The sequence below is a fragment of the Leuresthes tenuis genome, unplaced genomic scaffold (assembly GCF_036924035.1).
Source record: "Leuresthes tenuis unplaced genomic scaffold, fLeuTen1.0.hap1 SCAF_15, whole genome shotgun sequence".
In the NCBI taxonomy this organism is placed as follows: Eukaryota; Metazoa; Chordata; class Actinopteri; order Atheriniformes; family Atherinopsidae; genus Leuresthes; species Leuresthes tenuis.
In genome coordinates, this window is record NW_027325369.1 from 16,014,598 (window position 1) to 16,246,864 (window position 232,267).

At 41.6% G+C, this 232,267-nt stretch overlaps 6 protein-coding genes across 7 annotated transcripts; 1 reads left to right on the forward strand and 5 right to left on the reverse strand.

The window, feature by feature from the left end:
* Positions 1-17,921: 17,921 nt before the first annotated feature.
* mbip (MAP3K12 binding inhibitory protein 1) lies at positions 17,922-24,404 on the reverse strand. Its single transcript, XM_072365676.1, has 9 exons — positions 24,240-24,404; positions 23,203-23,319; positions 22,807-23,010; positions 22,137-22,233; positions 21,730-21,795; positions 21,278-21,436; positions 20,917-21,014; positions 19,253-19,291; positions 17,922-19,145 (listed from the first exon to the last, which is right to left on the reverse strand). Exons 1-9 carry the CDS (start codon positions 24,357-24,359, stop codon positions 19,038-19,040), a joined length of 1,008 nt encoding a protein of 335 aa, XP_072221777.1. The 5' UTR covers positions 24,360-24,404; the 3' UTR covers positions 17,922-19,037.
* Positions 24,405-44,112: 19,708 nt separating this feature from the next.
* On the reverse strand, positions 44,113-46,568 carry nkx2.1 (NK2 homeobox 1). The gene is made up of 2 exons (XM_072365399.1): positions 46,052-46,568; positions 44,113-45,410 (listed from the first exon to the last, which is right to left on the reverse strand). Exons 1-2 carry the CDS (start codon positions 46,416-46,418, stop codon positions 44,737-44,739), a joined length of 1,041 nt encoding a protein of 346 aa, XP_072221500.1. The 5' UTR covers positions 46,419-46,568; the 3' UTR covers positions 44,113-44,736.
* Positions 46,569-54,827: 8,259 nt separating this feature from the next.
* On the reverse strand, positions 54,828-56,256 carry nkx2.9 (NK2 transcription factor related, locus 9 (Drosophila)). The gene is made up of 2 exons (XM_072365565.1): positions 55,726-56,256; positions 54,828-55,500 (listed from the first exon to the last, which is right to left on the reverse strand). The coding sequence occupies exons 1-2, from the start codon at positions 55,883-55,885 to the stop codon at positions 54,926-54,928; spliced, it is 735 nt and encodes a 244-aa protein (XP_072221666.1). The 5' UTR covers positions 55,886-56,256; the 3' UTR covers positions 54,828-54,925.
* A 10,999-nt stretch (positions 56,257-67,255) lies between these two features.
* Positions 67,256-75,048, forward strand: pax9 (paired box 9). Its single transcript, XM_072365233.1, is given in 5 exon segments — positions 67,256-67,340; positions 67,953-68,567; positions 70,537-70,661; positions 74,016-74,210; positions 74,212-75,048. Coding segments are annotated over 5 exon segments (999 nt in total). The 5' UTR covers positions 67,256-67,336; the 3' UTR covers positions 74,272-75,048.
* A 4,218-nt stretch (positions 75,049-79,266) lies between these two features.
* slc25a21 (solute carrier family 25 member 21) lies at positions 79,267-158,869 on the reverse strand. Of its 2 annotated transcripts, XM_072365080.1 has the most exons (11): positions 158,702-158,869; positions 158,514-158,601; positions 106,931-106,979; positions 94,468-94,551; positions 87,196-87,262; positions 86,350-86,409; positions 83,606-83,713; positions 83,337-83,501; positions 81,600-81,781; positions 80,092-80,144; positions 79,268-79,734 (listed from the first exon to the last, which is right to left on the reverse strand). In XM_072365080.1, the coding sequence occupies exons 2-11, from the start codon at positions 158,581-158,583 to the stop codon at positions 79,673-79,675; spliced, it is 900 nt and encodes a 299-aa protein (XP_072221181.1). In that variant the 5' UTR covers positions 158,584-158,601; positions 158,702-158,869; the 3' UTR covers positions 79,268-79,672. The 2 variants fall into 2 exon arrangements, with proteins under 2 accessions (XP_072221182.1, XP_072221181.1); XM_072365081.1 differs by lacking the exons at positions 86,350-86,409; positions 158,702-158,869 and having other exon boundaries at positions 79,267-79,734; positions 158,514-158,681.
* A 4,342-nt stretch (positions 158,870-163,211) lies between these two features.
* On the reverse strand, positions 163,212-195,392 carry plekhh1 (pleckstrin homology domain containing, family H (with MyTH4 domain) member 1). The gene is made up of 30 exons (XM_072365079.1): positions 195,115-195,392; positions 190,896-191,073; positions 180,560-180,622; positions 179,603-179,752; positions 179,426-179,509; positions 179,046-179,127; positions 178,000-178,182; positions 176,897-177,636; positions 176,493-176,571; positions 175,371-175,462; positions 175,106-175,253; positions 174,759-174,895; positions 174,465-174,575; positions 174,172-174,258; positions 173,704-173,862; positions 172,664-172,744; positions 172,192-172,371; positions 171,991-172,102; positions 170,688-170,800; positions 169,565-169,741; positions 169,388-169,485; positions 169,125-169,302; positions 168,685-168,840; positions 167,907-168,004; positions 167,404-167,545; positions 166,364-166,506; positions 166,013-166,142; positions 165,794-165,877; positions 165,065-165,211; positions 163,212-164,471 (listed from the first exon to the last, which is right to left on the reverse strand). The coding sequence occupies exons 2-30, from the start codon at positions 191,037-191,039 to the stop codon at positions 164,319-164,321; spliced, it is 4,251 nt and encodes a 1,416-aa protein (XP_072221180.1). The 5' UTR covers positions 191,040-191,073; positions 195,115-195,392; the 3' UTR covers positions 163,212-164,318.
* Positions 195,393-232,267: the final 36,875 nt, after the last annotated feature.

Here is a 232,267-nt window from a genome sequence, read left to right on the forward strand (position 1 = left end):
TGATCTCAGTTTTGTCTTTATTTAATTGTGGAAAATTCTCTCTCATCCAAGTATTTATTTCCTCCAGACACTGACACAATACGTCTGCTGGGGTGCAGAGACACATAAAGTTGTGTATCGTCTGCATAACTGTGATAATTGATGTTAAAGTTCTGCAATATCTGACCCAAAGGGAGCATATACAAGTTAAACAGAAGAGGTCCAAGAATTGACCCCTGGGGGATTCCACAAGTCATGGCCACTCGCTCAGATTCATAGCTGCCAATTGTAACAAAATAACTCTGGCCTTCTAAATAGGACCTGAACCAGTTAAGGACCGCTCCAGAAAGTCCAACCCAGTTTTCCAGCCTGTGCAACAGGATTCTGTGATCTACAGTATTAAACGCAGCACTGAGATCCAACAGAAACAGGACTGAAACATAACCAGAATCAGTACTCAAAACCTAATGTTGTTTAACACTTTGACCAAAGCTGTTTCAGTGCTGTAAATTGAAAGATTAAGATTAAGATCAGCTTTATTGTCATACATACATGCATACACATGAAATTTGTCCTCCACTTTTAACCCATCCAGGTTGGCACCTGTTGACACACACATGCACAGGATCACACACTCATAGAGTTAGATGCCATACACTGGAGCAGTGGGCAGCCATTCACAGTGCCTGGGGGACCTTGCTCAAGGGCATCTCCACCGTGACAAGGACTGCCACCCCTCCAGCTGTCAGTTTCACCAATTTTTTTTTTTAGTAAACAAAAACAGACAAGGATTGAAACAGATTCAACCTAATCCTGGCAATTTTCTTAGAAACTGACATTATATGAATAGAATCATAATGAATTGGATTGAATTGAATTGTATCTAATTAGACTTGTGTTGAACTTATTTCAACTCGAGATTACTTTAATATCAAAATTCTTAATTTGTCACTCCAAAAACCGGTCTTGGTTTTTATTCTTCATTTATTTTAAATTTATGGGTATCTATGGAAAAAAATGGATAAAAGCAGCAGATTATTCTCCGTAAACGAACATGTTAGTAGATACTGTAAAAAACTAAATAATACTCAGTTACCAAGTACTGTTTTCTAAAAAAAAGTTACATAAAAAAAGATTAGTTGAAGTTCTGTAAAATAGCTGTAAAGTACTGTCATCCTTGCTGCCAGTGAAATGTTATCTTACAATTAAATCCTGTACAGATGCTTATATTAACTCTGTTGAATAATTTTGATAATAAAAGATTTGAATGATCACATAATTATATCTGTATATCAATTTGGCCAAGGCAAAGCCTTGCATATAGAACTAATCACTTTTCTTATTTCAGACCTTCTTTAATTAACCTCTGTAATTTCTTAGACGTAAAACTTGATCAAACTGTCAGGTATCTCCAAGGTCAAAAGTTGTCTGGATACTTTACATTCCCTCAATAAAACCCTCCACCAAAGAAGAACTATCTTTCACCGTCTTAGAACTTTGAATCAACTTGGTTTTGTCTTCACTGTGTCTCATCACTCTCAAGATGATAGTGCTGATTGTGATTTGTATTTTCAAAGCTGGGGCGGGAAAGCGAGTGGGTGTTCGGGGGGGTGTGGGTGTTTGCAGCAGAAAAAGACAATACAATTAAATGATTAATGCACAGCAGGGACACTGACAATTAAAACTATTATAGAAATTAAAATGGCATTATGTCACAGTGGAAAGCTGATGATACCCGTGCCGTCTTTTTAAAAGCAATTTTCATAATTCCAATAATTGAAATTACTGCATATTCATTCATTTACTGGGTGAGGAGGGCTAAGAGCGGCTACTAATGAAAAGCAATCATTAGCATCCAAACAAAGTAATTGGGTAGTCTTTTATCCTTGGAGATAGGTGATAAGGCACAATCACCCCCGTCACCCCCCTCCATCAAAATGCAAAAGCAAGTAATTAAAGATGAGACCAGCGCTGCTGCTGTGCTGTACACCTCTGAAAACAGCACTGATTGCCTTGATTAAAGGCCTTACTGTACCCTCTGATTTTGTTTATGGATACTCTGACATTCATGGAGAATAGAAGGGGCAGATGGGTGTGGGCTATGAACTTGTTTTGGATATGGCTAATAAAATTCACAATGATGGGAAATTCTTGGAGATTTTCATATATTCTGTACCCCACGATGACACCTAAGGATCCCCTTCTGGTCTGTGATGGAGCTTGAAATCACAACTAAATCCACATTTAGCTCACTTAGATATCAGCTCCTTGTACATTCTTAAGTTAATGGAAAATAGTGCTGGTGTGCGTGTGTGTGTGTATGCGTGTGTGTGTATGCGTGTGTGTGTGTGTGTGTGTGTGTGTGTGTGTGTGACAATTACCAACCTGCTCCAGAGGACAGGGCAGGAAGAAAAGGGAAGATGGGTGAAGGTGGAGAGGTGAGCCGGAGAAGAAGAGAGAGGTTGAAGTGAGAGGAAGATGGGCACATGAAGAGTCTTGAGAAAAAGAGCTCCTTCTCACTTGTCTCTCTGGAGGGCACACCATTCTCTCTCCCTTTTCTTGGCCACCTCCTCTGTGGCTTTCAGGGCGCTTCTTCGCACTTTGTCAGCCCCCCTTCTCCCTTCTTTTCCACCATCCTTGGAGTGCGTCATTAGGCCCTCCTGGAGGGGAGTCAAGAATATAATGCGAGAAAGGCCACCTCCTAAAAAAAGAGCACAGTGGAACCTTTCTACTTGTGCTATCCCCTTATTAACAACCTCCTCTGCTCTATGCCTGCTGCAAACTTCAATCTCACCTCTCGCCCTGTCTTCCTCTCTAGTATTGGGTAGAGTATGTATGTACCCCCTCGGTGGTCAGGGATGGAGTCCATTTCTTGCTAATGCAGCAGAGAGTTGACATATTGTGACCTTTTCCCATCCCCTAATACTACCACTTCCTTTGAGATGGACTGATGAGACAATAACAAAGGGAGCTGGAGGGAAGAGAAACTCTTCTGATAGCCTTGGGCCTTAAGCCCACCATTCCATTTTGCAGCTTGTAAAAGTAGGGCTTTTCATCTCAAAAGATCAACACATTTCTCTCCTGCAGACACCTTCACTATTTCTCTCTCCCATTTTCATTCTCTCCCCTGCGTCTCAACACCTCACTCATTCTTACTCTTTGGCAAATGGGAAAACTGTCCTTGGTTAGATTCTGTTTTACAAAGGAATCAATTCTCTTTTGTACACACTTGATCTGACCCTGTGACAGGCATTAAGTGTCTTCTGCCTGAAACAGAGGCCTTGTGTTCTGTGTGCTGATGGACGCAGCCCATTATCACACACACAAGGGCGAGCACACCCATGTCCACATGGTCCTGCATGCAGACACACAGTCACAGACACACAAGTATGGATTCATGGACACATTGCACTGAATACACATACCACTTAAATGTATACCCACGCGTGTGACCACACATACACATACAGACTCACACACTCTCAGACCGTGTGGCCTGTGAAATGATGAGCTGAATAATAGTGAGGGCTGTTTGTGATTGAGGTGTAACACTATGAGATGTGTTGCTGAGCCCAGACTAATGGCTTTGACAGGAGCAGCTAAAGGGTTGAAGAGGTCATAAGAACGAAATGCTCCTGACTGAAAATAACTGAATTGCGAAAAAGTGTGAGGTTGTGGTGATTAGACATTAAATACAAGACCAAAGCTAAGATATGAGGTTATTTTTATGGGCACCACACACACAGCTCTGGGCAACATCTTAGCAACTTAATTCCTCTTAGAATACTTCTGGTGGATTTTTATCCTGAAGTGTGCATGGCTGGGGCACAAAAAGAAAGCCACTTTGTCCCCCAAAAAGAACATTGCTATTGTTTATTTGAGATGTTTATGATTTTGGTATGTTCTGCCTACCTTTTTGGCAATAGGTCACTAACATGATTAGATATTTTAAAAAACGAGCACAGTAGAGAGGCAGAGTCCATCTGAGCCTGTGTCGTGATCACACAGCCCTCACAAATGCACGTCTATGTGATCTAACTTCCCTCTGCCGCATGGGGGCACCAATCAAAATATGTGGAGCAACTTGCACTGTAGGCCTCTTTCCTTTGTTAGTTCGTGCCCCTGCAAAAGAGGCCATTTTGGAGAGAGAACATGGATTAAAACCGAATGCTTAAAAATATGGATTAGCATCAGATAACTTTGATTAAACATGATGACTTTGTTTCAAGCAATCTGAAATAAAGTTGATCAAAGTAAGATTTAATTATCATGTGTCTTGTTTCTTTGTTTTTGTTTCAAGCTCCTTCTTTTTCATGGTGACCTCTGATGATAAATTGTATACCAGCTTTCCACCAATCACAATTTGACCGACACGTAGCGTCATTGCATTGCATTGGCTCTGTGCTGTCGGCTTTTTGAAGGACTGCACCCAAGTCTATTTACATTGGTCAATTAACCACAACCTTCACTCAATTAGGGATGACATTGACACAGACCGGTACATCCATGCAACAGTAAACCAAGCTTCAAAAGGTATGGGCAAAGGTTCAGCAATCTGCAAGATAGTGCATCTACAAATTCTGCAATTTCAGGATAATGCTTCTCAATGTAAAATAGTGAAGACTTTATTCCATCATTATATATATATATATATTGTTATATATTCCATGCTGTATATTCCATGATGTTTATGTTTATGTTTATGTATTTAGCAGACGCTTTTATCCAAAGCGACTTACAAATGAAGATATAACAAGCTATATAAAAGCTAACAATAAACTAAATAGAAGGAACCCACTATGTCAGAGGTGACAGAGTAGAGATAGGGTGTAGGCATAGAATTTTGATGTTTATGCATTTAGCAGACGCTTTTATCCAAAGCAACTTACAGGTAGGCATGTAGGGTAAGGGGGTCTTGCCTCAGGACCCCTACTGGAGGTAGTACCTTTGAACTTGGGATTTGAACTCAGGTCTCCCACATGGAAGGTGGCAATCATAGCACTGCACTATCCAGTCCCATAGAAAGAAGTGCAGAAAGATAAAGTGCAGAGATAGAGGGGGTAGGTGAGTACAAGGTAAGTGCTAGGATAGGAGATGCTCTCTGAAGAGCTGGGTTTTCAAGAGCTTCTTGAAGATAGACAGGGACGCCCCTGTTCTGGTAGCGCTCGGTAGGTCATTCCACCATCATGGGACGACACATGAAAAGAGTTTGGATCGTCTTAGGCGTGGTGTAGGCACTGCTAGACGACAATCCTGGGACCAACGGAGGGACCGAGTTGTGACATAAGCCTTTGCAAGAGCATTCAAGTAGATGGGAGCCGTTCCATTAAGCACTTTGTAGGCTAACATCAGTGACTTGAATTTGATGCGGGCGGCCAAGGGCAGCCAGTGGAGTTCAATGAACAGAGGGGTGATGTGTGCTCTTTTAGGCTGATCGAAGACCAGACGCGCCGCCGCGTTCTGGATCATCTGCAGAGGTTTCACAGCACAGGCTGGGAGACCAGTTAGGAGAGCATTGCAGTAGTCAAGGCGGGAGATGAACATGGCCTGCATAATCTTCAATACATGACATGATCAAAAGTTTCCAAGAATCTGAAGACATCTCTGTGCTCAAGGAACATTAGATAGATGGTCATGTGCTTCAGGCCCTCAGGCAGCACTGTATTAAAAACAGACATGATTCTGTCACAGGAATCACTGCATGGGCTCAGGAACACTTCTAGAAATCACTGTCTGTGAACACAGTTCGCCGTGCCATCCACAACTGCAGATTAAAGCTGTATAATGCAAAGAATAAGCCATATTGAACATGATTCAGAAACACTGCCTTGTTTTCGGGACCAAAGTTCATTCAAAATGTTCTGTGGCCAGACAACTTTCAATTTGAAATCCTTTTTGGAAATCATGTATCCTGTGTCCTCCAGACTAAAGAGGAGAGGGATCACCCAGCTTTGTACCGGCTCTTAGTACAAAAGCCTGCATCCCTGATGGTATGTGGGCGCGTTAGTGCCAATGGAACTGACGACCTTCACATCTTGAAAGGGACCAACAATGCTGAAAGGTTTTTAGAGGTTTGCAGGTTTTAGAGCAACTTGCTGGTTGCCTTTTTACTAGAAGGCCTTGCTATTTCAACAAGATAATGCTAATCCGCATATCATTGGTTTCTATTTTTATTTAGAATTCACACAGTGTCCAAATCTTTATATAATCGGGGCTGTAGGTTTAGCTTAAACATCTACCTTAGAGAAAAAAAACAAATGAATATATTACGTTTGGTTATATACACAAACTGCCATAAGGTGCACATGTTCATCTGCTGATTGATTTGTATATTCATATTTTAAATATAGGATAAGATTACAAATCATTTCATCTTACACCTTCCAGAAGTTTCTGTCTTTAGGACTACACATCACAGTGATGGTAGACAAAACACTGTCTGCCCTGATTTCATACCCCAGAAAAGAATATGGACCTCCATCACTTGTTCTCATCCTCACTCTCTTCTCTACCTGTCTTTCTCAATGCTCTTTAATTGTCTGTGATTTCTCTCTTGTTGGTGTGTCTGATACAAAAAACCCAGCAGTCTTGAAAAGGCAAAAAAAAATGAGAAAAGAGGCTGAGAAAAAAGAAGAGAGAGGGGAGACGAAAGAATGTGTTTGATTAGCTTGAGTTTGCTCAAGCTCAAGTTTGCTATTGTGTGCCTCGTGGATGTGCGAATGTTACAGTGACCAGAGAGGCTGAGAAAAGACCGACATGGGAAACATGCACACTGACATTTCTTAATCAAATATGGCAATCAGGGGCCAACCAACAGCATACCATTTGCAATCCCTTTTAATTCATAATCAAAAGCTGAGCAAATGAGGGAGAAATTGAGAAAGATTGAAAGAGGGGGGAGAACCAGGGATAAGGAAAGAGAGAGAGAGAGAGAGATGCAGGTCATTACTTTTTTTTTTACTGGCCCGATGAGAGCAATGTAGAATTAATCAGAGGCCATTAGGCTGTATTTACTTAGCACGGCAGGGGCTCTGATCTCTCTCCCTCCTTTTCTGGAAACGAACCCTGATATAATCCTACTCTGCCCCAACCCTGTAACAGAAGATGGAGAAGGGCTAAGAATAAGGGTATAACGAGATCGATCCCATACGCAACGCTGTGTGTGTATGAGAGCGTGTATGTGAGCTTGTGTCTGTATTCTGGGACATTATGTTGCATCATGTGGGTGTTGTATGCACTGTGGTGGTGCAGAGAGGAGAGGAGCTGGAGAGATGCTCTTAAATCAGAGTGTGTAATCCCCTGTGGGGTCAGCCTATGGCCTCTGATGTTGACTCACAACTCAGGCTATCACACATCTCTCCCTCTCTTTCCTAATGCACTGCTGCCATTACTCAGCCAGGTCCTGCCAGTACCAAAATCTCTGTAATAATGGGCCTGTGTCCCCGAAAGTATCTTGGTCCCAAGTTGCTGCAATTTTAGGAAAATCAAACCTCTCTAAAAGGGCACATTTTGGTTGCAGTTCATGGATTTTTTTTATGGCTATTAAGCATGATAAGCTATAAAGATTAACATGTTAGTTGCATCCTGCTGATGTATGAAGTAAGTGCAGTGTAAGTGTAGTGTAATAAGTAATGATGCTACTAAAGTACTTACAACGTGGAATAACCTATGGTATTGTATTACTATTGTCTTGTTAATTATTGCATCAGAATGTACATATTTAATGTCACAGCTTTAAAAAAGTAAAATACATTCATAAAGCCTTGAGATTTAAATGGATAGCAGAATCAAGTTTAATGTATGGCTAAAATGCTTAATATAAAGGCCTTTGCACACCAAGTCCATATTTGTCATTCAGTATTGTTGCATGTTCAAAATGAAAAACAATTTTTCTTGAGAAACTGGCGTCTTCTCATGATATCCCAGATAAAAGTGATTGCTGAAGAAGAGGTCCTTCCTTTTTCGTATTGTGGATGTCCACCGCAGTATTGGTTGCATTTTTGTTTGCATTTTTGTCATTTGTTTTCCGTCAAGGTAATGCCTTTATTTTCTGATTATGACATCATCATCTTCTATTGTATAATAACCAATAGGGGTATAACCTATTCCACCACCCTCTGGATACACTGTGCAGTCTAGTTTATCAGTCTCAGGAAACACGTCTGATTCACATTTCTTTTTTTCTAGCTTTTCAAAAGATTGCTTAGCTAATTAATGGAAACCCTAGCTATGACTTAAGCACCAACCATTTCATGACAATGTAAATAATACAACTATATGGTATTGCATTTATCTCTAGAACTAGTGCTGTCTACCACAAAATGAAATAAAAAATGTCAAAATTCTTGAGGAAAATTCTCAAGGGGAAAAACAAAGGGTGGAGTTTTGTACACCTGTTGGAGATTCAAGGGATACCCATGCAAATAAATTAACTTTAGGTTGCATTTGCATGCTAACACAAAAAAATAGAGATGTAAAAGAATGCATATGAAAAATGCAGATATAGCGTGCAAAGGCCATAATATTATCCAAAGTCAGCTGCAAATTTGGTTAACAAATCTCTTAAGATTCATCATCACAAGCGACCCCTGACACAATACAATACTGACAACAATGGATGGTATCCACTGAAACACTGTTAAGTTAAGTAATCAATGATGTATGCCATTGTAAATGTTTACACATATTGCTCAGCAAACAAAAAGCTGCCCTTTAATAACCAGTAATTGCTCTTTCATGATAAACAAATTTAATAAATGACTTATAAAACATTTCTAAAGCACATTACAACCGATAATGTTATTGTGAAATGTGCCTGATTAGAAACTTTTACATTCTTCCAGTGCTTTGAAAAAACAGTGCAGTTTTCTTTAGTTACTTTGCCACGTGACCTCCTGAAATTGCAACGTTAGGGTCAGCTTTCAGGGATCATTGAGGTTAATTCTCCAAAGGAGACACCACATCAAAGTCCCTTGCACTGACTGACCACGCCATTACAGCACAAACCTTTTTAAACTACTGATAGTGAGACAAAGAGGGCTGCAGCATACTTTCTTTGGGCGATATAAGCAAACATCAAATGATGTTTACTTAAGATTAACAGAGACTTCCCACCAAAGGAGGCTGTCGCAGAAAGAAAAAGAGCCAGCAGAAAAGAGAAATAATGGAAAGAACAAAAGGAAGGCAATTCAACACTCTAGTCATTTAGCCTTCATTGTTGTTTATATGTTTGTTGGGTGTGCCAGAGGAGTGGAGGAATGCTGTGCTTAAAAGTGAATAATTTGCCCAGGATCTGAATGACTCATGCAGACACAACTCTACGTCCACACAAAGGCAGGTGAAAACAACTCTAATGGATAAATGATCAATCAAGAAGAATGGAAGAGTGTCACATATCATGGAATTCAAGATTCAAGGTTTTGATTGTGTTTGGAAATCAATGCTGCAAAAAAGTCTTGAGCTGAAGTTGCACGCTGAAGTTATAAAATGCTGTATTCATTCGATTCTTCAACTCATGTCAAAATACCATAAAAATAGTACTGACAATACACCAAGCAAATAAAAACACTAAGCACAGAACAATAGTCTGAATGAACGTTTGTTTTCAGTTTCAAAAAATCTTTCCTGAAATAAAACTGAAATACTAAGAGGAGATAAAATAATATTGGGAAACAGTTGTACTCACATCTTAAATTGCCTTTTCTTTATGTCATCTTTGGAGAGATGAAAACAAGTCGTATGCACAACATGGATAATCATATTCAAAGAATGTTGGGTCAGCAGATCAGATATTGACACAGCTAGCAAAAAAAAAAGAGGTAAAACTTATTTTTGGAGTCAGGTTCTTGCACATGTAAATGCATTTTTAATCGCCTTTCATTGCTTTCAGCCAACAAAACCTTTTAGCATGTCAGCACGTGAGCACATAGAAGAGAATAAAATTAGCTGGTCTTGATAACACTTTAAGTTAGCAGACACGCCATTTTTGGTGTGCAGAGAATGAACTGACCTTTTTCATGCAGGGAGAATTTGATTTATATGGGTTTTTTTAAAAAAAACATTGTTTCACCTGTTGACATATGTACTGTATATGTTGTGCCAAAGCTATGCAAAGTCCACCCACATAGTCTCAATGTTTGCATATCTGATAGGTGTGGTTGTATAAGTGAGCTGTAGTCTCCACACCTTTAATTCACTAAAGTTTACCATCTAAGTCCCCAGCAAACAGAGCCAGACGTCTGTCTCCGCCACACAGACACCACTGCAGCCGTACAGTAAAAGACACCCCAACAACTGCAGCTGATTCCTCCTGGAACGTGTAATTTTCTCATTTAGCTCACAAGCGTTTGGCCCGACACCAATTAGCAGAGGGCCCTGACCTCAGATGTCTGTATACCATGAGACATGGTGCTGCGCACCTCAATCAGTCGCTCACATCCTCTTTTCTATTTTGCCGCCATCAAATCATTGCCATTTACATAATTCAAACCTAAGATTTGGAGGTTTGTTTTAACCCCTCTCTTACTCTGAGAGTATGATTATATGTCGGCTTCACCTTTATAAAAATAGGAGAACAGGCTGTCTTTCTCTCCCATCTACATATCATCTTTCAAGAACCCCTGTTTTACATAGTCTCAGTGACTGTTGTTATGCTTTGTTATAGACATGTTACACACATCATAGTCTGATCAGTACACATTAGTAAATTGAATAGCAAGCGTTAGTGGATGAAAATGCGTGCCTCTGACTGTATCTATCTGCTCTTATGTTAAGCAAAAATGCAGATAAACACCTATTTTTAATTTTGTCTGGTCATGTTATGCAATACCAAATCCCACCATAGGGGGGTGGGGTCACACCAAAGAGATAGCTCTGTCACCCATGCTTTCTTAATATGAAAGAGCAGTGAATGTCAATGAGGAGGGAGTAATTGGCTTTGGGGTTATCTAAATGTAATGGTAAGATAACACCAGGCAGAATCAGTGCCTTTTTAGTCTGGTGATGAAGATGAGTATTGATATTCTAATTCCTCTTAAAGATCATGGCTTTCTCGCTGAAAAACTCCATGTGATCTTAGAGTTGTGGCATGAAACTGCACTAAGCTACAATCAGATGAAGATTGGGTGAGCCTCTCTTATTTTAGAAATGTGCATTTCATTGACTACCTTTATGTCTGATTTGTGTCCTGAGACATTTATTCTGATTTAATTTCATGGCGTTTGCAGTGATGTCTACAGGCTTGTGATATCTATTTTCGTGAGTTGATATTTACATAAGAACACATATTCATGTGGATGCAAGTGTGCGTCTGTATCTGGGTCCATTTGCACGTGCGTATGTGTTCATGTGTAAGTGTGCAGCATGCACATGTCTCTCCTCCTTGACGTTGTCTGTGCACCCCACCAGGCAGCTCTTGGCCTCCTCCTTTCTTTGCTAAGAAACCATCCATTCTGTGTGAGTAATCAGAGCTGTGCCTCCAGGAGCCCAGCCAAGCCTCTCATCCTTGGGCTGCTCAAGAGCTGCTTTAATTAACCATCATACCACAGATGGGATCGATTTTTTTTTTCTTATTCTCCCCACCCCACTCACCCCCTCTATCTCACTCCCTCTCTCCCCTCTATCTCTGCTGCCTCTCTCTTGCACCCTTCTCTCCCATACACAAGCCCTATAATTGCACTGGAACAGTGCCAGCCGCCAGTCAGGCCCCAGACTGCAGGCCTCTCCTCTCCTTCTGTTCTCCTCCTCAGCCCCTGGCCTCACCTGCTCAATACCTTATTAGTGTCAGGATCTGTAGAGAGTCATTGCGGATTAACTAAAGAGATGTGAGATTGATTTCTGCCCCTGCAGATAAAATTGAAGTTTTCTTTCTCTGTATGCGCACATTTGTGCATGCGTGTGTGTCAATGAGTTACAGAGAGAAAAAGTAAAAACAGAATGTAGGAAAGAGGGTTCCGAAAAAGAGAAAACCCATGTTTGAACACCTTGTCTACTGCCTAGCAGTAACATATACGATGCATGTGTATGTTGTGTGTGTGTTTGTGCATCACTGTTCTCTAGTATGTATGAGGGTTTTTGAAATGAGGGTTTGCTAATTTGCTATTGGAAGACCCACTTTAGCCTCTGCCTCTCTTGCAACAAATTAATACCCCCCCCCCCCTTGCTTTACTTTCATTGGTTTTCATGAGGCGCTATGAAGGCACTAGACAGACTCATATTGCTCTGAGTCACATTGTATTAAAAGGAAAGCTTCTCTGACCATACACATGTATGCACACACTTAGAAAAAAAAACATACGTGGAACACCCTCCTCCACAAAAAACCTTAACATACAATCTCAGGTTCTTATCTGCTGTGGTAATAGTCGCAAGAAATTACCTCCTCTGGAAAATATGTTCACAAAAATAGTGCCCTATTGATTATTCATGGCTGAGGGATGGCTATATGTATGTGTCAAAGAGGGAGCCAGTTGAGCGAGAGATTAACATCTATTTCAGAGGTGGGTGAATTTGTAGTGGAGGATAGGTGGTGGGGGCAGACATGTTGTGTCGGTGGGTGGGGTGGGGTGGGGGGGTTGTCTCCTCAGGATTGTGCTGTAATCACAGGCCTCCGTATACATGGCACATCTCAAGAGTGGTGTCAGCTGGGCTCTCTTCTGTTTGCTAATAGCAGGGGGTCAGAACTCTCTCACAAAGAGGTGCGTTTGATCCCCAGGTACAGGCCGCAGAGGGAAGAAGATGACACTACTAAATGCTCACAGGTCGCACTGCAGCTTATCTTTCGTCCGATGCCTGTGCGTGTGCATCTTTGACATCTTAATACTAGTTATGTTTTGCAAACATTTCAAGCTCGAAAAAATGTGCATGTTGGGAGAATTGAAACAATAGAAAAAATATGGTAACACTAATAAAATAAAGCATGCATCAGACAAAACCATCTATTCTAACTAGCTTATATCAGCCAAAGAAACTTTTTGAACAAATCAGCCCTGCTCTTGTTGTTGTGTAATGGCAGGTGCATTTCCTTTGTGTGTTACAGCTGCTGATTTGTAGTGTGTTGTGCTAGTTCGTTTGTATGGAAGCCGTTGTTGAGGCGGTTGTGTAGCGGTCCGTGGGTCCCAGGGCCCAGCTGCCAGAGTGAGGCAGAAGAGTCAGACATCATTGTGGTGTGATTTCCTCCTCTCCTTGCAGATGGAGTGTTTTTGTCAGAGCGAGGGCCACAGTGATTGCCTCTTCGCCACCGGTGTCAGCTCAGGATAATACTGCAGCCGTTTCCCCACAGGAACAAAACAGGATCAGCACAATCCATTTTCTTTTTCGCCGCCAAAATGGAATAATTTGAAAGAGACAATCCCTGGTTGTCTCCAAAGCCCAGGAAAAATCAAAAGATGGCCATTACGGCAAAAATTGTGAAAGAGGTGTCCCACCTTTCCCCTTGGCTCTTCCAAATACCAGGTCCAGCTCTGACTAACAAGCAAAGCCACAAATAGGCAATGACTGTAGATGAGGAGCAAAGCTAGCAATCTTAAAAGAAAGAGCATTAAAGCAACACATGAAAGAGGCGTACACACAGACTACAGATAAGGAAGCAGTGAGTGTAGTCGCCTGTATGGCCTCTCATATTAGCTGCCACCTTCAGATCTATACACGCAAAATATATTGGGTTTTATCTACGAATCCATACATGTGCTGCAATCCAAATTCTATGTCAGCCTGCCCTTTACAATACTAATGACACTTCAGCAAAGTATGGTGGCTGAGAGAGGGCGGGAGCCGGGAGGCTTTCCCTCAGAAAGAGCTGAGAGCATCTTATTGGGAAAAGGGGCTAAGAGTGTTGTTGTTGTGATGTCTGACTCCATATTCTTGGGTCATAGATATTCAAGAACCACACCTCCACTTCTGCTCTCTTCCTGTTGCCATAGCACATCAGTCAGGACACGCAGTTCTGTACTCAGCCCCCTACAAATGAATATCTGTGTTGAGAGAACGGTGTGACGGGTCTTGAGCATGATGGCCTGATGTGTAATAAAGACCGGGAGAGGCAAGAGAACACTCCTGAAAGGCACTTCTTCCACGCATTATGGTGCAACAGAAATGATCAAAAGCTTCCTATCTAGACTTATCTGCAGTTGTGTATGTGCGCATTTAAGAGAAATAACTCTCCAGATATTTTTCAAGAACTTGCCATGACACAGTACAGGTTTGAAGCTCTGCTATGCACAGGTGCTTGAAGGACAATATCGAAGTAGTAGTCTATTATTGTACAGTGTGAATGAATGAAGAGTGATTGAGTGCACTACTCCACACCACCTATATAAAGCAGAAGTATTGCAATGTGAGGGCCAGAGAGGGAGAGGGTGAGAGAGCTCTAGAGGCCTAAATGAGGTGAAGGGAAGTGGAAGTGTCCAGTAGGGGGTATGTTGCTGTGGGAGGAGAGAGAGAGAGAGAGGGGGGTGGGGGGTGGGAGGAGGGCTTGCTCGACGCAGCTCCAGGGCCAATGCATGAGGGTTTGGGGCTAAGTGTCTCATCAGCATCCAGCTCAGGTGCTGCCAGGGCCCACGCACTAACTATGCCCTGACTTGATTGTAATTGCCTGAATTCAACTCCCGCTGCTCCCTCCTGGCAATATCACAGGAACATTTAACTCCAGAGAGCCTGGAGACCGTGCAGCAGGGCCACAGAGCGCAGCTGACTGCCTCTTGTTGAAGCCTGTGGGCTGCAGGGGGATCCTCTCTCTGGCTGACTGCATTGTGGGGGAGGGTCACAGGTGCATGTACCCCCCCCCTTTTTCTGGGTGTTTGTGAACATGAAACAAGTGTGACTGCGTTTGTATATACTTTGACAGTGATGGCATGAGCATGATCAAGGTATTTGCTGTTTTTAATGCTGGCTTGCAGGGAACGGACAATGAATGGACATGACCATTACACCAAAAGTCATACAAGAAAGATTTTAGCTTCTGTTCAAATTTTAGCTGTGTAAGCAATGGGTTTTAAAGCAATACAAAAAAAAACCTAAAAAATGTAACATCATCTCGAAAATGTCCACGAAATCAGACCAGTAATAACCATCCTGCTTTCTGTTAGTCCTTGTTTATCATGTCCAATTCAAAAGCAAAGAATACACTTGATTGCTTCATATTGCCACCCACAATATCTTCTATTTTGCACACAGTGGTGTTGCCGCATGCTGTAGTTATGCTTGTTGGTTGAAAATAGTTGACAGAATTACGATGAAAAGAAGCCCCAGACCTCAATCAATAATTTTTACTAATAACTTTTGTTTCACCTAACAGTGAATAAAAATTTTGCTCAAATATCAAATATCTAATTATAGAAGATTTAATCAGCTTGAATTTGAACTAATTTGCTAGTGACATTTGTGGCTGACAAGGGCATGAATGAAGTCCTTCCCTCACACACAGATGAAAGCCCTTATTCATACAAATTATGGGCAGAAATAGATTTTCCAGTGGTAATACGTAATCTATGTTTCCCAGTTGGCCAGCTTTGGAAATTGCAGCAGGGTTAACTTAAAAAAGTTAGCCTGTGGTGCTCCTCATCCTGTGATAATAGGCCTGTCAGTAATGAAGAACAGGCTTGTTGCCAACAGGTGGTCTCTTTATAAGACCAGAGCCACAGCACTCAGGATAGGGGGGGGAGAGAAACTGCCATGGCAAAATGTGTCAGAATCTAATGTTCTGCAGAGTGAAAAGCCTGTTTTCTGTCTTTTGTTCCCAGCTAGAGATTCAGCCTTGTTCCTCATTGTTCGGGGCACAAACGAGCAACAGTCTTTTTTGACACGGAGCCACAGATGAATAAAGACTGGAGCTGACTAGTCACAGGAAAGAGCTTTCTTTCTGGAGGGCTTGGAGCCCATTAAGAGTTTGTGAGATATGAATGGATATGAATCCTCTCCTTCGACCCCACAAAAAATACAACTGGACCTGCAGATGACAAGAAACACCTCTGTGTCTTTTTACTGTGGTTCCCAAGAACATTTCAAGACATGAAGTGAAAGAAGGGCTGATTGACAGGCAGGAATTACATCGAGTCAATAAGGAAGTGGCTCATTGTGGATTTGAAAGGATACACTATGCCCATCCAACCCTAGAGGTCTAACCACTGATACTAATGTCCACATATTGACTTTATGATATAGGCTGTACTGAAAGAATCTGGGCAACTGCAGTGGTTACAAACCACATTATTGTGAGGTAAACTTAACATTTTAGTTCAATTCATCACAGGAAACCTTGCACATTTTGTATCAAAGTAATAGGATAAAGATAATGAAATATTTCGTAAGCCACTTCATGCAGACTCCAGTCAGCACGTTCAGCTCAATGGGCAGATGATGGGTGGATCCCAGCAAAAGCAGCACACAAAATACAAGCTTTTGTCCAACTCCATAATCCATTTGTTACACTCAGACCAATTTGTCCTCATTAACCCTCATAAGGGCACTGTGTCTGAGACAAAAGCTCCCAGTGAACAATGAGAATACCCCACCCTCCCCACGTCCACATCACCACTGCTCAAGTGCTCCCCTTCCCAGCACATTGTGGCCCCTTGTTGCCCAGAGGGTTCCAGTCTATGAGCAAGAGATAGACGGACCCCAACAAGTAGGGTACACCTGAAAGAAGGGGTGAAAGGAAATGTCCTCATTTCCGCCTCAAGAATGAAATATCTTCCAAAAAACCCACAATGCAGCAGGCCCCTTGTATTCAGGTCACTCCATCAATCAACTCTGAAATGAATCTTGACAGAAAGCATAAAGAGCAATGGCAAAGAAAAAGAAGGGGAGTTACAGTAATTTCCAAAAACGTGAGAAAGTTGGACTCGTTTGTACTTGTCAGTTTGTCACACCTGCAGCGAAATATATGTAAAAATAGCATAGTTAGCCCATCTCTGCTTTCAGCTGGTCAAACATGAGGGATGAGGTAGCAGTTTTAGAACCCTTTTAGTTAGCAAATACTCAGACTTATCATGTCAATTTCTATTTGTTGTTGGTGGGCGGTTTTTCTTTTTAAACTTGGCTCGGACAGCGTTGAATCTAATAATCAAATACACTCACAAACACATTTTGCTGTTACATGTACTTCTTACGCCACCTTCATCTTAGAGGCAACTATTGTACTATTAAACAATCGTGGCTGGTGGTCACATAAAAATGATTTCCTTAGTTAATATAAAAAAATATCACAAGTCCAAGGTAATATTTAATATCTTATTTCCTAGGACCTTGAACATAGAAAGGAAAATTTCAAAGCAGCAGATCATTCATAACCACACGACTGACTTTGCTTTAAAACCTCTGATCCCCTTAAAGCTCTCTGGGTAAGATGTTACATAAAGATACATTTAAAAGATTAAACCAGTGGTTTCTGTTATTGTTGTAAGACAGTGAGTAGATGAGATTGCACTTCAGATTGTTGTGTACCATTAAGAGTTTCACAAAATATACTTTTTCCTTCCAAACGGCCTCGGTCAGTTCGTTACAAACCAAAATGGTAACCTTTCAATCCATTGCCTTATGTCATTAGAGGGGAACAATCCCTTGGTCAGGAGCCACTTAAGTGAATTACCTAATTAAATATAAGCTGGCTAAACTAAGCTCCATCTACACTATTATCAATAATCTAATAATGTCATTCTATCACGCAAACAGACGGCAGGACTTTTGGGGTATTTATTCTGTGGATATGTTTTGATGATCAGAACTAAGATTCTGAAACAAGAACTTACTTATAAAGATATTTGAAAAAGAAGTTGTCATGCAAAAGGACTTAGAATTTAAAGCACATGACAAAAATGAAACTGTAAAATGTGACTAAGCTCATATCTAATACAATAGTCCTGTAGTCTACCCATAAGAGGGAATAAAATGAGTGATTATCACTGCTCAGTTAAAGCTTTATAGGCAAAAGCTCTTTCATGAACATGTCACAGTGTCAAACGCAGCAGCGTCCCATTTAATGCTGGTTTGTTGGGTCTCCAGTATGTTTTCCAAACAGAGTTGCAGTAATCAGGTCATTTGTTATAATGACAACCATTAGGGGTGATCATCGTCACACAGCAGTCGGGAAGATAAATCAGGTGCTCTTTCGGAGATTCATCTCAGTTACACACATGCACACTGACAGACAAATGCACACTCACCTTCCCATCATTACCGAAACCTAAATGATCAAAGGTCTCATATGAAATCATTATATAAAGCTTTTCCTGAACTATTTAAAGGTGAGGCTGAGTTTGTTGTAGTGTCTATTTCAACTGAGCTGGCTACTTAATGTGCAACAAGTGATAAATAATGAAAACTAAAAGCAAAACGTCACCTGTAACAGTCCTTCTAAGATAAAGTGCATCACAGCATTACCATACATTTCAAATTCATCACTAGTCACAGAATGAGAAGACATTTAAAGACATTGGATGCTGTGACTCTTTCACAATTGATTGACACGGTTTAAACTAAGGACTGTTAGGTAATCAAAAAGGGTTAAAGACAGTGTTACATTTAACAGTTAATACATCTAAGCCATGATTAAATTACAAGTCCAAATTTTCACAAAGAAAAAAAAACACCTTTATTTACAGAACAACATTTCATTTAACTATAAAAACATTCAGGGAGTAAATGTTTTTTATTTTGATATCCTCATAACGAAATGGCCACATTTAAAGTGTTTGTATCTTTAATAAGGTTGAACCAAATGATCTTAAGGCTCAGTTGTTATCATTGGTTATAGGGACATTGGTTGTATTATTGATAATGCATGTAACTGTTTTCCATATCAAAAATCTATGTGTTGGGCAAATCTAAACTAACTCAAATCTAACTAGTCTAAACTGTGACCTGTGTGCTGGCAAAATATAATTGTGTTGTTAACTGTGGAGCTACTTTTACATTCTGTGGGTGCCTCCTTTATTACATCAACACTTATAATGATATCTTGGACAGCCTTGTTTTTTTAATGACATAAATGGTAAGTATAGTATGGCGCGAGGAGTAATAAAACACTTATGATACACAATGAATGCAGAGTTTGTGTGCATGTATCACAGTGGACAATCTGTTCCATATCCAGGCCCAAATTCATTCACCCTCTTCAGCAGAGCCGCTTTCACTGCGCTGATCTTCTCATCTAGTTCCGTCAGAGTGCAGGCCTGAAGGACGTGGAGAAAAAGAAAATGATGTTTATAGGCTGTGAATGGAGGCTGACCTCCATTTACAAAGTACTGTGAAAGGAAGCAAACAAAAAAAAAGGACTAACCTGAGCCGGGGATGTCTTTGGTCGCTTGTGCAGGTGACTCTACAAAAGAAGCACACGTAAGGCCTTTGAGCGATTTCTGAACAGGATCTATCTTTGAGAAGCACATTGGGGCTCGAACCTGCATATCTCTGACACAATGCAATGGAACAAAGTTTTACAAAGTAAAAACTTATGCTTCTGATTTCCAAATATGTGCTTAATGGAACAACAACAAAAAAAGTATTCTTAAAAGCAAAGATTGAGAAAAGAACTGCTTTCACAATTTTATTTATTTATTTTTTTTACAGAAATCAGGGTTTCTTAATGGGATTTTCCTTTTATTGGATGGTTTGAATATAAAAAACGATAAACATTCAACTAAAGTCCTTGGTTAAATTTGAAAAAATACATATAAAAGACATTCTCCACTGCTCCAAGCACAATGTTAGGTATCTTCGATTGTAAATGTAAAACCGAGTGGAACTGCTGAGGGAGCCTCCTTTCCTGTCAGCATTATGAGTTTGTTCTTAAAATCATGGTCCAACTTTGTGCAGCTATTCAGCGAGCACTGAAGTACAGCAAAAAATAAATCAATTAAAAAAAGAAAAAAAGAAAGGGGGGGGGGGGGTAGGACTCCAAATATAAAAAGACCCCATCCCCATCAGCTTATTCAAAGACACTCAACATCTCCTGCTCTGCTCACACAAACATGCAGCGAGTCAAAAGCTGATGGAGAGCAGCACTCACAGAAGCAGCATGCTGCGCTGAGAACCAACACGATGAAGAGACATGCAGCATCTCAAGCACACTTGGATAACAAACAGACTGGACTCCTCCAACTTAAGACATTAGGTTAAATGTGACTGCTGCTCTCTCCCAGGTTTAAATGTTAAGTCCAATAAATTACAGACAGCCACATACCACATGAGCCGTCTGCTGTGACCTAAATGTTGAAGTAAACGCAACCTTACGGGCTGTATTCCCATTTCGTATCAGTTTAACTGTGACTCGAGGAGTGAAGCGTGTTGAAATTAGAGTAAAGACAAAGCCTGCCACAGCATGATTCCATACTGTGAAAATATGGTCCTGTCAGGATGCACGTTTAGGGGTTTTTGTTCTCTTCTGAGGTAAAAGTCCTCAGCTGAAATGTTGCAGTGACAGACCTTTTAGAATTGGAAGTGGCGTGTGACTTTGCTGATGTTTTCGAGCCTCTGGGTTATATTTGGAACGTGGATTCGTCTATGCAGGAGGATATTTGCGTTGCTATGTCTGAGATTGTGCAATGGAGACCCAGACGGGTCTCAAACGATGACATTTCTTTCCAGAGATTATAGAGCAAAAGAATAGGTCAAAATTTGGGCTCACATTCACGTCTCCATTTGGAATAAACAGACTCAGGCCCTGCCACTGGCCTCGTAAAGGGGCGGTTCAGTTGTGAAATCCATGTGACATGTATTATCTTGGAACAGTCGCACTATGTTGCCGTGATGACGTGATATGAAGCTGATTCTGTAAACTCGCCACGTTTGGTAAAATCCTCCATGACAAAGTCATGACCAACTCAAAAGGAAAACACAAAAATCGGTAAATTTGTATCCCTTTTGCAAAGCTGTGCGGCCTGCTTAGTGATGCTAAAAATTAATCAAGTGCCCTCCATGTATCCATTCTCAAGCCGTTGGACTCACCGTGGACTGAAAGTACTCGGGCGAGAGTCCCTCTAGTTCCAAGATACGATCCTCCAGCTTCTTGAGTCTCTGATAGATACTCAATGGGACTGGCCCCACTGTGGTAGAAAAACAATGGTTGAACAGCAGCCAACACACTTAAAAAACAAGGGAATAATCATTTCAAAAGATAGGAATCGAGACGACGTCTAAACCTAAATCAACAATATAGTGCCATCACATTTACATTCTATGTAAATACTTCGGGATTGAAAGGTAGAAGCATTGACATTTTTCTGTCAAATCTTTTTAAACTCTCAGTCTACAACAGCGTCACACACAATAATCATCGTAGGATGTGTTTTTTTTCTGCTTCTCTCACCTGACGGGAGTTTCAGGTGAGTCTCGACGTTCAGAAGTCGCTCCTCTATGGCTGCATTTCCACAGTCTCTTGCTATGGTCCCCCTCTGCTGCTCCCCAGGCTCTCCCTGCCCCCCCCCACTACGAGTCTGGGGCCCGTAAGTGTTGATTACCCGTGTGACTGCTCGGGCAGGGAACATAAACTGAGGCTAGAACTCAGAAATAACCACCCACTTTTACACAACATGTCAGTGTATAAAGGATGCCTTAACATAGCAGGTCACACAAGATTTAGCGATTATACATCCATGCTGCTTGTGCTTTCTTCATTGGTGTATATGGTTTTATGAATAATGAAAGCTTACAACTTTCTTTTCCATTAACAACACAATAACTAACGTTTCTTTTAAAAAAAAACATGCTTTAAAAAGGTTTGCTGGTCTGTGACTGCAATGAAACGGCACATTTTCTTACCTTTCACGTGGCTTTTAAAACCTGGGTAAGGAGTGAACACTGCATCTGTTCTGGCACAGCTGTTCTCTACGGAGGATCAAATTACATAAAACTGCAATTAGAATTTCAAATGCTAATAGAAAAAAAAATGCACATATATCACACTTGAACTGCAGCTTTTCTTCTCCTCTGATTTCTATGACTGGTGTCTCACACGCGCTTTAAATTTCAAAAAGGTCCTCGGTCTCATGTTTTTCTGGACTGAGCAGCGTGTGTTTTGAGGCCGAGTGTGTTAGCTACTTCAGCCCCACTCTTGGAGCAGTTCAGCCTGACCTCTCGCCTGTGGAAATCAGCTCTCTCCCAAACATTGGCAATCTGTGTGCAGGCTCCCTCTCCACCCTGCCCCCCAACCTCTCTCCCATTCTCACCCTGATTGCAGTCGATCACGTTGCAGAACTCGCGCACATTGTTTTCATTGATCTCCATCTGCTTGCGTTCCATAAATGCAGATATTCTTCGCTCAATCTGGGGTTACAACAAAGACACAGCACATATAATAAAACACAATGGATTGATGAGCCACTGATAGGTGTGAGGAATGCAGTGTTAGGCCTGCTTAATATTGGTGTTCTGGGGTAAACACAGGGCAGTGATTTATATTACATAAAAGGAGAAATGCAGTGTAAGTCACTATTCTAGGGAGCCAAAAAAGTAGAATTGCTTGCCATCGTCACATGACAGAATATGAATGCTGTTTGCTTGGCTACCAAAATAAATGCACAACAAAATGGGGGCTCTTGTCCTTCATCCACATGCAATCTCAGAGTAATGAGCATCCACTTCATAATCCATCAAGGACCTGGCCCTCTCTCAAAACCCTCCAGCAATGTGGTCTGTTCTACCCCACCACAGCACTAAAGGACCCCCTCATCCTCTGCCGAACCCGGCCTATCAGATCTCCATCAGCCATTTGCTTTACGTCATGTGCACATCCTTGGGAGCAATTACTTATGATTATTAATTTGCTTGATGGATTGCAAAGAGGGCTGTAAAATGTCACGGCCAGAACAGCTGACAGATCTGCTAACGGAGACCCACCTCTGACTTCCCGGCTCTTATCTGAACCATGATGTCATCAGCCGGTGTCATCTCCGCAGTCTCCGAGCCGTGACGATGGCGCTCAGGCAAGGCAGCTGTGTGCTCTTTGACCAAGGATGATGTGACAGCCTCATCTGATGTGTTGTCCTTGACCAAAGTCTTACTTTCAGCATCCGCCAGTGACTTTAAGCCTTCTGAAACAGCCTACTCAAACCATTGAAGAAGAAAATCAAAGACCCAGTGCAACAAGCTAAATGATTACGATGCAGTGCTTCATAATTTCAAATAATGATGTCATCAATTAAAAAACTATTTGTGCAAAGCCTTTTAATCACAACACAGCAAAGAGATTAAATTTAACAAGTGTCAGAAAAAAATTGAGCTGACCCCTTTTACCTGTAATTTAATGATATGCTCCTTCAAAAAGCTGTAAACATGGGCAGCTGGAGCTGATGGAGGGTTCATGGCACTGGGGTTGACTTCAATTCTCAAAGCGGCATCACCTAATCTCAGCTTCATTTATAAAACATGACAATGTTAGTTTTCAAACAACAAAGCATGATACCATGACAAAGTGCTCATTTGCCAAATAAATTTAAGCTTTCTCATTTATCAGTAAATAAGCGGACATTATTTCAAGCATTTTGATGATCAGATAGACTTAATATTTAAGTTAGTCTAAAGAAATTAATGATTTTTATTTTACCTGCTTCTGTAAGGTTTAAATGAAAATGAAAGTGTGCTTCACTTTTAACTTATTGTGATGTACATATAATACATTCGAGTTTGCATTGTTGATAAAATAATTTAGAACACTGAATTTGAAAGAGGTGGTGCCAGAGATACTTATATCAATGCTTCAGATATTGTTCATGAATTGGGGAAGATGGAGGAAATGTAAAGAAATAAATACATTTGAGCGATCCAGAAATGCGGTGTAAACAGTGCCAACACTCATTACTGTATATTTTATTCCAGCTACGCTACACGAAAAGCAGGACCACCTACTGTGTATGCGAAATAACACAAAGAAGGCGTCTTGTTACTTAAGCATTTATTACAAAGTTAGTCTAAAACACAACTTAAAGAATAAGCAACTGACGGGATAGCAATGGCGATAAAGCCTAAATTAAATTGACATTTAGCTTAAACTGATGTAAAAAAGTGCGTCGTGCCCCGTCTAAACACACGTCAAAGTGCAAGGAGTCAGAAATGCCGACAGAAACCCATGCGCGGTAATTTTGCTTCAACTCATTTGTCAAAAACATGACCTATGACTAATGAGTAAGTTGCCACTAAATGAACTGTGGGTATCTAGAAGGCAGACATGCTAATGCAGCAGGCTGCTAAAAATATTAGCATGTAGCCAACAAACAACCTGGACTGAAAGACACTATGTCCGGAGCGACGCAGCTTAAACAATCCAAACCAACCTCTTTCCCGAAATCTGCAAGCAGCCTTAGTATCACAAATATGCAGTCCCTGTAGCTAGACATTTTAGTGGATTCACTGGGAGGAGCATCGTTTTCACTTAGCTTCGCTGTCTCCGCCATTGTCGTTCAGAACACGGTGCGGTGATTGGTTGGGATGCACCGGTTACGTCCACGCGGAAAAAAAAACTAGAGGCAGTACGACGCATGCGCGCGCACACACTCACACTCTCCATAGTAGTTCAGAATCTAAAGAAGTACGTACACTTAATTCTTGTGAGCCCATCATAAAGATGTTATTTGCTGGTACGTTACATTATTACTTAAAATTACTTATTTAGAATAACCTCTTTTTTTGCATTCCAAGGTATTATAGGATTATTTTTATTATAATTAGAATATGATTCTATTAAAAAAAATGCTACTTGTTATTAGTCTTTCCCTGGGATTTCCACACCTAACAAAAAAAAACACTCCACACATTTCGTTTTGCTTGTTTTTTGGTTGGAAGGTAGGTGGTTAGCCAGTAGTATGATCATTTTGGAAGACACATGTTGATCTTCAGTAGATAATCAGTAGAACAATAGAAAAGCATTCATACAAACATTGTGGTTCAAAATTAATGTAAAACTGTGAAAAAAACAATACTAAAGTGGTTTGAACTCACAATAAACATAATAAACATAAACATCTTTATTTTCATCACCCTAGAATATGTTTTCATGATCAGATATTCTCTTTTAAAGTTGGTTTTGTTGCATAAATAACTTTCTTGAGATGCAGAATCAAATGTTGCAGATTGTATTGATATACTTGGAGATTTTTACAGAAAAGATGCCACTTTGTTCTCAATAGAAGTTGAAAAAAAGACTTACCGGCATTGAAATTCCTTACAAATACACATGGCTCATACTTGGCTTTTAGCAACTCGTGACATACAAGATGATTGATGCTCCTATGAGTAAATTTAAATTTGTCTCTGTTTACATAAGCAAGCAGAACTTTGAGCAGCTGTTTAGGATTTTATATGCTTTCTATCTATCGTCAAATTAACTACTTGGCTACTTGTTGACGGGACTGAGTAAAAAGGGTAGCTGTATTTAACTGTATTCTCCATCACTTACTTTTCAAACAGAAGAAAGAATGGCCGCTCAATTATAAGAACATTGTCCCTCTGACCATGGTGGACTGTGTGGTAGGGCACTGGGATGGGAACCTGGCTACAAGGGCGGATTTTTCTGAGTTGAGTGACTGTGGGAAAATCTCCCTCCTCTATTCAGACATTTTTCCCTTCTTTTCATATAATGAGGAGAGGGACTGATGAAGGGAACAACAGAAAAAGAACAATTACAGGCAAAGAGACGGCACAACCACTCAAAACTCAATAATGCTCTTTAGAAGGGTTAATCATTTTAGGAAGGGGTCTGAAGACAAGCCTTTTTAGTTTAATTCATCTGTGGGGTGATATTTTTTCCTCCTAAAACAGGAAGGAGACTGTAACACTTGACATGGTTTGACATGCTGAGCAGTTGCTGAATGTTCCCACACAGCAAGGAGCTCTGAAATTAAAAAACTGCTCATTTAATTTGCCTGGCTCAAGAACTGTGATTTTTTTTCTCCCCATTCAGTGTGCAAGAGTTGTGATTTAAAGTGCGTCTATGGACTAAAACACTTGACACTTTTTGCTTATATTTAACATTTTAAACCAAATTGCTGATATTCACATGCTTCAGCTTTCATTTAATGTTTCTATGTGGTTTTGGTCTTTAAATATTTAGGAAAAATATTTGGAAAATATATTTGCACAGACTATATTTATATAATTACTATACTATACTATACTACACTATGACATACTATGATTGATTTTCATTTGAAATGTGAAAACATTTCCCCCCATTTTCAATCTAAAGGTTTTATGTAACAGGAATAAGAACTTTATGATCCTTGCCAGGCCTCGAAATTACAACCTCAGGATAGCAACACATTACATTTCATACAGTGTCAATATTAATTTACATAAACTAAGCCAAAATGCAAAAGCAGTATGATAAGAACTAAGGCCACCTTTACAGCGCCAATAGAAATTATGAGGGTAAGTAGCAGCTGGTGCTGCTAATCAAATGCACTTGATTAATTGATCATAAGCAAGCGTGAGCACCTCTATAAAAGCAGAAGTTTTTGCAGTTTGCTGGTCTGGAGCATTCAGGTGTTTGTTTACACAGTGAAAGAGGAAGTACATCAGCAATGATCTTAGAAAATAATTTGTTGCTGCCCATTAATCTGGGATGGATTCATCATTCCACAATAAAAAAGATTATTGACAAGTGAAAGCCATTCAAGATGGCTGCCAATCTTCTGGAGAGTGGGCGTCCCATTTACCTCAAGGTCAAACCACGCAATGCTTAAAGAAACTGCAAAAACCCAAAAAGTACATCTCAGACACTACAAGCCCACTTAGCATATTGAATGTTTTAGTCCATGACAGTAAAATTATAAAAAGTCTGAACAAGCATGGCTAGTTTGGAAGGGCTTCCAGGACAAAGATTCCGCTCTCTAAAAAGAACATGACAGCACAGTTTAGGATTGCAAATTTGCATCTGAGCAATCTACAAGTATTCTGATGACAGATGAAACCAAAGTGGAGATGTTATGTCATAATGGATCGCATCGTGTTTGAAGAAAATGAAACAAAGAATGTCAGCAGAAACACCTCATACAAGCATGTCAAGCATGGTGATGAAGAGCTGATATTTTGGGCTTGTTTCACAGCTACTAAACCTGAATACCTTGCAGGAATTGAGTGCACCATGAACTCCTATATATAGCAAAGTAATCTTGAGTCAAATGTGAGGCCATCTGTCTGACAGCTAAAGCTTGATGGGAACTTGGTCTTGCAACAGGACAATGACTCAATGACCAACAAATTCACAAAATAGTGGTTGAAAAAGAAAAGAATCTAGGTGTTGTAATGATCCAGAGCTCAACCTGATTAAAATGCTGTAATCAATTTAATATTGTTTTTAAGTGCTTTAGTCAATGCAGTCAGTTTTACTATTTACTGGTTTTCCCTGACTGTAACCGTATTTTGATTAATGACAAAACATGTTTGGACAGCAATGTCGATAAATTGAAATTTTCTTGGACAATATTAGGTCAGATGAGACTCTTTTCACTTTTTTGAGAAAGTCACAGTCGTGCAGTTACATTTGTGACAGTTTCCCACAATGCAAAATACAAGCATGACACAATTTGCAAAGGAAAATAGAGCCAGGTAGTGTTTTTGGACTTTTACAGTTTTAAGCACGTTACAATTTCACATGATGCAAAAAAATGGGCATCTTGTAGTTTTGAAAGTCAGACATAGATGTAGGTAGGTCCATAAAGCTGCAACAGGATGATTTACCAGGATGACCATTACACATTCTGATGTGAGACTGTATTAAAAAAAAAATAAATGAAAAAATGAAAAATACATTTCAACATAAAAAAAAAATCAACAAATCTGTATAAAAAAGTGGCATTTTAGAAAATACCAAAATCACATTTCAAGAGCAGCATCTCAGAAAACACAACAACAAAAGAAAACATAACAATAGACAATCTGACACATGAGCAGGTTCTGTCCATTCACACATTTGTCAAGTTTTCCGAATGTTGTGCCTAACGTTGTTGTGTTTGCACTTTACTTTTCGGGGACTATCGAAAATATTTCTCGAAATAAGTTGTTTTTTTTCTTCCAAAAAGCAGATTTACAAATGACAATGAACTATTCACAACACATTCATGTTCAAATCGTACCTTTAATATCAAGAACTGTTTAAAGTCTTTGAAACGTTTCTCGGTCCTCTCCACTCCTGAACTGCGATTTTCTTCATTGGTTCACAAGAATGTGGACAGGGTGGTGGTGGTGGAGGGATGTGAGTGAAGAGGGCTTGTTGTTGCCTCTTGCTTCAGTCACATCAGCCACCTGCAGGAAAGTAAAAAGGTCTGCTTTTGAGCCTGTGTGCTCCACAGTGGCAGATGATGTTGACAGAGCATGAGACAGAGTAAAGGCCAGACAGGAGGGTCAGGGGAAAGACGGAGCACAATACAGAGAGACAAGTGGATTGCGGTTGGAAGCTTTTGTCTCATTTTACTCAGAGAGGGATAATTAAATGTATTCCTTTCTTGTAGGCTTGAGACTGAGCTTCCTACTGACTGGCAGATTGTTTGGACTCACTGCTTTTGAATAATCATCATAAAAAAAATATCACAGTGCAGCAAATTGTTAATTTCACTATAGTTTGATAAGACCACGGGACTGATTTTTGTCAGATTTTACTTTCACACAGTGATGCTTGTTAACATGTTCCTAGTGACAGGATCTCCAACGTGATTACAAATCATCCTGAGAAAAGTGTGAATGTTATTTCTAATATTCATGGTAACTGTTATGGCTATTGAAATATTTTACTCAAAATAAAAAAAAAAAAACTGCTAATTTATAGATAGTACAAGAGGGAAAGTCAGGAGTCTTCGATAGTCATAAATTGTCCGGCTACCATGGAAGTTGGTTCTTATTTCTGTGTCATGTACCTTTTTAAATACCGTAGTTGTTTGGGTCATAACAGTAAAGAGCTCACAAGTCATGAAAACCATTAGAAATTCCTTTGGGAAAGGAATACCTTCTTGAAATCTAATGGAAATCCAGATTTCTAATAGATGACAAAATATATGCTAATAATAGCTACAAAAAACAAAGTACAGCTGAATTTGTACTTTGGAATTGGTTTGGCTTCAACACTCTGGCTATGGGCAAGCTAAAGTTTGACAGGCTGCTGGTGCTAAATGACAGTTTTACTGCTGTCTATCAGTAGGTGATATGGCTTTTTTAATTTTTTTTTCTAAAACCATAAACAGCATGTGAATAATGAATGTAACCCCTATTGCATCACACACTGGTTTATGGATCACCATGTCAATCTCCTGAGTATTCTATTAGGCTAATTTAAGATGAACTGCACCTCCAGTAAGTAATACTTAAAAAGGCAGCAGTAGCACCAGATGAGAAAGGGCTCAACCAGAGCCGAACAGTTTCCTCACAGCATTCAGTCTGCACAGGGAGTCACAGAAGCACTTATAGATGGTTATATCTCATTCAATTGCATGGAAATAATGCAAGTATTGCCCAAGTACTGCCTGGCAAAATAACCCAAATCCTGATGAATGGAGGAGGACATGCCTAGGAGGCAAAGTAGAAACAAAATGGAGCGAAAGGAGAAGGAAGATTAAACTATTTTTCCCCTTGATCGTAATGGGAAGTGTGACATCACTGGCAGAGAAAATGGATGGGCTTAGAACCCTGACAGGCACGCAGCAGGAATGTTGAGAGGGCAATACTATTTGTTTCAGCAAGACATGGCTGCAGAAATGACTGTTAACTCCTTGCTTCAGCTTTCAGACTCTACATGCAGACAGAGAAAAAACAGTAAAGGATGAAGGATTGCAATGCTTGATAACAATAGATAGTGTAATACTGGATGTGTCGCTGAAAAGTGTCCGCACTCTGGAACCGTTAGCTTCTATCCACGTTGTCTACTGAGAGAGTTCACCTTTGTTATCTGTTATCTGCTTGGTGTGTATGACACTATTAAGCTTTCACAAAAATGACACCGCAATCCATTCATGGTGATCTCTGAAGATTTCAACCACACTTTTCTGCTACATTTCAGCTTAAGTATTTCAACTGATATTTATTTTGATTCAAATGAACCATGAAAATAGCATAACTACAATCAAAACTCCATTTAAGATAAATCTGAATCATATCATTTCGCAGCTGTATAAAAATGCGCTGAGCTCACCTGTCTCACTCATAAACAGACTGAAAAATATTTGAATAAAGGAAAGAAATACAAGACACCGGCTTTTACTTGATGGTCAGAATGTCCGCAAGGACTTCTTTTTTCATTGCCTTGAAATAACTTGCAACGGTGACCTTCTGTTCTTCAAAGTACCACGCCTACAAGTGGCTGGAAGGACATGCAACCTATATGAGCACTTCTACATCAAAGCTGATGTCATTCTCAAGCCCTGTGTTTTTCAAACCACAAATTCTGGTTGCATGCAAACAAGGCAACTTACAATGACAAAACTTTTTCACTTACTAGTTGGGTTGAGACAGCAACATTACTTGCTTAGAGTTAGAAATCAAAACTACTTGGTTAGGGACAGAAACCAATCATAGTTAGGACTAAAACACGCTATTTTAACATTGCGACCCTTCACCAACCCTTATAACTACTAGAAGTTGCAAACTCTTTGAACGTAATCATTGGCCTATCGACCTGCATGAACGTATATCACAGCCTCGACTATTTTGACATCTGCACATCCCACTTACCAGAAGCTTTTGAGTTAAATGCTTTATAATAAAATCAGTACAACGTTAATACACTATGGTCTCTAACTAAAATATACTGCATGCATCAGTTTAAATGGGATTTTAAAGCATAGAAAAAAATTGTTTAGTTTCTGTATGACATAATTAAGTGCTTCCAGAGCTGCACCCTCTTTGATTTGGTGGAATTTTTGTTTTCTACATTTGCACGATCATAGAGGAAGTCTAAACAATCTAAACAACACGCAATGCGAGGTGATAAACAAAGATTGGCTCTTCTCGGGTCAGGCTCATCTGAAAGAAGACGACTTTTAAATATCCTGCCTTGGTTTCTGAAATCTGAGTTTCACGAGTATAGAGTTGATCCAGCATGATAGAAACAAAACACTTATGGAACAGGAATGCCAATCACAATTCAGCCCCACTCTAAAGCATATACTTCTTTATTATCTTTTGTTACTGTAAATTGATTAATATATTTTTAAATCACTGACATGCTGTCTTTTATAACATATAAATAAATAGTGAAATAGTGAATTAAAATCATGGTGTTGCCAGGTTAAAGTCAGTAATCAATTTAATATTGTTTTTTTAAGTGCTTTAGTACTTAAAAAAAAGTCAGGAGAATAAAAGTCAGACAATAAATGCCTGTAGGAAATTTATAAAAAAATCAATTCGGTGACTGAGATTAAACAAAGGAGCTGGTTTTAGCATGGCAAAACAAAGCAAGCTTGTAAGAAAAATATACTTAGTATTTCACTTTTCACACTGTGGTAAACCGAGGTCTACCAAACTCTAAATGAGTGAATGTGATGAGGAAAACGCCACTCTCAATGTGGCAATGCAACCTCCACTGAAAATTAGGCATGAGTGTAGGCAGGCAGGTTATTGCTTTAAACTACTTCTGATTGTGAAGAGAATTAATGATATGGACAAGGTGCTAAGGATCCTCATGGAGTTATTAACCTGCTTTCACTGTTTCACACTGCTGTTCCAACCAAATGTCCAATAGGCAAGGGGGAGATCCAAGTCTGCAGCACTTGAGCCCCTCCAAGTGAGACCGTTCAATCAGCTTAGTATAGGTTCATGTGCACATATGGGGCCATTCGAGAGGTCTCAGCTTGACATTTGTTCAGATGGTTTTCCATTATACCTGCCTTTGGTTGTCTCTAATCATGTTTTTGAGCTATCTCATATCTCGAGAAGACAACATGAGATGAAACAGCTAGCAAAAACCACAAAGCAAAATTTACAGCACAAGTTGTGAAAGATGGCACTTCCACCTGGGTCCACAGAGTTGCAGCTCTGGAGTTTTGAAATGAGACATTATAAAATCACACAATCTGAGAGATAAGAGAATAGTCAGTTCTGTTTTTTCTTTTCCTTTTTCTTATATGTTTAAAATACTTCTCATTCATGCTGACATACAAACTGAGGTTTATCATATTCACTTTTTACATCAGCAAAAGCAGTTTAACAAAAAAACTTCCTCAAGTCAACCTAGTAGTACCATGATGTAAACACACTCACTTACTAATTAAGTTATCGGTATTTTAAAGTAATGAAGTATCATTGGCAAAGCATACTTGAGCATCAAAACTAAAAGTACTCCCTAGCAGTGTAACATATGTACATGATGATTAATTGTGTAATGTATACATTCAATCTGCAAGTCTTCAAAACTTTATTGCATTAACGCAGACAATAACAGAAGTGATTGGTTGATTTGGTACAGTATGCTCTATACTACTTTGCTCAAATGCAAAACGGAAATGGCTATTGTATCAGGTTTGCTGACAATGCGAATAGAATAGTACATACAAACTCATTTAGTGAGCCTTCTCTATTGTTTGTGGCCAACACTTTTATTAACGCCAGTTTGCTGGTTGCCTTAGCACCATAGAAACACAACAAGTTACGATGACACTTTGTCACTCTCTGGTTGGTTTTAGGCAGTATCATCACGTAGTTAGGGCCAGAAATCAAAACTACTTGGGTAGGATGAGAAAACAATCATGACTTTGGCTTAAATACACTCTTTTTACAATGTGACTGTCTCCAGGAATGCCATTTTAATGATGAATGCATCAGCTTGAATGATGTGGGCGTGTTTTGGGATGGACAGTCACAATTAGCATAGTAGAGCTTTTAGCTGCTTTTCTTAAAGGATGGTGCAGGGCAAAACACAAATATTGTTTTTTTTGTTGACAGAAATACATACAAACCAAATCAGTGCTAATGAGTTATTGGCTGGAAATGTACATAAGCAAGTGTCCGTTGCATGCACCATATGTTACAGTAACTTAAAAGCTGACCACATGTCATTGTTGTGTATTCTCTGTGTATTGCACAGAAAAGTGTATAGGTTACAAGTTAAAACAGGATAAAAACTAAAATCTAACATAATTGTTAGATTTAAGTAATAGAATATGTTATCTATTCATGACATTAATCCTCCATATCTATATTGTCAGGGATAATATCAAGACAATGACTTTTGCATCCTCAGCGTTAGCTACAAATGTAAAGTATGTGTGATGACGTAAAAGTATTAAATTACACAAGAACAAACATGTACTGTATGTAAAACCTCACTTAAGTGTGGTGGAATACAATAGCATTCCACCACTGGTCAGTTTTTGGTAAGGAATGACCAGATAGTCAGTGGCCATTTTTAATCTGCCTACGCTGTCCTTTATTCAGCTGAGACAGTACTCAGTAGAGCCTAAACGACTGCAGTGAAGTGCAGTGAGTCAGAGTGCTCCAATCACTCAGCAGTCTTTCCCTGAGAGGCTGTATGTTGATAGTTTCCTTGTTATTACATCCTCAGTCAGAACCATGGAGACCCATCTGAATCATGGCTGTCTGCCAGTACCGGATATATTGAGTGACACGAGATATTTCTGATGCATGATGATCAACAAGGGACAAATGAAAGTGATGTTGTCATCATGGAGTCACTTTATGAAAAGCAGCTCTGGTTTTATAGAGGCCCTGAAAGTAAAGGCTGCTGTAAATACAGCAGCATTAAACAGAGGTGCAAAAAGTATTCAGGCTCTGTGCTTGTACTTGTACACTTTGATAGTTTATGTAAAACAGATCCATCCCATCATGACATACTTCCAAGATTAAAATCAGAGTGATATATCATAAAGATGAATGGATTTTTTCTGATGAAGTAATACCAGCTCACCTTCACAAGAAAACATTTAACAGGTCTGTTTGTCCACATGTCCAAAGGGTAGTAATATCACAATACTGGTGCACAAATAAGGAGATGTTGTTTTGTATAAGGAAGCATTCAGGTGACATGATGGGAACCTGTTTGCTTGTATTTATCAATATTTAAGCTTAACCATGTGCTGCTTATCCCCAACTTTCTTATTGAAAAAGAAAGGGAAATATTGTCAAACAATATTGATTTGGATATGATTCAAAGCTAATGCTCTGGCATGACAGCAACTGGGTTAACACTACTGTCCACTTCTTCCTTCCCGCTATCTTAAATGCATTTCTGAACATTTTATGTTTGCGCAATATCACATCTATGTCAGTTTCGTCTAATGAAAAACATGTTACAGCATGTTACAGTTTGAAAATGAAAATGGAACAATGTTACATTTCTGGCATCTCAAAATTATAGTAAAATTAAAATATTTTGATTATGCCCTGATACATTTATAGAAACAAAGTATATTTTATAAGCCGATTACTTTAACTGCCCAATTTATAATCTAAGAGTATTGCCCAAACAGATACAGTTAATTTCAACATAATTTATATAAAAACATAGAATGTATGACTGATCAAACAATTATATCTTCTGCTGCTAAGACATACTTTCAGAAATTGTATTAATCATTACCTACCCAACAAATATTTTGGGAAAGCTGTGAAATAGAAAGTAAAAGTAAATCAGCACTTCAAAAGTATCCAGTATCGGTTAAGCAACATCTAGCTCTCTGGATAAATCTAGATAGATATTTAAAAGGCTCTGCATTAAATAATGTTGTTTAATTAAAGTTTGTCTTATGTCTAAAAACATTAGTGTTTCACTTTCCCCCCACGTCCCAACATAATTTATCCAACTTCAGTCTGCAAATCGGTGTCTCAGTGGCCCTGTAAATACATCTTGCCATATAACTCTCCCCTCCCCCTTTCATGTTTGCATCCCAGCCCCCACCTTCAGCTGCACCTGTCACCTGGGGGCCTCTGCCTACATTCAGGATCAATTTACATAACCTCATTTAGCAGTTCACAAATCAGAGCCATTAAGAGCTACTAACAGGAACCAAGGGTTCTAATTTAGCTTGCCTTTCACAGTGGGAAAATTGTTCAGTTCAGGCCTACAAATAAAGATTCAGGTCTTGGCTTTGATTGTTGATTGTGATGGTAAATGTACAGATGATTAGAACAGATTTTCCCCTGTATTGATTTCCTGCCAAAACACAGCAGGCATTGGTCCTGCACTGGGAAACCACAAGAGGAGGTGAGCAGTAAGGGAGTTTGTTTCTGACTGACATTAAATTCTTACATACAAGGATTTTGATACGTGTGAAATAAAATCATAAAACTGACTTGTTCTACTTCTGAATGACTGGAAGCTGTCATTTTGTTTTTATATGTTGTAAATTATTTTTAAAGAGACTCTGACTCCTCAAAAAAAACAACAACAACAGCAACACAGCAAATCAATCAAATGCCAAACAACTAATTAAATATTTATTTCATTTACAGACTATTCGCTGAAACGTAACACTGTCAGTTTTTTTTTTTTTACATCTTTTCACAGATCAGACAAAATCTCTCAACTGACAACCGCACAATAATTTAAAGGACTTGCTCACGGCTTAAATGCCTTTATTTACATTTGCGTGGCAGTGTGACTGTGGCAAAAACCAATTCAGAGTAGTGAATAGCTCAAGTCAAGAGCTGAAAAATTATTTTCAATCTGCATTCAATTTGGCAAAGAAGGGGCTCATAGACTAAAGAGGCTGATTCAGATTTCCACTTGTTCACCACTAAACTTGGTGGTACGGCATTGTGAACGTGTGCTTTTTGGGGGCATTTTTTAGGGGGATCCTGCTTAATTAATCAACAAATCAGCACTCTTCTCACTTGCCCATATGTTTGCACTTCAGGCTGTAGGATAAGGAGGAGCGCTTTGCATGAGATGCATCCAGCCGCCTACAGACTTAGTCTGTTGCAAAATGTGATTGCGTAACATCAGTCATCAGCAGGCAGATAAGAGCTGAAATAACAGTAGGCCCATGGAGTTGGCAAGGTTTAAACTGTGCCCCCCGAAAGACCCAGACACAGGCACTGGATGTTTAAAAGCTTTGGGGTCAAGTCACACAAAAATGAAAATGTTTATGAGGTGTGATTCAGTAAAGTGGCCCTGTCCAGCTTTTGGTTCAGCTCATTTTTAGTAGTTTCACTTGAGGATAATTTATTACAAGTGTGCAGAGCAGGTCTATGTGGGGGTTGGGATCTGGCAGAATGGTGCTTGAAAATGCTATAGCAACCAACAAGAGGCTGTGGGCCTTTGGTAAAAGCAACTCACATTGTGTAAAAGGAGATAAGATAGCATACTGATTGTGAGGGTGAAACACGACATTTTCACAACACTCAGTTAAACAACAGCTCAGTTTTTCTTTTTCTCTGCAAGTAGGCAGTCTAAACTAAATAAATAACACAGTTGGACCAATTGCTTTTTAATTGTAACAAGCAAGTATTTTTAAAAAAGACCAAATAGAGATAGCAGATGAACAATTCTGGACAGCCTGACCCTAACTCTGTTTCTTCCTAAAGTTCCAACTGGAGATGAAATGCTTCGAAGGCAGTTGGACCTCAGCCAGTGTCTTGTCTATTACTGTTTTAAAAAAAGAACCAGGCGGAGACATTTGCTGTTGCTGTGTAGCCTACATGAATTACTTTTAATGAACATGTAATTAGTTGAAATAGACTGAATAGTTTCAAAGCAAACAACGATTCTAATTGATTTGCATTTTCCTTTTTTTTTTTTTCGGGCTCTCCGATTCCCTTTGTCAGGCGTCTCTATTGATTACTCGCTATGTGTATCGCTCCGCATGTGTTTTCCTTCATTAGGAGATAACGGGTTCCTGATTACTCCCATCCCCGGGTTTAATGTCGCTTAATGTCTACTTTGTTCCCGTGTCATGTCGGAGGGCAGCGAGAATAATGTGAGAGTGGGTGGGCCGTGATTGGCCTGCGGTAAGGCAATAGCGTTTAGGACGCCGGCTGCAAGGGGATCAGTGGAGAGGTTAGAAAAGCAGAACCTTTTGGGCTGACTGAAGCCCAGCGTGAGGCCGCTGAGTCTGATTCACTCTCGCTTACACTGCTGTTTTCTGTTAAACTGCCATTTTACTATCAACACCTGACACTCCTATATTGAGCTGCCTGTCAGTCTGACATCCCTGAAATGTGTGTTGTGTGCTTCTTGACGGCAACACCAAGTGTTTAACATAAATGCGCCCCCATGCAGCTACTCTTTGGGGGATTAGGACATAAGCCCCTATTCTGTCGATTTCCGTTCATTTAGCCTATAAATTGACCAAGTAAGAAATCACATAGGCTATATCCAACTGAGCAATTCAGCCACCGGAATTACATAAACTGACAATTGGCCAAAAAAAAAAAGAACTAGCGAGTTGCAAGCAGAATTGCATGTTAGCTAATTGTTAATTTAAGCTGCTCGCAGTGGCTAATTATGTCAGCACAGCCAAGCCATTTGCATGATGGACCAGCCACCTGCCTGAAGGCGCTGCCAGGGCAAACTATATAATTACTGAACAGCAGTGGGGCAATTTTTGACTGTCGCCCCTTTTGTGTCACATGAATTCCTCGTAATGACATATTTCATTAGGGGGGCAAATATCACCCCTCCTCCTGTTTGCTGAACAAAACATGCAAGTCTCAACAGGTCCTAATATACAGGACCTATTTACATCCACCTCCACCCTGTGTTTTTATGAACCTGTAGTTATGTGCATCTTTACTGTGAGTTAAATGGACAAGCTGTGCCTTTTCTCAGCTGGGCTCAGCAGACCACGCCGGTTAAAATGGACCAGGCCTTTTCTTAAAGTGATTGCAGGCTGAACTCATTAAGCTGTCAAATGTCTGGCTTTGGGATCTTGATTGCTTATTGTGTAGCAACATTCAAGGAATTTTTTTTTTTTTTACCCTGCAAAGAGACGTACTCAATCATTCACATTGACTTGAGAATGGACTGACTATTAGATTTTGGATGGTTTTCCTTTCCTTTACTTCTGGCTCTTTACTGGGAGCGTGTGTTAAGTTTTACCATCTATATCAGGTTTCATTAGGTTATTTCAGTGGTAAAAGTGAAGAGCCTTTAAACTAAAATGTTGAGTAGTTCAGTTATACTTTGATCAGATGTTTTGTGCGATGAAAGTTTTAGTTTTCTCAAATTTAGTAGAGAAAATAGTCATCTTCCTAAGAAATTTGGCATCAGGCTTAAAGTAGCAAGAAGTAAATAAAGTACACTACCTGAAGGCTGTGTCTGAGTGCAGTTCCACTGCTCTTAATATGACCTAAAATGGACTACTTTTGGGTCTAAACATACTTTTATTTCCAGCTTAATTCCACTAAAGTTTAATTATGTTGTTCATAAGTGCTCTTGTGCTTATGGCATGCAAATCAATTCAACTTAATTTTATGTCTCACTGTTTGAAAGGGATAGCCTTGAACTATTCAGTCCTTCATTAAATGAAGAAGTTATTGCCACAGGCCTATAGAGCGAGCAGCAGCCCCCGTGTCTTTGTGGAGGGTCTGGTGTTAACGGTGTTAGTGATGGCTCGCTGGTTTCTAAAGAACTCCCGCTGGTACTGTACACAGACATGACTACTACGCTTTAGTCTGGCCTCATTTAACTGGCATGTTTAACGTGAGCACACACACATACACTAGAAGGGGATAGACGTGCACGTTATGGCGTGAGTGCGCACATAAACAGGCATATTACTTTTTTCTTGGCAATTTCTATCAGGACAGGGACTTACCACACAGTCTTCTTAATTATGGATCAGTTAAGGCGCTATAATTCTGAGCAACATTAGTCATTAAACACAAACTACCAGAATGTGAAAGGTGGAGAGTTTTGAAGTGGGTGAAGTGAGAGTCCTTCCTTGCAAGGAGACTAAACTAGTATTTGTTTTATGTTTGAAAAACACAAAACCACAACATGGCTCTAATGTTGCTTAGTGGGAATTAGAAAAATATAATGAGTGATAACTGGTAGCAATGTTAAATGAAAAAGGATGCTAAAGAAAACAGGCATGAGGTATTTGAGTGGGATAAATATCTAATGGACCATGACTTCTTTCTTTCTTTCTTTCTTTCTTTCTTTCTTTCTTTCTTTCTTTCTTTCTTTCTTTCTTTCTTTCTTTCTTTCTTTCTTTCTTTCTTTCTTTCTTTCTTTCTTTCTTTCTTTCTTTCTTTCTTTCTTTCTTTCTTTCTTTCTTTCTTATTTATTCAAGGAAAAAGATATTATCATATTACTATACCAGCAGCATATTTCAAAGAAGTTCCCAAATGAGCAGTGGGAAAGATGCACCAATAAAGTTGTGAAACACAAATAAATAAACAAACACATGAATAGATGAATGAGTTTCAAGCTTTGATCTCACCAAGGACAAATAATACAATGATTTATAACACAATACAATAAGAATGATGTTTTATAAACCAAAACTGCAAAGATTTTGAGATTTCATAATCTATTATATATTGTAGTTAAAAGATTGAGACAGATGCTGTGCTGGACATCATGGACTCGAGAACACTTCTGAAAACCAAAACTGGTGAAAGCATTTTATCGATATGAGTTAAAACTTTACAATGCCAAGATAAAACATATGTGAGATACAGCCACTTGGAATGTAGAAAACTGTCCCATGGTTCAATTAATCAGTTGTTGTTGTTTTTTGGGGGGGGGGTTTTTTGGGGGGGGGGGTTGAAAATCTGAAAAAAATCACAGATGCCACATCCTCAGGGATAAAGAGGGGAGGAACTACCCTGTTTATTTTCAGTGCACATCTCAAAAGTTAGCATTTGGAAGGTTTGTTTGTTCACATCTGTTCAGGGCACCTGTAATACTTGATGAGACAGACAGGTTTGTCAAATAAACTATGCCAGTCAGTGTTTTTTACAGGGAGAGTGCTGCTTATTCCAGTAAGACAATGGCTCCTGCGCATATTGCAACACATTAGTTCCATAAAAGAGTGTAGAGTCAAAATGTGTCATCCACTGAAACATTATGAAACCAGACATATAGCGGATGCACTGAATTGTTGAGCAGCTGAAATCCTGTTTTTTTTTTAAATGCTGGGAAATATTTCAATATAACCCCACCTCTCGTTCAATGAACCAAACACACATTTTTAATTTTAGAATTTATACAAGGTTGCAATTCTTTTGAAAAAAAGGATAGCTCAGACTAAAAAAGTTCTCTTGAAAATACATAATGTCTCAATGAACTTCTCTGCACTTCTATGCAGATGATACTCTTCTTCTTTGCCTTGTTTTTGGCTTAACAGCCATACAAAACAACCAGTAGGACATTTGTTTTCACATGTCTCATTTTGTTTGGGTAGAAATGGGTTTCAGGGTTTTGATGTTACATTTGTCCAAAATAACTAAAAAAGTGAATGAAGTAATTCTTTTTTTCTAATCATGGGGATTTTCAGTCAATATGACACCTATGAAACACTGGCCTAACTAAATACTCCACTGATATGCTTGTTCCAAATTAGACAATTATCAACGAGAGAAATCACAATATACATAAATAAATATACATATATAAAGTCTATTTTTGTCACTTTGATCATATTTCTGCCCGTTTTCTTTTTACTTATTCTGTTTTCTTGTGAGATTTTGTTAGCACTTACAGAGCAATCACATCAAGATACATGTTCCTGACTGTTGTATTCTGCATATTATAATTTAAACAAATGTGAATAAAAGGAAAAATTTTGAAAGAAACTTTCTCCGTCTGCGTTGGAAGATGAGGTCTAAACCTCGACGCTAGTTTTTCGTCATACGAACACAAACAAAAAGTTTAAATTGTGCCATGAAGAATGATTTATTTAACATGTCAAAAGCACAATTACAACAAGTTTCTAGCTTTTTGAAGCTGAGCATGAAGTCCATTAAGTATTTAACTGAAGAAAAAGAATGGGTGTTTTGCGCCGTCTTTCTTCACCCAAGCAGTGTTATTAAAATGAAGTTAAATTGCAGCCAGTCCCGGAGAAATTGTCTTTAAAAGAAACAAAGCCAAATGAACACCGAAGATGTAGAAATACGCTTTGTTCATCAGAGGGTGGGAGAGAGAAAAGACTCCACTCAGAGAGCCATGAATGCTACATTTCATGCCTGCAACAATTATGTTGAAAGGTCAAGTATTACAGCATCTTCTGCTCCGCTTTGCATGCAAAGTATTCCAGTTCACAAATGACCCTCGTTTGCGCTCTTTGCACAATGGCTTGAAGAACCAGATAAACGTAGGACAATTAAAGATTTGTGCTGCTACCTCACAATAACATTTACCAAAGGGGGTGATTGCAGTTGCTGTGTAATTGTTCTGTTTGTAATGCACATAAACGCTCGGGCCCGCAGCAATGAAATGTCAAGGAACTTTGAAAGGGAGGACAGAGTGACTGTGTTTTCAAAGAGGAAGATGCGCCGCTTTTCTAACGTCAAAACAAAGTTATCGTGAAAGACAAGACTTATGTACTCAGACTTTAGTGACGAGCTTTCGTCTTTGTTGCTTTTCCATTTACACATTTTTCAGCACCGCGGACAGCTCCCAACTCACCCCCGTGCATTTTGTTGTGAGAAACAAAACTTTTAAATCTCACGAGTCGCAGATAAAAGGTAATACCTTTCAAACACCACAACAAGATGTGATAAAGCCCACACATTATTTCTGCTCTTGATGTTTCTGGGGTTTATTTCTGACGCAAAGACATCGCATTGGGGTGTATATAATATATAACACATAATTAACCACACACACATTATACACGTTTTTTTTTAAATTGTGCCCCGTCTGTTATTCTAAACTTTCAGACATTGAATTATCATTTGATTTGGAAGTTACTTATGTCCCTTTTGTTAAGTGTATATTTTAAGTTTGAGTCGTTCGACTGTGATGTACTTATAGACGGCTTTTATTGGAACACTCGTTAACGTTGCAGTGGGAGTGTTGAAACATTTCCACTCAGAAGTTTCCGACATTAGGAGATTTGAAAGAATTATCTATCATATCTTGGATATTTTCTTTTTGCCCACATTTATTCCACATGTTTCGAGGTGTTCACTTAAAAGTGAATGTGCTCGATGAGAAAAGTAAAAACATGAGATAATAAAAAAAAGACTGGCTCATGATGAAGAATTTCCCATTTTTCCATTTTGCTTTCTTCTACTTTTAAAGCCACCACTCTCCTCAACCGTCGCGTGGAAACACGCAGCCTTACTTTTTAAGACGTAAACATATTTGATATCCCTTTAAACGTCCAAATTTACCCCTGGGCCTCATTCCGCACTGAACCAGTGGATCGGTGGGTCCTAACGAGGTGAGTAAAATTCACTAGCCGGTCACTAACTCCAATATGATTACCTTGAGATTAGAGACTAATTGCTTGGGGTTCATGGAGACAGGCCACCATAAAGCCAGGAGGACTTGGGGAGTTGCACTGTGGGTTTCTACAAAAGAGAGCGATGAGAGCACACACGCTTCCAACAAGTCATTCTCAACAGCTACAAGCTGCACACAAAGACCACACACCGCGCCAAAGACATGTTAATGTAATCCCCAAGTTCTCACTTCTCTCCTGGACAAAAACCTGCTCGGTGAAATACCTAATAGAAGATCGTCTCTGATGCTGGTAAGATTTTCACTTAAAAGTCTTAACAAAAAAAAAAAGAAAAAAAAAAGGAGGTGGTGGGGGCTTTTTTAAGGGGCTGCCTGGAGGCCTCAAACTGTGACTGCTTCTGATCCAACAAATTACAGAAGAGGAGTGAATATGAGGTTTGAATCTTAATTTTTGGTGAAAATAGCACTTATCCAAAAATAATTAAATAATAAAGAGAAGCGCTTCATGACGTGGTCTGTGATTCAGCAACGTGTGGGCTAATTGCCTGGTGAAGGCTCAAAAATGCTGCTGGGTAATGTAACTGTCATGACACACAGGAAATGTAACAGGCAACAAGCACCTTTATATTTCAACCTCAATAAAATCCAAATTAAAATCATAAATCACAGACAGTTACATTTTGTGTTGGTTGATATAGGAGCTCATTGTATAATATTGAATATCTACCACTCCTTCATTTTGGAATGAAAGATGAGCCGGATTAGGGAGACCACGTGTTCAGAATTTGGCCACAGGCTATTGTTCATGTCAGGGCAACACATGCATCCAGTATCCAGGCGAACCTTTTGTACAAATCGTTCGTTTTGGAGGATTTCTGCATTGAATTGAAATGTTGAAGCTGAGGCCGGAGACATTAGAAGCATGAAAAATTTCACGTCACATCATTTTGAAGCCACTGCAGCTTCTCGTACAGACAGTAAAGCTTTTTTTTTAAGAAAAAAAAAACATGCATAACATGTGACCAAGCTGAATTGAAAGCAGCTTGTTTAATTCTTTAAGGAAAATCATCTTCCCTTACCGCCGTCGCTTAGCAACGCCATTGTTTACTGTTTAAGACAAACTGCTCAGTCGGGTGATTGCAGACTCTAGTGCTGATCACCTTTTAACCTGTTTAAAGTGAAAGAAAAATAAATTACTGGTTGATTAAAAAAATGGTATGACAGCCTACTCCGAAATTATAGTCTATTAAAAAGAAAAACAATCTTTGCGGAGACAGTTTTTCCTTTTCAGTTCCGGGACTGATTATTGATGAACCGCTGATAGTCCCGCGCCGTCGTTTGAGAAGAATTCCGCGCTGTTTGGTCAGTGATTTCATCGATAAGCTGCCCTTTGAGCAGCGTTTGTGTTTGATGTTGGGAGCTCACCTCTCTGACTCACACCAGCGAGAAAACACACACGTGCAGAAAGAAAAAGAAGCACATAAAGCCTGAGTTTACTCTGCGGGGCATGCTTGTGTGAGCCGCAGCCCTGGTGTGGGTTCTGCCAGAGAGTGAAAAATGGTTGGAAAACACGCCTCGGAATTTAACTGTGATATCAGAATGAATTGCGGAATGTAGGACTTTAGCACTTGGTTTTTGTCTCACTGTTGTAATGCAAACTCTGGAAAAATGATCAAATGTAGGACTGTGAAAAAAAATTTCCCCCAGTCAATCGGAAAAAAATCACGTCCTGGAAAGAAGAAATCATTTTAATTATAAGCTTAATATTAATAATTCTAATAATGATACCAATTTACTTTTAGTTCTGCCGACCTCCCCAAAGAAAATAATATTTACAAGTAATGTCGAAGCGCACGTGTTGACATATTTCACAAAAGAAAAGGGGTAAAAAAGTTTAACCGTCTTGTTTCCATAATTTATTATTAAGACTGTTTTGTAGTAAGTCAAATATCTATAAGTTACAAAGAAATAAAACGTACAAATACCAATGAAACGACAACAAACCGGCAAGAGCGTCAAAAAACTTTGTACAACAAAGAGCTAAAGTTCAAACCTTTTACAGAAATGTACAAGCTAGATCTACGGCTTACATTAATTTCTATTATAAATCAGAGTCACTGGGTGTGTTTGTGGCGGGGAGTTTCCCGGCAGCCTTAACACAGCAGTCTGTGGTTGTGTGCGCGTCCGTGTTCGGGAACAGGTTCGGTTCTCCCGACAGTTTGACTACTGAATCTTCTTCTGTCTCATTATAATTTACATAAATAAATCCCAAGACTTTCACATCCGCAGTTATTTGGAGGAGAGATTTTCTTCCACACGAGTCACGTTTCCCAAGAGGCGAAAATGTATGACGAGCTGCGCCGATATCAGTCGTTTTTTTGTTCAAATGCGCATTTACTGTGAAACTTGCAGAGTCTTCGAAGGGAGTGATGGGGATTTGACTTTAAATTGAAGATTTAAAGCATGTGCTGCGCCTCTTGTCACCACGTCCTGCCGTACAACAGGGCTGAGCACTGCAAGGCCGAGCCGTACTCTGCGCCGGGGGAGTTGAGGTGGGAAAGGCCGGCCACCTGACTCTGCAGGGAGGGCGGACTGGATGAGTGCGGCACCAAGTCTGGAGAGTGACCCGTGCTCCCCACCTGCTGGTTTTGATGCTGCGCGAGGCCGGATGTGTTGTTGGACATGATCATGACATTGCCCCCTTGCTGGTGGTGAGTCTGTGCGGAGGACGTGGGCGTGTGGCCGCTGCCTTGGCACGGCTTGCCGTCCTTCACCAGCACCGGCACAGCCACCCTCCGCGGGGACTGCTGCTGCTGCTGACAGGAGCCGCTGTCCTGCTGCATCTGCTGCTGGGAGACTTTGTCTTTAGCCTGTCGTTTCATCTTATAGCGGTGATTCTGGAACCAGATTTTCACCTGGGTCGGGGTGAGGTGGATCATACTGGCCAGGTGCTCCCTCTCCGGTGCCGACAGGTATTTCTGCTGCTTGAAGCGTCGCTCCAGCTCGTAGACCTGAGCCTGGGAGAAAAGCACTCGCCGTTTCCTCCTCGGGGTGCTGGACAGGGAGCCCATGCCTTTGCCCACGTCTGCCAGGGAGCTGAGGCTGCCCATGCTGCCCATGTTCATGCCCGACGACGAGCCCATAAAGCGAGAAACTGAGGAAAAATGCACAAGAACCGCAATGATTTTACTTGTAACAAAATGTATAGTAAAACAAGTTTAGATATGATATTGATAGTTGCAGAAATTAGTTATAATTAATGCTATCTGTTATTGTGGTGTTATCACATCTATAAATAATTACTTTCACGCAGAAAGGGGGGGAGGGGGGAAGCAGTTTAATATGATCTGTATTTTGGCCATATAAGCCAGGCAAGTATCCCCTCCATAAAAAATACATAACTAGTTCACATCCACAAACTAATTCAATTTGTGGTCACCGTTTTATGATGACAACATATTATCAGTGAATGAATGTGATAAAATAGTCCAGGTGTCATTTTGAATTTGAATGGAGAAAATTCTGTTTATGTTTGCGTTAATCGTGAGACTTAATCCAGATGTTGCAATCCGGGGATGAAATGCATGAAAATGATGAGTAAAGGGTCACTATCTTCATTAGAGAAACAAAACAAATGAATTGACAGATTTTTCGCACAGAATTAAAGCAAAAACAAAGTAGGGTGGGGAAAAAAAGTAGCATCTCAGAGCACAAAGCCTGCATTTAGCCTATCACGAACGGACGCATCGTGCGATAATCCAAGCTGGAGTCAAAGTACAGGTGCTGGATACTCACTGGTGGAGAAACGCGGGTCTGGGTTGGCTCCATACCAGCCGGTGGCCGTGGCGCTGCCTCTCATGCCGTCCTGGTAGGACGGCAGGTCGCCCATGTTGCCCAGGTTGCCGTTACAGTAGCCCCCCATGGCACTGTGTGACAGCTGAGAGACACCTGCCGCAGTCATGTGGTAAGTCGCAGACACAGTCCCATTGTGGCCCATGTGGTGCTGCTGCATCGCCGCCTGAGAGACCTGCGGCTGCCGGTAAGAAGTGAGAGGTGCCCCCAAGTTGTTATTCTCCATACTTACTTTCTTATAGCTCTCCTCAAGGGGACTCAAGATATCGGAAACAGAAAAAGGAGTCGTATGCTTAGGGCTCATCGACATTGTTCTGTGGCTGGAGAGGGAGAAATTAGAAGGGAAGGCAATCTCTCCTTCTCTCTCTTTTTTTTTTCTCCTTTTTTTTTGGCCAAAGCCCCTCTGGTTCCTGTTGTCTCAACGTCGATCCCGGTAGATGAACACGTAGCGCGCTTCAAGTCCGCCTTAATTGGATTGAGTGGGAGCTGGGTGCTGGCTTTGGTTTGTTTTAGCTGGGTGCCAGGTTTAAGGCTACCATCAGAGGCGGGGCATCGGCATCAGTACAAAACATCTCTAGCCTCCTTTCGCAGAGCGTAATTTCACTAAGAAGACATGTGCTCCCCTCCCACTAACAATAACATAAGCGCTGCGCGCGATCAGCAACGTTCGTGCCCGGCTGCTGCGGATCCTGCGTGTGGAGTTTGGGACTTGTTGCTGGCTGATAAACACGCGGCTGCACCTCGGGATTGCAGTGACCACAATACACTTTATTAACTGTAGTGATGTTTACGAGGGCCTCTTGATGAAAGGAGGCCTATATGGACTTGAGAGTTGGAGAACCACTCCTCGGTTGAACTACTGACTTTTAATGGCCACGAGAGGCCTCCAGTGATTGCGGGATTGTTTGTGTTATGCCTTATCGTACTCAGACATGCAAAAGTGCACTTGCGGGGAGGGAAAACTGACTGATACTGATAAGTAAATAAATACACATCCGCGCGTTAAGTGGCTGCGTAAATGATTAACCTCCCTTGATTTCTTTTTTTCCACCCCTCTCTCTCTATTCCCTTTCTCCTTTTGATATCATTGGACGCAAGCGGCATGTTACCTAAATTCAGATGCACACACTCCCGGCTGGGAAAAAAAAAAGATAGGAGAAAAAAAATCGAGTCTGGAGTAAGAGAGGCTCTCATGTGAAGTTAACGGCGTTCAAGTAGCTACTCTCCTGCAGCACAACGCCAGGTAGCCCTCAGTAGCATCTTGCCTTAATGCTCAAGGAGCGATTACAGTTTAACCCAGTCGTGTGTAAAAAAAAAAAAATTAAGGCAGAAGAAGAGATTTGGACTTTTTTTTTCGCTCCACCCCCACAGCCATTTTCGAAGTAAAGTAAAAATGTTTCTAGAGCGTCAGGGGGTTGAATGCACCAAAATAGATATTATTATTATTATTATTATTATTATTATTATTATTATTATTATTATTATTATTATTATTATTATTATTATTATTATTATTATTATTATTATTATTAACGATCAATTTCAGATCAGCTTTAAATTCTTCGTGGCTGTTATCAGCAGTGAGTTTGGATTTTGCTTGTTTATTTATTCTTTAAAATCACGAATACAGCGTTTGACTTCAGTTTGTATGTTAGCACGGGTCCACATTTGGCGACTCAAGACATAAAACATGCAGTCACGAATTCAAGCGCTCAGTCTGTGGGTGGTAGGATCACACCTGAGCGGAATGGATTTTTTTTAAATCTTTCTTTTTTCTTCTTTTTTTAAATTAAAAGATAAAATATAACATTTGGGGGTTTTCTTATCGGGGAGGCACGTGCTGCAGCAGCGGCAGATGTTACACAGGTTTGAGAAATCACCTTTTGACAGGAGGTAAAGGAACACAGCGTCTTCTGCTGGCAGCCTCAAAAAAATAAATGTGCTTTTTGCTTTTTCATCTTTTCTTTTTGGTCACATATAATAACAACTTTCTCTGCATGTTAACCGTGCACCTAAAGTGAAAATCTGTCCAACCGGAGCCGAAAACGAGCTGCGGTGACATGCAGATCGCTGACACTTTGTCACGGGGATCACCGACCACATCTGTGTGTTTTTACAGGCTTCTGGCTCCACTGGTCCAATTTAAAGGGCGCGATGTGGTATAAAAGAACCCTCATCCTCTCCTTGCCCTACAATTTGGCTCATCTTCAATGAAGCAACACTATCAGGCAGCCCAAGGCTAAACATGACAGCTAACATGAACTGTTTACATTACAGCCAAGTTGCTGCAGCGCGTAATTCGCAGCCAAAGCAGCCAAAATTAAATTACAGCATCTTTCTGCATCCGAGGTAAATCTCGCCTATATGCATTCCTTAATTAGAGCATTTCACAAGACATTCTTAATCACCTAAATCAGTACATTTGCTCTCGTTCTGCCGCCAGGCTATTATGGCCAATTAGCAGCAATTAGTCCAAATGTTCCGGCTAATTCCTGAGAATAATGAGGACACTCTGAAGTGGCGGGTATGCGGCTACGGAGCCTTTGTTATCGAGGTTGTTGTTTATGAACTGATTGGTGTGTGATATAATCCAGTGAGGACAGCTCAAAATGAACGTGTGCAATGAAAAGTTGAACAGCAAGTTGATTCCTGTCACTAGAAGTATTTTTCTTTTCTTTCACGATGGAGATTATCCATGAAAACAGAGCTCACAAACTAATCCAAGTCATGTTAGGTGAGTTTTCTACTGTGTCCATCAAGCGTAAAAACGTCATTTATGGCATCCAGCCTCTAAAATGTCTTCAAGGTTATGTCAAATAAAAGCGGGATGATAATGACAGAGCATCTTATATTTGGGCGATTGTTTTTCTAATTTTTTCTATTTTCTATTAATATCAACAGCAGTATTGTGGCACAATGTCAAGCCCAAGTGTCCCAATTAGATATGGAATTTTTTAAAAAAAAACGCTCTTTATGAAGACAATCAAGATGGAAGAAATAGAGAAGTGATTGACAAAAGTGAAAATATACAAACAGACTCTTTTTGGCTTTAATGTCACACATGAGACGTCAAAAAGGGATGCTCATGAGTCTTTTTCTCTTTTTCCACATTCCAAGCGCGCTCTACAGCAGGTTAACAAACTCTTTGCTCGTCCTGTCGTCATTTCTCGAACCCAAACATTTCTCACCAACACAGATGTCGTTAGTCTCGCGGCTGCTACTTCAGAAGCCCATATCTCCAGCCACAAAACCACGGCCACGCGTGACATCACATCACTCAGCTATGATTATGCCACACTTCCTCAGCAGGCGCGGTGGAAACAGAACTCGCAGTGTTTCTCGGTGAAGCGCGCCTCCTTGTGGATCACCGGCTCCCTTCAGCCAAACCACTCAACAGGTTTCCTTCGTGGGGAGAGTCAGAGGATCCCCCACACCGATACTGTGTCTTGTTCTGCCATCTAGTGGACAGTTGTGTCGCAGACAGTCAGTCAGGGATTCATCTCACGTTCAGCAAGAGGCTCGTCTTGGCCCGCAACAGCCATTTGTTTCCAACAGGTTTCACATTCAAAACGTTTAAAAACACGCTCACAGACTCTAACATTTCACTAAAGCACAACATGTAAAGATCAGCTATAACTTTACAGAACACCAGTGGAAGAACTTATACTGAAATGCCTCGTGTTGGACTTTACTTGACTATTCTTACATCTGCAGACAAGTGTTTACTTTGAGAGAATGAATCAGGAGGTATTGTCTGGAGTACATATTAAAGTGGTGTGAAACGTGCAATCACATTATATCACACACACACACATATATATATATATATATATATATACAACTGCTGTGTTCAAATACTCATTATAATACAGAATATAATATGATTGTCAGCATTATCTGTTTCTATATTCTTAAGGAAGGCTCTTTCATTTTTGATCAAGAAAGCTAAGTTTTACTTGCATTCAAATATTATATCTCAGCATTGTTGCCCAAATGAAGAATTCACTGTCAACAAGCATCAAGCGATATTAGATATTAGATAGTAACTAAGTGCATTTCATAAAGTTTTTACCCCCCACCTTTTTTAAAAATCTTTTAAATTCTACTCTGCTGCATCTCGGGGGGGGGGGGGGGGGGGGGGGGGGGGGGGGGTACTATTAGTCTTTGCTGTACTACATGTAAAACCCAGCTTCAGTTAGTTACTTTTAAACATATAAAACACCATGTTTTCTTATAAGTCCCTCTACTAAGAGTTTATACAAGCACAGCTGAAAGGATTCATCCAACTCACTAGTCAATTAGTCAAATAACTGAATGTTTTAAGTTGTATTAAAGACTGAAGTCCAGGAAGTTACGTCGTCATTCTAAACTACTGTTTCTTTCAGTCTATCTGCCTCCCTCAAATTTTATCTGAAATTTGAGAAGCAGAAATCACTCAGCGGATTTAAGCAAATTTTTAAACATGGTATGAGATGGATATGTGTGGTTGTAAATGCTTGGATCAAAGGTTTTTGTGAATTAAATATTGTAAAGGTTTGGTTTCCTAATCGAAATTGTGACGTGTCTTTAGGTGCTTTTCATTATGTCTACATGCATATGTTGTTGTGTGCGTCTTTAGGTGTTGTTGTGTCAGCCCTACTGACCTGTGGCACTGAAAGTCTTGACCAGGACGTTCTTAATGAAAATGAGATTTTGACCCTTTGAATACCATTCCTGAATAACTGAATAAAGGTTTAAAGATATATAATGGAGCTCCACCTCAGCCAGTACAACTGTTAAGTGTCATTTTGAGTAACAATAAGCTGTAACATATGATGGTGCAAAAGCCAAAGGTCACATAGGTTTACACTGAATATTTCTAGTGTCAATACTGATAGTATTGTCGGTATGAACAAAGACATTTTTGTGATATTACCAAGGTTACTTTTCACAACCAGAACTTTTTTCTGTAACGGAGTCCTTTTAACAGTCAGTTATTGGTACTGTGACCTAAATAAAGGCTCTGAATCACTGCCTTTAGTGCTTTAACTGACATGTTTCAAAATCATATATAAAGACACGCTTAACATGACCGTGTTACTCCACATTTGATAGTTAGAAATGGTTCACATTTTCTCACATTACAAGTCTTGCTTGCAGAGGTGTTAAAAAAGAAAGAAACATGTTGCTGCTATCTACAGTAGATTTTCTGAGTGTTGCCAAGTGTTTCCTTTATTTCAGGGAGATCTCTATTCAGCTGAATCGTTTGAAATCTACATTAAAGAAAGACAAGAAAGTAATCATTTCACCCCTTTTTTAATACTAAGATTATTAGATTGGGAACATCTTAAAAAATATAAATAAAAATGAAAAACAACATCAATATTACTAAGATAAATAAACAAAGCTTACACTTGAGGACTTTAAACTTTTCCAATTTGGGGAATTTTGAAAAGCTGTAAAATGGTCATAAAAGCTTTAAATACAACAGTTTTGCTCACATAATATAAAAGTTTATCACCACCTAAATTCTTGATTTCTTAAGTTGCTGCAGCTGCATTAAGTTTCCAAATGGTATCACATATACTTCTTATATACACATATACTTCTGCACGTACGCTTTTTGTCTATAAATCAGAGTTTATTAGTTTGTCAAAAGCATTTATTATCGACATCGCTCCTTTTTTTCTCTTTCTTGTCGATGTGAATGAAAAATCCACCTCATACACCCAAAAATGCAGAAAACGACACTCTCATTCCACTATCTCCATACTGAAGCAGAGAATTCCCACTATGAATTTCAGGACCATGTCTCCAATAAACCTGTGCCCATGTTGCATGTTCCTGATTTCTTTCACTAATAAATCTGAAGCTTGTCCAACTCTGACTGTTCATGTCGGATCAACTGTTTGGTGCCTGTATTGATTCATCCAAAAGAAGTGGAAAAAGTGTTTTACACAAGTCTTTATAGATGAATATACTTAAGCACAACTATTGGCTTCCAGATTTTTGCACTTTTGCAGAACACTATAACCAACACATCGATTTATGAACCTTTTTCAATTTACTTATATAGCACCAATTCACAACAAAAGTTATCAGAAGGCACTTTAAAGACAGGCACTTTACAGTCTATCTTATTTCAATTTTTTGTGAGCAAATTCTAATCCAATCATCAATTCAGCATAATTCAAATGAGTCCAATTCATAATAATTATGTAAATGCAATCTCTTTGACTCAGGCCCCAGTCCTGACGACCATTTGGAGGAAAACTTCATTTTAACAGGAAGAAACCTCCGGCAGAACCAGACTTAGTAAAATGTAATGTAAATGTAATTTATTTATACAGCCCTTTACAACAATCCATTTTGGTGTACCAAAGTGCTTTACAGCAGATAATAAATAAAGAAAAGAATAAGTACAAAACAATAAAATAACAGAAAACGCAATAAAATACAGCAAAATTGAATAAGATAATATAAAAGTATCACCATACTACTGTAAGGGTAGTAAGGGCGGCCATCTGCTTCGACCTGTTTGGGGTTCGAGAGGACAGAAAACAGGGGTCAACAAGCACTGTGAAACCAGGCCAGCGATACCTGTAGGGAAAGAAAACGGTGATCAGATGTTCAAGACAACAGTAATGTCACATATTCATACATAGAAAGCAGAACAAGAAGAGGAGCTCAGTGCCTCATTTATACCTAAAATCCGCAGTATTTATTAGGCAACTGTAAAAAAAAATACAACTGCAGGCTAAATACATGAAGTATGTGGAGCCTGTTCTTTTGAAACTTCTGAGCTTAAACCTTTCTGTACAATATGACACCATAATTGGATTTGTCTCACACCAAGGACCAAATCAGAGTATTTTCTGTTTGCAAATGGACAAAAACAAACACAGCATCTAATAAAAAAGATAAACCAACCTGGATCTAAAGAGGACCAGTGATTTTTTTTCTTTCAGCCTTTTTTTTCTTTACAAAGTTGGATGCAAGAACTTAACAAAACTCCTCCTGTGGCCCAGTTTACGTGCACCTTATAACTTTCCTAAAAAGGGGCCCCAGGGCCAGCCAGTGAGTAAAACTATAGGATGGGCAGGCCAATACAAGCCCATCCTTTTCAGACAATTCTTCTGACCAACTTAAAAAACCAATGGCAACCTCTAAAAGCCTGTCTTTGTCACCCTTAAACCCCCAAGATGCTCTAAAACACCATTGTGCAGTTAAACCTCATAAATTTGTCGCAGGGACTGATTAAACATCACGGGAATTGAAACACTAAAGATTTTGTCTCGGTTCCTTTTGGATGAGCTACAATGGTCCATTCACAGGGAGACACCCAGACAAAAAGAACGTTTAAGGGGAGATGCCGCGAGCTGAGGGGATCGGCCAGTCCCCTCCATATGTGATACAAGGTGGCCCCAGAGTGGGGGACAAAGGGCCAGGTGACAGGGACGATAGGCTGCAGGGTCACAGGACGAGCAAACAACATTATATGGGGCGTAAAAGCTGAAGACCCCCCGAGTCACTGACATGGTTTTAAACACTGTGGCATATTTTTCATGTTAGGACATTCCATCATCTGTGAAAAAGCTTTTTGAAGTGAGACTACGATGAGAAAATCCCGTATATTGGAAATATGCAATTTGGTGGTTAATGGGATTAAGTTCGTCATAGAAGATCTTTCTGAAAAGTTGCCTGAATTTACACATGCAAACAACAGATTTGCTGCACGATATTAAACAAAATCCTCTTTTTACTCTACAGTCGTTCAGGTCAAACACTTGAAGTCTGGAGCTTGAAGAAAGTCGATTATCTGCCTTTAATTCCTGTTACCATCGTCTCAAAAAATAATTAGATCCTCTTTAAGTGTACATCCAACAGACTCTCTCTTTCACACACACACACACCTATATCTACAGATAATGCCAATAGCTGTATTTAGTCCACTTTCCTTCGAAGAACAAACGTTAACTGAATAAGTAAAGCAGCTCCAGGTCCCAGACAACAACAGGGTGCTGTGGTGAATGTTTGCTGGGTATTCTTATGCTTAACCAAATCCAGTCCTTTCAGAAGAGATGTTTGCTCAGCTTTTTCAGCGCATAATTAGTTCATTTTAACATTATAAAAGCCTCTCGGGCCCCCTTTCATAATCTGAAGCATATTTCAGATTGCACAAGTGCAACTTTTTAGGCTACAGTGTTTTGGGTTTTTTTTTTTGCATAAATTTAGCAAATATTGTAATCTATTTATTTTTAAATTGAAAATAAACAGATGTGCGTCTGTTTCCCTTCAGATAAAGATGCACCAGCATAAAAACATTGTAGAAAATGACATTCAATGTGCGTCTACATGAGTTTCCATAAGAATAAACACTGTGAAACGGACGAGTAAAAAAAAAGAGATTTTATTACGAAATTTTAACAAAATGAAATATTCAAATCCTTAACGAAAGTCTCCTTGAAGACTACAAATAACATTCATTTCCCTTATAGCTTCAGGCTGAAGCTTTGAGGCAGCGCAATTCCTCTTCTGTCACTGCCTTAACACAAACTGCTGAAATTCAGGTGTCCTCAACAAGTTATTTATACAAATATTATGCGTAAAAGACATTTTTTGAAAAATATTTTTTTAAAACATACAAATGCATCATCAGGATAAGCCTTGAGAAAGAAAACACCACACGTAAAAAAAGTCAAATAAAAAAAATATGTGCAAAATATCGTTCGTTCTAAAGTGGAAATCTAAATGTTTAAGTAGCTCGAAAATTTTTGCAGAACATTTAGAAAACATTTGATGCTATTCTAAATGAGTTTGTGCATTGACACGAGGTCTTCACTTGAAGGAATTAAACGAGTCGCTCCAGAAGTCTCTCCAGGCGAATCTGGAGGCCGCCACGGCCGGAAAGTGCTGCTGGTACCTCGGAGGAAGAGCGACAGGAGAAGGATGCTGTAGAGAAGGGTAGACTAAAGGGAAGGGTACCGCCTGAGATGAAGATGAAGAAGAAGGCAAACAGCCAGCTTTCTCCGTGTCAAGTAAGTAGGTGTGAAAAGGCTTTCCGTCACGGACCAGGATTGGAACAACGACCCTGCGCAGCACCGGAGGCGGCGGTATCTCCACATCATGCAGCGTGCCCTCTGTTCGGCCTCGCTTCATCTTGTAGCGGTGGTTCTGGAACCAGATCTTCACCTGCGTCGGAGTGAGGCTGAGAAGCCGGGCCAGCTGCTCCCTCTCCGGGCCGGACAGGTAGCGCTGCTGGCGGAAGCGCCTCTCCAGCTCCAGGGTCTGTGTCTTGGAGAACAGAACGCGGCGCTTCTTGCTTTTCTTGCTCCTTCCCGGCTCCAACTCCGGAGACGTGTCATCCGGCTTGGTTGAGTCGGGGCAGGCCTCGAAACTACCCTCATCAGAGGCTGTGGAAATAAATTAAGATCCAGGTTATAAAAACTGAAATGATGTTGAAAATGATGTGCTTTCCCAACCTTCTGAGGTAAGATTAGAGCAAATGTTCTTCTTAAAGAGTTGCATCGTTTTCTTACAAAATGTAAAATACCCCTTTTGGGTTTTTTTGTTTGTTGTTGTTGAAATATGTATTCATTGAATTAATCACTTTTGTGTGTCTTTAATCGTGCACTTACAAATGCAAGGACTCCGGTCGCAGTCCATCCAGGAGGTGTAGGGTGAGCTGGAGGAACAAGTGGAGTAAACCGGAGAGGACCGTGGCGCTGCTTCCGCATCCTTCTCAGGCAAGTCCAGGATGCTCCTGACAGAAAAACTGAACTTGTTCGGCGCAGTCATCCCGTCCCGGTCTTAGATGAAACGATGCAAGCCCCTCAAAGCAAATATCCCAAAGAGAAAGCAGGGAAGAAAGAACGAAAAGAAAAGGAAACGTGGCGGATCCACTTTACGCGCTGTCCAAACAGCAGTGCGCGAGTCGAAGCTCAGTGTTTACACAAACAGCCAAACATGAGCTGCAAACACCGGGAAGCTCGCTTATAAAGCCTCCTCCTAAAGACTACCTGAATAACCGGAGTGCTGTCACCCAATGATGGTTAGGTGTGGCCCTCAGGGGGGAAAAAAAGCCTCAACAATGAGCGAAGGAAACACTCGTCATCATTACAGATTCGTCCCGTATCGTCAAACTGGGAAACAGATAATGGTAATTGTTGGAGTTGAATCACGTCTTGGGTGGCAACTGACAACAGAGGCCGTCCCATCATCTAACCCCCCCTCACCTTCCCCCGTTCTGCACTCCCCTCTCCTCCTCTGGTCCCCCCACCTCCTCCTCTTGTCCAAACAACGTGTTCAATATTTGCATACAAAGTGAGCAATTAGCGCGATGCCCGAGAGTTGGTTTAACTAATACGCCGCTAATGTGCGCGTCGCTCGCAGGCGTGAGAAGTTTTTTATGGGCAGAGGAGGAACATTTGTCTCCGGTACTTCTTTCTTTGACATTTTTTCACAGGATGCTCGTTTCCCCCTCGTTTCTACTGCTATGGTGTTTTGTTTTAAACTGGTGCTTATGATGTTAATAACAGCAACAGCTGATATGTTCCGCAACCTAATAAATTGGAAACAACAGTACTTTCCTCATTTCAACCTCGGATTAGGGTTAGGGTTCTACCCAGGCTGACAGTGATTGATCAGTCCTGACAGGCTTTTATTAATTGGTAAATATATTTTCAACAGTTAATCATTCTGTCGGCACACAAATGTGATATTTTGTTAAGTTTTCTCCCTTCAAGTTATTTCCAAAAAGAAGAAGAAAAAGATAAGCATGTAAAAATGATACAACCATTCTCTTCGTTATATGTTAGCTCTTGTCGGTCCATAGTCTTTCTTTCTTTCTCTATTTGATATTGATATCGACCATCATCCACTTCAGCAAGGTGCATGATGGCTGGGCAGGAGAGTGGTGGTGGACCTGCCTCCCAAGTCGTCCTGGGTGGTCGGGCGAGGGGTGGAGGGGGACACAAATACATGCCAACGAGAGAAGGGGAACAAAGGGGGAAAATGTAGCCCCGCGTCCGAGACCCGTTGGAAGCATTTGTTCCAGTCAAGATTTTGCATTTGTTCAGTCCCGAAATAATGCCTGATTGACGCCCCGGCACAATGTCCTTTAACTTTGCAGGATAAATCCGAGCTTGTTCTGTGTTGTCATGGTTTTGAATGGCACTGAATGGGATGTGGGACACTATCTACTGCTCCGCGTCCACTGCCGCCGAGTCTATAGGCCAGCGCGATATTAAATGTGTGACTCAGGACGTATTAAATTCCTCTTAGATTTCACAGTTCAACAAAGTGGGTGACCCGTATCATTAGCCCCAAAGTCCTCTAAATCTTTTATCTCTCGTTTCACCGCCGTTAATGATCTTTACGCACACCACGCCTTGTATTTACAAAAAAGGGGGGGGGGAAACACAATCCAGTAAACATACACTGTTTGCAATCAGCGCAAACACGACAGATCCTAAAGCACTGACTCCCCCTGAAGCATCATATCTGTGTACACACCTCGCGGTTGACAAACACCAGAGGATTACAGTACTGCAGGTCAGCTGAAGTGGATACTCTAAGCTGGCCACTCGATTGGAGAGCGAAAACACGCAAAAGCAAAGAAAAGTCATGTCCACAGAGCGTGAATTTCTGTTTCCACAAAGACCCAGCAGCCCCTTAATCTATTTAACACCCGCAGGCTTCAACCGGAGTGGGCCCTCTGCAGCTCCCAAGAGCTCTCCACAGCCAAATATTTACTCTGTTCTTCAGCTCTCCATTCCCAATCCGTCCGCAGCAAAATGGAGACTTTTCTCACATGGTCCCGGAGTCAGCAGCTGAGCTGCCTCTTTCAGCTTTTCAGACCTGAGCGGGGGACTTCGGTGAAGCAACTTTAAAAGAACATTTGGAGATTAAATCTAATATTGAAATCATGTGTTTGAAATTTCCCCCTCCAACTAAAACTCTAATTTCATTCACAGTAGATGTTTGCACCTTTGCATAAAAATGCGTCTGTACAGCCTTTCCTATTCATCCACCCAAGAGGAGATATTTTCATTGTGTTCAGTTTAAATCTGATTTGGACAAAATTGCTCAAGAGTATGATTCTAAGGCTAGGTTAAAATCAGAAATATATGTCTGCAGCAGTGTCAATATCACATTTAAAAGGGAAGTGGAGATTATTTAAACTTTTTCTCTGGCTCCACTGCTTTATAAAAACATGCTATCATAGTTCTATCAGTCAGACAGCCTTTCATCTGGTTACTTTTTCACTTTTATGAGACAGATTTTTTTTTAAAAAAGCTCAAAATGTCTGCAGTAATTTTCCTTTTAAACTGTCAGTTTAACTTCTTTAATCTAATTCGGTTTAATCAAACATCTGCTATGACCGTCAACCATCTACTGTTGCTGTCTGGGACACCACATGACAGCTCATGTGACTCTGTAACAAACAAATGAAAGAGATAACCACCCCCCAGATCTGAGTGTTTATCCATCACCTAAACACCCACAATGACCCTGTGTGTCTCAGTGTAGCATCCGGCAGCTGCACCTGCCACTGATGTCCTCTCCCCTTCTCCTGTAAATACCATTAGCATTCTGGAGAGGGTGTTTCGGGGGATAATTACTTGGCTGCCACATCACTCTCTCTGCAGTAAACTGAAGCCTGGCGAGGCCGCTTGTCCATGCAGCAGCTGCATGTTGCTGCTCAGTGAAAGTGTGTCAGAAAGTCAGGTTTGTTTGAAGGCTGCGCGGTGACACGAGAAGACCTTTGTGTGCCAGAGGGATTTTCATAAAGAGAGATACACAACAGAAGACAAAACAAGCCCAGACAAAAAGTGTGTCACACGTAAAGATTAAGTGTGAAGACAAACAACCATCACCCAATCTCCAGAGGACTTTGAGGTCTCTGCTGTTTTTTGATATTTTGGGAGAACTGGTCATCTTAATAGCACATTCAATTTAGAGCAGACTAAATATGATAAATAGATAAAGATTTTCTCTCTTATTAGATATGAAGGCAAATGAAGCACTAACAGTTAGGTTTGTTTAGTCTGTGAAAGAAAGTCTCTTCATACGACAAAACACTATTTTCAGTTGAACTCCGTCCACGCCTGCTGTCCTCACAGACATTTTGGCTCTGTTTGGGACAGAAACAAAGCAACAGATCATCAGCTCAGAGTTGGTGCTCGACTATCACTCAATGCAGCCAACAAATATGATTCAAAGTAAAAGTTATTGGGAAACACATTTGAATTCATCCAGACATTTTCAGATGATCAAAAGTAGATGCTGCAGCAATAATGACAATCTGTGATAACTGTGACTAAAGTTTTGGAATTGTTCCTTGGCCTCATGCTGGCGTTCATAACCATGATCATTCCAGAAAGAATATCTATGACTGAATCCATATGTGCCTGAGAGTTATTCACAACATTCAAGGTACGGTGTGAATAGTTATGATGCAACCATGTCAGCAAAATGCGCTGAACCAAGAGCATGCGCGCACACCTAAACACTTCCTGGTTCTTCTGATGATGTGAAAGTTCACCAGTTAATTTCCTTGGAACAGTTATATGATGAGCACAAGACTGAAGTGATAGTTCATCGTCTTTCCTGAATTATTGGAATTTTTAAAAAAAATTGTGAATGTAAAAAAAACTGTCTGTCTGACACTGGAGAGATACATGTTGTTGGTCATTAACAGCTTACAGTGTCAAAAATACTCTTTATTTATCTCTGAGATGCAGCGGAAACAGAAGTGATCAGACAGACCACCTAAGGCATAAAGTAAATTACATAAAACACATTTTAAAAAAACAAAAACCTGTTAAATGATAATGACACCACTTGTACCCAAGACCTCTTACTTAAGCACTAACAGGAGATACTACCAATGTGTGATACTCGGTCGCCCCCTACAGGACTCGCATTGAGGGGCAGGTCTCTAGTGGCGCCCTCAGACCTTTTCAAACAACCACAAACTCTGGGTGGAGTTTAGTTCACTTTAGTCTTTGTTAGAATTCCTTAAGCTGGTGTGGTTGCAGCAAATAGAAACCCAGCGCGAATGCCTCAACACAATCCTCTCTGCTGACAGCCGCTCTGCGTCTCCTGTCCGCTCAGTGTGGAATGTTTGAGTTTGCTCTTCCTCACATGCAGCAGCCTGCTGTGGAACCGAGGGACAGTCAGTGAAGTCATTGTGAACATGATCTGAAAGAAAGGGCTGCAGTCACCGTTCAGCGCTTTGTGCACAGACACTGAGAGGAGACGAGAGGAGAGGCTGCTGTTGGACTAGCAGCCCGTATAGGCTTTCACTTTTCTGATATATGCAGTCACTCCTCGTGCATGAAAACGCAAAAGATTCCGCCACTGAGGATGTGGAAGAACGCTGACGGGCATTTCCGGTGTGAGATCATCGACCATTAATGAGATGTAAAGCAGAGGGAATTTGACTAAAAAGACAATAGTTAATTGCGCTCACATCAAAGTAGCAGGGATGCACGCAAGACTTAAGAGACCATACATATCAATGTGCACATAGAAAATCCAGGGAAATGTAAGTGAAACAAGCTGTTTTAGACACCTGTGATGGTAGATGGTGCAAGGGCTCTTTATCGTTGTGCAGCAACTTCCTAAATGCCACGAGAGAAAACCTCTCCACGAATGTTCACATCGTTTCAATAAAAGACCCACAAGATGGCGCCACTGTCTTTCGCAATAAACCCGTTGTCTGGTTGGTGCAGATTGGCGGCACTGGAACAGCAGCATCCGTGACCTTACGCAGAGCGCGAGACCAGCAAGGAGACAAAAGAAGGAAAGCTACACAAGAAGAAGAAAGATTTTAGACACAGTGTCAGGAGGTTTGTTGCTCGTTCCATTCATGTTGTTGAAACTATGCTTGGACCCTCTGACTAAACTTCACATCTCACTAACATCATCCAAGTCTCTTCATATCCACGTCAGTTCCATAATAATGCGTAGATTTAGCAGCCCTCAGTGTTAATTTAACACTGCATTTTTTAATGCACTAGTTAAAGTTTTATTTTTTTTGTTAAGAGAAATAATAATGAGAGGTTTCGTGAGTGTCTTCAAATCCAAATTGATTGGTTTTCCAGGCACCAGACTCCTAATTAGATAACAAAATGTCAGAGTCTGGGTGATTTGTCAAAGTCCTGTCTGACATAACACATCTGACTCTCTTGGACTTCTGTTAGTGTGTAAGGATACTGAGCCTTCGGTCTGTAATCTAATAACACTGTGTACAAACCTGACGCTCCTGCGCCAAAAACCTGACTAATTGCAGGAATGTTTCTGCTCTTGAGCGAGGATCAGACTGAATGGGGAAATTAAACATAAGTACAGCCACGATTCCTCGCGTCCACTGGGTATAACGCAGCGGTGTGGTCTGTATCAACACCCCATTTGCACTTTTCTGCACAAGGAGAAGGTTTTTTTTTCCCTTACTTTTTTAAAATTCTCCCAGTGTCCTTCGGTCGGGACAAAGAGGGCTCCAAATTAGGGCGAGATGAAATATTTAATACTAATGGATGCCAGGTGCCAGACGAACAGATGTCAAAGTGATGTATGCTTAAAAGTGTCGTAAATATTGTTTCTTTTTGTCCCTCTCCGCTGAAACCCGGGCCTGGCCTCTGAAACACGACTACATACGTCGTTAACCCGGCGTTCGTCCTCATTAAGGCCGCACTAAAGTTACCGGGCCACTCAGGCCGGGAGAAGTGCTAACCTGCAGAGAGACTTTAATGGTGTCAGCGCCGTTTTGGGCTGCAAAGGTTAGAGTCATCAGTGCGGGTTATTTTAAAGGCGCCCAAGTGACAGCGTTTGCCTAAAAACCATCAATTTCCACACATTAAATATCCGCGTAGTACCGTCTCCTTTGTAGGCTATCAGACAGCTGGAGGCGGCATCACTTCCCTCTCCACCTTAGTAACGAGGATTAGAGCCTTTGTTTTATTAATCAAAGCAGAATCCGCACCGATAAACATCTCCTCCCTGCACGCGAGTGTCTCACTGCGGATGTCAGTCAGTTTGGAGACAGTTCAGATGAGATGTCAGACCCCCAACCTCTCTGGAGCACTGCGCGCCCCCAATAATAAACCATTAGTGGTGACTTAGATTTCCCCACAAGATTAAACCGGTAAACTGGGAGCATTTGTTTCCACGGCTCTGCTCTCTATGGACCAATAAGATGATCGTCTCCTGACTAACAATGACTGTGTCTAAGGAGATCAAGTTGAACCGCCGATGAGAAGTCACGCGGCAAATCAGCGCGGATGAATCTGATCAGAGTGAGAAGTAAATCGCCGTATCAAACAGTGGATTTGCACCGCTCAGTCGAAGCGTGACATTAGGAAATATTTCCTTATGATGTCAATAATATTAAGTGGATCATAATCAGAATCATTTTTTTTTTCATTCTTATCATTTGCAGCTGTATTTAAAACAAAATCCATACAGTTACACCTGAAAAATATGTCGCAGTCTTTGGACTTCTATCAAATATACTTTGCTCGTTGTTAAGCAACGATTCAGTCATTCATTCTTAAAGCTAACTCACTGGGCCACTACTGAAGTGGAATAATAACATGTTAATGAAGCGCATCCACTTGCAATTTTATTGTGTGTTTATGCCTTGGTCTGTCTGTCTCTTCATTCAACATCTGGATGATGATGGCGCGACGTGATTGGCTGAGCATGAAGAGACTTTTGGTAGCTCAGACTACCTTAAATGCAACTAATGACACGAAAACCACTGGCGAACTGTTTCTAATTAATTGCCTCAAAGACGCGTTTGACTGATCGGTGACTAATTGCGGGAGCGGAATCCATCTCCTCGCATCCTCATCATCCCCATCATCCTCGTCATCGCCTTCATGGCACTCGTTTGGTCGCATTTATTACGGAGAATAGATGGATTCAAACACAATTGAGTCATTTCTCCGTTTCTATCACATTTATCAAAGCACATATCAATTTGCTGCCATGAATTTGATTTTTTTTTCTTTTTTTAATCCCTTATTTCTGTCACTCGTGAACTGTAGGTAAAAGAAAAAATATCATGGGCTGCATGTTTGGTCGAGGGTGGTTTTGATGAGGGAGTTTTAAATAAAACACACACAGGTCGCCCTGCAAATAAATAAATAAATAAAAATAAAGTTCCTTTCTTTTTACAGATGTTGTTGTTTTAAGCTTGATTTTGAGATTGCTGCAGTTCACAGACCCGTCACCCGCATCGTGATGGATCAAACCAAACTCCACCGAGGCGTGGGGAAAAGACGGGTTTGTGCAACCTGAAGGGGGCTTCACCCGAGTCATTTCGATCAAGAATAATCGAAATCCATCGGCCGTTAGAGCGGTTCTGTAGTTTAGTTGATACAAAAACTAGATTGTATCGGCTGCCTGTGCTGCTCATCATCCAATTTTTAATTTTTTTTTAAACGTGCACATTAAAAGCAAAACATGTCAAAGACGAGTGCTCGATAAGGAGGTGAAGAGGTGGGAGTGTCTGTATCGTCCCATGTTTTACGCCATTTTGCAGGTACAACACACACACACACACAGACACACACATACAATTCAGGATGCTACAGGAGGATTAGAACATTCAACGTGCACTTTATGGTGCATCAACGCGTTGTATAATTTAAGAAAAAAATTACATTATATGATATTTCTAGATGCGTGCGCTTTTCTCGGCAGTGTGCTCCAAGTTAATTGTCCACATGATTATGAAAGGGATGTCAGCCTGAGAAGTCGTTCAATTAACGGCTCCATAAGCATTTCCCTCCAGATTGCGAATATGACAACTTCTCTCAAGGAAAGAGAGCAAACCTAGCACGGAACATGCCCACATTTCTGCCCACACGCTTCTGCCATCTTCACCCAACAAGGACTTATAAGTCCTATAGTCGCGACAACAGTTATTACCAAAGCAAACACTTTGACAAGAGAGACAGCGGATATACACAAGTGCAGCCAGCGGCTTCCACATCCAGCTGTTAGAGCTTATGTTTGCAGGTTCCAAAAGAAAAAAAGAACGCTGCAAACAAGGGAAAATAGTCAGTCATGAAAATCATAATTTATACAAAGTCCTCGGATTTTTGAATGATGTCTGTCGAGTATTTTACTTTAAAAAAAGTGTATCTACTGAAATCTAATGGGAGGTCATACAGCAAAAATAAGAAAATGCTTAGCATCTAGTTGCAGGTCAGTTAACTGGAAACAATAACGAGAAAAGGCCACGTATGGAATTATTATAGAAATATATCCTTCTCTACTAAATGTCCCTCGAGCGTTAAATTATTGATGATGTGTGGGAATGCAGTTCATTTTCTTTGGTCCTCATAACAAACAATGGCTGTATCTGTGAAACACAGCAGAATATTCTGTCGTTTGCTTGGCTGCATGTAACGATAAATAACTTAATACGTCCTGCAGGACCCCCAAAAATCCTGCAAGGCTTGGACTGAAGGGCAATAAAAAAAATTTAAATTAAAATAACCTCCATATTATTAAACAACAATGAAAAGGAGTTCTAAGAACGCGCTAAGCAGCTCCTAAAGCTTAGAGAAAGCTTTGGAGAAGCTCTCTGCTGCCCACAGACCATCTACACGGTTTGTCTGATAAGTGGTGCGTTGCCTTCACGGACACCGTGAACCACTCAGTTCGACATGGACGATTTTTGGGCTTGAGAACAAATGAATCTGCAAATCATGCGTGGAGGTTCCGCAACGTCAGCAGATCTGCAACCGGATTAGAATTACGTTGGGGGAAAAAAAAGTTTTTAAAGATTTTAAATTCCACTTGGACATTATTATCATTAATAATAATAATAACAATATATTTTATTATGATCTGAATTTGGACAGAACAATAACAATAGCCTAATTATAACAATCATTTGCATCCCGTTTACTGATTTTAATTATTACATCATTTGTCGGACTCCACGAGCATGTGAACAGTTATTTTCAACTTCCCTTCTTCCTGCCACAAGCGCTTTAATGTGAATATTTCTGGCTTGCAGTGGGGCGTCACGTGCCTCCAGTGTCATTACCCTCCACCTGGACATCTATTTTGTTGCAGGCAAAAAGGAGGAAGGTTTCACGTCCGTCCGTCCTGCCTGAAAAAGGCTGAAGATGGAGTTGCCAACGGAGACCTTTGATCCCCCACCACTGACCCTTTGTTATTCAAGCCACCAGAGGCACCTCAGTGGAAACAAGTTGAGCACGTTTCCCCACCGTAAACATTATCCTTGACGCATTAGTGGCCTGGGAGCCGAGCAGGGTGGGCAGGTGGGGTGAACGAAAAGAGGTGCTGCAGTGGTAAGCAGGAGAAAAAAGGCCAGCTAAGACCCCATTTATTCGTCTCGAGGCATATAAGCCTCCGTGTAAACAAAACTATCGCTAGATAAAACGCTCCTTTACGCCTACCAAAAAACTAACAGGGTAGGGGGCGTGCACTGTAATTTGTTCCGTTTCAGGGATTTACGCCACCCTGAAAAAGGTGGGAAAGGTAAACAAAAATATCAAACGTTTAGCATGTTGTATCCGGCTCCGAGAGCTGCGCGCGCCGAAGCCAACACCGAGGACTACGTTGTGTACATTTTGGCCCGTCGGAGCCATGTCAACAGAGGTTTCCAACAATACTCCTAATTGCACTTCCACGGGAGAGCCGTTTGATGTTCGCATGCAGGCTGATCCCTTTAGATTGCAAAATGAAGGCCAGTCATGCGCCGTGGCCTTCCTAAAATATGACAAGAGCAAACCCAAAAGAGCGTGCCCAATGGGGAGAGAGTGGAGAGGCAAAGTTATGGCTTGTGTTTGTTTCTCGTGTCGGGAGGCAACAAATCTTCCTTATTGCCTGCAAGTGGGCTCTCTGTACAGAGCATTTATACAGAAAGGAAATTACACAAACGTTAAGAAAGGAAACCTAATATTTTTTTTTTATCTCGTATAGCCCTGAAAGCCTGCACTACATTAACGGGTGCTTTGCGTAATTTAAGGCAACGTTTGCGCAAAGCCTTGATGCAATTCAAATGGTTTAACAGTTTAAAGCGGAAAAGTGAAATGCATTCGACTTGAGCGGCACGTAAAAGTGGAACGCTCGCTCAGAAACATCTAAATAAATCACACAATAATTCATTTTAAGCTGGCACGAAGCTTCATGGTGGAACAGATTCAGCATGTTCCTTTTTAGTTTTTTTTAAACCGCTTTATTTTCTGCACACCATCCCTGCTTGAAGCCTCTGCTTTTTTATGCGTTTCACAAAGTTCTGCAGGCCATTGCTTGATGCTGAGAGGAGAAGAATAACTAAATAAAAGCATGGGCGACAAATAATAGTCATAAAAAAGTAGGACTGTTCCCAAGCGCACTGGGACACAGTTTACAAACATCACCCAGTTACATTACTCAAAACCAATCATTTCCACAGTTGCCTTAATGATGCTTTTTAAATGCTTGGGTGGTGTAGTGGAGCGTAAAGTCACCCAAAATCCTGTTTACACAGCAGAATTGAGCGTTTATTATCTTTTTTCTTTTCAACAAATACATTTAAAGGGTTTATAATAAAGATTTTTTAAAAAGTGCATCTGATAAGTGATGACATCTCTTGGTTTATGGAATTTTAAATGCACAAAACTATAATCTATGTTCTTGTATGCAAACGGTATTTTTCCAGGGGGTTTCCCCCGGTGATGGTCACCTACAGGAACTCTTAACATATATTTTCATCTGCTGCCACATCATTGCTGGAAAGGTGAAGATCTGACCCACAATCTTGATTTTGCATCCTACTCATCCTTTCTGTCTCAATAACAAACGCGATCATGGTGGTATTTCCCCGGTTTTTCTTTTCTGATGGGAGAGCAAGGCGAGGAGGAGGACGGGGGTGGGTGGATGAGCAGTGGTGGGGCACCTCTACGGACCTGTCATGTCAAACTTTTGGGCCAATGGCAGCACGGCACTGCGCGATCTTGAACGCAGATGGGAGAGGCGAGCCAATCAGCGGCGCAGGAGCCTCGGAAGCCCGGCCTCCCGATTTCAACAGATTGAAATGTAAGCCTGTCTCCAGCGCTTTCAGGAAACAGATCGAGAATTTTGTCCCTCTTGTTCCTTATCGCGCAAGAAGATTTTTCTTGAAGGCAATTCTGGACGGCGGGCACGCTGGACGCGGAGCAGGATCCACGCAGGGGGCTCAAACCGGACACAGTTTTCTTCGTTTGCGGCTTTAACACGATGGGTGAGTTCAGAGTTGGATCTTTTTTTTTTTCTTTTTTTCTCCCCTCCTTGACAGGGATGCGGTGGACGGTTCAGCGTCTCGCGGAAAGGGTGAGGGAATCTGGTGACATATTGTCGGTCTGTGATGTTTTAAAGCGTCACTTCAACCCTTAAAACCAGAGTTCAGACACCAGACCTGTGAACTATGTGGCCGTTACGCACGGAGTTTAGGCAGTGAGGAGCTTAGCCTGCACGAAGGCTGGACCAGACATCAGCCTGCTGTTTGCTGGTAGTTTTTAATCAAACATCCCGCAGAGCTCAAACTTTTTAAGTTGGTCATTATAAGCGAAAACGTCGTTAAAAACAAAGCGCAAAGGAGACGCATCTGTGTGATTATTTTAAGGAGAGCTTCGCGATGCTCTCAAGTGAAAAACGTGCAAAAAAAAGAGAAAATAGAAAAAAAAGAGATTCAAACATAGTTGTCATTTTGCAGAATTTAATTGCTGTAGCACATTTTAGAATATTCTGCAAACAAAATCTTGCGAAAGGAGCGAAGTGGTTGGCAGTGTGTTTGGTTGGCCTTGGTTGTTTGTCTCATTGTTGTGCCCTCTTGTGTGTTTGTTTTTGCCACCAGAGCCTGCCTTCGGTGAGGTGAACCAACTCGGTGGTGTTTTCGTAAACGGCCGGCCGCTCCCCAACGCCATCCGGCTCAGGATAGTGGAGCTGGCCCAACTCGGGATTCGACCCTGTGACATCAGCAGGCAGCTGCGCGTCTCCCACGGCTGCGTGAGTAAGATCCTGGCCCGCTACAACGAGACCGGCTCCATCCTCCCGGGGGCCATCGGGGGCAGCAAGCCGCGTGTCACCACACCCACCGTTGTCAAGCACATACGGACATACAAGCAGAGAGACCCGGGGATTTTTGCCTGGGAGATCCGGGACAGGCTACTGGCCGACGGGGTTTGTGACAAATTCAATCTGCCCTCCGTCAGCTCCATCAGCCGGATCCTCCGGAACAAGATTGGGAATCTTTCCCAGCAGAGCCAGTATGAGTCGGGCAAGCAGGCGCCTCACCCACCGCCACAACCAACGATACCCTACAACCACTTATACTCATACCCGGCATCCAAAGTGCCCACTCCCCCTGGCATGCCCACCCTCCCCGGACACATGGCCATGCACAGGATATGGCCCTCATCGCACTCTGTAACAGATATTCTGGGGATACGGTCGATTACAGAGCAACAAAGTAAGCATGGCTCCACGGGGGCGGTTTATCACATTTGTGTATTGCACCACATTTAAACAACTCTTGTAGGGTCTTTGCGTGCAACGACTGCGAATATGTGTGTGTTTGATATTTTTTTTAAAAAAAAAAGGTTTTTCTTCCCGTAACGTTATTTATAAAAGCCTCCAAAAGCAACAACTGGAGCAGACTCACAGGCCTCTGTGGAAACAGAAAGCTTAAATTCCATTTGACCTGCCTGCTGATATTGATTTGAAAGGGTGTCAGGGCAACGCATGTCTCCTCTTGAACTAATAATAACAACAATCAGGAGGCGGATACTGAGTATGAGAGGGGCAGAATAAGGAAAGATGGAGTGTATGAAAGAAAATAGGTTTGCTTTTGTTATTTTTCGTGTATCCCAGCAGAAAGCGATATTCAGGCCTTGAGAAATGCGGCAGCTCGCATTCAAACGTGTGGTTTCCGCTGCGTGTGTTGTCTTTGTCCTGTGGACTGTGTGTCCCATGCAGGTAGGCCCAGATAACTCTGCTTTGCACTCAACAAGACCACAAATGTTTTGGAAACAGTGAAACGGGATCCGACATAAATCAGTGTTAATGGCCGCGCTCGGTGGTGTGAGAGGGCTTTTCGGCGAGCTTGTTTACCAGGGGCAGGAGGGGACTCGCTGTCAAGTATGCTGCGAGACGCCTGCTGCTGTCAGAACTCTGGCTCCTCGCGTTAAAGCTACTAACCGGGCAACTTCAACAAGACAAATGTAAGGCAGATATCCACAAGGAATCGCAAGGGGAGGATTGTGTTTTGAAAGTCTGCCTCTCCAAACAATTTATGCATTTCCAAATTATTAACAGATGTTTGTGGCAGCTTTTTGAACGCTAGCTTTTTAAAGTTCATTTGGTGCCGTGAGAACTGGTTTGAACTGAAACAATTTCGCCCGTCAAATCACTTTAAAAAGTGGATTCAGAATTTATGGGAAGTGGCTGGTGATTAAGAAACACGCAGGCTTAAAATTTTTTTTTTTAAAAATCAGAAACTATTAGTATATTATGGGGGATAAATACATGCTGCCTGTAACAAAACCACAGAGGGTGAATTCAATCTACCAAAAAAAAAAAAGAAGAAGCTATTTTAACATACAACATGCAGTTAGTGAAGCTCGTATGACATGTTTGGGGTTGCCTGCATGGGGAACATTTGGAGAGTTGTATAATAGCCTATAATAGTCATTACGCACTGAAGAGGAAGGAAGTAAATCTAATTTGTCCACCACGATTTGATGGGCTTTAGTGTCCCTGACCCACCAGAGAGTCGTCTTACAGTCTTCAGCTGGGCCTCATTCTTCATCTGATCTTCAGGGGGAACCAGAACATTTGGTCTCACTCTGCCTAAACGCATTGTGTTTAAACGGATTTGTCAGTGTTCGCGTTTAAATGTCCAGAGAAAAAGAAAAAGAAAAATCTTACCAAAAGGAAAGAAAGAATGAAAAAACAAAAGAAGGAATCCCCTAATTGACTTAACAGGAATCCCCTAATAGAGTTAACAGGCTTAGATTTATGGTGATTTGAAAAAAAATTCAAATAAGAATTTTGGAGTTTTGTCCAATTATTCTGTAAAATAATGGGAAAGAAAGTAAGTCTAATTCTCAGATTTAAATAAATAACTACATTTTATATCAGACGATGAATTGAACGTTTTTGATTACTTGACCTTGAACATAAGCATTCCCAAACACTTTACGCATACGATGCGAGTCAACATAACGCCATTTGTGCGTAAAACGACTAAATCAACACGCTTCACTGACAAAATATCACAGGGTTTAATTCTTCTTATGCAACCAGGCCAACCTGCTGCCGATAGATGCATGAGTAACAGCGCTTCTTTTTTTTTCTTTTTTCTTCCCCGAAATACTTAAAACCTCCTTCCTGACCTTCCCCTTTTCTGGTCTTCTCTCTTTCTCTTTTACCTCCTCCAGTTAGTGACAGTCCACCCTTTTCCAGCGCCAAACTAGAGGAATGGAGCGCTAAAAACGGGAATAATTTACCACCAGCAAGCTCTCCGCTAGTCAGTGGCATAGTACCTGAAGCAAAATACACGCAGGTAAAACGGGGACACGTCTCATTTTAATTATTTATTTTTTGTGACCTGCAAACCTTGCTTTCAGCGATTAGTCCACTAACACAGTGCAGTGTTGAGGATTTATCTAGTTTGATTATTAGGTGGTCAGGAAATTTCTCCTCTCAGCGCTCCTTCTGTAGATTAGGATATCATGGTGCATTCATAGAATATCTTATTACTCCTCATTTTGGCATCACAACTGACACCTCCTGCTTGGTCAGCAGCGTTTATGGATAATTATTGTGCAAATTATATATCAAAGTCCAAGAGCTTTGAATTTCTTATTAGCATATGTATGTATGTATTGTTTTTTTTTTTTTTTGTAAAAGCAATTGTTGAACTGGCTGCACTCCGAAACGATTTTGAATCCCTTAAAAAAAAAAAAAACTATTTATTTATTTTAAAAAAGAACCAGCAATAAGCAGTTTTCGGTCTCCTGGTAAATTATGCTCGAACGCAGAATTTCAACGGGTCAGTTTTGAGGTTCTGCTGTTAAGATCAAAAATAGCAGACTACAGGATATCATTTAGTCTAAAACAGTCGTGTTGCAGGATTCAACTTTCGAGATGTTCATCATTTTCTCGCTTTTTAAATAAAAAAAATTAGATCAAATGTCAAGTGAAAAATAAGAAAAACAAAACAAAAAACACTTGCATTGATTTACTCATTAATATATTAAAGTTTCACAGCTTTCTACATTTCAATATTTTAAATTCTACGATTAACTCAACATTTAAGAGTAGCACACATTTCCTAACGGCCTTTAATTTCTCTTTTCCCGGATCAGGTAACAAATGGAGGGTCGTCGTGACAGTAGCCGTGCTTGCGCATGCGTGCTTCATTTATTATTAGTCATACCCCCTATTGTGACAGGGCGCGCAATTGTCGAAGCGTTTCCATGACGCGTTATTGCGCAGGGATTTTCCGGCTCTTTCTGCGCAAAAACAGGCCCGAAGCTGTCGGATTCAGACGCACCAACCGTCTTAGCGGATAGTTCAGGCGGCTATAGCGGAAACATGTTAAGCGAGACGTCAAATGCAGAAAACAACAAGAATAAATGACCGAGTTTGCTGCATGAAAAACAAAGAACAGTGAAGCCGGACTGAGGGTTAAAAGCGCCTTTTGTTTGTCACTGAGATTCCACGCAGGCGGCCGCTGCAGCCTGCTAAGATGTTAAATAGATCTGATTGTTGCGTCTGTGTGTCGGATAGTGGTCGCGCTCAAACACGCCTAAGAACTCAGCAATGGTAACTTTTACATCTAAAAGTAAACGCTTTCACTTGGCAGCAGGCCTGTTTCGTGTTTTCTTCCAAAATCTGCTTTTCTGTCTGTAGTTTTCGGTCAAATATCAGCAGGCCTGAATCAACTGAGCCACCTGGGCTCTGTCACTGTAAGGCCAAAGTCTGCGGGTGGAAACATCAGGGAACAGAGCGGGCAGATGCACCCATGAGACGCAGGTTTTTCCCCCGAGAAGAGGAGCGTCATTAAAACAGGTTTAAGTCGAAGTCACGTGTTAAGTCTTTGCGGCGGCTCCTAAGGTGATACCATAATATCTCAAAAACGAATTAAACATCCAGTAAAACCCACTATTTTCTATGCCCCCACCCAGCTGCCCAAACTCGCGAAAGTACCCAGGCCCTGACATGTTTAAACACTGCAGTTATTTATCTCACTGATGTGCTAAACAGCGGGTTTAGAGCAGGACTCGATTCTGGATTTGCTCAGTTAAATGCAAAAAGGTAGAAAAGTCGCTCAAATTATGAAGACGGTGATTTTCTGGCCTGTTCATTACGCAACAGATTTTCTATCAGGCCGTTGAATGAAGTAGGTCATTAAAAAAACAAACTTGTATATATAATTTCTAAAACGGGCCAGTTGGTCCTTATGTTATCAGATTCTTAACATTCTAAGAATTTAATCTATTACACATTATTATCTCAAGTGTATATAAATACAAGTAAAATGTGTAGAGCTCAAGGAGAGTACCAACTTAAAAAAAACCCAAATAGGTACACAAAACGAACAATGTAGTCTGAACAGGAGCTGTGCAATAAATCCACCTTTTATAAACCTTTTTTAATTTTGTTGATCTTGTGTCAGACTGGTGTTGACTATGCTGTGAGGTCATTTCTTGGAGCAGTGAATCACATTAAACCGAAAGCGTGTTTACATGGCATATGCTCTGTATGTGTGTAAGCAGCTGTGTGTATACACCGGTCATGTGTGCTATACACAGTGCATCTCATTTGTGGAACATCATCTCGTTCGAATTGTTTTAGACGAAAAACACAAAGCAAAAGCTTGTGGGGCGCTTAATGAAATCGAATTCTGCAGCCTGAGTTTGAGCCAAAGAGGACACAAACATCCACAAACACTTACCCACAGACACCCACACTCAGCACACGGGAGTACTGTCACACACAAAAATAGGTCTTGCTCTACATTTATGCTTCAGAGTTGCAACAAAGGTCACTTTAGGCGGTATATGTCCCAGAATATCTATTCATCCTAAAGAAGCACCCGTGACCAGCCAGAAATGTATGATTGGAAAAAAAAAAAAAAGTCAGAGGAACAGAAAAATTCCCAATCGCAGAAATAATTTGCTGTACTTGCAGACCACCCGTGAACAGATATTCTGCCTCCCTGCTCCAGATGCTTTGGTGAATTCCTCAAGTTAAATGTTGTCACTGTGCCAAAGAAGCAAAGCCCATTCATACTCTGAACTCTATGCTTGCCTCATTCTCTATCATATTTTCCCTCTCTCTGCCTTTTCACTCTCAATCTGTCATGACATCTGTTTTGTTGCAACGAGGCTGTCTTGCATCGGCAGGCGTGGAATATCAATGCCACCGGTGGTACGTCCACTTTTGCGTGGAAAACAAGGCCCATACACTGACGAGGGTATGGCCATGTATGGTTTTTATCCTCATTTAATATGTTCCAGGAGCATGAGAGCACATAATTGACCACTCGTACTTTCATCAAAATTGGAAAAGTGTTCTTTTTATATGACGGCTGCTAAGTCCGAACTGAAGTCTCTGAAGTGTTTATAATTCAACCAACATTACTTTCACTTATTTCTACAGCTGCTTTTAGTGTGTGTGTGTGTGTGTGTGTGTGCCTGGGATACTCTCTCAATTTAATCTGATTATTTTCTACACTGAAAATTGAACAAAGTATCTGGTTTATTATATTTTTTTGGAGAAAGGAGCTCCAGAGAGCCAAATAAAGGGGAAAAAAGAGAGAAATTTACTTGCGACCTTTTCAGATCTTTATTGCAAATGTTCACCATCTAATCCTTCCGTCTTCTCTTTTTGCCCCTCTTTTCATACCCAGACGCTGAATGGATTGCCCACAGTGAACAGCTATGTCACAGCGCCCAGCATCCCACCCTACCACCCTCCCACCCAAGTGTCACCCTACATGGGGTACAGCGCCACCACGTCGGCTTATGTGACCGGACCCACGTGGCAGCCGGCCAGTGGCAGTGCTCTATCTCCCCACAGCTGTGACGTTGCCTCCTCTCTGGCCTTTTAAGAGAATGACAGCCAACCGTGACGCCATCCAGCCGGTCGCCGCCTCGGCGCTGTGACATCAGCTCCGTGGACTGATGGCAAAAAAAGATGGAGGGGAGTGGGGGCGGTGTGAGTGAAGACACTCCAAGTTTGCCCCCTGTTGCTTCAGTTCACTCCCACCGCCACACTTCTATGAAGGACTCGGGGCCCTGGGACCCAGATTTGCGCTGTTGAGCATGAGATCCCCCCCCCCCCTCACCCCCTCCACTCCACTCTCCTCCCAGCTAAACACAGAGACACCAAGGACAAAAGGAGTAAACAGTCAATACGACAGACTTGTTGTCTAAGAGAACTTGCAGGGCAGGTGTTCTGAAGGACTGATGCGTGACTGCTTCTCCATCCATCACCATAATTCCTCTCAGATTCTTTACTGCACACTTCTGCAAATGTCTTTGGGCAAAATGGGGTAATGTATAACTTCATGAATACGCAATCAAAGAAAAGGGAAAACACTTTGCATGAGTGTTTCAGGGTGCTTGTTAATTGCGATTGTTTTTTTTTTATGTTTGTATGCTTTTTTTTGTTGTTGCTGTTGTTTCTGATTTGATAAAATGGAGCCTTGTTTTCTCACTCCTCTAAAAATGTTGCCTATGCAAGAGAGCTCCTCAGAGAAGTTTATTTATTAGATTAAGGTACGTTGAATGAAGTGCAATTAGCCTCACAGAAAGCATGGAAATCTCCACGCACATTTGGACAAAATTGGCATTGGTCTTATGTTGGAGTATAGAGCATTAACAATTGACAAGTGTTGCACAATGAAATTGAATGTATCTTATTAAATTGTTTGGCTGTTACTGGTTTCCTAAGAGTTTGCTGGTTGATTGGGGAATCCTAAACACAAAAGACATATTTATATATATATATACACATAAATATTTTTAACCTCAGCCTCCCTTTCTAATAGCTATGCTAAATTCAGGGTAATGAGGTTTTCTGGTCTGTTTTACATGACTAGGAAGCTGTTTTTCATAAAAAAAAAAAAAAAAAAAAAAGGGTGCGTGCTCTTACAAAGCCTTTACTTTCAACCATGCGTCACGGATCATTAGGATAGTTAATAAGAAATGTTTTGAACACTCATTGTCTGTCCACCACATGGAGCAGTTTTTCAAAATATATTTTGGCCATTAAAATAGTCCAGATCGTTCTCACCTCGTTCTGTTTAATTTGAGCTTTAACTGCGGGACAAAGCAACATATAGATTAAATTCATCTACTTTGACATTTTTTTAGAATATTCAATTTTTGCAAAAATTTTTTTTGTGAAAAAAAAATTAGTCACCCTGAAGAAATAATATATTTCACATTGAAAGTGGAGCGATGGTCACCTTCTATCTTTTGTCAATAATAATCTTTTTTTGTTCTATAACTTTAAATGACTTTCAAATGTTTTATTCAAAATTTTTCAGCTGGATTTTGTGTGGAAAAAGAAAAAGAAAACTGTTAAAACAGAACGTTAGTTGCATAAAAAGTTTGACACACTAAGGCTTGCAGAACTCACAGGGTGAGTCTCGTCGGCCTGCAGTCTCTGAGGTCATCAGACATGTGACCCAAACGCGAACCTTCAGCAGCCACATAAGGGGCCAAACGGGGCTTGTTACGGCCAACTAAAAAAAAAAAGAAAAAGAAAAAGGAAAGCACAGGGGAGAGCTAACAAATTCGCAAAAATGATGAAAAAACCCTGGCAAGTCCAGTCTAGCCCTGTAGTGGAAACCAGGGATTTTAAATTAAAAAATGGGGCTCCAGCGTGGAAGTGGAGGTCGATCACGTGGATAAAGTTGCTCACCTGCTGCAATTTCACATTGCTGCTGAGGGTTGCGGAGGTGGTTGATCTAATTATGGCTCCATGTTTCTATCCGTCGGGTGTTGCAGCATAAACAATCCCTTCCGTGCGACAGTGTCAACAGTCCTTCCCATGCAGGAGCTGATTTGACTTGGAAAGCAGTCCTCTCCGCATCCAGTGGTCACGGACCGTTGCTCAGGGATCGTAGTGTTTCTTTGACCGTATGTGAACCACATCACAAGGACGTGATGATCACACACTGGCTGTACAAGCCAGCCATCACGGCCATCCCTTTACCACCCACCCTCCATCATGAACAGCAAATGATAATTACCTCTTGGATGGCATGCAAGAGTCATTACATGCTTTGTATTATTTTTTTGTTTTTTTACCTCGGCCCATACACAACAAGGCCAAACAACTTTTCCCTCTGACTAAGCTAGAAGAACCACACAGTCTCGTTAGCCTCATCTGACTCATAAAACAACATCAGATCCTCTTAACTGACACTGGCTTTTAAGAAATAGAAACAGAGCATTTTCTAGAGAGGAGGGAGCTTCTTGGAAGTCTGATAATCCCTGCTCTTGCAGTCTAATGTTGGTCAGCTTTACTGTCTAAAAGGCGTAGTTTTAAAAATAGGAGCAGACACATGTTTATAATTAATTATGCTGAGTCTGACTTCAGTGTCATATGGTTATCTTTACTTCTCCACATGCAATCAGAAACAAGACAGCCATATGCAGAGTAACACAGAGCAGAGAATGTTGACACTGGCTGAGTACGGGACTCCATGCGTGTTTCTGCTCAATGAACATTTTTAAGAGAAGCTGATGACAGCCAGAGTGTTTTCTTAATGTGTTAAAACAACTATGTTGAGCAGACAGGTGAGCAAAACCTCTAAAATAGGAAGGGGGGGGCAGTGAAAATCACAACATGTCTGCCGCCACGCCTTTGTGTATGCATGCACGGCTCGGTGATTTTTACATGTCGTGTAAACGGTGGACATTTTAATACATATTAATCTTTAACAGCATTTGCATTCGGGCAGACAGGTAGAGCCATGCTCAGATTGCAGGCTAGTCAGAGTGGAGTCACCACGGTGAAATGTTCCAGATGAAGACGAGGAAAATCCACCGAAAAGGGTGTGAAGAAAAAGAGGAGAAGATTTTCTGCTGCTGATGATTTATGTGTGCAGGGAATTCAGGTAAAGGGCTGGCTCTGTTGCTTGGTTACCGGCAATACAATCACACGTTCCAAACTATCAGGTCTGAAACAAACATCCACTTTGAGCACTCAATTACAAAAAAGGACAGGTTAGGCGCTAACAATTCCATCAGTCTGCAAGCCACAGTTGTTAGTCTGTCACCGCGGGCCTCTGGGTAAAAAGCAGGAGCCGTTCCACTTTGGCACAGAGAAACTCCCACATTAAGGATGGCTGTCAAATGCCAACGTGGCTCAGTATGAGCTACCACCACATGAGGTTATGATAAGTGTCTTAAGAGAGCAGCCTCTACACTTACGGCTGTGCAACAGGTGTGTGTGCGTTTGCATATTTGTGGAAGAGATGGACTGGATGTTGGGGGAGGAGGGGAATGTGTGCAGCCGCATTTGAATTTCTTCAGCTTGTTGTTTCAGCTTGCACTAAAGCTGTACTCGGGCTCCCACTCTGTGGCACACAGAGAGAAAAGACTGACACTCAACTGGCTAATACAGCTTCTTCAGCTGACAGCTCCTCAAACAACAAAGTGCTGGTTGGGGGGGGACGACAAGAAGGGGGCTCATGGTTTGGTAAACTGAGGAAAGCTGATACGTTTATTTCAACGCCAAGCTGAAACGCTCCGAGCGAAGACAAACACGTGACAACACAAACCTACTATTAGAGGACAAGCGAATGTGTAACCCACCCCCAACACACTCAGGCGCACGTGTGTACACACACACACACACACACACACACACACACACACACACACACACACACACACACACACTGACGAAGTGGGATCACTTTCTTTTTTCCTTTTTATTTATTTTTTTAACCAATACATGAACACAAATGTCCAAAATTAAATTTAAAATGTCAAATTAATTCAACTTTTCACAAATAAAAGCTCGAAATGAAGGACATTATAAAACTGGCATTCATCAGGAGTACACGAAGCACGTTAGTTGCAGTGCTTTGATTCAATTCAAAGCACGCAGCAGTAATTTGAATAAGTGCTAAGATGCGATCACAGAAATGTGTCATATTAAAGGAAAAACCTGAACTCCTGTGCAGAGCATCTCGGTTTAGGTCCATTTCAACCTGCCTGGGGAGGGAGAGGGAAGGTTGATTTGCATGTGCGGGAATATGTAAGTCCATATTGTCCAAGTCACTCATTGTATATGCTGTCATCAGCACCACTTGGTTTTGACATGATGATTTATAATATGCGTGCGTATCTCTCTGTATCCTCAGATTCATTATTAATGCATCCTTCTTTCGGATACTCAAATATATCCACCGTTAATGTCGTCCTGATGGAAGGGATCTCTCTACTGAATGAAAATCTCTTCATCTATACCATGAACGATCACTCAGTGGATTGATGATTATGAAATCCCAATGCAGTCAAGCTGTTCTGGCAGAATGTGGCAGCTCAACACATTCCTGAAATTCTTTATGTGGGTTTTTCCTTTAATTTGGCACCAGCCTGTATGCGTGCACATTGCTGCATATTTGTCATTCTACAGTCTTTGTCTTTAGTGTGATGAAAGGGTTATTTACTGTTATTTCTACAGGAGTCATAGACAGATGGATAATCCAGCGGCTGCAGACCAAAAACTGGTCTACAAAGTCAGACAGATCTTATTCGAGCATAAGTTCAACTACTACCAAAGATGGATTAAAAAAAGAAATCGTCACATAAACATGAATGTTCTTGGAGCTTTGTGTCATTTCAACATTAAAAATCCCAAAACATTTCACTGTATTTCATATGCATCACAAAATATTCGTCCTGTTCACACAGTCTGCTTCATCGGGACCGCGTGAAGGTGACTCAGTCAGTGGCGGTGACAACAAAACCCCACATATGGCACCGGGTTTCTCAGTCAGATTTGCTCAGCTATGGCTGGTGGACAGAAGCATTTGGCATCACATTTTTCGATCTAAGCACCGCCCATGAATACATGGAAAAAAACGAGAAAAGGGTCTCGTGTGAGATAACCCAAACTGCTTCGAATTAGAAAAAAAACAAAAAAAAAACAGTAAAGACTCATTGAAACAGGACAATGCTACAAAGGTGGCTTCAAAGGAAAAGGACTCACATTGTCTGTTGTTAATGGTCACAAAAACATGGTCATTCCTATTCTTATCCTATTTTATTGCAATTCTGCCAGTAGATCCCCCTCAGTGATATGTCACCAAAATGACTCCTTAATGTTTAGTAATGTTACTAAACTAGTTTGTGAATCATTGCAAACTGTGATCATTTCTTTACACATAGTCCAATTTTATTTTCTTTGGTATTTTGTAGTCAGAGTAAAACCTCTGAAGAACTAATTTGGTCTGATGCCACCGGTCTTTTAACATTCCTGGTCAGACGGGCACAGTTTTGCAAGGCATTATTGTGGGATTCCTTTCATCGTTTTTCTTTGTTACCAGTTACTCTGTAGCCATCCGGACACATATTCATAGACCAACAGCATCACTGCTCCACCTGCAACAGAACATAAGAGAAAGCAACAAGAAACAAGCCTTTAATTCCATGGAAGTAAGAGACGTGAGCCAAATCCTTGGAAGAGAAAGCGTTATTCAATGTCACTGTATCTGAAACGCAGATTTAAAGACCTCGCTGCTGCAGCAAATGAGATTTATGTGATAAAAACACATTTTAAATATACATGTAATCACTGATAAAAAATAAAATAAAAAAAGAGTATCTTTGTCTCACAATAATTCCATTCCACCACTTTATTTTTATGACTTTATTTTTTTTATATGTGTGTGTGTGTGTGTGTGTGTTTGTGTTTGTGTGTAGTATGTATGAGGATGGTTTCAATATCTTTTCATTTACCTGGTCCAAGTCTCATTATCTTGGGAACCAACCCCTTGTATAATGCCAAGTATCTATAAGATAAAAGATGTTATCTTGAATTAGCAAAATTAGCAAAACTTTGACAACATTTCAGTTTAAAAATTGCTGTGTTTATGCACGCAAGCTGAAAGTATTGCACCAAAAAAAACCAAGTAGTTTTGATGACTTTTTTGACACTTAAATTCCCCCAGAATTCACAACAAAATATTGTAATTTTTCCTCCACATTTGCCAACATGAATCACTTTGTAGAGTCATGTTGTCAATGCAAAATGTAAATAGCCAAAAGATGATTGCATGTTCTGAACGCTTGACAAATACTAAGAGCTTATAGATACCTTGGAAGAAAGTCCCCAGTAATTAAAATCAGCCTTCCCTTAACTAGCTGCAACTTGAAAGTGACTGACATAGTAAAACAATTAATTACAATTCTACATTATAGAACACACTATTCTGAGAAGGATCATCATGCATAACACACTTGATGATTTAACTTTTGTACCTTTTTGACCCACGTCCTTCTACCATTGCATGCATGCCTGTAGTATGCATGCGATTGTTTTGTTGCTAGTGAAGGCATGAATGAGAGAGAATGCCAGAGCTTTCCTCGCTGTCCGTCTGTCTGCAGGCCTGCCAGTCTGTCACCCCATCAGGGATTAACGGCTAGCACTGACAAGTACCTGCCTCTTAATGCATTCAAGGTGATCAGTGGCTGCCTGCCTCTGCCTCGTGCTCCCTGTCCCGCTCCCTGCCCCCGCCACTGATGGCGTTAATAAGGCTCGACCCACTTCCTCCCTGCCCCTCTGTCTGATTAGATTGACCCGTGGAGCGCCGCGCGGCTCGTTAGGGTCTGCTTAACGATGTCTCCCATAGGGACCACTAATTAGCTGGGACTGTGTTGTGTTAGAGAAGGGGACTGGATGTGGCAGAGGGGGCAAACTTCGTGCACCCCTGTGACGACAAAGTTTCAGTGCTGTTCTCGCAGCACCCCCCCCCCCCAAAACTACAAACTAACATCCACTAACTACAAACATCTCGCAGGGTCTCGTCTAGTGGAGCTGCATGGGGGAAAGTGGAACGCCTGGGGCCACTCCTAACATAACACACATCTTTCCTTCAAGCTTCCATTTGGAGATGTCGTTCTCTGAGGCTTGAAAATATGTCAACAGTTAGCATAGACTACAGAAATGTATGATTACACAAGTGGGGAGTACAGCCCAGAATCTAACATCAGTGTTTGGTTTCCATGCAGGGGATCACAGCTTTGCGTCAACTTCCCTTGTACTTAGCATAGAAACTCACACCACACTATAAAAGGATTCTAACTTGTAGCTGCAGCTGGTACATTTGTCTTCTTTGACAGCTGGTTTGGCAGATAATCAACTATCAGTTGCAAGCAAAACAGGCAAAGTGGTTCATTAATTCTTGGATGAACTTGTGACAGTGTTTCAAGGACCCCTCGACTTATCTCCCACCCCCCGTTCATACCCCTCTTCGCGGTACACCAGTGCCATGGTCTGGAAGCAGGTGCGATACTTTATCTCTCCTGGCACTGGCTGGGGGCCTTGGATGCGGCTTTTGGCTACGTCGAAGGGAATATTCACACAGGAGGAGATGGTCCCCGACAGTAGGCCAATTGTAAACTTCCTCAGGAACTCTAACATAGGGTCCTGTAAGGAAAAGTAAAAAAAAAAAAAAAGAATGTTGGTTGAAACATTTCCAGAGTGTGCACCAAGTGTTAAATTTTATGCCACTCAACGTAGAAAAATGATAATGAAAGAAAGAAAAGACAGCAAGTTGATAGTCAAACCTGAGTTATGATGTGTATACGTACATGAGTGAAAGTGAGAGGGAGCATGAGAGGACCGGAGCGTATGATTGCAAAGCTGCCATGAAAGCCCTCATCATTTTATGGTAGCGGGAGGCAGATTAGTGCTTCCTGACTGTGGTGCAGGATTCTGATTGGCTGAGCAGAAGCACATGTTCTTCACGGAGCCAAGACGCAGGATTTATAAACAGGGTTCATGCAGGCAGACTGGGGAGGCATATGGGGACAATTTGGGTAATTGGGCTGTGACTCGGCACAGGGGTATTACTGTACCAAAGAAGCCCAGACTCAGAGAGCTCTGACAGCTAATTGGCCAGGATATTTTTACAAATGACAGCAGCCTCGCTGGTCCAGGCCTTTCTCAAGTGGCTGGACACCCTGAAAGTCGTGGTAAAACAACAGCTAATCCCACTTCTTCTGTTTTTTTTTTTTTTTTTTCAGGTGGGATGAGGGGACGAGAGGGTGGTACATAGACGCGGTCTAAGTACACCCATCAACCCACTTCCTAACAGCCTTAAGCAAACATCTCCACACACATTCACTTGGTGAGGAGCAGCATGCTATCTGCTGCCTAGACACTATTCAAATGTCCATGCAAGAGAAGCCTGCGCTCGACATTCAGAATTTGACTACTGACATGTATGAGTTGCAAGCTCATTGCTCAGCTTGCTGCCCAAAGTACTTTGGAGAAATGCCACGATCAGCTCAGCCTGCAAGTTGTCAGGAGCCATAATATTTATGCTTTACTGCCTCAACAATGGTGGTTGTTAGCCTCCTACAAACAGGATCACTCTTATGTACATATAGATGGATCACTTCCAAAAGCAATGGCCACAATGTAAGAAGGGAGCTATTTAAGTCATCCGGCCACATAATTATCATTCAGAGGATGACCACTTAGTTCTACGCACATCATGTACAAGTGGAAAAATGTAGAAAATATAGCAGAGCCTGGCCTAGGACCGTTGTCTGCTTCCAATTAGTTCATTGGAGTTCATTGGAGTTAATCTAATGCTCCAGTTTGTACATGTGGAGCTGGCGTATGGTAACGTTTCCATTAAACAAAATTAACTTTTGTTTGGGCTATCAGGCACTGCCGGATGTGTAATCTGAAACTTTGAGGATGTTATGAAGAGCAAACAGACGAGGTATTAGCCGAGCTGATCTAAGAATCTCCTCTCTGATTTTTGCTTCCTCCTTGCCGTGCAAGTAATCATACTGTTAAATACATGTAATTCTCCTCTAGCAATGTGGCTGGGATATACCAGTATCAAACAGCCTGAGTTTAGCCAAATTTTAGTAGAGTCAAGGATAGCAAGTCGAATAAAAATTGTTTAAAAGGTGTGTCTGTCACTGACAGGTCAGAGTGTGACCTCAGATTTTGTATGGGATATCACCTGGCTGCTAGGAATGGCATCCTTGACATTGAAGTAGAAGCCAAAGTAGATCATGTTGAAAACTCCATGGCGTCCCAGTGTTGATGTTAATCCTTTATTCAGGCCCCTCAGTCCAAAACCGTCTGAGTTAATTATGCGTCTTGCTTGTGCAAAAGCAGAGGGTTGCTGCAATGGAAAGAATTTAAAAAGGACTTGTCAAAGGGCTGGGAGGGAAATGTGCAAATTTACCAAAACTCTACATGTTAAGACAGTATTTCAATTCAGTCAACCTCTTTGAAGGAATCTCTGTTGGCCTGGAGACTGACTTTAACCACTTCGAATGGGTTGACGACAACAGCTTCGGTCAAGCCCGAGCCAAGCCCTGCTACAGACAGAGCCTGAAGGGAAGATGGACATGATTTAGAACCGAGGACGTTGGAATAATATTTGATCAGACACAGCAGAATAAAGAATCCGTTTGTAGACAAAGAAGACTGCCAACATGTCGAGGCCATAAGAGCTCAGGGGAAAATTGTTGTGCCATTTTCAGAACTTGTTCCTGGAGTCTTTTGTCTGAACTGAGTATTTGTCTTTGTCATGGCCTGCATTTTTGTTGCTTGACAAATGCTTGAGGACAAACAAGACACCTGTGTATGTTATCATTTGGCAAAGATGTTAGATGACAGATAGGAGAGAATGGAAGGCGAATGAAAGGAGGAAGTAGGACTGTGAGTAAATATGGTAATTAGAGACTCTAAACGAGGAGATTTGAAAAAAACCCTAAACTTTAATTCAAGTCTTCCTCGTAAAGACTGAAACTTCCACAGGATCTAACGTAAATAAAAGTGAACGTTGCACCACCGTATATACTTGCAGTGGGCTGTATATTTCTGCGTGTACGTGTCTGTGAGTGCACATGTGAGTACTCGCATGCTCATAGAGAGGCGTAATGGGAACATGTCGTGAACGTGTCTATAGCTCATTACTCATCCTGCATCTTTATCCTGCTGTCAGAGCCGCAGGACCCATCCTCTCAGACATGCCTCACAGTGTTTACACAGCCAGGCAGCCACGTTTTAATTCCCTATTTGTATTATTAATGTGTGTGTCCTCATTAATCAGAGCGAAAGCATTCAGCTGTGCCAGGTTGAATAGGGGACAGACAGAGACATTCAGAGCCAATCTGTAATTCAGTTGCACTAATGATCTGATGTGATTACAGCACTTGATACGCGCAGGCCTCTGGGGGATATAAGGTTGGATGCACTTGAGGAAGAGGAAGGGCAGGAAGAAAACAGTGAGAAGGAGGTGTAAGAGGTGGGTGAAGAGAGCATGATGGATGGGATAAGTAAACATTTCTCCTCCAATGGCTGCAAAAACAAGCCTAGGATATTCGCCTTGCTGAAGCAGCTTTGACACCGACTTGGAGGTAAGCCATCCATCATGGCTGACACTGGACCGCCACCTGAATAGCTGGTGTGTGGTGACCACACCCCAGCAATGCGAATCTGCCTTGCTTTAGAGTTTCAGCAAATACATACGTACATATCAAAGGGCTGTGGTGTAACCTGTCCCCGAAATAATAACTGCCATGCAAACGCACCGTGGAGCGTGTTAACAAGGAAAAGAAAAAATACCGCAGCGAACATGTTTTGAAATGAAACAATGACAATGAGACTTTTACTGATCGGTTTTGACTTTAAAATAAGGTGGAGGTGTTCGTACACTCATTGGAGCAAAACACAACCGCCGGGCAAAAAAAAAGTATGATACTGATGAATTTTGGAAGCGGGACAAATTTCTGCCATGTAAATTGCTGTCTGACATGCAGTGAAAGGGGGAGCTAATAACACCAGTTTAACGCTTGAACGATCAACAGTGAGTCTGACAGATGACTGGATGGATTTCTGGCATGTCAGAAATGTCAAAAGACTGTCATGCAGCGTGATTGCAGTTTGCAGCTCCACGGTCTGATCTCCAACATAGCTGGGATATTCTGATAAAGCAATATGAGCATATTCCTAATATGTATTACTGCAGTAGTAGTTAACATTATGCAAAAACTACAGTTTTGATGAAAAGTGCAGACACATTGTTGGGGTCCTGTCTGTTTTCTTCAAACTACTTTCATTTGCTTTAGATGACTTCATTCATTTTTTTTTATCTGATGAAGTCACAATAATCTTGTTTCAATTCACGTCAAACAAAGTGTAGACGGACAAACCCAACGGAGGCTTTTAGTTCGTGTTTGTGTTGAATTTACAGCTGAGGTTCAAAGTGCGCAAAAGACAATTTACAAAACACACATCTAATTCCTAAAATAAAGCAAAACTGTAACTTCCTGGCTTTGATTCAGAGGAAAAAAAAAAAACAGCATTCAGAATCATGCTGAAGCTTCTAATCAAAGAGTAAATTGCATTTTGTCTAGCTATTACCAAGTTTCACAGGCTATTATTTACTTTCATTAGACATCAGCGATACTCTTGACATTTCAGTATGTCCGTTAGTCATCGAGGGTTTAACACTGAACAAAAGTGTTATCCAGGCTTTTGTTAGCTAATCCTCGCTTAAATTTATTTCTTTTCATCCTATCCAATGCTTGGGTAGAAAAGCAATGTTACGTTTTCGTCACGGTAAAAGTAAACTCGCTGAATTGTGCAAACGTCTTCAGCCTCGCGTTAGCAGAACCTATATGCTAGTGCTCTGGTTAGCAGGTAAGTGGCCGTGGAAAGAAAACAAATGTCAAATGAGTGATGCAATAATTATCCTTCTAAATGTACTCATGCATTCTTGAAACAGGAATAAAAAACTAAACGCTAACAGGAAAATTTGCATTTGCATGAATTAATTTGGCAGGCATTATTATTTTTGGCATTTGTCTTTGTTTTAAAAGCTTTTGGCAGTTGAGTGGGGTTTTTTTGTTGTTTTTTTTTACATTGGGTGTAACATGGTTCCTGATCTGTTCCGTTTGTGTGCGTTTATGTTTTTTTTCCCCAGTGAGAGTGTTTTCAGGTGTTTCTGCTGGGTTACTCACCACGCCAGGAGACAAAGGCGTCAAATTCAGCAACTTCTTGTACTGCTCAAAGGTGAAAAACTGCAAGGGAAGGATCAGGAATGAACAAACAGCCAGACAGTCTCAGTACCTCCACTGACTGACACTCATGCACATAAATAGACACATGCGTCTAACTTTAAAGCTCCTATGAGGAAAAGGGGACATCAAATGAACTCTGTATGTATTCAGCTCACACATGAAGAATTATACTGTGAATTTTAGACGTTAGTCTCGTTAGAATTTCTAATGCAGCCTCTTATAAGCAGACTGTTCCACTGATTTGTTTATCTGAGCAAAATGCCAGCGGAGGCGGTATAATTCGAGCTTTAATTTGCCTCAAGTCTTTGCTCCAGAAATTTCTCACCATCAGCGAGCTTTGTTCACTGTGTGAGCGATTACCCCATCTTCTCAGAGTGAGAGCTTATTTTTAAAGTTCACTTCGTCTCCAGCATCTCATTACGGAGCAGCTCAACGCCAGGCAGCGGGCTCCCTCTGTGCCCCCCTCCCATCCTCATCTGCGTCACCCCACTATATGTCAGTGTAAAGCGAGCGATACCAAACCTTCCAGCAAATATCAAAAGATGCCACTTGTGAGGTGGCTTGCTGTAAATGCTTGTAAGTCAATATTTGGTTGGCCAACAGAGCAAACAGGAGACAGAGGAGGCAGACACTGTAGAGGGCATTGTTTAATCATCACATGTGTACCATGTCAGAGCAACTGCAGTTTGAGTGTTTTCATATGGCTGTGGAGAAGCTCACAACGAAACCAGATCCTGAGCGTTAAATGACATCCTGAGAGGTAGACATGCACATCCTTTATCTTACCTTGACTGCTCGCTTTGGGGTTTCAGCCAGAATTGGAGGCAGGATTCCTTTGTAGAAGCCAAAGATTCTGCAGATGGACAACAATTTAACATAGCCACGCTTCTGAAATAACTTTCCAAGTTATATACTGGGTTATATTTATATCTGGAAGACATAAAAAGACTTGGTTTTAGATTAAAAATATCAGGTAATTCTGCGCAGTGCTTTAAGCAAAACTAAAGTAAATCTACACTAGACCAGACTGCACCAGCTTTAAGAAGGTGGATCTAACAAGACACGTCATGACTTTGACAATGGATAACACAACTCAAGCTAGTTTCATATGTCTGCTCAGAGATTTTCACATTGTACAGAAGTAAATAGAAGCCAATGAATGCCAGTGGTTAGTATTGCCATTCCACGGCAAAAAGTTTAGGGGTGCTCCAAGCTGCTGGTGTGAGTTCACAGATCAAATACTGTATGTGCATATTAAGTTAAACAGTAATTCTAACTTTTTGGATAGAGAGGTGATGTCATCTCCTCAATGCCAGAGATAATGCAGACATTTAGACACCTTCATTAGTCTAAGCTCCCAATCCAATAGCAATGCATTTCCCTGATCTTTCCCCTTAAGTGCAATGGAAGTTCAGCGTGTGCTTTTATAAACTTTTTAAAGCTTTTTTTTTTTTTAAACATAAGTGATCAGATAAGCATATGATTGGAGTAATGCAACTACTGCAAATACTGCAGTGTTTGAGCAGACAAACCGATACAAGAACTTTACATCTGATGATTTCACCGTGAAATTGAGGGTTTGTGTATGGCGGCTCAGTTGCTTGTAGAAAAAAAAACAACATTTAGATTTGAAAGACCACAACGGGCAAAGCAAAGACGGAGAAAAGCAGGACAATCTGAAATCGTTGTGTCTCACTTTCCTGAATCATACGGCAAAAGTTTGTATTTGTTTTGAGAGCGTGGGAGGGAAGCCTTAACGTGAAAATATGTTCCCATCCATGAAGGCACGTTCAAGGAAGGCACGTTACTTCGAGGCAGACTGGATAAAGCCGTTGTGGAGAAGAGCAAAGCAGCATACAACGATCAGCAACTCTGTCAAGGCCCTCTTTGAGGTTGAAATCGGCCAATTTCAACTCATAACACGTGTTGCACAATCTTTCGTTACAGACCTTTTGCCTTTCCCAGACGCTGGTTTGAGCCACAGAAGAAGAAAAGGACCAAAACCCAGCTTACAAAACGGAAACTGCAAGTATGAAACTGCTGTTTGGCAACGTAACTACCAAGACATATTTTTAAACCACAAACCCAAGCAAACATGTTCAGCAGGTACATGATGAGGAAATGATTTAAGAGAGTGCTTTTCAGCATAAGATATACTGGACATTTCAAAAGAGGGTAACTGTATAATTTAGTCATACTGGTAGTTAGCCTTTGCCGGCCATGATTTAAAGTGTACTCGGAGCCAGGAAAAATAATAAAATTGTACAGTGAGTTACACATACGAGATGTGCGTTACACAGATTAGACATAAATTTACAGATTAAATGGACGTCTGGTTATATTGTTTTCTTATATTTATACACTGTTTACACACTAATAATCCTTTCTTTTTAATTGTTCAGAAACTTTAAAAAACTTTGCATACCAAACTATAAAATTCATAAAAAAAATAATCATTATTACTATTATTTACTCACGCAGCCAGACCAAAAAACAAGTGCCTGGCTCGTTTTTTTTTAAATGTAATTAATAAAAGATATTTGTGCGCAAGAAGGGTGTTTCATATACATTTAGAAGTGCAAACACATGCATTTCCCACAGCCTTCAACTGACAAAGTCGGGCAACTTCTCAGTCAGAGAAATATGCAGTTACCGGGCGGATTTGAATAGTTCCTCTGTAAACATTACACTGAACTTTCGTTCACGGGTTGTAAGATAGTTTTCTTTTGTTTGTGAAACTCTGACTGGCTCGGGCACTCGTCTTCGAACACAGCAACCCATAATTACATGAAACTATTACGCATTCCCATTGCACTGACATTAAACTGTCATTGCCAACATCTTACTGCCTGCATCCTGCTATTATTATTCTTATTTAGTGTTTTAAAGGGATTGCCTCATAGTGAAACAGGTCAAACAAGTTCAAACCTTTGAACGACTTTTTGTGCACTTTTGACTTATTTGGCAAATCCAGATCAAGAGGTTGAACAAAAGCATTTTAGTGGCAACACGCTACATGGGATATTAATGACAAAGTGCCAGCTTGAAGCTTGATTGAGAGAAAATTCAGAAAATCCTAATCAGTGCGCGAACAGTCAACAAAGTAACCCAAACTTCCTTGTTTATTTCTAAGCGAACCATTTCCATGGAGTACATGACGCCCACGCGTATTCCATGGAAAAAGTCAGTCACAATAATTTAGTGTTCCCTTATTATTTGTGAGTCATTTGCTACTCCCCCCCCCCCCCCCCCCCCCCAAACAAGAACGGTGAAACAAAGAGTCTCATCAAAGTAAAGTAAAAAGCAAAGTGGCAAAAAAAAAAAAAAAGGGAAGAATTGACTTTCATCTGGGATGCACATAGCATAAAGCAAGTGCATACCGTCTGTGGACAGTACAATGTGGCGTGACCTACTGTATCCCGTGAACAGCCGGATCAGTTTTGTTTTGGCAACACTCTCTGCAAGTCATCAGAGATGATCTCGGTTGATTGGGAACAAGTGTAAATATTGTTGTTGCCGCCACACGTTTCAACTGAACATAACGTGACAATGACGGGGGATTAGACTACCGCAGAAGACAAGCAACCCTCCATAAACAGCAGTGACCCGAGACAAATTATTACGATTTTTTGTTTGACTGGGTCGTCAGCCAAACAGGGAGCATAAATATTTACAATTACACACGGCAGTCCTAATTGTGCCTCTGTACACCACCACAACGCATTTGAAATGGAACTGTCGAGATAAGATAAAGGAGTAAATACGCAGCAGTTTAACAGAAATATTGCCATATTCCCGTTTTCCTCCTTACTTCATGAAAAATGCAGGAGATTAAAGTTCTGAAGTTGGTTCAGAAAGTTGAAATAAGCTTTGGTAGCGATTTGTGAGAAGTCTGATTATGTGACCCAGAGGAATTAAATCAAATATTCATCCCAAAAGAAAATGATAATGTTTCTGTCACTTTTTGATGGCTGCAAAGACTGCAGAAAATAGCAGATATGCAACATCTTGGCGCAGACATTGAAGGACCTAAGCTTCCTCAAAATCTAAAGTCTGTTCTATCCCCTATTGAAGGCAGCTTCAGTGTTGCATTTGTGGTCTAAGTCCATTTTCTAGCTAAACTCCAAGGTATTTGTTGTCCCGTACTACTTTCACCTCTTCTCCCAGGTTAAAGATGGTCCTTGGCTTACTCCTGGGCCTCCAAAATTCCACAAACATCTCCTCTGTTTTGTTTGTGTTAAAGATGATCTCATTGTTCACACATCGCGCCACAAACTAGTCAAATAGTTCGCTGAACTCAGCCTCTTGGCCAACCCTGATCTGAACTACTTTAGTTCAGTATTTGTGGAAATGGCAGGATTCTGAGTTGTTACAGGACTGGAAGAGTCATGGCAACAGATTTAGAGGGACTGACTTTCATTCCAGCCACTTCACACTTGGCTGTGAACCAGTCCATTGCGCAGTGAAGGTCATGGCTTAAAGAGGCCATCAGAACCACATCATCTGCAAAGAGTAGAGACGCAAACCTCCTCTCCCTGACTATGACTTGAGATCCTGGTCATTAAGCAGCAACCCCCACAGAATTCCCCAAAAGACAGAGTCGTAAGCCTTCTTCAAGTTAAGAAGAGCACATGTAGACTGGCTGGTCAAACTACAGTGACCCCCTTAGCTTTTCAGCAAGGGTAAAGATCTGGTTCACTGTCCACAACCTGGAAATCAGTCTGAACCTCCTTTCCAAAACCCTGGAGTAAACTTTGCTGGAGAGGCTGAGAAGTATTATTCTTTTTAAACTAGTCTGCTGCTGAAGACTGCTCAAAGTCCAAAAAACTTCAAATGCAAAGTGAGCCACAGTGTTGCACATGCTGCCACACTCATTACTAATCAATATCAAATATATCAAAAGCTTTTTTTATTTTGAGTCTATCAAAAATTCTCTTTTCTGCTGATGTATCGTTCAACAACATACGTTACAAAGGCAGTACTGGCTCCGGGCAATCGAGCCCTCAGAATAATCCCGGAGCAAAGGGATTAATGCTGAAGGAAATCCTTCGTAGAAGCCAAAAATCAATCTCTCGTATCGTGTGTGTAAACAAGTTATTTCAGTCAGACGGAAGGCCCTTCCCTTTGCTCTCTTTGTCCATGCAAATGGTGGCCACAGATTTCCCGGGTGTGGTCAATCTGGGGAGCCACCGGGTGATGAGGAAGGAGTGAAATTTGTTACAGAACAAATATGGCCTCCAGAGAGTGGCCATCATTTGAATCCTAATTTGATTGCCAATGTAAAGTACACACTAAGTCCCCTTTTTGTCTTCCCTAAACAAATGCCCTCCTGACACAGAGCGGGGGACGAGGTGGGAGCTAAATGGATGTGAGTCCGCGAGGAGGTTTGTGTTTGTTTGAACTAGTATGTATAATTTGGCTTTCATTTTCATAAACCTTTCCTTTTTAACAGCCTCCATCCATCTGGAGAGGAGTATGTCAGTGACAGAACTACAAGAGACAAGAACAATCAAATCAACAAATAATATAGAAAAAAAAGCGACAAAGCATCTTCATTTCTGAGCAAAGGAAAATAAAAAATAAATAATCAGATTCAGAGCACTGCTTTGAGGTCATCCATAGGAAATATGAGCCACCCCGGGGAGCATTTTATCATGTAAACAATGGGTATGCCTCCTCTGCAGTTATTTTCACTTTCCCAATGTCTACTGCCACCTTGACATTGTCACTAACAGACACGACTCAGCAGAATAAAGTTTGGCAGGATTCACAGAGGAAAAAAAGACGTTTGTCTCGTTTCTACGTCTTAACGAGTTTTTTAACTTCAATTTATTCTTCCTCGCTATGATAGCAAGAAGCTACGTTTCATGATTTGGGTTGAATTTCGGTGAATCTGGTCGAGCTGAATTTGGGGCAGTCCACAAGAATAAATGTGGCTCTTAGCTGAGAAATCGGGTACTGGTTTGGTTTAAGAGCGGCAATATCTCCCTACAGCTCATAACTAAAGGTCACTGGTTAATAGTGTCTGTCTTTCTTTTTTCTTTTTTTGAGTACATTAAAAAAAATGGTGCAGAAAGACACCGAATTTGTGGAAAAAGGTAAGAATTAAATGTGTTTCCCAAAACGTCGGGCTGTCCCTTTAACCAGATGCCTCTTCATACAAACCGTGACAGTTTCGCTGTAGCAACACGTGTAATCTGCAGGACGCGCTTTTCTGCACCTCCTCAGTCCTCCACAGATGGATATATTTTTTTGCGTGGGTGGTCCCAGGTGGAGCTAAACCCACACCCCCCAATTCTAAAATATCAGTCCCTGTCCTTGACCTACTGTATTCCCAACATTCTCTCGTGATGGATTGGTCCTGTCGATATTTCTGCGGCCGTGCTTTTGGTCCCGAGTCAGTCGCTGGGTACAACACCAGCAAAGAATGCTCGAGAAAAGGGTATTTTTGTTTGAGTCCAGACGGAAACACTTAACACATGCTCGTGCTGCTGCACCCGCATGGAACAGAAAAAGAAGCGTGGCCTGGAAGGCAACATGCAGCCAAGTGTCGGTGAGCATAGTTCACACTGTCACACAGCTATTAGCAAAGCCGCATGATTTCACGGTACGTTTTAAAGATTCCTTCAGTTCTCAGGTGTTAAAGTATATCTTCTTGTATTAACGTGTACATACTTTAGGTCTAATGATTGTGTCCAGTCTTCCACTGTTCCACCGGTTTAATCACTGAGCTCAAGTTGGGAGCTCAGGTTTCCTCCCTCGTCACCTCAAAGAGAGAGTGAGGCCTGGTGTTAGCTGAGTACTGCCATAAGCTGACTGAGAATGTTTATTTTTAATAATAATTCTACAACAGCGGGGCCAAACCCTATTTGTATAAATTATAACTAAGTGGTTTGGCCTGGAGGTAATCCACAAAGTGCTACTGGGGAGTGATTACAGACGCAGCAAAAATATACTGTAAAAGATAACTGGCTGACAAGAGAGTGGATCGTTTGTTTTGGGACTCTTTGGCACATCTGTTGTGTTAAGGTTACCTGGCTGTTTACGTTCATGTTAAGAGGCTATTCATTGTGGCAGAGTTGTCTGGAAATTCATGCAGGCCAAGAGACACACCCAAAAAGCAAGTAGGCACAAAGGTCTCAAATGGCACACTGACGGTGTGTGTGGTGGGATGAAGTGTCCTACTGGAGCAGGACACTGGTGTCTGATGAACTCCAGGAAACAGAGGATTTTAAACTGTCACTAACCGCCCTCTCACCACGCGCTCGCTCACACCTCACAGCAGATCGACTTTATATCCGCAGTAAAGCTGTCGACTCGCCGTAAACAGAGCAAGTAGGAACCACTTTCTCCTACACCTGCACTGTCTCACAGGCCTGTCACAATGCAGGCTGAGGAGGAGGGAGCCCGGCAGGATGACTGCCCGTGCTCAGTCTGCTCTTCCCTAAGAGAATAATTAGTTGTGCTCAATGGGTTTACTGCAGGATATTGCTGCAGGCTGACAGACGCGCCGGCTTTTTTTTTTAAAGCAACCAAACCTGTGACACTTTAAGCACTTCAGCCACAAGAGACACTTATCAAAACAGAGGTGACTGCAAAGATATACCTTTACTTTCTAAGTTTATTTAAAGCGTTCAAAGCTACAAAACAAGCAAATAACAACGCACAGTTAAATTATTCATCGACTCTTGTGCTCACTTTAAAGGTACACTCGTGCTTTCTGACAGAGCTTCCCTGGATTTAGGACTTTACTGCCACCCGTAGCCGTTTACTTAAAAGCCTTTATGCGGGTCTTATATTTGGTGTCTTTTTATTGTGCGTCTGTATTCATTGCGTAAGAAGCTGAGTTTGCTAAACAACTCCCCTCAAATAGCCTTTTGATGGCCTAGTTTAAGTATTTTGAAGACATTTGTTTTTATCCACCAACAGCCTTACTACATGCAGGAAAAACAGTAAATCTTCTGACAGAAATCCCAGATCCTCCTTAGAAACTGAACGCATCAGTTTTTTTTTCTTTTTTTACTTTGTCCATAACCTTTTTCTAAGTGTAGAACTCACCCTTCGTTGCGGAAGATAGTCCGGAAGCAATCTCCCAGGCTCTTGTAGCTCGCTGGGTCAGAAGCTCCTCTCTGGATTTGGAACCTGCAACGACACAGTTTTTATTAAAACTTCAAGCATTTTGACCCAGAGCTTCTACCCTTTACGGGGCTTTTACCATAGGTATGTTTTTGTTACCTCAAAGTACTTTGCACGCGTGTGTAAAATACACTCTGAGCAGATTCAATGTTATCATTAATGAGCTCATTTCCTTCTTTATTTTCTTCCTCTCTCCCTTTCATCTGCTTTTTTTCCTTCTCTCCAAAGATGAGAGGCTCCTAACACTAGGTCCCCCTCAGCACAGGGGAGAACTCAAACATTTATTTAACCCAACCGATCCAATTAGCCACCCAACACCCCAGGACCGGGCCTTCTGCAGCAAGCTTCTCGGCAACTAACATGCCATTAAGCCAATTGTAACTGCTCTTCGGTTACGTGTAAATTTTTAATGTGATGGGGCTAGTCGAGGGCGTTTTTTTGTTGTATGGCAAACACGCAGGTACTTACCTAATAAAGGCTGGTGAGATGTGTGTACATTTTTCACACGAGAGACAAGTTAGAGATGAAAAAAGAAATCTGTCTATAAGACGTAAAGATAATATAAGAAATCAAATTGTATTTTGTGTCTCGGACTTCAATCCCAAAAATGAAAGAGTAGCAACATAATTACTTCACTGACTGATTAAAAAAAAGGAAATAAAAGCAGTGTTTAATGTGGTAACAATGTGTGACAGTCGATAACTTAAAATTATAATAATTTTTCTACTAACAAAGAAAAGTCAGCAAGTCTGAGGAATAAAAAACGAAGTAAAGCGTATAAGAGGTAATGGGACAAGAGAAAGATTCCCTCCTCATATGGCTTCAACTGGCAGGTCACAAGGTCAGCAGTAAGTCGTCCATGCGGGTGCCTGATGGGGCCATAAAGAGCCCCCGGGTTTCAGTGGAGGGGGAGTTTAGTGGGGTGAGCGGCCTTTCATATCGCTAACAGATTAACATCTTAGAGGGGTGTCCCTCAAATCCTATTTGGCGGATTCCCAAATAGCTTGTAACTCGTTCCTGAAAACCAGTTAACACAGCATAATAAATAGATGTCTGACACCATATTAAAGAGAAGAAGAAAAGAGGGACCCAAGGTATGAGGGGATGGTGAAAGAAGGGATATGGGAGGGAGGGCAAAGACCCAGAAGATTTAAGACTACTGGGGCTTGTAAACAAATTCAAATCTGACTTAATTAAAGTCATATGATGGCAGGGTCGAAGATGGAAGGCACGCTGTCCCCAGTCTCCCCCTGCCTCTTTTTGCTCTCCCTGCTTCGACCCAAACCGGCTCTGAGAAAGTGGGGTTGGCAGGGCCGTGGTCCGGTTCCAGCCCCCTGACTCCACTTGTGACCTTGGGGTCAACTCATTTCCTCATGGCCCTCTTCTACCCTGCCATAAAAGCCAAGGACCAAACAGAAAGGCCCAGGGAGTAGGAGATAATAGGGAGGAGTAGAAGAAGTTGTGGCAGCGGGGAAACTATCAGGCCCCTGGCTAGGAAGTTGCTAATGTTGCTTTTTCATGGCAACAAACAGTGGAAAATAAGACTCAAAGCTTCTGTCAATATAGAATGAATGTCCTGTTTGTGGTACGTTTACAGAAAAATGGCTCTAGTTTCCATTTACAAGGCCTTAGCGAGCAAGAAGATATACTGGTGGGACGAAGAAGAACGAGAGCTATCCCCTATACGACTCTGGCAGATTCACTTGGCCTTGGACTCTGCCAGGCAGATCATAAACTCTACAAACAGAGGACCCATGGAAAACCCTGGGGCTTCTTTAAAATGCAAAGCTTGGAGCATATCATTCAATCATCAGTGAAAGCAAATGGAGATACAGTAAATTCAGAAGCGATGAGATCTGTGAGTTCATCAAGACTCCCCCTCTCCCGCTTTTCCCCCTCACCCACATCCTGCTCTGCCTGTATTTGAGCTTTACAGGCCCAGAGCTGCCCAGGTGAGGGTGAGGCCAAGGGCAGGCTGGTGCTTCTGCGAACAAGACAAGCACTCTGGGGTAAATAATCCTAAAGACCCCGTCCATCTGACCTCCAGTGCCTATAAAAGAACAAATTCTAGGCATCCACAAAGAAGTCAAAAAGGTAAATTAGGGCAGAGTGGCAGGCAAGAGCCCCAGTCTTTGTATTTTTATGGACAGCAGCAGAGTGTCTGAGGGCCTTCTGTGGCCAGGCCTGCTCCCAGACTCTGGCAGTAATGGGCTTGAACCAGCGACTGACAAGATGAGCTGTCACCTCAGTGAGGCTGAGATGTTGAGGTGAGGCTAAATAATGATCTTGTTTTAAAAAATGCCTATGGGAACGGCTAGGTGGGTTACTAGGTTGATCAAAAGGCAGAAGCTTGATGGGCCAACTTGTAAAAGGGCAGGTCATGCTTTTTAGGAGATCTCTTAAAAATATGGCCTATTAAATGAAGAGTATTCCCTCAGCAACATTTAGAGCAAGGCAGTTTTGATGACTTGCTCTATGTAAAGTTTAGGGTCTAAGAGGAATGATGTGAATGTGAAGCCCTGCTTACAGTTACTCAGACAAATTAAAAAAAGAAACTTTTAAAAAAGACAAGCGATCAACTCATTTACAGGATATTTCCAGTTATCTAATCAAGCATAATATTTTCTAAATTGTGCAATTTTTTCCAAGTATGACTTTTTTTTTTTACGATTTCTGTGTCTGTGCACATTTGGACCAGGCGATAGAGCGAAAAACATTTAATCCTTAATTCCCTGTACGAAGGCCAAGAACTTTGACAAAAACAGAGAGATAATTGGAAAAAAGAGAAGCTGAAACACTGGGGCAGCAATGAAAGTAGAGCAATATCTCATGTTAGATCTGAAGTGCATAAGACAATCCAGAAGGAAACATAAAGAGGAAATCTATCTTTTACAACCAGACAGTTAATTTTAATGAGCAGGATCATAAAGATGGTAAAAGTCCATTGAATTGGTACATGAGGTTAAGACCACTTTTCCGGTCTAAATGATCCAACATGGCACGAATCCACCGATTGTGACTGTAGCCATTCAATCTTGCTTTAGAGTGTAACTGAAGGATCCTCTGTGGACTGCATGGTTACTTGAGTTTATGAATCACGATTGTTGACTGCAGCGCTGTCTGACTTCTACCGAGTAAAAAGTGTGTTCGTTTTTTTTTTTTTTTTTTCCCAAAAAAAGCATAAAACAATGAGTATGGAATAAGTTCTTCTCTAAGAGCAAGAAACATGAGCAAAGAAAGCAAGAACAAATTAATTGAACGCATGACAAGAGTATTGAATCAAAAAGTGTTTAAGTGTGACAAGAAGAGGCTAATAAAGGCAGACCTCAGGAGGAAGGCATAGGGAAAAAAAGTCAGAGAAAAAGAAGCAAGATGGGAGCAGAGGGGAAGTTATAAACTTTTGGTGCTTGTGACACGACAGGCTGTCAGAGCTTGGCCTGGGCCAGGCCAGGTTGGATTTCATCCTCGCCAACCCAGTCTGGCAAAGCCCAGACTATGGAGCACACACCGTGGCGTGGATAGAGATGTTACTGTTGCTGTTAAAAGGGCTATGACATCCCTCAGCCTTTCTGGATTCTTCCTCACACCAATAAAACTGATTCCTCTGATTCCCTATATGGTGATGTTGGGACCAGTTTGCTGGTCCAGATGTCTGCTCATATACTATGACCCCTGTGACCTGCGATCAGACTGTGTTACTGGAGAAGAGCAGGAAAAGAGCAGCATAAAGCAGCACAGGGAAAGACTGGGCAGAGCCACTCTATTACTGATACTCAGATGTTTTGAGCATTAGAAACAAGTTGACTGACAGATCACCCTGTATGTTCAGAAAGGACTTTAACAAATTCACAAAGCCATTAACGCAGATGTTGGTCAGATACGTGGAAAAAATGAGCAGTCTAACCATCATTTCCAGTAAGTGGTTGGATAACAGAAAACATTTCTAGGGTAATTAATCTGGGGTGTTTTAGCCTCTGCCAAAAGCTGTTAACCTAAATTATGGTGCAGAATTGGTGCAAAGTTTGAGAAGCAGTTTTAATTATGGCATGACAACAAGAGAAAAACAGTAAAAATCTCTTCCTGTAGTTGGGCAAGAACACATCAAAAACAACATTTTATGTTTTTTTCAGAAAAAAAATTAAAAAATCAATAACATTTCTCCAGTAGCGACACAACAAGAAGACTAATCCCCAATTTTCCATACTTAGAAAACATAGAAATCAAAGCATGAACAAAATGCCATGACAGACGATCTCGAGCCAGATGAGGTGCAGGTGATGTGACCTGGTCAGATGCTGAAGTTGGACAGCGACAGAAGCTGCCACTTTGATGTGAGGAAATGCTGTAGGACTCTGGAGACTCCCCTGACAGCAGGCTACCACTGGCTATAACACAGTGCGCTCCAGACTGAAGACAACTGCCCTGCATGTGTCCAGAGAGACACCCGAGAGGCACTATTACCACACTGCCCTGTCCTGACTCAGTCCTAACCCAGAACTCTGTTAAAAGGTGTCAATAACACAATCACACACATGCTAAAAACAAATGTCCCTTTATTGTTTTCTTAACTGGAATCACACCATATCCATGTTATCTTTTTATTAAACATTTGTCACAATCATCAAGTTAGAATCCATCATCCGGCCAGACATGGGGGAAAAGGGATCTAAAAGAAGCCCACTGTGACTGTCTGTCTTTCTCCATTTTCACTCAGCATCTCTGCGTCATAACAAAATGTGTAGCAGCTATATTGGTCTATGCATTTTTATTTCATAACAGAAGGTGCTAAATTGTGTAACGGGAACTTCTGATGAAAAATCAGACAATTAAGGCAACCAGGACACCAGGCAGTGCTGCCCAACTGCTGGAAACCTTATTGGGGAACTGACAGGCAAAGAGATGGGCAGATGCTCCACAGGCCAGACCTCCATGATGTTTGGAGGATGTGACAGGTCTGCTGGGCCTGGCACCGTCTTAGTAAACGAATATTTTTGGGGACGGAGCAGGTCCAGGAGTAAAAGCTACCAGCCACCACAGGTTCAGCCTGTGGGCAAACAGAGTAGTCGAGTGCTGAAAGCAAAGCACTGCCAAGTCCAGCTACACCAACCCAGCATACATGGCCATTTTTAAATGACTAATTTAAGCGCACTTAGAAAAAACAGCAGGTGGGATATATGACTCACACCAGCATTTTCATATGAAAGCAAATGTCATTTTCAGGTTTTTCCTTCAACAAGCCACAAAACCCTCGACTGCATATTCGAGAAAAAAGTATGAAAACTGCTTTTTCACCTCTTAAATATGTTCAGTAAATACACTTCAAACTTTTGTCTGTTCCTTGTTGGGTTTAGGCGGTAATAATTAGGTAAGGGTTAGAAACCAAACGTGGTTAGGTAATAATATATTATTTATTGCAATACAACCCGTTTACACCATGGATGCCACTTTTCAAATTCACACGAAGTGGCTCTCACAACCTCTAGAGATCATGCAACTACAGTTTGCATAGTCTAAAGGCTCTATGAGGTTGTATTTGAGCTTGTATTTACCGACACAAGCACTTACAACTAACCATGAAAAGCAATTCATTGTACCAGAACTTAACAACTCTTGGTAAACAAGTGTGTAAATAATGTGAGCCACAGTGGCGCCATTCATGTGGTTTGCATGCATATATAATATTTCAAAAAGTAGCAACACCAAAAGTTTACTGTGTAGATATTCAACTTGATATTTTTCCTCTACATATGTTACTTTAAATATTCCGAGTCCTTCGGCTCAGGCTGAAAAGAAGACTAACCATTTTACGGCTGAGGTGTTTGGAGAGTATTATGCTCACCACGCAATCCAAACGGGTGAGAAAATCCCAATAATGAGCTACAAATGTGAGCGGCAGCTCGTGCTAGCGAATGTTTGCTCAATAGCTGCCGACTCCAGGCCGAAATGCAAGATGGTCCATGTTGACCGGTGTTGTGTACAGCTTCTCTGTACAACTTTTGGTGAGGACAAAAGGAATTTACAAATAAAAATCCAGGAATATGGCAACTGTAAAACTGCACTGTGAAAAAAAAAAAAGAAATTACAATTAAAAAACGCAACATTGGAATAAACATTTAATGGGACCTTCCTCCTGCCATGCACCACCTGTCCAGCAGATTTGATGAAAGTTGGATTTGTTACCGTCAGTTTCTGCCCTGGAAGTGGAATTATGGATCCAGAAAGTTCAGATATATGAACACGACCAAGCGAAAGTCAATCAGCATTGGACCGGGCAAAGTTGAGGAGCTATGAAAGAAGGACCTGCTGCAGAGTCCCTGTGCTGGCCTCGGCACCTTGACAAAAGGAATCTGAAAGACTGAAGTATGACGGCAGACGAAAACCCGCAGCAGAGATTTTGACCGCTGTTGTGCTGAGACCACGTTGAGCCTTTAAGTGCCTGTCTAACACTTGAGTATCATCTGGAGTATTATCACAAGTGCATCAACAAAGGAGTAGAAGACCATAGTTAAGTTTCAGGCACTGGGTTAAAAACCAACCACCTTTACTTAGACTATATTAATGATTTAAAGAGAGATGTTACCCACTGACCAAAGATTTGTGCCATCAGAAACAACCAGCTTTGGTCCCGTATGGCTCAAGAACAGAGCTGCAGCATTTTTGGCCTAGTTAGGAGCTGTCTTTAGGTCGGAAAAAGGGCGATGGAGGTAGGCTAGAGGATGTAGAAATACATGTAAGTTTTGAGATGGGGCAGCGGGGGGGCAGCACTGTGGTTGGAGCACAGTCAGGGTCTAGTGAAATCAAATGCTTCTACTCTGTAATTAGTGTACAGGAATGTACTGGAATGTGAACCCCTTCAATGATAATGATTACAGGTGCTCCATAATCACACTGATGTGCACATCTGCTTTTTATGTATACCTCTATCTATAGCAAAAATGTCCATCTCCATAGTAATCCATTTGTGACAAGTTACATGTCGAACATCTGTGACTAACTACAACAACATCTGTCACAACATTAAAAGTAATGGGTTCGAGTTTTTAAAGTTTATCTTTCTGGCATTTGTCTTTATTAGATACCCAACAAGAGAAGGTGAAAATAAATGGCCAATGCAATTACATGGTATCCACAATAAGCCTCTTTTACAGGCGCGTTTCGTTAACCTGATGGAAATCTAACATCTCTGGCCGTAGTTTCAGTCTAAGCCACATAACACTCTTTGGGAAAAACGGTTGTACTAAACAATACAAGCGCGTACACATTTCACCATTGCTGAAAAACTTAAGACGTGCACATGTGGGTCTAAATCCTTCTCCGATGCAATGTTTCATTTTCTGTCCTTTTTGATTTTCTTATATCAAATAGTTCAAAGAAAACAAACGTGAATCATAAGAAAATCATTATCAAACATCAAAATACATTATTATACCCTCACATTGAATGAAGGCAGCATCCAACATTATATTCTAAGGCAATTCTCTCTCTCTTTTAAATCCTTAATAGTGACTGTCCTGCCCTGTTTTAAGGACATAGGGTCTCATTTTTTGCATCACCTATAAACACACTGTATAATTTGAGCCAAACTATGGGCCTTTTCAAACAGTGTTCCACTATATTGGCACAAAAAAAGACGTTCTTTCGCCATTGTCTGCCTGTGCTTTACTAAATGGAAGTGTTGCATTATGTCAGCATGGGTTTTCTAGTGATAAGTGAATGGATGGTATCAAAAGGGCTTCTGTTTGGGGTACCTAAATCTAACCCAGTAAATGCGGTGCATAGACCCAAAAAAATATTCATGAAAACAAACAAATGATAACATTTTTTTTAAAAAGAGTTGTTGCCAGCATGAATATTGGCCGATCCTCCCATTTTCTATATTACAACCTGCACTGAGCTGAAACTACGATGTAATATCTATGATAATATATGTCGGAATTCCATATAGTGGCTTACTGGGTTAACGTGTAGGTAGACAATAAATATTCGAAATCTGTCAGGAGAGTTGGTCTAGCCAAACTATTTTTTGCATGATTAAAACTGAGTAATCACTCAAGAGAGTTTGACTGGAAAGCAAAGAGATCCCATCTAATCCTGCCAAAAATACTCTGCACAGCAGAAAAAAAAAAAAAAAAGCTGCTCTCCGCCTCATGAACTAGACCCACAACTTGCTCATTCTGGGGCAATGCAGCAACACGCTGACTGAGCTCAGTTTATCCTGCATGTGCACTGGGCATGTGTTTGTCTTAAGACTGAGAGTAAAGTCTTGCCCTGAAGTCTCACATTGCCGGGGGGGATTAGGAGCCAGTTTGACTGCCGATGACCTGCCTGCTCCTTTACAAGGAAAAGATCAGCTATCAGGCTGTTCCTGCTTTGTGCCCTGCTGTTTGAGGGGTGTGTTAGGGATTCCTCTTTAAGTGCACATGGGTTCACCAAGCAGTTGGGGGTAAACAGAGGAGGAGGTGGGACGGGAGTGAAGTCTTTCGCACATCCTCAGTGCCGTCACACTTCCCTAAAGAAGAGTGAACGTCATCGGTCAAAGCACTCATCAAAGATCCCTTCCAAACCCGCACCACCCCCATCAACGGGCTCACACTGTCATGCGTGCTGTGACTAAACAGAGGTAGTATTACCATGGGCACTGCTGTGAGCAAGGGCCAGAGCCAGGTTTTTCCAATCAGGCCTGAAACATGCTACTGGCAGGCTTAGTGGTAAGCAGTGACAGCCATGTCATACAACACAATTTACAGAATTGCACAATTCAATACATATTTTTTTTTCCCCAAACACATGCACAACTGGGTTTTAAAACTAAACATTGCATAATCACTCAACAAACTAGAAGTTCTGAAGAAAACAAGACGGCTCAAAACAATGGATTCGGCATTATTTAGGAGGCAGTTATGTAATAAAGTTTATGCTAACAAAGCAGAGGCCGAATCAACCACAGGTAAACTGAGATGGCTGCTGAAAAACTGAAACCGCGGACGAATGCTAAAACAGAAGGCACAGGTCATATTTAGTGGGAGGAGTTAAATCTGGAGGAAGTCTGGAAAAAGGAAATTGAAAAGGAGAACGCAGCGAGACGGTGTGGGTGCAGCGGGTGAGCAGAGGCAGGAAAGAAGTGGCTCGCTCAAGAAAATACGCTTTTGGGTTCGACTGCTGCAAACACCAGCTCTGTGGAAACTGAAAAACGTTTACTGGCACAGAAGAGGCAGACACAGACATGAAAAGGGCGTGGCCTCCGTCTCCGGGAGGAAGCAAAAGAGTTGATGGGACGCTTCTTTCAGACGTGCGAGTATGTTTGCGCATGCATGTTTATAAGGGTGGAGCTCCATGTAACAGGATCTCAACATGAAGGGAAATGCAGGCTCACTGCAGCTCTCTAATGAGAAGGGGAACCTGATCAGAGTCAGATGGGCAGCCCCGAGCACACAACCCCCTGCAGAAAGTGCCGCCCGACACCCTTTGTTACCTCCAAGTGAGCTGAGACCAGCCCATGAACCATGTAACTAGGTGGTTTCCAGGTTAATGAAAAGCTGTAACTCGGGTCCCACTGTCTTTCTCTGCTAAAATGACGTCCGCCTTTCCTTCCAACACCATACCACCATCACCCCCTTACATCTTCACCCCCACATTCCCACCCGTACCAAGGAAAGGGGTGTCAGGGTCAGGGCTAATTAACTGTTTACTCCGTGTGAAGTATGCTACATTTAAATTTCGGGTTCATAATTATCGAGACTGATTCGCAATGAGACGTATGTTTTAATGTCCTATTTCACCTTAATAATTGGTTTGAATGTATTAAAAACATAAAAAGGAAGAACTGTCTCAGTTGTAGATGTGCAACTGTTGTCCTAAAACTAAGTTCACACAGGAAAAGCCGATTCTGGCTCAAAACATCTCTCCAACATGCCTTGCATGCTTTATTTCTGGAACCATTTAGCCTATTATGCCTTTATCTAAATTGATGTACACTGCTCTGGACCTCAGTGTGTGTGTGTGTGTGTGTGTTCTCAGTAGTTATTTCTATCATTCTAAAGAGAAAAGGCTTGAGTGCTGGGACTGTTATATTTGGACAAAAACGAGCATCATTCACCATTTTCTGCAATCCATCAAAATAGAAATTAATTAGCAGGAGCCACCCACCACAAGTGAAGTCTACACTACAGCCCGTTCCGTTACGAGCCGGAAAAACAACTCTCAAACAAGTCACAGATCCTCCACAACGTCATTCCTTGCACAGCTACGAAATGTGATTCCGTTTTGTGCTCAAGTCAAAAATGTACGTCTGACTCTCTCTCTCTGTGACGAAAGTGGTTGTAAGTCAAACTGATTGAAGGCGGGCTCTGCAGGAGACCCTCAGATGTAAGATAGATGTACTTGTTAGCAAAAGAGAATAACAGGGGTCATGGCTTGACTGGTCAGTGAGCACACCACGGAGAGCCAAAGTGCAACAACAAAGGCAAAAAATATGCACTGCAAGTCATCTGAGAAGACTTTCACTTTTATATCCCATATCTAACACAATGTTCAGTGTGGTTGAGTCAAATATTTGCTGCCATTAGCCCAAAGTGTTTTCCCTGTCAGCATTTTTAATAGATGTCCTGAGCTTATACGTTTGTCATCCTAGATGTACTTTCCCTCTCTACTTTACAAATAGCTCCAAACATGGTGTTATCAATCATTTTGAATCTGTGGAACTCAGCTATTCATTCATTTGGCCAAAGCTGTTGCCCTGGAGTACGAAACTGTATTTGTTTAAAGGGAAAAGCTGCCAAGTGATTCTGACATATCTTGAATACATAACAGCAGGATTCGGCTACAAGTGGCCAGCTACTGCTGCTAAATCACAGCACCCTCCTGCTCGCCTATAAACAGGAGAGAGATTAGTAATCATTCGCTTATAAGCAGGTACGCGTTTTGTCAAGTTTACCTTTCCAGAAATTAATGAAAAAAAAAAAAGGAAAAGGGGAAAGAAAAAAAAACCCTTTGATTCTATGTTGGTGGAAAAAAGTAAATTCACTCCAGTTGCTGTTCAATTTGGACCGGTGGACATTAAAGCAGGAGCCAGTGCCTAATAAGAGCCATGCCTGAGAGAGAAACACACACAGAGAGCAAGAGAGAGAAACCCAGCGGAGGTGTGTCTGTGTCTCGGCTCCAAGGTTCCTGCTAATAGATTTCAGCTCCCTCAGTGTCCCAATTAGCTAGTATGTATGCTTGGTTTATGAAATCATTTGTGGATATTAAGTGTGTGAACATTCATGTCCACTATGCATGCATACTTGCACATGATTTATGTTTTCATTTGTGCTCTTGTTGTTCAAAGTAGCAACCGCCTGTTGTTTAGCCACATCACATTTTCAGGTTTATTCTAATTAGCGGCTTCAGACAAACTATTCAGGGTTTACATGAAAAAAAAAAACTTCTACCCCCCCATCCCCCCAATGAGCCAAGACCAAAAGGAATCAACTTACCAAGACTCGTTTCCAGCAACAAAACGCCTATCAGCATAAACACATGGCGACACAAACAGAAAACAGATAAACCTGTCCAGTTTTAGAGCAGATTTTACCACTTCTTAAGGAAGAGCATTACAAAGAAAACACCGAGTGCACTTTTAACCCTGACCCCGTGTGAGGACGGACAGGCAGAGCCCAAGACTTACCTGTAATAAACCCCACAGCTTCCACACGTGACCATAAATCACACTATGCGCCTTCAAAGTATCAAATATCGACTAATACAGCACCAGTCACCCTCGGCTTTTATCCCCGCGTTTCCCCTTCTGTGTTCTGGTGGTGGCACTGCCTTTAAAGTGCAACCATCTCACTTTTCTTTTCTTTTTAAAGGCACGCCGGCCAATTTATTTACCAAGAAACTGCTGCCGTAAATGACAGAAAAAGCGGTACAATTTACTGACAAGTAGTGAATGGGGCAGGGGGGCCCAGAACGAAGCCAGAGGTCTTGGCTGGCCCTGTGAAAGACTATAAAGCTTTAGTAGTAGCCCACGACCTGTTTATGGCTGGCTGAGACACTGTGGTGCGGGGCTCCTGATCACTCGGCAACTCCACACAGCTGCCGTTCTTGCATAACACGCAAAGAGGAGATGGTCACGGAAAACAAGCCATTAGACACAAAGAGCGCATTTAATGGCGCTTGATTTACTCTGCGGGGCCTCGTCAGACTGCACGTCGTTCCAGAAAAGAAGCAAAAGGCTCGATTCTTTCGTTGATTCTGTCATTTAAAAAGTATGAAACGCCCAAGGTTAACAGTGTGCAAAGAATGAATGGTCAAATAATAAAACCCTGATTTATGAAAGGGCTGTAGGCTACAACGGATTTCCTATATCTCTGGCAAACGTAGAAGAAAAGCATGAGTGGCTTACCTCGTCTTCACCACATCAAGGGGATGCATCAAGCAGATCTCCACCAGACCTAACAACAAAAAAAAAAACACACACATGAAAAGTCATCCTAATAATCTAATCACCGTGGCTTTTCAGGACAGTTCGAGAATATTTTCTGCTATCGATAAAGGTCGAGTCACAGTTGTCTCAGACACTGCAGATAGTTTTAGACCCGTCCCGTCTTTAGTCCTCCGTGTTTCCCGTTTCATCAGGACCCGCCGCACACCACGCTGAGAGATTCCAAACATTTGGCTTATAGCTCAAGCCAATCTGTGTCACCAAACAAAAAACATGTTCCTCTGGAAATGGTCTGAACTGAAAATTAATAGAAAAAAAGCAGAAACATTGCTTTTTTTTAATGTCCATTTTTTTACATTCACCCAAAAATGCCTTAAAACACACTGTAAAAGTAACTGGATCCTTGAGTGAAATGTTCCCTTTTATTCTGAAGTAAGGCCACTGCCCTTTTTGTTTCTACCAAATGGTTGAGAAAGGTGGCCGACAGACGCACCAGCAAGCATTTCACAGAATCTCATCCTTCTGCCTCATTTTAATGTCAAAAGCATCGGTTTTTCTGAGCGCGATGCTCCTCGTGCCATCTTTGCAAGAATGTGTTTTTTAACGAGTGATCCAGCATGATTCTTTCCAAACATCATTCAGACCATAATTTCAAACATTTTGAAGCCACCGACCATGTCATGTATGCAAACCCAGTACATCAGAGAATGTGTCAGCAGCTGGAGAATCAATGCAGTTGGGCGATCATTCAGAGACTCTGAGGTTTCACACACACGCTAACTATGTGCATCTGTGTTGAAAAGCCACCGCTCTGGCACGGAGGCCTTCTGACTCAATCCGTTTCTTTTTTTTTTTTAACTCGTGATTCTCGCTGCACCTCTTCACTGGTGCTCTGAGGGCTTCCCTTGCAGATTCCACCGTGTGTGTACACAGCTGCTGTGCAATATGGGGTCTTTGCTAATTTGCTCAATTAAACATATTGTCTATAAAAGAGTGTGTCTTCTGGGGTTTTTCCAGGGAAGTAATTATCAGGCGAAATACCACAGGAAAAATGACTTTGTCTACAGTTGCATCTTAATGTACGAATGGGAAAACCGAGAACTACTGAACCAGGACTACAAGTGGCCAAGAGTCAAACAAAATTCCATCTGTCACGGCTCAGTTGAGCTGCCTTTGGTTGTTAATGATACTGTGCTGAAAAAGTAAATACAAGGCTGCATTGGAACGATCATTTTCTGGCCTTGCTATTAATAGCCCTGAAGAAGAAGCTCGTCAAATCTGTCACTAGGTAATTGGATTACTCGATGAAGCCAAACCTGTCGGCTTGCTCGTTCAGCCCATGCAAACATGGAAAAGGTGGGGCGGTGACTGAACATGCTTGTGGAGGAAGCGTGGAGTCCGGGGAAAAGGCAGGAAAACAAAAAAAAATATCTTAAAATCACCTATATTACTTTGCATAGTTGAATGTGACAAGTGACAATAAAACAGTGAAAACACACACAAATCTGCTCTGTGTACATCGAATATTTCTTTACAGACAGGTCACAACTATCCGATCATTTAAAAGATTAGTGTTACAACAGTTTGCTCTCAGTGTGATGGTAATTTATTGACTGGTGCCATTTAGAAGTCTTAACTTTCTAACCTGTCATTTATCCCCAATTGCAACAGGAGCTTCTGAGCCTTCTGAAACGTCATAAATATAAACATGAATCTACACATCTGGATGTATAGAGAGCAACAACATTTTCTTTTTATGGGAGAATGTGTGCGTCTCGCTCAGTTGGAGAGTGGGCAGGTATTAAATGAGATTCTGACAACACTACGCACACATTCACATCACAGGAGAAAAACAGATCCGTGGCCAAACCAAAGCAGTAGAAAGAAATCTAGCTTCTCAAAAGCAAATGAACACTCCCAGAAAATGCCTAAAATTAGCCTAAGCACTTCACACAAGCTACACTTAAATCGTTTTGCATCTTTTTGTACAAATATTAAAGCATACGTGTAGATAGTAACATCTCCAAATTTACAATAAAGCTGCTCTCTTCATTTATCTAAACACGTCAGAAATTGCGACTGACAGATGTGTCAACTTGCGGTTGCTTAAATCATTTCCAGACTCTCAATCTGCTCTGATGAAATCATGATTTCCCTGATAACCGTAGCGTTATCTGACAAAAAGCTGGAGCCGATCCCAGCTGTCACTGGGCGGGGGGGGGGGTGAGACCAACAAGACAAACAACAACCACGCACTCAAGTCAGACTCACCAATTACACCCAACATGCATATTTTTGGGAGGTGGGAGGAAGCCGGAGTGCCCAGAGAGAACCACGCATCCACGGGGGAGAACATGCAAACTCCATACAGCCAAACCTAACCTTTCAGTCAACACAGTGTCTGTAAACCTCGAAATACTTCCCTGAAATAATTCACTCTCAGTTTTGGGCCTCATTGTGAACCTCAGGTTCCGTACTGCCATTAACTTACAGGAGAAATGTAACATTAGTTAACACTGTACACTGAACGACAGCTCAATTCACATCCAGCAGTCTGCTTCAGTGTGTTCCAGCGTGTAGTTCTCAGGCTGTCAGAATTTCTAGGTGAAGTGCTTGCAAACCATCTCCCTAAATAAGATCAATCAAAATGCGAGGCAAATGACAACCAGCGTTGTGCGCAGTGATCCATCTCCAAGATGTCAGTTGCGAAAGGAAAAAGAGTGATGAAAAGCGCAAATGCCAAGCCCTTGTGTTTATCTGAGAAGCTATCTGACACCCTCCCAGACATGACACCTTAAGAACAGCTGATGGCAGATGAGATGACAGGCCGTAGGAGGCTGAAGGAAAAACTAAAACACTAAAGTTTAACTCTATAATCCCAGCCTGACCTTTGTGTGGCATGGTGCTCGGCAGTTTGTGGGGTTTCCTGGCACTTCATAAAAGAAAATAAATAAATAAAAAGCAAAAAGGGTGACAGACAACTGCTGACAGACTGAGAAAACTAACCTGACGCTGCCATAAAATCGATCTAATAAGCCTATTTCTAGAGATGTTCGGACATGATGACATTTCCAAAATTCTCCTCCCGTATTCATGACGTGTGATGGTTTGATGCAATGGAAAGCCTCCAGTGTGTCATTTATACTGGTCCTATGAGGACACATGATCGACTGCCTGCACCACTGAGAGGCAGCTTCTCCCTAAGCCGTGCCCCAGCTCATCCCACTCTTCAACTCCAGCTGTCAGCACATGCTACTGTTTAATCATAGAGCGCAGCAGTAGTGAACCCAGGCACTCTTGAGAGCACTTCACACCCCTCCGTAGCCTCCCTCTGATGCAGTTACAGAGCATGCTGAGGGCTCACAGACGGGACGATGCCACAAAGTTTCTAAGTTGAGCCCTTTTCCTATTCCACTTCCTCAGTCTGGCTGCAGCGGCTCCTGCAGGCACGCACCCCTCGCAGCTGTGAGGAGAGGCGTAATGTTACAGCGACGTGCCATCTGGTCAACGTTTACGGTGTTTCTACGCATCAGTGGGTAACGTACTGGGAGACTCAATTTTTAGAAGGCTCTTTTGTCTCTGAGCCACAATGGTAATGACAGAGCTTGTCATCCACCGCGTTGCAGACAGACACTCTCACAGAAAGGCTAATCGCAAGGGGCTGTCTGGAGAATCGTCATCAAGCACACCTTTACATACACACTACAGCACTCCTTTTAGGCACAAATGCATCCTACGCCAACAAGGGCAGTGGAAACAGATCAGCTGCAAGATTACAGCGATTTGGTCTATTTTTCTATATTATTCTATTCTCTATTTAACTGACAACATATATTTTTCACAGACAACTAAAAACTGCAGAGAGCTGGTATCATATGCTGGATTTAAAACAGGTAAAACATTGACTTTTTGTCTCGCATAAGGAGACCAAATAGCTGACACAGTGAAATCAGGCATCATAAGTGCTGAATCAATGATATGTGCTGAAATGTGCAAGTCTCTGGGGCCAAACCAAAGAGTAGCTTCAACGGTAGCACCAGCAGCCCCGCTGCCTGATTGACAAGCCATTCCAGGTTGTCTGATAAGTTGTCGTCCACAGAGAGAAGATCATACATCATGCAGATGAGATGATTATCTGCGTTGGTTTTGCCTCTGGAATGTGCGCAGTTTAGCTCCCACGCAAAAGTGAGAAAGAAAAACAATACAGCACCAGGGAGTGATTGCTCAATGGGTGCAGGTGTCATCCATCATGCCGAGACACACACTGAATGACTGTAATTCCCAGCAGCCACAGGGAGAAGGTCACTGCCACAGGAAGCGGGACTCACCCGAGCAAATGGACGAATACATGAGAGACGCACTGCCTCGTCATTTCACACGCTTTCTTGGCCCGGTAATAGCGCTGATGACGGCTTACACACGGTCCTCTCTATCGTGTCAACCTAGTTTTGTGGATTCCTCTCAGAAAAATACTGCAGAAAAGAATCAGCAACGCTGGATCGCTGGTCGTTTCAAAATGACAAATCAGATGAACAGATTGCCTTGAGCTGATGACACAGACAACGTGAACAGTTTCCAAACCATACAGCTAATTGTTTTCCAAAACAGCATAAGTCTTGGTTCATTAGAGAAAACCGCAGCCTGTCCAGCAGTTTTCAAGGTGTACGGCGAGACACGGGCGTGTCATGATGACAAATATTCACCTCACAGGCCTGTTCTGGTCTTGACAAAGAGCTCCTGACTGAACCTGCAGGTAATAGCTCGTGCCTCCATGTCCTCCATTAATACTTTTCACAACACATCTGATCAGGAATGCTAAACAAACCCTGTGAGGCGATGCACCCACTGCAGTTTGTGAACAGAGCAGAGATGATATCCATCAGCAGCATCGCACGGCGTTCTGATTGGAAAAATCTGATTAATTTCAGGTTCTTTCAAAGCTCAGGCAGGCGAAGAATGAAGAATGTCGCGTGACAAATAGTTGTTTTATTTGATTGCAAAGGCCAACATTTTACAAAATCTTCAAACATTTTTTGTCACGTTCAATTCGAGCCTATCCAGCTCCATTTTTCTGATACATCTGTTGTTATTTTACAATAATTAAAACCAACGATGACAAATTACACTCAAATTGCAAGGTGTAAATATCAGAAGTGAGTGAAATAAATGTAACATAAAAGTATACAAATGATATAAGGGCCATTCGACTCGGGTAACACAAATATTTTATACTGTAGTTACCATGAAAGTATGAAAATACAACAAGGAAACAGCAGATGTAACAATTCCAAATCGATTACAGTAACATTTAAATGAAGTATAAACCAGTTTCATACATCAGTGAAATTAATTTAGTGCAGAACCAGTGATAAAAGCTTAAAATAATTAAAAAAAAGAAAACTATTTCAACTCTAAGATCTAACCAAATAATTCTGTAAGAACTGACATTGTTTGCAAAAGAAAACACACAAACACGATCCTGGAACATCTGATAGAAGACCGAGGAGGAGGAAAAAGTGACAGGGACAGCAATTAATCAGATTATCACCAATCAGAGTGCAGAAGAGTGAACACCCCCAAACTGCCCCCGGTTCTGTTCTCAAAAAAGCTAAAAGGGTGCAAAAGAAAAACAAGCAGGGCATCCGATTACAACGGGGAGTTTTTTCAACCGAGGGCCTCTGTCAAAGGGGTCAGGAGTCCAGGTTTTCTTCTCCGACAGTTTCAGCTACCGTATCGCTGCCTCCTTTAAAACTGCAGCAGTCGTTTTTACACTCGAGAATGTCTAACTATCCCCCGACATCAGGCAAACGTCTGAATCAGTCTGGGATAACGTCTGGCTGAGCCCAACTGTGAATGGAGAAGCTCATTGTCACATTCGATATGAGCGAGTGCGCCTGGGCAGACGATGGTAGTTTCATCATATTGCTTTCCACGCTTTTGTTGATATAGTGGTTAGGTCCAAATACACCAAGCCTTTATATTATGCAAGAACATCCTTATGGACAAATGGTAGCCTTGCTATCCCTCTACTGGTGTACATGTCAATCCCTACTGGGTAATTCTCACATCATACCCTCAGTCCTGGGCGCTGCTCGGATGCATTTCTAAAAACAATCTAACGAGGATAAAGACATGTCTCACACCATCAGTTTCCTGTTGTCTTGTACATGTGAAAGGATAATGGCACACAGTGTCCAGACCTGAGATTAGATTGTTTCAGGTTATTAAAGTAATATAAATCATGATCTGACAGTGGGATAAGCTCCATCCTGCATGGATGTTGCATGTCGCCCTGAAATGTTCTCGATGGTTTCCAGCTGGGGTGCACGGGACAATGCCATCGCACACACTGGATGAACTGCATGTTTATTTGCTCTGTTGTGTGAATGCACAAGTAACCTTCCAAAGAATTCATGGCGAGTGAACGTGTGTTCTTACAAGCATTAGACTCCGTTGTACCTTTTTTCTTACTTCCTATTTGTCATATTCCCTCTTATTCATCAGTGCTGCTGATATGTGGACATGTAATGTAGATATAAACAAAAAAACAAACAGTCATGTCTGAGGAAGAAGCTTCATCCACCATCCCTGAAGCGCTCTGACTGAAACCTCTCGTGTGTACAGTATTTCAAGCTCTGAGACCACATTTCACAGAGTATTCCTGCTGTCCAGCTGGCAGCTGCATATAAAGTTTTCACCCCAATTCTCGATATTATCCAGCGTTCTTATATGAAAACGGCTTCAAACATGAAACTGGTGAAGACTCAAAAGCCAATAGCTTTTTTTTTGTTTAGCAAAATTGACATTTTTCCTTATTCAGAAGCACAGGCTCATGAATATCTAAGTAAGTCTGCCTCTGTATCCACTGCTTAATTCCTCTTTTCACTCCTCAGGTTGACTGTACTTTGCTAACAGCAAGAGTTGAGTAAACTATGTGCCTGATCACCAGCTTTTACAAGTCAAACCTCGCAGACTGACTGCTTTGTTACAACAAAACCTGCCAAAATGCCACGAGAGCTCGTTTTGCAGCACACAAATGTAATCAAACCGAGAACAAATAACTGCCTCCATTCTGACGCAAAAGAAACCCTAACTCAAACGTATTTTATGTCCAATTACACATCTTTAAACAGATCACTTTGTAAAGTATCTGCCTCCGAATGAAAGAAAGAACAGGAGCCGATCCTGTAAATCACAGCAGACACAAACATTTCTCACTTTGTAGGTCTCCTCCATTCTAAACTGAAAGAACTTCCTAATAATAAGGAATATACGGCAGAGCCCCAGCGCATCCCGTTTACTTTCAGCAGTCGCTGATCCAGAAGTTCAAGTTAACAGAGTGAAAAGAAAAAATCCTTTACTCCACTTGTTACTTTTGCAAAGCATTTGGACAACACCCACAAGACTCAAGCAGCTCCCTGAACAGCAAGAACAGAAGACAGAAAAATCATGATATAGATCCACTATCTTATTCTGCTCGTATAGTAAAGTATGTGCTTTTTTTCCCCCAGCTGGTGCTGTCTTGAGTAAAAGACTTATCTTGGAAGTCATGGCAGATTTCTCCCACTGGCTATACACAGAGAATGCTTGGGTGTGTGTTGGTGTGTTAAACTTAAAATGAACTCTGTGATGTTGATGAATGTGTTGAGATGTGTGTGCGTGTGTGTATGCGTGAGGTGCAAGTACACTTGACTGGGTTAACTTCGCCTGCCCGAGCAGACATGCTAATGGCACAAGTCGGTTGTCAAATGTCAGCGATGTGACAGTTTTACTGACACCCATAGTGACATGTACACATGACCATCTGATGCAAATAGCTGCGCCGGAGGGGTGGAAGTGGCGACAGGAGGAGAAGAAAAGGGCACAAAACGGATGCAAAACCTGTTGTAACTGATATTTGAGAGGAGGTGTCATCTCAGACCGATTTCTTTCATGAAGTTCGCTTTTTAAACAAATTGTCTCCAACTCCTGCAAGTCACCTGTCACCAACTAAATAAACGGCATAATCCTCCAACAAAAATTGGAGTGTGTAAATTCAGATCCAACACATGCAATCGAACTCCTCGGGTGCTTTCCGAGCTGCTACATTGTTCACAAAGAGATGGTTTCCTTAAAGCCCTGATTTATCACAACAGGCAAATCAGCGTGTGGTCGCAAATAATAAATAGCGCAGATGACAGTGTCGAGTTCTGCCGGTGACGTCCTAAAACTACACACAATCACAACCAGCTCATTTCAATAATGGCCAAAGCAGTCTACCAGAAGAATGGAACATGGAAATGAACGGGGAGCCGCAAACAAGCAGACGTGTTGATAATCATTTAGCAACGATGACGTGATTATCTGCTCGGTTCAAATTCAGATAACATGTAACAAAAGAAAAAGACTGTTTATCAGGTCTGCTTCTGCGATGTCTGCAAGCTTGAAGAGACGTGAACATGTACAAGCATATTCATTTAAATAACCTGCTACCCGAACTGAAAAGGATCCATGCAACAAAGCCAGGCGTGAAGATCCCAGAGTGTGTGCACGCCTCTCAGGAGCTAACTTACCACCACGCCTGATTGATAAGCTCCCAAAACAGCGTTTGTGCCAGGTGCAACGCAATAGCAGATTTGGGCCTCAGCGTTTGGTCGGATCCGTAAAAGTTAGATCGAAAGTGTAAAACTTTCCTTTAAACGTTTAGGGAGCGCACAAGAGAAACTAAAGAAGAACAGACACAAAAATGTTTATTACAGTCACCAGTGACAAACTGAAACGGCAGGATTCTAATGCTGAGCCTCATTCTCCAAATGTGTGCGCGTGTGCCCAGCCATTTTTTCTTAAAAGAAAGATTCGCAGGTCACAAGAAGAAATGCTCTGCAAGCTGTACGGTTCTATTTTGCTCAGAGAAAAGATTATACTAACCGTCTGTGCCCATGGATTGCTGCTATAACGTGAACATTCATCATTTCCATCGATACGACAGAGCTCTGCATAAAGGCTGAAAAGCCAGATCTAAATGCTAGAATGGGAAAAGGAAAATATCACGACATGTCTGGTTTTAACCTGATGTAATTGAATTGTATAATAGTTACACATTGATGTCACAGTGAGTCTAATTCATCCCCCACAGGTCACTTCAGAGGAATGATTGCAGCACTCACCTGCTTTTGTGTTCCGTGCACTAAAATCTGCTTGATCTGTTTCATTACGGATCAAGAAGAATGGTTCACCCTCCATGTGGAATGGAAATGAAAAACGGAATCAATTAACAACACCACTGTGCTTTAGCCGTAAAAAAAAAAAGAGAATTAAACTTCCCAAAGCTTTCTAAATCCTGACAATTTCAGAAATAAAATAAAAAACCTACTCAAAACTCAAAAGTGTTTTTGAATACACTCGGGTCCTGGGAAACCAAACCATCACTTTATTAAAACACATTCTTGCAAGTTTGCTCACTAATCAAGTCCAAACTGGACAATTTGGACTCAAAGCATGTTATTTTGGTCAAAATTGGGGGACCGAGGCTCTAAATTAAGTATGTTTTCCGATGATAATATCACAACGTGAGCCTGTTGATAGACTAAACACAAGGGCAAGAAATATGTGTGTGCTGCTCAGCGCAAAACAGTGAAGAAGTAGAACATACAAACACAAACTAATGGAATCTGAATCAGGACGGTCTCTTGTCACGAGGCTCTTTTGTCAAACACTTTAGCAATTATGCAGCTGCCTCTACAAGCCCGTCTTAACCGTGGCTTTGTTGGATGATAAGAAAAACAACAAAAAAAACGTGTTTTTAACTCCAATAATTCACCAAGACTGGCAGGAACATTTTCACATAACAGTAGTAAATCACTCCTGTTGCTATGGTCTCTGTACACTACCGTTTAATCACACCTCCTACAGCTTCAGTCCAGCTTTCAAACCACAAATTCCTGACTTCTTGGTTGTCGGCACCAAATGCTTTGACTTGATTGACTATAATTACATGACTATGAGGAAAGATGATAAAGGAGCACATTATGATAGAATCAAAAGTTGCTGGAATAATATGATAATATGATGATGGTTTTTTTTGCAAACAAACGTTTGTTTTTGCTGTCTCTTTTAATTCGGAACGCCACGATAAATCATTAGCCGTATTGCAAGCAACTCCAAGAGCACAAAAACACACAACTGCTCATCCCAAAATCGAATTATTCCCTTCTTTCACCTATTTTGCAATCAGGCCGTAACAGAGAAAATGGGATGTATACTTTCCTGTATGATTGTTTATTTATTTCTTTATTCTTTCACAGTTTCAGCTTGGGGAACAGAAATAAGGCAGAAATGTCTCGGTGTGTCAAATGCAGCAACAGTAGCTTCATTATTGTTCCCAAGAATAACAACTCAGACACTTGCTGTTTGCAGTCAAACCAGTTATTGTTACAGCTTTTATGCATTTATCATTTTGCAATCGGAATGTTCAAGTTATCAAAAAAAAGATACACCACTCTGACTCTGCCACCAAATGGCTGCGGGGCAAAATGATTCCCAACCAGGTGTTTTGGTGTGTTTCCATACCAGGAAAAAAAACAAAAAACTATACTATGATTTAGCTAAAAGATCTACATATAGCTTCCACACTAACTGGTGTTATGTTAGCCTATCTATAAATACCTGTCGCCAACATAATTGATGTCAAATGGACCATCAGCCATGACGTGATGTCACTGATAGCTCTTCAATCTCCTTTTTGGATCATCCCAATGCCTGTAGTTCTGAATGGTCTCAGGAGCGCTAAAATCAGCCGTCAACACGTCCCATTGATCATTTCTGATGCGGGTGGATCAAAGTAGGAAAAACTCAGGTGGACATTTTGGACTTAATTACTTTATATGCAGGATTGCAGGAATCCTTCTTTGCCAACAGAATGATGTCAGTGAAACACAGCATTAACCCGTACAGGCTGACAAACACACACTGCTGCTTCACCGTGTGCGACTCAAGCCGAGTCATTAAATGGAAATACAAAAGTGACCCATATGAACTATTTTTGGGGGACGTTTCTGGGGCAGAACTTTTCATCATAGAAAAACCTCATTCAAGGAAAAAAAAAAAAGGAAAGTGGAGTTCCCCGACATGTGTTACTGTTATAAAATGATCTATTTGAACCCAAACTCTTTGCAAAGAACTAAAAAGAAAATAACTAAATTAATTTAGAAAAAAGAAAGAATTATTCAGGGTGAATATAATTCCACGTGTCCCACTTCCTGAAACTGTAAGATATTGTAAAGCTCCACCAGCCTCTCTGGCTCTGCCTCGAACCGTTTTCGTATCGGAAGAAAATTCTCAAAACACTGTTTTTGTAACTGGAGATTAAATCAACTTAAAAAAATACAAAAAAACTTTATCAAAGTGGAGATTTAATCGTGTCCTTTGGATTCCATTTTTGGCATCACATGAGATCATTAAAAAAATCTTAAATGCATCTATTAGAGTAACAAATTTTGTCACGTCATCATCAAAATTAGAAACATGAAGAGAGGGGATGCCGTTATGTTACGATGAAGTTATGATTTGTAATAAAGGAGAAACAAAATACATTTGAGCAAATGGGAAAACCATCTCAACACAAAAGTACTTTTTAAAGGTATAATTACACTAAAACTGAAAAGTTGACCCCTTTTTTTCTACTGGTGAAGAAAACAATGAAAAAGAAGCCTGACAGCATGGAACAGTGAAGGGTTTTTAACTGGAAAGAGTTCAGATACGGCTGCCGCCACTAAAACAGAGCTTATAGAATTCAGTTCAACTCAGTTCATTTTTATCTATACGGAGCAATATCAATCCACGAGTCAGCTCAGGGCACGGATAAACCCAACCATTTTAAGAATATCATATATTTGAAAATTATGGGTCTCACAAGCTACTGGGGTACAGCTCAGATTTGAGCTGCAAAGTGGCTAAGAGTGTTGTTAGGCTGTACTGGGAGCATCAATACTGGAAAAAACGTCATGACACCCTCACAGCAAAACTTAAACCAAAGCAAGAAGTGTCTAAAATGTCATGGTAAAAAAAATGTAAAAAAATCTATACTTTCTTGAAATTGTGCAGAGCCCAACAAATGGGCCATTATGGTGAGCCTTTTTTCTCCTGTTGCTGAGTGATGTGGAGCAGGATGGCGAATGGGTAGTAAGTGGACTTCCCACCGTAGACACCAGCATCATTAACTTTCGCCTCCACATCACTCTAACATCACCATTGCAGGGAGTACACCCAACCTGTGCTATGGGCTCTGGTCTTAAGCACTTTTTTCTTGTGTAAACAAAGATTCCACCTCATCCCATCCCCAACCCCTGGAGGGGAGCGCTGTGTCATTACTGTCACCTAGTGGACAGAGGGTAGACAGAGATTGATGAATATACAAAGAGGTGAGTCAGAGAGAGTGATGGAAAGCACATGTGGGAACCGCACAAAAGATGGCTCTTCGCCGGAGAGGGAAGGACAGCAGCTGCAGAAACATAATCCACATGAGGTAACAAGTAGGACTGCAAATCCATCCATAGTGCGTGTCACTCACGTCTCTTTATCAGATAACTGACTTAACCCCTCAGCTTCATAGCTGATGTGCCATTTCTATAAAGCATCACAAGTGACCACTTGGCCAAAACAAGCATTGCTTTCCCCAGAAGCTCACCTGAGTCCATAAAAGCTGATAATAGAGCCAATAATTGGGAAGGAACAGCAATAATGGAGTTTTAGTGAGGCAGTAAATTCTTTAATTAGTTGTTAACACCCCGTGTCAATAGGATTGGTAGAAGTTCCCCTATTACAAGCTGCTGTCTAGACCAGGCTCGATTGACACTTGAACGGAAGGCCAGTGACTCATCTTTAAAAGGAGACCATCACTTATACTGTTAACAGGCTGTTGAGCACCTTCATGTCATCACAGCAAGCTGCTGAGACACATTTAAAGCTAAATGAGCTGCCATAAGGTAGCAAACTTATGATGTTGCAGCCCGAGGTTGGAAATTCATTCAGCGTGGAAGTCTTCTGTGGGCCCAGGCCCAATGCCACCTGGAAGAAAGCTCCGTTTGGCTGACATTTCGCGAGGCATCACGGTAGGGACACTCTCCAAACATACAATCTTTGTGGGTACAGAAAAAGGCTGCAAGGTAGATGAATGCAAATGATGCAAGGACTGAAAAACCAGCGGACATTCCTGTAGGGTGATACGATCTTCCAGTCCACAAACTATCCATGGTAGGAGTGACAAAGTAGTGGAGATAGTGAGTAAGGCTCAGAGGGTGGTCTGTGTTTTCTGTACTGGCTTTGGCTGGCCGGCATAAGGGGGGAGAGGTAAGGAGCGACAAAGGGTGCTGTGGCAGCAAGTGCTGTACCTGTGGCAGCACTAAACGCGAAGTACCACGACTCCCTCTTTGTCCTAAACTGGGAGAGTTAAAGGCAGGAAGCCATTACCAAAGTGTAAATGCACTCAGCCATCACTGCTTAAATATAGTCCCAATATGTTCCCGCACTTTAAAAAAAAAAAAAAGAAGTGGAATGAGCTGGAAGGAGGTTGGCCTTGTTTAAATCAAATCCCCTTTTAAATATATACAACTACACAACATATCAGCATCACGCATATTGTTAGCGAGCTTGCTGTGTGTCTTTCCAAACATTGCATAACGTAGCTCCAGATGCACGCTGGTGGTTTTGAGCCTGATGAGAGACCATGATTATGTTACATACGACGGTGGTTGGATGCAATAATAATGCAATCAGCAGCCTAGCTTTGTGTTATGTCTATGATTTATACACATTATTTGAATTGGGGTAATTAATTTTCACAGGCGGGCAGGCAGGCAGGCTCACTGTGACAGACATCTCCGACTGCTTTTGTTTTGGCAGATGGCCCCGTGCCATGTCGCTCACAGAGGAAACCATACTCAGGCTTAATCACAATACAGGCCTCACACTCAGCCTTTCAGTGCTTTCTAACTCATAGAAACAGACGATAGATGAAGAGATAAGGCGAGAGATGGAGAGACGCTTAGAAGGGCATAAACTAGTTCTCTCAGGCACTCTGCAAGTGCAAGAATAAAAGTTCAAATCCGGAGTCCTCTACAAACCAGAGCAAACACTTAAAGTCTGATCGCAGGAACGATCACGTCACTTGAGCTGCAAACTCCGGGCTCTCTTGATGTTGTCATTAAAGAGGCCATCCTGGAGCTGCTTCATTGGCACTGAATAACAGAGCTACTTTCTGAAGTGACTCTGTGTCCGAGGTGATGCTCAGAGAGGTCAAGCAAACATTCTTTGAGTGCATGAGTCTTCCATTCACTGTCAATGAAGCAGATCCATGTTTTGTCTCATGATGGCATTAGATTATAGCCGGGGTTCTTTGGTTTCTGGCTTTGTGAGGAACCTATAGTACAAGATAACAGAATGGAAAGTCAGACGCATACTGAGCTACACTAGGGGGAAAAAAAAGCTATTTTCAGTAACTTTGAATGTGCAATCTGGGGTAAAGTACATGCAGAAAAATCTATTTAAAAAATATGCAAAGTGGAAACGAATACGGGCAAAAATCTTGTATGCTGTAAGTCCAAGCTGCACCACCGTGTGTAGATGCCAAACTGTTAATGAAATTCAGCAACACGCAAAGGAAGAAATAATAGCTCCATCCTGTAATTGAGGGGTCAAAATCTTCTCACTGGACAAACTCCAGCTGAACCACGCATGGCTGTGGTGCTTTGCCCTTATCCTGCGAGCTGTCAGAAAAGCTGAAATTACTTCAAACTGTCCGCAGACGGTTTTGAATGAGAGTTTTAGAACCAAAGCAAAATAAGAAATAGCTCGTTTACGGAGCTCCAAAACACAAACTCAGTAGTGGAAACCAGAATTAGTAAAACTGTACGACGTCAAAGCTTTTCCATCTTTTCCATCTTTTTTTCGCTGCTCGATTTAAAAACAAAGTAGCCAAAAGTGAACAAAAAGATAAAACATGTGATTATATTACAATACAATTCGAGTATCACTTTGTGTAGAAATGGAAATTCGGCATTTACTTTTGGATTTGGATTTGTAAAGGCTCATAAAGCAAACAGATGACACCTTGGCTCAGACTCCCCACAATGTGTGAGGGCTCCTTTGTGCAGAAGCCATTCGGGTTTTGGGACAAATCCTAACATGTCCTAAAAGAATCTGTCAGTTTGCTTATGTTTAGCCATCGCTGAAGCCAGTTTGGCGATGGTAGTTTCTCGGCCTGTGTACATTTGAGGTGAAAGCAAAACGCAGCGGTGTGAGAGCAGCGAATGCTTTTCGGGCATCAGCTTTGCTATGACAGATGCTGATGATGAACTCTTGACACTGGCTAAACCGGTTTATGTTCAACATGTGTGTCTGTGTTACTGTCTCTGGTTTCCAGGAGACTGCCCTGGTTGCTAACTGTGGAAGTAGCTATGTGTGGGCCTTTGTGTGTGTGTGTGTGTGTGTGTGTGTGTGTGTGTGTGTGTGTGTTGAGGCCAGGGAGAGATGAGAGGAGCAGCAGGATCTGTAGCTATCTGGGAGGTTGAACATAATGACACACCGGGGACAGATTAGGTTCCTGTCCGTCAGGGTTCCATCAGGAAGACTCTGATTTACAGCCATGCTGACCAGCCAGCTAGCCCTCCACCCAAAGCAAACACACAGAAAACACCACTGCCTCTGTGTGGTGGCAGCTGGTGGGCTCGCACACATGTTGCATTTTGGCTATTTCATACTCTGGCCAGTTTCTGACTCACACTGGCGCAGATTTAACTGCAGGACTGCGTTACACTGAAGAGACAAGCTGGGAATTACAATTATGTCCATTTTGAAGTTAAACTCATGAGTGTGAGCATATGCGTGCATGTCGGACCAGAATATGTAAAGCCATGCATACTACTTAGCGGCTGACTCACCAGAACAGTGAAAGAAGGGAGATGGACAGATCCATTAAACAAGATGTCACACCCAAACACAACAATGATTAATCACTCGCTGCAAATTATAAGCACCTGTATGAATGAACGGCAAAGCTAGGGTCTCTCCCACTGTCTGACTGCATGCTTTCACTCTCTCAGACAGCCATCCCACCACCTTCACAACCCCCCTCGCTCCTTTCTGACCTCCACGCTCACTCATACCAAGAGGAAGTCTGCCTGAAAAGAAATAACTCAACACGTACACAAATGGCCATTTTAAGTTAAACTTGCCATGAAATGATAGAAATTGATATTCAATGGAGGGCTTATGCACAGGGTGTGTAAAGGAAGGTGGCATGTTAAGAACTGATTTTTTTGTTTTTATGTCAAATACATGGAAAGGGATTAAGGAGGTGGAAATATCTATTTTCAAATCATACGTTACATCTTAGTGGTTTCATCACACAAGGGAACAATGAATAAAACAAAGACAATAAAAGGGAAATTTCTCTTTTATGACTAAATGAATCAGTAAAAAGTTGACTTCTTGCTTAATTCATCTTCTATCTCACTGAATTCGACTGCAGAAGACTGGCCCTCTGTGTAAAATCACCTGCATTCATTATGCTAACAAGCTAGCCCTGCTGATAGGCACACAGGCTGATGTGAGGAAATGCGAGTTTGATTAATGTGGGCAAAATTGAGCTGTGCAGACTGCTCCCCAGCCCCAGTTAAAGGCGTCGCCTGCCATCAGGCTCAAAACGCTGTGAGAGCAGCACTCTGAGCTCAGGTCCTCCTGACACTTCACAGCAAATCTGCAGCAGACCTTCGCTCCTCTGCTCACAGAACATGAGCAGGCCATTGAGCTCTAAATGAAAACCACATTTCTAATAGCTTACACAATGAGGGAGATGTGCTTCGTGTTTATGTATATACATATCAAATAGACCTATGCTGGCTTTCGTTTGGCTGTGATCTTCCAGAACTCTCAGACTAGCCAGACCACAACAGGCAGGCAGAAGCAGCCAGGCCAACGGAGCAGACTCTCTTACAAGTCTTTCCCAGGAGAGGGAACATCTTACAAACCCGGCCGATCATTTGGCTGGATCCAAAAGCAGCTACCCTGGCAGCCTTTAGGCCTTAGGGGAGCACGACCCACCACCGTGCATGAAGACGGCACAGAGTTTGAGAAACACAGGGGGAGAACAGAGAAGGAGAGAAAGAGGGAAGGAGGGAGCAGGGAGGGGAGGGGGGAAAGCAAAATTGAGCAACACACAGAGCCCCCAGGTACCTGCCTGTACAGTCGCCTCTCTGCAAATGTTTACTTTGGACCAGACTGGCGGCCAACTGGTTGCAATTGACCCTCTACCAAGACGAGTTAGAGAGTGAACATGAGATTTTTCCTTCTGGGAAAAAGATGGAGGAAAGCCACACACGCACACTTTAAAGCATACAAGTATACAAATTCACATCAGTAAAATGACGTCAAAACTTACAAATTGTTTCCGTAATTGCAAAGAAAAAAAGGAGAAACTTTTAAAGAATTTTTTTTCTTAATGGGAAAGAAAAAAATAGGGAAAATAAAGCCTAAAGACGAAATTTTTTTTTATATAAATGAGTTGGAGTGAAGCCAGAAGTGAGGAGCGGACCCAAAAACCACAAATAGTCCACCTGCCACAGGTGTTAAAGCTCAGGTCTGATGACCGGTGGAGTCAAACAGGGTGGCTTGGGTCCTGACACCGCCAAAAATGTTCACTTCGAGGCTAAGAACCCTCCTCTGTGCCATCGCTCGACTATCCGAGGGTTGCACTGAGGAGGCCTGCTGGCCCCATAGACTAAATAAAACCTCTTAATCCTCATAAACTTCTCCATGTGAGCATTACATCTCTAACTCAGTGCAGGGCTTCCAAGGGAATGGAACTCATTTTGCAGATAAAACATTACCAGAATTCCCTCCTGTTGCTGCCTGGCTTTCATAATAGGTTCTGTGTTCAGATGAAGCCTGCACCGATGCAAACCCTCCACTTTCCCGCAAAATATTGATGACGGAGATGATGATTAGGATGAAAAATGCACCGGAAAATGTAAGTGAGGGGGCTGGTTAGATGCACTGATCAGTGTCTGTGAGCACTGTGTGTGCGTGTTTGCTCAGGCGAAGGATAAAAATGACATGTGCAGAGCCGTTTAGGGTTTCACTGCAACATAAGGAGGAAAAAAAACTAGTCGGGCAAAAATGACTCCCACTTTCTAAACATGATCATACAGGCCTGCAGAGTTGATATGATTCATCAATAAAAATCACATTTAAAACAAACATGTCCCTGTAATCATTCCCCTTGTCAGCTGGCCTATTCATGCTCAGCACGCAAGCCCTCTGTGCATACACCTGAGCAGTGTAAGCAAGCGTCGACCCCAGCAGGAAACGAAGGCAGGGGGAGGGGGCAGGTAGGCATTTCACTCCAGGCCAGTCATTTGTCACAATTGTCACCGAATGCACAAACACAAATTACTGAATTATAACTGCGGATGTGTGTGTCCTGCCTTGGCTAAATCAAGACAAGCGCTGGGAGCTGTCATAACAGGGGCTGGTGTCTGGGAAAGCAGGGGGGTGGGGGGGTGGCTCGGGTCGGTTTATGTGACTTCTGTCATGTTTGTTAGGGGTAAACAGAATGGAAATGCAAGACTGACACACACAAGAAGTAAAGATTAAAAAAAAAGTTAGGCATAGGGCAATAAAATTGATAGATATCCTAATTCATATCAAAGATGTGAAAGTACTGTCACTTCAGCCATGATATACTGGTGCAGTTATTATAAACTGATCATGGGAACAAGAAGCATATATACTCATACAACTTTACAAATAAATAAATACATAACAGAATAAACAAATAAGGAAATAATAGATGTATCATTTAAGCACTTTGCAAAGCCTGTGATAGGCCTTTTTTATTTTTTTTATTAGCTTTCAATCTAAAAGTAAGTCTAATTTGTACCACATATAGTGTCCTATTGGGAATAAAAAATAGCTCCACGTTCAAGCTGCTCCGTGTGCAATGCAATCATGACTTCAGACCATTCATGTTTTACAGAAAAAAAAAAAATGTAAAGAGTTTCTGGTGAAATCCTCCAGGGTAGCATAGCAACAACATAACGCTGCAGATAGAAAATCCCTCATCCAGATCCATGACGCTAAAACTAAAATAAATCCTCAGAGTTGCAAAGACAGGTATTGGTTTGCATCCGACTTGCTCTGTTGTGTAGCCGGAGTGTGTCGAGGTGAACCACACAGGTATGGTGGGCCAGACACAGGAAACGTATTAAATTGGACCGCCGTTTACTCTCCTGACCACACCGCGTCCCACAGGGACATGGAGGAAAAGCTAAAGCCAAAGTCTCTTCGCTCGCTCGCACACACATACATGCATATATACACAAGCATATAAATTCAAATAGACAGTTACAGATGCATATAACATTTTTTTGAAAAGTATGACTAAAAAAAAGGATTGGTCTGTTCCAACAGGACTGTTTCAACCATCCACAGATCAGTACCTGCACACACTCACCTTTACACTTGACACAACTGAACTCACAGAGTTGTGCTCTCGCTGACAGAGAGAGGCACCTCTGCATGCTAGCACCTGTCCACACAGACGTTCACACACTATCCATTAACACCTACATAAAACGCCTACAGGCACCGGTATTCTATTAGAGGTCAGCACCCAGCTCCTCAATTTCATGGCCCATGTATGAGGGCGGCAAAGGTGAATGTGATGACAGACGGGCACGTGAGCCGCGCCGCACTGTCACCAATAACCAAAAACAAGGAGAGACGCCCGTTAACACGCACAAGGATTCGGATCATTTTCACCCAATCAAATGGAGACTAAAGATGGACAAAAAGGAGACACTGGGTTGTCTTCATCTGTATCTGTACCTATCTCTGATTCCCATTTATCCAGCTCACTCTGTCTGACTCTCCCTCTGCTCTCTGCTTTCTACCCCCTCCTCTCGCTCAGGAACTGTGTCTCTTCCATGGCTGGGAGGTTGTAATTTGTTACAGGCGGCTGGGCAGGCAGAGAGGTCTCCCTCTTATCTGGACAAGGGATCACCAGGAAAATCATATCAGAGCGAAGGCGTGTTTAAATATAGCCGTAATTGCGGCAATCATTTCTTGCAGTCTCTTCAGCCCCCACCTCCCGCTTTAAAGGCCCCACCCTCTGTTGCCTTAACTTTCTTTCTCCTATCTCCCCAGCAGGCCCCCGCCATTCCCAATTCCCTGGCATTTTCCCCCCTGACTTTTCAGCACAACCTCCGTCTTCCCCAGCGTTTCCTCGTCTCGTATCCAGTTAATCCTGGCTCGTGGTGTGGGCTTGGGGGCTGACAGTTGCATGACAAGGAATGTTTCCCTTTGTAAGAGCCTACTTCCTCCTTGTGCAGTTTTAGCCTAATTGAAATGTTTCCTATTGAGCTCAATCAAGGGGGCAATTACCTAATTATTCGCTTATGCCTGACTCAACCCTGTAGAGAGAAACCAAAAGCTGGAGAGTGGGGAGAGGGATGGAAAGAGGGGAGAGAGGAGGAGGTGGAATGGATGAGAGTAACAGGAATATTGAAATAAAGTAAATGCAGTAAAACAAATGAGTGGAAAAAAGGCACAGGGGAAATTAGCGGGAGCATTTTTCTTTCAGTCGAGGGAACGGATTCTTTAACTGTACAGGGAGCACTGTTGTTGAACAGGGTCAAACTGAGCCTACTGTAAGAAATGCAGAGATCAGTGCGAAAGGAAGCTTCCAAATCTGAAAAACTGCCGAGCGCCAATACAGAAACGATTCAATTTTAATCCACATTCTAAGCAAATGCAACGTTGAGCTGCTCATTTCTTTCAGCGCGCAGAGGGAAAAGGTTGTTCTCTCAAAAAGCGTCTGGTTTTATGGGCTCATAAGGAAAAGTATTATCAAAGAGAGGAGCGAGGGGGACGGGGGAGACGAGAGGGAGACATTAAAGGAGCTGGAATGTTTTGTCCCAGCTTAGCCGGCCTCCAACACATTTAATAATGAGACAGGTAATAAAACACACTGGCACACGCACCCTCAAATACATACACACACGAACACACACACACACACACACACCACCGCAAATGGGAGGACGTGTTTTCATACGTTTTCCTCCAGACTCTCCTGACATTAAAATAGATGGCCTATGTCATGTTCTCAACCATAATAAACAAAATTTTATAGCTCATTTGAAAATGGAGTATGTTAAAAAGCAATCAGTACGTCGTTAAAAGTATCCATCTTGTGCAAAGTAAAGCTTTACTTCTGAATAATTCATTTCAGCTCTATGAATAATGTCCTTCAGCCGCGCGATGGATGGCGTAAATATCACTACCTGTGTGAGAGGGGCTGTGTATTTTCTAATTTGAATTCTGTCCTTCTTCTCTCTCTCATCTCCTGAAGCCCGCCTCTATCCGCAGCTTCAACAAGTGTTGGCTGAATGACTCTTAAATCAATCATTTAAATATATGGATAAATCAGCAAGCTGTCTGGGTTTAAGCACACATGCCGTAGCTTAATTCACCCGAGCACAGCGGCCATATTTCAGCCAACATGTGCGCCACTGTTGTCTAAACAAGCGCTGCGAGGCATGCCGCAGAGGAGGGTCCTGGCTGGAGGTCATGGAAAGCAGTTATAACATACGCACACAAACACATACAGACACAAATATATATATATATATATATATATATATATACACACGTTCAGGCTGTGAAGGGAGTGAAAGCCCCGGCTTGAGGTCATGGAAATCAGTTATAATACTGCCTTTCACCAGGGAAAATGAGAGGATCACAGGCAGAAGTTGCTTTCCTATGACACTCAAGTGCATATGTACATGTACACATGTGCTTTGCAGTCTTAAAAATACACAAAAATAAAGCAGGCAAACATATGATGGGCTGGTATGCGCAGACGTGCACACACTCGCACACATTCACACTGACCTCTGCGGTCCGCAGAGAGAAGAAAAATGGAAGCCCAGCTCTCTTACCGGCTGGGTGGGCTGGTCAGCTGGACCTAGCAGGGAAGAGCATCTGGGAACTCTGCAGAAACACTTTAAACCCATGCATAAACGCACATTTTAATTTCACTATTTCCTTTTCACAGTTTTCTTTCTATGTGCTGAAAGCAAAAGTGAAGAGCTGAAAGGGTCCGTCAGGAAGCGAACAAAAATACATTTAAAGAAAGAAAAAAAGTGGCAAAAGTAGGACAGAATCAGCCTGCAGACTGGCGAGGTGGTCGTTCCCCCTGCTGCCTGCGTAGGTACGGCACTGATGTGAAGGGTAAAACCTGAAACCCATGCAAATGTGAGCATCGGAGCGGGCCTTGATTGGGACGGCCACATATGATTAAATATAATTGCAGATGAACCTTTTCCAAATGCTTTGGTGGTTTTGAAAAAGTAGGAAGGAAGGACTTAAGGCCAATTCCCAGCCTTTTGGGAGAAATATGAGAGAAAAAAGAAGGTGTGTGTGCTTGCGAGAAAACCCGAACCGTGGAAGACGGAGAGAAGATAACAAAAACAACAACAAGGCGATTTGTGCCTTTCACATCAGGGCCAGTTGATACATGCACACCCTGAGCAGGCAGGCTCTGCTGGCAGATAAAGTACGCTGGGGTTCAGGGGCAGACCCGTCACACTTGGATGATTGATGGCTCAGTCTGAATGCTTAAGTCAACAGAGCATGAGCACGTCTCAGCAGCCCAGCCTAGGCTCTGCACTCAGCACCTATTTAAGGGTCAGGTGCTTCAGAATACACTCACTGTGCAACTGCTCCCATTATCTTATCAAAGCACGCACTGAGAAGTGAAGGAAAAAAAAAATATATAGAAAAAAAAGGGGAAAATAGTCTCTCGGTTTTACAAACAACGACGTGCACGGTATTAGCTGGAAGTGGTGCGTTTGAGCTCCGGGGAAAACCGTGCTTCTAAACATTCTGTGATGATTTATTTCGGACGCTTTCAGTTGTTTGTCTCAAAGTTTTTGGTCATTATAAATTACAGGTATCCGTATTTGTCCCATTGCCTTTGATCTTTTTACAGCCAACAGTGCCGTCTTTCTTGGAAACTTATCTGATGTTACAGAAAGGCACCAAATATCCAAAATCCCATCAGACGCTTTAGGCTAACATAAGCATGTACTCGAGCAGGAGGAAAACACTTCGCGTCAGCGTGTGTGTGCTTGTTCTTAAGCCGGTGTGTATGCAGCCCTACGTTGTGTGAACAGTGGTCAGGTGTCCGGCTCGCTGATCTGTTCCATTTCGCCACCTTGTCATCAGGCCTACTTAACTCCATCACAAAAAAAAGAAAAAGAAATGAATAAATCGGGTAAGAAATGTAGAAAATCATCAAGAAACATGTTATCTACATATGGGGAAGTTAAATGTGTTTTAAGATGACCAGAAGTCTCCCATTGCGGTCAGGGAAACCCTAACCCATAACTACCAAGAGTCATCAGATAATCATTTGGTATGAATAATATTCTTAAGAAAAAAAATTATTTACAAATTAGCTCGACAACGTTAATATCTAAACAAAAAAATAAAAAATACAAGTTATAAAAATGTAACTTTATGCTTTAATTTATGGCCGTTTGAGGCATTCGATTGCAACATGGTCTCTCTTGTTTCTAGGCCACCATGTGTGGTCCATAATGGACTGAAAATAAAAACAGAAACAGCAACAAATAGTCCTGGAAAGTCTCTAATACATAACTCAAAATTGCATTATGTTTTTTGGGCTTTTTTTTTTTTTTTTTTGACTCTTCATGAGTTCACATGTCAAACCTATAAAAATCAAACACAGATGCACCACAGATCCACTCATACATCTCAGTGTTCACTGAGAGCGTGTTTAAACAAAGTAAAATTCAATTGTGGGGATGTAGCCGGAGTTTGAAATGTGGTCCATGTGCTTGGTAAAAGCATGTTTAAAATGCAGGAGATATGTGCATATACAAAGGAGTGAAAGTGCCCGTTCGCTACTTTTACAACCCCCCCCAGCCAGAAAGAAAGGAAGTCTACAAAAAGGAAAGAATGAGAAGCAGAGTCAGGAAGTGAAGAGAGGACAGATCCCGACAGAAATATTCTTGTGGTTTGAGTCATTTTCATCAGTGTTTGTCTTCTACTCCAAATGAATGACAGATGCTACAAGGTGGGCTTCTAACAACAGCGAGGCTCCTCCAAACGCTCATTCATACACTGTTTGGACTCATCTGTGATACCCTGTTGCTGCAGTCTGTTTGATTAGAGGCAGGCGAGTGTCACTGCCGAGCCAGACAAGGGGAGATGAGCAGAAGAGTGAGGAAACGGAGACAGCTTTGACATGCCGTAGGTCTTGGCAGGAAGGGAGCACAATAAATCTCCTATGATTTCAAGCTCTGTCATATTTCCACCCAGCCTTCTGTTGGCAGTGTATCATTGTATCAGTGCCTGTCTCCAGCCCTAACAAGGTCAACATACATACGAGCGAGTAGAATGTACGAGTGCTTAAGTGTCTTTTTGGGTGCATTTCGTCCTGTGTGTCCTGCAGCTGTGACGGGAACTACATCACAACACAAACAGTGGGAAAATAGCTCCGAACACAGTCACTCCAGATCACACAAGATCAGGTTGGGTGACTCAGCAGGGGCCTGTGGAGCACTAACGAAACAATCACATGTAGACAGACCTGCACGCGCAAGACAGCAGCAGCATTTAACCTTCACTCCGCAGGGGGGAATCTCATCTCTGATTTCCCCCAAGTCCCCTCTGTTGATTTGCTCCCTGTTGGAGCTGGATGAGGACAAGGAGGGCACAACAAAGCTGGTGCTCTTGATCTTCCTCCTGGTCATCAGTGTCCACACCATAATCCCGACCGTCCGAGCCCAGACTCACTCAGACACCCACCCACTGCCACCCCTCAGCCTCGCTGGTTGGGTGCCTCCCAGCTGCAGCCCGGCTCGTCCTGATTGCGCCTGATTTGGGTTAAGTGATTATTACCCTGCTGCGGTTTGGGGAGGGACTCTCCCACAAGCTGGAAACAAGGAAGGAGGGAGACCTCTTCCTCTCAAACACACACCCACACGTTTAGGTGTGTAGCTGAGAGTAAAGGACAAAAGAAGAGAAAGGAAAGTGTTTGCAGTCAGCTCTCCATTCAGGAAAAGGTGACTGTAAACACAAGGAAAATATGAATATCATTAGTTTGATCATCTAATAAATAAAACCTCAGTGGGGTCTTTTCTCCAGTTGGGTGCCATTACCTTATTGCAGATGATGAGAATGCAGCGATATTACATAATAGTAAATAAAAGTTTGTAATGTGTTATTTTCATATTGAAGGGATGTTCATTTTTTTCCTTCAGTCAGCATGAACCATGTTTTGATTTTTATTTAAAGGAGCACAAACTTTTAAGTCACGTTTAAGCCGCCTTTGCCAAAACACTAACCTCCTTCAAGGTGGAAAAGTATTTAGCTTTAAAGGGGGGCCAAAAAGACCTCCGGAGAGAAACAGCGTCACATCAAATCCACACAATGCATCTCCAGGAATCAAATTCCCCAACTAACTGTAGCCACGCTGATGCACTAAAGCTTCCGAGTAGCACAATAACAGAGATGTCACAGGAGAAGCGCGGAGGAGGGGAAAAAGCGAAAATGTTCCAAACACATATTTACGACCCAGAGTTAAACTGTCTCTCACTCTGTAATTCTCTGAGCTTTTTACTGCAGGCTGGGGGTGAACAAAGTGCGCGTTCTGTTATTCTACCGTCCGTCTCCTCCTACATCCACCCAACAGATTTAGAGCTGAGGTTTCAGGGCCTCCACTATAGCCACTGAGGGTCTTCGCTGCATTAGGGAACACCCTGAAAATTGGGGAGAGGTCAGCATGGGTTGCCATTTGGATTCTCTTCCTTCTTTGATTTATTACTTCTTGACAGACAGTGCAGTTGCCACGGCCAGTTCCAGCCTGGATTGGAACTAAAAACGCTATGTCCTGGCAAACATGGAGGTCAGATGTCTCAAATTTGGATTTGTGACTCATGTAGGAACAATGAAATGCTTTATCGTGACTCGATAAGGAGGCATGGCAACAAAAAGAAAAATGTATATGTTAAAGTGTTCGACTGGTTTAAAGGAAATCTACAAATATCACGGATGTTTTCCCTGAAATGTGTTTGATATTATCCATAACTTTTCCAGAAGTGTGGCATCTATGCCTGGAGTATGAAACCACAGTGAGCCACTTCAGATGTTTTATCAAGGATTTCAGTCAGCAGCGAGAAGCTTATCTGTGCTTATCTCAGTATATTTTGCCGAATGGCTTCTCAAATCCCAAAACACACCCCCCATCTCCTTTTTCAAATAAAAAACAGACTTTTTTGTTCAATTACCCATTCTATCAGATGTTCCCATCGTTATCAATTCAAGGTGTACCGAGTTTGCACTAAAGACAATGAATAAACAGCTGCAGTCCAGCTTTGGCTCCTTGAGCGCAGCGCGTTTCAGGCCACACGGCTCCCAGCTAAGATACCCGGCCCAGCAGCGCATGAAAAGAGAAACAGCAACGAGTTCAAAATGAATACACACAGAACCTCCGAACAGCAAGCAGCCAAAAAACACAGCATAATCGAAAGCACACACAATTTAATCATGGTGGGAAGGATTCAAAACGAGACACGCACACCTGCTCGACAGAGAGTTTTTCCACACTGGAGGAGCGTTTCACAAGTCCGATGATGAATTTTAATCATGCGGCTGCAGTGGACAGAATGCAAAGCAACTGTCAAGGCCAAAAATAGTTTCATCTATGGAAATGTCTTTGAACTACCACAAAAGAGCCTAAAAACAGCTGAGTGGACTAACAGATGGCGTTATTCAAAGACAGATCCCCACAAGACGTAACTAAATGCAGCACGTCAGCCTTGCTGCTTGTAGGTTACACTTTTCATCTGACCACGTCGTACAAAAAAATAAATAAATAAAGGAAAGCTATTCATCGATATTTCTTTGGTTTTTTGCTGAAAAAAAAAATGCTGAATGTGTGTTGCATAATATGCCGACATACATTAAAAAAAAAAAATTACATTAAAAGGATGCTTTCAAAAAATGTTTCACCCTAAATCCTTCTTAAATCTTGACGGACCCGAGCCTTAAATGTCATTATGGATGCTCGGGCAACATCTGTAGCTGTAACACTGTTGCTTTCTTTGTTTCATGACAACAGCTTCCACAGCTGCCGAAGGCATCAATAAGATCATTGTTGGACTAATAATCCAACCAAACCGAGTTGAAAGCGGTGCTGCTTTTATATCAACAGATAATGGAAACCTTTTTTATGAACTTCATCACATTGAGAGAGGGATTTAACTCATTTGTATCCAAAACAAATAGTGAAAAGCCCAAACTTTAAAGCACTGACAGGTTTTCCATGTTTCAAACAGTTCGACCTGCGACTCATCAGAAACGCCTTCAACACCCAATGTTTGGAAAGCAGAGTGAGGATTAGACTTGATGCGGTTACCTGCCATCAGGATGATCAGCTCCTTTCTCTTTGCAGTCCACACACTTTCACATTTAAACATACCTCCCTGACAGGCAGGCCACAAGAATGCAGAAAGCAAATCACTTCAAAGAATTATTGATGTGGGGCCTGAAGTGATAGTGTTGCCTAGAAATACAAATAACAAGCATCACATGTGGGAAGATGCCCACATTAGTGTTTTGGACACTAATAAGTGCCCCATAGATGCCTGGGACCGCCGCCTCGGAGAATGGGTAAATCCCTCTGCCCAAACTCACTTGGCAAAAACATGGCCTTCAAATGTTTTAGAGGGAAATTGGTCACTTTTTTTTTTTTTTTTACACAGAAAAAGACTGGAATGCAGGGTGTGAGTAGATTCTACGACAGCAACTAAATTCAGAGGTTTACAAGGCACGAGTTGTTTTAAACGTTCAAAAAAAAAAAAAAAAGGCGAAACAAAGTGGAAAAACGCAACACTGAACGTTACACTTGTGAAGAGAGACAACAAGTGACTTACGCTCAGCTCTGATCTGTCCTGCCACAAACATCACTCCAGTTTTTCTGTGTGTGACATCACAAAGCCCAAGACTGAAATCACGCCATACTGAGGAAGCAGATTGTAAAAGGTTTAGGATGGATCATCTCTCCAGAAGGAAGTGTGCTGATTAATGCCTGACTCACCCCACCTCGGTGTATCCATCTAAAATTAAGACACCTGTGACTTCATGGAATGAGGCATAACTCACGCCAGCGCATATACAGTAGTTTATTCTCAAGGACAGAAAATTCAAAAACTGGGCCACTGGGGCATCATATAACACTGCACACTGTTGTCCAAACAAGGGCAGAGGAGAGGGAAAACATCAGCTGAGAAGGAGGGGACCCCAGACCACCAGTGTTATCCCCCCCTCCATATTTACTTAAACTTTCATGGCTTGGCTCAGGTCCTACAGGGCCATCTTTCACCCCAGGTTTTCCCCTCCTTCACACCCCAAAACAGCATGCAGCGGAAGAGATTTCCTGTTGCAGCCGTCTGACGTGCACATTCACACGCATGCACAAGGAGAAAGACAACTCCCCATCGGTCAGTTTGACCTGCGGGTAAGGTCGAGTTAATGGGAATGTTTACCACGCGGGAGCTTCACACGGAGGAGTACAAGTCAAGTTTGAAGGTTTTACTGAAAGTAGATGTCAAAAATGCCCCCACAGCTTGCAAATATGCAGCATGATAAGATGAGCTTTTATTATTTTTCTTATTTTTACCATCTGCTCAAAGGATAGCTGAAAGAGCCTGCAGAAACAGGACTTCGGGAGGACAGAAAGATGGACAGCCTCCCTGTCTGGCTGGGTGAAGCAGCTCGCGTCTGGGGTAGGAATGCTGTGGGTTGCCCCCATCCCAGGAGATCCCAGGCCAGGATGGCTGCTTGTTGTTCTAAAGTCCCTCGAGATTCCCTTCACCGCCTGTCACATCACCAAAACGCCTGAAATCACAGCAGAACATTCAGATCGTGACATTACGTCACAACCCACCAGTCTGCGGGTTTTCTGGTGGTGTGAGGAGTCGCATCCACCCATGTCTCGAGTAAGACCTCCTCGTCAGAGTGAGTGTGTGTGTGTGTGTGTGCATCTTCTTTCTCCGTGCAGACTTCCCACAGACGTCCTGGGAAGGTGAAGGGGAGGGGGCACATTCATTTTTTTTTTTGGGGGGGGGTTGTGGAAAATGGAGGAGGCAAGTTTTATGACCCATGTTCCCCGTCCTCCTGTAAAAATCACACCAGCCGTTTTCCAGTGTTGCAGCATCATCGTCTCCGCAGCCAACGAAAACAGAGGAGCGTGTGGAGAAGAAACAAGGCAAACAAAGAGGAAAAAAAGAAAAATCCTACAGGCCTACTTTATACATATACATCATCTTCTCTTTTCCCATCAGACTCTGAGGTAGATCCCTTACCTACTCACACACTGGAAGAAATCTTAGAGGTTCTCATGGGTTTTCAGTGGCAATCCAATCTGGCCATCTTCCAGAGCTGCTTCGGACGGGGGTCGTTTGGGTCAAACCCAACAAAGATGCATCATGGACCCACCGCATATGGGCGGGTGAATGTGCATCATTTTGTAATTCCATATTACCAAAGCAAAGCTGCCAGGCTACTCTGCCTTCACTGTAATTGTGATTGTCAAACTCTCTATTGAATTACACAAAGAGAAAGGAGATGCATGCCTTTGCTAAGCCTTGAAGATGAGAGGGCAGGAAATGCTAAAGTGCCTGTCCTGTGAGGTCCTGGCTGTGGAGGTCGGATGAAGACAAGCGGTGTGTGTGTATGATTCATATGCCAGACCGTGTTAGCGTACAACAAGGGCTGAGAGGAGGCAGATTGGCTTGGAACGCCAGAGGAGAGGGACAAGGCATCTGTATTCTTCTGTACTCATAATACATGGTAACAAGGGTGATTTGCAAAATTAAATCAAAACCAAGTGGCGGTGACATGGAAGTCCAATGCATCTTAAAATGATGAAGCTCTTCCTTGTGCTTGGTATCAGGCCTAACTGTAGTCCATTTGCTTCTCAGGAGACTCAGTCAGTCGAGGTAACACGGAGAGTTAGTTAACCTGCGAGAGCGTGCTTGAACTCTAATGCGCTGCAGATGTAGCCATCTTACAAGTCACACTTTTTATTGAAAGCTTGCTGCACTGCTGCTTCATTACTTCTCCCTTGAAGGAAAGAGAATGGCAGAGAATTGTATCTATTTATGTGGCGGTGTAAGGAATGATGTAGCAACCACTTTGATCGAGACACACGTTTCGCATTAACAAGAACATGAATGTTCAGTTATTTGAGAACGTTTAAGAAAAAGAAAAAAAAGGAACAGGCTGCAACCACCGCTGAGGCTTTAGTAATGCAGGATAGGTGCAAGACAGATGCATGATAAGGGACTCCTATAAAGGCTTCAAATGGACATGCCTGCCAGGGAGCCACATTACTCATGTAGATGGAAGGTATACTATGAAATAGGCTATGCATTACAGAGGCCTAATGTGGGCTCCTGGCGGTCCTACACAGTGCCTGTGGTGAAGCTATCTAACACAGTTGGGATTTATCTGAAGTTACAATCAGACCCACAGCAGACCTGCCTAAACACAACTTATCTCCCCCTACACATAAGATCACATCAAGCCTGTGGAAGAAAAAAAAAAAAGAAGTTTGACAGAAAGCAAAAGATGTGCAAACCTCTAATCAGAAGTGAAAATCTTATGAGAAAGTTGAATGTTCACAATAGAAGCACCTTTTATTCTTAATCAAACCCTCTCCCCTTCAAGGTTCCTTCTCATATCCCCCATCCCTCTTGCTCCCCCCCCCGCTTCAATAGGCTCCATTGCTCCAGGAGATCCTATCATTTCACCCGCAGACTAGATTTCTTGGGTGACTTCAAAGCTTGTTCACTAAGTGTTTAGAAGAATGCAATGGAAACAGGAAAATAATGTTCTGATTTCTGTAAACTTTATAACATCTGCTTTTGCTTAGTGCTGGTGCAGTGTGAAGTAGAGGCTCCATACTGTGTTCAGTTTGGGACATTTTTTTTTTTCCCACAGTTTAAAACGGCATCTTGCACAGTGGGCAAGATGGAAAGGGCAACAAAAGTGTCCAAAGCGTAAAGAACATAACTTTAACGTTAACAGAAATTACATTAATTAGGCTTTGGCGACAGCCATCGCTCGCTTTTTATGTGCGGCGGGTTTGATTCATTCACATTTCCAGCCATGTCACGGGCCATTTGAAAAGCAGGTGAAGATGAATCCCACAAGAAAGGTAATAGTTTAACCCTCTAAGACCTAATTTCCATCGCTGTTTGTATAACCTTCATCTTCTGAGAATTGAGAGGATGCAATGAGTACATTTCCACTGAAAGGGAAAGGAACCAGGCGAGGCTTTGCCGGTGTCCCAAAAGGCCTGTGAGTAATGTTGCTGGCACCGTACAAGCATACACACAGACTAACGCTACCTCCTTGTGTATACACAAGATGACAAGCCGTTTTTAGGGCCAAGCCAGATAACTCCATCACAATCTCCCCATGCTAACAGGGCTGCACGACAAGAGCGCCGTGTATACACACAACATCTGACTGGCAGCCTCAGGGCTCCTGTCTCCCTTCCCCTAACTCAATCATGCTCAAGTTTCACTCTCGCCCATCCGAGGCTAACTCGCTTCCTTTCTCTATCCCCTCATTCTGCGCCCCCGAGCTCGAAGTCCTTAACCCACATCCCACCCATACTGTTTCGATTCCTGCTCCAAAGTACAGTACGTCTGCAACAAAAGGGGCTTTTAAAACAATTCTGGTCCTCAAAGCAAAATTAACTAAAAAAAGAAACTGTGTTTCACTTCTTGAGCTTTAAAAGAATATGATTCTTTTTTTTAGAAAGCCCAGTAGTCCTAAAACTTTTAATTCTCCATGAAGTTATAGAAAAAATTCCTCCCTAAATGGCGCTGCTGAAGAAAAACGTCAAAAGCAATTTGCAGTGCTTAACCTTATTGTTTGGCTGTGTATTTTCCATAAATATCAAGTCACGATGAGCTATTTTCAGTGCAGATACAAAAGTTTCTCAGCTATTCCAAACAAAATATCCAGTTTCGTGTCAGCTTCTCATGTTCTGAAGCCTTGTTTCACTATGATTCCTATTTACTGTGACATGAAGGAAAGGAATGGAAGATAACTGCATCTTTACAGAGCGTCAATGAACCACAATACATCACACCCACATATTTACTGATGTGTCTTCTTAAGCCAAGATAAAAGGCTTCCCGGTCTTACAGTTTGAGAGTACAAAACGTTTTCCTTGCCGTGAACAGAACTCTCATCAGGTGGGTTGGCCTTATTTGGGGCCTATTCGTGACTTGAGATCCTGCTTTGTTTCTTTTAATACCTGCGGTTCTTCAAAAAACAAACAAAAAAAAAGTAATCATCCTGGTATCTACACAGAATAACATAAACACTTGGATTTAGCTTGCTTGCGACATGTCAAGGCACGATTTCAGTGAGTGTTTGTCAGAAGTTTCATCACCAACTCAAAGTACCATACAGGTGATAAAGCTCTTTTCAGCCAATTGCTGACAACTGTTTCATTAGAGAATCCAGCAGCAACGTTTAAGTATAAAGTGTATCAAAACATAAATAATGCTACAATATCAAAAGAAAAAAATGTGACAGACATATGTGCAGGTTGCTACAGTTTTTAACTTTAAATTCTACAGCAGCTAAGGGGTTAGAACATGCATTTGCATTACGTTCACAAGACGTAGGATCTCTTTTTAAAGGCTCCGTCTCATCGCGAGTTCACTCTCCCAACGTAAGAGGAAGTCTGTGATGTAACTGTATGGTGATTGGACACGTATAATAAGATGACCTGACTTAGCAAAAAGTAAATATTAATATTATAAAACAAACCTAAAGTTAGCTTTTTGAAAAGAAAGTCACTAAACACAAACGAATGGACCGACAGCAAAACTCAGGGTTTACTGTGCCAATATGTCCACAGAGGAATAATTCTGTTTCCTCTACTACTTGCTTGCCGTCTGTCCCTTCACTTCGGTGTGAGTATAATAAAAAAGAAGTTCTTGGAGCTCCCCGTTAAAGACTGCATTGGGACAAAGCAAATGCTTCGATGTTACTGCGATAAAGCGGTATCTACGAAGCTTTAAACGTGACAACGAATTTAACAAATGAGGTCGGGGAAGAAACCAAAGCAGGACTTTCTAAAAGTGATTTCGGGTAAGTCTCACATCTGGACATTTTTCTCTGCTGTGAACATATCGAACACATTAAATGGACTTCAGAAGAAGGGACAAAAACAAGGGAAGCATCGTGTCAGAATGTGCAGAAGCAGCAACAGGCAGAAATCCACTGGCTGCTAGCAGGAGTGGGTTAAAGAAAACAGTGTTAGCCGGTCCTTATTTCCCTCAACTGCCTTAAACTGATCAGCCTGAAAGTGTCCCAATGTGCCTATTTCAGTGTAGATACCTCTGTCTGGCTCCAAATACTGCTGGCTCAAAAACAGTTAAACTTGGAACTCGTACTTACTTGTTTTTTTTTTTATTATTTTTTTTTAAACCAGTAACCCATCAAAAGCAAGATGAAAAACAGCAGACTGCTGCTCTCTTAAACATTGCAATCAACAATGTCTTGCCATATGGGCTGACTCAACAAACACCAAGCAGCAACCGTCTCGGCTAATTCCATTGTTGGTGTTGTTTTGGTCTCACAGATTCATAATTCGAGTTCCATTGATCCACAGTTGCATAGTTGCATTAGTAAAGTACACTGTGGTGGTACATTCAGAACTGACAACGCACTCAAAGCGCTCACAAAATGATTACGCCACCTCAGGAGTCGGTTGTTCCCGCACTGCAGTGAAAACAGAGAGGTTGAAAAGGGCATTCGCTCCATCTCCCGCCTGCCCCACATTCCTGCTAAAAGTTTCGTCAGGGCGCTGCTCATGTTTCCTCCCACAGACTCAAGATGGATAAATCAATGAAGATGGACACTACACTGACCATGGATGTGAATGCATCGGTCGAGCTAGCCTTCATGTACTGTGCACAACCGCCGTATGGCACATAGGCCTCACATCCGGTGCTTTCGGGCCCTTTGGATGCTGGATGAGGGAAGAATGGTGATGAAGTCCCTCACAAAGAGATAAAACAAACAACAATAAATCTTGAAATGCATCGAACACGCCTTTTGTTAGCTTCCCAGGGGAGACGATGCGCAGTAAATTTCAATCAGCTTAAACAGTGGAACGCTGGAGGTCCTCAGAGGTAAATTCAAGCTGAACCAGGCCACAGGTTCGGGGGGGGGGGGGGGTCCTTGTCAAGGCTACATGAGTCTGAACATGTGCTGGGCCCGGGCCTGCTCGACTCAGCTCTGTTCTCTGTTAGCTGAGACTTTACAAGTTGAAACTGTGACAATGCCGTTGTGTTTACAGCATTGTTGTGTTGGCTGTGTTTGAGGGTTAATGACTTGCAGATGAAGTGTCAGGTATGTTTCTAGGATGAGGAAGTAACAGGGTGAGGGTGTTAAGCAGTGGATATGTTGAGAGGATCAAGTATGTTGTATTGCAAGACTCATTCAGCATGTCAGGCACCAACGATGAGGTCCAACACACATGCTCGCTTGGCTCTTATGCAGAAAATACATTCAGCTTTTTCGACAGCCTGGTGGAAATATTCTCAGTCAACTGTGTATCAGAGGAGGAAGTAGAAGGAACAAGTGTATGTATAATTGTGTTACTTTTCAAGCATACAGTGTGTGCAGGGGTCAAAGCATGCTTAGAGCATAGCTGGCGGGCTTTACAGCCTTAGCTGTTCTGTAATCTAATTTCCTCAGGTTTTTCTGTCTTTATTCTCAAAATATTCCTCCAGCGGCAAAAATCAGCTAAAGACAGACAGAAAAGAAAACAGAGAAGGAAAAGATCTACAGTAGGAAGCTACATGAAAACAACACATGGGAAGGCTCTATGGCTTCATGTGGACTCCAGTAAACATAGATTCTAAGCCATGGACTAACTTTAAAAAAAAAAAAAAAAGAAGAAGAAAAATAAATCTGTTGATTTGAGGCCAAGAAAAAGCAAAAAAGTCTCACCAGAAAACTTTAAACTAATCAACTTCAGAATTTGTAGCTAGAGAAACTGTCTGACAATGATGGATTAGCATGCTAGCGACCTAATTTTCTTATTTACTGCAGATATGCCACTGACTGTTTAAAAACAATGGATGCGGCCACCAGACCTGAAACATTAAACCAATGAGGAAGCGTCTGAAACTGCCATACCATGGAAATACCTCACAGACATTTCCAAATCTATCAATCTTCTTTCATAAAACTGCGAGTTACAATATTTTCTCATCGAGTTATTATTGCATCATTCACTAGATTCATACCTTTCGATTGATGTGCTGGTGGTCCTTTTCAGACTCCATAAGCAATAGACATTAGGCCTCAAATTCTGCCCGATACTTTCCTGCTCTGGCCTTTTGTCTAAATACGGTCACTTCTGGTTCGAAAAACACCAAGCCGGTAATGGCTAAACTTCAGGTGCATAAAACTGTACATACACTTCTTACACGACGTCTCAGTAAGATAAACTGATGTTGCTAATGTTCTGTTTTCTGCGGCATAGTAACGAACACAGGCAGTTTGTTAACTTTGTACAAATCAGGTGTCTCACTCTACAATGACAACAAATCTTCAAACTCACCTGCTGGCTTGCCAACCACCCGAGTTGAGGCATCAGAGACACCACATGCGCACGAGCCGACGTAGCACCCGGTCGGATACAGTAGATCAGGAGATGGAAGTTACAGAACTGGAGCAATGACTTACTTGACAGTAACGGACCTTTGTAGCGAGGAGCTGAGAAGAAGCCTCACAGTCGTCCATGTAACAAATAGCACCGACAGCCTTCTGGACTCGTTTAAAATCTTCTTGTGAGGCAGTTTTAGCTGTTGCCACAAACTTCAGAAGTTTGTGTGTGTGTGGGGGGGTTATTTGTACATTTGACTGCTTTTGATTTGAAAAATGCAGTATCGACTGTAGACTCGCCATAGTTAATTGTATCAAGAAAGGAGCAGGCAATGAAACTTTCCCTAATGGCCATCTTCTGCAGTTGACCACATCTGTCGGGCTGAAGGGGAGGGGCTTAAAAGCTGCTAATCCTGTTTCATCATGAGTAAACATAATTTCATGGCTGGCTGGAGTCATATTGTCTGTCCTAATTGGGCTGGAGGAAGAAAGTGACATCTTTTCACTCCAGTGGCCCGCTTTCCCCCCCTGTCACATCCCTCTCCCCAAACTACTCCATCCAGGTTCAGCCGCTTGCTTCCTGCCCTCGACGCTCGCTGCCATGATGAATGGGCCCAAGCTCCTTTCAATTACGCCCAAAGTGCGAAGACGCAGGAACAATGGAAAGTGGCCTCAGCAGTGCAGCGCAGACCCTCAGCATTCTTCGCAACAATTTAGTCTAATTAGCATCAACTCCTGCCCCATCCATCATACTCCTCAAGAAACATAAACAAACTGTCAGCTCTAGCGTAACAAACAGATCGCCCAGCTACTTAGCACAAATTATTCTTACATGAAACGCAGCTTCTCAGGCAACCCCTCCCCCCCTCGGGCCATCTGGGGGAATGGAGAGCTATTAAAATTGAAGACATATGTTTCAGTCAAGTTCAACTCTCTGGAGTGCAACAGTGGACACAGTGACAGTTCCGTCTGTTGGCCTCCCTCTGATCGGCTGGGGCTGCAGGACTCAATCACCTCTCTGCAGGGAGAGGCGATCAGAATCTCTGCGTGCATGTCGGCGCGTGCACGAGCATCATATCACATTTGTGTGCAGTTTTGTACAGTTTGCATAAACAGCGCAGGGATGTGCAAAGGAATATATTTTGATGTTTGAACATGAGGATCTCTGGCACAAAAAAGAAATTGCTGAGACTTTTTAAGCTCAGCAATGTTGCAGATACTTGACATGCATCATAAAATTCACTGCGTCGTCATCTTTCCTTCTTTGATATTAATGGCTGCCGGCAGACAGAATTTCAAGTCGAGCAAAGAAAAACATCAGTGTTGCTTTAAATATCAAATACAATATATAAAGAGGATTTTCCTGACCTGAGTCAGCGCAGTTATTATACAGAACCAAAGAATCCAAATGCGACTCCCCGGCATTCTTTTGGAGGCACAGACAACTCAAATGAGAAGCTTATACAATCAACACTTAACAAAGCCAAACGCTTTTTGATCCCCATAAGATTTAGTGTTTGATTGTGCTTTAAGTGCCCGTCCGACCCGCCCAGGAAATGCGGTGACCAAATTTAAAAACATTCCTTCTGCCCATTCAAGACACGCTGCGGTTGCATTAAAGTGCAATTTGGTGCATTCTTCTCACGCTTATCTTGGTGCTTACAATCAGATACGAGGCCAGTGACCAACAAATGCAAATGAATTAGCTCAAATGAACTCCAAAGGAAAAAAAATCATCTAAAAAAGAAGAATGAAAAAGTGAGCTTCTTTTAAAGTGACCATGTGCTGCGTTGGACCTCCACCAAGAAATAAAAAATAAATAAAACCCCTCCCACTCCACACAGACCATGCTTAATTTGTCAGTTTTCCATTTCCTTTCTGATGTTCTGCAGAGTGTGAAATGCTTGGCTAATTATCAAGGAAGTTTGGCAGGCGTGGCTTGTTGTTTTTAGAAAGCTGATGGCAAGTCTCACTCATCCCAGCAAAAGAAAGAACTGTGCAAACTCTAAATGACAAATAAACCAGGCCGCCACCACCCCCATACACACGCTCGGTGTTAACAGCTAAAAATGTTCAACAACTTAACAAAATGGAACCAAACGAAAGCGTCAGCACTCATTTTCCTCTACTGCTGTGTGGCAAGAAGTATCTCAGCCATGGGAGCAGAGGGAGGTTTCGACAGGCAAATTGCAAAAAGGAGTTGGACGGCTGGCCAAGGTGAGAGTGGACAGTTATTCCAATCAAGCTAATTCCCTGCAAACCACAGAAATGATGTCATTCGGGGTTTGCTCATTAGAGATTGTTGTCGGGAGGCCAAAACTAATTCTCACTGAGTCGTGAATGCAAATATGAACTCGCCTACTTTTCTTCTCTCCCTGCAGCTCTGATGAAGATGCACGCTGCCTGAAGCAATGGAAGGAAGGGAATTGGCTTCGCCAGGATGACTAATGAACGGATTACATTTGTCATTTAGTCAGCTCGCTCCGTCTCGACTTGATTCCCCCGACATGCAAAAAATTAACCCCGCCCCCAAACTTTTTCATGTAGGATTATCATGCAGAGCTTCCCGCCCCGTTTGGTCCCTGATGGGTATCACTCATGAGCCGTTAAGCTTCTGAACTGCTCTCTGGCCCTCACTGTCAGTACCGTGACTCAGCTCGCAGAGTGACTCTCAGACCAAAGCACAGACTGGATCAGAGGAGAGCGGGACAGCGCCAGCTTGTGCTCTTCTCTTTCAGCCAGCTGCATCCTCCAAATCTTTCTCATCTCGCCTCCTCTGTTCATCTCTCGGTCCCTCTTCGATGATTCTTCTGCAGTTTCTGCGGCACGGCCGGTCAAGGCTAACAGCTCGCATCCCTTAATCCGGCCCACATGACTTAACAACAGTCCAAAACAGAGTTTTGATTAGTTTGTTAATCTATATATTAGGAAAATTCTATCAAATGTGATCGATAAGGAGTTTGCTAAAGCTGACATACTGAAAAGTCTTACTTTGTTTGACACAGACCAAAAAAAAAAAAAAGGTGAGATACAATTTAAGGTTTCAATCGTGTTCATTTTTCGCTCTCAACTGCCAGAATTATTGCTGGATAATTTTCCGCCAGTCCTTTAACCGAGCCATCAATTTATCGCCCCAAATCCCAAATCGAAGATTTCAGCCTTTATGAATCCCTGCTGTCTGTGCATCTGGTAACAGAACTAAACAGACTTCCCTTTCCTAAAAAGCTCATGTGTCTCTCGCAAACAGCAAAATTACCTTCCACGGTTACTTTAAGTATTTGCCCTTTATCCCTTAACGTTACGTTTGAAGTGCGGAGCCACACAACTGCAACCCATTGTGGTGCTTAATATTTGTAAAACAGGGCCCCGGGTATCTTAATGACCGTGAGATTACAGCCAGTTCTGTCATTTTGTGCTATGCTCAATACCGACGTGAATGTTCTCCTGTAAGCTTTGAAGGCTCGTGGACCGGAGCAACTTTTTCTTTTTTTTTTGTCTTTTTTTTTTTTTTTTAAAACAAACAAATTGTCTCTGATTGGTTTTGATCAATCTCAAGGTTACTGTCTTCTTAAATAATTTGGTTCCAATTATTGTTCATAACAAACCCATTCAGCACGATATTGAGTGAAACAAAAGAAAACAGCTAATTCTAACACTTGAGAAGCTAGAAAAAAAAAAGCATCATACATGTAATTTGGCATATTTAGCTAATTGACAGATTAATTCATTTTCTACACGAGAACTCATTGGTCGTGTTTCCATCTGGATGTTTTTAAAAGCACGTTGAACTTGTATTTATAATCCCTGTCCTCTTTGTGTGATTTGATGGACTCCATCTAAATTCAAACAGATGCTTCTTTCTCATTTCTTTCAGGGACTGATTCAGTGCGATTCTCCTTGTGTGAAAGACGAGAGTTGTGCAAATGTAAATAAGATTAAAATGAAAAAAAAAAAAAAAAAAACTAAAATCAGCGAAACGAAATCAAGCCACAGGAACCGAGTTTGTTTTAAAAGCTCCTGTTTTGTTATAGCTGTTGTTGTTGAAAAACTGACGGCTTATTTCATACTAATAAGCCGACGGTACCGTGTTTATGGCCGCACACAAACATTGTCAAGCCGCCATAAAGAGGCTGCAGGGGGAAAGAAAAAAAAAGAAAAACAGCAACACACTCCCTCCCTGATCTTTCTTATGGTTTAAAAAGTGATGAAGCTGACTGAAGGATTTCATGCACATAAGCGCGCCGGGCCCAGCGCAGTGAATCGCTCCCTCTGCTGACCGTGGCAGGAGAGCTGCTGCCTTTCAGGTGCAGTTCATCTGGCAGAAGTTTCAGAGGCCTGCCTCCAGAGAAAGAAAACAAACCCTGATCTGCTTCCCCGCGAACGGCTCCCAGCGAGCCAGCCAGCGGCCTCCAGGAGGCTGTCCAGCCACTCCGGCCCCTCGGACCAGGATGTTTGGGTTAGAAAATGACTTTGCTACTCCCTCAGCCCTTCTCTCTAATTGCCCCAAGGGTAATTACCTTGTCTCCTTTCCACTTAAGGAAAACCAAAGGCCATAGTATTACTGTGTCAAGTAGAAAGTTAAAGTTTGCAAAATCAGTGATATTTTCATAACCATTATTACAGTTAGAATAATAAATGTATTAAATCAGAAAGAGTAGATGATGTAAATATCAATGAACTACTAAAATAAAGCTTACTGACAACTGGCGGTCTAATAAGGGATCTCCTTACATGCTCTTGTTTATACAGCAGCAAAAGATGACAGAGGGACTGTGATAAAATAATCCAGCAGAAAATATTCTGCTAACATAACGTTTCCTCAACTAATCACAATAAAAACAAAATATGCAAAACCACAGTTGTCTGTGTATGATCACTCAAGACGTTTCCTTCGAGGGGGGAAAGAAAAAAAAAAAAAAAGGCACAGCCTCAGCTAAAGTAAATGCTGGATATGACGGCGGGGGGGGGGGCTATAATCGCATACGCATGAGCGTGTCATTCTGCCTTCCTCAGACTCAGGACTGATAGATTGGTGCAGAGTACAGTTTCTCCCTCGGGTGCGATACATCAGGCTGCAGCGCTCCAAGTACCATTAGGAAACACACCCGAGAGTACCGCAATTCAGGGAAGACCAGAACACCAATGGAGCTCTCCAAAAGAGTTCTTCTTGTGCGGTACAGACGGAGCAAAAGTTCTGGACTGAGTCCCCACTAACTTTCACCTATTACGTGCAAACCTGGAAAACACAAACAGAGGTGGGGAAAAAAAAAGAAAATACTGGAAATCACAACATGAATATGGAAAGAAACGGATGGGCGGGGGGTAAACCTTTTTATTTTTCATTTTTTTAAATCACCTGCTCTCATACATAAGCACGAGATTAGAGGTAGTGTTGAACAGCGACTCGGCTTTTGTTGGATTCAGGGTCTCTTTTCGAAGACGTTAACGTCAGTGTTTCACCATAGAAACAGCTGTCAGCCTGTGTGTTCCTCTGAAGTTTGTGGGGGATTCTTATCGAGAAAGCATCTGTCAGAGCCTGTGATTGCAGAGCGGTCCAGCTGAGCGCTCGCGCTGTCGGACCGCTGATAACTTAACCTTCCAGCGTCCCGCTTCTCGGCCACTGCTTCTGGCCCTGGATGCGCTTCAAACGCTGCAGAGCTGCCGGGCCGGCGCCCTGTGAGGTCTCCGCTCAAACCAAACGCATCTCAGCGTGAACCCTTGTTTTAAAACTCGCACAGACCGCAGAAACAGAAAACTCTACGTGTCACATCTGAGTCATAATTTGGATCTCAGGGCGGGATGAACCAAATATCAAGAATCAGTGTGCTGAATGAAAGCTTGGAGGCCTCTCAGGACAAATGAAGACGCTGGTAATATTAACCTCTCCAGTGATACCCGAACAAACTGCACACAGATGTGAGGGGATTGTCTCATATTCTCAGGGCTGCATGTCTTGGTGGAATCCGTGCATGTGCAAGAATCAGCACAGTTACCCAGCCTCACTTCCTCATGTTACCTGAAAGTCCATGAACTTCTCTGTGCTTTCCTGGTCAAAGTGCCACTGGGAAAAGAACAAACTCAACTCATCGCATTAGAAAGGCAGATCAAAAAGCACCACTGTGGCTCTCTTCCGCCCTCTAGTAACACGGAGTTTCATATTCATAAAATATTTGGCTTAAACTCTCCTCTAAACAGGCAAAACATTTTAATCCTCGTTAAACAGCTGTGCTGCAAATTAATGCCCAAATTTTAAAAGCCTGGGTTGTTTTGGTTTTTTTTTCCTCCACAATTTGCACAGATGTTTTACGCTCTCTGTCTTTTTTTTTTTGTCTTTATATCAGAAATCAAAACCAGACTAATTTAGAACACGCCGCACTGTCCTCAGGGTCGCAGTCTTTCCAACAGATGAACATTAACACGCTAACACAATTCCCTTTTCAACAACCTGGCAGCTTCTTTTAAATCTCCCCTGCCTGCTCTCCTTTCAAACAAATTGAGGAGAACTGGTGCATACCGCTCACCGTTTTTTTTTTTTGCCGAAACTCTTTCCAGACGGTGACATTTATGTCCGCTTTGATTTCTCTGCGGGACTCTTTGATTTCAAAATGATAATGAAATGGTAAACAAATTCCAAACATGACCTTTCATTTAGTTTTGTTTCTCATCATCAAGTTTTTTTTCCTTTTCCTCATCCTCTGCCAGGGTCCTTCTCTTGAGTATGTCATCCTCCAACCACTCAAGATCAGAAATAATACAAAGTGTCTATAAATTTGAGCTTCCCTAATTAAAGCCTTGCCCCAGGGCATGAAGCAGGCGCAGTGTATATCCTCTGAAATGACACAAATTGGCCCGTGAGCAAAACAAATTACATTATGATTACTGCACTCGTCCAAACGCTGTTCATCTTGATAGAGTTAACCCAAAAAGTGGGTAAGCCTGTCTCCCGACTGTAGAGCTAAAAGTGGAGAAAGAATTACAGTTTTTGGCCGGGGCTTACTGTAAAAACCTGTGTTGTAAATTTCCAGCTCATCCAGAGAATCACAGGGCACACACACACACACACACACACACACGAGACGTGAAACATCTCTACACACACACACACACAGAAAAACAGCCATGTAATTCAGGGGTTTTTAGTTTGTCCGGTTTTGTTTTTGTTTTTTTGACAGTACTTATTATGTTTATTTATATGTCGGTGCTTGCAGCGGGAGCATGAAGGGCTTGTAATTACTGTATCTGAAGTCTTGTATCAGATTCAGTTGAAATAACAACGAGGTTTGACATGGCCTATGGCCTTGGTTTTTCCCTTTCTCTCTCTCTTTTTTTTTAAAGAAATCTTAACAAAAAACTATTAAACAAGAGATCAAAAACCGTTGGGGAAAAAAAAAAAAGAGGGGCATTAGGAACACATCCAGTGGTTACCTCTACCGCAGCAGAGAAGGCCCACATGTCTGACCTGCTACCAACTGTGGCTACGAGCTATGGGGCAGGAGGTTAAATGCCCAATTCAAAACTTTTCAACACACGTCAGTGTTCATAAGGAACAAAGTGTTGGAGGATAAACAGAGGTCGTGTTGTGGCTCTTAAGCGGCTAAGTTGAAATTTAGCAACAAAAAAAAAAAAGAAGAAGAAGGGGGGGAAAAAAGTTAAGTTCTTGTGTTTGTGTTGACTCAAATTTGCTAGAATTTAAACAGCAGTGAATGCGGTGATGGCGTATCACGGATGGAGGGATGACGGACAGCGAGCTGCGTAAAGGCAATACGGAAGCCGAAGAGTCAAAAATATAAGCGGACGTGAAAACATGGCCAAAATGCTTGCAAAACACACACTGAAATAACCCACTTCCCTGCATGTATGTGCATACATTTCCACCCACAAAGCACATGCATTTATATCCATTTCCCTGGCATTTAGGTCCAACTCAGACGCACGGACACAAACGCACGCACGCACTTGACCATTCTGTGGCACGAAGACACGCCCACGTCCATTTCCCGAGCACAAATACATATTCCAGACGCTATGCAAAGTCGCACACGTGCACACGCTCACGCACGGCCCACTCTTACAACTGTACACGTCAGTTCTCTTCCAGGGTCGCTCTCTTTTTGCCCCTTCACTACTTAGTCTAAGTGCTCAATTAAGCATAGCTTGTTGAGCTGATTTCCCTCCCACTTTTATTATTGTTGCCATGTGCTGCACTATGTTTGCCTTCACTTTTCGTCTGCCATGGAATTTTTGAGTGATCTCAGCGGTTCATGTACATCTGTCGTCCTGCTAGTCCGGCGTGCTGCTTTCTTTTCTTTTTTTTCTGTCTGCGCAGAACAACAACTCGTCCTGCCGCCATGCAAAATGCGTATGCGTCACGCAGCGGAAGGTGGAGAGGATATTTGTGATCTCCTCGTTAACAGAGTGAAATCACGCAACGATGCGATGACATTTGGCCACTTTTTGTCGCCACAATCTAAAAATCGGCCCACGCGGAGCTTTTCGCTGTGCAGCGCCCTGGTTTTAATAACTGGTACCTCGGAATAGGAGCCAATGATCCAGAGAAAGCCTCCCATGTTGAGTAATCACAATTATCCAAAAGAATCCGCTCTTACCATAACTGTATAATTATTATTATTACAAGAAATTGCGTGGATGAAAAATGTGCCGTGTGTGTTGCCGCTCCATGAGATTAATAAGAGACTGAGCTTTCACTTACAAATACACAAAAGCCCCATCATCACTGTTTATACTGACTCTACAACTGGATGTACTTATCTTGTTGGAAAGGCCACATCCTACATCACTGCCCGATTAATATCTTTCAAATAAACCATTAAATAACTCAAGCAGATTTTCATTTATAAAGCCGAGTACCCCATAATGCGATTAGCAGTAAGTGTTTCGCATGCATTAATCTTCCCTCGCCTTGACTACTGTAACAAACTTGGGTATCAGCGAGCGCGAGCTCTTCCACCTCCAGCTGGTCCAGAACTCAAAAGGCATCATCACAACAGGCCTGTGATTTCCCCGGTTAGGTTTCTGGATAGTTGTGAGGTTTCTTACTCACCTTAAAAAGGCTTTTACGGATTTGCTTCAGATCTGACCTTCTGCACACCTGCGGACGGCTCAGATCGGTGGACTGGGTCCTGCAGGTTGCTTTGACACATTTTATCCGTCTCTGCCTCCTCTGCATGTCGTTTAGCCTCAGAATTCTACCTGCTGTGTTTGATTGTATTTATTCTATTGCTTTTTTTTTGGGAAAGCATTTTGGAACATAGTTCAGAGAAATGCTCAACAAATAAAGTTTGGCGTTTTTTTTTTCAATGGTTTTTCCAGTACGAAGGTATTCCTGACATTCTTTTTTCTTTTCTTTTTATTTATTTATTTATTTATTTATTTATTATCATCCGATGTTATCATACTCACACCACTTTCTGTGTGAGGTTTCAGAAATCAACCCACCATATATCCCTTTTGGAACACTGATTAACAATTGGTGTTGGATAGCCACAGTGTCCATAGCTGTTTGCTTTGGCGGAAACATTCACAAAGCCCAATTAGCCTCTTATCAATCAGTAACTAGAGATTTGCTGAACATTTGGGAGCGTATTAGCTTTTTAAAGCCCTTAAATTTTACATGAAATGGCCTTTAACAACGTAATATTACCCGTAATAACGCCATTATGTCAGAAATGATGCAGCGAAACGTCCCACAGAGGAGCACGCGCCTCTCTTGGCTTCCTGTCGAAGTGAAGCCGCGCGCGCGCGTATCCGTTTGAGCTCGAGCTCGTTTCGTCTTGCCATGCAGGACTCATTTCACTCACACACACACACACACACGAGCCGCCTCTGCGATAACGACACCCACAACCATAAAGCTCGGCCTCCGTAGGTCCCACGAAACTCCGCCAAAGAACCGTTTTCATCAATCATGCCATTAAGATAACGTCGCGAGCGCACAGGAGCTCATACATCAGGCCTTTCGTTTCAAGTCCAGGTTCACAGAGCATTTCCGTGGCCCTGCTCAGCCAGCTGAACGTCAAACGTCTTCATAATATTCAGACAGGCCCAAAACTTAAGTTTATTGTAGCTTCTTAATGTTGAACAGCTTACTTCTAACTCTGCCAAATGTTTCGGCTACTTGATGTTGTTTTGTTTTTTTCCTTACCTTTGAACATGTACTTGTCTTTAGTTTCATCCATGAAGGATTGCAGGTCATTTGAAAAAGATGCAGCCTGCTTTTGAGCAAACCAAAACTTAGAATACAAAATTAGATTTTGCTGCTGGCGCTCCATAAACTTGAATACAGATTTATGAGGTGAGTCTAGCTTAAATTAAAAATAAATAAGAAAAAAAAAGAGACACATGAATGAGGACCTTGTGTCGCTGTAACACGTCCTAATATCTGCGGTAATAGTTTTGTTCAAGGAAAAAAAATAGCCAGAATAAAAGGATTTATTTTGGCTCCATGTAACTTTAAAATATATTTTAAATGAGCATAAACGTCGTCATAAAATGTGCTCTGCCTGTGAGGTTGTGGACAGCTAAATGGAACGCGGCCGCCGACGGAGGCTTGAGCTGAGGTTACACGCGCAGATCCCAAACGTTTAGTGCGCTTAATGGAGGCCAAGCTGTGTCCATACACGCACCAGGAGAACGTTTCGTTAAACGAATTGGAATGCAAGCTTCTGAGAGCCTCGCGCCAATATAATAAGTCCAGGCCTAAAAATGGCGGCACGTCACATACTGAAGTTTACGGTTCCTCAACATTCCTCAACATTCAGCGCCAGGTAACCTCCTGGATTGTCTATCCATTTTTGGGACATGAGGCATGGACTATTTAACATGATTCCTGTTCCCATTCACCTAATTTCTTATGACACTGCGATCATTCACATTCACCACGGAAGGTAATTAGCTGACGGAGGGGATAAATCTTTTCTGTTTATTTTAGGATTGATTTTGTGTGTTGTCATTTTCCCCACTTAAATGAGGGGTTGCTTTCATTCCAGCCTGTACACCCCGCAGCGCACACTTTCCTTCCCACAAAAAACACTCCAAATAATGCCCAAGATCACCTCGGGAACTGGGAAGTCCATCAGTGGGAACGCGCATTTTCTCTCATGTTTACGAGGCTGACAGAGGAGCTGCTCTGATGATAAATCCTGGTCTTGTTGGAGGAAGGACGTGCACAGAACAAAAGACACATGTGTCCGGTTAAGTAGCCATCCCTCAGCACGGCCATGGCTCATTTTAAACAAGCCATCCACAACCCCATCTGTGGACATCTGTCTGTCAAGGATGGAACCAAAAACGTAAATGGATGTTATTCAATGTGAGCCAAAGCACATATTAAATACGAGGCCTGGGAGCCTCCGTGCGCCCTGGACTGAGACAAAAAGATGGGAGGCAGAGGGAGCTGATTTAGAGGAGCAGCCCCATCCAGAATCAACATTACTTCAAACATGAGGTCATCTAAACATCTGTCTACAACATGTCCGCCAGGAGTTCAATCAAAGCCCCTCCGAAACATGCACAATTGTTTCTGGAAATAAATATTAGGCCTAATTCGGCTGTGATTGGTGCAGCCGCTGGGGGATTGCGGAGAGAACAAATATGCGCTGCCAAGTGCGGTCTAACGGATAACCCCCAGCAAGCTCCAACACGCACGGGGCGCACAGGCGGCACCCGTACGGTTTTCTTTTATTTCTTTTATTTATTTGATTCCCTCTCGCCTCCTTTCTTCCTCTCCTTCATTAGGGCTAAAATAATTTATTTGTTCTTCCCCGACTGATTCCGGGTCCGGTGTTTAAAAGCAATTAAATCAAAAGGAGCTGCGGAGCAGTCTGTCTGTGTGTGTCTGTGTGTGTGTGTGTGTGTGTGTGTGTGTGTGTGTGTGGGAGGGGGGGGGGCGGCAATCACGCGCGGGGCGCCTGTCTCATGTCGTCACAGTCCATTTGCTGGAGACGGATCGATTTACTCATGGAGTTTAAAAAAAGCATGTAGCAAGGAAATAACAAAGGACTTAAGAACACATTACAGCCAAGATCATGTAACTGGATAGATTAGCCGTTTCTAAATTTGTTTCTTTCGATATTGTATCAGAAAGACTTGTCCCTCATCGGTTTTAGAAAAATATTTCTGACCCCACTATCGTTTCTGAATTCACCTTTTAGATAAATCACAAGTTTGGCTATTCGGTTATTTTTCAGAGCGCAAACACTCCCAAGACGATACGCAGAGCAGTTCTGAATCACTCTATATCCAAAAAGGAATTACAGGAACCTCTGAAAAGTTGCGCGCGCGCGCACACACACACACTCGCACACACACACTTTTCACATGAAATGACATAGAGCAGGTATCTACCGCCACCGTGTGGACGACATATGCACTGCACAAAGTCTGCACTGCGGAATCAAACTGACAAAATGCAACGGTTTTTACACTAATGTGGAAAATGTCAGCTCTTTGGAAGTGCACTGATAATAACACCAGCAAAATAAAACAAAATTAAAAAAAGCAGGGATACATATTTCTTAGGCTGGAAGTTGTTTCCTCAACTGACTTGTTATTGGTCTGGAAAATGTCACAGTGAAGTGGCTTCTATCATTTCTCCCAAGTCCGAGATAAGCCGCTTTGTTATGAAGTTTAATCAGCAAAGTCGCCTTCCTCTGCAAACATTTAAAACTTTACTCTCACACACCGCAGCGCCTTGTCTCCCCAACCTTTCAAACAGAGCGACGCTCACTCGCAGCCCATCCTGACAAAGAACTGGAGCTCAGCTGGAGCGCGAACCCCTTCAAGCAGCTTTCACTGCAGAACATCAAAACTGCGATCAGATTACTTTGCGGGCCACCGAATGCAGCCCTCTCCACCTAAATCACATTTAACTCAGGCCCCGTGACCGGGCTGCACATAAATTATCTCTCTCCATCCTTGTTAACAGGAAAATCGAGATGAAGAGGTGGCGGGGGCGGATGTGGGGAGAAACACTGAGCCCATTCTGCTCAGGTACAAACTCTGCAAGCTCTCAGCATTCACAGTGATGACAGATGCCTCAGGATGGGAGTTCAGGACAGGAGCTTGTCAGACCCAAGAGGCTTGTGAAGTGATAACAAGATGGGTCCATAAACCTTATATGTCATGTATCGGTAGGGCAAGCGGCACTAAAATACTGTATGTGACACCCCGATGTTACATTAAAATATCGTGGGTTCATTGTATGCAGAGAGAGCATCAAAGAAAGCAAATCTGCGATAGTCAAATAGTCAAAGCACTCTGCTTATTGCTGTTCATTCTGTATGTGCGCCTGAGAGAAAGAATCTGTCTGAAATATGAACTGAAAGCAGATCACTGCAACAAGGCGAGGTTCAGGTCATTTAAGGCCATTTAAGGCCTGCAGTAACCTCAGGAACAGTTTAAGCAACCCTTTAACCCCTGGAGACATGAGGCGTCCTTTAAAAAAGCCATTTAAAAGTTTAAAATGCAACCTCTTAAAATCAGAGTTTTCTCAATAGTGTTTACTTCACTATATAATGTCTGAAAATGGCCTTTACACCATGTATTCCTCGACTGTTTCCATGGGATTTTCTAAACATCACATCGATTAAATACACCCTGAAGCTAAAGGAATCTTTATGTGGACAAAGAGACCGAGAGCAACCTTCTTCCCAGATCAACTTGTTAAAGGGCACACGGATGGTGCTCGGCACAAAACACGAGGAAAGGCTTTTCTGGTCCATACGCCACACACATGCCGGCTCGTTCTCCCGGAGATGCCAACGCTGCGCAGAAACAGTGTTGCTCTTGGTCCTTGTTCCTGAACGTCAGGCACGAGGTAGAAGAAGATTCCCGTCACGTTCAGTCGATCGACCGCAAAACTGGCGCCGCAGTCCACGCCCAGGAGCACGTGGCAATTCCCCTGAAATGCCAAACTAGTTCATGCTGCAACACAGCTGACTATAAAATATCAAATTTGGGAAAAAAAAAAAAAAAAAAACTGGGAAAAAAAAAAACCTCTTTGAAACAAACAAAAAAAATATGTCAAAGAAATAATATTATTACATCCATCCATCTACACTGAAAAGTCTAATATATGCAGACATTAACAGGCTCTTACAAAGCAGCTGAGTTTCTTCTCTGCGCTCTCTTATGTCGCGTTACTTCTTTCATGAGTGCTCTCACACACACACACACACACACACACTGATCCAACAAGGACACAGACACAACGCTAAAGCCCGACAGAGAGAAGTGCGACCAATGCGATAAACACACACTTTATTCACGCAGCTGGTCCCAGGAGCACCGAGGTTATACAGGCAGCAGGGGAATGACAAGAGGATGTAAAGAGAGTCGTGAAGGCAGCTGATACAGAATAATCTGGTGGGAGCAAGTGGCTCCAAACCGTCCCTTCCTTACGCCACAGAACGACCCTCAGTTGTGACGCCCTATAGAACGTGCATCCACTGATCATTATGTTTGGTAGGTGCAAAATCGCACAATCAAACTAGTTTTTAAACAGCCTCCGACATCACAATGACAGGAGGATTTAATCCGTTAATGCTGAGGCTCTACATCTGCTGGAGCGTCTTTGGTTTGAGTTTTCACCATTAGTCGCTCAGTAATCATTTACCCTGCAAAAACAACTGCCGTGAAGTTTGTCCCCCTCTGCACTGCGGCTCTCATGGAAAGTGAGTGTCCACGGACAGGTCGGACACTGGCGTCGCAGTTTATCTATGTGCCTTCACATGTGGGATATAACCTGTGCAAGACGATTAAACGAGGCACACTGTGATCAAGCGTGTCATTCACCCTAACGACAGTTCAGATCATTAGGTGCATCTCGCTTAAACGAATACAATTGTTTTTGCAGCCAATCCTGACCTCATGGCTGCTATGTTAACTTTTTACTGAAATGATTTTACGGGGTGCTTTTTTCAATGTTTTTTTGTTTTTCCCAGAAAGGCGCACTCCTCCGAGGCAAAGTTTTTGTTTTATCTAGGCATATAGTCTTGGTAAGAAACAGATACCAGTTTGATGTATTGATGTTGATTGGGTGTAAATGGCTTTCGGTAACAGAAGGAGCTACATATTTCTGCTCTTAAGCAGCCATTTGGCTGCTATATTGTGCACCATCCCAGCTGCCTCGTCTTTAATGTCACACAATTTAAATCCACTTTGGGTCGATAGAACAGGTAGGTCAGATAGCCAACTGAAACAAAAGCTGTCAAATTGTTCAAATAATTACCCAGATTTTACAGTCACTGTTATCATGAAACATTTCTCCTACTTCCCTGAGGCTCTCCCTAAAATTGTCAAATCTGAGAAAAATGATCGACAGCATAATAACCATGCCGAAAGAGGCATAAACTGGTTATATATATATGGTATATATATATATATGTGACTCTCAGAATCCCTCCCCGGTAGGTCGTTACACTTGTACGCATGCGCGCAGCTGAGTTCCTGAGCGGGCGCTTCTTCCGTGGAGCACACAGCACCGGGTGGGAACCATCTCGGTGAGATATTCAATAATCTTTGGCAGAGCAACCGAAACATCTTCGGCTGAGGGCATCGTTATTATTTTTTTATTGTTGTTCGCATTGCAGGTGCAAACAACGTTTTTGCACCGTTTCACAGAAACTCTCAGAGAAAGGCGAAAGTATGCATTTTTAAAAAAAGTGCTAAACATGCAACTGCACGTTATCAGAACTGTTGCGTAATCGGAAAAGTCACATTTAAAGTCATGGAAATGGATTGATACTGAACTTACCAGCGGATCCACCGGCAATGATCTGATGGGAAGCTTCTCGGAGCAGGCTGCGTTGCCCCTTGGGTGTCATTTTATTGTTAAAAACGTCCTTCCAAAGCAAACATGAGAGCAAACCGTTGTCATCACAACATTGAAACTAATGGGAAAATGGTGTTGTCGTGTTAACGCCATGCTTCGGCGCTACATACCTGCTCGCCTCCTGCGTATAAGGTGCTCGGTTGAAAGTTGTGTGACTGGCTCAAAGTTTTGAGCGTCAGCACGCGCCGCAGAGAGTAGCAGCGATATGTCTCCGTGCGCCCACCGGCTAGCTAGGCTAAGCTAACATGGAGTCAATTACCTCCACTGAGCTGCTGGTTTAAATTTACCCTCATATGGCCTCTCAATACATATGTGAAATGTCACAATATTTTAAAGCAGTACAGGGATAACTACAGCTGCCCGTTTAGTGGTCTATTAAAACAGACAATTTCTTATTGGGCACGGAAATTAGTTTGTCTTCAAACTACAGTGAAGCTTTGCCTAAACCGTACGCTGTGGCCGACACTAATGCGCGTCATCGAGATAATACATTCACGTATTCTCAAGATAACTTTTTTTCTTTAATATTGTTTACTGTTCAGTTTTCTTGTGAAATACGGACCTGTGTGCAAAACTGTACAATCTGACATTTATTGACAGTTGGTAATTTATTTTCTTATGTCAATGAGTTAGATTATTAAGCTGCTGTATGTATATCAAGTAATTTGCTTGATAACTCGAGCTGATACTTGGCCCTTTTCATGTCTAAAAACGGCTCTTTTACATAACACTCCTCACTGTAACTCGACCAGATATGGCCATCTTGTCCTGGGAACTGCAGCATATGCTATATTAATCCTTTTCTTTTTTAAAGTCAGTCTTGCTTTAGTCTGAAGTGATTTCCCCCCCTAATGACACCTTGATTCAACAAGTCAATAAGAAACAGCTGTTTTAGTTCCTCAGTGCTGCAGCAATGAGCATTGAATTATAGTGGTAGAAGGGGGTGGTGGGGGCACTACAGTTAGGTTTGCCTGCACAGCTCAAATTTCACTCTCAATCATATTCTAATATTGAACTTAAAGTTCGACATCACAGACTCACTGCAGTAAGACCTGTGTGGATGTTATTTGATGACTGAAGCTTCTGAGTGGAATTAACTCCTCTCCTGCAGCAGAGGGAACTCTCGGCCTTCCGTTCCCAGGGACGTCCTCCTGAGGCCCTGTTTCATCACAGTGCAAGTTGTTTTTTTGAGACGACACCTGTAGAAACTCTCAAAGTTTTACATGGACTGGCCTCAAGGGTTTCCAAGCAATGGCAGATTTTGGTTTGTCTACACTTGTGTCATTTGATTCTGTAGAAATCAGCAGTGTTGTTCTACAGTGGAAAATGGTACAAAGAGAAAATACGGGGAATTAATATAAATGGGAAACATCCTCTTAATTATGTTGTGCATTACATGGCCCATTGTTAAACACTAAAAACTGCTCGACAGTCCAGAACATATTAAAACTACGAGAGAAAAGTGCTGCATAAGTGTTTGTGCAGATTTAAGAATGTAATATGTTGACATTACTTTGCAAAATGTGCAGTTTTGCTTCTGATATTTTGCGCTTTTACATGTAAAATGAAACGCGGGGCAAACAGAAACCACAGAATAAAGCCTTTGCTCTCTGTGAAATGAGACACAATTTATGAAGTTAGAATCATTCAAAAGCTGCGTTTCAGTTCACACACATCTAATGTTGAAACCTGGATTTTTAAAAAAAAAAAGAAAACGATAAAATAGTTTTTTTATTGAGGAAGTTGGGACAGTTACCCAACGACTTGGAAAGGTGCCTAAAGCTCAGACGAAGCGCAGTGCTGGAGCGTCTCACGATCGGGGTTAATTTGCATCATTGTAACGGTGGAGTCTTTTCTCACGGCGTAAACATTTTTATTTTTATCTTTTTAAAAAACAGGGCTGTAAATATGCGCTTTTCTGTCTTTCCAAGGATAGTAAAGAGTGTGCATTCGTTTTATATTGCTGATCGTAAAAAAGGTCACACAATTACAAGATGTCAAACTGGGCTCTGACAAAAACTGCAAACATCTGTCACTAATTTATCAGAGAAGATAACTGTCTGATTAAACCTTTGTGCAATTAAATAGATTAAATTAAATTAGGCTCCTCATAAATTAAATTGTTTTTGGTTTTTTTAATTCCAAAAGAAGTAAATATGCTGAAAGCTCTTAAGTAAGTTTAAACTACGCACACATGTCCCTCCATATACACTGACTAAATATTGCTTTTCAAATGTTGCTCCTTTCGTTCCTCCCACAAAATGCTCAACAGAAGAGGCAGCCAGTAAAATGCTGAAAGGATTTACTGCCGGGGGTAACAAAAGGTCCATCTATGCCACAATACTACAAACTTTTCCTTTAAATTCAGCATGATTTAAACTCCTATGGAGCATGTGGCTGGGATCCACATTGCAGCGTGGAAAAGGGGGGGAAAAAATATATATATATTTTCTTTGTTGATGAGAAATGAAGGCGCACAGAAATTCAGCAGCGAGCCCTGTAACGAGGATTTCATTTTGTGCGAGTGCAGCTATGGAACAACAAGAGCCTTTAGACAAGCTATAAAAACCTGGGATTTACGGCATATATTTGGCAGGAAAATGCCATTACCATTTTGACCCCCCCTGGATAAGAAAAAGCAGAACAGCTTCCACCCTTACAACCTCATCCCCAGTAAAACATGTACACAGGGAAGGCTGTGTACAACCAGCACAGAGGGTAACTATTTAGTTTATGGACAGAACAAATGAGAAAAGACGCTTTTTTTTTTTTTTATTTTAGTGACAAAGTGTGTAAAAGCAGTGCTCCCCCCCCACCGAAGAGGAACTTCGAGCACGATATGAATTTTCTTACGTTTGCATGAACTCTGCGTTCTGCAGCACTTACGGCCAAAAAGCTATTTGTGAGGAAAAAGCCAATGAAAGTCTCGCTCCGACATGAGCAAAATGCCAAGAAAATGAGCCTGAGAGGCGCACGACGCAACTGTCGAGACACGACAACAAAAAAAATAAATAAATCATTGAAAATCTAAACAAGTATGCGTTGTTCAAGACATTCAAAGTTTTACTCGTGGCTGAAGCAACAAAATTTACTAGAAAACGCGCTCTGCTATTAGAAATTAAACTACTTACATCACCATGGCGCCCATCGGTGGCACATTTTACTGGTTACATTAAAAAGGTTCCGTGGCGTAGCATTTTATAAACACGGAGCTCATTACACTGAATATGAATTATGACTGACAGCTGAATAACCGTATCTGGCAAATGTGCTGCCGTCCACAAAGTAATAAGTAGGCAAAGATAAGGATTTAACAAAAAAAACCAAAACAACCAAACTATTGTACCATTTATTTCATTACAACGCACACACCATCACACAAGCAACATGAAAACAGCATCATTTAAACATTCGTCGCACACAGTAACCAGACAAACATTCTCTCCTCTTTAAATTACTCGGCCTACACAAAGCGGCTTTTCCCATGAAAACGGAAACCTTTTCCCGGAAGCTACAGCCCCGAAAAGTGTTAAAGAGAAAATAAATAACTAGTGTGAAAACAAACGAGACAGTGGTTTATCCGTAGCAGTTCAAGTCATTCAAATAGTTTTGGTAGCTCTTTTAAAAAAAAAAAAAAAAGAAAATAAAAAGTTGATCTTTAGAACGCTGTGCGAGTGGTTTTAGTATGAATATAGAAAACGTGTCATTTCTGGACTGAACGCTTTCACAGAGGTCGTATACATACAGTTTCCCCACTCAATACTTTTCCTATCCCTTTGTCTTATTGTGAACCCAAGTATCATTTCATCAATAGCGAATGAGAGCTAAACTGTTGACATACTTCCATCTGTTCTTTTGGCCGGCTTTAGGCCACTCCACTGTCTCTTAGAAACCAGCAAAAAACAGGATTGTTCAATACGTCCGTCTGATTTATTGAGAAAATTCCATCGATGATTTTATGAAGAAAGCCAATCCCGTTTCAGAGTAATTATTGACCGACGGAAAATGGATCACCAAATACTTCAAACAGTCATCTGTTGTTAACAACAACACCAGCAATTCACTGGTTTCAGCCCCTCAGAGGACAGTGGTGACTTTGAAAAAGCAAAAAGCGCATTGAATTCAGTTACATTTGCTTTGTTAAGAGGACTTACAATGGAAAAATCTTTATTTCAAGTGTTTATGTATATTGGGCGTCTGAAGTCACTACTGACTCAGGGATTTTGGCTCCACAGATCTGAAAATGTAACGTTGAGGGTTTCTCCAGCCTCAAGCTTCAACTGCACATGGTGCTGGATTCACTGTACATCTTTAGTGGGACTCTTTTACTTTTTGCTGTTAACATCAAATCTCATCGTTAGTTAAACTATTCCCTTAACAAAAGACATAAATGAGCTAATAATATGCTTTACCAGTACCTTGTCTAATGTTTTATATCCCGACAAGGAAATCTGACTTCAAATTAGCATCTGGAATTTTTTCTTCTTTTTTTTTTTCTCTTTCAACCAATCAAAAAGTTAGACATTTCAGAAGAACAAACATTGGTGAAATATTTCTAATTTCTCACAACAGTTCTTAATGTTTGCTGCTAAGAACCATCAAACTAAACACAAAGGAATAGTGTGACGGGTCAGGCTGGAGGTGCCGGAGTGGATATGCGAGGAATAACGACGAGTTCTCAGTGGTGTTATTAAGCTGTTCGGCGGCCAACTTTTAACGAGTCGAGCCGCTCAGCGCATGACTCGCGACGAGTCTGAGCCTAAAAGAGAGATCAGTAGCCTAACGGCTGACTGTGGTCCTAATGCAGAAGAGGGAAGAGAATAAAAACTGCCAGTCAAGTGTTTTTCAATGAGTATAGCGTGTTGTAGGCTAATAACTGTATGCCTTCCCCGAGGAAGGAAGGGGCAGAGTGGAGTTGAGTGGGTCACCCTGCACCCCTAAAACGATCCGCTTGAGTAGAGGTGTAAATAACTGGAAGCACAAATGTCTGTTATTTTGACCAAAGCATATCACAGAGGTTTCATTAAGACCTCAGGAAATTATGTCAGCCTGTGAAAAAGGCACAATACGTCTCCTTAAACTTATCCGAATAGACTTCATGTCAACTTAAAATCTGGAAACCTGTTATGGACACTTACTATTTTCTGACATTTGATGGATAAAATCGTTTGCGAATGAACAGAGACAGTAATTATTAGTTTGTTAGTGGTAGATCTAAATGAGAGTAATATTAGAATGAGACTATGTCATATTAAGGCACTAACGTCGATGAAATTGTACTGTCACTTCCCACATTAGCCCCTTTCTAACTGGGCAATACCGTGAATGAAGCACTTTTGTTGACTTGACTAAGAATTACTGTGACACACAGCTGAGGTTCGTGACTAAAAGGCTCTTTCTCTATGTGAGGAGTGGCAGCCAGTCCTCGATCACCGCGACATCTTAACAGCAATTCCAGGCTCCAATTTCAACAGTTAAAAGCAAAGACCCGACACCAACAAAAAGCTGACTTGAAATGCTCCTCTTCTGAAATGAATCGTCTAATAACTGATTCTGTCATTTCTAAATGTCAGTCTTTATGTAAAAGAAAAATAAAATTTTAAATCTTGGAGTACCTGTACTTTAAGACTTAAAAAAATAAAAATCTGGATGTGCAACCCAGTGCACTCCAGGTGAATGCAGACTAACAGTAACTGCTGTCATGGAGCCCAGCCGTCCAGCCGTTCTTCACAGTAACGTGGGGCCCTTGGTGGTGTAGTTCATGGTGGGGAAGTGTCTGCTGTCTACATCCCAGTGGCCTTGAGGCTGGTGGGAGGCAGATGGGAGGCTGGGGTTCCAGTGGTTAATGTAGCTGGCCATGAGCAGAGTCAGCTCCAGTATCTGAGATACAAGCAGAACGAGGCAGATCAGAGCGGGCCTGATGGCTTTAACACTGCGATATGAATGCATTTCATTTGAGTCCGGGGAGGTGGAAACCCAGATTGGCTCAGAGAGAATGTGAAAACCTGAGAAACTCAAATGATCTACGATAAGGAATGAAGTTGCCATCATTAGCATCACCTTCAGCAGTAACATAACCCCGGTTTTAAAGGCTCCACTGAGATTCTGGAGCTAAAATATGAGAAAATCTGTTTTCCTCATTCGAGTTGTGCAAAAACAAGCGAAAATTGAGATTTTCTTCCTTTATCCGTATGCATTTCATATCCTTAAATACTCAATCTATCCAAATTTAATTTGTCTCTCAGCTGTTGAGGCTTTGAATCAGAAACCTTCGTCTTCAGACTGGCTCGAGCGCCACTCTTTTTTTTTATTTTTCATAACTGCCCCCCCCCCACGAGCAAATAGATCATCTTTTATTTTTCCAATCATCTTTCCACCTGAAAACTGCAAAAGTTTATATATGACTTGGCTCGGTTTTTGAACAAATAGTCAGTCCGACCAGGCATTTGCTCAGATGCACACAGGATACTCACCTTGGGTTTAGCTATTGCAAAGACCAACTTCTCCACACTCTTCTTCCCAGCTCCAGGCTCCCTCTGCTGGCTCGTGACCACCATGAAATCTTCCCCACAACCACCGAAGGTAATCACCGACTGGTAGGAGTACGTGACCAAGGTGTGCTGAGAAATGAAGGCGTTACCAGTGTGAGATTTGGAGAAGAACCGATAGAAACGGGGAAGCGCGTTCAGATTTGAATACTGATCCTGGACCAGCACGGGATTCATTTGTGCTTCTCTGAGTGGTCAACTGAATATGATGAAGAGTGACAGAGTTTCCGCTTCATTTCTCCCGCTTACATTCTGAAAGCAAATGTGCGTCAGGCCAAAGAATGAATTGGATCAAAAATGGGCTCCTGAAAATTACAGAGCTCACGTTAACATAGCTTACATGTTGGAACTGCTGTCTGTCAGGGTCAAATATGTCAAACTCTGAGGCAGGCCCTTTTTATTTTCCTTTGAATTTCTCGTACTTGGAACGCCGCAGAATAAAAATAATCCCAGACCAGTGGGTCAAGACAGCTCTGCAGCTGCGGTCTACCCAGCCGAGCAACGCAATTGTTAAAACCAACCTCGGTTTTTGAGCTTTGAAGTGAAACGGCTTGAAATGTCTGCTAAAACAGATTTTCTTAATTCTAAGTAAACGAAATGTTGTTCCGTTTTGCCACACTTTGTGGCGTTTCCTCGACTCTGTTTGAAACTTACCATCGTGTTGTCCAGGACACACAATCCGTCCTCACTGACTGCCAGCCAGACCTGGCTCTGCTCGATGGGAGAGGGCGGGACGGGCTGTGGATTGTGGGAAACAAACATTCTTTTACAGACGTCTTCCTCCTTGCTTTCAGGGTATCCTACGCCATCTCAAACTGTCCCAGTGTTGAATCCCAACACTGGGAAACAGGGAAGAGGTTGAACTATTTTTACCTTGGCACTGATGAGCTTGGCGCCAAACAGGGGCCATTTCCGAGCCACGGTTAGGTATATTCTCACACACTCGGATGCGCTGCACCCACGAAGCATTGACCACTTAGCGGCCAGACGCTCAGTAAGATCTCTGGAGGCAGAAAAGGAACAGTTGTGGGTTCTAAATGCCTTTTATCATCATTTGTAAATGCTTTTTAGTTTTTTTTAAATGCTAAAACTTTGCTAAAAAAATCTGTCTCATCTGACCACAATCAGGCAAAGCTACTAAAACAAATCTATACGAGGTAATACAGTCTTCAGGTTCCAGATGAGGAAAACATAGAACGACTTTTCCTTTTCCTTTAGTTTTACCTGAGCTGCTCTGAGCTGCAGTCCTGTTTGTAGCGTTTGGGATAGAAGCGCTCTAAGGCTTGCAGAAGAAGCAGCTGAGATTTAGACTGAGGAGAGCCGGCGGGGGAGGAGACACCTGATCGCTCCAAATCACCATGTTCCACCTTGAGGAAGGAGAACAAATCAAATGTCATGCGTTTTCATTTTTTGTTACTTTTCTAAATATAATCTTGTTTAATTACTTGGCAAAAATATATATATTCTAGTAAGTAATCACAAGGAGTTAGTTAAGAGATAAAAATTCAACTACAAATAGAAGGATCCTGTAAATTTGTATTGAATGGGACTAAATTGAAGTATTTTTTTCAAGAAAAATGGGCTGAGATATTGACCACTTTCAGTGGAATGTCATCACGGAGGCGCATGTTTGGCAAAGTCAAGATCCTAAACAGAGAAAATAAGCCTGTAAACTAAAGCAGTCGCCTGAAAGATGGATGAAAATTGTTCGAAATTCCAAGTGGATCGCAGCCCTGTGCCCAGACCAGAATAAGTTCAGGGTCCAGGCCAGTAAAATAGCAGAGCGAGGTCCTAGAGTGCACCCTCTGCTTCTCAAAATGCAAAACTCCGATGCTGTGTCAGAAGACTCAACTCTCAAAAGTACAAAGAGAACATGAATATAAGCAGAAGTAGCATTTTCAGTGATGTGTATCAGGCTACGCAATTACTCACTTAGGAATATGACAGCAGCTCAGGCAGACAGTGGCTGGAACTGATTGCACTGTGGGTTTGGGCAGTGTGGTTTATGTCAATAAATCTGTCAAGGACAGCTTCAAAATGTCGCTACACTTTGTATAGTGACAATAAAGTAATATGTCTTTGAATATTATTCACTGTATTTTTCAAGTTGCATTGTTTGCCTGATTTCTTCGAATGTAAATAAAAAAAAAATAAAAAAACAGGACAAAGATTTAACAATGGAAAAATGGATTTAAAACACCGCCGTGTTTAACAGGATGCAGGACTGTGGATGAGAAGTCAAAACGTGTGTAGTCTTTACAGACCTGCGCCATGAGGGCAGCCACCTCCAGAGCCAGCTCTTTGTTCACAGGGAAGTGGCCTTGCTGAACTTCATCATTCACCTGGTAGGCCAACAGGAGGCGCTCTCGCTCCGTCTCCCCTTTCACCTGAGATCTAAAACACAGCCTGCAGATGCAAAACAAGGACTTAGGTGGCGCGTAAGTGCATAGGAATTTTGAAAAGGCAGCTTTTCTTATAGATATTGGCCTTACAGATACAGTTTAAGGTCACTGAAAATAAATCGAATTTCAGAGATGGAGATGGGGAGAAGTAGAGATTTCCTGCTTGCGACATCACAAGCATGTGCAAACTGATACATGTAGCAATTTCTCAGAAAACACGAGTGGTGTGGGCGTAAGATTTGTATTTCAATATACAATAATATTTATTTTAAAAGGCTCTCTCTTTTAACAGCTTTATGGCCACATAGTAAAAGACGCCGCTGCTGTTGTGTGCACTCTGTAATTCTCACGCATAGAAATCATACCTGTTTTTGTAGGTTAGCCGAACAATCCGTGTCCCCTCGTTTTTCCCGGGATGCAGTTCCTTTAGAGCCTGCTCCCACTTGGAAATGACATCGCAGATCTGGCAAAGCGGATAAAAGTCAGTCTCGACTCACAAGTACAGATATTTTCTTTCTACCTAATTACTTTTAACCAGCAGAATGCAGTAGCTAAAAGACACTTGTCACATTTACGTGACACTTTTAAAATGAATTGCTGTGTTGGTCCAACCAAAACAGGACTTTCAAAATGCATGTGAACATTACTCTCAAAACTGGACAATCTCACTTAGGTAATGGTGTAGAAATTCAAATTAAGTTGCTCTCATTCACATAATTTTCTGTCAGACGACTAAAAGTGTCAGAAATTGTGACAGAAAACCAGCCCATTAAGACTATGTTTCAACTCACAGTCACTGATTTGATTACCTGATCATCTTAGTGCAAGTTAGAAGTGGTTTTGTCCTTTCTCACACAGGACACTATCGCAGTGTCGGACATAATTCAGATGATAAATGACGGTGCTCCAATCAAATTGCCAAATAGAGTATGTAACAATAGCTTGACTCAGATATCTGAGGGTTTTATTTAAAAACCGTTAGATGGTGTTGTATGAAAATGAAGAGGAAAGGCCACTGCTGGTATCACTGTGTCCTGTACCATCTAGTCTCTGAATGATCAATGAATCAAATCATTTGATTTGACACACTACCAGTAGCAAAAGCCTCAGTGATGCACACATGCTGGTGACCCACAGCCCTACCTTGGCTGATGGCTGCAGGCAGTGCTCCAGGTCTTTGCCCGATGGATCATCAGTGAAGAGGTCAAACCCTGTCAGCTGAGGCTTTCTCATGCAAATCCGCTGGTTCAGCGTGTTGAGGAACTCTTCCACAGTGGTGGAGCCATCAAAGCCCACCACCTGCATGAGCAATCAAAGCACATGTCTGAGCTGCTGGGGCTCAACGGTGTCTACACTGCGTGATGATGTAGTTGGAAAAACTGTTTACAGTTAAATAACATTAACAGCAAACAAGAAATTGCACATGTACTAATGCAAGATCCAAAAAAAAAAAAAAAAAAAATCTGTGTATTTAAGATGAAACTGTAAGGTAGGTGCCGCTTGAGAAAGAATCGGGTTATCGTGGTAGAATAACGACTGCAAATACCGTGACAGCGCACTATACTTTTGTAACCATGCTTTACCTGGTAGGTGTTGTTCATGAAGTGAACTGGGATGCTGAAAGGCAGTGAATGGTGGTAGGGGTTCCTGAGCAGGATGGAAACGATCTCCATACGTGACGGTTTAGCTTCCCGCTCTCCATTTTGTAAAGTTCGCTCCAAAGATCTCTGACAGTATATCGCATACTTCCCCACCTCAGTCCTGTGCGGCGAGGAAGACGGATGGAAATGTAAGCAATCACTAGAAAATAGGGACAATTTCTTATCATAAATCAGGCCTACTTCACCTGGGGTCAGCATTGTGCTGCAGGTACTGTCTCAGGTACCAGAGGAAATGCTGTTGAGGAAGGAACAGCGCCACACAGAGAGACAGCAGCTGCCAACACTACAGCAAAGAGAGAAAATGACCCTTAAATAACCCTTTAATGAAAATCTGTTCTGCTCATAATGTGCATCTCGCTGACCTGCGTGATGGAGTAATTGTGAGGCGTCCGGCGATTGGTCTGTTTGATCAGCTGGCAATATATTTCATTCTGCAGCTCCGGGTGGGTCAGGCACACTTGCAAAGCATTTTGAGCCAGAGATGTGTGGTAATCAACAGATGGCGACTCGACCAGAACATTGATGAAGAGCTGACAGGACTGCAGGGAGGAAACATTTATCATTGTCTGATAATTAATGCCACCAAGCTACCAGCAGGGGGAGCTAAAGACACATTAGGAAACGCAAATCTGTTCTGACAGCAGTACATTTACAATGGAACTTAAAGCAGTGGAATAAATACAACACCGGGTGATTTTAACAGACAGGTGAGGAATGATATATGAGCTTCATTATTTGGTTCTCACTCTTTGGGCCAGTTAAAGACAAAGAGCCCAGTCAGTCTCATTATTACTTCAAAGACATAAAGTAGGGCATGAACTTGAAAAGCGTGTCAACCCCATTCAGTCTGTTTCATTGTCGTTTGGGACAGTTTTTAAGGATGGCTGGTCAAAGAAAGGCCCGATCCATTCAGCCTTCAATGCCGCAGACCCACTGGAGTTGGTGGGGGTCTGAAGCAAGGACTGTTCAGGGAAGGGACTTCCAGGGAGGCACGTTGAGGGTTAGAGAGCTGAAAAGAAAAAGGAACTGCCATCTTCCTACAAGGTCCCCGTTCTTCTCTGATCCCATTTTTCCCTCCCATCCTGTGTCTTTCATATCCATTGCTGTCACTCTGAAGGCCCTGGCCTCCCATGACTCCTCTTAAAGGAGGGTTTCTCTCACACTGGCAGTAAACCACAGAACAGTTAGCCTCAATAAGAGCAGATAATTAAGGCCATTATCTCTCTGCCACACTTTTGATGAGCTGGGCCCCTCAGCCTTGAGCCTTTGATCTATTTTAGAGGCATGAGGGGATGAAGGCCAAAGAGAAAACAGGGGGCTACATTGGAAATAAACTGGAGGAGGATGGATGCTTCCTTGAACAGAGCCTATAGGATTGCAGACAGAACAGGAGAGATGGATTCAGAGAAGAGGATGAAAAGTAAGAATAAAAATGAAGTGGGGTGGAACAAAAGAAACAGAAGGGTCAGAGGTGAAGAGAGAGACCTTGAAAAGCTTGAGAGCTTCAGTCTGCAGAGCTTCAGATGGCAGAGTGGTGAGAGGCGTGCGCAGACCCTCCTTACAGAAGCTCAAGGCCTCACTCCTCCATAACACAGACTCTGGGAAAACACAGAGAGGAACATGCACACACATATATATTTAAACCCACACAAATAAGTCCACAGACAGACAAACAAAAGATCCAGTTTCAAAGCTGTAGTGACTTAACAGCTGAGAAAAGTCGTAAACTGTGTCTGCAAAGTTGAGTCGCTCTCCCATATAACATGGATCAAAATAACACACAGCATGCTACAGATGAATGTTGTATACACTTGTAGAGGAACACTGCATGTTTAAGGCCCTCAATAAAAAAAATCTATTCCAAAAGTATTCCAACTCCATCTGCAGCGTTAACTACAAAGCAGTACAAAAAATGTCTGAAAATGCTTGAAAAGTTACAGCTTTTACAGCCCAGTTTTGCTCTTGTTATTTTCAATACAAAACAACTTGAGGTTCAATGATCCAGAAACCATATCTGTGACTCCTCAAATAAAACCACCTTAATTGTTAGATCTCATCCATCTTTTAAGTCTACAAGCTTGGTTGTCGTTTTAACACTGTGAAAGATCAGGATGCAAAAACTTTCTAAAATCAGAATTTATTTTGAAAGATTGACTTCCACGCCATATGTTAAAACACTTTAAACAACCCGAGGAAACTGAGGGGTGATCTTCCACAGAAACAACACAGTCTGGTAAAGGAAAAGGAAAAAAAAAAACTGCTAAATGTGCCCTCAGTGGGATGCCCAGTTCAACTTCCCCTGCTAAGCCCAACGTAATGACACGTCCAGCTGCAGTGCCGGCATCGAGTGACCGGAACAGGCTGCAGGCTGGAGGACTGCGCGGCAGTATTACTAGAACAAAGCCAGTGGGTGTGGAAAATCTATATCGAACTGAGGGTGAACAGACCAGTAAAAGCTTGAAATCTTTTGGTTGCACTAGATTATCTCATAAGTTTCCAAAGGGCTGTTGAAAAAAAGGGCTTTTTTTTCAGTCTATCAAACTACAGACAGTTTGCAGAAACGGATTCTGAATTTAGAGCTAAATATATATTTAATGTCGTCTAATAGATCAGGCTTGTTATATTCCCTTTGATCCAGGGGTTGACAGGGGTTTGAAAGGATGGAAATGTAATTGTGACTTTCCTTTACTGTTAGCTCATATAAGCCAAAATGCCTTAAAAAACAAAGCAGTCATGACTTTTTCGGTTACAACTATAGCATCTTTATTGTAAAACAGACGTTTCCCACCTGGGTCTCCCTCTGCATCGAGGAGTTTACCAATGTGCTGCTCGTACTCCGTTCCTACTTTGAATGTTGCACTGCTACCAGCTGCCACAGTCAGGTGATACAACCACGTGTCCTTTGTAAAATTAAATATACAAGTCGTTATAGAAACGGAGAAAAACATATTCGAGTTCAATACTTGCCGAGACAGTTCTTATTCAGTACCTTTTCCTGCTTGGTGCCAATGAGCAGATAAGTAGGGCTCTGGTCTCTTGGTTGGACCACTAAGGTGCAGTGGGAGGAGAGGAAACCTCGACTGCCCGCCTCGTAGTCCTCGTCTGAATCGCAGGAGCGATCGACCTCCTGCACCGATGCCTTGCGCATCTGCAGCTGACCCAGAGGCAGCTGAGACAGGGAGAAATTCAGTGACTGGTAGAAGTGTATGATTTTAAAGACACTATAAATGAAGGATCAAGTGTGCTTAAGTGAGGAAACGTTAACTTTTTCCTCTGTAAGAAACAAACGGGCACTTGCTTCAGTTGCAGATTGTAAACATGGAGCTGCTGAGGAACATGTGCAAAGCCTTTTCCAGATCAATCTTTTACTCATTTTAAACAAAAAAAAAAAAAAAAAAAAACACAATCGGAGCAGACACCGTGAGGGGGAAATCAGGAGGAGAGATGATCTTCTTACAAACCTTGTCTTCCTGGTTGCGATAGTAGTAGAAAATCTTTCCAACCAAAGAACACCACACCAGTTTTGAGTGGCCATGTTTGACCTGCAAAAGAAAAACAACCGCATAGAACACACGAGAAAAGTTCCAGTACAAGCTCAAACACAAGTTGGCAAAGCAGCTGTAATGCATTCTATTGCAAATTAGATTAATAACAGTTTTTTTTTTTTTTTTAAATCAGAGATTTCTACATCTGAGCAGCAGATGTCCCAACTGTGGGCAGGCACGATCGCTTAAGATCAACCTTTTGGGTTGAAAGCAAAGAGACGACTAATTCCTGAAAAATTTAAATAGTCCATCCACACATCGACTCCCCCACTACAGCCAGGGATGCAGCTGGAGATAATATTTACACATCACTTTCTGATAAGGATTTCTCTCAGAGAGTTACAGAAATATGAACGGAACGATGATGTCACTCGAGGACGCATTCCAGACGAAGCCAGCTGCGCATCCATCAGAAGGGGTCGACGGGGTTGACGGCGCTTTGAGAGGCAGAACCATCAACATCATGTCTGAACTATCCTCATGTCACCACCACAACATCAAAGCTGGCTGGCAGGAAGAGTTTGGGTTGTTGGTGAGAAAACGTGAGCTCAGTCATCTCAGCATGAGGCTGTCAGTCATCTGTCAGGGACCCGTCATGCACACCCGTTAGAAGTGTCAGTTTCAACAGCGGACGGGCCTCTGGCGGCCGACTGGGTGGAATTAAAAGGGGAAATGAGCTCTCAAACATTCCGGCAGCTCGGATTTTGTGGCCGTGTCTGAGCGTGAAGGTTTTCAAGAGTCTGTCTGAAGAGTGATCTGTCAGCAGCTCCACCACCTCAGCGAGAAACCCTCTGTATCTTATAGTATATCTGCCTGAAAAGTTATATTAGGGCTGGAAATTAGCCATTTCTGGCAACAACATGTCAACCTGGCTCACCTTTATCTCTTATAACTGTAAGATGGCATGGCAAGGTAGAGTTAACGATCAGTTAAAATGATAAATGATGACTTCTGACCTTTGTAAGCCAACCTCTCACTGTGGGCTTTGCCCTCGTCTCCACGGTGACCGGGCTGCTGGCTTGGACTTTGAGTATGTTTTGCAGAACTCTGATCCACTCCTCCAGGATGTTGGGTGAGTCGGCGGTCAGATAGAAGGTCTTCGTCTCTGTAATTAACTGAAAGGGAGAAATGAAGAAGAAAAAATGCTAAACAACCTGGCTGAGATAGCATCACCATGTCAGACGAGATCAGAATCAGCTTCATAAGAGCCAGGAAAACATTCCTGTTGTCATCTTAAGCTGCTTTTCTGGTATGCTGTAGTAACGGTGTACCGCTACCCCAGTCTAAATCAGGCTTGTCCTTATGTTATTTATTCATTTAGCCATTCATTACAAACATTGGATCTTCACAGATAGTGTCTAAACTTTTAACACCGTCTTGGATGTCCTGTACAAACATTTAAGACACGTTGTGTTCCCACTCACTTGAAACGTCTGTGCTCCCTCTCCACGTGCTATACAGCAAGATGAGTTCAGCTCAATCTGACCCTGTGGTTTCCTGATCACGTCACTCTGAAAAACACACAAATCAGAACTTAAAACTATACAACTGCATTGACAGTAAACGCAATAACGAACATAGACGGTAGGTGTGCCTTGACTCCTGTCATCCACATAAACACTACGGAAACTGAGAAATATTCCAGCAATGTTTTCTGGGAAGATAGCAACACCTTAGAAGGAAGCAGACAGGAATGCTGGAAGCAAGATGAACTCACAGGAGATTTGTAGTAGAGGATCTCTTTATTCCTCAGGATGAACCAGCGACGTTTCCAGGCTTTTACCTGACTCCCCATCTTCAGCAGGTAGCCAGACTTCTCCAGGGTCTCCTTTAAGACAACCAGAACGAGAATAATTTCAACACATCTGACTGGTCACGCTGTACTCACCCAATTCCAATGACTGGATCAAACTGCTTTGACATAAATCCTCCCTGCTGGCCTCTTGATTGTAGAATACCAAAGTAAAGAAGACAGCAAAGGGCTTTGCTGAGCGAAGAGGGCTCTACTCACAGGCCCAGTGCTCTCACAGGAGTAGGAGGAGGTGCGTTGGACTTTATGTTCCGGTTCAGAGTAGTCACTGTCCAGGGAGTAGGCATCAGGAGGAATGGCATAATCACTTTCTGAGCTGATGGAGGACATGGAAACACCTGTGGCACAAGAAGCAGTCGTAAGCCAGCCGTGTTGTCTTGCTAAAAGCTTGTGTAAAAGGCTGGAAAGTGACTGTTGAGGCGAGTGCCAGCAGCATTGTTCATAACAATTTACTTACAATCAGGAAAATGTTGCCCATTGAGTACAACTGATCCACAAGTCAGTTTATGCTGATAACAAATGTTTTCACAGTGCTCTTTATTCCTCACCTCTCTTGACAGCACGTGGGCTCCCGGGAACGCTGCCTTTCTTGTCGGGGCTCAGGATGGACGTACGTAAACTGGCCAGAGAGCTGCTGTCGTCCTCCGAGCCAGAGTCATCATCTGGCAGAGGCACGCTGCTGATTTGAGTGGCTTTCTAGAAACATACGCAATAATCGTGAAAACACGGAAAACAACTTCAAGCACAACAGAGTGCAGTGCACAACTTATGTGAAAAACTGGAAAAGTACAGATAAGGAAACATTTTACTCACCCCTTTCAGTGTGGTATAGACGGGTACATTAATATTCTTATAGATCAACTGGGTGAACGGACCTGTTGCAGGATATTGGGGTAAGTTTGATCCTGCAACATAGAATTAGAATAGAATATTTATGTTACAAGCAAATTACATGCCAAGAATAACCAACACAACCCAGAGCATTTCCAACATGAGGCAAACAGCAACCAGTGTGGCCACAAGTGACATTAAGAGGAAAGAAAAAGCAGATGAGCCGAGAGGAATAATAATGCCAGTAAACAGGCTTTGCAAAGCTTGATTGAAAATGAGTGAAAAAGCGATCAATGTCCACAGAAAAATCCTTGAAAGACCTTTAGAAAGCCTTTTGAGACCACTTAAACGTAGAACCAGAAATTCTGGCACCTGGAAAAAAATGTAAAGGAATGAGGGGTGGCTAAATTATTTTAAAATACTTTTTTTGTTAAATAGTCTTAAGGCAAAACATTTATCAGTTTTGCAGAGATGACTGCTATTCTGGAAAAGATGCACCTTAAGGCAAAAACATGTCAGGAAGGACAATAAGCTGAGCAAGCTAAAACATATTCCACCACAGCAATTTGGCAGTGAGAATTCCAATAGTCAAAGATCTGTCAGACCTCACTGTCTGCATCCTGACAAAATGGATGATGTCGGGACAGAAAACAGAGCAGTAATTACACTCAGACGACGTCCCTTCATCATAGCTGATTAAAAAGCAGCCTCCACTCCCCCCCCCCCCCCCCCCCCAAACTCCCTTCCATTATATTCCATGGCTCTTAAAAGAAACAGAAGGGGAGGCTGAAAGCCTCCTGAAGAGGAGCCCACACCTGCACAGGTGTGTGGAGCCTCAGGCCGGAGGAAGTGACATCAAAAGCAGCAATGACAGATCCAAACAGGCCACACTCGCCCCCCACAGCAGCTTAAGCATCAGTTAAATGACATGCCTCTTCACAGCATTGACTGTTCTCCCACACAACAAACAACACCAACCAGGCTCATGACACACAGGCAGATGAATGAGCACACAAAGTTTACAAAAAGAAAATAAGTATTGGTTTTATTCTGTGCTGTAACATCAATGCAGAGATGAATGAGCGGATGATTCTCAGATTTCACCTCGTACGGGACCCTTCGCTCCAGTGCTGGCCTCTGATACTCTCATTCCTGACTTAGCCACAGCATAGATCCGACTCTCCTGCAGAGACCAATGCAATCAGAAATATTCCACATTTTGATCAATCTTTAGAGACATTGCTTGCAATTCTGACTTGTTTTTTGAATAAATATATAAATTAATCTTGTATAACAGCTCCTCCAAAAAATAACAACTTATATGGTTAATCTGCTCAAATGTGCAAGCTTAAAAACAACTATTAATAACCTTATTGTGAGATCTATCCCAACTACTTCTAGTCTAAGACCAGTAACTATTTCACTTTAAAATAAATAACCTACTGCTAATGCTTGCAATTGTTTTTCCCTTTCTGAAATAATACAGGAAGCATGCAGGTCTGTTATACCCAAGAGGGGAATCGATGCAAAGGAGGAGTTGGCGGCTTGAGAACTTCTGGATCCAACTGCTCCAGTTCTTCTGCAAGTCCCACAAAGGAGACCCCATCCCGTAACAGCTCCTCGGACTGTGGCCCCTCCACCACTCCATCCATGTTGTCCGGGAGCCCATCATCAATGTCTGTTTCTTCCACAAGCTGAGAGAAAGGCGAGGTGGTAGTGCCTGTGCTCTTCAGAGTAGAGGAAGCGGAGGATGGCGTCATGATGTCTATGTTAACGTTGAGGTGGTGGAGTCTGTCCAGGCTGGGCTGTGGCTGGCTGTAATGTTTCTTGACCAGCTGGATGCTGTCCCTGGGGGTAAGCGGAGTCCGTACTTTAGGTAAAGTCATGCTGGTGCCCGATTGGTGAACTAGAGGCTTGGGAGGATTGGGAAAGGGGTTGTTGGTGGAGGGGGAGCGGGATAGGAGTGGGCTTTTGGGTGTTATTCTGATGGTCGACTCTGGAGAGCTTGGGCCATGTGCAATCTCATAAGCAGAGGATGACGATGAAGAAGATGAGGATGAGTGAAGGCACTGAGAGCGAAACTTGCTGTTGAGCTCATCAGAGGAGTTGTCTCTGTCAGAGCACTCTGCCTGGCTCTGGGGACCCATGGAGCTGCTGGGACCCTCCCTGATCCGACCATAAGCGTCATGGGTTCCAAGGTTTCCGAGGCAGATTCCTTTTCTGACCAGCTCAGGAGTCTTTTTCACATCTGAGGAGAATTCATTTACAGTGATTACACCTGTGATAGCCTACACTTATTGGACAAAACAGAAATAATCACTAAAATTCTACAGCATGAGTTCATAATGAAAGCTTTGGGTATTTGGAACATATTAAAAAAATGGATCAATGCCGAGGATCATAAGATCATAATGAAGGTGTGATTTAACTTGATCCATTGCATGGTTTTGTCATAGAAGTAGTTCAAAGCTTTAGGTGCTTAAACAGCTGTTAATCAGCTTCTTGTTCCCTCCATTCTGACCGATCCTGTCTTGTCATGTGATCAATCTAGCTTGCATTGCTGCAAAAGCTTCCTGCTTCCCACTCCAGCATAGAATTAAGTGGAACACACCTGTTGGCAGGACCTTAATATTAGAGACGGCCCCGCGGAGACCTGTCTGCCTCCAGCTGTCATCTTGGGCAGGTGGCGTGCCAGGACAGCTGGGAGGAAACAGCGGGCTGCTGGGGACCAGGTGGGTATCCAGCACAGGGGAAGTGGCAGGAGTTCCACAGGATGCAGATTTCTCCAAGAGAGCTGGAAACAAAGACAGCCCCAGTAACCCCAGTCTTCTTTGAACCGAAGCCAGAGGAATATATTGACCAGCACGACACAAGTCTGTAGTTTACTACTAGTAACAGAACAGTCAAGTGAGGGACTAGATAGTGACCATAGTGTGAAACGGAAAAAAGTTGACTGTCGATCAAGCAGACAATGCTGAGGGATTTCATTCAGACACTGTATAAAGTGAACAATCTTTTTATTTTAGCAGCTGCCATCTTCAGTCTAAGAGCATTAGTCATGCTCATAAAACACAGCATATGAATGTAAAGAGACAACAGGAGGATGAGGTGACAGCCATAACAGAGAGACAGAAATTGCTTCATTGTTGTCCCCAGGAGCAGGTATGCTTACTGATTGTGCATTTCAGCTGAGAATCTTTATAGTCATACAATAATAAGCATCATGGGCCTAAATATAGGCTGAGAAATTACCTCAGGACAGTTCCGTTAATTAGCCATGTGGAGCGAATCCCTGGAATGTTTCTGCACTGCAGCAAATCACGCAAATCTTGTGTAACGTTTAAAGATGGTTCATGTAAAGAGGAGTCTGGAGTATAATGATACTTTGACTGCATGCACACTATGTTGCTTTCGTGGAATACTGCGATTCCATCAGTTTTGAACCTTAGATTCTGATCAATCAGCCAAACAGAGAATTAAAAAAAATAAATAAAAAAATCTCATCCATAATTTGAATTGTATATTTAGGAGAAAATAGCACAAAGACGCGACGTGTTCAATATGATGTCAGCGCACATTTTTAAAAAGCTACCAGATAACTAGATATAATTTTAAGGTTTCAAGTGAAGCATTCTAAACACACGGAGCAGTACTCACTCTGTAGTTTGTCTTGCAGCAGCATGATCTGCTCTGTCTGCTTTATGTTAGCCATTTTCAGCTGCTGGTTCTCCAGTTCCATCTGTAAGTGGAAGGTAGCGTTTTGATCAACTCGCTGTTGAGAAAGCACTAACTAGATACTTAATGTTTGATAGATACTTTCTTGTGGCCTGGAGTCACAGTTCTAAAGCTCAGTTTAAGAGATACATAGGTTGTCAGTAGATGTGAATTCATTAATCCTCAGACCGCTTGCCAAAAATAAAAAAAACTCAATACAAAGAGCTGTAAATTTGACATTTTTTTACCTTTAGCGTCTCTTGCTCCCACAGATAATGTTTCTTACTGCAGTGAGAGATGTATCTGCGCATGTCTCAGCTTACCTCTTTAAGCTTGAAGGTGACCCAGTCTTTAATTTTGGCAGCCTTCTCCTCGATGATCTTTGCCTCTTGCGCTCTGACCAAGATCTGCAAACAAAAAGTAGCTTTTATGAAATCCAACATACACTTCGTGCACATAAATGGGCATTTCTCTTCTTTATCTGATGCTTCTGTCCGCACCTGTTTTTCCAGCTGCATCTCTAATCTCTTTATTACGGCATCTTTTTCTTGAACCTGATTGGTCAGGTCTTGATACTTCCTGCACAACGAGCTCTCCGATTCACTGGTTTGTACGTTTGCAGACTTTAGCTTTTCTTCCATGACGTGGATCTGAAATACATAATTAGAGTGAGTGAATTCCCAAACCAGGACTAAAGACGAGAAGAAAACACTGAGGACAACATTTGCTAGCTCTGCTCTGAAGAGCTTTCTAAACCCTTAGGTATGTCGTGTTTTTAAAGAGAGGGCACCATTAAATTACCACCTACAGAAAACACCTGGAACAGCCAGTAATGACAGCAAATTGGTGATCAAAACTGACAGCAAGAGAGACGGAGTGTGTGCGATATGTATGAGGTCTCTAATCCTCAAACCACCGCTGCTATTGTTAAGTCTGCTTTTGATTTGATAAATCCCACGAAGCGATGAGAATTTGTCTTAGACAATGTGTTTTTCGAGAGCCTTCAACTATCCTTTTCGTGCACGCACTTTTTCCTTAATACAACTCATTGCATTTCATTCGGAGACAAAGTAAACAAATTTACGAATGGTCCTCAGCCAAAGTTTAATCAGGGTATCAAATGGGAAAAAAAAAACTATTATCCCTGCCTTTAAGAATGTTACTGTGATGTTTGCTTTTACAAGTAATAAAGTTGTTCTGCAAAGGTCTAGACAAAGTTTATTGGGGCATCAGTGTAAACAAGCTGACATTCTACCAACCCCGCTGGTTTTGATGAAAGCGTTCATGTCTATCACTCTGTTGATAAACTGGCTCGCGGACAAAGAAAAGACTGCTCTGCAGGATCTTCTTTAGGTGCGGTGCTACCACCACTTCAGACCCACATTAGATATAGCTGAATGATCCAAAACCATTCATATTTAGAATCTGCGTCAAACGAGTGAAGGGTTCCCTTCTACCTGTTTCTCAGCATTCTCGGCCCTCTGGTCAGCCTCCGTCACTCTCTGCTCCAGCTCCTGCATCTGGAATATATATACAAGATAGGAGTCGTGAAATTGGTTACAACATGAGTGACTTGTCTCTGTGTGGAATGTCTAAGAAATAAGCAGGAAGTAAGGGGCGAACGCAGGAAAGCTCTCAGTTAAAGGAGAATTCTCTCCTCTTCATATCCTGTAAAATACAAAAAATAAGAGGGGAAAAAAAAAGCAGATTAATGGAAATATGCATGAAGATCACATACTGATATATGTACACAGAACTCCCTTTGAAACAGGGGCAGCGAAAGACAAAAAAAGGATTTCAGGACTTCAGGATGATTCTATAGAGGACATCCTTGGATGGGCTCAGGAACAAGTCTGGAAACCATTGTCAGTGAAATTCTACCATTCAAAGAAATAAGTCTGGAAAAATGATCCTCTGGAGCAAAGTTTATTCAAGATGACCCGAGGAAAAGCAGAAAACGGTCCTGTGGTGTGACCAAAGGAAATTTAAAAACACGTGAAACTGACAGAAAATAATAGGAGAGAAAATATCTTGAAGTCCCTCAATCATGAGGAAGAATTCTGGAATCATGAGCCAAAAAAATAAAATAATACAAAGCCCAAAATAGGTATTTCTCCTTCAGGCTTTTATGACCTCTTGAATCCTTTGAAGCATTGATTTCACTAAAGCAAAAACAATGTTCCTAATCAATCGACTTTCAGATTTACCGTAAAGCAGTTGATAGTTCACCTTTGCGGGATGAAGCATTTTCATGTCCTTCTCTCTCTCTCTTTTTTTTTAAATTTCAACCATAACTTTTACCACATGTTGAGGCTCATTGAGACTTGGCATTGGGCTGATATATCTTTCCTGAAGAAAAGCTTTAACACTCTTTGCTCTGGGGCAAGACGCACACTTCAAACATCCTTTCAATAGATGGAATGAGGAAAGTTTTAAAAAAAAGTTGATGTCCACCTGTGCATTTACTGTAGAGGTAATGTCGTTTACTTGACTTCAACCCCATATCATCGATAACTGTGGATATTTGCTTGTTTTCATCTTTACGTTTCATTGGACCTGCACCAAAGAAAGGTTCCTGCATCTTCATTGAAAATCACTTTCATCCAAACATCCACAGTCCATAACTGCTTCTCTTTTAACATCCTCCAAGAGAGATAATTCCATATTCTTTTGCCAGGAGTCTGATAAATCCGAACAACAGACGGACATCCTGTAACCTGCTGTGATGAACAGTTTCATAGACCACCAAGCCAGAGGTCTGCCTACACAAACACACACAGATCCATGCAGAAACATTTTATCCCTCATGATCTCAACTGCCACTGAAAGACATTCATAAGATGAATGAAGAGAACTTCAGAAGAGCAACTGTTCTGGGAAAATGTTTCTGGTAATAAAATAAATAAAATAAAAATTTAAAATCAGATCCAATTAAGAGTTACCCTCTGGAAAAACAGATAACCGACTGTTTAATAAGGACTCTAAGCAGAAAGACATAAACATACTGAAGAAACCTCAGAGAGGCCCACAAAGGAGGGTGAACATCTTTCACGCTGCTACTGCTGGTTAAACAGCAGGGTGGTAGAAGAATGCTGGAGTGTGTGTGCACAAGTTTTTGCGTCATCTTTTGTGCAAGCATGCATACTCGTGCTTTCAAAGGCAAACACTGTCCATCATGCAAGTATGCACACATCTGCAAGTACCCTCTCAGCCAGCCGCTTGCTCTCTCACACACACTCACACACATATACAGGAGAGCACACACAAAACACACCTAAATGCTTGCACACGCACAAGTTCAACACAGGACGGCCTTCCTTGTGAGTTCAGTGACCCAGCTGAAAGGAGAACAAACATACTAATGGATTCACTCTGTTTGAGAGAAGCATGTGAATTTCTCCCATAATTTCTGTTCCCTTTTGCTTTCTCATCACTTCCACAAAGGCTCCCCGATTCCCAGAATTCAAAACACTCTCCTGCAGCCAGATTAAAACTCACTAAAGCCAGAGTGCAACTGCGGGGGGAGGCGTGGGTGCAGACCGATGGTTAGTGGTTGGATGACTCCTCATCCCGAGGGGTCAAAAGCCTTCATCGTGAGTCAAAGGCTTCGGCAAGCTTCAGCCAGAAAAAGAGCAAAACAGAACGCATCCTCCACTTGTGTATTTAAAAACAGAAGCAGCCGATGCTTAAGATGAATGAAAACGTACCTCAGCGCTCACAAAGTCAGATAGATAATCAGGAGTTCAGATAAGAGGAGGTCATTATTGGAGTCTGAACAGCTGCCACATCCTTTTTAGAAGTCAGAAAGCGGTAGATGGATATGAGATCAAAGTAGGAGCGAGCCAACGCAGTTTGTGCAAAACTGTAACAGAAGCCTGTGCAGAGATGATACACGTGTACAGCTCTAGGATGAGAGAAATAACATTTATTTCACTAAAACATAGTAAAGTAGCAGGCCAAAGATCAGAGCAGAAGGTTTTCCACTCTCTCAAATTAACACTAAATTTGAAGGGATTTTAAATATTTCTGCTGTGATCTTTGCAAGAAGGATTTGACACCGAGGTTCAGTTTGTTGAAGGACAAACTGCAGCGATGCCAGAACTGCTGAAGCTTTGATCCAAATCAAGCAAGAAAATTAGTCAATTATGTAAAAGGAGAAGAGCATAACGCATTTGTATGTAGGAGTGCTTTATGCGGGATCCCTTTTCAACACCACCTGTCGCATAACAAAACACTATAAAACAGTTTTTTCCATATTTCTTACTGTAGCAATGATGAAAAATAAATGATCATGTATTCAGATGGTTCATCTGAAGGCAAAAATCTAACTTATATGCCTTTAAAATATGTATAGACTGTGTAAGCTAGCGATAACATCAAATCTCCATGTCCAGCGCCTGAGTGGCTGAGCAGGCGTGAGACAACTATGTCAGCTATCCAGCATCTGTTTGGTCCACAGTACGGCACACTAGCCTCTGCTGCTAAGACCGCTCAAAGTGGTTGAGATGGGGGGGGGGTCATGTTTCCTAGCTGCATAAATCTGCTGAAATAGTATATTTTTTCCAAACAGAACCACTAAAATTAGCATTTTATTAATTCAGCAAATACCATCTGTGTAGCAGGGTCATGATACACACCTTTCTCCAGTTAGAAGCTACAGTGGATGGAAGTTATATACCTGTCACAAGTAGTTAGTAGAAAACCAACCAACCATTTTAAGACCCTTTTCTTTGTTCTAATATCATTTTAAATGCATATGCCTGTGGCTGAGAGTCAAATACATTCTGATTAACTTGGAAAGTAGCTTTGAGATGGAATAAAACTTTATGTCAAATTAGCAGACATTACTTATGCCAGACATGTGCCCAGTAACAGAAAAAAATTAGAAAAAGATTAGTGCCAAATCTCCAATTTTGTTTTTCAGTATAATATCGAGGGAGGGAGGTCGATGTTCCTCTTCCCCCCCCCTCGAGTTTGAATTTCAGTTGAACTGATAGCAGCCAGAGAGGTGGAGATAAGATGAAAGATCATCTGTTCTATAAACAGCCAACAGATCTAAATATCCACTCACTGTGTGCGAGTCTACAATCTGATCCCACAGACTGCATTTCAAGCCCAGAAGCTTGAGAACTTAAAACAGCAAGTTTATTTTTCTCCAGGTTTCTGTGCTCAGAATCTGAAAATCTGGAGGTTAAAACTGTCCTGGTCTTCACTTCTCTGTTCAGTGGGAACTCTCAACACAAAGAGCATAAAAAAAAATAAAAAAAATCAATAGTAGAGAAAGAATCTGAACGGAGAAGTCATCCGGAATTGATTTAATTGTGAAATATCCATTTACAACCTCTAAAGTTTAATCATTACCCTTTTATACACAGCTGATAGTTAGTCATTGTTTAATCAGTTTAATCAGTAAACCCCTTTTCAAACGGGAGATGACCACCATCCAAACACCACTTCCAGTGACCCACAACGGCCTTTTGATTAAGCCTCAGTAATAATCTACCAAATCAAATTTTTCCACGAAAAAACCCATAGACATGGAGCAAAGTGTGCTGCCTTTTAAAGGCAAAATGACAAAAACGTACATGAAACCAACTCGCTCGTGTCCCCAAGACAGTTAAACACAAACCATAAACAGACGACACAAACCCTTGAGACCAAACACAGATTTTTGCTGTTCAACTAGTAAAAAGAAGGTAATCCAAATAAGTCTCCTCATGAAAACAAATGTTGATACACACCAGAGTGAATCTATACAAGTCATAGCAGTGCTCCTCGGGCCATGTGAAGCTTATGGTAGAGATTAATCCAATTAGTCTAGAATTCAATTTGCCAAGTAAAGAAAGGAAACCTTGAAGTGGGAATACCATCCAATTTAGAAATTCCTCCCAATGAGGTATTCCTATATTCTGGGACGGCTCTGTAAAAAAAGTCTAACTCTACACTGTCTGGATTTCTTGTTTCAACAAAGATTCTCGTATCGGTCTGCTCTTCTATGTTCCTCTGGAGAAGAATGTTCGAGCTTTCTCAGTCCGTTTCTGGCCAAAAAGGGTTTCTGAAGCTTTTAGAAGTCTTTATCCTTGAACCTCTCCCTTAAACTGATTTTAAAAAATCGTTTGTTAATACGCCAACAGTGCAACTGTTGGTCCAGACTGGAAAATCTCTCGGTAGTTGTTCTAATTCGTGCCACGATGATTAGTTCAAATCAGGGAGATTAGAACTAATACACAAGCAGGCAGATAACATTTGAGTTTGATTCAAACTGTTTTACAACAACTGGATGAATAATACTGGTGCACATTTTCACATTTATCCTCAGCGTTACAGGCCCTCTCGGTAGTCTATTTTAGAAAACACTTAATCCTCCTACTGCAGAAGCTCAGTCATCGCACTCCTTCGGTAGGGATTCAGCCAAAACACACATGAGACTGAACATAAATGATCGGCATCATGTTGAAAAATGAGGCAACTACAGCTACATTGTTATTAGGACTATAAAATACATGTATTACAGTCACAATATAGTGCTCTCCAGTGTGGGCATTGCACTAAAACCGAGTAGAAATAGGTGCTGCGATCCAAGACTTTAAGTTTGACTAATGTTATGTCCTTCCTGGGACATAATGTTATCATGAGAGAATCCATCTTGCAACAGTTTAAAGTATGCCTTCAATAATAGGAGCTACAAGTTTTGAGTTTTAAGCCCAACGACAGTCAGTGGCTGCTCTTTGCTTTAGAAAACTGGGGAGCGTTTCTTTACTGGCAGAAGAACAAACACTGAAAGCCTTTCTCGGAAATAAAAACAGATGATTTCACTTTTCTCTAAATTAGCTTAGACAAGAGTTTAATTCACCAATTACCCTGACAGCTCGTTTGTTTATCTGACAGGTTAACGTTTGCTTGATTAACAGTGGAAGTTCATCTTAATGTATGCACATCTGTATGAGCAGCTGTGTTTCATTTGTATCATCATATTGTTTCGAGCATTACAATGCAGGACCCAATCACAGCCTAGCTTTAGCTTTCAGACAGATGGCTATTTTTGACTCTAGAACATTTTAGTATATAAAAGAGTTTGTGGTTGACTCCATGATTGCAGGGTGTCTAGGTCCTGTGGCTGTAAAACAAGCAAAATGATCACCCCTCCACCACCATGCTTGACAGCTGATATGAGGCGTTTATGCAGATCTGCTGCATTGTTACGACCAAACATCTCCACTTTGGTGTTGTCTGTCCTAGGGTCATTGTTCCAGAATTCTTGAGGTTTGCTCAGATGCAACAATGCACACCTAAGCCGTTCTGCCACATTCTTTTTAGAGAAAGGAGGCTTTCTCCTAGTACCCCCTTCATCAGATGACAAGATGCATCGAGATGCAGACGTGCAAGATTAAACTGATACACAAAATGTCAAAAATGGATTTTCGTAAATGCTAACTGATAACGCATCGTTGACGAACCTGAAAAAGCGGAAGTAAAGCGCCTTGACAGCCTGCACAAGATGGTTGAGTGAGAGGTATAGCAGGCACCGTCTGTATGAAAAACTGACCACATGGAAGCACACTGGGCTGTAGTTGATGACAACCAACAGACCACTCAGCAAGGGACCTCAAAGCCTTATCCCAACTTGGAAAGGGCAAAGCAAAATACAAACTACTGCAGCTTTTAATGCCAAGAATTTGCATCTGTATTCAGTCTTAGAAATGGGCCTTTTGGGCTATGTTGCAAGCTTTGGAGTCAAGATACGCCGTTCATCTCTAAAGAGATTCCCACGATCTACAATGAGACCTAAACCGAAGTCATGGAGGTATTTTTAAAAGCAAGTAGGAGCGTTCGAACATGTGATGCCCAGAATCTTATGTCCCTGTAACTCTGCACTTTATTACAGATTACTGGCAGGTAGCTTCTCATGTGCTCCAAACAAGAGCGATGAATGACTGATTATATTGCTCTTTTCACATGACAGCAGGATGTTGGAAAGATGTCCATCTGTCTGCATTCATTTACTACAACTGTGCTGCTATGGGCACACTTTTCTTTTCCTGTTAGCGTTGTGTTACACACACCTGAATGCTCACAATAAGCAAATTGTCAAAACTTCGGCTTCAATAGAAGTTCTCACGCTCGTTGGTCATCAATTAATCAAATGCATTTGATTAGTAGCATCTGGCTGCTCCTTATCCTCTTAATTCCTATGGAAAAAGTAAGGTTTGTGCTTTGTTTTTCCACACACACACACACACACACACACACACACACACTGCTTCTGCAGTTTGGATTAGTTTAGGTTTAAAAGAAAAATATTGATATTGATGTAATATGTCACGTGTTGTTAATTGTCAGACCTATAAAAAAAAAAAAAAAGGTCAGGTGATTTCTTGAGACTTGGAATATTTAACATTTTGTCTCGCTTCATTATCCTATAATGGTTTTTACAAATGTTGCATCACTTTTCTACAGGCCAACTGGTGCCTGTCATACGCGTTTCCAGCCTACAGCGGAAACTGAAATGCATTCCTAAACGCAGTTACTGTCCTGTTCTATTCCTCACCAGGCAAATGGGGCATCTCCTTCTCTCCTTCGCTCATCTCTCTGACTCACAGTCAGACGCTGGAGATAAATGCCATGTCAAAGGCAACCACATCAACTTTTTTTTTTTCCCCCCTTCATGTTTTTCCATACCAAAGTGGGTCAATGCGTAAAACACTCCTAACTTGGCAAGAGGGGAGATGAAGAGCATGAAGCAGTCTTTCCAAACAGCAATAACATGACGGAATGGTAGTCACTCGGCACCCCTGCCCCCCTCATCCAAAAAAAAAAAAAAAAACAACTCAGAAAAACGCACTCAGCTGCACGGGCCTCCACTTAAACAGCACTCTGTGTTTGTGTTAGTGTACAGTATAATGTGTACAGTACAGTTTATTTATAAGGCAAGGAGTAAAAGATTTACGAGTCTTTAAAAAGTGTTGATAGTAACATGGCCAAAAACAACATTTGACGATAAATGTGCATGTTTTTGTAAGAGGGGGGGTGATTAGTCCATTTTGAATGAAGAAATCTCTTATTCTGGCATCATGGCTGAAATGAAAACGTATTGAATATGAAGTCAACACTCAACATAAAGAGTATGTCTGCTCATGTTTGCAAGCTGATACCAATTTGTAATAAGGCAATGTTGTCACCAACTACTTTATTAGCAGTAGTTAATAATCCATCTAACATGGATGTTACCACATAACTAGATGTAAATAAGCCCAATACTGAACACATTTACATTTCTGAGAAAATTGAGGATAATTTTAATCGTGGAATAAGAAAAATAAAAACGTGTTTACTCTTAAGCCCTCTGCAGACAGCACATAAAGAACAACACATAAACGATTATGTCCGCTTGTGAAACCCAGAGAATTCAGTAATTAAAACATAAATCGCCTCTGTGGTTCAGACACACCCCTCGTCAGTGAAGGAGGGAGTTACGGTGCATACACATTATTTTCTATACACTATTGTGATATTTGGTAACAACAATAATCTATGACAGGCTGATGGAGATAGCCAGGTTAAGGAGTATCATCATCCAATAAGATTTTAGCAAAAGAGATAGTTCACCGATAACGTTCCCACACTTTCTAAATTCTACACATTTGTGCATGCAGCATGGAGTCTCAAAGAGGAGCTGGAAGCCTTACAGGACCTGACATAGGACACAGCAAGGAGTCGTCCTGCTCTTATCAGTCACAGGGTTGTGTTTGGACTGTAAACATCCTGCTGAATGAACCACTCGACTGCTCTGGAATTAGAGACGATACAAACAGTGAAGCACTATGACAAAACCAACCCGAAGCCATTTGGATGGATAGAAGAGAGAAAGAAAATAGTCCTCATTAATCGACAAAAGTCAAGATAGGAAAATAGGTTTATGCTGCTAAAGACAATTTTATCTCCAATAGAAACACTTCCACTCTTTTAGCAACAACTCTTCAGAATATAAGTAAATATCCTGATGACAGCTGATTACTTTCCAAAGTGTCTGGTAGTCCGTCTGGTAGCTGTACAACAACCACAATTTTACAAGCACTTGGCAGGAGGCTGGTGGTTATTTCCCGAACTTGAGGGAAAGCACCAGAAGCGATGAGTAAGTGTTAAATATTCCCATTGCCAGAAACTATAGCCAACATCTGATGACACACGATGATTGGACCAAGCATTTACCAGATATGTCAGGCAATCTCATCCGTTTTCACTCACGCAATTCCACACAGTCACCCACATCAGTATTTCAAACTGATCTATGTGCTGTAATTGTCTCCTTGTGCAAAATGTATGACGCATGAAAACATTGTCAGATCACGATTAACATCTAGCAGCATGTCATATTTTCCAGATGAAAGTGGCGTGACATGTTTAAATCTAATTTCCACAATAGTGTTATTTTTCAAAAAGCCACATATTCAGTTCATAATAGAATATTCATGCTACATGAAGTCATACTCCCGAGTTCAAACATGTGACATATTCTGTGGCGCTGCTAAGCCGAACAAAAGACAGTCACATTCAGAATCAAAGTCCAATATTTTTGTTAAACCTCAATCTCACATACAAATGGGTCTGAACTTTGTTACCTAACAATTTTTAATTTGCTTGTTGGCATTCTAAAGTTATCCATAACGGCTGATACTGGTTAGTTTTTGCTCAGTTGCCAGTGAAATGCTAGCATGCTACACATTTTGCAGATAGGCTCTCAGTTGGCAAACGATTAGTTCACATGAATGATCGTCTGTTAACACAACATTATGCGGTTGAAAAAAAAAAAAACACATTTCTCTGGTTTCTCTCTTCAGGGGAGCCAGTGTTACTTGTCTTCTTGGTTTTGCTTCCAGTTCGCGATTACTTCTCCGTTTTTAGAGCCATGCATAAATTAGCCTCCAACACCATCTTCTGACGACACTTTGGATTCTAGTTTATTCAGTCCAAACCAGGTAATAGAGCCTTCCTTGAACTAATTCTTCTATTTGGCAATATTTTAAATGTTCACAACAAAATCCTTTAAAAAGACGCACTGCGAATGTGTCTCAGCAAGATTTCTGTTTACTTATTGGTTGTTATATTTTGCTTTTGTCCTCAGATGCCATTTGGTTGGATTTATGCACCAGAACTACTTGGTTAGGATTAGGAAAAAGTTGAAAGATTTCCACAAAACATTTCAAAATCCTGCATGAGTTCCAAAGCATGGAGCGACACCTGGGTTTGTTAGGTAGCTTCTTCAGGCAGCTACACCTACCTGCTCTCGGTTTTAAACATTTACCAGCAACATTTTGCAGTTTGCAGCATTCGTTTCTCATTTCATGTGGAGAATACACAGCAAGCTGCTGATCAGGAAGCCCAGCAGATCAGTGAGTATTCATGATGAGGGGATTTGTGCACCGATGTAAAAGTTACATCATACTTTTTTCAGTTGACCTGAGAAATAGAAACATCTAAATATGTTGTTTTGATATAGACACAGTAAGATAAGAAGAAAAAGAACATGCAAGAGCCTCATCTGCCATTCTTAACGCGCTGTGAACAAAGCACGGTGGTTTCAGTTGTGCACTTTTTGCATAATGTTCTGCGCTCTCTGCACTCTACTCAGATGCCACTACATTTCCAGCTGAGAGAGCAAATATCCAGCCGAGAATCTCCAGCTGTGTCCAGATCAAACTGTCCGCACATTCTCCAAAAAGTCTCTGGTGTTCCTGATTGAGGAAACCTAAAACCTTTGTTTGCTATACCGCTCCTGACGCTTTTCAATCTCACCTTTTCTGCTAGCAGCTCTCGGATTTTCCCCGCCTGTAGCCGGAACCTCAGCAGCTGCAACTCCAGAGCGATGCAGCGTTTCTGCCAGTCCACATTGGCTGTTCCTACGTCTCCTGCTCCGCTGCTCTCCAACACGTCAGCCATGGTGAGGATTCGGGCCTTTGCCTCTGGACTCAGACTAGACAGTAGGTCAGAAAAAAAAAAAAAGTAAACTTTATGCTCATGTGGTCTGACTGTTTTGTTAAGAATGAATTGTTTCAACCTGAAAAGTCCTGAAATGATATTTCCTAGAGTAGTTAGGCCTCTGTTTTCATTTACAGCACAAGAAGAAAGAAAAAAAAAGAAGCGATTTAACATCTAAAATCCACTTGGCTGACCGCACTTCCCATGATTCACAAAGGAAATGCGAGCATAAGCAAAACACCAATAATGACTCAACAATGACACGACTTTAATGAAAGTTTCTCTCCTTTTCTGTGTTGCTAAGTGACATTTTAACAAAATAAACATTTATACATATACATGTTATGTACAAAGAAACAAGCGGATTACCACAGCCTGAATCTTCCTTTTCCCTTTCATCTACCATCTCCCCACATGCCCACACACACACACACAGAACAAAACCTCAGCAGGGAGGCTCTATCAGTGGGGGAGCTGGTTCATATGTGTAGGCTCCCAGGCCTGCCAGCCACAAAGCAGGTCAGCTCTGCATTTTAGCCCAATTACCTACTAACCCAATCCCCTGCTCTCTGCCCCCTCCCCACCCACAAGTCCCTGGCCATCCAATCCCTTCTTAATTACAAGGAAGGAGCGAAATGGGATCCTGCACAGGACAATAGTGTCTTTCTGCATGACAGTCCCATCACAGCTAGAGAGGGGGGCCGTCAGCTCGCCTCAGCAGAGAAAGGAGGAAAGAATGTGTGACAATGAATGGGCCAAGTGCTGAATGTGGGAAACTGGGGCGCTGAAGTTATTTTTACCTGAGGTGCACTCAATAGTGGACTCTATTCTCTCAGGAAATATACGGTGAAAGACGTACAGTGTAAACTGGTAACAAATGAGCATGATGCTGATATTGAGCTGTCAAAATGAAGCCAAAATGAATTTCAGAGACTGTAGAAGGGTTTATTTTTCAGATAGGAATCAAAGTGCAGCCAGACAGCGTCAGCAAAACAGCAGCCGTTCAAAGTCCAGCAACTATAAGTGCACCATAGTCCTCCCTACAATTAGCATGCTCATAAATACAGGCCTAGCAAACAAATTACAGAAGTCATGCTGCGGAGGTTTCACCAGAAAACCGCTATAGCCAGACTGGACAGCCAAGGTCCAACTACAGACATCGTCCGTCTCTCTGGGGCAAAATCGGGGGTATGAAGGTCAAGCAAAGCTGGATGGAAGAGGGAAGATAGGCCAGCTTGAATGAGCCCTTCAGGGTCACACTGTGGCAAGCTGGAAGAGAGGAGGCCAAGCTTTCCTCATGGAACTGAAACAGCTGAGTGTATACAAGCCATTTGCTGGTAAAACACGCTTAGCACTGCAATGCTAATTCTACCCAAGTCAATTCCTTTAGCACTCTTAGCTTGTTGGGCACAGGGAGCTTAGTTCATAGTAACTGTACCAGGGAGTCATTTGATTGATCTCAAAGAGTAAAGCTGTGAGGCAATAAGGCAACAAAGATTACAGTTGGTTCTGCATTACCTCACATCACCAGTGTGTCGGCAGTGAAGTGATGCTCATGAAGTGTGGGAGTAACACAAACTCCCACAACAAAAATTAAACCAAACTATTTTTCTTCTTTTGCTGGAGAACGCTCCATTGGACTAAGTATTTACAGAAACGAGTATAATATACACTATAATCTAATAGATACTATTCTCCTCCGCGCCGTCTCTCCTGGTGTCTTTTTGACATGTGCCAGTGCTGGAAACATTCAGGTGTCAGGAGAAACTACCAAACATCAGCATTGGTAGAGCAATGTTGGTTAACGCTTGGGCCACCCAGAATGTAGAGAGGTGGCCCAGAATTGGGAGTCCTCTCCTGGACTGAAAGACAGATGTGACAGACCTGAAAGCTTCTCTACTTCCAATCAGCTGCAGGAGCTCGCACACAGCCACGGCCAGAGCAAACACTGGGAAAGAGGACCGAATGGAAACGCCACAGCAACGATCCCAGCAGGATAGTTTCTACGGCTGCCCCTACGGACGAGCGATTTCCACTGACTACTGACAGCTTTAGACTGCATTATTCCTCAAAGTGAGTGAGATTTGGTATCCAGCAGGGAGAGATTTTTATTCAAAGCCTGAAAGCTATCACAGATTGCAATAAAATAGTTTGGATGGGACGTTGTGCAACGATTCTCTCCGGCTTTGTGACTTCGCCTTTGCTTCCTCGCACAGAGGAGGACGGAGGTTGCGAGGTGCCAAACGGAGGTCGGATGGAGCACATGTGCGAGTCTCAAGTCACTCCTTCCATTGACTGGAACCTCCTCAATCAAGACCTATTCAAAACTCACTCGGCAGACAGTCACAACTCTCCAGCGCTCGCTTACCAGAGCACAGACAGGCACAGATGGAGATAAAGAGAAATAGATTGAAAACAGACACACGTGCACGCAGACACACACACACCCTCACACACTGACACACTGCTGAGCATGCAGCTGTGGTGATGTAAGTGATTAGGTGGTTCAGTGATATCATCCCCACCAGACATTTTAAATCCCCACTGCTGTTGTCTCTGCTGAGGTCCAACTTGGCCTCCCAGTGTTTTGGAAAATGAAAAAGAGAGCACAGGAGCGCGTGCGTAAATCTGGGTCAGTCGCTGCAGACTCGTGTCAGTGTGGCAGATCTCAGTTTCTACACAAGGTGACACAGACAAATCATCTGAGAGCACAGGGACTCAAGTATGCACGCGTTCAATGTTGCCTAATCTTCTCCGCTGTGGCCACACGTGTTTAACAAAGGGGGGCACCTCTGTCGACTCTCGCCCAGTCAAGTCGGCCTAAACGCTTTTGTTTAGATTAGTGGCATTTTACAGCTGCAGCTCAGACTGTACTCCTGCAAATAAAGGGGGAGCATCTCCAGTGCAGCTTCTTCACCTCGGACCCTATCTGTGCAAAATGAAGAATTTAAAAAGGATAACTTCATAAAAACAGGTTCAGTTTTTAAAAAGAAAAATCTGATGTTTACCCCCCCCTTTGCTGTCTTACAATAATTCAGATTACAAATTTAATATTAACTGACATTTACTTCATTTGTGCATTTAAAAGAGTGTAAAGCTCAAAGGAAGTTGTCGGACTGCAGGACACCTCATCTTTATCCTACCCACGTTTACCTTCTTATCTGCCTCTTCTTTCACTTTCTCTCCTCCTGCACTCCTTCCCACTCCTCCTGCAGCACCTTTCCCACCCTCCCTTCTTTCCTCCACATCCTCTCCACCTCTAACCTTTGCCAGGAAAGCAAACCTGCTGCTCTCTCCTTGGGCAAGCTAATGACAGGCCTTAGCACACTGACCACAGTCATTATCAGTCTCAGCTTTAAACACAGGGCCTGACATTCCTCTGCACTGAGGTGTAAACATCTACCTCTGCAACTATCCTGTCCTCTAAACACACTTTCAAGTCTTGGCTTTCTAGTAGCAGCACTGCAGGGCATGGAGAGAGGCTTTGTTTCTCAAAGACACTCTTAACCATACAGTCCAAGACAGAATATACCTTATATGCTCTCAGTATGGGAACAGTCTCTAAAACGTCACAGAACATAGCTCAAGCTGATGGATGTACTATTATTATTTGTCCACGTGGACCTAAAAGACGAGGGGAAAAGAAAGAAAAAAAAAGGGGGAAATGATGCACGTTTCCTATTCTTGCTTAACATGCTGGCTTGGTGTTGCTTTAACGGTTTTAAGAGCTACGCCAAGGGCACACAGTGGTCAACGTTTTGCACGAATAAGGCCACAAGGAACAGGTGTGCGCACTGCAAAGCAGCAACCATAAACCGTCAGTCAGCAAAAAAAAAAAAAAAGTTCAGGCACACATCTCTCAAAATACACAGCAGCACCGGCGTCTTTTGTCTCCAACAGCCTCCAGAGAGCGGGTTTAACGTGTCCTTCTGCGCGTCCCGTTAAATTCAGCGAGTGACCGGACAGAATATGACAAGTCAAACACAAACCACTCTCTGTGATTTTCCTCCACAACAAACCCCTTGAGCGGCTTTACCTTGTGACTTTGTTGTGTTATCCCCCTCTGTGTCGGGTTTCTGCGCTCACGGGCACCTTCCCCGGTAAATCGCTGCAATTCGGCTCATAACTTCTCCTTCACGTTGTCATTCCGTCGCTCTTTTTACTCATTCATTTCTTATCAGTGCTTTCACGCGCTGCGCTGGTGAGTCCTGCTGCTGTCCGTCGCTTTCTTTGGAGCCTCCAGTGAAACTCACTCAAAGCTCCATTCAACAGACTCATCCCATTTCCCTTTAAAGGGTCGAATGCAGGATCAAATTTCTCTAAGAGTCAGGCCCCCTCGTGCGCAGGAGCTGCTCAGGATATTTCATTAAGGCAGCCCGGGTTTTCCCTTAAAGATCTAAGCACACACTGGTTAAACTGAAGGAGGAAAAAGTTGCTTTTATTAGGTGGCTTATTGGAGAGGTGATTAAATGGCCTTTTAATACATCAAGAGAGTCTGGGGACAAGCTCTATCATCTGAGAAAAGCGAATGTTTGTACAAAATGGCATGGCAATTAAGAGTGTTCCAGGTTTTCTGTCATTGTGTTGGACCCAGTGTCCCACAGATTAACATTCTCTTGCTTGGCTTTGAGAAGGGAGAAAAAAAGAAGAAAAGAAAGGAAGATGTAATCTATTACTTCTTCCTCACAAAGAAATAAGTAAACGCACATGAATGTGCTCAGTGCTGAGTCATAGAAAAGTTCACTAAAGTGTTTTCCTGCATATAACATATAGCTTTAGATCTATATATAGATTCACAAAGTCATCAGTGCATGTAACAGATTTAAGATGAACACAGAGAAACTTTCCATCTCCAGCAGATGAGAATGAAAACAGCCAACAGGCGTTGCACATAGATCATGCTGCACAGTAACATTCAAACATTTGAGTGAGCTAACAAATCAAGAAAGCATATTTTGTTTGATCAGACAGCAGCGTGAGCATTAACTCTGATTAAGAAATCAAGAATTTAAAGACCACCAAGTGTGAACGCTGTAAAGTCCAACTTTCAGGTTTTAAATAGCCTAATTACAGAATGTTTGTTTATTGGCAAGGCGTGCAGGCTGGGCTTTACAGGAATAATAAGTTGTTAAACCCCATGTGGAGCTTTGCAACTGTAATGAATCATTATCTGGGTGGTAAAAGAGTTGTGGGGGGATAATTTTGGAAGGTTTGAGACCACACCAACAAAATGCAGGCGTGTTCAGGTCTTCGTCATGAAACCTCACAAGTATTCCCTCAAATGTCAGAAGCAGTTTAGAGTTGAGCTGCTTTAATCAGCAGCATAGTTTGGAAACAAATGGGGCCTAATCAAAAAGAGTGGGGGCCCTGGTGAGAAGATCACTTTCCTCTCATTGACTTCATACACCTCCATCTGGAACATTTTGTAATGTTGAGCATTTTATCCTTGTATGATGCAATTGAATAAATCAGATTATCAAATTACGATGCATCCTGAAACAGAACCCTGGTCTGTGTTTTCAAGCCTGCTTGTTAATGTAGCAAGTATGCAGTGGTTTGACACGCCCTGCTGCGTCCTCTGACTGAAGAAGTACAATAACCACAAGACCTTCACAGCTGCTGGTCTGCGTATGAAGTGGACAGAGATGTGAGATGCTGCGTGGCAGGGAAATACGATCATCTGATGATTTATGGTGAAAGCATTTCACTAAGACACATACTCATGTTTTAATATTGACTAAAGTAACGCTGACATCCTGAGAGTCATGATGAAAAGCTTATGTTGATTCAAATTTATTCAAATATCGTTGCACTTGTTATAAGCTGTTCAGATAAACATGCACTGCTTTGCTTAAGCAAATGAAAGTAACCGTTTGGCATTATCCCACTGGTGATGATTCAGTTGTAACAATTAGAATTAGGGATTTGTTTGTCCTGTCAATACTGATATGGCTCTGAATGCCTCCTAAAAACCATGCACTGCATTGTGCAGTGATGAGAAATAAACTCCACTGCGTAAGAGCTGTGATTGGCTGAATCTGTCTCCAGGAGTGTGTGTGCATGTGCTTGTGTGTGTTCAACAGGTGCCAACCTGGATGGGTCAAATGTGGAGGAGTAATTTCATGTGACTACATGACAATAAAGTAATCTTAATCTTAAATCAACACTTTCTGATATGATTAACTGCACTTCTCTGGGAAATATTTTTCCATTCTTTAAGAGGGTGAGTATGCAGTTGGGATTCCAGCATTATAGCCGGCCAAGCTAAAGGCTCTGCCTTGTGTTGCACAATAAGTCAGTGCCTCAGTGCTCTCAGTCAAAACAACTGGTGTCAGGCCTAAATGGTTTACATGCCTGTTCTTCAGCATGGCTGCAAGTGCCACGAGGGGCAGGCAGGACAGTAGAGGGGGAGCTTAAGACCAGTTTCATCAAGTGTTCACAGATTAGTGTGTGTTCTTACAGCTATTCAACTTCCAGACCTATGTGATGACCCAGACAGTGACTGGGTCACTGAGCAGCGCTGGGAGATCCAAGTGACCCATTGTATACCAGTGTCAGAGCTCAGAGGAAATGCTCCAGGACAGTGAAACATGTTAGGCTGAGCATTTAAAAGGATAGAGAAGATGTTTGTTTGGTGGCTAAAACTGTTTTGTTTGTTTTCTATGAACAAAAACCTAAAATCAACACCAGTTTCTAGTAATATTTCTGTATGGTCAAAGACTGATACATCCCTAAAACTCTACATTACAGTAATTTTTGTTTATTTTGAGTCAATGTTAAAAACATGTTTAAATATACTATAACCAAGGAAGTCTGGTGCAGTAAAAGGGACAAAATTAATGAAGCCAGCTATGATCCGGTGAGTGTTAGCCCCGAAAAGTTGTTCATATTAAATGAAAGGCAGGCGGTCGGAAATGAGAAGGCGACAACTCGTGTGTCCAATCAAGAAGCCTTCTGCATTAGCTACCGCCTCGGCTCGTCAACAGCATGCCAGTTCGTCATTAGCATGGCATAGCCAGCCAGTACCACACCAAGGATGGCAACGAGCACATCGAAACCAAGACATCAGGGGAATGACTGCATCTGGTTCAGCTGCCAATCAGCATGAGTTGGATAATCACAAACAAGTCAACTGGCACGCTAAGCCTAGGAAACCTAGGGAATGGCTGCTGAATTGGCTAGTGATTAGCACCCTGAGGCTCACATCCCTTTGTATGGGACTGAAAAATCATCTTTGTATCTATTTGGTCACCCAACCACCTAGAAACATGGAGTGCATCCATATTCATACCTATTCATAAAAGCAATTAGGAATTCATTCTCCCAGTTACAGGGATTCACTCTCTCAGAAATGATGTAATAGCTTTTTGATATTCCACAACATGTGTTTTTTTTCTTATTCTTTGTTGCACATTGAAGTAGAAAAATATCTTCTGTGAATCTGCAAGTTGTTTTTTTTTTTTTTAATTGACAGATCTTATGCAAATCTAGAGGTTATCTATGTACAGATTTGTGATGGTTTAAATTTCATGGCTCCATAAATCATAATGAGGCAAAGAAAATCTTTTTTGTTTTGAATCCAATTCTCCATATCCCCATAAAGCACTCTACATGGTACTCAGTCATCCCACTCTTATATTTCAAAGCCCTAATTTGAGCAGACACAAGATGAAAGCTCTTGTTTTTATAACTTTATTTATCTTTTAAATACAGCCAAAGTTTCCTCAGTTTTAGTTCTGTTTTTTTTTTTTGTTATATGTGTACAGTAATGTGTTTATTTTCTTATAGTTTGCAGTGTGGCTGGGTTGTAATTGGCCTTGTGTATAAAAAGAACAACCTAAAATAAATCACTGAACTCGTGTTTGGCTGACTACTGACCAATCTTTTGCACAGACTCTGACTGGTGAGAAACTTCTGTTCAGCTGTTAAGCCACTTGTCTTGGCCTCTCCTACATCACTCAAACAGAGTGTTGCTCTCTTTCTGTAGCATGTTGATTGGCTTTTTAACCACTGGAGATTTTGTTGGGTTAACAAATAGGTCTCCTTTCCCTCTCTGATGTCCTTTGAGCATTTTATTGCCATTTGGCCAGTCGTGCTGGAACCACAGTGGGAGTGGAGCATGACGGAAACTCCATATAAAAAGAAAATAAACCAAACATACTTTAACAGCAACATTGTGAGAAATAAGACTGCCTTGTGGATGAGAGATGCAAAGGATAACACACTTGACACATGGGGGAGGTGGTGAACATACATTATGAGTTTTTATGGCGGAAAAAACTACTCACCATTTCATTTTTTCCCCCCTCTGTGATAACAACACCGTTAACTCCTCTCCCTTTTGCCTCTCTCGCCTGTTTCTTTTTGCTTCCTATTTGGGCTTGTTGTACTTCCTCTAACTTCGTGTGTGGTCCACTTGATGAGCGGTAGTGTGGCTTCAAGTTGACAAAGGCCAGTGTTGGAGGTTGTGGGGGGTCATCTTTCTTTGGTCACTACTCCAAATGGAGAAAGCTGGAACACCACCGAGTTTTGAGGATATTACTTTCTGAAAGTCACTGTCAGGATTTTTCCAGATAAGATACATGTTTACAGTTACTGAAACAATTTAGAATTAACTTCACCCATGGGTAGAAGACCATCCAAGATAAAAGGCAGATTTGACCCAATAGGGTAATCAAAATCCCACTTATATTGAATGACCGCACTGAAGGGCAGAGTAAAAAACAGTTTCAGAGGAAGGGAAAACACAGTACCAAAACTAGCATTCACATACTCTTTTGCCACATCTTTTATGTAAGTGGACTCAATTTGTAACAAGACAAAGGTAAAGGGAAACAAAATAAAAACATGGTTCAAGCCCCTGGCTCCTTTCATGCCTCCTGTAAATTGATCAGAAATGGATTGACATGGATGTGAACATCAGACTGTCTTTTTCAGACAATCATAGATATAATATTTATTTTAGAAGATATATAAGTAATAAAAATTACAGTCATTAATGGAGGGAAATGGTCCAAACTTAGGGAGAAACACATTAAGTTTTCTTTTAGACTCCAATGTACTGCGCATGCATGGAAAATGTGTCCAAAGCAGTCTCCAGGCCGATAAACTAGTAATACAACAAGCTCTATGGTACCATGTTATGAAAAATATACCAACTGAGGCCAAAGTTAACGAGGAGGAAGCTGCAAAGTTTAACAAAAAAAAAAGATTGGCATGTCTGTCAATCATACACTCCACAAAGTTGAAATGCATGGAAGGGTGGTCAGAAAAAAGTAAGTACTTGAGAAAAAAAAAGGCATGTAAGAAAATATAGTCTGGACAGAAGAGACCAAAATTAAACGTTTTGGCCATGAAGTGAAGCATGAGCTGAAAAATCCAACGCCCCTGTGAGTCACCATCACCCTGTGAGTACCATCCCCAAAGTCAGTCCAGATACATGCTAAGTTAAGATAAGCTAAAGATAAAACTCAACCCTGTCATTTAAATGGACCACCATCCTTGTCTCAGTATACTTGCATGGCTTCAGAATCAACTTATCAGCCTGCATGCTGTGGACTGTATGAGAACATATTCAAAACAATCTGCCATGTCTAACATAAAAATTTCACATAATTTCCCTTTGGGATAAATGACGTATTTTTTCATTTAATCTAATTTCATGTCTAACTTTCTTTGAGGGAGATCATTGTACATAGTATAGCTGAATTCACCGCAGAGCCATTGTCTTTTTCATCAGATGATGCAGTCATAAAATCTGGATTTTATTAGAGTAGAGAAACAGTCTGGAAAATGCTTTAGGCACCCTCAAGTTGACATGTAGTCCTAATGGGCTGATTTTCAGTCACATTTTCTGACATGTTTAGCCATCTGACAAAAGTGTGTGGATCTGAGCAGCTTTTGGAGACATGTGGCTACATTAATATACTCTTACACTTTACTGGTTATACAAAAATATGAAGGAAAAAAAAGATGGACTGTTCTGCCCGTTTAAATCTGGTTGAGTTTATACATGAGATTGTGATTCAAAACCTCATTGTCTGGGTCTATTAGTGTGCTTTTGAGAAACTTCATTTCATACAATTTCCACCAAACTAACATGATTCCCTGAATTCTAAAAGTCTGATTTCAGTCACACACACACAGTAATAGTTCTTTCATCTTTCATAAGCACGGGTAAATGGTCAGAATTGAAGCAGTGATGAATGGTGCTAAAAACAGGCCCATTTTAACTTCCCTTTGGGGTAAACAAAAAAAAGATGATTAGATTCTGATTTAATTCAATTTCTTTTAATTTTTTTTATTTCTTTTAATCTTTTTCAGTCTTCCAGAGAGGTGAGACTGGGGCAAAGTTTCACCCTTCAGAATAACCTTGAACCTAAGCTAAAGCAGCACTTAAGTGGTTCAGTGGGATTGGATTTAGATATCTTGGTAAGACCTCATTAAAGCCCAAACTTCACACTGATTGAAATCTGTGTCATTGCTTAAAGACTGCTGTAAACCAACAGAAGCCAAGTTTTGTCTTGGGGACTGAGAAAAGAAATGACAGATAATCGATTGGCAAAACATCAAAGCATAATTTTGCATATAACTTCTATTAATGCAAAGCATTATTTCATATGAAAAATGGCTGTGGCCCTTCACATGCCATGCCATGCAATGGCATGCAAAAATAGAAAAGATGCATACTAATAACACGCAATCCAACAAGTCGTGCCAAGCAAGAGCTGATGAATATCCTGAATCATTTGATGTGAGACTGAATGCCAATTAAACATTTTCTCATTGCACTCAAAAGCCAGATGTAAGCAGGTGTTTGTAGGTTTTTTAACCAGTGTAAAAAGGGATCGAAAGAACATTTGTGTCTTCCAGATTAACAGGAAACTTAAGCATTTTCTGAGCATGTGCCATAAGCAAAGTATTTCACCTGACAGAGTAAGAACAGTTTCATAATTTGCCAAATTCGAGACATTTTAACACACTCTGGTTGCTTTTACTTTGGTTTTTGTGCACAAATTCAAATTGCCATAAAAAGTCATTTAAAATAATACTTGCTAATAGAAGCTATTTGCTGTGTTCTTATGGTTTTTAATGTGTTATCTTTTTTGCCACTTAGAGGAAGCAGAAACAAGTTGTGAACATGAAATTGGCATTTTCCCAAAGTTTACTTTGATAGGATAACTCCTTGATTTGGTTAGTATTAATTGATTATTTACTCATCCAACAGTTAAGGAGCAACAGTTGCAGCCTTCTTTTTGGCTTCCTTTCAACTGAAAGTCTAACTTTAAGGCTCACAGTGACATAATGCTGGGCACGTGTAATAGATATTTAAGCAGAGGTTTGGAATTGTGCATACTGTCAACATCGTCAGCACTTAGGGTCTGTTGGAAAATACGTCTGCTGAGTGAGATGTAGAGCAGCGTGTCTGGTGACAGTGGCTTTGGAGGCAGACAGAGTGAGTGTGGTCAGACAGTGATCCTTAAATCACAGGTCCAGGAAGTGATGACTGTTTAGGCAATTCACAATAACACTCATTTCATAAAGCTGCACGTGGAACTGCATGCATGATTGTGTGTGACTAAAGGGCACAAGTATGAATTCTATGTGTGTTTGCAGGAGTTAGTGTTTGTCTGTAGGCAGGATGAAGCCCTGTAAAGATTAAAATTACAACACAGAATCTTGTGGTCATGCTTTACAGCGATTTAGCATAGGGGATCCAGCCAGTGTTTACAGTTGGTCAAATCAGAGCCAATCTCTAAACCACCAGACCACAATTGTTGAATATAGTTTTCCACTCTGACAAAAGCTGTGAAACTAGCCACGTTCACATCCTGCGGTCTCAGATTCGCAAAAAAGATTTCAAGCAAACAAGCTCATAGTCAGATCTGATATTGTTAGAACTCTATCCTCTTATTGGATTATGTAATTTATAATATAACTTCACTTTCTGAAGATGTACATGTGCACCAAAAAAAAAAAAGAAAAGTATTTTCTTTAAACCTAAGTGGCTAATGTGGTCTCATTTGCCATTGTGGTTATCCTGGAAAGACATTTGGGAGCTTTTACAGTGATTTATTATGTGCTAGAAGTTCCATTCTTTGGTCAAAGCTATTCATTTTAATCTGGTTGAGAGTTAGATGAGAAATCAAAAACACTCTCATGCCACTATGTTATAACCAAGTCACCAGTTAGCACAGCAACAAACCTGGTTCTGTCAACCAGTAACTAAATCTACCAACCACCAAATGCTCACTTATTCAAACAGTTGTCTTTTCAGTTAGCTAAACTAAGATAAATAGAAATCAGGCAGTGTTATTATCTTCTAAAATGGTTCTCAGCAACGAAACAAATGAAGGTATTTTATTCCACTAAACCAAATTAGGCAACGATTATTATTGTTAGTCTAGATAAAAATCCATCACAGGTTTTCAAATCCCTTATTTCCTTGCCCTATAAGACACCGCAAACTAAGCCCCTTTGTTTTTTTGCAGTGTCAACACAGGGCAAGGGGGAGTGAGCACAAACACCGGTTTGCACACGGGCATCAAAGGGATCTCAATCTACAGTGCCATGGTGATTCCTACAGACAAAACAGTCAACAAGAGTGATGACAAGATCTGCCCAGGCACAATACAATCTCTGTTTACACTGGGAAAGAAGAATCAAGTGAGGACGAACCCAAAGAGACAAAGACTGATGGAGTAAAAGATAGAATTATAGCGTACTGCAAGATAGAGTGCGTGTGTTTCGGGAAAAAAATCCCTTAAATAGGGTGGAGGCAGAGAAAGAAGGGCGTTTTGCAAATACAGGATGAGGCAATGTCACATAATCTTTTGAAACCCCACGGATGGGGAGCTGTGAAAGCTTGAGGACAATGGAGAGTGTGAGAGCATAAAATTGAGAAAACCCAGCATTGTGAATCGTGACTCTCCAGCGTGAAGGCTTCACTCCTCTGAGGAGGTTTTGGCTGCAGTCCTGTCCTGTGTCAGTAGCAGCAGAGTGAGTTTTTTTAATGTTTTGTTATCATGCAGCGGCGATAAGATCCAGTTTTGATACGCATTTTGTTTGATATGAGGTTTGGGTGCCATGGCTGAGATTAGAATTTGAAAAATCCATACTCACTTACGCATCTTCATCTCTACTGGATTGTATCTAAAAAGTTCCGCTGATATATTGTTGATAATGATGTTATATCATTACAATCAATGATATATCAACATGAAGCTCATGGGAAAAAAACAATGCTGATGGTAGCATATCAAAGTCTCCCATGCAATGGGAACTGATGCTCCGCTGTATAATCACAAATGCTGGCTTTTGCATGTTTCAAAAGAGGCCAATTTGTTTTTCTTCCCTGTGTTACATAAGTCTTTTCCCCTAAAGAAGCTAAAACATGGACTCATCTTACCACAGAACGTGTGTCCCCTGTTCTTCTGTCCATCTGAGATCAGCATGTCCCCAAAGAACTCAACGGAAATCTTTGCACAGGGTTGATATATGGCTTCCTCATTGTGTGTTACAGTTTCAAGTTGCAGCTCTGGATGAAATGGTGGGCTGTGCTCAACGAAAATGGTTTTCCAAGGTCATAAGCTCAAGTGGATTCATTTGATCACACTGATATGAGGGTTTCTCATGCACTGCTGCCTAAAGGCTTGAATATCACACACATCAAACAGCAATTTCTGCCATATTTTGGAAACTGAGACTTCCCTGGATTCCATCCATCATTTACTTATATTATGCACAGTAGATTTTGAATCATCAGACCTATGTTCCTTGCAGTCCAGCACTGACAAGTATTTTTTGGAACTTACTGATGATTTCCTGATAGAGTTTGACGGAAATTGGTGACTTTCCAAGCAAGAACAAGCCAACACCCATCCTTGCTTGGAAAATCGAATCCTTTGGCTGCTCCTTTTATATCAAATCCTTTTTATTGTTAAATAATGGTTCGAAACAATTATGAAAAAAGATCACAGATTTAAATCCTATTGCATTATACAACATTTCACAAGTTTTCTGGAAATCATGTTGGTAAATCTGAGAGATTTTAAGATGGTTAATGGTAGTAAGGGTCAACCATTTTGGACAATAAACACATTTTCTTTCTGATTGGATAAGACTCTTGAAACCACACTCATATCTGTGTAATAACTTGGTTTGTTTTCTTTTCTGTAGGAGATATTGTCTGTACGTCTGCCAAAAAAAACAAAAAGTGTCAGTTTTAATGCGAGTCTGGTTTTGGAATTGGGTTTGTAAATGCCTCATCATTTTTGACAAGCAAATTAGACTTTTTGGTTTTGTCGGCTCCCACCTCTGCTTCCCGGTCCTGCAGGGAGGCCTGTGTCAATGTGTTAATGCATTTGTCGGTGGTTTTGTGGATGGGAAGCACAGCGTGAGGAAGAACCTCAAGGTGTCAGGCCCACACAGATCTTCATACAGCCTGACCACTTTACAATGCACCTGTAGAAAATGGGACGTCTACCCGCTCGCAGAGGAATGGGACAAAGGACTATTCTTACTCCACAAAGACACACTTTGACAACATAATAGACAGTTTAGCTTGCTAAGAAAATATATATACACATTTGCCCTCATAACAGAAATGGCACATTTTTAGAGACTATAATTGCTGCCACACACAGATTTCAAGACTGTAGCTTTAACTCGCTGTTTCACATGTTGACAGAGCAGACACCAACACGAAGTGGCCTCCTGAACAGTAACCGTCGACTATATCTCCAAACCAGACGTTTATGAAGCCATAAATCCCCTGTTCAGTCAGTGCTGAGAGGTGTTTGTTGTCTGTACATCAGACTCTGCAGAGAAGGAGAGAAGCCACTGAGGGCAGCTTTATGTAAACACATACCAACTGGCTTTGTTGTTAAAGGGGTTTGTGAGATACTTGAGTGGACGAAGAGCCAGACAGAGAGAGTTGTGACGGGCTCGTAAACCTATGCCCATTACACATGTGCACAGACAAACACAATCAGAGCGTAAATGGTGTTAAATCTAACAACGCACCTGAGATTTTATTGAATTCCTAAAAACACATATTTAGCTGTGTAATATAACTGGCAAATAACTGGCAGCCAAGCTGTTGGTGGTCATTAGTAGTTATCTAATTATTTATAGGCAATTTTAGAATGTTCTTAACGGGAAAAAGTAGCTATTTCAAATTAGGACAAATCAAATTATAGTGCATGCTGATGTAGTGAAATGGTGGAATCTGAAAAGATGCTGGAGGTCTTCACCCATGTCAGGACGTCAGTAGCTCAGTAGTGTTTCAAGTTAATGGCATTGCTAACGAGCTGATGCAGATATGATGTTTTAGTTTATGTGTTTGAGTAGCACGCTAAGATCTGCACAAAGTAGGCCACCAATGACATTTGACAGTTGTTATTTCAGTTTGTATCATCAACTTTCAAATTACAGACATTTTTAACTCTTTAGCTAAAGTGGTAGTGATGCTACGGCTACGCTTCCAATAAAGATCACTTAAAAAGATCCAGATGCCTTCCAAATAGGTTCAAAATTCAGGGCTTCCCTGGAATTTCTGTGAGCGTGCCTGTCACAGAAACAAGTTTTGACATTCATTTTGGCTATGCTCAATTTGTGTGCAGTGTAAGTCCAAAACATATGGTAGATCTCGACGAGTTAAAAAAAAAGAAGAAGAAAAACGTTGTCCGCATGCAGTGGAAATAATAGCTAACATTGTGTAAGAATAGCTGATGCAAAAACATTCTGACAGTTTTGCATGTTCCTCTACAAGGAAAATTGTCATACAATATAAATTTGCCTTGGTGAAAAAAGCCAAAAACACAAATGAACATCATTTCCTTTCCCCTCAAGCTATTTTTTTCTCCAACAGATCAGATGTCAGCCTCTTTCACCTCAGTGAGTAACGGAACTGGTGTCATTCCCAATGACTCTGACACACTTGCTTGCCTAAGGGAAGAAAACTACAGATTTCTTGGCAAGTTTGAGATGGACAGAGAAGGAGAGGAAGACAGTTAAGGAAGGAAAATGAGTGAGGTGAAAGAACTGAGTGAAAAACATGACAAAGGGATTGACAAGAAAGGGTAAGGGTGAGGAGACAAGAAGAGAGGGGAAAAGGGAAGAATAAAGAGTGGGAGAGAGCAAAAACAGAGGGTGTAGGTTAGACAGGAGCAGAGTGATGGTTTTAGCAGACTCAGACGGAGGAGACGGCAGGGTAAAGCAGAGACAAAAAAAGGATTTCTGCTAAACAGCTTAAGTAAACGGCCATTGTATGGTTTGCCTGCTTGTGTGGTATCGTATGTGTGTGTGCAGCTTTACTTAAGTTGACTGTGAAAGAGCTACAGTATGGAGGGAAAGAGAGAGGAGGGAAGAAGGTGGACAGCTCAACTCACAGAATAAGTGACGACTTCAAAAAGAAATAAAAGAAGGATATAAGTTGAAAAAATAAAAAAATAGACGAACAGAGGAGGGAGAGTGAAATTAGAATAAGAGGTGCACTTTGGGCTCCAGAATTTCGAGGCATCCTCCAATTTTAGTAACATGCTCTCCTCTGCTGGACAGTAAGATTAATGCACCTTTACGCACTTATTCATTTGTACCACAAGAGGCCACCATAGCTGCAGACACATGTTAAGATGTGAAAAAGTTTTTAAAACTGTTGTTTTTAAAAGTTGATTTTGATATGAGAAACAATAAAAGTTGTCAGTGTTTTTCTAATTCTAGTCTTTTTCAAAGTCCAAATATTCTTATGGGATGGATGAGGATGTGAAAGTTGACAGCCTCGTTTGACCATGGTGCTTGAAAGTATCTGAACTCTGTATATTTTTCTACATTTCTGCATACATATGATCTAAAACATCAACATATTGTTGTTAATTTATTTACTGAATAGTGTTAAATTCTATGTAATGTTATATACACAAGCATGGCAAAACTTTGTGAACTTCTATGGTTAGCATGAAATAGCAGGTGTAAGACAGGCCCCCACATGTCTCTACTGTCTGAACTTTACAACTTAAGTTGGTGAAAGACACTTTTTGCGGACCTCAGAAAAAAAAACTTGAATCACAAAAGGCTGGTAAAGGTTACACAGGTTGAAAAAACCCCTTCTTAAAAATGTGGACCAATCCACAGGCTGGACAGACAAAAGGAGGAAATATGAAACTATTGGTTTAAGTGAGAAGCATTGTTGTTGGAGAAACAAAAACACTGCGTTTCGGCTTAAGAACCTGATCCCATCTCTTACACATGGTGGCAGTGGGGTCGTGGTTTGAGTCATTTTGCCAACTTGATATGCTGTCACGTTTGATCTGGTATATATCGCAATACCATGACTCATCAGCTGTTTCCTGTCTGTGCCAGCACTAAACTAACCTATGTGACTGACTTTAGACTCTGCAGATATGGTATAATATGATATGATTTTTTTCTTTTTAATTTCCTTTTTCCTCTTGTGGATGTTCACTACAGTATTTGCCTATCAAACATAAAGAATAAAGCTATTGCTTTTGAAAAGCTGTATCAAATTTCTGACCTCAATCCAGTACAATATTGTAGAAAGAACTAAAGAAAGCAATAGGTAATATGGTAATATAAGTCACATTGATCACCTTTCTTGAATACACGTTCAGTTCAAATTGAGTCAAGATGGTGATATTTGAAAAAAGAAAACAGGTCTCCTGTGTATGTGTCAACAGTCAGTCCTCTGACATTTTCCCTCCATGACTTTATAGTTGTGTAACAACATAATCTGGTGTCATCCTTTTCAACTTAGTATCATTTTTGTAATATCAAATGTATGAAATTTTTTACCAGTTGAGAAGGTTTCACATGTATTGGATTATCATGTTCCCAGGGCTGTTTGTCATCTTCCTGATCTGATGGGACTGAAGCTACACTTAACTGCACTCCCTGAAACCTATGAAGTCTATGATGTTACAGTTTGACTTATTTGAGTTTCTTATTCCCAGAAGAACTCTGACAGCTTTAATCCGCCTGACTAATCAGAGTCATTACTGGCAGTTTGAAAAACTGCCACAATTGGCAATATTAATTATCAAGCTTTTACCATGGATATTTGCTGTTAAGTTTCTTATTCTGGACATCTTACACCATCTTCTACAAACAGCAGATGCTCTCTGTTGCAGACTCAATGCTTCCCAGAGAAATATGTTTTACAGCTGTCCAACACACAAGTGCTGTTGATGACCAAATATTCCGCTAAAGACTCTTTTGATGGTTTGGCTGAACACAGAGATAAAACAAAAGCATAAATAATACCAGACTCAACAAACAGCTCCCCTTCTGGCGCACCCCTCCTGCAGTTCTCAGAAAACGTTTTGTGGTTGTTTTTTACTAAACTACCACCACACTCACAGCAACAGCTGCTGCCACCACTAAAACACACAAACAATGACGCAGTCAATTTGTCTTTTGTCCACCTCTTGTCAGTTTTTTGTCTTTAATCTACTCATCTGACCGAAAGCTCAGAAACCCCCCAGCAAACGCTTCATTTGCCACATCCTAAACGAAGTAGGGTGGCAAGAAAGACGTAGCTGTGTGAGACAATTAGAATGGATACAATTCTGAAAAGACGTTGTTCAATAGTCACGTGTGACAAAAAGCGTCCTTCTATGAGCCTTCTAAGAACAGGAGCGAGGGGCAACAGGTCACGACCTCAATATCGGCTTCTTGGTGGGGGTGAATAAAGAAAGGGACAAGACAATTGAGCACTCTCTCCCTGCGCTTAGCCCCAGCAGCCTCCTCCCACTCCTTACCCCCAGCAACATCACAACCCATTAAATAACGGACACTTTGATCAAAGAGGAATTCCAGCTTTCGGTCTCTTGCTGTCCCTATCTCGCAGTACTCAGTCAATTGGAGTGAAGGATGGAGGACATACTGGTTATTCAGTCTCTGGTATACCGATTGTGACACAATAAAGCCTCATGCTGTGTCAGTTCTGTGTGTGCATGTGTTAGAACATCTTCCACTGTTCTATACACAGACATGCACTCACGTGCAGCAGCACACACACTGTACTCATCTTAAACCATCTCCCTCTGACATCATGACCCTATAGCAGGTGGTGTGAGATTAACAATAGCTTGAGTGTGGCTTGAATCTGTTCTTTGCCAGCTGTGGAGACTCCTGCCAACGGAAAGGTTCGCAAAGAAACTGAAGGAAACTATGAGAGGGACTCCTGAATTTGGGTGCATAATCATGGGCCACAGTAAGAGATAGAGGCAGTGAGTCAGGAAAAAGAGCATTTCAAGGAGTCAGAACTTGATTATAGAGGCTCAAACACATGGACACAGGAAGTGTACTAATTTATCCACAGAGACCTAAAAAAATAGAGTCTGGATCATCTTAAAATGTTACAGTAGAATTCTTTAAACTGTGCATATATACAGCACCAAGGTTGCGGCTTTGAATAGCGGCTCAAGAGTTGGACTTGCTCTTAAATAGTCCAGAAACATGCATACTAGGTTAACTGGTGTGTCGAGGTTGACCACAGGAGTGAATGTGAGAAGGTAGTGTGAGTAGGTATGTTTTTTTTGTCTCTGTTTGTGATAAACTAGCAACCTGTCGAGGATGAACCCTGCTTCTCGTCCCGTGGTAATTGAGATTAAATAAATGCTGCAGGAAAGATGAGGTATCTTGACTTTTTGTCCTGTAGCATAAGTCAAACCCTTAAAAATGCATGAATCTGCTGTGCAGTTTTTTATTCAGTTTCTTCTCCTTACCTGGTCTTCTTGTCTCTCAGGGTCCACAGATCCACACTGCACGTTTTTCCTTTACGTTCTTTGGGAGAATTTGTCTGCAATGGCAATATTAACGAGCAACAGAAAATGCTATGCAACCACTTTTCCAGCCAGAGAAGTCTGCCTCATGACTAGAAAACTGATTTTGATCTATAAAATAGAGTTCCACAAAAACCATGTTGATGGGCTTGGAGCGAGGAAAAATCAGTCAGCACAACAACACCATGAACTCCCCTGCCTGACACATGCCTCTTAAACCATACCAGCTGTGGTGTTTCACAATGAAAGTGAAATACACAAAGTCACATACAGTATTTGCCACTTTTTCACTGTAACTCACTGTAGTCTCTGCCACAATAACACACAATACATTCCTTTCATTGTTCGTCTGGCTTCTTCCCTGGGATTTGTGTGTGTGTTTGCTGTTTTTGTGAAGCATTAAACTGCACATTTTCCACACCAGCCAAGAACAATGCAAAGAACAGAGCAGGAAAGGTTGTCAGCGTTCACAGGGATGTAATGGTGCAATGTTGTAGTTACTCATCACAAATGTGCTGATGAACTATTCACTTGTACGGGAAACTATATATATTTTTTCCCCCCAAGCTAATTATTATCATAAACATTATAGTTTGGTTGGCTGTAAAAACAGTTGCTTTGTTTCCCTGGTTCTTCAGCTGTACAATTAAACATTTATCTTTCTAACTTATAAAAACTAGATGACAGAGAGAGAGAGAGAGCATTGTGTACTTGCCTAAAAATATGTATTCTCAGTAAATTCAGCCTACATCAAAATAATTTTTAAAACAAGTGTAATGATATTAAACTGTAGATAGGCAACTGTAGGCCAAATGACACAAAAAAACATTTGACAATGTAAGGCCAATCCTCATCTCATTCCTATTCAAGATCTATAGCATACTTAAATGCCATTATCTGCACCGGAGGGCCTTAAGCTGGGAAGATTTTGTTATGTATGAGGCAAGGCCATCACACAGGGCAGCCAGTGTCTCCCTCCTGCTTGGGCCGGAGTTTCCTCTCACCACCTGATTAAGCATCCCACATCTGCCCTGAATTAGCATGCTAACGGACGTGCCCAAACCCCTGGAGCCAGCCAACAAAGGGGCCGAGGCAAACAGATCCCCATGACACACAGACTAATGCAGCCAGACGAACAGCCCACAGGAACGCCTCCGTTGTTCCACAGAGGGAATGCAAAACATCCTGCGTTCAGCAGCACCTCAGTACAGTGCACATCTGGGCTGCAGATGTACCATCAGCAGAAAGGAGGCTGCTGTACTGTTCTGCATGCGTGCTTGGATGCTTGTGTGTATTGAGTGACTGTGAGTATTCATATTTACACAGAGCACATATCACACATTTGTTTTTTATATTGTGGCTGTGCACATGTGTGTCTATGTATATAACCAAATGGGCCGCAGCAGAGGCAGCAGTTTTGTGGGTGGAAAGAGAGAAGATCAGAGGTGTAACTTTGCAGGGGTAAATACATTCTGCCATTGAGAGCTGGTTTCTATTTAAAAGTATGTGGAGGGTCGACATCTATGAAGGTAGAGGAGCTTCAGGTCAGTGGGAGGCAAACCCACAGATGGACAGAAATGGTGTGACCACGATGTAAACTCTTTCTAAAACAAAAAAGGGAAACAAAAGGGCAGGATAAATCAAGAGTAACACCTATGAATAAACTAGGTGGAAAAGAGAAAAAAGTTCAGCACTGTGTCTTCACGTGAGGCTCATGACAAGGTCAAAAGGGACATCTTACTTCACTCTGGAGTTCACAAAAAGTGTTTGCTTTTAAACCTCATGAGAGCAGATCAGCATTTACAGCATAGGGTTGTATGACTGTGGAAAAAACAACAGGATCTGATAACTCATGACTTATCTCATGACCAAAGATGGTTGTCAGTGGCATCATCATTGATATGAGTTGTTGGTGGCTGAAGGGCCGGCCCATTACTCAAATGTACACGCATCATTATGTGATGTGGGGCGTCATTGAGGGGGAATTAGACCACATCAGGTCATGCATTTTAATGTGTAAATGTTTTCAAGCCACAAGGTATCACAATGTTCATGGAAATATTTTAAGCTGTTACTATTTCGGTCAGTATTAGTTTGGTGCAGTCAGTGTGCTAAGTGTATGTCGCATACATGAGCAGTATGAATATGAAAAACAAGAAATTCTGGGTATTTGCAGGTCTTAAAAAGGCTCAAAGGATTGACCTGAACTGAATACAGGTTAACTTAGAGGGCCTCAGAGTGCATTAAAACGTGTTCAATCTAATTTACAAGCCTCTCCAGTATTTTTCTCTAGCTTGAGGACAACAATGTTTGTTATAAATGTTTTTTCCAATCAGATTGAGGGCTGTTTGGAGATGTTAAAGGCCAATAAACTAAAGTAGCAAAGTGCTATGACAGTGGATTATGTTGTATAGGGTTGTTTGGGCTCCCATTTATGATCCCATTTTATTCTAAAATTGATAAATGGGTTTATCTCTTTCATAAGTCAATCCATTTTCTCAAGCATTGTCAGTTCCATATTGCGTTCATTTGATTAATTAGATAATTTTCTTCAGAAATATTGATTAAAAGAAGAAAAGCAAACTATTAAACTGGCATCAGATTGAGCACACAGAATCTTAATTTGAACAAGAATAAAGGTAGACTAAGACATATTGTGTAATGCAACAATCATGCAAAGAGACGATGCTTTAAATGGTGAGAATTATTGATCAGGTTCTATGTTTCCAGTAACTGAGGGAAGTTACAGCCTAACTGCTGTGCTCTGTAGGCCTCAGCCAGGACGCAGTCCCATTCTTGACCACTAGGTGACACTTGTGCTCTGCATCTGCACAGATTCACTCAGTCACTTTGCAGAGGAGCTTCTGAACGTCCTGAACCGATTTCTGCTTGGGACTTCCACCTGTGACTTCACACATATAACAGACAGAACACAACACTGTGTACTTTTCCTCCATGATCGCAGAATATGCAGGCTGGAAAATGTTAGACTACATCTATGATGATATCTTCATTATACAGCATTTCTAGAAACTCTTATGAGAATCACATATAGCACAACAAAAAATACCTATTACACACACCTACATACACCCTTACAAGTATCTACACATGCTTTATATATCTTGTACAGATCAGGTGCCATATGCCTCGTGCATTTAGTATCACGTTTTTCACTGAACATTACAATACGCCTGAGGCTTATTTCCTCTGAATTTAACACCTGTAGGTCCTCTGAATGACTGGAAACAGCATAAGTTGAAACCACAGCAGAATGTGGCTCGTCGAGTAAAACCTTCCTGGCATTGTTGTTGTCAGATCTCACTGGGCTACTGTTTCCCTTCCTCTCTGCTGAAGGTTTCTTTCCCAAGAGGGAAACTCAGGGCAGTGTTTAAGAAGTCCTGTGGGACACAGAGATGAGAGCAAGATAAACACATTGACGGGAGACTGTAAAAAGACAAGAGACTGGATGCTATCATGAGGTGATTCAGCTTATTCCAGTCTACAAGTCCACAAACAGAAGGGGATTTTAATAATTTAGCGATCATCATCAGATACAAACATGAAAAGACATGAAATTAACATGAACATGAAACACGAAATCTCTTCTGGGATTTTGAGAAAGTAAACTGGCCTAGACCGGACCTTACTGACAACCGTCAGTTCATCTACTGTCTGGAGTAAGTTGTTTTTAGTTCTGAAATCTTTAAGACCTCCCTCCCTCCAGGCTTTGCTGACAACTTCATCAGAGCGCAAAATCTTTCAAAGCAACATGATGTCTCATCCTAAATCGAAACTATTGTCTTAAAATCATCACAGTGTTTTCAAGCTTAAATCTGATCTCACAGCAACAAAGATTACAGCTGGACATGACCGTTTGGTAAATACTACGATCGTTACCCACTTACTGTGTGACATTCACCCTTCTGATTTACAAAGACTGTAAAGACAAGATAGATGAGGCCATTGAGACACCACCCCTGGGTTTGTGGAAAACTGTTATGAAGGATCAGCTTTTAAATTTGGTCACTGCCAAGTTTGGGCTCTTGGAGCCAGAACTGTGTGGTCATCAGCTAATGATAGCATTGGCTTGATTGACAGAGAGTATCCATATTTCACAGTGACTTAGATGATCATTAATGCTGTCTCCCCTTTTGTCAAAACATACCAAGGTCTTAAACTAATTGTATAGATTTGACTATACCAAATATGAAAAATTTCTTTTGAAAAAAATCCTTTACATTCCATAAATGACACACATTGAGTTGGGTTGATTTTGGCTTCTGATCAGCAGTTTAGATGAGGCTGACAGATAGCGTTATTAGATAAATAAATAACAGTGCTGTCCAGACTTTCCTCCTCCATGGTTTTTTCACTGAGCCAAAAGAATGACAGAAAACTGTGTTTAAGAGTGTTAGAGCTGCAGATGAAGCTTTTGCTGTCTGACTATGGAGCAATATTCAAAACTCCTCCCATCCACCGCCAACTTGTTTGACACAATGCTGCATTTTTGTTAGTTTGATATGATTTGCTATGGCAGAACATTTTGTTATGAGAAAACTATGACTCCAAAAGGACCTACAGACTTTTGTGAGGTCATTTGGCTTCTCACCCCACAAAAAGCAGTGATGGTGAAGATGGTGTCCTCAAGTTAGGTCAAGGATCCTTAAATGGTAGACTGATCAATGAGTGAGATGGATGTCACATTGTCGTCACTGTCGATCTGAGATAGAGCCGATAAATACCAATGAGTCACCTGACACAAGATTGACTGCAGACCATTTCCACTTAGAACAAGGCCAGATGTTAGTGTGTGTTAATGGGCTTTTGTCCAGTGGGAAATTTGCTTATATTAGCCAGCCACTCACTCAGTACTCCTGTCTGCCCTGTGGTGCTGCTGAACAGTGTAATAATACTGAAGATGAATCTAAATAGTGAAGTTGTTGACTTGCAATCAAAACAAATAACTGAAAGTTGCTCAAATGTTTGGCAGAGCAATCCTTTTCACATTATCCAAAGTCATTTGAAAGTGCACTGATCTCATGGAACTTTCCACATCAATGCAAATAAGCTTAAAGCAGTCATACAAGCTGTGCAGATTCAAAATTGAGGACAACATCAACAAAGTAAGAAATGTTTATCCGTTGGACAAAGGCTATTTTGCCTTGAGGGTGTACATTGAGTACAGGGAGGCTGAGAGGGACAGCATGACTCAAAGTAAGGAGGGCAAATAAATGCTACGATGGAGATGTTTCACTTTGTCTTTCATTTCCTGTTTACAGCATCACCCTAACTTATTAAGACCTGTCAGGCCCTGTGTTGTATGCACAGTTCTCTCTCAATATGTGTCTGTCTGTGTGTGTGTGTGTTAAGAGTCCTTGTCATCTGAGGAGAGAAACACAAGAATTTCCAAGCGTGTGGTTAACACCTCTATGGGATGGTTTAATCTCTCCTCTCACTCTTTTTCTCTGCTCTTCTTGCTGAATGAAAGAGTAAGTGGACTCAGGTTGTAATTACACTGATGAATGATTATGCACTACTTTTCCGCCTATGTAACATGTTGTTTTGATCCCCCGCCCCTTACCTGAATCCCCCCCCTCCCCCGTTCCGCTGGATCTGAGCTGGCTGCTGCAGGTCTCCTTGTTTTTGGTAAGGAGATCCCCTGTTTATGTGGAGGTGGGTGTCCCTGGGTGTTCTTTTTTAACCACATTTTCTTTGATCTGCCCCTCCCTCTTTACCCTTGAGTGCGTTGGAGTGTGTGTATGTAGTTATGGTTAGAGTATAAACCTAAAATAAGCATGTGATTTTTGTGACAGTGTGCTTATGTTTGTTTCTTGAAGCATAATTGTACTGGGTATGCTGTTTAGGTGGCTTAAGAGTCTGACGTAGTGCAGCTATGGGTTAATGGGCGACTCTGAATGTCACTTGAAAAACTAAAAGGGCACTCTGAGAGTACAGTCCAAACTCTTGGGTGTGTAATTGTAAATTGCAGTAAGTTCTTCTTTTGCCCACGCTCCACCTCACCACCACGTTTCACAAATTTTAGCTCACCAACAACTTTTTTTGTAATCTAGCTGACAGACAAAGAAACAGCACTGAACACAGACCTACTCCGAGGCTCTCTATCTCACAAAGAGATGAACCTTTCTCTGCCTCCCTCCTCCTTACACAAATCTTGCCTCTGAGTCTAGGGAATGGCCTCGTACTCTTACACATACAGAAAAAGATGTGTGCATTTGAAGCAAAATTCACAAACACTCAGCATCAAATTTCTTTTCTCTTTCCCCTTAGAGAACTTGAAGCTGTTTTAAAGGAATATTAACATCTTATCATATTAGTGTGTCTTTCCATTTACTTTCTTACTAAGTTGAAGTAAAATGAAAGTCATAGACTATATAAATAGATGGACACAGTCCTTCTACTCTGTGATGTGAAGTCAATAAGCAAATGCCTTACAGTGTAATAGCACTAGGTGTTGGGCTCCATTTGACTCTCTTTAAAAAAAAGCTTTTAACTCTCATGAAGTTACGACCAGACGCTTTCTTGCAGTTTGTTAGTGTGTCACCAGTTACTGTGTTCTGGTGGTCCTTCTGATAATAATTCCATATTCAAATAGATGGTAAAACTAAACATCTTTATGTATGATCAGCTTTTAAGGATCTTTCTCTAGCTATTTGTCAAATTATTTTTTGATTCTGGCTCCAAAAAAAGTAAGATGCTGCTGACCAGTTCTTAGACTCAAGGTTTCTAAGCGTGTTTCATAAGCCAATTACTGGTGTCACAATGCCACGGTTAATCCATCATTTATTCACAGTCTATGGTGAAAACCTGCAGAGTAACAAATGTGCCTCCCTCTTCTGGTTATTCAAGCGCTGACTGTTCATTCTCGTGGCATTTATTGCAATCGATGACTTTCATTTTTTGACTGTAATCAGTCTCTTCTACTCTGTTGCTTTGGTTTCTTCTTACTTCAGCTCTGGCACACCAGCCTTTGTGGCTGATGTAATTACTACATTTAGTTTATGTTACTGACACTGAAATGCTGCCTTACCAGCCAGATTCATGCTTCTGGTGCTGTGATAAACCGAAAAATACAATCGAATCAACCTGATCTTACAACAAAGCGCCATAGCTACATTGTCAGCATGTCCACATTCTAATCCATGGACTTGGATCCATGCAAGATCATGTAAAAAATTGCTAATTTGAGACCTCTATTGTGCAATCTTTTTTACATTAAAAGCTTTTGTTTTAAACCCAATGTTTCAACAAAATTTTGTTGAATGCAGTGGAAATGTATTTGAATTTAGAGGTTCTTGCTCTCTGGATTCCAAGAAGCACGACTCAATCGATTTGGGATATAGTAACTTCAAGTAAATTTTGCACATTATGCCTGCACATTCTGAGACTACGTGGTATGAAATGACACTAATCTTACTTCAAATCTTTATTTTAACCATGCTGCAAATGAAATGTGAAAGTTTCCAGGTCTCTCAACATTCATCAGAAAATGATCATCCAATGACCCCAAGTAAGTATGGATAGAAAAGTTTAATATCTTTGGAAACGTGCATATCTTCACAAGAACTTGAAATATCTTTTGGGGGGTTGAACAGCCATTTTCATTCTGCTGACAAACAGCAGAGTGATTTCTGCTGTAGGATAAAACAATTTCCTCCCTAACTTCCCTGTATTCACACCATGTACTGTACCATATTTCTTTAGTTAGCTGATCCAGCATACTAAAGCCTCGTTATTTGCACAGCACTTGAGTAATTTTTATTTGGAGAAGTAAAACTGTGTGATTAGCAAGTTTATAGCAAGGGTGCATTTAAACCTTCCTCCTAACAGTCAACTATTGCACATGTAGAAAAAAAATGAAGCTGAGTGCAAAGTATTTGTTTTGAGTTAAAAAAACAAAACAGATAATGTTAAGGATCCATTTTGCAAGTCCTCCTAAAGCCCCTTAACTTAATGCTGTCATCTACTGCTTTATACCAATCTTGTCTGGCCTTTCACCCTCACACCTCCTCATGCTCTCGGTCACAGCTGGACCGCTCCTACATGAGTGTGGAGTGTTACTTGTCAGACAGAGAGAGCTCTGGGATCAGGGGCCGAGAGCCTTCCAGCCTCTCCAAACCCTCCAAAACTCACCCCAGCACAAACAACAGTGTGGTGGGAGGGGAAAATGATACGAAGCCCAGAGTCGCTGACCCCTGGTTCCACAGGCAGTTCATAGAGAGTTGAGTGAGAGGTGCAGGACAACTACATAATTCCTCCTTCCCTCAGTGGGCTCCAGTGTGAGCTTGCATACGGTATTATCCTCTACAATTACAGCACATGAAGTACAGCTAGAGAAAGAACGGAAATCCTTTTTAAATTAGAGTGAAGTCAGCTTTTGGATGCATAATGGGCAGCTGTTCCAAAGCCTTCTAAGTTAACTCCTTTGTTAGCCCTGAAAGGAAAATCTGGCTGTATATGTTAGAATCTTTGATAATCTCTAATGTTACATTTAGTGGGTATTGTTTTAAAGAAAAGCATTTCTACTAGGTTTTTTGGTATAAAACCGTCTTAGATCATACATCTAGTACTGCTTGGTGTTTGTATAAAGGCGCACCCTATAAGATGTTGACTTCAATTAGTTTTAAAAAAGAATAACAAAGAATATTAAAATGCAGAAAGTGTGCTGTGCTGCAGATAGAGTCACAATGAAGTCCCAAAGAGCCTATTTTTCTTTCACTGGTATTATTGAACTTCTGTTCAATCATGTTAAAGGAAAAAAGCATTACTAAGTGACCATTACAGGGCAAGTTGCACAGCCATCTTGGATTTTACTCGAGTGCAGCACAAACTTCTGCTTGCTTGCCAAGCTTCCATTTTATACAGCCATTGGCATCAGACCACACTGGAGGCCTGGTTCCTGAGAACACGCAACTTCTTAAGTAGAACATCAGCCAGACATATTATTGTATAACTTCCATGTTAGAGATGTATGTGGCTAAGGCAGACATGATTACTCATCAGAACATGAGTCACAAATCTTAATAAAGCTGACTTTGAAACAAAAATACTATGGGAAGATCACAATTGTTCATTGTTTACAATTTGCACCAGTAAATATTGTTGCCAGTGTCAATATACATGTGATTGCTGTTCTTTTAATGACCCCTATAAGCTGACTCCTGGCTTGTTCCATCTGTTTTTTTGTATTCAAAGACAATGTGACAATGTGGCCTGCTGTCAGGCCTAAATTTCACTTCCTCTAAAATAGGTTTTCATGATAATTTTGTATTTAGTGGTTTTCTGACTTCACTGTCTGACATTTTGTGTCTCACACAAAAACAGCTATAAAAACCCATATTAGCCCGTTGAAAATGACTCTTACTTCCTTGGCTTTACCCAGAATCCATCCCATCAAACTTCAAAAGCCAGTTGGGAAACACAAAACTGGAACTGGGAACCGAATGTCAAGATGGGCTCAGTTCAAGAGAAATGCTTATCTAGTATAGATATAGAATGGAAATTTTTACTTCCACCCAATCAGAACTGTATATTAGAGAGTAAATCTAAGTCTCATATTATGAGGCTCATAACACTGAGTTGATGAAACTGATGTAATTGAATCTAATGGAAAAATTCACATGGTGATCAAGCAAATATGTAGCAACCAAAATTTAGCATTTAATGTAGCATTTGAAAATATGGTATGTTGTCACATCATCACTGCTAGGCATTTTTTTTAGGAAACAAGGAAAAATCATTTCAACACAAAAATTTGCAACGGACAGCATTGCTACTCTGAAGTTCCTTCATTTTTAATGCAAAACAATGCTGATACATCTGTATCTATCAACATGTCTGTTTGTGTCAATATGTGCATCACTGCACTGCACAGAGTGTATCACTGTTTGGATAAAGCAGATGGTGTTCAAATATTACATAATGTTTATGGTAAGAGAGCAAAAAAACACAAACATATGCCACTACAGAGGGTGGAGGGAGCGGGCTGAGAGAGCAGGGATCCATCGGCTCACACCAGACCTGTCAAAACGACTGACAGGGTTTTAAATGAAACACCCCAGTTAATGGCAGGACTGTTTCTAATTAGGACGGCAAGCTGGTAAGAAGGAATGCTCCACCCCGACACATGAAACTTTGGGGCAGATTGTTAAAACAGCAAATAATGAACCCACACCCACCCCAGTCACCTCCATAACCTGTGAAAAGTCTCTCTCCTGTCCCTTCAGCTCACTCATCCCATCCTCAGCTCCTCTAGCCGAGCTTCACAGCAGTCCAGGGAGAGGCATGCAAATCTGGCCCCCTTTGAGCAAGCAACAGGCTCCGAAGAAAATAAATCTGCCGAGGTTCACGGTGAGTTCAGCCAAGCCACTGCTCGAGGCTTTCTCTCTCCTCTCTCTGGAACCACTGCATCTCTGTCAGTGCATCTTTCTGTCTATCAACATCGTTTGCACTCTCTTTCAGTCTCATTCCTGACTCCACTGCCCCACTGCTCTCAGTGCCCGAACCTCAGCACAGATTTGCTAATGTCTCAGCAGTGATGTCACTGTTCTGGTCATGACCAGGGGAGGAAGAGGGACAGTTCCCTCACACTTGTTGTGTCTGCTCAGATTTGGCCACGAGTCTGATTTAATCTAGTTTAGTCTACTTCTCTTATTACATCTCTACAAGCTGGTTTCTTTGACACCAGATTAAAAACTTGCAGGTTTTCCATAGTGGGAACACATGACAAGAAAAATCCCATCTGACTGAATTACTGTGAAAGACTATACAATAAAGTTTGGGTTAAGTGGGTTTATAGGTCTGCTGTAATACTGTAGAAAATAGAATGTGTACATGGTCTTATTTTCAGTCATTGTTGGCTAGCCTTAGTAACAACTGAACAACTGATTAAAGGTCTTTGTAATAACTTTGAAATATCCAGCTTTGATGATAACTTTGATTAAGTATTAAGTAGGCTAACAAGTAGTAGCCTACTTGGTTAGGTTTAGGGAAATCAGGACAAAACCATGGTTACAATAATATACACAAGTTAACTGAATTTACAGCGTATAAAGAGGTTTTTTTAGCCTTGTTGGACGCTTAAAGCACTTTTCACTAGAGGTCACATTCATATTTGACACTTCTTACTTTTCTCTGACAAATGCACTCAGTATCTTGTCCAAATACACTTCAGCATGTGGGTTGGAGAAGTGTAAATCTTGTTTTAACTGGTGCACAAATGCTCTCACAAACAGAATAATGAAATTATTTCATATCACCTGTTAGTGTTCTCTCAGTTTGCTTGGGCTCACTTTGTGACTCATTATTCATCATATTGTGTTACATTCTTGGAATATTATTGCAACACATTTTATACACATACAATTATAACTTTTCATGCTTTGGGGCATATTTTCGTCCTAGCCTGTTGGTGATCAAATTGGGGCCCAAAGTGAACTTTTGTTTTGTTTGGGCCCTCTCCCCAGGTACGCACACACACCAACAACGTGACCATTCAGAAAAATCAGGGCCTGACAAAATGCCATTTAGCATTATGTTTTTACAGCTACAACGACAACAAACATTTAAGCTCAGTAGATTAATCTAGAAATTAATATGAGTCAGAAAAGGTTAGCGAGTAACATTATTTGATCAAAGATGTTTTCCTCACCTAAACTCATGGTTGATGATCCTGGTAATATGCAGGCCGCTCCCTCTCTGCCTCGTTTGGTGACAAATTTGGTGACAAATTGCTCTCGTTTATCGAGGAATTACATGGGAAACAAAAATCATTATCCAAATAGATTAAAGACAAGTTGCTGCCTTCATGGAACACATAAAAGAAAAAAACAGAAGGTGAAATGATATGTAGCTTTTAAAGGACCAACAACACCAACAGCTAGCACCTCTCAAAAGAAATTCAGAAATCAGACCGGCAGCTGTTTGACAAAAATCCTACTTCGTGATACTGCATGACACAGGTGACGATGGGATATATCCCTTCAGTACTATTCTCAGAGTTCTCCTGTCTGTGATGTATTGTTTTAACTTATTGCATTTAAACACATGAGTTGAAAAAGAACAATGCCTAAAAGAGGAATGAATAACCAATAGTATTTGGGCAAAAAACAGATGAGGGAAATGTATTTGAAACAAAATCTTTTGAGAATGGTGCAATTAATACAATTTACATTACACAGCTGTACGCTCACAGATGCAGAAAGCACAAATTGTATTTGATATAATGACTGAACTGGGAGCTGTTTTACTGTAAAGTTGTGTTTTTTTGACCAAAGCATGTCACTGAGATTTATAAAGAAATCTCAGAACATTCTGTCAACCTTTCAAAAGAAGTCATATCTCATTCAAAAAAGATGCATAATAAAAAAAAGTGAAACTATCTAATCCACAGTAGAGGTGTGGTTTTCTTCCTTCACTTTTTAATGGTGATGCTTTGTTTCCAAGAAACATGTAATGGCATGGCAGCTTGTTCCCTTCCACCTGTTTATACCATTTAAGCACAAATGAACTCACAAAATCAGCTCAACAGATGTGCGCTGTCTTCGGAGGCTTAGTGATTTTGCCTTAGGGCGTATTTCCGAACTGCTTTCACTATCTTGCATTAGTGCTGACTGATCTGTAGAAACATAAAATGCTAACCTTTCACCCTGGTAACTGGGTTGCTACAGTAGCACTGATGCTTTTTGGTGTTGTAACAAAGCAGCTGGAGCAGCTTCAGAAGGTGTATACCTTAGTGACTGACCCTCTCCATGTTTTCTGTTCAAATGAATGAGTCTGATAAGGAAAAAAACTTGACATTTTCCCCTTCAATAACTGATTCTTCCACTAGTACTAGTCGTCATAGTAGTACTACTACAACTACTACTACTAATGATTATAATAATAATAATAATGATAAATATAAGCTTAATTTGAATGGAACTTTTCAAGTTATTTTAATCATTATCAACTTATATGATCACCGGTGGGCTTTGTGTGCCGACTGTCTGCTGATGGACTGGATTTATAGTAGTGCTTAAAACCAGTTAAAGTATCATAAACTGTTATCCTCCAACTCCAATAAGCATATAAAACATTCTCTAATGTGCTCTAAGCCCCAAATCAGCAAACTGCGATTGAAAATCTGTTTGACTTATCTTGTGGATTCTTTTTGTCCCCACAAAGATAATATCGTAGAGAGTGGGTGTTGTTTACTGGAGAGAGCATCTCACTGGTGGATTGTGTCAGGCAGCTCTCTGTTGACACTGCTAAAACCTCTCTTCTGATGTATGTGTTTGTCAAAAACGGACAGATAGTTTGTAAAAGGAAGAGGAGGAGGTCTGGTCACTGAGTACTTCCAGACCTCAAATGAATGAAGATGGATATGAGGACACAGTGTTCGCCCTAACCCGGTGAACTTTGATCTGTAACAGAACATTGCAAGGGTCAGCATCTTGCTTAAAAAACAGAAAAACTCTGTCAAGACGAGATTCCTTCATTTGCACTGTTTAATTACATGACACACTTCTAACGTGTTTGCCAATTTTACTGAAACGTTTTCACACCATAAACCAGCTCAAATCGTGGAAAATATCAGCTTGCAGTAAACAAGCAAGAAAACAAAGGCCTCATTGTGACTTCTAAGCCCCTTCAGATCAGATATGTGCAGAGAGCCCCTAACTACGCATGTGCACAATGTCTCCACATTACACTGATACATAATACTGTTCATTATTTCAAATCACAGCTTCTCTGTTTAGGCTTCCACGACAAATTGCGTAAATGATTGAAGGTAACCCCTCTTTGTCTGTCATTACCTGGGCTGTCTCCTTATCTCCAGGTCTTAGGCAAACCTCCATCCTCTAATATTATTGATTTCTCCCTTGACAAGCGTTGAGGATGTCTCAAAGTAATGTGGACCTCATTCAGCAGGGCCTTGTCCTTAATCTCTGACCTAGAAGAGGGAGGACCCTCAGTTTATACAGGGAGTGGTGGGAGTATTAGATAACACTAGGACAATAATTATAAGGCCCCTTGGCTGATAAATACAGGGAAATGCTAACGCACGAGTGCATGAATGTGCATGCTCATACACACAAATGCATGCACTCAGACATGCATTCAGTGGTGTGAGATACAGATTTTTTACTGTGGTCAAGAGATATTTTGTTGAACAACCGCCATCTTTTGACATTCTGCAGCTCTGTCCCCTGCTGCACCACATTTTCAAACCTCTGATGTTTGGTACGGTTGAATGAGGCTCTGGTTTGCTTATCCCTTTCGTACAATTAATTTGTCACATATGGACAGGAATCATACTTGGATGTGGCTCAAAACAAGCACAGTGGGAGGAAGTGGTCTCAGCCTGGATAAAGACAAATTCTGAAGCTAGACTTTTGTGCCGGGAATGTGTCCTGTAATCACTTTGCATACTAACATGCAGATGAGTGAAATAAACAGTTGATCTGGACTTGAAAAGAAGTATATTGCTCTTTGTGATGTGGGCCGATCAAACCTTGGCCTGAAATATGCTGTTCCTACTTTACACCAGAGACCAACAAGAAGACTTATCATCCTAAAATGGCTTTTAATGACTGCTTGTATTGATGTTAGATCTATCAAATTAAGAAACTGTTCTAATTATTTCTATGTAGTTGTTATGTCTACAGCAGGGAAATTATCTACATATAAGAGTTAAAAGAAGCTTGCCAAAGCAAGAATGCTATGTGAAAATGATAAATATGATGTATTAGTGTAAATCAAAACGGAACGGACATGACAAACTCCATTGACAAAAACCATTTTCTTCAAACAACTACTGATTTGATGTTGCATATTTGAACGTGAATGCCCAACAGTGTTTGCTCTGTGTGCACTTTGACCCCTGCCTCTCATCCTTCTAACCCCCCCCCTGATCCTGCCATGCTCAGCCCTGCTTAGGCCAGCCCACTGAACAGGACAAACTGCAGGCCCCCTAATCAGCTCATTTAGAGCAGATCAATGGCACTGATGACAAGAGCCCAAACGGAGACTGTGGACCAAATGAGGGCAGAACAAAACAGCTTTCTTAAATGATGGCCTCGAAGCAAATAACCCTCCGGGTAAGGGGGTCAGGAGGTTGGTGACCTGAGTGGGGGCGGTGGTGGAGGTGTCTGACTGGACCTAGGCAGGGCAGGGTTTGAGTCCCGGGTGTCCCTGCTGGTGGGCCAGCTGAACAAACAGCTGGGAACAAGGCTGTCTTCAGTGTGTAGAGACACTGAGCTTCAGCAATGCAAGCCCCATTTCAGGCTAGACCAGGCAAGACTTTAGACCCACGGCAGCACCAGGACAGTGAGCTGCTTTCTTCTCTGGAGAAAAGGCCTTGTCTGATCAGTCCACACAGAAAAACGGACGCATACACACGCAAGTGAACCTTCGTGTGCACAGAAATGTCTACACACATTCTCATGCACACATGCAGTATTTGCACATAGACATATAGAAACCATCTCAGCACATGCACCATCAATTCACACAGGCTCAGTCCCACTCTCATCTTTTACACAAAAGCCCTGTGTCTGTCTGGATTTTGCCCAAAATAACACTCTTGTATGTCTAAGCAATTGATCTTCATTCATCTGGTCTTCCACAGGACATCCACTGTTTATTCTGATTTTACTGCTCTCCAGGCAACTCCAAAAGATCTGATTCTGTTAACATCCCCCCAATGGCTGCCACATTCCAGGAATCACTCCATATCTGCACAACATTTTCCAAGATGTACATTCTTTTGCAATACTGATTATGTAAAAGCTTGGAGCTCAGACAGATGGAATTGCTGAAATGATGCTGGCTGGTTATTAAAGGCCTGGGAAAGCAAGAGTAAAACCACAGTAACTGATAGACATTGTCCAGATAAAATCTTTGGCCATATTTTGATGCCAGACAAAACATAGAAGAGCCTCGATCAGCTCTGCTTAACCTGAGTCAGATTCCCAATTGTATGCGCTCCAATTCTGGCAAAATAGGGTCACTGCAAGATATAAAGAGGTTTTTGGTAAAATACACACATGCACAAGGGAACAGAGACGGCCTTGTTTGGGGCAGTGGGGGGCACAAGCCCTGATAATGAGTGGCACACATGAAAGGGTGGCTCCTCCCGAGAAAACAAACTTCACCAGAGAACTCGTTGTTAGCGAGCTGACCTCTGAGCCTCTCAGTGGGCACATTGTCTCCCAATGGATCCAACCTGTCAGTCACCTCAGTTGTCTCCATCAACCAATCGGGGCTCAGCATTGGCGACCTTCTGGGAAAACTCTACCCACTGTGGGGACTTGAAGAATTTGGTGAGAAGCCATGTTTGGACGACACAGAAGAAATGTTGCTCTGTGGCAATTGCTGACAATAAGACAGATAGTGACAACAAAAGACAAACTTAGTTTGCCAAACAAAGGGTAAACAACAAAGTGTAAACCTAATTAGGATGACTAAGCCTACACCTTGAAAAACAGTCGTATATTTACACATCCAGAAGACACAAAGCAAATCCAATATTCTCTCCTTCTTTAACTCTATCTTTAATCACCCGTTTGAGAGGAAATATATGTCTCTTCTGCTGCTAAACAGAGTTTAGTTTCATCATTTAATGTTGTCTGCTGCAGATGGAAGGCAATGTTGAGAGCATAAACTGGTCCACACTTGTTTCATAGCACCTTTTACTTGATGAGGGCTCTACGAAGCACTTTAGAATGTGTTTCTCATTCACCCTCTCCCAAAAACACTTACACAGCACTTCTTATTATATGATTGCATTCTAAATGTGCAGCACTTTTCTGTATCAAACAGCTGTCAGCATATCAGAGGCAATGTGGGGGTTTACTGTCTTGCCCAGTGACACTTCTCCTGTGGAGAGGCTGAGTGTTGAACCACCAATGGTCTGACAGAAAGAAGACCAACTGAGTGACCGCTGCTCAGAGTGAACCAAAACAAAAGAGCTTGTTTTGCTCAAAAGTCTACTATGTAGGATGCGGTGACTTCTAAAAACAAATTCCAAACTGTAACCATTGTTCGGTTTGTCTCTATAGGGCTACTGCAGTAACAGTGTGGTGCAACATGGTGGAGGAGTTAAGAAAGTGATCTGTGGTATCTTTGGATATCATATAAGTTAACTGTTCAAAGGTCATTTTCACACGATTCCACACTGATGAAGAGTTTTATGAATATTGGATTATGTTTCTGTGACCGAAATCTCTAAGTTTAACACACTAGAACTTAAAAACACACTTTGTTGATTCGTTACAAATAAAGAGGCCTGATCAACTGTTTAAATATAAATATAATTTCTTCTGTAAAGCATTCGCGAAGGAACCAGTTTGCTACACACGTTTGAAGTGTGTTGGTGGACTTAATTGGTACTACTTTCTCATCCCATCCACTGAAATAATAGCTTTTCTTTGTATTTTGGGTCAGTTCAGCCTTCATAAATCAATTCAGTCTATGTAACAGAAAAACATGAAAGAGGTTAAATGCAGGCCAAAGCAAACACCACTAGGTCATCACTTAGCCAAAACAACATGCACACATGTACACGCACAGAACTCACTGTGCCACTCCGTATTGTGAGCAGACAAGGACAGGGAGTCAGGATGACGGGGTGGTGGTTCACTCCTGCTGACTGCATCTCAAGTTTCAGGTCTCCTCAGGTCTCCTCAGGATGACTGTGGGCGTGCTGCAGAAGAGAGGAAGGTGGTTAATTGTGTGTCATGAATGAGGAGAGGAGGGGTGTATGTGCTCTGGACACCACATTCAGGATCAGGTGTGTTTTTTTTCACTAGGCAAACTTCTCATGCACAAAAACACTAAATTCACATAAACACTCAATTTTACTGTCAAGGATCCACCAAGAAAAATAAGATCTCCTCAGAGCCTAGTCAGTACAGATAAATGTGAGTTTTCTGCTAAATGTATTGTATGTTAATCAGCCATAGACAATTGCCTGCTCTTGCCAGTTCCGGACAAGTTTTATCTGACCTCTGACTTCCCTTTCCATGAGTGGGGACTTCCTTCATTTCACAACAACAAGTCCTCTTGTGCCTGACTTCTCTGTTCTCAATCATCACACCAAAACATGTCTTTCTGGTGAGCCATGGGCCTCTGATTCAATTGTGCAAGAGCGCCTAATCTGTGTTGCATGGATGAGAAAACTGAGAGGATTAAAGGAGAAATTATTTTCACCATGGCTGCTGAAGCTAAAGAGGATTTTAGTGCTGTGGCATAGAAGCTCTCTGAGACCTGATGGTTTAACTGATTTTTTTCCATTGTCTTCTAAATCTTCCGTGCCAACACCCGATAGCTGTTATTGTCACCCATTTGTCATCCTTGTTTACGTCTGGGATGTAAAGTGCTGTCCGGATGGAATACTCTCCGCCCTCAAGGATGTGGGTGCCGCTTGGATAGGTGACACTGTGAGCCAGCTGGGGGGGGGGGGGGGGTTTGGGGTTCAATATCAGGGTGGAGGAGTGCAGGGATAAGATTCTTCTGAGGCACCCTCAGGAAACACTGGTCTTATCATGTCCCATAGAGACATTTCAAGATTTAGAGCAAGTTAATGAGTGAATGAGATAGTGAATGAGTCATAATAACCAAGGGAAATAACTTTTCAAAGGGACAGTTGACCTAAATTATTTGAAAAATATGTTTTCAGGGTTTCTTTGCATGAAGATAGATTTGTTGTCTGTTGTTACTGCGATATGGAAAAATAGCATTTTAAAGAATTTTTACAACAAAGTTTATTTCAAGAAATGCTTCCTTTCATATCACAAAAAAATGATCTTGCATTTCACATTTGTTGTAATGACACAGTCTACAAAAGCTTTTGTTTGACAAAGACCCTGGATGCAGTGTGATGAAACCATGGGGAGCTTTTTACTTGAGGTGGGGCTCTTCATAGGAATTAAAAACAATTTTTCTGTTACTTTCAAAAGTTGTATGAACTATTTAGTTTAAAATACATCGACACTTTACACTACCTAAGCTAAATACCTCATGGTCTCATTTCAACAACAGGATGACTGTCCTGGGAACATTCAAAGCTTCTGTGTAGCAAAACACATTTTGCTAGGGAAAGAGCTCACTTGTTGATTTTCTGTGCCCCGGTAAAATCTCCAGTTTTAAGTTTTAAGAAATTCCTATAATTGAGAAATTATATTGAGAATTGAGACATTATTTTAGGTTGAGAAACCTCTAACATAAGATGATAACCACAGAATGTAAAAAAATGCTTTCTCAAACTAAAATGTCATAGTAACATAGTTTAACTCAAAATGCTAGCTTAGGTGTTGGCTGAGGTGCTGACTGAGGCAGTGAGGCCCTCTCTGACTGTAAATGTGACACACTCATCTATGCAGAGCAACATTCATGTTGTAGTTGCATATCAAGCAATGACCTGATTTTGATTTCTATTGCAATCATATAGACTAAAAACACAGTTATTTAAGAGATGTAATATAATGAAAGAAATATTAGTTATAACAATAAGAAGATGTGTAGACAGTAGAAAACCAGCAGGTCTTTAGCTTTGCTTTAAAAACCTCAAAGGAGTCAGTCTAACATCAGGTGGAGGGCTATTCCACATGGTTGATGCACAGTATGAAAACAATCTTTTCCCAGCCATTTTTTCTGACCGTTTGGATCTGCGGAAGACCAATCCCCTGAGAGCACAAGTGCATGTGGCCTCTAAATGTTAGTTGAATAACAATTACATGTATTGTTTCATAAGTAAACCGCAGCACTTTAAAATCTGGTCCAACCTGAACTGGAAGACAATTAAGCAAAACAAGCCCAGGGTAATGTGATGCTGCTGCATTTTGAACAATCTGCAAACCTCTAACACCTTTTGTGGGCAGTCAGGTTTTACAATGATAGAACCCGGATGTCACAAAGTCATGGACAAGAGCCTCAACAGCTTTGATTAACAAGATTTGTCTATTCTTCGCAATTCTTCTTCGATGAAAAAAGTCATCATCATGACAATTCAGCATAACACATCCACAGTTCCCTTTCACTCAAGAAAATGTAGGCACCTCGGCCGAGATCTCACTAGTTGAGCACCAAACAAAACATCTGGATGCCTGAAAGCATAACATGCAAGAGGAAAAATGTGTGAAATATTTTTGGTATGGAGGGTGAACTTTTCATTTAAGGCAAAGGTAGCAAACTAGCTAATGTTAGCATTCCAATGTAGACAACTGACACAATCTAATCCTCAACATCTAAAGGTGAGAAAGTAATTTGTATTAAACCAGCTGCAGAAATTAGCTTACTACTTACATCCATAGTTATTATTATTCAGTACCTTCATTGATATAATACCATTAAACTTTACAGTATGGTCCATTTTATGGGTTTCTGAAATCACTACATAGTTCCTATTCAAGGTTCCTCCTGCTCAGCAATGGCAGTAATAGTAGCAGAAGAATGTGAATAACATATAGCACATTATGTAGCACATTTTTGTACAGGCAGGAAAAAGAAGTGCAAATTAAGTGATGAGGGGTGTGTACCTCAGTGGCATTTTCTGTCAAGTAATACAAGAAGATGGGAAGGGTTTGAATTTGGAAAGTAATGACAAGATGAGAATTTTTTAAGCACCACATACTGTATGAAAAATGATGTGTCAATATGTACATGGCTTGAAATCGCTATCAAACATATACAATATGCACAGTTTAGTCAAGCCACACTCGTCTTTGTTCCAGTTTATAGGCATGGTAAGGAAATCAATTTATTGATCAAAGTATATTCAACTAAATTACAATAGGAGACATCTTTCAACTACTAGGATTTTTCCAGTCAACTATAATGGTAGGAAGAAGCAACTGACAAAGCGATGCCACGTCAAGTGGTGAACTGGGGAGCTCTGTTCTGCTCTGCTTTAATGTGCAATATGGATGCACATTATCACTTATGGTCTTCATGATTCTTGAATTCTATGATTCTTCATCTTCTTTGTACCATTTCCTTCTCCTACTTCTGTGTAAAAGCATGCAATGGAACTCCGGTTCATGAGCAGAACATGTAGGCCAGCCAGTCCAACTGAAAATGCAGTAAAAATCTGATAAAATTCTATTTAGTGCAATATCAGTGAGACTAACCTGTTGGCATGTATTCCAAAGGTCTAGTTTTAGTTGGAGTTTTTATGTACTGACTGATGGTAACTCTCCAATCCCCAGACAGCATAACGATCTTGCTAAAAAACACATGTTGGAAAAAGCATGATTGTCCTTCAGAAATGATCATCCTACACTGAGACCAAGTACCATTTCGGGACTTTGGGTAAATAAGCCGTTTCTCATGTCTATCTGTACTGTTTAACATGCATGTCCATCTTTAGTTAGCAGCCTTGTCACC

Coding starts and splice junctions, on each gene's coding strand:
- mbip (XM_072365676.1), bottom strand. CDS start 24,359: ATGGCGGAGACAGCGAAGCTAAGTGAAAACGATGCTCCTCCCAGTGAA. Junction 21,437..21,729: donor TTTTAAAAGCCACGTGAAAG/GTAAGAAAATGT, acceptor CTGCCCGAGCAG/TCACACGGGTAATCAACACT. Junction 19,292..20,916: donor CCGAGTACTTTCAGTCCACG/GTGAGTCCAACG, acceptor CTTCTTTTGTAG/AGTCACCTGCACAAGCGACC.
- nkx2.1 (XM_072365399.1), bottom strand. CDS start 46,418: ATGTCGATGAGCCCTAAGCATACGACTCCTTTTTCTGTTTCCGATATC. Junction 45,411..46,051: donor AGACCCGCGTTTCTCCACCA/GTGAGTATCCAG, acceptor ATTTTTCCTCAG/TTTCTCGCTTTATGGGCTCG.
- nkx2.9 (XM_072365565.1), bottom strand. CDS start 55,885: ATGACTGCGCCGAACAAGTTCAGTTTTTCTGTCAGGAGCATCCTGGAC. Junction 55,501..55,725: donor CGACCGGAGTCCTTGCATTT/GTAAGTGCACGA, acceptor TTATTTCCACAG/CCTCTGATGAGGGTAGTTTC.
- slc25a21 (XM_072365080.1), bottom strand. CDS start 158,583: ATGACACCCAAGGGGCAACGCAGCCTGCTCCGAGAAGCTTCCCATCAG. Junction 106,980..158,513: donor CATTGCCGGTGGATCCGCTG/GTAAGTTCAGTA, acceptor TTTTGTTGTTAG/GTCTGGTGGAGATCTGCTTG. Junction 81,782..83,336: donor ATGCCATTCCTAGCAGCCAG/GTGATATCCCAT, acceptor TTTTCCTTACAG/GACCCTATGTTAGAGTTCCT.
- plekhh1 (XM_072365079.1), bottom strand. CDS start 191,039: ATGGCTGACGTGTTGGAGAGCAGCGGAGCAGGAGACGTAGGAACAGCC. Junction 170,801..171,990: donor CGATGCAGAGGGAGACCCAG/GTGGGAAACGTC, acceptor GTGTTTTCCCAG/AGTCTGTGTTATGGAGGAGT. Junction 166,507..167,403: donor TGGCTGCCCTCATGGCGCAG/GTCTGTAAAGAC, acceptor TCCTTCCTCAAG/GTGGAACATGGTGATTTGGA.